We start from the raw sequence: 288,358 nt of genomic DNA on the forward strand, positions 1-288,358 counted from the left end.
TGAAGATTCTTTCCTTTTAAATACTGAAGCAAAATATTTAATTGAATAATTTCACTTTCTCTTTACCAGTGGGCCAATATTTTAATTTCTTAACGGTTTCCCATTTATATAACTAGCATTTGCTATTTGCAAGTATTTTACATTCAGTCTCTAATCTTGATTGTATTTTTAGATTTCCTGTTACATTCTTTATATGCAGCAAATGATTTGGGTGTTCCATCTTGTTTAAACACTTAATGCATTCCTTTTTTAGCCATTTCAAATTAGACTTTACTGTTAAGCCACATTGGTTTGCTTTTGACATCTGTTCTTGTATTTACCCTAGGAATAAATGTATCAGTGCCCTATAGCAGTATTTTTTTTATTTAACCCCTTCACGACATATGACGTATATATACGTCATATGGCCGTTGCGGGGGAATCAAGCCAGCTCACGGAGTGAGCTGGCTTGAAAGAGAGCAGGTAATGGCTGTATATTACAGCCAGGTCCCTGCTCTCACGGCCACGAGCGGCGAGTTCGCCGATCGTGGCCGTTTAACCCTTTAAGCACCGCGGGCAAAGCGCCCGCAGTGCTTAAATAGCTGATCGGAGGGGGGGCGCCCCCCTCCGGCGCCGATCGGGGCCCCCCGCAGCGAGATCGGAGGGTGCCGATCGGTTGCCATGGTAGCCAGGGGTCTAATGTAGACCCCTGTGCTGGCCGTATATGCATACCTATTACATCCTGCCTCAGGCAGGATGTAATAGGAAGTGCATAAAATCACTACGTTCAGCCATAGAGCTCTATGGCTGAACCTAGTACAGGCGATCGCGCCCCCTAGTGGTCAAGTACACTAGGGGGCCTTGTAGTAAAAGTAAAAAAAAAAAAAAAAAAAATCAAGTTTAAAAATAAAAAAAAATAAAAAAATATTAAAAGTTCAAATCACCCCCCTTTCCCCATTTCCCAAATAAAAAAAAAATAAAAAAAATAAACATATTTGGTATCGCCGCGTTCCTAAAAGTCCGATCTATTAAAATATAACATTAGTTATCCCGCACGGTTAAAGGCGTAAACGGAAAATAATCCCCAACGCCAAAACTACGTTTTTTGGTCGCATCGCGTACCCAAAAAAAAATAACTAAAAGAGATCAGAAAGTCGCCCATATCCCATAATGGTATTAATTAAAAAGTACACTTCAGCCCGCAAAAAATGAGCCCTCACCCAGGTCCGTAGGTGGAAAAATAAAAAAGTTATAAGCCGCAGAACATGGCGACGCAACGCAAATTAGAAAAACCGTAAAAGTTGCGATTTTTTTTTTTAGTGGTAAAACATAACGAAAACTATATAAGTTTGGTATCGCCAGAATCATAACGACCCATAGAATAAAGATAACCCATCATTTTAAACGAACTATGAACTCCAAAAAAACCGTAACCAGCGCAAAATTGTGCAATGGCGGTTTTTTTTTTTTACCCCACATTGAATTATTTCCTGATTCCCCAGAATATTATACGGTATAGTAAATGGTACCATTACAAAGTACAACTTGTCCCGCAAAAAAAAAGCCCTCATGTGTCTATATAGCCAGAAAATTAAAAAAGTTACGCTTATTTGAACGCAAGGAGGAAAAAAAAAAAAAAAATTACCTTAAAAGGCAATGTCGTGAAGGGGTTAAAGTTTGCCACCTTTTAGTAGTATTCATACCTCTAAATAATTCCTTCCAGTTTATATCCTTTAAGGACTCTCAAAAAGTATGCTTTTCTGAAATTGAAGGACCTAGTTGCTCCAAAATAATTATCTTTGATAAAATTGAAATCAAATGTGATCATATTGTGATCATTGTTCCCCAATGTGGTAAGGTTATGGTTATTTTGGTCGGACTTTCAATAAATTGATAAAAATAGTGATCAGGTTACCCAATAAAAAATTTCCCTTAGCGGTACTACTTGACCTTTCCCCTAAGCTGGCCGCTTTTCCCACCTGTAGCAAGAGGTCTTTTTCCTCCTCCATATTTGTATTGGGTGGTTTATAACATGTTCCTACTAAGTTTTTTTTCCTCCCCTTTAATATTACATGTGATTTCTACCAATACCGATTTTACTAACTCCATTGTTAGGAGTATAGGTCTTCCCTTATGTATGGTTTTAAGGGTGGTTTAACATATAAAACATACACCGCCTCCGCCCCCCCTTTCCACCTAATCTATTTTTTCTAAACAGACTATAACCTTCTATGTTAGCCTCCCACTCATGTGATTCGTCTCACCAACTTTCAGTAATACCCATGAGATCGAAATCTTCATCCAAAAACAGGGCCTCTAGTTCCCCCATTTTACCAGTTCTACTCCTAGCATTCAGATAAAGGCATTTCAGATCTGGGATTTTCCTACAGACAGATAGACAGAGCTCTAGAAAAATGTAACTACCAGTAAATGAATGTTTTAATAGTGTAAAAGAACTGCCTCACTAGATAAAACCTTGGCAGTTATACTTTTATTTATGTGGGCATTCATGTCTGAAATTATACATTTAACAATATAACAATTATCCCCAGTGCATTAATCGGTATGACACATTCAATGGACTTGGAACTGGTAAACAAGCCTGCTTTATCGGCGAAACGCGTGTCCAGAAAGGTGGTATGGCGGCCACTGAAGGGACCCCCTTGATGCACATCCACACCTGAGCTGAATTTGGGAGGATAAGTAGAACCGTGGTTTAGACAAAATTGTCCAAACAATTGTGTTTGTAGATTTTCCCAGCAACATAGGCGGGGAATCCTAATATCCATGGGAACAGCTTATACCTACCTGTACAAAAATAATATTGAGAGATAAGTGTACTATTACTGCAGCATTTACACTGATAAGTAATATTTGTTGTCACTATGCCCTTTTTTCTCTCATTTAAGGGACTCTCATTGTGGCCAGCCAGAGAGTGACCCCCTGCGCTGGGATACCAACAGGGGTGATCCAAGAGCTGAGCCACAACAGCAGATCCCAGTTACCTTTCTTCAGTTGCCCCCATAATAGTAGCCCCTTATTCTGCACCTTACTTGTTTTCGTTCACTGCCCTTGAGGCACACGAACAAGCAAGGGCCAGTTGGGACTCTAGAGGTGCATACTTGTTTCATTGTATCAATATCTCAGTTATAACAATGTTTCTTTAGATGTGCATAGTATAATGAAGTATGATCATAGGATACCATTAATGATATTGGGGTCTCCTGCAAGTGGATGACACCACCCAAATACGATATTTTCACCATTTCACTATTTATTATTATATATTTTTTGATGTTATATTAATTTAGTCACATACTCAATAAAAATTCAGCTCAGTTGACTAATGACCCAAGTGATTCTGTGGAGGATCAAAAGTGGTACTCATTGACTACATAAGCTGATACATTCATCACTTTTAAGAATATATTAATTTCTGTTATAGTATTGTCTTAAATTACGGTCCAGCTGTAGATTGATTAGCCGCAGTACCATAATATAAATCTTTATTGCTGTAGTAATTTATACACAGTGTTAGGCATAATGCTTGCGCATGTAAGCACGAAGTAGCTCCTGCAGTGGCAATAATTACAACAATCTGCATCACTTTTTTCACCTATATTCAAACCATATTTCGCTCCAAAATATAATTTTTCTTTCCTCCTCTTCTCGATATTTTTTCTTTTTGGTATTTTTTCCCTTTCCTTTATTTCTTGTTCTCCAGGAGAGATTGGTGTTGTACACTGTATTGTCTTTTAACGTATATGAATAAAAACTTAAATAATTTTAACAGCAAAAGTTAGTGCCCCTAAAATGAGAGTTATCTTTCTTGTTCTCAATAAAGGAGTGCAAATAAAGTCAGTGAATACACAATACTTTGTATTTTTTGTAAATTTTTATTTTTTTATAAAGAAAAAAAGTGTTGCAAAAGATTTTGGTTACTCAAGTAAATGGAATTAATCTTTTCTCAGGGAAACAGATTCCTCTCTAATGCCATCCTTGGTAACAATGCAGATTTTGAGTGCATCTCCTGTGTACACATCTCGCTCAGCAGCAGATATGAATACATCTTTGACAAGCTGTAAGGCCTTCTCCAGTGTCAGTGGGAGCTGCTCCACATTCTGCATGTTCTTGTATCCAATCTAGGTACAGTAGGTAAAAACATTAAAAAAATTAACAGTGGTGCATGGGTGGAAAAACGTTCTGCAAATCAATATCAGAATACTGTAAGGCCCCCATACACTATGCAACTTCTCCCTTGAACCGCCTGGCAGCTTCCAGAAGATGACAAGCTTCTTCCCCTGTAAATATCTTGCTAGTTCCTGATTTTTGGCAGTAACCAAGCAAGGGAAGAACAAAATGAGCAACTACTGTAAGCAGAAACAAAGCAACACATGGGAGAGCTAGTCTACTAACACAGGAGAAAATGTAACTTAATAAAAATACATTTTTTTGCAATGTCCCTTATAAAAGGAACACAGATGGTTGGATATCAACCCAAATGGGCGCTGTGGTGGGTTGTAGTGTGGAGCAGCTACTAGGGGGGGGATTGAGAGTCCCCTGGGATAGACAAGAAATATACAAAAAAAATAGTAGCGCTAAACCAAAGTAAAAACAATATCACATTTAATGTATAAAGTGCACAAACAATTTAAAATGGACTAATTCATAAAACAAATGCACCAGCACCTACAGAGATTAATTGCCTGGGAATGGGGTCCATTCCTATAAGCGTCGCCTGTTTCCGGAAAAGTAGAGAGTCTCTTCACATAAAAGGTATGAATGATATTCATAGTAGGTAGTCCCAAATGTGGTTCTTAATCCTTCTTAGGATGGAATTAAAGCAAGGTCCAACAGTTGGTTTTGAGGGTGTTACCTCAGGACTCCATTTCAAACGGTCTGTTTTGGAAGGTGAAGCAATCCGGTGGCGGCTGGTCTGGATCCCCAAATGGTGGTAGGTGGCAAGGATTGGCCGGTAGTGGGTAGCTGGTGCAAGGTGGCTGACGCGTTTCGCTGCATAAAGGAGCAGCTTTATCAAAGGATAATCTCATGGTGTTTGCTAAGGGTTTATATACCCCTCCCATTATGGGGAAATGAGTGCACCTGTGCATACATGATTCACAATATCAATAAAAAATGCATAAAAACGAGGAGAGAGTATTACATGAACAGAGAGGCAAAGGTATATATATATATATATATATATATGGACAATGATAACTTAAAATAAATAATGATACAATCTCAAAGAAATAAAAAACGGGGTCAGAGCTTCAAAGAAAGATGATTGGTCAGATCTTCTGCCAATCTTTCAGTGAAAGGATAAGTTGCTAGGGATACATATAAACAATCTTACGTTAGACCAATCGCAATGTGGCTTCTGTAGACACGTGGGGCGGGCGCGTTCACGTGATCTGGACACGTGACCGGCTGAGGTGTAATGCGGAAGGCGCCAGTTAATAGCGTGCGTTCCAGGCCTCAGTATCAGTGCATAATGCCGGAAGATACGAGTGTCACGTGACCCGTTGTTATTGTTAAATAATAATAATAAGATTTGTCATGGGCAATAATAAAATTAATAATGATAATAGGACAGAGTATGCAAGATGTGTGGATTCAGATCACACTATTCAGATTCAGAACTGAATAGTGTGATCTGAATCCACACATCTTGCATACTCTGTCCTATTATCATTATTCATTTTATTATTGCCCATGACAAATCTTATTATTATTTTAGTCATATATACACATTTCTGTATACACATAAAATAACTATTCTTAATTTTTTATTACTGTTATAATAATGATTATTATATATATTATGGTTTCTCAGCATTTACTTTTATTATTATTATTCATTATATATTTATATAATAAATTCTCATCTAATATCATTTTTCTATTTCATCATTCTTCATATAGATATATATATGTATACACTTTTTATATATATATATATATATATATATATATATATATATATATATATATATATATATATATATATATATATATATATATTTTCATATTTCTTATCTGACATCATCTATGTTTATTGATTAGACATATCCTAATAAAACCCCAGAAGACTATTATCATTATTATTTTCTGTATTGCTATATATAGATTATATGTTTCCCACCATTGATTTAACAAACCAAAATATTCCCAGTAGTTTATAAATTGTGTAATTCCAACATGTATCCACAAGATGGCAGTCCGCTTCTACTGCTTTGTCTACTACCGTTCTATTGAATTTAACAAACGCCTATGACGTACACCTGAGTTTGACAACGCGATATTCAGCTGTCTGTAGACACAGAGGACGGGAGACAACGGGTCATGTGACACTCGTATCTTCCGGCATTATGCACTGATACTGAGGCCTGGAACGCACGCTATTAACTGGCGCCTTCCGCATTACACCTCAGCCGGTCACGTGTCCAGATCACGTGAACGCGCCCGCCCCACATGTCTACAGAAGCCACATTGCGATTGGTCTAACGTAAGATTGTTTATATGTATCCCTAGCAACCTATCCTTTCACTGAAAGATTGGCAGAAGATCTGATCAATCATCTTTCTTTGAAGCTCTGACCCCGTTTTTTATTTCTTTGAGATTGTATCATTATTTATTTTCTGTTATCATTGTCCATATATATACCTTTGCCTCTCTGTTCATGTATTACGCTCTCCTCGTTTTTATGCATTTTTTATTGATATTGTGAATCATGTATGCACAGGTGCACTCATTTCCCCATAATGGGAGGGGTATATAAACCCTTAGCAAACACCATGAGATTATCCTTTGATAAAGCTGCTCCTTTATGCAGCGAAACGCGTCAGCCACCTTGCACCAGCTACCCACTACCAGCCAATCTTTGCCACCTACCACCATTTGGGGATCCAGACCAGCCGCCACCGGATTGCTTCACCTTCCAAAACAGACCGTTTGAAATGGAGTCCTGAGGTAACACCCTCAAAACCAACTGTTGGACCTTGCTTTAATGCCATCCTAAGAAGGATTAAGAACCACATTTGGGACTACCTGCGGTAAATATCATTCATACCTTTTATGTGAAGAGACTCTCTACTTTTCCGGAAACAGGCGACGCTTATAGGAATGGACCCCATTCCCAGGCAATTAATCTCTGTAGGTGCTGGTGCATTTGTTTTATGAATTAGTCCATTTTAAATTGTTTGTGCACTTTATACATTAAATGTGATATTGTTTTTACTTTGGTTTAGCGCTACTATTTTTTTGTATATCCCTTATAAAAGGCCAGGAAAGTTAATAATAGAAGTTAATAATAGAAGGTTTGCAAGGTTTGGTGCTCTTTGCCTCAGACAACAACTATTGGGAATCTGACACAATACCCAGGAGTATATACCAATATAAAGGAGGAGAGCACAAGTCAGCACCAATGCACGGGAATTGTAAAGGAATATCAGCCAGAATAAAGCAGACCCATTTTATTTGAACTTCTAATATTGGGATCCCTATAAAATTGCACATTTGGGGAAGGATACCTGCAGATACTTTTGCCTCTTAAACTAAAGTGTACTGGCCCTTCTAGGATAATAAACTGACCAGTACACAAATATTAAAGATCACAGTGAATGGAGCTAAACACAACTGAGGTTTCTTACACCTCTAATAAACGGGATACAGTCATATTGTCTACAGCATTTAGGTCTACAAGCATTAGGTCTACACCACTAGGTCGACCTGCATTTAGGTAGACATGACTGAAGGTCGACAGGGTCATTAGGTCGACATGGGGAAGGTCGACATGGGGAAGGTCGACATGGGGAAGGTCGACATGGGGTCATTTCACTGTTTTATGAGTCGACATGTGCCGACAGGCGGTATTTCATGCCCTACCATCCACTAGGGAGTGGTGGGAGAACAAAATAGTGTGCCGAGCGTAGTGTGGCACCGAGCCCGAAGCATGGCGTGCGCAGCGAGCCATGCGAGGGGACGCGGTGCTATGTTGACTGTGTCGACGCAAAAAAAAAAAAAAAGCCAGGTCGACTTTTTCACTGTCGACCTAATGACCCCGTCGACCTAATGACCCCGTTGACCTTCAGTCAGGTCGACCTAAACGCCAGTCGAACTAATGGTGTAGACCTAATGCTTGTAGACCTAAATGCAGTCTGACAAATGATCCCATTCCTAATAAACACATGTTCTTTTTTATTTATAATGCAATTTCTTCAATCTAGTGAGAACCTTAGGAGGGGAAAAAATATAACAATTGTCAAAATACAATAAACTAAAATAAATGTACACTTAGTACATTGCAGTTTTCAGTTGTGAATTAAACAATGGTTTTCCTCTATTGTGGAAAATTTAGATAAAAAGAATACCTGATTGTCCAGCAAAGGCTGCAGCATGGCACTTGCAGAGCCACCAGCTTTGTATGTATCTCTCTGGTAGGATCCTACTGGATCAAAGCTGTAAACTGCTCCCTTACCTAGAATTTAAAGTTTTTGCATATAATTCAACCATTCATGTCTCATAAACAAACATACAAAAATGATTAACAAATAAAAAAAAGGAGTTAGCTGTACAGAAAAAAAAAAAAAAAAAAACCACACAGCACGAGATTGTAATTAGGTTGGTAAATACAGTTTTACTAAGTAAAATCAGAAAAATACATGGAGATGCTCTTAAAATTCCTAGTTATCTGAGGTCATTATTATCCTTTATATTGCACCAACAGCACTGAATCAGGGTCCATAAATATGCAAAACAAGAACACTGACACTGAAATAAGAATTAGGGTTGCAGAAAACAAAGGAGTTGGATGATGAAGAGTATGCAGTAGAAGATAGTTTAACCCCTTTCACATCGCAAATGTAGGGATTTGGACACTGGTCTGTCCCGGGAGCATTTGCGATGCAAGGTCACCCCCACAGCGATCAGACGAAGCGGGTTGCTGAGGTCATCGGGGGGGACGACGACGACTGCTTTTGTCTCCCCAATATGTTACCTACACCTCATCTGCTTACCCCTGTACTTTAATCATATCATTTTGCGCGATATTCATTACATAGACAAAAGTACACCCCCCCCCCACACACACGGTCATTCTGCCCCATCTTCCTCCTTCCCCTACCCCATCACCCTGCCCCATGTTCCTCCTTTCCCTACCCCATCACCCTGCCCCCCCACCTGTACTTCTGCCCCATCGGCCCAGTCTTCTGCCCCAAAGTCTCCTGTTCTTCTACTGTCCCATCTCATTCCTCTCCCCCCAGCTTTCCTCTCCCCAGGATGCTGCCTCGCTCCCTACATCCCTCCCTCTCCCCTCCAGGCTGCCGCCTCTCCCTCTCCCCAGCTCCCCCCTGGCTCACATTCCCAGTAATCTCCCAGGTTAGCACCATAAATGCCTCCATCACCATGGACAGCGGCAGAAGCGGGGAGCCAGGAATCAAAGCTCTGCGCTGCCGCCCGCAGTCCCCCCACTTCCGGGGTGCCCCTCTCCCAGCTGCCTGCGCTGCGCTCCCCCCAGGTGTCTGCTCCCCCATCCCGCTCCACGGTACCTGGCTGCAGTGATCCGGATCAGAGCCAGCTGACCAGGAGGAGGAAGAGGAGAGCGGCTACGGGCTGACTCGCCATGTTGGGCACCTGCTTCACTGTGCAGCGGCTGACCTCGGTATCTTTTGTTTGTGGCACCGCTGCCGCTGACCTCCAGGAGGGGAGGGGGTTCTCAGGCATCGCTGCCACAGACTTCCAGCAAGGGCCGGGCACCGCTGATCTGCCCACGACCAGACAGATTCTGCGTCCTCCCTCTGCACAAAAAAATCTGGTCGCCATGGCGACCTGGCCCCCGGGATTTGTCAAGCCCTGATCTATCTAGAAGTATCAACACACTCGCCATTCCTAAGAATGGGGTGCAAACAGCGCCCACACTTCCCAGGCTGGGGTGCAGTGGCCTGTGACCACACACTCTACTAAATACAAATACAGGGGGCCCAGCACACACTACAACAAACTAACTCACCATAACATTCAAATAATCAAATAAATAATGGGGTTTTAGTACATGAATTGATCAATGCATTTAAGCTTGCAGCCCATCGCATGGGATGGTCTCACCTTTAAAAGCCATAAGGTACTTGGCAGGTAAGCTTTAACCCAAGAAAAAATACATGTTAAATTTTAGCTATGATGTGTAAGCCATTGCCAGGTTCCTAAGAAAACCAGTTGTTAGTGTAGGACTTGCCGTGAAATGAGGTCCCTTGGCGATGGGCTGCAAGCTTAAATGCATTGATCAATTCATGAACTAAAACCCCATTATTTATTTAATTATTTGAATGTTAAGGTGAGTTAGTTTGTTGCAGTGAGTGCTGGGCCATATGTCTCTATCTATATATATAGATAGATATCTATATCTATATATATATCTATATATCTATCTATATATCTATATAAGCAAGGATGGATGAACCGGCACTCTGATATCCAATAGAATAGTTGCCCCGGGTGCCAACAATGGAAGTAGACAGGAATCTGCAAGAAACGTGTCACTCCAGGGGACTATTCAATAGAATTTTATAAAGCAATATAGCAGGTTACATGAATAGAGGTCAACGTTTCGATACCCGTGGGTATCGTTTTCAAGACACGATCTATCTATCTATCTATCTATATACAGGGCTATTTTTGTGCAAGCTCCAGCAGGAACTGAGGCCATTATTCTAGTTCACTCTTTCAGACAAAATATTTCTTAGATGGACAAAACCATGTGCATTGCAGGTGAGGCAGGTGTTACTTGTGCAGAGATAATTAGATTTGGGTGGGGTTTTACACCTGCAGTGCACATGGTTTTGTCCATCTAAGAAATATTACAGTTTCCTGCTTCAGTTTTTTTTTGTGCAGGCTCCTCAGTTCCTGCTGGAGCCTGCACAAAAATAGCTATACATACACACACACACACACACACACACACACACACACACACCTCTATATCTCTATCTATATATATCTATCTATATTTTATTACACACATATACACGAGCTGCACATATAGAGCACAGGGAGCATGGGCACTTTAGAATAAATTAACAGTGACTAACTCCTCCCCTTCTACTTCCTCTCCTAGGTATGTGCCTGGAGGGAGCTGAAAGAAAGAAAAACACACTTCCAAGAGGAGGTTAAACATAACATAACAAGTCACACACACACTCACATAGTGAAAACATAGTTTGAAAAACATCACTCATAACAGAATGAACACACCCATAATTGCTGGGAAAACAGAATGAAGGCCAAGTACAAAAGTCTCAATCTCTGGTAACTGATCAAACCTGAAACAGCAATAAAAGAGACAGCGTCGGGTGGGCGTCCAGTGTCACCTATGGAGTCTGAGAAAAGGATTTAACAGTAAGTACAAAATCCCCTTTTCTCTTTCCTCCACTAGGTGACACTGGAGAGTTACAGTGGGGACGCCCCAGAGCTCCCAACACGGGTGGGATGACGCTGAGAACCCCTTAACACAGAACGGCCGAACCGCGAAGCAGTTGCCGCAAATGTGTCAAATTTGTAAAATCGGACAAAGGTCCTGCGGCCAGACCAAGTAGCCGCTCTACATCGATCTTGGAGGTACCCACCGACCGCGTTGAATGGGCGGAGATAGAAGACGGTGGCACTCTAGAGGAAGCCACATTAGCCTGATGAATTGTCAGCCTGATCCACCTGGCCAGGGCCTGCTTGGAGGCGGGACATCCAGGACAGAGGGAGTCAGAGGACAAAAAGAGCATCTGACTTACGCACAGACTCCCTTCTGGCAACGTATATGCGCAAGGCCCGGACCACGTCCAGCGCTCTAGACTCATCCGATTCCTCCCGGAAGGCCGGCACCACAATAGGTTGGTTAATGTGGAATGCCGAGACCACCTTTGGGAGAAAAACACTAGAGCTCTATCCTCGTGGAAACGCAAGAAGGGTGCCTTACAAGAGTGAGCACTCAGCTCCGACACCTTTCTGGCCGAGGCCAAGGCCAGCAGTAAGACTGCCTTTAAGTGACATATTTCAGGTCCACGTCCTCCATGGGTTCAAACAGGGAGGACTGGAGGAAGGTCAAGACCAAGTCCAAGTCCCACGGTGCTGTGGGGGGCTTAAAGGGAGGTTGCAGCAGCAACACCCCTTGGAAGAAAGTCTGAACCTGAGGAAGAAGCGCCAGGTTTCTCTGAAAAAAAAGAGAGAGCAGATACCTGTACCTTCAAGGACCCCAGCCGGAGTCCTGAGGAAAGGCCCTTCTGTAAAAACAAAAGGGCCAATTTGAAATTCACAGGAGAGACCCTCCTGGTCTCGCACCAAGCCACATAGGCCCTCTATGCGATGGTAATGCACCGAGGTAACCTGTTTTCTGGCCCCTATCATGGTAGGGATCACTGCCTGCGGAATCTCTGCTTTTCTCAGAATGGACCTTTCAACAGCCATGCCGTCAAATGTAGATGTTGTAAGTTTGGACAGGTGAACGGACCCTGTGTTAGCAGGTCGTCGCAGAGTGGAAGAGGCCACGGCTCGTCTACTAACAGGCCTGTTACAACCATGTACCACGACCGGCGAGGCCAGTCCGGAGCAATGAACAGCACTGTTACCGACTCCCTGCGGATTCTCTGTAGAATCCGAGGGATGAGAGGCAATGGCGGGAAGATGTAGAGGTACTGATCAGTCCAAGGGGCGGTATGAGCGTCCACTGCCTTAGGATCTCTTGTCCGAGCGTAGTACTGGGGGCAACTGATGGTTGTGTCTGGAGGCCATCATGTCTATCTGAGGACATCCCCACCAACGAATCAAGGTCTGGAAGACCTGGGGGGTTCAGATACCACGTGATGGACGTCTCATCGGCTGAGGTAGTCTGCCTCCCAATTTTCCACGCCTGGTATGAAAATGGCAAACACGGCTCCCGCGTGCTCCTGCACCCAGAGCAGAATCCTCTTCATTTCTCTCATCGCCGTGGCGTTGTTGGACTGCACTCTGATGTCCTTGTTCCGGAGAATGACTTCCGCTTGAAGGAGGGCGTAGTACACCGCTCGGAGTTCCAGCACATTGATGGACATCTGTGCTTCCTCCGGCATCCACAGTCCCTGGAAGTGGAGACCCAGCATGACCGCTCCCCAGCCCCTGAGGTTGGCGTCTGTGGTGAGGAGCGTCCAGTTGTGTATGGCGAACCTCCGTCCCTCCTGCAGGTTGCTGGAGTCGAGCCACCACGCCAGTGATGCTCGAGCCTGATGGGAAAGGGCGATTCGCTGATGGAGAAAAAGATGCGAACCTGACCATTGGTGGAGCAGACACAGATGGAAGGGGCGAGATCAAAAACGCCCGTACTGCACCGCCTCGAACGTGGCCACCGTCTTTCCCAACAGCCTTGTGCAGAGTAGGACTGATATCTTCCGATGCTGCAGCACCAGGCGAACCGATTCCTGCAAGGACAATATCTTGTCCCCTGGGAGGAAAACCCTTCTTTGGACGGTGTCCAAGGTCACCCCAGGAACAGAATCCTCTGCGAGGGGGTCAGTTGCGACTTCTGGATATTGAGCATCCAGCCATGGGACTCCAGAGTCTGACGTGTCAGCTGGATGTTGTGCAGCAGGATCTCCTTGGAAGGTCGTCCAAGTAAGGGACAATGGTAACTCCCTGAGCCCTGACTTTGGTAAATACCCGGGGCGCAGATGAGAGGCCGAAGGGAAGGGCTCTAAACGGCAAACCACAGGTAGGCCTGGTGAGGAGGCCAGATGGGGATGTGCAGGTATGCATCTTTTATATCGATGGATACGAGAAACTCCCCCGGCTCCAGGCCTGCAATGACTGACTGCAGAGACTCTTGAAACGGGTGAACCGCAGAAACGGATTGAGCTGCTTCAAATTCAAGATGGGCCTCACTGAGCCCTCCGGTTTGGGAACCAGAAACAGGCTGGAATAGAATCCCCTTGACCTCTCTGAGTCTGGGACAACAACCTCCATGTCCCTGAGTTTGTGAATGGCAGCCTGTAGTGCTCTGCTTTTCTCCGGAGAAGCTGGCAAACCTGTGGAAAAGAACGTAGAGGAGGAGGCAACAAGAAGTCTTTCTTGTAGCCTACTGCCACCAGGGCCGTTACCTATGCGTCCTGGCAGGACATGGACCAAACGTGCTGTAAAACAGCAGACAGCCTCCCACTCTGCACTCCGGGCAGGGACTGGGAGAGTCATGCAGAGGGCTTGGAGGGAACCTTTGCATCCAGGATGGGTGCGCTGGCTGAACCTCTGCCTTGGAATCCTCTAGAACTGGTAGCAGTTCCACGTGACCTACCCCTGAATCTGGGGGTGGGTCGGAAGGAACGAAAGGACTGCCCTCCTGTAGTTGGGAAGGACCTGTGTGGGGGAGGGGCTGCTGTAGGCAGAAACTGTGACTTACCCCCGTAGCCTGTGAGATCATCTTGTCCAGCTCTGGACCGAAGAGCGCCTCACCAGCAAAGGGTAATGCTTCCACCGCCTTCTTGGAGTCGGCGTCCGCATTCCACTGTCTCAACCAAAGAGTGCGGCGAGCTGAAACTGAAAGGGCAGAAACACGAGCCGCCAGCATACAGACGTCTGAAGAGGCTTCAACTAAGTATCCTGTAGCCTCACGTATGTGTTCAACTAGAAGTAACATATCGCCTGCACCTGGGTCTAGAGAGGAGGCAACCTGGGATGCCCAGACCTCCATGGCCCTATTGACCCAACAGCCCACCTGGGCCGGCCTTTGTAAAAGACCTGCTGCAGAATAAACATTCTTCAGGGTGCCCTCTAACCTTCTGTCAGATACATCCTTGAGGGTAGAGGCTCCTGGTATGGGCAGTACAGAAAAAGTCTACAGCAGGGGGCGTTTCACAGGACTTCCTAGCCTACTTAGGAAAGGGATAGGAAGTGAAAAACCTTTGGGACACCTGAAACTTTTTGTCAGGGTGTAACCAAGCTTTTTGCAGGTGATCATCCAGCTCTTCTGAGGCTGGGAAGAATACAGACTGCTTCTGCTTTTTAGCAAAAACTGAGGGACTCGCAGCAGGCCTCTCCTCCTCAGAGACATCAAGGGTTAAACTGACTGCTTGTATTAAGTCCTCTAAACCCTGAGACGGGACATCAGTGTCCTGTATAATTGGAGCCTCAGGCTAATTAAATTCACCCTCCTCCAGATCTGGCATGTCATCATCTGTATCATCTAACAGAGGGACTTGAGGAAAAATCCTATTTGCAGGAGCCAGTCTAGGGGGAGGGGGTGCTGGGGTGTCTGCATGAAATGCTCTAGACAGACCCTCAACAGCAGAGGTTAACTCTGCCTGTTGATCCCCGTCTTGTCTGGCTGCAAATAACTCAGAAGCTAGCTGAGAAATCACAGTGGAAAATTGGGAAGCCTATACAGGAGTATCCTGCCCCGCTGTTGGAAGGAGGGGGGACTGGGGCTGCAGCACATGGGGGACATAAAATGGCGCCTCAGCTTGTGGGGTGAACTTGGTGTTGCACTTTTTGCAAGTAATCTTTTTAGGAGCCCCACCAGCCATCATACACTCATCAATCATCCAACAGAGAGGAGAGAGAGAGAGAGAGAGAGAGAGAGAGAGAGGTTAGCACCGGACAGGAGAGGAGGTATACAAGGCAGAGTCTGCCACAAGTTGCAGACGCGCACTGTATATAAATATAACCTGCGCTGGCTAAGGGACCTTTTTTGACACAGTCCAAGCCGCCCTGACCTCCTATGTCCCGCTGTGACTCACTGTACCAGGGTCACCTGCACTTTTCAGCCGCCTGGAGGGAGCCGCGGATCATGCTGCTGCTTCAATGGCTGCCGCACCTTTAAGAAGGAGGAAAAGGAAGCACCCAGCGCGCCGCGCGCCGCGCGCCTATGCTCCGCTCCTCGCTTATGGTGCTGTTTTCAAAAAGTGCATGGCCGCTTCTTTTTCGCTGAATCCCCCACTAACAGGGGATCAGCGTTATACTTACCCCTGCCTCGACTGTCGGGTGAGGCATGCTGACAGGTCCTCGAGGCGCGCTGCGTGTAGCGGTGACGGGACCTCAGGATCTGTGGATCCTGCATCCGGGTACCGGAGGCGAGCTGCGTGCAGCTGCGACCGGACCCGCCGACAGCGCCCTCGTCGCAGGCAGGTAGGACAGGGGGCTACCTGCCTGTCCTCCTGCTGATTGCAGATCACTAAAATTAAAAAAAAAGCCCAGGAGTGAGCAATGAATGCACCCAGCTCCCGTAGGGCACATGCTAAGACTGCCTAGGAGAGGAAGTAGAAGGGGAGGTGTTAGTCACTGTTAATTTATTCTAAAGCCCAAGCTCCCTGTGGTTGCCATTCTCCCTGTGGTTCTGCCCTTGTAACTCTCCAGTGCCCCCTAGTGGAGGAAAGAGAAATATATAAAATTTAAGGTCTTTAGGTTACTTGGTACATACAATTAGATAAAAAAAACAAAAACAAAACAAAGCAATAATGGAAGGGCTGATACTTCGCATCAAAGTGACAAAATAGGCATACCATGGATCATCCCTTCCAAGAGGCAGTGGGACAATGCTTGTTGACCAACATGCTGTAGATGTTGTGGAACTACATGTCCCAGCATGCCCTGACAGTTTTTGCATGCTCTTATAGGAAAAAAAACTGTTGGCAATGCATGTTGGAACATGTAGTTTCACAACATCTGGAGGGCCACAGGTTGAAGACCCATGCTGTAGACCAAATGACCGTATCCTCTAAATACATAGGTGTATTTTTACATTTTATAAAAGTTACAGCGCTCTGTCTCTTTTTGTGCAGCTCATGTGTGTTATCTGCACTCAACGACATCCATTGTCAGCTTGCAGGGGTTTTTCTCTAAGGCAGGCATGTCCAAACTATGGCCCTCCAGCTGTTCTGAAACTACAAGTCCCATCATGCCTTGCCACAGTTTTGCTATTAGGGAATGCTAAAACTATTGCAAGACATGCTGGGATGTGTAGTTTCACAACAGCTGGAGGGAAAGTTTGGACATGCCTGCTCTAAGGTGCCACAATATGTCCCAATAATAAAGATTTGTAGGATCCTCTCCGACAAATAAGGGCCCTCACCGAATTATAGCAATGACATTTTAATAGTGGTACCTCACTAAAAAATAATTCTTACCATGTAGTCGACATTTCGGCTACTAGGTGTCCTTTCTCAAGATAAGGAATACAAGACATCCTCACAGCTCCAGAATCAGGATACTTAATCAGGATTAGGTGTCTTGACAAAGGCCACCTAGTGGGCGAAACGTCGACTACATGATAGAAGAATTATTGTTTGGTGAGGTATCACTATTAAAATTTCATTGCTATAATTCGGTGAGCGTGCTTACTGGATTGAGAGGATCTATATATCTATCTATAGCAGGCCTGGCCAACCTGTGGCTCTCCAGATGTTGTCAAACTACAAATCCCATCATGCCTTGCCACAGTTTTGCTCTAAGGGAGTGTTAAAACTGTGGCAAGGTATGCTGGGATTTTTAGTTTCACAACATCTGGAGAGCCACAGGTTGGCCTGTCCTGATCTATAGTAACTCGAACTGCGGCACTCAGGCCTTAAGAAATTAAACTCCAGATAATTGGCTGTGTAGCAACATTTCAACTCCAATAAAGGAGATGAAACGATGCTACACAGCCAATTATCTGGAGTTTAATTTCTTAAGTCCTGAGTGCCGCAGTTCTAGTTACTATTTTAAAAGACAGAATATTGTGTTTTATCTTGAAGGCACTGGGCAATAAATAAATAATATGGGGGGGGGGGGGGGGGGGTGTGTGTGTAATTCACCCATACCCATACCTCCCAACAGTCCAGATTTCAGCGGTTCAGTCCCGATTATCAGGGCCTGTCCCGCTGTCCCTCCCACGGCCGGCAGTGACCAGCGGTGAGGGGGGGGGACTGTTGGGAGTCCCCCCTGTCGGCTGCTAAGCAGCGGGGAATAAACACTGTGCACATAGCATCTATTCCCGTAGCCAGGGGGCTGGGGGCATGGCTAGAGGCTCACAGAGCCTCTGGGTCATGCCCCCATAGCGGCAAAATTTTCGTCACGCCTGCGGCGCGCAGCAGCAGCGTCCCGCATCCGACTCCTCAAAAGTTGGGAGGTATGCCTACCTACGTGCTATAGGTGTGTGCTGCTGCTGAAGGGGTGGGAGGATAACAACACTCCCTCCTCGACTTTAGAGGGAGAGAGAGATGAGGGCCATGACTTCCTTGCTAGATACATAGAAGGACGTCAGAGGTGATGTTTTACAACAGGTGTGTTGGTAACTGCCCCACCTATAAAAGCATAGTTGCTTTGAGCTTTAGACAAAATACTGGAGGGTTACACTAACGTGATAACTGTTTATGGTAAATATTTTGAGCAATCAAGTCGTAACGTGCAGAAAAGTGGGGTTCCTTGCCAGGGTCTGCAGGCTTAATATGCTTTGATCAATACATGAACTAGAGCACCACTATTTATTACTGCATGCTAATATAGAAAGTTGAGCCCCTGTGATAGATATATATCTATGATAGATACTTCTACTGTATATCTATCATTGCAAACACAAGTACACACACACATTCCTATACAATTGTTATGCAGTCATATAGTGTGTGTTGCTTATGCAAGGTCTGACAAGCTTTAGAATGTGGTGGTCACAATGTAAACTTGAGCAGCTTACCTTCTTCATCAAGGCCTCCAATAATATTGTATACATAGTAAGGAAAGAATCGTCTTGAGTAGAGGATTGTTGAAAGCATTGCCGCTATTGCACCACTAGTCATGGTCTTGTTGTTTGAATGCTTGTACATCTTAAAATAAAAAAGGAAAGGTTATTAAAATATATATGTAACCTGACAAATATATTGGCTACAGCACTTAATTGGACTAGTGGAGGCCTTTAAGAATTGCACAATGGGAATGACCAACTTATACATATTTTCCTATTTAAATTTTTTACCTTTAGTCAAACTAAAGGGTTTGCAATCTGCATTAAGCTGAAATTTTCAGTGTTTAATAGGGATTTATTTACGAATATGGGAGTTCTATTAAAGATGGGGTATTAATATGGGCAACCAGATTCTATTATCTTCTAGAAGAGGACAAATAAAGAAGTAGATTCTGATTGGTTCTTATGGGCATCATCCCATCTTCAATAGAATGTAGAAATAGATAAGTAACTATTTCTCTGTCTATATGATTGTCTGACATTTGATACCTTCATGTGTTTATGTTTACCACACTTAGCTATCAGCCATGTGTAGTTTTCAGTAAATATACTATGCTGTCTCAGGGTATCAGCATCTAATATGCACAACACACGCTGCTTCGCTCAGCTGCAGGGTGCTGTAAATGTGGACACTTGAGATGCTCAAGTGTCCACAATTACAGCACACTACAGCTGAGCAAAGCTGAGTATGGTGGTGCCTATTAGGTGTTGGCCCAACATACAAAAAGCCACCATAGTGGCCATGATCTTTGTGAACGCTGATTGAGCGGTTGCCAGAATAAAAAAGGTGAACACTCAAACTAAAATGCATGTTCTGATCTCAAACTAGAGAAGGCAGTAAATGTACCTACCATAAGGGAACCTGTAAATACAAAATGTATTGGTCTTCCGCGGGTAGGTTCAGAGGTCCCCTGGGACCAGGTAGCTTCTGTTCCATAGAAGCCAGAAGTGCTGCGCAGGGAGACCAGACAGCGCCTGCCTGCGCACAAGACGCGCTTCTATCAGCTCCTGCTGCGCTATCAGTGTGAGAATTCTGAAAGAATCCTCACACTGTTCCTGCCCTAAGTGTAAAATTAAGAAAATAAATAACACCTAGCTATCTCTTTTCCTGCATGCAGCCTGTTCAGCATAGCACCCACTCCAGTGGGCACCTAAACGAAACTGAGGAATGCTGGGATGCAGAAGGGAGGAGCCTGCCTCTCTAAAAGTTTAGCATAGGTGCCTGGCTCCTTTGGACCCCTCCTACATCCCCAAGGTCAAGCTGCGTCACCAGGATAAATGAAAGAGAAAATTCCTTATCCCCTTTAGTGACGGCGGTGGCCGGGCCCACCCCTTTTTGGGTACTTATGTATTATCTGGGCTCCCATGTTAAATGCACCCCATTTTTTCATACCCCTACTATCCAACTACGCATGGAGTTGATCTTATATAGTGTGGCGAGCACAGCGAGCCACCGTGCCCGAAGCCTGGCGAGCGCAGCGAGCCCTGCGAGGGGACGCGGTCTCCTAAGAAAAACAGGAGCCCAGATATTACATAAGTACCCCTTTTTGTGACATCATGGCCAGGGCACTTCGGCAACCCGGGAACACCCACAACTATGACATCGGCGGGCCCGGTCCGCCCCCCTTATGCTGCCCCCATGCAGCAGCTCCCTGCCCTGTACAGTTCCTAGAAGGAATACTAAAGAAGTGGAGATGTTGCCCATAGCAAAAAGATTATAGCCATTATGACCTTGAAGGTGCTAGATAAATAAGTAAAATCTGATTGAGCAACATCTCCACTTTTATAAACTCATACTATAGCAGGGTTCGCAAATACTCGCTATAGGGAGTATTTTACCCGCTTTTGAGCAGCAGGGACTCAGTTTTTGTTTCTACCTGCGTCCCCTGGGACGCGTTCCATTTGCATCGGTATGCGCGCTGTGTAACTGTAGCTAGGGTGGAGGGATCTGTTTTTCCCCTCTGTGATGAGGCCGCAGAGGTGGGAACGTGCTCACGCATCACAGTCGGGTGACAGGCCTTGCAAGGAGGAGAAGGCTGCCGCATGGGGATGTGACATGCGAGTACCTTTTGCGCCCTGCACAGTTAATTGGCGCTGAGAAATTACTGTCCCTCCCTGCCCGCTGACAGTCTAGTATGCTGCTGAGCGTGGCAGCGTGTGAACACTACCTCAACTCAGCCCCTAGCCACGCTGACTGACAGTCCCGCGCACCTCAGCCCTGGCGCGGTGACTAGTCTATGCCCACAGCTGCACTTACAGTGTATGCCGCTGCTGAGCGCGGCAGCGTGTGGACTCTTCCCCCTCAGCCCTGCAGTCTCCAGCCACGCTGACAGTCCCGCCCACCTCAGCCCGAGGCACGGTGACTGACAGTGTAGTAGTCCTGCCCTCCTCAGCCCTGCAGCGCGGAAAGCTTGGCGGGTGAGGGGGGCGCCGCAAAGCCAGGTATACGCTCCCCTCTGTCGGCTATTCCCCACGCCAGCATATGCCCACCGGAACCGGCTCTGGAAACAGAGGGCTGGGAGTGCGGGCAATGCTCTCCTCCTCTGCGCTATTCAGCAGCACCTGCACTCTATTGGTTGCGGTGCACATCTGCCCAGATAAGTGGGGAAATACCTGTGGTGTGGGGGGGCTGCTAATGTGGATGCTGTGAGGTGTGTGGTGGAGTTGGGTGAAAGTAAAGGTTACTTCAAGGCAGTCAGGTGCAGGCAGAAGGGGATATGTGATACTATAAACGTCCATCTGTCCATGACTGTGTGTCAGCATCTGTGTGTCAGCGCTTCAGCATCTGTCTGTCCGTGTATCAGCATGTCATCTGTGTGTCAGGGTTTGTCTGTGTGTATCGGCGCTTCAGCATCTGTGTATCAGTGACAGTCTGTGTCAGGCTCCTTTCACACGCTCCGGCTCCTGTCGGGTGGCGAAACCCCACACGGCCAAAAAGCCATGCAACACACAGAAGTGTAGAATGGTGGGGTAGGCCACAGCCCGGCAGCCGTCCCTCCCAGTTGTGACATCCGGCTGCAGCCGAGCCGTGGCCATCCCGTGTGAATGGAGACAATCATGTCCTTAACTTCTGTGCACAGCTTTTGGCCGTGCGGGGTTTCGCCACCTGGCAGGAGCCGGAGCATGTGAAAGGGGCCTCAGTGTGTCTATCTCCCACACCTGCTGTTCATATAAAAATAAATACAGGAGCTGGGATAAGCAGGTGGGGGGGAGCAGCACCACAGAGACCCTGCACCATTCAAAAATGGGCACCACCTTAAAGGAGACAGACACTAAAGGTCCTCCAGCACCTCTAGCGTCTGTCAGGTCACCCACCACTATGCGGAAAGGAAGATTCTGGGAGTAATGGTGTGCTGTGCACCTGCAGCCACGGGTAATAAACATGTACCCCACCCTCAGCCCGTGGCAACAAGCATATAATCCCATGGCATCAAGCATGTAGGTAAGCAGCACAGCATAATATGTAATATGCATTACAGTGTGTGGCATAATGTGTAATGGACATCATGGTGTGAGGTGTAATGGGCATCACAGTGTGATGTGTAATGGACACCACAGTGTGATGTGTAATGGACATCACGGCATGAGGCACAAGGAGTAATGCGCATTATGGTGTGTAGCGTAATGTGTTATGGGCATTACAGTGTTTGGTAGAATGTGTATTGGGCATAACGGCATGTTGTCCCTGTTTTACAGAATTTGCCAGGCCCTGCCATGTGTAATGGACATAATGTTGTGTGGCATAATGTGTAATGGCCATTATAGAGTGGCATCATGTGGAATGGGCATTACTGTGTGTAGCAATATGTGTGATGGGCATTACACATTTTTTTTAGTTTTAATCTGGCAGCACACAATCTAGTCAATAATAAGCTTTTTGTGAAGAGGCTTTTTTTTTTTTTTTATCCTAATTGGGATGCTAGATTAAAGTATTAAAATGTGCCTTCCTGACTGAAAAATGTGCCCTCCCCATGGTCAGCACCCTGAACAATATTGGGCATTATGGTGTGACAATATTAACTGACTGGGCATTGTGGTGTGTGGCACATTATGTACTGACTGGGCATTGTGGTGTGTGGCACATTATGTACTGGGCATTGTGGTGTGTGGCACATTACGTACTGGGCATTGTGGTGTGTGGCACATTACGTACTGGGCATTCAGGTGTGTGGCACATTACGTACTGGGCATTCAGGTGTGTGGCACATTACGTACTGGGCATTCAGGTGTGTGGCACATTATGTACTGGGCATTGTGGTGTGTGGCACATTACGTACTGGGCATTGTGGTGTGTGGCACATTACGTACTGGGCATTGTGGTGTGTGGCACATTACGTACTGGGCATTGTGGTGTGTGGCACATTACGTACTGGGCATTGTGGTGTGTGGCACATTACGTACTGGGCATTGTGGTGTGTGGCACATTACGTACTGGGCATTCAGGTGTGTGGCACATTACGTACTGGGCATTCAGGTGTGTGGCACATTATGTACTGGACAATCAGGTGTGTGGCACACTAACACTATGTACATTCTGCTGGGGGGTGGGGGAGAGGAGGCTGCTATAGTTGTCAGATGATATTAGAACCTTCATTTAGGTTGGGACCCAGAAAATGTCAGGTAGGACCCCAATTTTTAAACGTGAGGAGTCCTTGGGACCCACTTTTTTGTGGGGTTTTCGCGAACACTGCTATAGTAAATATACCCCGGTGCATAGCTAGTTTGAGTGAGGGATTTTGCTGGCCACTGGAAAACCACATGTTACAGAGGGCTTGAGTGTGTTCTCTGCTCCAACACTCACTACAGTGTTGCAAATGGACTCTGGAAGAAACATCAGTGAAATAAATGTTTAAAAGGAAGTTATGGAGTGGCTTTTCCATGGCTGAACATGTACACAAGCCGCAGAGAACCATGTTAAACATCAGCTGGTGTGGCCTAAGCACACTGCCAATGGACTCGAATGGAAATATATTCTCGGTAGTGATGAATCACGCTCACTATCTGCTGTCTGATAGGCAAATCTAGATTTGGAACATAAATTACAGTGCATGTCTACTGCCAACTGTGAAAGCATGATGTAATAGAAATAGTAGTCTGGGGTTTCATGGTTTGGCTTGGGTCGCTTCGTGCCAAAGCACAGGAAAAAAATGTAACCCTGCACTAAACAACAACATCCTAAAAAAAATTGTGCTTTACCAATTTTGTGGCAATAGTTTGAGAAAGGCAGGGATATTTTAAAATCTGCCAAAAGAAAAAAAAACCTTCGGGAGTGGGAGGGGCAACCTGGTGTCCCTGTACGCGGACGATCTACTGGTGGGTATGGCTGATCATGTTAAGGATTTGCCAAGGGTTATGGAAATGCTTCAGGAATTTGGGAAATATTCTGGGTTAATAATCAACTGTGATAAATCATCTCTTCATAGCTAATGAGGGAAGCACACCCACTACACTATTGGTTAATGTTTAGTAAAATCAAGAGGATGTTGATTGAGAGATCAGAAATGTGCTGCTACAGTATATATCCTTTCTTTGTATACATACCTTGGCCCGAGAAGATAATGTTTTAGAGGCGGATGGGTAATATAAGTAGATTAAAATGCTAAATTATGTTATAGACAGTTGCTGTGTTGATATGTATTGTTTGGTATATTTTAATCTTTTGTACTGTGCATATGTATGTTTGTCTTTGGGGGGGGGGGGGGGGGAGCTTGTTAATAAAGATGATAGATATAGATATATAGAGATATCTATCTATAAAAAAAAAACTTCAGAAAAGTGGAGGCTGTTTTAAAGGTTGAACCCACCCTACTGTATAGAACTTGATCTTCGTTCTGGAATAAGTTAATCAACATGTACAAATAGGGTCTAATTACTTTTGAGCATGTATGCATGTTATGTATACACATATTTGCGGTTTCATCATTCTATATCTTTGTGTTATTCCGCATCGAATACTTGTATCTTTACAGTGCTTTTTGTGCATATTTCTTCATTCTTACTACATGTTTAAATGTTTATTATATGCATGACAACATCACGCTGGATGCTTTTAAGTGCCGTTTTGCCTACGTTAATATGTAGTTGGTGTTATTCTTAGATTTATAAAGCCTGAAATGTTGCTTCTTCAGTATTTAGGGACACTTATCAAACCAATTCCGTACAAGAAATTAAGCAATGATTGCTTCAAACAACCTTATTTCAGGGAAAAAAAAAATTAGAATGGGTTAACAAGTAGATGAGACAGAAAATTATTACTACAAATAAGTGAATTACCTTTAACCTAGCTTCAATTATTTTGGTCAGTGTGAGGCAGTCTCCGTGGAAACCACTGCATCCAATAACGGTTTTCTCAGTACTATAAAGAAAAAAAACATTTTAAAAGTGCTTTTAAAATAGTTTATTAAACATCTGTGAAAGTTAAAATGCACATATTAGATATTTTAGATATTATAGATATAGCTTGTGTAAGTGTCAGCCATCTTAAATATACCTTTTTACTAAAGTGTGATTATTGGCGTTACAGACACCGCTACTGTTTAATATTCACGTGTGAATATTAGCAAGAGCTGTGCTCTGACGGAATCGCCAAAAGCATCATGTTTAAGGAGCACAAGTTATGTGCAATAGCAATATCCCAGATTGAGGTTAATCGGATATGTAGTTCCCCAAGATATAGAAAAACTCCATGATAACATGACACAACTATTCCATTTCTAGTACCAAACTACTCGAATAATAGTCAGCGTCAATATAGAAATATCATATTTTAGATAACCTTAAGCCCTGAAGACTTATGTAACCATTAAACTTTAAGTTAAAAGTTGTACTAGGATCAAGAAGGCAGACCAGATGGGAGTGTATCTTGATCACTCCCTGTTTCCCCCCAACCAATTAGAAAGAGAAGCATGTACAGTAACAACAACAGCCAACCTTAGCTCCCCATGAGCCCACTGTTCAAACCCTATAAAAATAGGCTGCATGACCCTGTAGAGAGGGACACCTGTTATCATTCTGACAATAGAGGTCCTGGTAAGGAGCGCAGTCTATGCATATGGTAACTATGTCCCACAGGTATAAGTCTTATATATAAATTTGTGTTTCTCTGTTTAAGCTTGTGTCTCGGTTTTAGTTTAGAGTGTTAATCCCGCTGTCTGTAGCGTTTAAAATATTGGTAATAATACTGTAACATTGTGTATTTTTATTTGTGTAAGTTTTAATGGTTTATTCTCCTAAATAATACCTTTCTTACACTTACGTTATTTGTTGTGGACTCATTTATTCCATATTTTATTGGACTGAAGGGGTGGCTACATTTTTTTGGGAGCAACAAGGTTTAAAGTTTTTATTACCGTGTATTATAGAAGTGTATATGCCCATAGCCATCGCATACTGTCCTAGAGGTAAATTTCACATGCTGTTGTGCAAATGGAATAGACAACAGGTGGAATTGTAGGCAATTAGCAAGACACCCCCAATAAAAGGAGTTGTTCTGCAGGTGGTGACCACAGACAACTGCTCAGCCCTTATGCTTTCTGGCTGATGTTTTGGTCACTTTTGAAAGCTGGCTGTGCTTTCACTCTAGTAGTAGCATGAGACGGAGTCTACAACCCATACAAGTGGCTCAGGTAGTGCAGCGCACCCAGGATAGCACATCAATGCGAGCTGTGGCAAGGTTTGCTGTGTCTGTCAGCGTAGTGTCCAGAGCATGGAGGCACTACCAGGAGACAGGTCAGTACATCAGGAGACGTGGAGGAGGCCAAAAATCCAGCAGCAGTACAGCTAGCTACCTCCACCTTTGTGCAAGAAGGAATAGGAGGAGCATTGCTAAAGGAGTCCTGTAAAATGACCTCCAGCAGGCCACAAAACTACGTGTCTACTCAAACGGTCAGAAACAGACTCCATGATGGTGGTATGAGGGCCCGACATACACAGGTGGGGGTTGTGCTTACAGGCCAACACCATGCAGGATGTTTGGCATTTGCCAGAGAACACCAAGATTGCCAAATTCGCCGCCCTCGCCCTGTGCTCTTCACAGATGAAAGAAAGTTCAACTGAGCATATATGACAGAGTCTGTAGATGCTAAATAGAACATTCTGCTGCCTGCAACATCCTCCAGCATGACCCGTTTGGCAGTGGGTCAGTAGTGGCGTGGGTTGGCATTTTTTTTTTTTGGGGGGGGGGGCACACAGCCCTCCATGTGCTCGCCAGAGGTAGCCTGACTGCCATTAGGTACCGAGATGAGATCCTCAGACCCCTTGTGAGACCATATGCTGTTGTGGTTGGCCCTGGGTTCCTCCTAATGCAAGACAATGCTAGACCTCATGTGGCTGGAGTTCCTGCAAGACGAAGGCATTGATGCTATGGACTGGCCCGCCTGTTCCCTAGACCTGAATCCAATTGAGCACATCATGTCTCGCTCCATCCACCAACGCCACGTTGCACCACAGACTGTCCAGGAGTTGGTGGATGCTTTAGTCCAGGTCTGGGAGGAGATCCCTTAGAAGACCATCCATCATCTCATCTGGAGCATGCCCAGGCATTGTAGGGAAGTCATACAGGCACGTGGAGGCCGCACACACACTACTGAGCCTCATTTTGACTTGTTTTAAGGACATTACATCAAAGTTGGATCAGCCTGTAGTGTATTTTTCCACTTTAATTTTGAGTGTGACTCCAAATCCTGACCTCCATGGGTTAATAAATTTGATTTCCATTGATAATTTTTGTGTGATTTTGTTGTCAGCACATTCAACTATGTAAAGAACAAAGTATTTAATAAGAATATTTCATTCATTCAGATTTAGGATGTGTTATGTTAGTGTTCCCTTAATTTTTTTGAGCAGTGTACATTTGCCCCTCTGGGGTAGACTTATTAAGCTCGGTGAAGTGATAAAGTGTCTGGTTTCTATCACCAGCCAATCAGCTCCTAACTTTGAAGTTACAGGCTTGGTTTGAAAAATGACACGTACGAGCTGATTGGCCGGTGATAAAAACCATTATAAATCTACCCGAGTCCCTTAAGGAGGAGGGGAGGGGGAGGATGACTGATCTATAATAATCAAAAACAAGCATCTTAAAACTCCTTCTAAGAATTCCAGGTACTTGTGTACTAGCACGGCGCCCATCGCATCGCAGACCATATCAACGCGATATCGGGCGATGTTGTACAATGGCATACAATTTTAAAATTGTATATGGCATACAATGCGATGCGATTAAAAATTGTATAAGCACCCTAATGGTTGCTTACAAAGCTTAAATGCTCCCCCACGCCACCCCCCCCCCAAGTATAAACGTGAACCGGAAGCGTGGCGAGCCCGCAAGGGGCGTCGGTACGCGTCCTACGACCTTTTCATACCCCCACTATCCACGTCGGCGTGGAGTTGATTTTATAAAGTGTGGCAATCAAAAACCAGGCATGTGCGAGAAACACCACAGCAGACAGTAACACCCCAGGCAGGGAACAGGAACTGCATGGATTTTCAAAGATAGCGGGTGCTAGAATGAACTCTACTTGTCACTCCTTTTATTCCCTTCTGACTTATCTTACTTAGCCAAAAAATTGTCCATTTAAAATGACATACATGGTGTTTTAATTGCTGACTGAAGAGGTGCTAACCCGGGTCAAATAGGGTCCTGCACCTGTGATACATGTGCTGAATTGTCTGAGGACATTCTACCCAAGTGCCGTGTTGCTGCAACCCCTATATAGATCCTGTGTGTCTATATATTCTGCACATGTGCTGTCAGGGAACTATCAGCAGTTGATATTTCTTTGAATACCCTGCTTTAATTGCTGACATCTACCCAGGACGGCCTCACTTACATTTAATGGAACCTGTTTGGTGTCTGCTTACTGTGAAAATTCTCCTGTTGTCTCCCATGCTAATGGAGATGAGCCGGTTGTCATATACCCTTCATATATTGGATTTGAGGACTGGCCGGACTAATACTTTGCACGACACTGAAATGTGTGATGTCCCTTCCTCATACTCTTTTCCTTTTATTACTGATATCGATCTACCTATGTGTCTCTTGCTTGTAATTTTGCTATTTTAACTTTTCACTATGCAGCCTTGCATTATATATCCTTATATAATGTGTACTATACAAATATATGTAGGTTCAGCATAGCTTAGGGTGGGGGATGAATTGTTTAGAGTAGATATAGAGGATGTAAGGTTGTATGCTGAACTAGATTTATTCTTTTATCCTGGTTAATTATCAAGTTTATAAGGCATTAGGTGGCTATGGTGGTGGATTTTTCTATCCGATGCTTCTTCCTTTAGCTTTTTATTGTTTCGCTGTATCCGTATGGCACATACGGGTATTTGAGATGTTGTTCTTCTAAGAATGCCACAATTTCAATAGATCATCAAATATTCAAACTATATTTTCTACTCTGCTGTAATACGGTTTGATACAAGCCATGCTGCCTTACATACCATGTTTACTTAATTTTGGATGTATTCTCTTGTTGGAGTTTGTTTTTGAAAAATCAATACAAATTACTGAATAAAAAAATTCCACTGCTCAATATAGTCAGACGGGCCCAATGTGCTGTATGGTCAGACGGGCCCACTGTGCTGTACGGTCAGACGGGCCCACTGTGCTGTACGGTCAGACGGGCCCAATGTGCTGTACGGTCAGACGGGCCCAATGTGCTGTACGGTCAGACGGGCCCAATGTGCTGTACGGTCAGACGGGCCCAATGTGCTGTACGGTCAGACGGGCCCACTGTGCTGTACGGTCAGACGGGCCCACTGTGCTGTACGGTCAGACGGGCCCACTGTGCTGTACGGTCAGACGGGCCCACTGTGCTGTACGGTCAGACGGGCCCAATGTGCTGTACGGTCAGACGGGCCCAATGTGCTGTACGGTCAGACGGGCCCAATGTGCTGTACGGTCAGACGGGCCCAATGTGCTGTACGGTCAGACGGGCCCAATGTGCTGTACGGTCAGACGGGCCCACTGTGCTGTAAGGCTCCTGTGACAGGTTAAACAAGAACAGACTTCTACCTACCAAATTTGATTAACACTAGGTATGTATTATAAACATAGTGAAAATATCCCATCATAGTGAAAACACACAATAGATGGGAACAAAAATAAAATATGAAGCAAACAAAGTCATAATTCATTCCTATTACAGTCCTAGAGATCTAAACCATTTTATCAGCCTGGGAAAAATCAAGACTATTCTGTTCAACATACAGATAGCGCAGGGCTTGTCTTTGCTGGGGATGGCGGAGGACTCGCCACCCGCCATCCCCCGCCCCGCGCCATCTGTATGTCGGAAGGGGACGCGCGTGCACGAGGTGCACGCGCGTCCCGTTCCGACGGAGCTTTTGCCCGGGTCCCCGCCGGCTTCCCCGGGTCCCCGCCGGTCCACACCGCCCCCCCGCAGCCCCCCGCAGCCCTGCCCGTCTCCCTGAAGCTGGAGACGGGCAGGACTGCACCCGCCGCGCCGCCTCGCCGCCCGGCTATTGAGACGCTCGTGCGTGGGAGACGCACGAGCGTCTCATTCAGCCAGAGCGCCAGATTGCTGGCGGATCGCCAGGGACACGGTCCTGGCGCTCCGCCAGCAATAATAAGCCCTGCTCCATCTGTATTTTCTCCTTCATCCTCTGGGGACACTGAAGTACTACGCTGGGGATAGTGTGGTGTTATGGAGGAGTTGGCACTTTAAGAACTTGAAGTGTGGTGTGGCTCCTCCCCCTCTATCCCCCCCTCAGACTCCAGTCTTAGTTTAGTGCCCGGAGGAGTAGGATCCCTGGGCAAGAGGCTCCCGCAGGGGTCTCTGGTTGTCCGTTTTTTGTTTTATATAGAAGTGTGCAGGCAGCCTGAGTGTTAGACTGGCTGCCTGCAGTGTGTATAAAGCTCTCTGGGAGGTCAGAGCGGCACTGCGTGCGGTGCACGCTGCTGACCTCAGCCGCCTGCACTCTAGGTGTGGGGAAGCAGCCACAGCCGCTCGCGGCTTGTGTTACTGCTCCGTTGGCTAGTCACCCGCCGGAGAGATCAGGACTGGGGCGCTGGGCGCCGGGTGACTGCTGGATCAGAGTCACGCGCTGGTCCAGCTGAGGGGCAGACTGTGTCTCAGCGCCGCTGTCCTCAGCGCGCGCTGGGACGGAGGAAGGAGGAGGCGTGTCATGGGCGTCTCCTCCAGGTTAAAAATCCTCAGTGCGGCAAACGCTGCCTTCCTAAAGCCCACGCTGCCTTCCTCTGTTTGTTGTGCCTCTTCAGAGCCCTTCTGCTTCAGGACAGCAAAGCGTTTTTCATCCCAGACTGGACAGACTGTGTCACTGCGCTGGGTGAGTGAAGGGGTTATCCTTTTTAGGAGTCCCCGCTTGGAGTATTCAGGTGGGCTAATTCGGGGAAGGTGCGCTCCTCTCCCCCTATTGTATTTCCTTCTTTTACACTGCTGGGTTTACACTGCTATCTGTGTGGCTGTGTTAGAGTGTGCTGAGTGAAGGAAGTGTTTGTATTGGATTGCATTATGGCAACAAAAGCTTCTGGCTCTAAGGCTTCTCAGAAGCTGTTCACCTGCACTCAGTGTAATCAGCAATTTACACAACATGTGAAAGGTGTGTCACTGTGTAAGGATTGCTATAAAGGAGGGGCTGTTCAACAGCAAGCTGCTCTCCTTAATGCTGAAGGGGTTACAAGTGTGTTAGCTACCTTAGCTTCTGAGCTGGCAGCGTCTCGTAGGGACAGGGAGATTTTACATTCTCATCTGTCTACTATGTCTTCTGCTGAGCCTTCATGGGCCAGAGAGTTGATTAGGTCAGTGGATTCGCTGGTACAATCCACCGTTATGCCTACACAGTCCAGCGCCCCCCCTCCACCTAAAAAAAGGGGTGCTCCTTTGGTTTTGAGGATTGATACCTCTGATGAGGAGGAAGTTAACCCTCTAGAGGAGGGGGAGTGTCAGGTGTTGGATGATACCTTTGCACCTGTGGATGAAGAGCAGGGTGTTCAGGATGAGGCTCAAGGTTTAGAGGCCTTGATTCAGGCTATTAAGGTGACTCTTAATGTTGCTGAGCAAGAACCTCCTGCTCCGGTTTCTATTTTTGGCCGTCCTGTTAAAGCTGCGGTAACTTTTCCTGAGTCCATAGAGTTGGAGAAGCCTCTGTTGGACATTTGGAAAGTGCCTGAGAAAAAGTTTCAGTTATCCAGGCGCTTTAAGGCGTCTTACCCTTTTGCCCCGGAAGCCAGGGCGAAATGGGAGAACCCGCCGTTAGCGGACGCTTCCGTCTCTAAGCTTTCAAAGAAGGCAGCGCTTCCCATTCCGGGAGCGGTGGCCCTGAAGGAGGCGCCAGATAGGCGTTTGGAGGCGGGGCTTAAGCACATCTTTTCTACGGCTGGGGTCTCTTTGCGTCCTATTTTTGTTATCTCCTGGGTCAGCAGGGCCATGGAGAAATGGGCAGAGGATTTGTCCAGGGGCTTGGAGGAGCAGAGGCCTCCTGAGGAGTTAGCTCAGTTGGCTGATCAAATGCGGGAATCCGCGGCATATATTGGAGAGGCGGCCAGGGATTCGGCTTCACTGGTGGCAAGGATCTCGGCTCTGTCTATTACAGCCAGACGGTCTTTGTGGCTTAAGTCTTGGCAGGCGGAGGCGGATATAAAAAAAGCAGTGGAAGCTCTTCCCTTTACGGGGGATGTTCTTTTTGGCCCAGAGCTGGATAGATTAATTGCTCAGGCGACAGGGGGTAAATCTACCTTCCTCCCTTCCTCAGCGCCTCCTCCGAAAAAACCTTACCAGGGTCCGGCTTTTCGCTCCTTTCGAGGGGCCCCAAAATTTAGAGGTAAGTCCAGAGGTTCCTTTACCTCGGGCCGTGGTAGAGGTAGAGGCTTTGGCGCCGCCACCTCCGCCGCGAACCCTGGCTCCCGGCGTGCAGACGCCAAGCAGCCAGAAAAGCCTGCGGCATGACGCCCTCCCCTCCTACCTGGGGGATCCCAGAGTAGGAGCGCGGCTTCTGGATTTCCGGCAGGTCTGGGAAGAATCCTGCAAGGACAAGTGGGTTCTCTCAGTCGTGTCTCGGGGATACAAACTAGAGTTTGCCGGTTCTCCTCCTCAACAGTTTTTTACGATGGGACTTCCGCATGCGGAAAAAGACTCCCAGTTACTACTCCAAGCAGTTCAGCGGTTGTTATCAGCCGGCGTGGTAATGCATGTCCCAACCGATCAACGCAAAGAGGGGTTTTATTCTCCTCTTTTCCTGGTTCCAAAACCAGACGGGTCGGTAAGGCCGATCTTAAATTTAAAGAAGCTGAACGAGTACATGTACCACAGATTCAAAATGGAGTCGCTTCGCTCGGTGGTGGCAGGTCTGGAACCGGGGGAATATTTGGCATCCTTGGACGTCAAGGATGCCTATCTACATATTCCCATTTACGACTTACACCAGAGGTTCCTTCGGTTCGCAATCAAGGACCAACATTTTCAATTTCGGGCTCTGCCCTTTGGCCTGTCATCGGCGCCTCGCCTTTTCACCAAGGTAATGGCAGTCATGGTTGCCTTTCTCCACACACTAGGAGTCAAGATTGTTCCGTATCTGGACGATTTGTTGATAAAAGCCGGATCCAGGAGTCAGCTGGAACAGGCTCTTCACGTGACTTGTCAGACCTTGATTCGGCATGGCTGGATTCTAAACTATGGCAAATCCCAGATGGTACCTTCCCAAAGGATTTTGTTTCTTGGACTGATTCTGGACACAGAAGTACAGCGGGTCTTCCTTCCCTTGGAGAAAATTGCCTCGATTCAGGACTTGGTGAAGCAGGTGCTTCGTCCTCGGAGGGTGTCGGTGCACCTTTGCATTCGGTTGCTTGGCAAGATGGTCGCCTCCTTCGAGGCTCTGCCTTTCGGCCGTTTCCACTCCAGGACATTTCAACTCGATCTGTTGAGACAGTGGTCAGGTTCGCATGTCCACATGCACAGGACGGTAATTCTTTCACCCTGCAGTCGGCTGTCCCTTCACTGGTGGCTTCACACGGCCAATCTGTTGGAGGGGCGTCGGTTCGGAGTCTGGGAGTGGACTATCATCACGACGGATGCCAGCCTGAGGGGCTGGGGGGCGGTTGTGATGGGACGTCACTTTCAGGGCCGTTGGTCTCCGCAGGAATCAAGGCTGACGATAAATATTCTGGAGATTCGGGCTATCCGTCTGGCTCTTCTCAAGGCGGACCTGTTCATCAGAGGGAAGCCGATCCGAATTCAGTCGGACAATGCCACGGCTGTGGCATATATCAACAGACAGGGTGGAACGCGCGGGCGGGCAGCTATGCAGGAGGTACGCCCGATCCTTCAATGAGCGGAGAGGAATTCTCTGGCCTTCTCGGCGGTGTTCATTCCAGGGGTGGACAATTGGGAAGCGGACTACTTAAGTCGCCAGGATGTGCACCCAGGGGAGTGGGCACTGCATGCGGAGGTGTTTGGCCAGATTGTCAATCGTTGGGGGTTACCTCAGATAGACATGATGGCATCCAAACGGAATTGCAAGGTGGCTCAGTATTGTTCCAGGTCACGAGATCCGGAGGCAGTGGCGACGGATGCTCTGACCGCAGAGTGGAATTACCATCTAATCTATGTGTTCCCTCCGTTACCCTTGATTCAGTTAGTACTCAAACGGATCAAGCGCGAGAAGGCAACGGTGATTTTCATAGCTCCAAATTGGCCTCGTCGGCCTTGGTTTGCCGATCTTCAGGGGCTCCTGATAGATCAACCCTGGCTACTGCCTCAAAGAGAGGATCTATTGCAACAGGGACCATTCGTCTACCAAGAATTAAGGCAGCTGCGTTTGACGGCGTGGCTGTTGAGGCCGAGCTGCTGAGTAGGCGTGGGGTACCTAAAGAGGTCATTCCCACAATGATGAGAGCCAGGAAGGAGGTTACTTCCCGGCATTATTACAGGATTTGGAAGGCTTATGTGTCGTGGTGTGAACGACACAAGTGCCCTACAGCTGTTTTTTCTTTGTCCCGATTGTTGAGGTTTCTGCAATCAGGGTTTGAGGCGGGCCTTCGTTTAGGGTCCCTTAAGGTCCAGGTGTCCGCCTTGTCGGTTTTCTTTCATAGGCGATTAGCCTTGATGCCGGAAATACAAACATTTTTGAATGGGGTTCTAAGGCTGCAGCCTCCGGTAAGACCTCCGGAAGAACCTTGGGATCTTCCTTTGGTGCTGGACTATCTCAAGTCGGAGGTGTTTGAGCCTTTAGAATCTATTGATTTACGTTTACTTACCTGGAAGACGGTGATCTTACTGGCTTTGGCATCGGCTAGACGAGTGTCTGACCTCAGTGCTCTCTCATGTCGTTCTCCGTATTTGGTGTTCCACTCAGATAGGGCGGAACTCCGGACTAGATTGGATTACTTGCCAAAGGTGGTGACGGCTTATCATCTTAATCAGCCAATCGTGGTTCCGGCCTTGACAGGAGAGTTCGCTTCACTGGATGTGGTCAGAACTTTGCAGGTTTATGTGGACAGAACCAAGGATCTCAGGAAGTCGGATTCTCTGTTTGTCCTATACTGTTCCGCAAAACGTGGTTGGCCGGCTACCAAGCAAACTTTGGCCAGGTGGATTTGTCTAACCATTAAACAAGCTTATGTTCAGGCCTCCCGGCCTCCGCCTACTAGAGTTTCGGCTCATTCCGCCCGTTCGGTGGGACCTTCTTGGGCGGCGGCCAGGGGGGTGTCTCTTTCTCAGGTATGTAGGGCAGCCACTTGGTCTGGGCCCAATACCTTTATTAAGTTTTATAGGTTTGACACCTTCGCGGCATCCTCTACTAGGTTTGGCCGCGCGGTGCTTCAGGATGCCCAGCGCCTTCCCGCCCGTGGGGATGGCTTTGGGACGTCCCCAGCGTAGTACTTCAGTGTCCCCAGAGGATGAAGGAGAAAATAGGAATTTGGTACTCACCGATAATTCCCTTTCTCCGAATCCGAAGGGGACACTGAGCGCCCTCCCGGCACTGGTCTTCTGGTAAGGGAGGGGTTTTTACAGGTCGCATGTGGCCAGGTTGTGTTGCATGCGATGGTCTGTATGTAAGTTCTTTTGACTTATTTTTGTTTCGGTGTCTTGTTTTCATTCTCTCTCTCTCTCTGTCAGAGGTTTCCTGGTCTCTTTTCTCCTCTCGAGCACAGTAACTAAGACTGGAGTCTGAGGGGGGGATAGAGGGGGAGGAGCCACACCACACTTCAAGTTCTTAAAGTGCCAACTCCTCCATAACACCACACTATCCCCAGCGTAGTACTTCAGTGTCCCCTTCGGATTCGGAGAAAGGGAATTATCGGTGAGTACCAAATTCCTATTTAACTTATGCAAAAAAAGTACATAAATCGCTGATATTTTTTCAACTGTATCATTTCTTTTTTGCATCCTTGTGCCACTCACACTGATTCAATATATTTTAGTGTTAGTAAGCCAGGTAAAGGTTTTAGTGGAGATGGTAACTTACAGTTTGTAGCACTTTGGAGTGTCCCTGCTGTGGATTGAGTAACCTTCACTAAGTCTGGTGTCTGATGCAACAAGTGCAAAATCTTCTCCTGCAAGAGCCAACACGGTACTAGGAAGAGAAAGGAAAACAAGAGGCTAATGACCTTCGTTCATCGGTTCCCAAATTTTGTTGAATCACTGCGTCAAGTTTTTTTCACGGCACCCATGGGCCAAAAATGTATTATGGAAAAATAATAAAATAAAAACATTAAGCTTTGTTTAGATGTCAACTTTAGGGTTAATTATGTGGTGAGAGAGGTTTCCCTTTATCCACATATGACTGACAGCCAGGCTGTAGATATCCTCCAGACATAACTTTTTGCATCTCAGATTTACAAAAAAAGCTTCACTGTTCGCATTCGGCTCATAATGATCATTATAACAAAAATATTTTTAGTGTACAGTTTATTTCATGATACTGCAATTTTTACACAATCCTAGTCACTCTATGCTGGTGCGTCTAGCAAATTTTGGTCTAGTTCTCTTGAAATACAGATCAGTATGTGTTAGAAGCACCACAGCAGTGAACACCACTCCAGGTAGGAAAGAAGAACTGCACAGGTTTTGAAAGGTGCTGGGTGTTAGAATGAACACTAGTTATCTGCTTGTTTGATTCGCCTTTTCAGAAACGGAGAGGAATATAGTGTTCATTCTAGCACCCGCTATCTTTGAAAACCCATGCCGTTCCTCTTCCCTGCCTGGGGTGTCGCTGTCTGCTGTAGTGCTTCTAGCAGTGTGGTCTGTATATCAGCACCGATATGCAAACCAGACCTGTGCTAGAAACACCACAGCAGACAGAGACACCCCAAGCAGGGAAGAGGAACTGCATGGGTTTTCAAAGATAGCGGGTGCTAGAATGAACACTAGAATACACAAGGGGTGATCTCAAGGCATTTACTAAGCGATCTGTCTAGATCACTTAGAAAATGCCCCTACATCGCTCTGTGCGCATCACTGTTGCCCAGCAATTAATATCCAGCATACTGGATAAATCTAGTGACATTGCTGGTCAGGGCCAAGATGCCCACCGGAGAACACTTGCCCTGGCAGATCGCTCAGCACTGACATCACTGTGCAGAGCTGTGTGCCGAGCGATCTACATTGCTCAGAACACTCAGCAGTGTCGCCCCAGGTGTAGGCCCTTCACCGATATAATGTACAATCCATTGTCTACCCAATTTCACTTGAAACCCAGAACACTCCTGATCATGCCACAGAGTGATTGAGTAAACGATCAAAGGGTAAACTTGGATCCTTAAAAGGAATGGAAGCCATATAGCACATTATTGCCACATTGTTCATATATGTCCATAATATCAAGACAAAACATGCTCTGTATTATACTTGCAAGACTATAAAACTGAAAGAACTTAAACAGACAAAGAAAAGGTCTATTCATGAAACAGTGAAGAACGGAGAAGTTGTGCACTGCAACATAATTTTACAGAATGCACTTAATAAATGTTACCTCCAGGGATGTGGAGTCGGAAGAAATTTTGAGTACCCTGAGTCAGCAAACAATGCATTGACTCCAAAAATTATAATTAATGACTTCTCTACTGTAAGAATAAAGACCAATGCATGCAGTGCCTCACGTAACCGCAAAACGAACACGTTAAGTGACCGTGAAAAAGCATGCTTTTCATGTGCTTCACTATATGGCACGCAACGCACAATTCGGAGCACCGATACTTATAAATGTATTCTCCCTTGTAGTTTACAACTTATTTCCAACGTTCAATAAGGTTTTCAATACCTCGTTGGTAGAAATCACCTGGTGTAGACTCGAAAAATTCATTCAACCAAGCTCTCCCACCATACGCACAACATCTTTTTACGCGGATGAAGATCTTGTTTCATGCGCGGGGTCGTTTGTTTACCTTGGCTAAGCCATTCCTTATGCTGGTTCATATTGATGTACAGGCACCATTTTTCGTCGCCAGTAACGATTCGGTAAAGAAATCGTTCCTTGTGTCCATGAATTGAACGGTGACGAGCAAGCAAACCAGCGGAGATTGTGGCTCATTGATTTTTGTTGTCGTCACAAAGCATGCGGAACTCATGCTCCACACTTCTGAACCTTTCCTATTGTTTTTGTTTCCAAAACAACCAAATAATGTGGTTTTTATCTTTGAACTGGTAAAGTTCCTGTTCCTGATGTTTATGCCTACTGCTATTATCCAGCCATTTAATTAATTAATAAAAAAATTAATAAAACTTTGTTTTCATTGTGTTTGTCCTTTGCTTAAATTGTTCAATACAGTAGACTGTTGGCTTCCCAGCCTCTAGTTTCTGTAGTAATAATATGTATGTTGCCTTTATTTCCTTCAAGGAATGTATCAAATACATTGGCATATTAATACAGAGGAGTCGGTGTCAGAAGTACGAGGAGTCGGAACATTCATCTACCGACTCCACAGCCCTGGTTACCTCTATGCTGATTGGTTGCCAGAGTCAACTTCTCACTGTTTCATGAATAGACATCAAAGTCTCTCAAGGCCCAAACACATTGAGTCGCTTTCCCCCTGCCTGGCGCAGCGCTATGCAACGTTGTCCACAAGTGGAAGTATTGAGTATATAAATGCTTTATTTGTTTTTACACTGGTGTGGGTCAAAAACTTTAAATGCATATAATGGGTGTGGGTAACCCCTGTGCTTGAGAGCCCCAAGTATTGAGAGCCCCTTGGGGAATCAGGGCGTTAACGGACCCCTTTATACCATAAGCCCAATTGGGTTTATGTCTCTCTGTCTGGTAGTCTTAGGTGCTTCCCAAGGAAGTCTCTGAGTACAGACAGTCACCCGCCAGGGAGAAGGCAGGAGGGGACCCCCGGGCAGGGAAGTTCCGTACGCCCGCAATGAGGACGACCGGTGGGAAACACCCACAGTGCGGCTGCACTAAGAAGATCACCACGCCAATCACCGACGCAGACAGGGTAAGAAGCAGGTAGCGGGACGCCGCTCCCTGCTTACCTCCTTGTTTCCAGAGAACTTACTCAGAGACTTCCTTGGGAAGCTCCTAAGACTACCAGACAGAGAGACATAAACCCAATTGGGCTTATGGTATAAAGGGGTCCGTTGACGCCCTGATTCCCCAAGGGGCTCTCAATACTGACAAAGATGGGTACACCAAGCACAAGGGTTACCCTCACCCATTATATGCATTTAAAGTTTTTGACCCACACCAGTGTAAAAACAAATAAAGCATTTATATACTCAATACTTCCACTTCTTTTTCTTTAAATACACACATAGGCAGCGCTCAGCCAACCCCCCTTTTTTCTAACCTTTATGACCCACAGGTGGTATGGGACACCCCTGAGGCAGAGCAGCGCCAAACCACATCACCCAAGGGAAGCGCAGTATAGCAACCCATATCTCTAAAGACGTCCACAAAGCCGCTCATCTGCTGATATTACCAGCAGATGAGCAGCTTTCCCGGCTATTATGCGGGCCCAGATGCACTAATCTTCAAAAGTGATAAAATGGAGAGTGATAAACAGCCAGCCAATCACCTCCTAACTGCATTGTCACAGGTTGGGTTCGAAAAATGTCAGGCAGGAGTCGATTGATTACCACTCTCCATTTGATCACTTTTGAATCTTAGTGCATATACACCTTAAAACATTGTTAGCCTTTGGTTTAAATTGAAACGATAAAACTAAGCTCTGTGGGATGGGACCAATTAAATTTAAAAAACTGATTAGTGCTTAAAAAAAATTGCATTCACAAACATCATAGCAATTCCCTCACAGGCCACGAACTCACATTTAATAACAATATTCATTTAAAGGGTGTTATTCCTTATAGAATTCATGTTTTCAGAATTGAACCAATAATATATGATGAAATCAGAAACCATTATCTACTGTATATGACATACATTAAGGCAAATTAACTACACACACACTCTATTACCATCATTTATAAACGACAGGTTTTAAAACATGCTAATGTAGCCAGGCTGATAATAGAACTTTGGTATTGTAAACAAATCTTAGCATCTCCACAGGAAATGGTCCCGTTTGAGGATGTCGTACTTAACGATGGTACAAGGGGATGCCCATGCTATGAAGCCGCTATAGCCAGAGCTTCAGCTTAGTGATGCTGGGGTGAATCTCTTACCCTCCATTGAAAGTGTAGGGGTTGAACCGCTGCTGAACCGGACCCGTATAGTGATAGTCCATGGCTTTGTACAGCTGCTGGCCAGACAGGGAGTCGGACGACAGAAACATCGCGTAACCCAATATAACGCTCTACAACAGCCGGTGACTTCCTCACTGCTGTCTCACTGTTGCTAATATGGCGATAACACCGCTTCCGTCCTCCACCATCCACATCCGGGGAGAGGGGACGGCATCCACGCCTGTCGCTTATGCGAACGCGGCTGCCATCTTGTTGGTTATCAATACTTGACCTGGAAAATACTGTACATCTTTACATTTGAAAAGCGTGAAGAAAGACTTGGTGAACACTTTAATAAAGAGGTACAGTAGCTGCAACTAAATTTGTGTTGCTTCTCAATTTTAGTAGATGTTTAACTTTATGGGTTTTTCTTGCATAAAAATTCTATAAAGAAAGTGCTGAGTTACAGTGCTTATTCAATCTTAATGTCATCAGCATATATATATATATATATATATATATATATATATATGTTTGTGATGATCCCTTTTTCTCCTTTCATATTTAATAAAAATTGATAAATGAGGGTACCATTTTCATACCTCCCAACTTTTGTAGTTGGGAGGTCGGGACGTTCGCGCGGCGAAGCCTCAAGGAAAGGGGGCGTGGTCTCGTGGGATGACGCCCCCGTTTTCACCACATGCGCACAGTGTCTATTCTTGGCAGGCTGGGGGGCTCCCAACTGTCCCCCCCCCACCGTGAGACAATGGCGGCCCCGGGCGGGATGCGGGAACGTCCCCGGATATCGGGACGTTTCCGCGGTAAGCGGGACAGTTGGGAGGTATACATTTTAAAGATTAATTTTTCCGCTTCTGGCGAATTGGTAGTTTAGAATTGCACATTGTATTGTTTGTTTAAAAACCAACATTAAAAATTCACTTTTCATCCTATAGTTCTTTACCTGGATGCATCGATACGGCACAGCTAGGATGATCAGTTTTATTTGCATGCAAAATTTTCACAGGGCCATCTATTGTTAACTCATGGTTGACGACCCTCCCGGAATTACCGGGAGTCTCCCGAAAATCCCCCCAGGAAGGGTCGGCAACCCTCCCGGAATCAGGGGGACCCCCACTGAGCCCCCCGATCGCGGCATTTAAATGCCGCAATCGGCGGCTCTCAGAGGAGGGGGCGGGGTTAAAATGACACACTCGTGTCATTTTAGCCCCGCCCCCTCCATGGAGATCAGTGATTTAGACCAGGCATGTCCAACGTTGGCCCTCCAGATGTTTTGAAACTACACATCCCAGCATGCTTTGCAATAGTTTTAGCATTCTCTAATAGCAAAACTGTGGCAAAGCATGCTGGGATGTGTAGTTTCACAACATCTGGAGGGCCAACGTTGGACATGCCTGATTTAGACTATTTCCCGTAATGGGGGCGGGGCTCAATGACGTCACAGTGAAACCCCGCCCCCTAAACGGGTAATGAAAGTCTCCTCTCCGGGCTTCTCCCGGAGAGGAAAATTTGAAAGTCGGCAACCCTGTGTTAACTTATACCCAGTTCTCGCTGCCGCAAAAAAACTGGGATTTTGCCAGTGCAAGCAGTAATTTCCTGTGTCGTCTCTCAGTGTGAATAGTGTGAGTGAAATTCCTGGGTGTAATGCCCCGTGATTTGCAAACAGGTTTTTTTTTTACAGGGTTATTCCTGGGAATTACATGGGTGTCCGCCAGTGTGAACAGGCGCAAACTGCGTTTTTCACACAGGACGTGAAAATGCAAGCTCATTGGGGAATGAGATCAGGTGACATGTGACTTCCATTTAATGCTGCAGAGAGGAGATGAGACATGGCATACTGGAGGGATGAGGAGGTGCTGGAGCCGCTGACTGTGAGAGGGGAGGAGAAAATAAAGAAGCTGATTGGCACTGTCAAGGATTCGACAGTGTACTACAACATATCTAAAATACTGTCTGCCCGTGGCATCCATAAAACCCAGCAACAGGTTGTGAACAAACTTAAAGCACTTTGTAAGCAGTACTCCAAGGTGCATGATCTCAACCAGAGGAAGAGTGGTGTTGCCCGTATGGACAATCAAAGCTGCTTATTAAACAGCCAATTAAAGCTGCTCTTTCAACAGCCAATAAAAGCTGCTCTTAGATTCCTCACACTTGTTGGCAGGGCAGACCTGGGAATCAGGGTCTAAAGGTCATACGCACTGGGCGACTTTGAGCTGAAAGTCGCTCAAAACAGCAGGTTTGAGCGGCTTTCAGCTCAAAGCCGCCAAGTGTGTATGGCTCGGCCGTGAGCGCTGCTGCGTGCTCCTGCAACATCGCCGGGAAAGCCGTTCATCTGCTGGTTATACCAGCAGATGAGCTGCTTTCAGGACAGCTTTGCATAGCCCTCTGCTATGCAACGCCGTCCTCCCCCCCTCTGTCGGCACTGGGCAGGGGGAAAGCCGCTCAGTGTGTATGCACTGAGCAGCTTTCCCCGCAGGGATGATTGTCATCATCGCTGTCCATACACTCTGGGCATAGTCGCCCAGTGCAGTGCGGTGCAGTGCGAAGGAGGTCTGTGACCCAGCAAAAATCTGGTATTTTTCAGGGGCGGCAATGAGAACATGGAATTATTCAACATCTGAGTTCAGTGGTATATCCAATAAAGGAGCAGCAGCAGGTAGATGGTAAGGAAAGACAGCTCCACTCTGCTAGATGAATGTCAATTTAGTATGACAGCAAATTCAAATTTTATGGCACAGAAGTGCTATTGAGACAGAACAAGGGCAGATCTACTGCTGTGATGGACACCTGGCAGGTCATACCTCGAAGGTGTAAATACAGTTCTCTGTAAGCAGCATTCACAACAACATTGAGATAGCCAGGGATATAAAACATTATTACCTGCAGCAGACTATTAAAAGACTGGTCTAGGTTCCAGTGGGCGGGGCATCAAGTATGGCCGCATTTTAGCTAAGCTCCTGAGATAGCGATCTGAACATCAGCATCCATCAGCCTTTCCTGATACCTATTAGTGGGTGAAACTACCCCACAGCAAAGCCTGAGAGCCGCTGAACTGATTTATATCAGTATCAGCCAACTAGCACTTTTGGCCACCGGAGTCCGGCCGCATATGTTGGCGGCTTGTATGACCGCCTCACCATTGTTGCGAAATCTGGTTTGAAGACGCCACTTGATCCCCTCTGATTCTGCCCCTTACCTACATTTGCTGCAAGTTCACAGGTCCTCAAGGTCGGAGATATCGGCGTGTCCACCGGCCGGGAGAAGATGACCAGCTACAAGACCGCTGGGAGGACTGACTGACCGAAAGAGAGACAGCCCCGGCCAGAGTCTTGGTGCCCGGCGGCCTGTCGTGCCCGGAGCACCTGCTACACATATTCCCACTGTGAGGAGGCTAGAGAGTGCTCAGCGCTACCTCCTTCTGCACTACTGGAGGCGACGGGCAGAAGACAAAAAGAGAGCCTGCTTCCTCTGCCGCATTGCTAAGGCAACGGGGATCCGCCGCATCGGGCGACAGAGTTGAGTCACTACTATTAGAGGCTCCCGAACCGACTACCACAAGCGGCTGCCTGGTGGCTGCGGGACCTGCCTGCTAAACATCTCCGTTGGCAGGGGAACTGAGCGGCACACCAGCTACACAGCGGCTGACTGTAAGTAAATTGGTCCTCTGGACTTGTATGTGCTGTCTGGAATATCCATCCGAAGTGGTGGCAGGACTCTGTATTAGTTCAATCACTATTTATTTTGCCTTTGCACGGACTACCGCTAATTGAGAAGCCTGACTATTTAGAGCTGGATTCCCTTTCGGCACAAATAAACACTAGGATATCACAAAGAAAATATTGGTAACAGTCTGCGCTCACTTGGACCAGCTGCTAGAGATCACACAGAAAAAGGGCTACCAGACCCAAAATTACATGCAATACACAACAAGGAGTGGATCTTCTCAGCGCTGTTCACAGGATATTTCTCAGAGATACTTCTTAATGAGCCATTCACATCCAGGGTATTCAGGCCACAAGGGAAAGAAAAAGAATTCTCCTGGTTACCATCGACATAGAATATGTCATAACTGAGTGGTCAACTACCACTGACACTCACCTAGGCCCTTATTCAGATTCGCGCGGTACGGCCCGCGTGCGGCCGTACCGCCGATGTTTTCCGTCTGCACATGCGCAGAGGTCAATCTGCGCATGTGCAGGCGAATTCGCCGCACAGAAATTTACTACGCCGCAAAGGGGGCGTATAGGGGAGTGAGGGGCTTCATGCCCTCATTTCCCTATGTATACGCCCCGCGTTTCATGGGCGTTCCCATGCAAACGCGGGGCGTACGCATGCTAATGAGGGCATGACGCAACTCATGGGGGCGGAAAGCTGACGTCGCCGGATGTCAGCTTTCAGCCCCCATACAAGCTACCACACGGACGATTGTCCGTGTGGTCTCAGCTTGCGGGAGCTGCCGCGGCGTGCGGACCTGCCTTCGATGGTCGACGACCATCGAATGCAGGGGGCAGCTCCCACCATGGTGGAGGCGTAGCCTCCACCATTTTTATGCGGATCGCCAGCCGTCCGTGTACGGACGGCCGTGGCGATCCGTAGGGTGGGCGGGGATTCGTCTGGTGCGGTCGGAGCCGCATATGCGGCTCGACCGCACCAACCAGAATAAGGGCCCTAGACTGGCTAGGAGAAACATCTGTGGACTTACTGCCCCCGACTAGCCCCCATTCCTGGTGAGGGTTTTAGAACGCGGCTGTATTGGTGATGTGGAGTTTCCTGTTTTACAAATAAAGTGTGAACTTTTTATTCTGGAGAATGTTCAAGTGTCCCGGTGTCTACTTCATCTTAAAGAAACCTTTGGATGTACATAGGGCATTTACCCTAGGTGAGTCCTGTTCCATGTGTACCCATTGTTGATGACCATATAAAAGAAACCTTTATGTGAACCTCTCCTAGCCAGTCTAGGTGAGTGTCAGTGGTAGTTGACCACTCAGTTATAACATATTCTATGTCGATGGTAACCAGGAGAATTCTTTTTCTTTCCCTTGTGGCCTGAATACCCTGGATGAGAATGGCACGAATAAACAGTTCACGTGCATGTGATTATCAGCCAGTCTGCTATACTTGTGCTTGACTCTCCCTGCTGCAACCTGGAAACATCACCTGTGACAAAGAATACACATTCCCTCTAATCTGGATCCTATTCTGCTCTCCTGTCAGGATATTACCTTTCAGTGATGGAGATACTTTATTTTACTCTGAGGGACTGTTGATATACGAGAGAGATTGTTTACCCTCAGTACTGTCATTATATCTGGATTTCAATGTTATCATTTTCATATTTCGCTGAAGCTTCACGAGTCACTTAACTAATTACAGTGTATTTTTCAGACAACTTATACCCCTTTTATAGCAAAAAACGCAGGGTTTTTGATCCCCGCTTCAAGTCGGGTGCGACCCGGCGTTTGCTCCAATTTACACCACCGCCGCACCCCCCCCCCCCCCCCCCGGCTGCTTAGAGATGATGTCATCTCCAAACGCCGCTGCCGGGACCCGTAGCGCTGTGCTGGGGGCAAGCCCAGCACTAAGATAATCTGCTGGGCTGCTCCAAGCCCCCGTGCACCCCCCAGCCCTTGTCCGGGAGGTAATTGGATGCCGCACACAGGCATCTATTCACCTCCTCCGCTGCTGCTGTCTGCAGGGTATAGCAGACAGCAGCGCAGGCTGTCTGTGCCCCCATCCAACCTGCGGATGCTGCTGTCCATAAGTTGCAAATCCCCCATTGATGTAAATGGGAGCCGGGTCGGATGACTCTACGTACCCATTTACACCGCCCTCTACCCAGGTCCTAGCCATGTTCTACCCAGGTCCTGACCTGGGTAGAAGTCCTGTGTAAAGGGACACGGCGTGTCCCATTTACACCGCCGCTGACCCGGGTCTGACCCGCTGAAGACCCAGGGTTTTGCGGCGGTGTAAAAGGGGTATTAATCTGTCAGTAATGCAACATTGCCACCTAGTGGCGTCCTCTATTAGTGTATTGTTAGTGGATTAACTGTTCGGTTTATTACACTGTTATTTCTGCTATCTTATCTATTACTATTGAATTAAATATGCCAGGAGAGATGGCCATGTATGTAAAGTTGGAGGCAGTGCTAGATTAAGCCTTCGGGGGCCCGGGGCACTTTACTGTCTTTACTGGCCGCAAACTGCATGGGAGAATATTACACCGTCAAAACACAGAGTAAAGGCAGTATAAACTTGGTCAATGGGTAACTGCATATATATATATATATATATATATATATATATATATATATATAAGATAGATAGATTTGCTTTGCCTTCTTCCTCGTCCAATCTGCATAAAAAAAGCTATTTTGACACTACCTCCACCAATCTATCTATCAAAGGCTTTTTGCACCACATGGATCACAAGATTTCTGCCATCCACTCCAAAAAGGCACATACCCCAGCTAACCTCAGCCTAGAGGAATGGCAAGCACTGAAATCCCTCAGTAGCTATACAGAAGTGGTCATCCTCTCTGTGGATAAGGGAGGCGCAATAGTGGTGCAAGACTTGCTTGCATACAAGAAGGACATTTATCGCCAATTGGCAGACGAAAGCACCTATCGTAAATTACCTGGTGATCCAACAACACTCTTCAAATGCACACTTGATGATTTTCTCAGGGAAGCGGTCTTGGCTAACATCATTCCCGACAATATACACTCCATACTGACCACAGACTTTCTGAAGGTACCCATCCTGTATTCGCTGCCCAAAATACATAAGGATCCCCTCAACCCACCAGGCAGGCCCATCATAGCCGCCAGAGACTCCCTGTATTACACGGTGGCCCAGTTCCTTGACCTGTTCCTCCAGCCCATTGTTCAAAACCAGCAGACCTATCTAAAAGACACCACTGCTCTGTTGTTGCATCTCCATGATTTGTCTCCCATAAGCAAGAAATGTCTCTTGTGCACCATCGATTTGGTGTCACTATACACCAGTATCCCACACTCCAGGGGCCTGGAATCCATGAGATAAACTGTGCACAACAGTGGGATACGCAAAGGACCTGACTACATCTTCTTCACAGAGCTCCTAGATTTAGCCCTTTTGAATACCTACTTCTTGTTCGACAACAAGTTCTTTCTACAACACTCAGGGGTGGCAATGGGGTCTTGTGTCGCCCCTAGCCTGGCTAATATCTATGTTCAAAACTGAAAAGGACCCATATTCTGTGGGAAGACACAGAAGATAGTTTCATCTCCATGATGGAAGAGATCAATTTGGCAGATGACGACATCTACTCATGCAGCTACAAAATGGTCAATTTCTTAGATGTTCGCATTACCCAAACAGAAGATCTACAGTTGAACACCGCAGTATACCACAAACCGACCGACAGGAACACTGCTCTGTTGGGCAGCAGCTTCTATCCACCCACCTCCAAATGGGCACTACCGTACTCACAGTTCCTCAGGGCCCGCAGAATCTGCTCAAATGTGAAGGATGAAGAATCAGAGATCACGGACATGTCTATGAAATATTTGGCTAGAGGATACCCAGCCCAATTGCTACATAGAACAAAAGAAAAGGTTCTCAATCTTGAAAGGAACCTATTACTCATCTCGAAAACCGACCCAAACAACACCAACCAGATTGTCTGGGCACAGTGCTGTTCCACCTCAAGCAAAGAACTGGTAAAAGCAACTAAATGGGAATTCCCTGACCTCACTATGAAAACCATGCTAACAGCCTACCAAACTCTCAATAAAAGCTTGGTATCCACCTCTTATATGGAGATGCACCAAAAATTATTACATAGATCCTATTTCACCCCAAAACTTAAACACCTCATTGGAGAGGCTCCAAATGCTAACTGTTACAAATGTAGTGGGCCTGATGCGGACCTGGTTCACTGTATGTGGTCCTGCACAGTTGTACAGACTCTCTGGTCCGCATTCCAGGACTATATTAGGTCCACTCTTTTTTACCATCTCCAAATCTTGGATATTTTGGGGAATATATTCTTCATTAAGTTGGCGGCAGCTGTTAAAAAAACTATTTTATCCCAGTGGATCTCTGCAACTCCCACACCTATGTCTTTGACTCTCCCCAGGATGTCGTACTTATTTATGATGGACTGGACGGAGACATCTCTCCAAAAAGAGAAGCTAACTGGGAAATTGTTTGATACTTGGCTACCGTATGTCAGAACCCTATCCCCCCCCCCCCCCTTTACGAACAGCTCTTAGGAACTCTTTCTCGGACACCTCTTGGTACCTTTTAGAATCGCTGAGTAACGACCCCCCATTCTAATCTTAAATGTGATAGAATGTTTATACATGGGCTAGGCTACATTCTGCCACACTGGTAACTATGATCAAATTGTACCGTCAACTAGTTTCACTGGTTGTAAACTAATGGAATTTATTGTGTTCATTAGTCACAATGTCAAACTTGTATTGATGTTTTTCCTGTCAATAAAAACTTCTTTAAAAAAAAAAAAAGCAGCTTAAAGAATCTGGCCACTTGTGTCCACGGATCCTGACTTAAAGACTGTACCATAATGCCTGCATACAAGCACAGCAAAAATATCAATGACACATATCATTGGTATGCAAAAATATCAATGACACAATATCAATGGTACACAATGACATTTCGCTATTTAAAGAAAAACTTCCATCCACCTTCTTACGAAGGAAAAACTGAAATTTCCGCTGTCTGTAACGTGTGACCTGCAATGTATTGGAAACGGGTGATCATTTCCTACACCCACGAACAGGTGCTAAAATTCCCATAAGGCACCCCCTGACCTGCAGCAGCCGCTATGTGGTATATTATATCAAGTGCCCCTGTGGCTCCCTGTATGTGGGCAAAACTATCAGACAGTTTAAGGAAAGGATAGCACTTCACAAATCTAGCATTCATGCAGCCCTAGGAACTAAAGGCTCAGATCAACCGGTGGCTCAGCATTGGAAGGCTTTCCAACACAGCCTTACCAGTATGAAATACAAGATAATTGACTGTATCCCAGAAAACCTCCGTGGAGGAGATAGAGGCAGTGCCCTCCTGAGATTAGAAGCCAAGTGGATACACAAATTAGACACTGTGCAACCTCATGGACTTAATGAAATTCTACCCCTTTCATGTTTCCTTTAAAGTGTTGTTCCAGCCGTGTGTCGTCCCTATGACTCGGAGTTATGTTCTCCCATCATCTCTGTTTATACTTCAGTATTTTTTGCCTTTTTGTTTCGATATACCTCCCTGCTTCTTCTCTCCCTGGTCACAGCATATTTCCTGACACTTTCCAGCTATCTCTGCCTTTCTCTCATTTTTTTTCTCTCCATTTTTTCTCTCCAGGTTTCTGTCACCCACACACCACACACATTGCACATAGCACCCATGCCGTGACACTTCTTCTACAAGTCTTCGCACATAGGCTTCGTACACCACACAGTCTCATCACCACACATCACTCAGGCTTTATTTCACATATAGTTTGGGTCTTCAGCTCGGTCCACACTAGACCTCACTCACACCTCCCTCCAGCACCCTGCCTTGAGTTGCTTCACACACCCTGCCACATTTGGTCAGCACATAAACACACTTTAACATCTTCTTGCTGACGGACACGTTCAGCACCCAGGTCAGTGAACTCTCTCCTAGCCTACATTCCTCCTCCGCTAACAGTCACCCTTAGCCACATTTTTTACCAGTTTGTTTGTTGTTTTATGCACTGATCCTCTGCACTTCACGCTGCAGACACCATCTGCCCACTTCTTCTCTCTCATCTGTTCCCTATACTCAGGGTCGGACTGGCCATTTGGCACTTGTGGGCCAATTTTGTGCAGGAATTAGTGCTTACAGCACTGCCACCTGCGCTGAGCACCGGGTGGCCACGTCATGACATCATTATCATTGATCCGCCGAGCGCTGTGCCGCGGCCACCCGATCCCTGCTGTTGTAAGAGGAGGGTACAGGCCTCGCCAGTGTCAGCCGTCTGGGCGCCCGGCGCCGGGGGGCTGGTGCAGGAGGGCTGCACACAGCACTTCCGCCCGGCGTCTCCGAGCGCCCACGCGTCACTTCCGCCCGGCGGAGTGACGCGGCGTCTGTCCGTCAGACAGACGCCAGGAGAAGTCCTCGGCGTTCCCCTGCAGCCGCTCTGCGGTTGCCAGGCAACAGGGGACGCCGAGGGACGCGCGCTCAGTCACCTGAGCATAATTAGGAGCCGGGGGCTGGTCCGGAGCGGCGCTTGTTCATTTGCTGCACCATCCCTTTTAAGGGATGGCTGCAAGCAAGATGGGGCCGGTTATAGCCCTTCCACAGCCTTTCTGGTCGTGTTCCTGCTCCCAGGTCCTGTTCCTCAGTGTCCCTGGTCTGCTACCCGGCTTCCCTTTTCCTGTCGGCCCTGCTTCCCCTCCTGGGGTCACGTGAGTGCTCCCCTGGAGCTTGCTTCTGTCATATTATTTCTGTTTGCTGGCTATTTGCCTTATCATGCTTTGTTGCTATATTCTTGGCTGTCCAGCCATTCCTTATTTAGGGTTAGGTCCCTGCAGTCCCTATTAGCCCTGCTGACCTCCGTCGGCAGTGGGGCTGATTCAGGACTGCTCTTGTGTTTTCTTTCCCTCCGCTAGAGCCCTGTCAGGCAGGTTATCTCTATTCTGTGCTTCAGTCGTTTGGGGGAATTTATATGGTTGTGTTCTGTCCTGCATTGTGGTGATTCCCCGTATCACTTCACTTGTGTCTGCGACTGGGTCGCATTCCCCGTCCTTGGCCTGGTGCCGGTAGACAGGGTGTTATCTCCAGTCAGGCCCAGTAGTCAGATTTCCTCTTGAGCCTACCTCTGACGATCGCTAGCCCTTTGTCCCATCCTAAGACCTGGCTGCATCGGGGTTGGAGCGGGCCTAACTCGCTCCTTCGGACGCGGCGGCCACAGGTGAACACTAGCTCTCGCAGGGGCTTGACATCTGCCAGAGGTACTCAACAGAGTGAGGGTAGGGTTTTGCTCTGGCCGTCCTAACCGGCGGTCACGGCTACGGGCTCACGCCTGACTCCTCTTTCCCAGTCTACGGTCGTAACATTATAACCGGCCATACTGGTTATATAAAGAAGTATTTATATAACAATTATCTTAGTTTTGTCAAATATGAATCCCACTTCTCAGACATTCTCAGACCAGGTTCAGGGGTTGACTCAAATGGTGCGAGATTTATCATTGAAAGTAGCCGCTCAAGAACGGAGGACTCGCTCCCCCGATCCAGGGGTGTCGGAGCCAAAAGTGAGTTTGCCTGACCGTTTTTCAGGAGACCGGACGGCTTTCTTTAACTTTCGCGAGAGCTGCAAGTTATATTTTCGGCTTAGGCCTCGGTCTTCTGGTTCTGAGTCTCAGCGGGTAGGGATAGTGATGTCGCTACTGCAAGGAGATCCTCAAACCTGGGCCTTCGGCCTTCCAGCTGATAGCCCTGTGTTAACCTCCGTAGAGAACTTCTTTACTTCCCTGGGCCTTCTCTATGATGACCCTGACAGAGAGGCTTCTGCTGAGACTCACCTTCGGGCCCTTAAACAGGGGAAGGACCCAGCAGAGGCTTATTGTACGGAATTCCGCCGTTGGTCTAACGATTGCGGTTGGAATGATCCGGCACTAAGGAGCCAATTCCGTTGTGGGCTCTCAGACGCCATCAAGGATAGCTTAATCCAATATCCAGTGCCCAGCTCCCTGGATAAGCTTATGGAATTGGCTATCCGAATCGACCGCCGTCTCCGCGAGCGAAAGTCGGAGCGGGGGGTTTTGGTACGCCCTATTCCATTTGTTTCCCCGATTCCCGAGGACAGCGAGGAGCCTATGCAAATAGGGGCGACTCGCATCTCCTCAGAAGAAAGAGCCCGCCGGTTTAGTGCTGGACTTTGCTTATATTGTGGAGGTAAGGGACATCTCCTCCGTAATTGTCCAGTGAGGCCAGTAAAAGCCCAGGCCAAGTGAACGAGGAGAGGGTTCACTTAGGCCATCTACTGTTTTCCTCTCATAATGCGTTACTAGCTCCTTGTAATATTTCTTTTCAGGAGAATCTTTTTTCCGGTACCGCCTTTGTTGATAGTGGTGCAGCGGGAAATTTTTTAGATACCTCCTTAGCCCAGAGATTAGGCATTCCCTCTCTCAAACTCAAAGGATACATCACCCTGCGGGGTTTAGACGGGAATGTCTTATCTAATGGGGCTGTTTCGTTTCAAACCCCCCTGGTACGCCTTACCATTGGGTTATTTCATTCAGAAGAGATTACTTTTCTCTTGACTTCTTGTCCTGACGTTCCCATTGTTTTAGGCCACCCCTGGTTAGTGAAACACAATCCCAGTATTGACTGGGGTACGGGGGAGATTGCTCGTTGGAGCCCTTACTGTTCTGAACACTGTGTTCATCTCCCGGTGTTATTAGCTTCTATGTCCCTCTCTGAGATTCCCGCTCCCTATGTCGATTTCGCAGACGTATTTTCTAAGGGGAAAGCGGACGGTCTTCCCCCACATCGTCCTTACGATTGCGCCATTAAGTTGGTTCCCCATGCTCCTCTGCCCAAAGGAAGATTGTACGCCTTATCAATTCCCGAGACGAAGGCGATGAATGAATACGTCCAAGAAAGTCTTAAGAAAGGATTCATTCGACCATCTAAATCCCCCCTTAGTGCTGGTTTATTTTTTGTGGCGAAGAAAGATGGGTCTCTCAGACCGTGTATCGACTTTCGTGCCCTCAACAAGATCACGATCAAAAATACCTATCCCCTTCCCTTGATCTCGGTACTTTTCGACCAGTTGCGATCTGCTACCGTTTTTTCCAAGATTGATCTCCGGGGAGCTTACAATCTGATCCGTATCAAGAAAGGGGATGAATGGAAGACGGCTTTTAGTACCCAGACGGGTCACTACGAGTACTTAGTGATGCCGTTCGGCCTTTCCAACGCCCCGGCCGTGTTCCAAGATTTGATTAACGATGTCCTCAGAGATTTTTTGGGCAAATTCGTGGTTGTCTATTTAGACGACATCTTGATTTTTTCCCGAGACCTGAGCGTGCATAGGACTCAAGTCAAACAAGTGTTGCAAAAGTTGAGAGAAAACCAATTATTTGCAAAACTCGAGAAATGCGAATTTGAAGTGTCTCAGGTGTCATTTCTGGGTTACATTATCTCTTCTGAGGGATTCCAGATGGATCCCAAGAAACTGCAGGCTATTGTCGATTGGTCGCGACCTACCAACCTGAAGGCGGTCCAACGGTTTCTTGGGTTTGCAAATTATTATAGGCGTTTTATTCTTTCATTTTCTTCTATCGTAGCACCTCTGGTTGCATTGACCAAGAAGGGAGCTGACCCATCAAATTGGTCACCACAGGTAGAGCAAGCCTTTGAAACCTTAAAACGAGCCTTCATTTCGGCTCCAGTTCTTAAACATCCCAATCCTGACCTTCCCTTCATAGTGGAGGTGGATGCCTCCGAGGTGGGGGCCGGAGCTGTCTTGTCGCAAAGAGATCCTGAGTCTTTGGAATTGCACCCCTGTGCATACATGTCGAGGAAGTTCTCTTCGGCCGAGGCCAACTATGACGTTGGGAACAGGGAGTTACTCGCGGTCAAGTGGGCCTTTGATGAGTGGCGTCACTGGTTAGAAGGAGCTGCTCATCAAATTCTAGTTCTTACTGAACACAAGAACTTACAGTATATTGAAACTGCTAAAAGGCTCAATGCTCGACAAGCTCGCTGGGCTCTGTTCTTTATGCGGTTTAACTTCCTGATTTCTTATAGACCTGGTTCAAGGAACATTAGAGCTGATGCTCTTTCTCGTTGTTTCCTTCCACAACAGGAAAACAGAGCAAGCAAGGTTCCTATTTTGCCGGCATCATGTATTCATGCAGGAATCAACCAGACCCTGGAGGGATTGATTCGTCAGGCCCAGAGTCAGGCTCCTGCTCAGACCCCAGCAAACCGACTCTTTGTTCCTGACTCTCTGCGACGCAGGGTATTGTCAGAGTTTCACGATTCTAAGATTGCGGGTCATCCAGGAATTGTAAAGATGGTAGATCTCCTTTCCCGGGTGGTCTGGTGGCCAGGGATGTCACGGGACACCAGGGAATTTGTATTATCATGCCCAGTTTGTGCGCAGCATAAAGTTCCTCGGTCACGGCCTCTTGGGGTGCTCATGCCCCTGTCCATACCTGCTAGGCCTTGGTCCCACTTGGCCATGGACTTCATAGTCGGTTTGCCGGTCTCTGCCCAGTGTCAAGTCATATGGGTTGTGGTGGACAGGTTTTCTAAGATGGCACACTTTGTGGCCTTGAGACAGTTGCCGTCAGCGAAGGAGTTGGCGGGCTTGTTTCTGCAGCACATTTTTAGACTCCACGGATTACCCTCCGATATCGTCTCTGATCGGGGTCCACAGTTCGTGGCACGGTTTTGGAGGCTGTTTTGTTCTTCCCTTAAAGTTAAAATCAGTCTAACCTCTGCCTTCCACCCACAGTCCAACGGGCAGACCGAACGACTGAATCAGTCACTCAAGCAATATCTTCGGTGTTTTGTGTCCAAATTGCAAAACGATTGGGTAAGCTTCCTACCATTGGCAGAATTTGCGTATAACAATGCATATCATTCTGCTTCGAAGACTTCACCCTTCTTTTCTGTATATGGATTCCATCCTCGGACCAGTGCCTTGGGACCTGAAGCCCCCAGGTCGTCTTTTTCTTCTGTCTCCCATCTGAGACTCATTTGGAAGAGGGTTCATGAAGCACTTAAGGAAGCAGCTTTTAAGGAAAAGAAGTTCGCAGACAGATCCAGACTTCCTTGTCGGTTCAAAGTTGGTGACTGGGTGTGGCTGTCCACCCGGAACATAAAGCTTCATCAACTTTCGGCAAGGTTGGGGCCCAGATATATAGGTCCCTTTCAGATTATCAAGAAAGTCAATCCAGTGGCTTTTCGCCTCTCTCTGCCTCGTTCCCTGAGGATTAACAATACCTTTCACTCCTCCCTGCTTAAACCGGTGTTCTTCTCACGGAGGTTTCCTCGTAGAATTAACACTGGGTCATCTCCGGTGGTTGTCCGTGGACAGCGAGAGTTCCTTGTGGAGAAGATTTTGGACTCAAGGTTCGTCAGAGGTTCTCTGCAGTTTTTGGTCCATTGGAGAGGATTCGGGCCTGAGGAGAGATCCTGGGTTCCTGATAAAGACGTACATGCTCCCAGCCTTAAAAGGACATTTTTTCAGGAATTTCCATATAAACCCGGTGGCAGGGGTCGGTTGACCGCTCCTCAAGGGGGGGGTACTGTCAGCCGTCTGGGCGCCCGGCGCCGGGGGGCTGGTGCAGGAGGGCTGCACACAGCACTTCCGCCCGGCGTCTCCGAGCGCCCACGCGTCACTTCCGCCCGGCGGAGTGACGCGGCGTCTGTCCGTCAGACAGACGCCAGGAGAAGTCCTCGGCGTTCCCCTGCAGCCGCTCTGCGGTTGCCAGGCAACAGGGGACGCCGAGGGACGCGCGCTCAGTCACCTGAGCATAATTAGGAGCCGGGGGCTGGTCCGGAGCGGCGCTTGTTCATTTGCTGCACCATCCCTTTTAAGGGATGGCTGCAAGCAAGATGGGGCCGGTTATAGCCCTTCCACAGCCTTTCTGGTCGTGTTCCTGCTCCCAGGTCCTGTTCCTCAGTGTCCCTGGTCTGCTACCCGGCTTCCCTTTTCCTGTCGGCCCTGCTTCCCCTCCTGGGGTCACGTGAGTGCTCCCCTGGAGCTTGCTTCTGTCATATTATTTCTGTTTGCTGGCTATTTGCCTTATCATTCTTTGTTGCTATATTCTTGGCTGTCCAGCCGTTCCTTATTTAGGGTTAGGTCCCTGCAGTCCCTATTAGCCCTGCTGACCTCCGTCGGCAGTGGGGCTGATTCAGGACTGCTCTTGTGTTTTCTTTCCCTCCGCTAGAGCCCTGTCAGGCAGGTTATCTCTATTCTGTGCTTCAGTCGTTTGGGGGAATTTATATGGTTGTGTTCTGTCCTGCATTGTGGTGATTCCCCGTATCACTTCACTTGTGTCTGCGACTGGGTCGCATTCCCCGTCCTTGGCCTGGTGCCGGTAGACAGGGTGTTATCTCCAGTCAGGCCCAGTAGTCAGATTTCCTCTTGAGCCTACCTCTGACGATCGCTAGCCCTTTGTCCCATCCTAAGACCTGGCTGCATCGGGGTTGGAGCGGGCCTAACTCGCTCCTTCGGACGCGGCGGCCACAGGTGAACACTAGCTCTCGCAGGGGCTTGACATCTGCCAGAGGTACTCAACAGAGTGAGGGTAGGGTTTTGCTCTGGCCGTCCTAACCGGCGGTCACGGCTACGGGCTCACGCCTGACTCCTCTTTCCCAGTCTACGGTCGTAACAGCCAGAGGCTAGATACCAGAGATTTCTTGCAGCCCTGAACACCGCAGCCCTCTTGGAATGTCTCTCCATCTGCCCAGGGGACCCCGCTGGACCTGGTGAGTGCCTGCCAATGCTCCAGTGACTCACGGTTGGCTGAGCTGTGCTGATGTGGATGTGTGGTCCTGTGCCCACGGGCTGCGGTTGCGGATGCAGCGGTTCCCTCTCCCTGGTGGCTGAACGATCCTCCAGCAGCATGCTCTCCCCTCATGCTGGAGTCTCATGCTGCAGAGGTGTGCTCCCCCCCCCCCTCTAACTAGGCTCTCCTGCTGTGGGAGCTCTCCTAGGGTTCTCTGTGTGTGCCGGCTGTGCTACTGCAGGGAAACACTCCTATTTGCACAGGCTGGGCTGCTACAGAGATTAAACCCTTAAAACCAGCAAACAGCTTTCTTAATCCCTGCAGCCCCTGACTTGGCAGTAGGCAGTGACCTCAGCATTTTACTGCCTCCAGCCACATACTGTAATATTCATCAGCAGTCCCCATCAAGATGCATACCTCCCAACTTCGGCAGTTCAGCAGGCGGGACGCTGCTGCTGCGCGCCGGAGGCGTGCCAAAATTTTCGGGGCGTGGCCTAATTTGGGGGCATGGCCTATACTCGCGGCTCTCCCGCGAGGCCACGCCCCCATTTTGCCGCTATGGGGGCATGACCCAGAGGCTCTGTGAGCCTCTAGCCATGCCCCCAGCCCCCTGGCTGTGGGAATAGACGCTGTGCGCATGCGCACAGCGTTTATTCCCCGCTGCTTAGCAGCTGACAGGGGGGACTCCCAACAGCCCCCCCCCCCCACACCGCGGGACAATCGGGACTGTCCCGATAAAATCGGGACTGTTGGGAGGTATGAAGCTGCTCCCTGCCATTCCCAGCTATTGTACCTCACACTACCCAGCTTCTTCCATAATAGATGGATCCTTTCTCATACTAAAAGCTGTGCAGACATCAGAAGGTTAAACTACTTGCTCGGTCCAAGTAGTTTAACCTCCAAGTCCAAGTTGCAGAAATACTATTGCTCAGCTTTATTTCCATTGTTACTTGTCAGACCCTTTTTGCACTTTCCATACATGTTTGACATGCTCTCCTTTTTGTGATGCCACACCTCCTTCCCATGAGGCCACGCCCCCTTTTGCAGCGCAACTTTGCCGTGCAAGGGTCCCGCCTCCTGCAGGTGGGCCTCTGTGCTCAAAATGCCAGGGCCGATTTCTGGTCCCAGTCCTATACTACTGCCGTTATCACACACATCTGCCGCTCTCTTTCTGTTCCGTATTTGGTCATTAGACACTGCTTTAGTAGTCTTTACAGCGAGCCTTTCATTTATGTTTTCTTTATTTCTTGTATCCTACAGCCGCTCTGCAAGCATCACTAGCAGGCATCAGGCTCTCCTCCCCCGGGCTCCGTTCTACATCCTCGTATTCCCCCACAGCAATCTCCCCCACAGCGCACATTCTTTTGACAGGAGCACTCACTACTGCGTCCTGGGTTTCCTTGGTTACCCGTACATTGGGTTTTTTTTGGACACGCCCCGCTGGTGACCCTGGGTTCCCCGACACACCAGTCGGGTAACGTCATCTACGACCCGCCGGGTGCCGTGCTGGTGATGGCTGCATGAGGTGGTCCTGCCCCCACACATCCCTATATATGTAAGTTTGTTTTCATTTTCTTTTATGTCTCGATAAAGGGCAACCTGCCCGAAACGTTGATACACTTGACCTGTGTCCACCTATCGTTATTTACCGCACTGCCGCCGTGCAGTTTTGCAAAAATCTCACGAGTGCCATCTATACTTTTTGTGTATATATATATATATATATATATATATATTCCATTGACAAAAAACCTGACGGTTTCACATGTCCCATTAAGGCTTCTTACACATGATCTGGCATTTCTGAAACCTGTTGTAACTCTTCCACTCAAACGCCAAAAAGCAATGAAATTCCGATCATTAAGGCTGACGCCTTAATGGACGTGTTCCTTGCGCAATACAGATATGGTACGCCATCACAGCCTGTGGGTAAGTGCAGATTCAGCACTCTCACAGAGTGAGATTGCTGTCACTCACACAATGGTGGAGCTGCTAATTCACAGATTTGTGTGCTCATTGGAATACACACATGCAGTCTATGCAACTGAAGGTCTGAGCAGTTATGTGGCGCACTCATCCTTATAAGTACCTGCAATCATCTAAAACTGTCTAGCCCACTCAATTACTATAGTTTTCATTCTAGCACCCGCCATCTTTGAAAACCCATGCAGTTCCTCTTCCCTGCCTGGGGTGTACCTGTCTGCTGTAGTGCTTCTAGAACAGTGTGATCTGTATATCAGCACTGCAAACCAGACCTGTGCAAGAAACACTACAGCAGACAGCAACACCCCAGACAGGGTAGAGGAACTGCATGGGTTTTCAAAGATAGCGGGTGCTAGAATAAACACTATTACTAGAACTATCCCACTGAGGGTCCAATATCTCTCACACTCACTACCTATATCCATTTAATTTAGTATTCCCATGTAGTTACCAGAAACATCTTTCATAATTGTAAAAACTATAATACTACCAACTACTATGCATCTACACTTTCTTCGCCTATACACCTTCATGCTGCTCTGTCTTCCCCGATACCTACTGCTGTGTGTATTCCCTCATCCGCACCAATGTGTCTTTTCCCATCTGCCCTGCCCTGTCTTTTCACACAGATGCCACTGTTTCCTTCTATCTGTGCCACTGGCTTCCCCTCTATTAGTGATACTATGTCTCCCCCTCCATCCATGCTGCTCTGCCCGCCTCATCCATGACACAGTTTCCTTCCATCAGTACTGCTGTCTCCCCTCTCCATCTGTACTACTCTGTTTTCCCTTTATCCCCTTTGCTCCAAACCCCCTCCCCCATCAGTGCTGTCTTTCCTCCAACTGCTCCTCTGTTTCCCACCCAATCGCATCATTCTGCCTTACCTTCCCCAATCTGTGCCACTGTTTTCCACCCATCTGCTTCGTTAGTCCCCGATCAGTGCTGCTTAGCCTTCCTACCATCTACGCATTTCTATTCCTCCCAATCTGCACCACACTGCCTCCTACCCCAATCAACACCACTTTTACCCCATCCTCTCAGCTCTGTTTACTGCTCAGACCTTCAGTTGCATAGACTGCATGTGTGTATTCCAATGAGCACACAAATCTGTGAATTAGCAGCTCCACCATTGTGTGAGTGACAGCAATCTCACTCTGTGAGAGTGCTGAATCTGCACTTACCCACAGGCTGTGATGGCGTACCATATCTGTATTGCGCAAGGAACACGTCCATTAAGGCGTCAGCCTTAATGATCGGAATTTCATTGCTTTTTGGCGTTTGAGTGGAAGAGTTACAACAGGTTTCAGAAATGCCAGATCATGTGTAAGAAGCCTTAATGGGACATGTGAAACCGTCAGGTTTTTTGTCAATGGAATTTCATAGCTTTTTTTCAATTTTTTTTTTTTTATTCAGAAATGTAAAATTTCACTGTAAGAATAAACATTGGATTTTTAAAAATGTTTAACAATAACACACCCTTGGCAACAAGCATTACCACTGGCTACACGCATTACAAACCCCTGGCAAGGAGTATGACACCCGTCCCAGAGCATGAAAGCACTGGCAATGAGCATGACACCCAGTGTGTAGAAGCTATACTTTAGGACATAATGTATCACGGGCATTGCAGTGTGGGGCATATGGTGCAGGGGACATTACTGTATGGGGCTTAATATGGTGAAAAAATGTTTTTCCTGTGGTGGCAAAGGTCTGTTTGTGAAGAGCCAAAAGGTAGTAGTAAGGTAGTCTTCTCCGGTGAGGCCATGTCCATTTTAATGAGACCACGCCCCTTGCCTGGGGCAGAGATCAAATTACAAATGATATATACATGACACACGGACCCTACCAGGTCATGGATCAGCTGCGGGTGTGTGAGTATGTATGGATAGGCTACATATATGTGTGTGTGTGTGCGCGTATGTATGAATGTATGGATAGGCTATGGGTGTGTGTGTGTGTGTCAATGATGCCTACCTATACATGACACGCTGACCCTACCAGGTCATGGAACTTTACCAGGCTGGGGGTTCCTCCCGGAGATTGGGACCAGTCTGCTCCTTCTGTCTGACTTGATGGTTTCCCCTCCAGCAGTGAGTTCAAGGCAGCCGCTCCCCTCTTCCCCGGTGTCCGCAGATGCTGAGCAGGGAACACAGAGCAAGGCCACCCCCTTCTGGCATGGCAGTGGTGCTGTCTCCAGAATGGATCGCCGGAGTTAAGGTTAGTGTCGATGGGGTGACCAGGGCGGCAGGCTCCCTGCGGAGGGCTGCTGCGCATGTGCCTCCTCCCATGGTCCTCCCTGCAAAGGACCAGGGCAGGAGCTATACACGACTCGTGCATACTCAGCAGCCCTCCCGGGGCCATTTTGGTTTTGTGCAATGATCAAGTTTGTTTTTTGGGTACGATCAAATTCTGCTAAGAGAAATGTGACCTATTTTAGTCTAAAAAAAAAGGAGGGAGGTAATGAGTCACACCATACCTCTGGTGCTATATTGAATAAAAATAATAATAGCCAAGGAAAGCCGCATATGACAACAAGCAAACCAGCTTGTAAGAAATAAAAGATAATTGGAAAGCACACACAGCATTAGCAATTAAACCTTTGATTAAAGTTGAAAACTAAATGTAATATAGGTCCCCCTTTTCAATAATGGCACAAGACTCAGTTCAATTGAAATAACAAAAATATTTTATGAACACATAATAAAGTCATATACAAAAATATACATAAATCACATGTAATTAATGGTAAAACAATGTAACCTAAGGTGTTGGTGTCCCAATTAATTAAAAGTAATGAACGTATCAGCAGCAGACCTCACTTGAAGCTCAGGCAGGATGGTGATGGAGCCGGTGGAAAAGAGCTGGGTCATGGTCAGAGCCCACAGCGGGCAGAGGAATCCGCACTGGCGCAGGCAGGTGCAATGCCGGGGGTGCGGGAGTAGAAGGGGGGTTAGTTGAGGTCTGATAGAGCAGGCAGTAGTAGGAAGGAAGCCGCAGTGAGAGCCTAGCCGGTTTGTGCAGGACGGGGAGGGGCGGTCAGCGGTTGAGAAGCCCCCGAGCAGATGAAAGCTACCGGTCACTGGTCGGCCTCGTGAGAGGTGCGGGCAGGAGGTGTGGGGGCAGAAGGCCACAAGGGCCAGTGAGAAGGGGACAGTGTACACATGGGGTCACTGAAGGGAGAGGGGGGGACAGTATACATGGGGGCACTGAGGGGGTTATAGGCTGTGGGGTGTGTATGGTTAGGGTAATAGGCTGTGGGGGGAGGGGGGTATGGTTAGGGTTATAGACTGCAGGGGGGTCTATGGTTAGGGTTAAAGGCTGGGGGGGAGTGTATGGTTAGGGTTATAGGCTGCAGGGGGGTATATGGGTAGGGTTATAGGCTGCGGGGGGGGTGTATGTTTGAATAGGATTATAGGCTGCGGTGTGTGTGTATGGTTAGGGTTATAGGATGCAGGGTGTGTGTATGGTTAGGGCAATAGGCTGCTGGGGAGGGTACGGTTAGGGTTATAGGCTGCGGGGTCTGTGTGTATGGGTAGGGTTATAGGCTGAGGGGTGTGTATGGTTAGGGTAATAGGCTGCGGGAATGTGTGCGTGTGTGTGTATGGTTAGGGTTATAGGCTGCAGGGGAGGTAAATGGGTAGGGTTATAGGCTGTGGGATGTGTGTGTATGGTTAGGTTTATAGGCTGTGGGGTGTGTATGGTTAGTGTAATAGGCTGCAGGGGGAGGTGTATGTTTCGGGTTATAGGCTGCAGGGTGTGTGTTTGATTAGGGTTATAGGCTGCAGGGGCTGTGTATGGTTAGGGTTATAGGCTGCAGTGTGTGTGTGTTATGGTTAGGTTTATAGGCTGCAGGGTGTGTGTGTTATGGTTAGGTTATAGGCTGCGGGGTGTGTGTATGGTTAGGGTTATAGGCTGCAGTGTGTGTGTGTTATGGTTAGGTTTATAGGCTGCAGGGTGTGTGTGTTTATGGTTAGGGTTATAGGCTGCAGGGTGTGTGTATGGTTAGTGTTATAGGCTGTGAGGTGTGTGTGTGTATGGTTAGTGTTATAGGCTGTGAGGTGTGTGTGTGTATGGTTAGGGTTATAGGCTGCAGGGTGTGTGTATGGTTAGGGTTACAGGCTGCGGGGTGTGTGTATGGTTAGGGTTATAGGCTGCGCGGTGTGTATGATTAGGGTTATAGGCTGCGGGTGTGTGTGTGTGTGGGTAGGGTTATAGGCTGTGGAATGTGTATGTAGTAGCTACTAACCTGGCCCACTGTGCTTCAAAGGAGGCTGATTCTGGGGGACACTCTGGATGATTCACCTCTCTGCAACTCTTCATTCATCCTGTCCGGTCCTCTGGTTCCAGGTTCCCTGCAGCCTTCTTCCCCCTCCGCTCTTCAGTGCACTCTCCTGATCTTTCTAACCTTCTGCTGCTGGCACCGCGCGGTTCTCCTCTTCTGCTCCCCTCCAGCAGCCAGGACTGGAACGGCACAGAGCAGGGTGACATGTGTCCTGTGCAGGAGTAGAGACATTGAAGAAATTATGATGACTTGCGCCGTGAACGCAAATCCTGGGAAACCCAAGGCTGGCTTGCAGGGGGGGGGGGGGGGGGTGTCCGCGTACTTCCCCACTGTGTACACAGGGGGAGGGGCACAGCGTACACATGTGGGGGGCAAGTCGGGCACAGAAAACACACGGGGGGCACAGCTTACACACGGGGGCACTGGGAGGGGGACAGCGCGAAAACGGGGGGGCAGCATACACACGAGGGGCACAGCGGAAGGTCAACGTACACACGGGGGGCACAGCGTACACACGGGGGGCACAGCGTACATACAGGGACAGTGGGGGGACAGGGTACACATGAATTCTATCATGATCTCCATATCTAAATTAAGTCTGCAATATATAAAAAATGGACATAAATATGATTAGTTGGTAATTATACAGGGTGAGAAAAAAATGGCGTGGGGTTCCCCCTCCTGAGCATAACCAGCCCGGGCTCATTGAGCCTGACATGGTTCCAAAAATACAGGGGACAAAAAGTTTAGGGTTCCCCCGTATTTCTGAAACCAGCCCCGGACTCTTGGGCCGGTTCTGGTTCCAAAAATACGGGGGACTAAAAAACTGGGGGTCCCCCATATTTTGGAACCAGCACCGGGCTCCAACAGCCTGTGGTGTCATGCCACAGCCGGGGGACACTTTTTACGTAAGGTCCCCCGGCCGTATCATGCTCATTGTGGCTGGTCAGCCCTGGATGGGGTCACTGGGGGTGATGGGACCCCCCCCCCCCAATAAAGGAGTCACCCCCCCCCCCATAATAGGCTTCACCCTTCCAGGGCTGAAGCCCGGGGCTGTCCCCGGCATCCCTGGGCGGTGGACGCCGGGCTGATATGGTACAATCACGCAAACAAAACATTGCTTTTTGCAGGTGAACTACAAGTCCCAGCAGGCATCCCCCCCGCATGCTTGGACCTGGCGAACCACAAATCCCAGCATGCGGCGGGCCATTAATGGGAACCCTTGGACTTGTAGTCCACCTGTAAAAAGAATGTTGAAATAAAACACAGACACAGTGAAAAGTAAAAGTTTATTGTACACACACTAATTTTACACCTCTACTTATAAATTCCAGGTTCCAGCGTTGCCTCTCATGTCCTGCAGCAGCTCACCCCACACTGACTGGGGGGGGGGGGGGGGGGGGGGGGGGGGGTGCTTTGGAAGCATTCAGCCCTGATTGGCTTTTTGCCAACAGCCAATCTGGCTCAAGGGCCGGTCCTTGTTACCAAAATACGGGGGACAAAATGAGTAGGGGTCCCCCGTATTTCAAGAACCAGCACGGGTCCAGCCAGAAAGCAGGGTAATGCCATAGCCGGGGGGAAACTTTTTATACAAGTCCCCCCTGCCAAAGCATTCTCCCCCTGACCGGTCAGCATGGGCAGGAATCCTGGGAAAGTGGGGACTCCCTCTCTAGAACTTACTTGCCCATGCTGAAGCCCAGGGCTGTACCCGATGGCCGTGGCCATCGGGCTGATGTAAAATGTAAAAAAAGAACAAACTATTGTGTATTGCTGTGGAACTATAAGACCCAGCAAGCCTGCACCGCATGGTGGGACTTGGAGAACCACAAGTCCCACCATGCAGGGCAATAAAGGGCTTGCTGGGACTTGTAGTCCCACATCAGTACAAATAGTTAAATAAAAACACACACACACACACCTGAAAAATAAAACTTTAATGCATACAGAGCCCATTCAAATACACATACCTCCCAACAGTCCCGATTTTAGCGTGACAGTCCCGATTATTAGGGCCTGTCCCGCTGTCCCACCCGCGGGCGGCAGTGTCCCGCGTTGAGGGGGGGCTGTTGGGAGTCCCCCCTGTCGGCTGCTAAGCAGCGGGGAATAAACGCTGTGCACATGCCAGGGGACTGGGGGCATGGCTAGAGGCTCACAGAGCCTCTGGGTCATGGCCCCATAGTTCCGGGTCCGGCGCACAGAAAGTTGGGAGGTATGATTTAGATACTTACCTATGTTGCTAGTAGTTTGGTCCCCTTGTCCAGTAGTATCCAGGTGATGTTCCTGTTGAAAGAAATCCTACTCACCAGCCATCTTCCTTAAATAACAAGTGTGTAACTGGAGATGGGGGTGGTGCAGGGTTAGAGAATATGCAGGGTGAGAGTAGGACGTGGGGTGGCAGAGGGTGCAGGGAGGGGGACGCAGAGTGGTGTAGGATGCGTGATGGCGGAGGATGCAGGGAGGGGGAATACAGAGTGGTGTAGGATGCAGGTAGGTGGAGGATGCAGGGAGGGGGAATACAGAGTGGCGTAGGATGCAGAGAGGTGTAGGATGTGAGGTGGTGGAGGATGTGGAGGATGCAGGGAGGGGGGATGCAGAGTGGCATAGGATGCGGGGTGGTGGAGGATGCAGGGAGGGGGAATACAGAGTGGCTTAGAATGCAGGGAGGGGGGACGCAGGGTGGTGTAGGATGCGGGGTGGTGGAGGATTCAGGGAGGGGGAATACAGAGTGGCATAGGATGCAGTGAGGGGATGCAGGGTGGTGTAGGGTGCAGGGTGGTGGAGGATGCAGGGAGGGGGGATGCAGAGTGGCGTACGATGCAGGGAGGGGGGACGAAGAGTGCCGTAGGATGCTGGGTGGCTTAGGATGCAGGGAGGGGGATACAGAGTGGCGTAGGATGCAGAGAGGGGGGACGCAGGGTGGTGCAGGATGCGAGGTGGTGGAGGATGCAGGGAGGGGGAATACTGAGTGGCGTAGAATGCAGGGAGGGGGGACGCAGGGTGGTGTAGGATGCGGGGTGGTGGAGGATGCAGGGAGGGGGGATGCAGAGTGGCGTACGATGCAGGGAGGGGGGACGAAGAGTGCCATAGGATGCTGGGTGGCGTAGGATGCAGGGAAGGTGATACAGAGTGGCGTAGGATGCAGAGAGGGGGGACGCAGGGTGGTGTAGGATGCGGGGTGGTGGAGGATGCAGGGAGGGGGAATACAGAGTGGCGTAGGAAGCAGTGAGGGGATGCAGGGTGGTGTAGGATGCGGGGTGGTGGAGGATGCAGTAAGGGGGGATGCAGAGTGGCGTAGGATGCAGGGAGGGGGGACGAAGAGTGCCATAGGATGCTGGGTGGCGTAGGATGCAGGGAGGGGGATACAGAGTGGCGTGGGATGCAGAGAGGATGGTGGTGTAGGATGCAGGGTGGTGGAGGATGCAGGGAGGGGGATACAGAGTGGCGTGGGATGCAGAGAGGATGGTGGTGTAGGATGCGGGGTAGTGGAGGATGCAGGGAGGGAGAGGGGACGCAGGGTGGTGTAGGATGAGGGATGGCAGAGGCTGCAGGGAGGGGGAATACAGAGTGGCGAAGGATGCAGAGATGGGGGACGCAGGGTGGTGTAGAATGCGGGGTGGTGGAGGATGCAGGGAGGGGGAATACAGAGTGGCGTAGGATGCAGGGTGGTGTAGGATGCGGGGTGGTGGAGGATGCAGGGAGGGGGATGCAGAGTGGCGTAGGATGCAGGGAGGGGGGACGAAGAGTGCCGTAGGATGCTGGGTGGCGTAGGATGCAGGGAGGGGGATACAGAGTGGCGTGGGATGCAGAGAGGATGGTGGTGTAGGATGCGGGGTGGTGGAGGATGCAGGGAGGGAGAGGGGACGCAGGGTGGTGTAGGATGAGGGATGGCAGAGGATGCAGGGAGGGGGAATACAGAGTGGCGAAGGATGCAGAGATGGGGGACGCAGGGTGGTGTAGGATGCGGGGTGGTGGAGGATGCAGGGAGGGGGAATACAGAGTGGCGTAGGATGCAGGGAGGGGGGACGAAAATTGCCGTAGGATGCTGGGTGGCATAGGATGCAGGGAGGGGGAATACAGAGTGGCGAAGGATGCAGAGATGGGGGATGCAGGGTGGTGTAGGATACGGGGTGGTGGAGGATGCAGGGAGGGGGGATGCAGAGTGGCGTAGGATGCAGGGAGGGGGGACAAAAAGTGCCTTAGGATGCTGGGTGGCGTAGGATGCAGGGAGGGGGATACAGAGTGGAGTAGGATGCAGAGAGGGGGGACGCAGGGTGGTGTAGGATGCGGGGTGGTGGAGGATGCAGGGAGGGGGGATACAGAGTAGCGTAGGATGCAGGGAGGGTGGACGCAGGGTGGTGTAGGATGAGGGATGTAGGATGCAGGGAGGGGGATGCAGAGTGGCGTAGGATGCAGAGATGGGGGACGCAAGGTGGTGTAGGATGCGGGGTGGTGGAGGATACAGGGAGGGGGAATACAGAGTGGTGTAGGATGCAGAGAGGATGGACGCAGGGTGGTGTAGGATGCGGGGTGGTGGAGGATGCAGGGAGGGGGAATACAGAGTGGCGTAGGATGCAGGGAGGGGGGACGCAGGGTGGTGTAGGATGCGGGGTGGTGGAGGATGCAGGCAGGGGAGATGCAGAGTGGCGTAGGATGCAGGGAGGGGGGACGCAGAGTGGCGTAGGATGCTGGGTGGCGTAGGATGCAGGGAGGGGGAATACAGAGTGGCGTAGGATGCAGGGAGGGTGGACGCAGGGTGGTGTAGGATGAGGGATGGCAGAGGATGCAGGGAGGGGGAATACAGAGTGGCGTAGGATGCAGAGAGGTGTAGGATGTGAGGTGGTGGAGGATGTGGAGGATGCAAGGAGGGGGGATGCAGAGTGGCATAGGATGCGGGGTGGTGGATGATGCAGGGAGGGGGAATACAGAGTGGCGTAGAATGCAGGGAGGGGGGACGCAGGGTGGTGTAGGATGCGAGGTGGTGGAGGATTCAGGGAGGGGGAATACAGAGTGGCGTAGGATGCAGTGAGGGGACACAGGGTGGTGTAGAATGCAGGGTGGTGGAGGATGCAGGGAGGGGGAATACAGAGTGGCGTAGAATGCAGGGAGGGGGGACGCAGGGTGGTGTAGGATGCGGGGTGGTGGAGGATGCAGGGAGGGCGATACAGAGTGGCGTAGGATGCAGGAAGGGGGATAGAGAGTGGCATAGGATGCAGAGAGGGGGGACGCAGGGTGGTGTAGAATGCAGGGTGGTGGAGGATGCAGGGAGGGGGAATACAGAGTGGCGTAGAATGCAGGGAGGGGGGATGAAGAGTGCCGTAGGATGCTGGGTGGCGTAGGATGCAGGGAGGGCGATACAGAGTGGCGTAGGATGCAGGAAGGGGGATAGAGAGTGGCATAGGATGCAGAGAGGGGGGACGCAGGGTGGTGTAGGATGCGGGGTGGTGGAGGATGCAGGGAGGGGGAATACAGAGTGGCGTAGGATGCAGGGAGGGTGGACGCAGTGTGGTGTAGGATGAGGGATGTAGGATGCAGGGAGGGGGATGCAGAGTGGCGTAGGATGCATGCAGGGAGAGGGGACGCAGGGTGGTGTAGGATGAGGGATGGCAGAGGATGCAGGGAGGGGGAATACAGAGTGGCGTAGGATGCAGAGATGGGGGACGCAGGGTGGTGGAGGATGCGGGGTGGTGGAGGATGCTGGGAGGGGGAATACAGAGTGGTGTAGGATGCAGAGAGGATGGACGCAGGGTGGTGTAGGATGCGGGGTGGTGGAGGATGCAGGGAGGGGGAATACAGAGTGGCGTAGGATGCAGTTAGGGGATGCAGGGTGGTGTAGGATGCGGGGTTGTGGAGGATGCAGGAAGGGGGGATGCAGAGTGTCGTAAGATGCAGGGAGGGGGGACGAAGAGTGCCGTAGGATGCTGGGTGGCGTAGGATGCAGGGAGGGGGATAGAGAGTGGCGTAGGATGCAGAGAGGGGGGACGCAGGGTGGTGTAGGATGCGGGGTGGTGGAGGATGCAGGGAGGGGAATACAGAGTGGCGTAGGATGCAGGGAGGGTGGACGCAGTGTGGTGGAGGATGAGGGATGTAGGATGCAGGGAGGGGGATGCAGAGTGGCGTAGGATGCATGCAAGGTGGTGTAGGAAGAGGGATGGCAGAGGATGCAGGGAGAAGGAATACAGAGTGGCGTAGGATGCAGAGCTGGGGGACGCAGGGTGGTGTAGGATGCGGGGTGGTGGAGGATGCAGGGAGGGGGAATACAGAGTGGCGTAGGATGCAGTGACGGGATGTAGGGTGGTGTAGGATGCGGTGGTGGAGGATGCAGGGAGGGGGGATGCAGAGTGGCATAGGATGAGGGATGGCAGAGGATGCAGGGAAGGGGAATACAGAGTGGCGTAGGATGCAGAGAGGGGGGACGCAGGGTGGTGTAGGATGAGGGATGTAGGATGCAGGGAGGGGGATGCAGAGTGGCGTAGGATGCATGCAGGGAGAGGGGACTTAGGGTGGTGTAGGATGAGGGATGGCAGAGGATGCAGGGAGGGGGAATACCGAGTGGCGTAGGATTCAGAGAGGATGGATGCAGGGTGGTGTAGGATACGGGGTGGTGGAGGATGCAGGGTGGGGGAAAACAGAGTGGCGTAGGATGCAGGGAGGGGGAACACAGGGTGGTGTAGGATGCGGGGTGGTGGAGGACGCAGGGAGGGGGGATGCAGAGTGGCGTAGGATGCAGGGAGGGGGAATACAGAGTGGCGTAGGATGCAGGGAGGGTGGACGCAGGGTGGTGTAGGATGAGGGATGGCGGAGGATGCAGGGAGGGGGAATACAGAGTGGCGAAGGATGCAGAGGGGGACGCAGGGTGGTGTAGGATGCGGGGTGGTGGAGGATGCAGGGAGGGGGAATACAGAGTGGCGTAGGATGCAGGGAGGGTGGACGCAGGGTGGTGTAGGATGAGGGATGGCAGAGGATGCAGGGAGGGGGAATACAGAGTGGCGTAGGATGCAGAGATGGGGGACGCAGGGTGGTGTAGGATGCGGGGTGGTGGAGGATGCAGGGAGGGGGAATACAGAGTGGTGTAGGATGCAGAGAGGATGGACGCAGGGTGGTGTAGGATGCGGGGTGGCGGAGGATGCAGGCATGGGAGATGCAGAGTGGCGTAGGATGCAGGGGGGGCGCAGAGTGGCGTAGGATGCTGGGTGGCGTAGGATGCAGGGAGGGGGAATACAGAGTGGCGTAGGATGCAGAGAGGGGGGACGCAGGGTGGTGTAGGATGCGGGGTGGTGGAGGATGCAAGGAAGGGGAATACAGAGTGGCGTAGGATGCAGGGAGGGTGGACGCATGTTGGTGTAGGATGAGGGATGTAGGATGCAGGGAGGGGATGCAGAGTGGCGTAGGATGCATGCAGGGAGAGGGGACGCAGGGTGGTGTAGGTTGAGGGATGGCAGAGGATGCAGGGAGGGGGAATACAGAGGGCACTGGGAGGGGGGCGACAGCGTACACGCGGGGGGCACTGGGAGGGGGACGACAGCGTACACGCGGGGGGCACTGGGAGGGGGACGACAGCGTACACGCGGGGGGCACTGGGAGGGGGACGACAGCGTACACGCGGGGGGCACTGGGAGGGGGACGACAGCGTACACGCGGGGGGCACTGGGAGGGGGACGACAGCGTACACGCGGGGGGCACTGGGAGGGGGACGACAGCGTACACGCGGGGGGCACTGGGAGGGGGACGACAGCGTACACGCGGGGGGCACTGGGAGGGGGACGACAGCGTACACGCGGGGGGCACTGGGAGGGGGACGACAGCGTACACGCGGGGGGCACTGGGAGGGGGACGACAGCGTACACGCGGGGGGCACTGGGAGGGGGACGACAGCGTACACGCGGGGGGCACTGGGAGGGGGACGACAGCGTACACGCGGGGGGCACTGGGAGGGGGACGACAGCGTACACGCGGGGGGCACTGGGAGGGGGACGACAGCGTACACGCGGGGGGCACTGGGAGGGGGACGACAGCGTACACGCGGGGGGCACTGGGAGGGGGACGACAGCGTACACGCGGGGGGCACTGGGAGGGGGACGACAGCGTACACGCGGGAGGCACTGGGAGGGGGACGACAGCGTACACGCTGGGGGCACTGGGAGGGGGACGACAGCGTACACGCGGGGGGCACTGGGAGGGGGACGACAGCGTACACGCGGGGGGCACTGGGAGGGGGACGACAGCGTACACGCGGGGGGCACTGGGAGGGGGACGACAGCGTACACGCGGGGGGCACTGGGAGGGGGACGACAGCGTACACGCGGGGGGCACTGGGAGGGGGACGACAGCGTACACGCGGGGGGCACTGGGAGGGGGACGACAGCGTACACGCGGGGGGCACTGGGAGGGGGACGACAGCGTACACGCGGGGGGCACTGGGAGGGGGACGACAGCGTACACGCGGGGCGCACTGGGAGGGGGACGACAGCGTACACGAGGGGCGCACTGGGAGGGGGACGTCAGCGTACACGCGGGGGGCACTGGGAGGGGGACGACAGCGTACACGCGGGGGGCGACGACAGCGTATACGCGGGGGGGCACTGGGAGGGGGACAGCGTACACGCGGGGGGCACTGGGAGGGGGACAGCGTACACGTGGGGACAGTGGGGGGACGGATTTACCTGGGTGCAGCTGCAGTACAGGGGGGACAGAGTACACACGGTGGGGCACGGTGGGGGGGGCAGCGTACAAACGGCGGGCACTGGGGGGGACAGCGTACACACGGCGGGCACTGGGGCAGGGTACATACAGGGACAGTGGTGGGAAGGGTATGCACAGGGATAGGGGTGTGGGGGACAGTTGGGGGACATGGTGCACACAGGGATAGTGGGGATGGGGGACAGGGTACACACAGGGACAGTGGGGGGATGGATTTACCTGGGTGCAGCTGCTCCTCTGATGGCCCGAATGGCGGAGGCAAATCAAGACCGGGGCTTCACTAGACTGTTAGGGCTGCAGGCTGTGGAAGTGGCTGAACCTGGTCCCGACGAGTCCCGGCGGCAGCATGAGGAGGACAGAGTCTGGGCAGGAAATATAATAATAATAATAATTATTACAACAACAATAATGCGTACACATGGGGGGGGGGCACTGTTTGGGAGGGCAGCGTACACACGGGGGGGCACTGGGGGTGGGGGACAGCGTACAAACGGGGGGACGGACCACGCACACGGGAGGGGGGCGCACAGCGTACACACACGGGGGGGAGCACACACACGGGGACAGTGAGGGGCACGCACACACACGGGGACAGTGAGGGGCACACGGGGGGAGCACAGCGCACACACGGGGGGGGGGGGAGCACAGCGCACACACACAGGGGGGAGCACAGCGCGCACACACACAGGGGGGAGCACAGCGCGCACACACACAGGGGGGAGCACAGCGCGCACACACACAGGGGGAGCACAGCGCGCACACACACAGGGGGGAGCACAGCGCGCGCACACACAGGGGGGAGCACAGCGCGCGCACACACAGGGGGGAGCACAGCGCGCGCACACACAGGGGGGAGCACAGCGCGCGCACACACAGGGGGGAGCACAGCGCGCACACACACAGGGGGGAGCACAGCGCGCACACACACAGGGGGGAGCACAGCGCACACACACAGGGGGGAGCACAGCGCACACACACAGGGGGGAGCACAGCGCACACACACAGGGGGGAGCACAGCGCACACACACAGGGGGGAGCACAGCGCACACACACAGGGGGGAGCACAGCGCACACACACAGGGGGGAGCACAGCGCACACACACAGGGGGGAGCACAGCGCACACACACAGGGGGGAGCACAGCGCACACACACGGAGGGAGCACAGCGCACACACACGGGAGGGAGCACAGCGCACACACACGGGAGGGAGCACAGCGCACACACACGGGAGGGAGCACAGCGCACACACACGGGAGGGAGCACAGCGCACACACACGGGAGGGAGCACAGCGCACACACACGGGAGGGAGCACAGCGCACACACACGGGAGGGAGCACAGCGCACACACACGGGAGGGAGCACAGCGCACACACACGGGGGAGCACAGCGCACACACTGGGGGGGAGCACAGCGCACACACTGGGGGGGAGCACAGCGTACACACTGGGGGGGAGCACAGCGTACACACCGGGGCACTGGGGGGGTACAACGTACACATGGGGGCACTGGGGGGGGGGGGGACAACGTACATACGGGGCACAACGTACATACAGGGGCACTGGGGGGGACAACGTACACACGGGAACAGTGAGGGGGACGGGGACACACACAGAGACAGTGAGGGGCACGCACACACGGGGACAGTGAGGGGCACGCACACACACACACGGGGACAGTGAGGGGCAAACACACACACGGGGACAGTGAGGGGCAAACACACACACACACGGGGACAGTGAGGGGCAAACACACACACACACGGGGACAGTGAGGGGCAAACACACACACACACGGGGACAGTGAGGGGCAAACACACACACACACACGGGGACAGTGAGGGGCAAACACACACACACACGGGGACAGTGAGGGGCAAACACACACACACACGGGGACAGTGAGGGGCAAACACACACACACGGGGACAGTGAGGGGCAAACACACACACACGGGGACAGTGAGGGGCAAACACACACACACGGGGACAGTGAGGGGCAAACACACACACACGGGGACAGTGAGGGGCAAACACACACACACGGGGACAGTGAGGGGCAAACACACACACACGGGGACAGTGAGGGGCAAACACACACACACGGGGACAGTGAGGGGCAAACACACACACACGGGGACAGTGAGGGGCAAACACACACACACGGGGACAGTGAGGGGCAAACACACACACACGGGGACAGTGAGGGGCACTCGCACACACACGGGGACAGTGAGGGGCACTCGCACACACACGGGGACAGTGAGGGGCACTCGCACACACGGGGACAGTGAGGGGCACACGCACACACGGGGACAGTGAGGGGCACACGCACACACGGGGACAGTGAGGGGCACACGCACACACGGGGACAGTGAGGGGCACACGCACACACGGGGACAGTGAGGGGCACACGCACACACGGGGACAGTGAGGGGCACACGCACACACGGGGACAGTGAGGGGCACACGCACACACGGGGACAGTGAGGGGCACACACACGGGGACAGTGAGGGGCACACACACGGGGACAGTGAGGGGCACACACACGGGGACAGTGAGGGGCACACACACACACACGGGGACAGTGAGGGGCACACACACACACGGGGACAGTGAGGGGCACACACACACACGGGGACAGTGAGGGGCACACACACACACGGGGACAGTGAGGGGCACACACACACACGGGGACAGTGAGGGGCACACACACACACGGGGACAGTGAGGGGCACACACACGGGGACAGTGAGGGGCACACACACGGGGACAGTGAGGGGCACACACACGGGGACAGTGAGGGGCACACACACACTGGGACAGTGAGGGGCACACACACACACGGGGACAGTGAGGGGCACACACACACACGGGGACAGTGAGGGGCACACACACACACGGGGACAGTGAGGGGCACACACACACACGGGGACAGTGAGGGGCACACACACACACGGGGACAGTGAGGGGCGCACACACACACACGGGGACAGTGAGGGGCACACACACACACGGGGACAGTGAGGGGCACACACACACACGGGGACAGTGAGGGGCACACACACACACGGGGACAGTGAGGGGCACACACACACACACGGGGACAGTGAGGGGCACACACACACACGGGGACAGTGAGGGGCACACACACACGGGGACAGTGAGGGGCACACACACACGGGGACAGTGAGGGGCACACACACACGGGGACAGTGAGGGGCACACACACGGGGACAGTGAGGGGCGCACACACACACACGGGGACAGTGAGGGGCACACACACACACTGGGACAGTGAGGGGCACACACACACACTGGGACAGTGAGGGGCACACACACACACTGGGACAGTGAGGGGCACACACACACACGGGGACAGTGAGGGGCACACACACACGGGGACAGTGAGGGGCACACACACACACGGGGACAGTGAGGGGCACACACACACGGGGACAGTGAGGGGCACACACACACGGGGACAGTGAGGGGCACACACACACGGGGACAGTGAGGGACACACACGGGGACAGTGAGGGGCACACACGGGGACAGTGAGGGGCACACACGGGGACAGTGAGGGGCACACACGGGGACAGTGAGGGGCACACACGGGGACAGTGAGGGGCACACACGGGGACAGTGAGGGGCACACACGGGGACAGTGAGGGGCACACACGGGGACAGTGAGGGGCACACACACACGGGGACAGTGAGGGGCACACACACACACGGGGACAGTGAGGGGCACACACACACGGGGACAGTGAGGGGCACACACACACGGGGACAGTGAGGGGCACACACACATGGGGACAGTGAGGGGCACACATGGGGACAGTGAGGGGCACACATGGGGACAGTGAGGGGCACACATGGGGACAGTGAGGGGCACACACACACACAGACACGGCTAAGTGTACCTCTCAGGTCCCGCGGGCACCGCAGGACAGGGCTCCCTTTCACAGCCACGTTGTTACCTGCGTTCTTTCCTTCTCACCACACCTCCTTCTCTCCAGTGCAGTGTTTCACCATCCTCTCCCCAGCGCGGTGTCAATTGTTCGTCCCACTCACTCACAGCTTCTCCCTCGCCACGCAGCAGTCCTGGTGTCACTTGACACGCCGGGTCTTCCTCTACCCGACGCAAACGTCCTGCTTCGTCTGGCTCACAGTTTTTCCGACACCACGCCGCAGTCTCATGCTGTCAATCACCGCGCCGGGGAGAGAAAGACCGCTGAGTAACACCGGTGTCACTCAGTGTTCTGTAGCCGGACCAGCTGGGCAGCACTGTCGGACACACCAGCAGTGCATGAGGTGTGTGCCTACTCACCCAGGCAGCATTAGAGACATTTGGACACAGCGATCCCGCGGCACCCCACTCTGATAAGGGGAAGCGGCGATGGGGGACTGATACACGGCGAGAGAAGTTTCACGGGCAGCGCCAATCTTCTTTTTCTCTTCAGTCTGCCGCTCTAGGCTAAAGGGGCAGACTGGTCCGGGGTGCAGATGTCTGGCTTATAAGAAACGTGATGCACCCTGGGTTAGTGTCCATTCTCGAGCATGCGCAGTCTGGGTTTTGGCGCTGGGACCCACAAAAAGCGGGAGGAACTTGAAGCTCAAAGTTTGCGGGGCATTGGGAGGCTCTGTGAAAAATCGGGGGCAGCGGGAGGGTAGGCAACTCTGCTGTGCACCATGTGTCACCTCATCAGCAGCCCGCACTCAGCACTCTTCTCCCTGTGAATTGCCCTCGCATCTCCGTCGGCTATCTTGGTACACCCAAGTGAAGCCTATTAAGTACTCCCCCTGCTGGTGGACACAGCGCATGCGCAACAAGTTGATAATCCCTATCTCTATAATGGGGCATGTTTCACTAAATTATAAAAAAACTGTACCTATCTGAAAATCCTCAACCCCAAAAGGCACTCCACTGGGACAATATCTACCTAATAAAACAAACCCCAAGTCTCAATTGTTCCTCTACCCCGAGTTATGCCTTCCCAAAAAAACCCTCATAGACTAACATGGGTGACAAAGTGTCATTTCGCGAGTGTCAGGAAAAAACTGGCAGTTGGAAGTTTAGATCGCTCCCAATTGGTCATTTTTTAATATTTCGACCTGAAATTTGGCACGCAGCACCGGTTGACGATTCTACGCGTACATGCCAAATTTCAGCTCAGTACGCCCAGTCACTTTTGAGGTGCAGTCCCTCAAACACCATGCCCCCATCCGAAAAGTTCCCTATGGGAAAAATCCGTTCGTTGGATTCAGCCTTAATATAAGGGCACTACCGTGCCCTTATAATATATATATATATAATCTTTGGGAGGGGAACAGCACTCTTGGGTCTTTCAATAAACAGTAAATAAAGCAAGGACACGGCGGTCTGCTTAAGAGACCACCGTGTCCTTGCTTTATTTACTGTTTATTGAAAGACCCAAGAGTGCTGTTCCCCTCCCAAAGATTATCTATCGGATGTCCTCCGACTATTTCAGCACCTGGGCATGGTGTTCTTCTAGGAACATTGAGTGCCTTCCTCCTGCTTGTGTATATATATATATATATATATATATATATATATATATATACACACACATACATACCACATGAAAAGCCTGTGTTTGTCCCTCTGCACCTTACTCTGTAGGAGACCTCACAGTCCCAGTGCTGCCTCTGATTAAAAACCCTCCCATGACTAGGCTGCTGCTGCTGCTGTTCTCCATGGGCCTGAGAAGAATGTAATTAGCTCAGCACAAACGTCTCAGCTTCTGCCCTCTGGTGAAAAGTGTCATGGGACTTAGTCAACTCGTAGTAATACACTGCAAACTTGTGCAATCAGTGTGTTTTGGGCCTGAGAAGCATGTAATGAGCTCCACCAATCAGAGCTCAGCACAAACGTCTCAGCCTCTGCCCTCTGGTGCAAAGTGTCATGGGACTTAGTCAACTCCCAGTAATGCACTGCAAACTTGTACAATCAGTGTGCCTTGGCTCACGATGCTCAGCACCATTAATCATTGTAGGTGAAGCTGCAGCACTACCCCACTCCCATCCACAAAATCTTTAGCTAGAAAAAAAAAACCACAGGGGGCCCCTAGCTAGAGGGGGGCCATGGGGTATTGACCCCTTGTGCTCCCATTATAATCCGGCCCTGGTTGGAGGGTACTGCTTTAGCTACCCAGCTGGCAGTTGAGTTACCACAGATTATGTTACCTTTTTTTGAGAGAAAGTTTAATGATATAATGCTTATCTTTGACAGAGCACAGGCTCATTTAGCTAACCACTCTCCTTGTTTGGAGGTACCTACTTTGCTGAAGAATGATTCTGAGATTGATGATTCTCTTGACACTGAGCCCACATTTATTTCTGATGTTAGCACTTCTGCTTCTTCCACCACTCATCTCCACAGTGGTTATTTTTATGATTTAGCTTTGGACACTTTGGTAACTGATTCTCCCACAGCACAAGTCATAAATTGTAAGATAGAGGAGCGTTTGGTAAATTGGTCGCCTCGGAAGTTCATGACCAATGTACAGATGGAGTGCCTCTCATTTTTGCTGGCGCTGCGCCCCATCTGACTGAACGATCCTCGTGTCTCGCACCCGCGTCTAAGTTTCCCGTCGGCGGGGGGACGGGAACCCTGTCCATCTCCGCTTCAGGGAGACGGACAGGGTTAGGGGGGGGGGGGGGGGGGCGGCGGGGACCCGGGGCGACCCTCGGCGAGGCGGCGGGGACCCGGGGGGGAGCCCCGTTGTAAGGCGACGCGCGCGCGTCCCCTTTCGGCAACTGGCGGCGGATGGCGAATCTTCCGCCATCCCCTGCAAAGAAGAGACCCGCTCCATCTGTATATAGACATAGCTTTGCTTTTCATAGCGCTCAGCCAGTTCTACCAACTGTGGGAATGTCAATATTGCATCTGTGGCGATTCCCTCCCCCCCCCCCCCCACTGTGTGCATTTCACTTTTATTTCTATGCCTCTTAGGGGCAGTCACATGAATAGTTTTTGTTTTTTTAATTTAAGTCTTTCTTCCACTAGACACACTTATGCAATTTTGGGTACTTGTGTATTTGCACGGTGCCCAGTTTTCTTACGTACGTTAACGTAGTGAAATCGCATCGCATTGCACAACTTTCTATTACCATGCAATGCGATTTTACCCTTCCCGCTCCATAATATTCCCGCCCCCTGGCACATATTGTCAGAAAATCCCTCTGAGGTGATTTTCTGTGGTGATAAGAGGTATTTGTCAGAGCTCCAGTGTTTTACAGTTGTTCCAGTGATTTTCAGTAATTTCAACTCATTCCTGTGAGATGGCAGCATCGTCAGTGAGCCTCCCGCAGAGTGAGGAGGACGCCGTTAATTTTTTGCAGGAGCGTCACCTGCTGCCAGCGGAAGAACTTGACTGACACCTGCAGAGGGGTGGAGCGACTTGTCAGCAAGGCGCGTGGGTGGGGTGTGCCACCAGAAACCAGAACAACCGTGCTGCAAACTGCTGTTAGCGGATTCGGTATAATATACCTACATCAAAATCCCGATGGTCAAAATACCGACAACCATTGAGAGACGGTCAAAATACCGACAAGATCAAAATACCGACATTTTAAATACAGACAATGTCAAAATACAGACAAGGTCAAAATACCGACATTTAAAATATACACAGGTCAAAAAGTATACACAAGTTATTCATATGTTTTTGATCTGTATGTTGACACAGGCCGACATGAAATCCGTATGAGTGTACCGCGTCCCCTCGCATGGCTCGCTGCACTCGGCACAGTATTTTATTCTACCTCCATGCCCTAGTGGATGGTAGGGCATGAAATTCTGCCTGTCTGCATATGTCGGTGCGCCATGGACAGTCAAACGTAGTACTGCGTCCCCTCGCATGGCTCGCTATGCTTCAGGCCTCACTGCGCTCGGCACACTATTATATTCCATCTCCACTGGGATGGTAAAGTATGAAAAAGTTAAATGTCGTTATTTTGACCATGTCGGTATTTTGACCGTGTCAATATTTTAAATGTCTGTATTTTGACCTTGTCGGTATTTTGACCGTCGGTCAATGTTTTTCGGTATTTTGACCGTCGGGATTTTGGTAAATTGAGTGCATCTCATCTACCATGCAGCAAGCTGTCAGAATAGGAGGAGCACCCGGAAGAGCTGTCAGGCGCTTAACACTTAATACTGTTAAGCATCTGTCAGCTCTTCCAGGTGCCCCCTGCCATACTGATACGTCGCTGATCTCCTCTGCTTACAGCGGCTGTCAGCTAAGCTGCTCCCTGCCGCAATGACATGCCGATGAGGTCTCTGGCGTGTCAGCTCAGCGGCAGGGTGCATACAAAAGGGCAGGGTGCTTTTAGTACATTATAAAACATGCAGGGCCTGGTGCCCTGCAAAACAAGGCTAGCAGGAGCACTACGATAGAGAGAGAGACATGGAGACAAGAGGTAGAGACACATGTGACAAGAGAGAATGAAAGACACCCGGGGAGAAGAGAGAGACCCACACACGTGGGTCCAAGAGAGAGACATGTGGGGAAAAGAGAAACACATGGGGCAAGAGAAAGACACTTGTCTCTATGGGCCTTATTCTAGTTCACTCTTAGAGGCAAATTCCTTCTCAGATGGACAAAACCATGTGCACTGCAGGGGGGAAGATGTAACAGGTGCAGATAGAATTAGATTTTGGTTTGTTATATTGTTTCTGTGCATGGAAAATACTGACTGCTTTATTTTTACACTGCACTATATATCTCACTTTGAAGAAAAACTCCACCCAAATCTAACGCTCTCTGCAAATGTTATATCTGTCCCACATGGTTTTGTCCATTTGAGAAGGAATTTGCCTCTAAGAGTGAACTAGAATAAGGCCCTATGTATCCCCAGATACTATCAATGCCACTTCTTTGGAAAAGGATAGAACTGTACGGTAATGTAGCAGGAGGTGTCTATTACAATGCTACTGCTGCATTAGTGATCTGACCCACATTCTAGGGCACAGCATCAGATCAAAGCACCCACCATAAAGTGGTCTGCAGCACATTCAAGACGCCCATCGCAAAGACCAAGAAATTTCCATCCCATCCCCTGAATCGCGGTGACACACTTATTCTTCCAAACCAAATCTGCTGCTCCATCCTTATCCTGAAAAAGCCTCAGATTGTTAATCAATGACAGTCTGATGTTGGTCTGTGTCCACTGTCACAGGACCTGTTTATGAAGCACATGCTACCAAAAATCAGTATTCTGCGCCAATGGGTGCAGGTGTAATTATATAGGCATGACCAGTGGAGAAAAGAGAAGGGAAGAAAAGATAGAGACAAGGGGCCTTATTTTGGTTCATTCTTTCTGACAAAATCCTTCTTAGATGGGCAAAACCATGTGCACTGCAGGTGGGGCAGATGTAACATGTGCAGAGAGAATTAGATTTGGGTGGGGTTTTACTTCAAAGTGAGATCTATATTGCAGTGTAAATATAAAGCAGTCAGTATTTTTCCTGCACAGAAACAAAATTACTCACCCAAATCTAATTCTCTCTGCACATGTTACATCTGCCCCACCTGCAGTGCACATGGTTTTGTCCATCTAAGAAGGATTTTGTCAGAAAGAATGAACCAAAATAAGGCCCAAGGTGAGAAGAAAGAGAGACATGGGGAGAAGAGAGAAAGAGAGACTAACATGTGCTGCACTTGTGGGTGGATCTAGACTTTTCTTTTAGGGAGAGTGGTTTAAAAATAAATCCTGACTCCTCCTCTTTACAGTACCTAATCCTCCCCTTAGGGATGGCCATCAATTGCAATATAGTGTTCCTTCTAGGAAGTTTGGCGGGCAGGGCGCCTCTTCAAAGGGGGCAGCGTGAAGGGGGGCGGACCGGGCCCGCCAACGTCACTATTTTGGGCGGTCCCGGGCTGCCGACGTCACAAAAGGGGCGTGCCCGGCCGCCGACGTCAAGAAATGGGGCGGGCCCGGCCGCCGCCGTCACAGAAGTGGGTGGGCCCGGCCTCCCCGAAGGCTTTGCACTGCCGGGGAAGCGCCAGGCATCGCTACCTACAGCGGTGCCGGGCTTCCCCGGTCTCCCCTGCAGGGAGGAAGGCAGCTGTTTTAACAGGGAGCTGCCATAGAATCAGGGTGCATTTTGCCCTTTAAAAACCAGGCAGGGCGCAGCGCCTCACTAAAACAGCCTAGCGGGAACATTACGTGCAACTAGCCATCGATATTGCTGGATGACCATCAATGCAATGCAATGGATGACCATTTCTACCAATCGATGGTCATCCATTGTGTTTGACTGATTGGCCTGTGGGGCTTCACGGGTGTCGGGGGTGGAACTATGCGATGGTCGATGGCTATCCGTACCTCCCCTTGCAACTGCCCAATGATGGTGTGATTGATGCAGCAACTGGTAGAGCAAGGGTTTTCTAAGAGAGGAGAGGGCCTCCTTTCTGATAGTGCAGTTGACTCTGGCTTTGTGCCAGAGTCTAGTACGCATGTGCAGGTGTCTGGGAAAATGGTGCATGCACATATCTCCAGGAAAATTGCTGCCTTCAGAAGTATTAAGTATAATAAGGGTGTGCAGTGTGATACTTTATAAAACAAAGACAAAAATAAGAATAGATTTGAAGCAAATGTAAAAAAATATCAACCATAAGGCGGGTCAAGGGGTGGGTCAGTGGGTGGGCTATTGGTGTGTCAAGGGGCGGGTCACTGTCCAGGAATCGCTCAACACAAAGGTGGTAATTGGTAAACCTAGCTGGTGTAAAAGGGTTATTAGTTTATGATTGCCGTCATCTGTAGTGAAACACCAGAAACAGAGTATTTTGTACCTAATGGAATGGGTCATGTTGGAGGATGATATACATTCACGCAGGGTTGCCTACCTGACCCTCTCCTTCAGGGAGAAAATTCTCTGTTCCTGGACTTCCCTGGTAATGTATGATTGCCATAGGCGTGAGCACGGGGGGTGCCAGGGGTGCACAGGCACCTCCTAATGACTGGGCACCCCCCCCCGCACGAATGCAGCCAGGCAGACCCCGCCAGCGGGGTCTGCGGTGGGTGCCGACGCCTGCCAGGGACAGGCTGTGTGTTTAGTTAAGTTATCGGTCATCGCGCTGCGCTGCGCTCTGCTCCGGTTCCCGGGACCTAGTTGCAGCTGAGCTGATTGACAGCACCATATAGGGTGCCGGCGCCGTATAGGACAGGACAGCTGAGCGATGGCTCAGCTGTCCAATCCTATCTGACACAGCAGCCTGCGGCTCAGTGACTGGCTGAGCACGCAGGTTGCAGGGAGAAGGAAGGAGGTGTGGAGGACCTGCAGTGCTGTAGAAGTCACGTTGTGCACAGCCTGTCTGCCCCACCAGGCATCCACATAACTGAAAGTAAGGCAGCACTTCCACATTTACAAGCACATTATGAGTTTGTGTGTGTATATATATATGTATATATATATATATACTCACACACACTATATATATATATATATATGTATATACACACATACTGTACTTACATATATATATAAACCTCCCCTTGCTCTTCCCAGCCTTTCCTTCCTTACACTCCCCTCTCCCCCGCCCACCCCTGTCATGCCCCTCCCCCCCATAATGTGTAATGGGCATCACGTGTGTCAAATAATGTGTAATAATGTGTAATGGGCAACACGGTGTGTGGCTTAATGTGTAATGGGCATCACGGTGTGAGGCACAACGTCTAATGGGTATCATGGTGTGAGGCGCACTTGTAATGGGTATCACGGTGTGAGGCACAACATCTAATGGGTATCATGGTGTGAAGCGCACTTGTAATGGGTATCACGGTGTGAGGCACAACGTCTAATGGGTATCATGGTGTGAGGCGCACTTGTAATGGGTATCACGGTGTGAGGCACAACGTCTAATGGGTATCACGGTGTGAGGCGCACTTGTAATGGGTATCACGGTGTGAGGCGCAACATGTAATGGGCCTTATGGTGTGTGGCATAATGTGTAATAGGCATCACTTGTGTCAAATAATGTGTAATGGGCACCACTTGTGTCAAATAATGTGTAATGGGCATCATGGTGTGTGGCATAATGTTTAATGGGCATCATGGTGTGTGGCATAATGTGTAATGGGCATCATAGTCTGAGACGTAATGGGCATAACCGTGTGAAGCACAACATGTAATGGGCATTATGGCATGTGGTATACTATGTAATGTCTGTGTGACATGTAATAGGCATTACGGTGTCAATTTTAGGTGCGCACACTGTCTCTATGGTCCCTATTTTACAAAAATTTGCGAAGCCCTTCGGCGCGCACTGTCCCTGTTTTTTATATTCTGATGTGCATATACATAACTAATGCCCCTTTCAGAACGCACTTAAAAACCGGTATTTTGCCGATTTTTAACCGTTTTAAAGCGGTAATCTGTGCGGTCTGAAAGGTGCACAACCACTTAAAATGGAGGGTCCTACCCGTTTCAGATCCGGTATTTTGGCATCAAAATCGGGTCTGAAACGGTATTTGTGACCCAGCGCAGTGAATATTTAATGAGTGCTCATTAAAAATTCACTGCGCTTCACCCCCGCTCCGCCCCCCCGCACGCCGGTTAAATCCCCCCTCCCCCCGCCGCACGACGGTTAACGTCCCCCCCCCCAGGGCTAACAAACCCCCCGTGCAGCCGGTATCTCCTGCGACGCGTTGAGGATCCCGGCAGTATGGATGGATGTATTGCACTTGTAAAAAAAAAAAGTGTCTTTTGGAAAATGGCTGCCCCATAGGAAATCCCATTTAAAAAAACTGTCTTTCCTATGGGGGCACAGGGGGGTTCCTTAAAAACATTGGGGGGGGGGTCCTTTAACACATGGGGGTTGTGTGTGTGTGTTAACCCGCGGGGGGAGGGGGGGGGGTGCCCGGTTGTGTTGTGTGTGTGTGTGTTAACGGGGGGGGGGGGTGCGGTTGTGTGTGTGTTAACCCGGGGGAGGGGGGGGGGCACTGAAGACCGCACTGGCTTTGACCCTGTTTTTGGAAAGCTTAAACGGTAATATACCGTTTAAGAGATGCGGTGTGAAAGGGGTTTTACCTGGCAGACCTGTTTTTGGAAACGTTTTCAAATACAGGGTCAAAGCCAGTTATGCGGTCTGAAAGCAGCATTAGTCACCTATTTAGTTTGTATTGATACCCATAGGCGGTGATAGATACGCCCAATAGATGGTGATGGACACCCCCCCCCCCCCATGGTGCACCCCCCTAAGAAAATGGGCTGCGCACGCCTATGATGATTGCCATCACCTGTGGGGAGCTAGGTTATTGATAAGAAAGGCGTTTTACCACAGGTGATGGCAATCATACATTATCAGGGAAGTCCAGGAGCAGATCATTTTCTTCCCGAAGGAGAGGGTCAGGTAGGCAACCCTTACATACAGTACTGTAAATAGAGAAAGTCTCCCAACATCAACACAATGGTCGCTAATGCTATTGCTTTATGCTTATCGGCATTAGCTAGCGTGGTAAAATGAACCACACAACCTATTTAGTCAAATACAAAAATATTTTTTATTAATATATCTACATATAGAGAGATACGTATCTATCACTATAAATGTATATACATAGATAGAGTTCTCTGAACTTAAGCAGTCAGAAATGGGATCAGAAATCACAACACAAACAACAACATACTTTTACTTTTTCACAGGCCTGTCTGTGCGTAACTGCGTAACGAAAATGTATAAGTAAGCCCCGGTAGGGGCGCACGCTGAGCGGACATGACGTCAAAAGGTCATGCAGAACACGGAGATTGGTTGCAGCGCGTGTGATCATTTCGATTTCGGTTTGCGCTTGCGCATACGCTGCTGGCACTGCCGTCTCTATGTGGTGTGAGGGATCCATTTCTGGACTGCACAGTGAGTGTGAGTGTGCGTCTGTGTAAGTGGTAATAGTGCTGCAGGTAACGTTACCTGAAGGAGGAGGACGGCGCGCTGGGCGCTGTTGTGTCACAGAAACCTGTTTCCACTTATACCATGCTCTACTTATTCTACCGCTGTCACCTAAACCTCATACTCCCGCCTTGTGTCACCGGAGCACCACTGCACCATCTAGTTCTATAGGGTATAATCAAATAGCTGTGTGAGGTGTCTGTGTATTCAAACTGCTGTGCTTTTATATTCACATGTGCTCCATGTACTTTTTCTTACAGTGTGACAGTATTATACCAGTGATGTGCATGAATGATGGTCGATTAAATCCCCCACCCCATTCTCCCTCTAGTGTTGTTAGCCACAACATGGTTCTGAATTTCTAGTTCCTTGTAAAACACGGCAGAGATTATCTATTTATATATCACCTTTTGGTATATTATGGGCTCTTGGCATATAGTCCTCCAGTTTGTGCTCGCTGCAAGCCTGTCCGTGCTTTGAGTATTCCTCTTATTTACCTGTGCACTTTATTCAAGGGGAGTATTATTCTGTTCTTTTTTTGTATTTTTCCAAGTTCTAGCACTACTAAATTTTTTGTCTGAGAACAGCGCTTTAGCTAAAGATACTATAGAATTTAAACCTGAGAGTATATAAGTGTATGTGTCTAACATTTGATCTGGCCTAACTTGTTTTGTAAACCGTGGTTAATCTCCTGGTAAAGGATTTGAAATTGTTTATGTCTAACCATTCTATTATTCTGTAGTTCTGTTAGTGTGGGTTTATTCATTTAGTTCAGTCTGGATTATACCCGATTTACCCGTATTCCTGGTGAAGTGGTAATTTTGACTATCTAGGGGGGCTGGTGGTTATTCAATCTTGGCTAATATTTGTGATCGTCTGTAATATCAGCCAGGACCTATAAAATCCCATTTTTGGCCAGATCTTTTTAATGCAGTTATTTTAATACATGAATCTGCATTGTCGCAAATGGCCACTAAATTGTTGCATTATGCCTGTCCCCCCCCCCCCCCCCAAAAAAAAAGAGGACTTGAAAGTTTTTGAATTGCAGCACCCCAAAGCATCAAATGTTTTCTCGGCACCCTTAGGCTAAACTAAAGGTTTGTCATTGAGAAAGTCAGAATCAAATATTAAGTTAAATTGTGTTTATCTCATCCTTTAGGATCAGTTATGTGGTAATGGACAAGATTCCCTTCTGTTTGTCCACAATTTGACTTTTATAATGGACATAAAAAACTTGAATTGGTCCTGGACCCACCAGCACACAGTTTGTGAACCACTGCCTTTGTGGATATATACACATATGACTAACTACAGTAAACCTTTCCTAAAGATCGTAAAATGATTAAAAAATATTAGCTTGAATATGTATATATTGCATTATCTTATTTATTTATTTTTTCTTGACACAGCCATTTACACTAACTAGAAACTGCTTGCTTCTACCAGACCAGCTTCTACCAGACCAGCTTTGATTGCAAAGTTGCATCTGTATGCTGCAAGGGTAAAGCTGTCATCTGGGTGCTTGTACAATTAAAAATTGCATCGCATGCCGCTATATTGCATGCAATGCGATTGTATAAGATGCACTACGATGAAAATCGGGGGCGCCGTGCTCGGAAACAAGTAACAAAAGAATTTTAATTGAATAGGAATGTGTGCCGCATATTCAGTACTCTGCAACATTATATCCCTGGTTTTTAGTTGGCTTGAGACCTTGAATATGGGGCTATAAAAAAAACACTGCACAGAGCAGGCCACAGTTGGGGAGGGGACCTAATAAGCTCTTATAACAGGGGCAAACACGTGATTTTCATATACAGCATGCAAACACACTCTCCCCGCAACATACAACCCCCACTCACTCTCTCAAACTTCAGAGGAGTGTACATGTTAAGCTGCTGGGGACAAATCCCTGCCTCCTCCGGCCAGCGCTCACACAGCCACAAGGAGCACTGACTGACTGGGAGGAGTTGCACGCTGCCACTGCAGCTAGCTCCCCCTGCTGTCAGCCGAGCGGCAGCCTGCCCTGTCTCCAGGGGAGACAGCTGCCGTAGGCTTTGTTAAAAATCGGACAGCTCGGTGCGCGGGGGGGTTTCTGGGTACTCCGAAACCCCTGCTTCATGCATATAAGGGGGCCATATGATTGTTTTGGACAATGTGTAAGTAATTGGTGCCCAACAGCGATATTTAGTTCTGCTGATGGGCATGAGTGCTGTTGCCAACCATTGTTTGTCTTTCTTAAATATCCTGGATTTTGGTGTTCTGAATTACAGGGCTCCCAAAGCCTGACTCTGGACAGATGTTTGTTAGTCACCACAGGAGGGCATGAGCACAAATGAGAGCCTATGGTACTCATGCCATTAATACACAATTTAATCGCTCCAGTAGCTTTCAGACTAGAGTTTTGCTCCCATAAACAGCTGAATTTCCCATTCCGTTTTAGAGCAGCTTTCAGATGTATTAAGTTTTTTTTTTTCTTCTGTGAAAATAACCTTCCAATACCCACATGGCAGCATGTTTAAACTATGGTTTTTGACCAGATGTAATGGCTAATGTGTAATAAGTCCTACAGATTTACTAGGTATTGTGTTTGTGTTGACGTTTCTTTGTTCTTTTTTTAGGTGGAAGAGCTGTTATGATGATTTGAGACTGTTTCCGATTAAGAAGGTTAATCTTTTAATTGACTGCTTTTTAAAGACCCGTGCTACAAAGAATATGGATCAAAACAACAGTTTGCCACCTTTTCAGGGGCTGGCATCACCCCAGGTGAGTAACAAAAACCTCTACTTTGGAAAACTAAAAAAGTATTCTATGCTTAAGAGCTATATCTCGGTTGATTATTAATCGAAGCATCTAATGCCCCTTTCAGACTGCACTTAAAAACTGGTATTTAGCCGATTTTTAACAGTTTTAAAACGGTAATCTGTGCGGTCTGAAAGGTGCACAACCACTTTACCGTTTTAAAAAAGCAGGTTTTTTAAAACGGTTCAAATGGGAGCCGTTACCTCCTGCGACGCATTGAGGATCCCGGCAGTATGGACGGATGCGTTGCACTTGTAAAAAAAAAAAAGTGTATTTCGGAAAATGGCTGCCCCATAGGAAAACCTGTTTAAAAAAACTGCCTTTCGTATGGGGGCAGCCATTTTCCGAAAGTCACTTTCTTATAAGAAAAGTGACTTTCGGAAAATGGCTGCCCCCATACGAAAGGAGGAGGTGCCACCATACGAAAGCAGGAGGTACCGGCTGCACGGGGGGGGGGCGGGTTTGTTAACCCGCAGGGGGGTCGGTTGTGTGTGTGTTAATCCGCGGGGGGGGGGGGGGGCGCTGAACACCGCACTGGCTTTAACCCTGTATTTGGAAATCTTCCAAAAACGGGTCTGCCAGTGTCAAAAAAATGCCACTTAAACGGTAATATACCTTTTAAGAGGTGCGGTGTGAAAGGGGTTTTACCTGGCAGACCCGTTTTTGGAAACATTTTCAAATACAGGGTCAAAGCCAGTTATGCGGTCTGAAAGCAGCATAAATAGCAATTGAGTTTTGAACCAAAGCTCTTCAAATGTATTGCACAAGTGGGCATCTTCCTTTTGTATACCTCCAGGATGCTGAGGATGAGCTACACTTGCCCTTAGCAGTTCATGAGTACGAAGGGTTGAAAACATACAGAAATGTCACCCACTGGTGCTTTCTTTAATTGGAAACTGTAATGGCTTCATAATGTCATTGCATTGGAGTGCGCTTATTTATTACCACCAATAGTGGTTAGTCACCAGACGATAGGGAATCAAGATAATAGATCATAGTTAGGTCAACACTAAACAGTTGTCGTGGACTACTGAATACAGTGAAGTGTCCTGGCCTGAAGCAAGGCGAGCGTGCATGCACTAAACACATTGGGAGTCCTCGTTTCACCTCCCAAAAATGAAAAGCTCATTTTGACATTTTGTGCATGACCATGGCCCTTTCTATCCCAGACAATAGCAGCCTATACTACAGTCCCCACACTATAAAAAGGACATCATCGAATTAGAAAAAATCCAAAGAAGAGCACCAATGTTTATTAGGGGGATGGAGAATTTAAGCTGCGAGGAAAGATTAAGCAATCTGGGACTATTTACACTAGAGAAGAGACGTTTAAGGGGGGACTTGCTCAACATGTACAAATATATCAGGGGCCAATATAAGGAACTGTCACACACCCTTTTTTCTGCTAGACAGGAATCTAGGACAAGAGGGCGCAAGTTTAGATTAGAAGAAAAAAGACAGTTAAACTTTGGAACTCTCTTCCTGAAGAAGTGGTGTCGGCAGACACTATAAATACGTTTAAAATAAGGTTGGATAAACATTTATTGGTTAAAAACATCCATGGGTACGAATAAGTAACAAAATCTGTCTTTAAAATATCGGAACATACTATACAACGAGGGATAAACTATTATAAACATAGGTTGAACTAGATGGACGCAAGTCTTTATTCAGCCTCACCTACTATGTAACTATGTACTTATATCGGGGTTAATGCTCAGATATTTACAATTATATGTTTAACAAACTACGCGGTTCCCTCATTTGAGGTCTTTAAGTTGTTCCAGTGACATGTTGTCTCCCAGATTTTTTGTACGTTAACTAATTGGTGTAAGGCAGGCCTGAACTAGCAGTTTTTGTAACTATGGTTTGAGACGCAGAAATAAAATCCGCATTATTTACAGTGGCAGATGATGTATCTTTACAATGACTAACATACTTTTGCTCAAAATATTATATGGCTAATAGCCAGAATAGTATCCACAGCCTGTACCCTAAAGTGACGAGGGCTATTGGATGCACTGAATACTTCCATACCCATAGTGCACCTTCTGGGAATGTATGGTTGTGTGCAATATCATTGGTGCTACTGCTGCCAGAGCCTCTTGTACTGGTTATTATCAGTGGAGTTTTTAGTGTAAGCCATGGTAATATATTATGTTCTTTCTCTATAGGGTAAATGTTGGCACTGTTAGGAATAATACAAATCTGCCAAATTTATTTTACTTTCCTACTCAAGCATTTCAATTGTGTTATGATTTTTCAATATATATATGTATTATTTTCCCTTAGGGAGCAATGACTCCTGGAATCCCAATCTTCAGTCCGATGATGCCCTATGGAACTGGCTTGACCCCACAGCCTGTACAAACCACCAACAGTTTATCAATTCTAGAAGAACAGCAGAGGCAGCAACAGCAGCAGGCACAGCAGTCTACATCACAGCAAGGCACTCAGTTGTCAGGCCAAACTCCACAACTGTTCCACTCACAGACTCTAACAACAGCACCCCTCCCAGGAAACACACCACTATATCCCTCACCCATGACACCCATGACTCCCATTACCCCAGCCACACCTGCCTCAGAAAGCTCTGGGATTGTTCCTCAGTTACAGTAAGTCTACAATATCACTGATTCCCAGCTGATATAATTTGAGTTGGAAGTTTATCATTGTAAAAGCTTATTTTGTAAAATGTAAGCTTAATGCACCTGAGCTTTACAACATTTTGCTGTATTTTGGCTCTGGATTAGAACTGTACAGAGAACAAATTGAGACTAATATGCTTTTTTTAATTTTGTTTTTTAATTGAGAGAACTGTTTATGAAATATTAATTGATATTCTTTAAAGGTGAACATGAACTGCGATAGCATCATAAAGCAACACATACAGCATATTCAAGCAGATTCACTTTTGGGGGGTATTCAATCCCACCAGTAACAGTACGAATTGTCGAGCATTTGTTTTTCTCATTTTGCTTGACTGAAAATGTTGCTCGACAAGCGAGTTCTCCCCTGGAGAGGAAAGTGGCAATTGTGTCAGAGATAGGCTCCATTTTTGTAGTCAATGATATGAAAGTAGATATTTGTTAGACAACGCAAATTCTCCTATAAAAACCATTTCCAAATCGGCAGACTGCACAATGCTGGTATCTCCCTGAAGTCTCAGTACAGGAGTGAGAGTGCTGAGGTAAACAGAGTGCATTGTGGGAGAAGTAAACAAAAGTATGGCAACAACGAACATTGAATCCTGGGTAAATCTGCCCCAGCATGGATACAAGTGACCAAAACATAGGTGTTTCGTCAAACCAGAAGTTGACACAAATAGGCATTTATACAGAAGACTTTCAATGGGCAAAATCCAGCACAGTGAACATGAAAGGTGAGCAGAAAAAAGTGAATAATTTGTATATGGCAAATGGAATAATTTAAACCAATGCATAATACAAGCTGAAAACTGATGCTGACAATGGAATAATGGAGTAAAACATACCATATGAACATGCAGCAAATGGAAAATGAAACAAGAGGAATACAGGTATTTAGCAAAATATCACAAAGACAGAAGTCAAGATAAGCAATACAAACATTAGGGAATCCTGCATATACACTTAACACAATTTTTGGACATGCAACAAGAGAAACTCACTTGTCACGACAGAAATAATTGTCGAGTTAATTTTGAGGGAAGAGTGATTTCAAACAGTTGAGGTCAGGTGTACTCTGACATTGAATAGGATGCAGGAATTATCTCAACAGATTTTACCCAAAATAACTCGACAAGTCGAGAAATGTTCAACTGGACAGTGGTGGAAACCGAAAACCAAATCAGTCGAGAAAACTAGACCATGAATAGGTGACCTCATAAAAAACCAACCACTTTGAGAAAACAACAAAGCTCGACAAAAATAACAAGCTCGACAGACATTGAATACCCCCTTAGTTATCTGTGACTATCCTGGATCTTCCAGTGCAATCCTGAGACAAAAAGACAGTTCATGCAATGGAGAACACCATCAACAAGATTGACAAAAGCCCGTCAAAGCAAATCCAAATTTTTTTTTTTTTTTTTTTATTCAATTTCATTTGCAATATAAAACAACAGATACAAAGACACACAAAAACAGTTCGCACAGCTGCGTCATTTACATTTGATCATGCAGATTTATGCAGGCGTCATCGTAATACATATATTCATACTATTTTATCCTTCTTTCCCACTGAGACTTGACGCCACGCTGCCTGTGGCACAAGACCAAGACATAACCAGACTAGACAAACACTACCCACCCCTTGTTGCCCCGCCCCTATCCCTTTTTCATCTCTGTTTAACCCTTTGATATGTTCAGCCGTGTTTACTTTTTACTATTCCGTCATGATAGCCTACTCTGTCGGCTCCCTTGGTTTATGCTGATTTTCACTATACTTTATTGGCCTCATTTCTAGGGTAAGCTGGATATTACTTATTCTCTAGTGCTTTAGTGAGTGTGGAAGAGTATTAATAATAAAAAAAAAAAAAAAAATTAAAAACTAATAATAATACAACTTTTATTAATAAGGAAATTCCCTTTCACTTATGTGTCTGTGTCAAAAATTGTGTTATTCAATCTTATTCTATCGGGGTTATATTTTAAATAACTTGTGCCTACTTTGACCATTTCGTCTTCATTTACCTAAATTTTCCAGCAAAATAAGGTGGTAATTATTTGTTTATACTTATCTTCGTGCTTATGTGCTTTGTGTATAGTCTATCCACTTACTCCATATTTTACTAAACTTACCTAGTGTATTTTGACGAATATGTACATATTTTTCATGTGTCACTGTATATTCTAAAAGTGCTTTCCAGCCTTCAAATTCAGGGCCTATATCAGCAAGCCAGGTCCTGGCTATCATTACCTTGGCCAACGCACAAACGTTAATGATAAAAGCCCTTTCCTCCCTACCCAGACTTCCCTCGCTCACTATATTCAGCAGGCAAGATTTTGATGTCAGGCATTCCCTCTTCAGCCCCATATCTACCAGACATTGTATAACTTTCTCCCAAAATTCCTGTATTACTGGGCAGGCCCAGACCAGATGATAATAGGAGCCTACTTCGCCCTGGCACTTTGGACAGATGTCAGATATTCTTCCCCCCATCTTCCGCAGTCTAGTTGTTGTTAAGTAGGACCTATGCAACATAAACAGTTGTATTTGCTGTACTCTAATCGAGTTTGTAGCCTTTGCTACTGAAGCCATCGCGCTAGACCACTCCCTTTCTTCTATCCTCCCCACGTCTCTCTCCCATTTCTCTCTTAGCTCCACCAGGTGGCCCCCTTCTGCTTGCAACAGTTGATTATATAAAATGGATGTTAATTTATTTTTCCTTGCGGATTTAAGTATCTTCTTAATTGGGGATACCCCAAAACTGGGATGTTTATTCTTAAAATATTCGTCCAGGGCACTCCTCAATTGGAGATATCTAAAGAAATGTGATGTAGGGACAGCAAACTCCTCCTGTATCTGCTTAAATGATTTTAAAATATCCCCATTGAAGATCTGGCTTAGGGCAGTTACCCCGTATTGCTCCCACACTTTAGCAATCTGGTGGTATTTTATCTCTTTTATTACATGAATGTCATTTAGTGGATGTTCAACATCCAGATCGACAAATTTCATCACCCTATTAGTTTCCCTCCAGATTTTAACTGCTTGCGCCACTACCGGGGTATCTCCCCTGCAAACATATCCCCTCAGTAGTTTCTGCAATGGGGTAACCCCCCTCTCATTTTGTGCTATCAGGCCCGCTGTCCTTCCGTTATTATCACTGGGTCCCATCCACTCTTTCAAGAGTGACAGCTGACTCGCCATATAATATAGCTTCAGGTTGGGCAGTGCTAGACCTCCCTCCTCCCTTTTTCTCATCAGAGTCTGCAGACTAATTTTGGGGCGGGCGTTATTCCATATAAAGGTCGAGAATATGCTATTAATTTTCCTAAAAAATACATCCGGTACAAATTGTGGAGCCTGTTGTAATACATACAAAAACTTGGGGAGCACTATCATTTTTATCATATTGACTCTACCTGTACAGGTCAATGGTAATTTCCTCCAGGTTTTAATTTTCTGAGTTAAATATGACATTAATGGCTCCAAATTTAACCTTCTGTATTCTTCGGGATCCCGGGAGATCCAGATCCCCAAATACTTAAAGTTTTGTACCCATTTAAGGGGTGTGTCCACCAAAGGGGTTCCCGAATCCCGAGCTCTTACTGAAAGTATACTCGACTTACTCCAGTTCACTCTGAACCCAGCATAGTCCCCAAATTTCATAATTTCCTCCATTACTATCGGTGCAGCCTTGCAACCGTTCGATAAAAATATCAGTAGGTCCTCTGTGTTACCCATTTTAAATCCCTCTATACCTGGGTGCCCACGCAGAATACATGCCAACGGCTCTATCGCCAAAGCGAACAGCGCCGGTGACAGCGGGCACCCCTGCCTCGTACCTCTATGGAGGGGAAATGGTCTAGACATATGCCCATTTATGGCCATTCTGGCCTTTGGGGCCGCATAGAGCATCTGTACCCATTTAATAAATCCTGGGCCAATTCCCATTGCCTTCATCACCTCCCACAGGTAATGCCACTCGACTGCGTCAAACGCCTTAACTGCGTCGAGAGACATTACCAATGGGAGAGGATGCTCATCATGGCGGGCCTGCAAATGCATGTGGAGCTTCCTTAGATTGGTTGCCATTGATTTCCCCGGCATAAAACCCGTTTGGTCCTCATGCACTATTTTGCCAATATGTCTATTCAGTCTGGCTGCCAGGACCTTGGCGATGATTTTTGCTTCGGTGACAATCAAAGAGATTGGTCTATATGAGTCTAACAGACGCGGATCTTTTTCTGCCTTTAATAGTACAGTTATCTTGGCTTCCAGCATAGAATTGGGAAGGGTATTATCTTGGTGACTTATATTAAATGTTTCTAACAAAATAGGTGCCAGAAATTCTGTATATCTCTTATAGATCTCGGCTGGGATGCCATCAATTCCAGGGGTCTTGCCACCTGGGAGAGCTCTAATTGCCTCTATTATTTCTTGTAGACTAAGGGGTTCTTCTAGTTCTAACATGGCCTCTCGTGATAGAGTTGGTACTTCAATATTCTTCAAAAATTCCCTTGTTTCTTCCTGGCTATGTTTTGCTCTAGATTTATAAATTCCTGAAAAATACTCGCTAAATGTATTCATGATTTCGGTGTTCTCGTATACCTCTTTCCCTGCTGTATCTATAACTTTTACAATGGTACTCGGGGGTCTATCTGCCTGGGCTAGATTGGCCAGAAATTTACCTGATCTGTCAGCAGTCGCATATCGAACCTGGGAATTATAGCGCATCAGCCTGATATTCTCTTCTCTTACGCAGTCAAGCCACTTCGCCTGTGCTTCCTTCCATTCCCTTTCTGATTCCTCGTCGCTCTTTTCTATATAATGCCTTTCCTGCTCTTCACATTCCCTTTCTAGTTTCAATATTTTGGCCCGGCTTGCTCTTTTCACCTCACTAATGCCTTTCTTTAGCCCCCCTCTCATAAATGCTTTGAAGCAGTCCCACACCACCCCTGCTGATGCAGTGCCTCTATTTAATTCCCAGTATTCCAACCATTGCTCCTGTAGTTCATCTTCTCTCAACTTGCCTAGCCACCTTGCATCAAATTTCCAGAAGGAGTTATCCCTACACTTATAATCAGCCAGCTCCATCAACACTGGAGAGTGATCCGATATACCTCTAGTTTTATATTTTATATCTACTACATCAGACAGTAGTTTACTAGAGATTAACATCAGATCAATTCTCGAAAAGGATTGGAAAGACGATGAAAAACAGGAAAACTGTACTGCGTCTGGATTTTTTTCCCGCCACGGATCTACCCAGCCCAGGTTTCTCACAAAATCATCAAAGCCTCTATTATTCCTACCAGTCCCCGCTGGTGATCTACTCCACCTATCACGTTTAGTGTCTAGTATATTATTAAAATCACCGGTACAAACTACCGGGAGATCTGGCGCAGTTGCCATGAATTCCACGGCCTTTTTTAATACTTCATATGTAAAAGGTGGGGGTATATAGATCGCCAAAAGGAGCATTGGTTTTGAATGAATTGTGCAGTCGAGAAAAACAAACCGCCCATATGGATCCGTTTTAACCCTATTGCATACGAAAGGGAGGGATTTTTTAACCATGATTGAGATGCCTCTTGAAGTTGTAGTAAATGGGGCATGATATATCGACCCCACCCATGGCTTTTTAAGAGACATCAGTTTATTGCCTGTTAAATGTGTTTCTACTAGGCATGTTATATCCGCATTATATTGTTTAACTTGTTTCATTACCAATGCTCTTTTGATTTTATCATTTGCCCCTCTAATATTCCAAGACATGATTAACACCATTTTATCTCTATGTTTTTAACTTTTACCAACATGATTACCAATTCCCACCTCCTCCCCTATATAGTATATCGCAATTATCATCCTCCTCAATCCCTGAATTGGGGTCCCGGGGTCACAATGTATGGCAATATCAATGTTCGAGATGGGCTTAGCTATACTATTTATACTAGAGGAGATCCACTCCGAGGAAAGGGAACAAAGAGAAGACGAGAACGGAGAAAGCAAAGAAAAAAGAAAAACCAAGGACCAGGCAGATGTAGGCATCTTTGCCAGTATAAGCCTGACGGACATCGTTATACGGGGGCGGGTGACTGGGCAACATTGGGCACACAAAAACAAACAAATTACACATATAACCCCTCCCTCCCCCACCCTGTATACCATCCCCCCCTGGCATACCTGTAACCCATACCACCCACCCTCGCTTATTCCTTAGGACTGTTACTCTTTATAGTCACACCATAAGACGGTGAGCTCCCTGGGCCGTTTCAATACATTATATTTTTATATTTTGCTAGCCGCTATTTGATGAGCCCCCGGTTCCCATTTATCCACCCATGCGGCTGCTTCGTTGGCTGTTTGAAAAAATACTGTTTCACCGTCTGCCACTATTCTTAATTTTGCAGGGAAAACCATAGAGTACTTGACCCCTTTTTCCCGAAGTCTTTTCTTGACCTCCATAAATTTAGCTCTGTCCTTCTGCGTCTCTATGGCAAAATCTGGGAAAAGTGACACTCTTGCTCCATTGTGATCTAATGGGCCTTTTTGCCTTGCCATTCGGAGCACATTGTCCCGATCCTGGAAGTTTAAAAACTTCATAATGAGAGTCCGTGGCGGGGCACCTGGGGGTGGCAACCTAAACGGAACCCTGTGTGCTCTTTCAATCATGAAAACTTTTGAGAATGATTCATCACCAAGTTTCTCCTTTAGCCATTTTTCCATAAATAGTGTTGCATCTGCCCCCTCTTCTCTCTCGGGGAGCCCTACCAGTCGTACGTTATTTCTTCTAAGTCTCCCTTCCATATCAGACATTTTAGTTTTAATGTCCCGCACTTGGTCCGATAGTGTGTTAACTCTCGCCAGCAGAGTATTATTGCTGTCCTCCAAGCTAGAGACTCGATTTTCAGCTTCTCTAAGCCGACGAAGAAAAAAAGGGGAGAGGGGGAAAGAGGAGTCCAGAGGACGGGGGTGCAATAGCAATTTCACTTAGCTGTCCTTTTTTTTTTTTCCCTTCCCCCTTCTTTATTTTCACAGTAGGAAATTTGTCAGTACTGATCACACCTGATGTGGCTTTCCCCACGGGATACAATAGTTTACAGTCACTTGGAGAAGCTATGTATAAATACCAATAAGCCCCTGCTGGTTCACCAGTTCACATTGGCCACGCTAATATATGGAAGGAGAGAATACCAAGTGTGTTTCACTTTCCCAATGCAGTGGAGCTTTTCTTGAGCAGAGTGTACACTGTGCAGACCTTCCCTGCTAATGCTTCTCCCTGTTTGGGCTCTGTACTCGACACACTCCCAGGTATTAAGTAGATAGGATGGTGAGAAAGAGAGTACCTTCTTATAGCAGCCGGCTGTGAGTTGCCACTCCAGCTCTCCCCCCAGCGTGGTGTGCCGTCTGATCGAGTCTCCGGGCTCCCACTTCAGGCACCTCTCCCTTCCTTCCACTGCAGCCGCGGGTACAGAGGGCTCCACCAGCTGACACGCTCCCCTCGTCCCGACGGCAGCCTCAGTGACGTCAGTCACCCTGCGTCACACTCCGGCGCCTCGCTCACTCTGGTCTCCGTCCAGCTCCGTCCCCACCTCCAGCGCCTCAATCCCGACCACCAGTGACAGGCTGGGTGCCGCAGAGAGCCAGTCTCGCCTTCAGGCGCCGCAGCAGCAGATAGGCTCAGGTACGATTTCCACGGAGCTCAATCCTGGGGCTCACTTGCTCATAATTCACGGTCCAGTATGGATCAGCGGATCTTAGCCCAGGGAGCTCTTTTCCCCTCACTCCTTCACTCCCGCCTCGCCGTGGCCACGCCCAAAGCAAATCCAAATTTAAAGCCATGTTTTAGTAATGATCAAGGTTTAGTGTTTTCACAGGCTACAAGAAGGTAAAACCGTGAATCAACATTGCTTAAAATATTATAGAAACTTTGTTGGAATGAATAACAAGAAAGAGTTGTGAAAAAAATCAGACTGTCCTCATCTTTCAGGGCTATGAACCACTACTTTTTTTTTTTTTTTTTTAACTAAAGTGAATTTTGTACTCAAGACAAACAGTTTTGCATAAGTAGCTGAGATAAAGAATTAAAGGTACTTATGTATTATCTGGGCGCCCGATTTTTTTTCATTGCATGCCACTACTTAAGGCATGCGATGTGATTTTTCATTGTAAAGACCCGATTTTTAATTGTATAGTCAACCATGGGTGATTTCATACCCCCTCTATCCAACTACGCATGGAGCTGATTTTATATAGTGTGGCGAGCCACCGAAGCGTGGCGAGCGGACGCGGATTACTTAACATGTATGCTGCATCCCCTGGCGGGGCTCGCCACGCTTCGGGCTCGGTGGCTCGCTGCGCTTGCCACACTATATAAAATCAGCTCCATGCGTAGTTGGATAGTGGGGGTATGAAATCACCCATGGGTGACTATACAATTAAAAATTGCATCGCATGAATTGTATGCCACTATATTGCATGCGATGCGATGAAAAAATTGGGCGCCCATATATTACATAAGTACCGAATTAAATGACAAAGCTGTTGAGACAGGTGAACTACAGTACAGCATGGCGTTGACCAAAGGAAAATAAGAATGCAGAGGAAAGGGAACGGGGTTAAAATATAATGAATCAGTCTTTGTTTAATAGTCTCACCTTATTTAGTGAGGAAACAGGGTTTTTTTTTTCCTTTTACTGGTTTACAATCTATAATTACATTCCTTTTATTTTTTTTTGTAGAAACATAGTATCTACAGTGAATCTTGGCTGCAAATTGGACTTAAAAACAATTGCGCTTAGAGCTCGAAATGCTGAGTACAATCCAAAGGTAAGTCTTCTGTCCAGTTTAGTGACAAGCACTGCAACAGGTGTGGTTCATTGGGTCCACAGTTTCTAGATTTTCCCCAAAAGGATGCCATGAAAAGAGTGGACAAAAGTTGTTGGTTTTTTGTTTACCTTTTTGAGGTGTCCAGTTTTATCTTGTAGCACAAGAACTCCCAATTAGTGTACCGAATCCCCTTGCATGGACCTTTTCACTCGCACACTTTTCTATTTCCAAACATGTCTACTAATGCATGTCAACCTACTGACTTTCGCCCTGAAGTCCAAATTCCAACATTCTTAAATGAACATTGCACTGTATCTGTTTACAAACTTTTGTGTATTGTAATAAGAGGTATAAAAATCGTTGATGAATTTGCTTCACCTTGCTGCATTACTGCACATTATGCAGTATCTGTGACTAGACTTGTCATAACCATGTTACATTTCATTATGCTACATAGAATGTTTAGGATGTGATTCAGAGATGTATGGAAGCCCAATGTTTGCTTACATCTCCAATTGTTAATAATCTGTGTTATTACTTAACCCATTTTAAATAAAAGCATTCTAATATAAAGCTGGTCTTTAGATGCCGAAGCAGATCAGAGTAGACATTAGGGGTCAAATTTACTAAGATGTGAAATACACTTCACAGGTCATGTCGCTATGGGCAACCAATCACATCCTGTCTACTATCTTCTAGAGCAGGGCTGGGCAACACCGGCCCTCCAGATGTTAGTGAACTACACATCCCAGGATGCTTTGCATTAGTTTTGCTATGTGGCCATGCTGAAACTGATGCAAGGCATGTGTAGTTCATCAACATCTGGAGGGCTGGTGTTGCCCAGCCCTGTTCTAGAGGGTGATAAATAAATAAGAAGTAGCTTCTGATTGGTTGCCCATAGCAACATGACCTGTGAAGTGTTTTTTATCAAGACTCCATTAGCATATTTTCGTACTTTTGCTGTCAGGCCCTTAGTAGAATTTTCTTGGTGTGTGTATATTGTGGAGCTCTTTAGTGTTAAACAGACACCGGCAACTGTGGAAAGGTTAGTGTGAAGTTTATTTATACAGTCACACAAGTTACAGCTTTTCCAGAGGATACAGCCACTTAAATACTCAGGACCAGAAACCCAGTCTGTCCTACAGTTTTCCTAATACTGAGTGTGCATGGCCCTTACTATTGCCTGGCCGGCTTGTCTGGCATCAGGAGACAATGAGTTATCCCTCTAATAGGGCAGATACTTCCTGGATCTGCTCAAATTATCATTCTTCCATTTGTGGCCTTGATGTTTGCAGGATTACACTCCTATATTCAAGTACAATGGGTAAGTTCAACAATGATATGGAAAATATAAGTTGCTACGGTATAAGTGGTTGACAGTGTCTAGGTCGACGGTCACTAGGTCAGCACCTTGAAATAAACAAAAAAAAAGTATTGACATCTCCTGCACCCCAAACTGCAGCCAGGAAATTCACCAGGGGATACCATCCCCTAAATCAACCACAAGACAAAACAGACAGGCAACTCCCAGATGCTGTTCCCTTCGATCTGCTTTTGGGTCAATTGCACCTTGTGTGGCACCTCTACATCTCAGACCGATAAGAAGTTAAGAAATCCAATAGTTGGCAAACTTTCCAGTTCTATACCATACTGTCGATCTGTGACACCAACATATCTCGCCTAAATATGGTGAAATGCGTTCACGTAAAGGTTTCTTTAGTAATTTTTTTTATATGGACATCTTGGGCCAAATGTAATGAAATAAATTCTGGTGAGTGTCTCTTTATATGTGCTTAGAGCAAAAGATAAGGGGCCAAATGTAATGGGGTGTTTTTTTTTGTTTTGTTTTGTTTTTATAAAGCAACAAGCCTTTATGGCAACATCAATCTGTTGTTTTTTCAGTGTACATGTTTGCCACTTTAAAAAAAAAAAACAAAAAAAAAAAAAGTGAAAACTCTCCCAAATCTCTTTCTGATTTCTCATACCCTAGTTCCTTGATGGCTAACCTTGACACTCCAGCTGTTGTTGAACTACACATCCCAGCATGCTCTGCATCAGATTTAGCATGACCAAATAGCAAAACTGAAGCAGAGCATGCTGGGAGGTGTAGTTTAACAACATCTGCAGTGTCAAGGTTAGCCATCAAGGCCCTAGTACATTTGGCCCCTTATCTTTTGCTCTAGGCACATATAAAGTGACATTCACCAAAAAGTTTTTCTTTAATAGGCACATTTTTCTCCAAATACCATGAAGACAGTTCTTTTTTTTCTTCAAAAAGTTTAAAATATTTGAGGATCACCAACTGGACCCCTTCAACAGTTTTAATGTGCATCTGTACCTCACTGTTGGAGAGAATTGAGTATAATAGAAAGGATTTTGGTGCCATAAGTGTATAGTATGTACATGTTTTAGCGCAGAAAGGAATTGTATGTAAAGTATTAGCTAGTGGTAGGCGATTGCTGTTTTATGTTTCACTTGTTAATCATGGGACTGGGTATAAAACCCCATACCCGGGTTATGATATACACCCTTATTTGAAACGGGTTAGTGTTATTTTGGAGGACTCTTTCTGGACCATCTGATACAGCCATTCATCTTTTTTTCCATCTGATGACGGCTGAGCGGGAGATCACTAACCTGTTGTTGTGCCTAACTTACCTGTGCTGTTGAAGGGGTCCAATTGGTGATTCTTAAATAGTTTTTACTTTTTGTGTCTGGAAAAAATGATAATTTTAAAGTGAAGGAATTCTCTTCATGGTATTTGAAGAGACCTGTGCCTATTAAAGAAATCTTTTGTTGAATGCGTGACAATTTTGGTGAGTCTCATTATATTTGCATAGAGCTGAGGATAAGATGTCTATATAGAAAATACTAAAGAAACCTTGACGTGAACGCATAGCATTGTATTTAAGTGAGTTTTATGTTGGTGTCATAGATTGATAGTATGTTATATAACTGGAAAGTTTTCTAACCATTGGATTTCTTCACTTCCTATCTCTCTAAGATTTAGAGGTGCCACACAAGGGGCAAGAGACCCAAAAGCAGATTCAAAGGGAACAGGGCCTGACAGTTGTACACATATGGACACCTTGAAATAGTCTACATACCAGAGGTAGACAATGTCTAAAGGTTGACACAAGGCCATGGACAACATAGACAAAGTTGACTTGGATACTAATGATGCTTTCACACCGCAAAACCTGCTTAGACACGGTATTTAAAACCTTTCTTAAAACTAGTCAGCGCAAGTTAAAAAACACTTTTCTTTTCAGGGTCCATGGGTTCCACAGGGGACATCGGGGTTGTAGGTGCATCCAGGGGGTCAGAGGCACTAATCTGCGAAGCTTTTCAAAGTTTCCCAGAATGCCCGGGCCCTCATCCCTATAACCGCGCCTCCAGGCTCAGTCAGACAGTTTTTGCTTGGTGCCAGCAGGAAGCTGACGCACCACTAAGATCAGTAGGGATTACCTCTTTGAGGTAATCTCAGTAGAAGCTGCATTTTTACTTTCTTATTTTTACACTTATCCGCTGAGGCTGCCCCGCTGTCAATCACTGACGGCGGCGCGAGCCGCATCGCCAGAACTCCCCCATGACACCGTCAAAAGGGGTACTCGGTGGGGGAGACTACAGGGCCTAGCACCACCGGCCATCTCCCCCAGGCAGCATGGCCGGATATCGGGAGCAGGTAAGGCCCTCTGTGAGGGCACAAATCGCTGCTGTGCTGTGGGAGACAGCTGCAGCAGCTGACATGGACTGTGGCTTCGGGCAGGGACTCCACTAGACCACCGGGGCCAGAGCGCAGGCTGGATCAATAGATCCATTTTAACAGGCTCCCTTTGCCCCGGTGGGGGAAGTCCAGCATACGGGGGGTGGCGCTTGGCCTGCAGTACCTCCCCCAGCTTTGGCGCCAATCTCTCCGCAGATATGTGGCCCATCAAGCTGTTAAACCCTGTGCCCGCGGCCATTTTAGAGGCACAGGGGTCTTCAAGATTGCGGGCACAGTCTCCCCTGTGAAACCGTTTACAGGCTAAGTAACACTTTTACAGCCACCCTAATCCCCCTTACTCCATAGAGTTTAAGCCGTTGACAGGGTGTGATAGCATTTATTGGCTATACCAGCTAAATGTTAGTGCTTGTGTATGGGACTGTAATGTGCTAGTTCTTTTACATTCTCTGTCAGTACTTTTGCACTGTCCACTGTATTTCTCACAAATCTTCTGAGGAAGATTTCAGAGGTTTTACCCTCTCAGGTTACATACACTCAGTGATATCACTCTAGGTTTTCCTCTGTTGATTATACCTTATGTGCACTGTAATCCTCCTCTTTGGGTCTCTGCATTATGTCCAAACGGGGGCGCAAACAGACAGTCTCCCCAGCTCTTGTCTTGCAAGAGTTGTGCTGCAGGCCTGTCTGAACAGGATGTTATTCAGGAGGGGTTATGTGTTAAATTGCCTTCTCCCCCCTGCTCAGTCCTCTGCAATTTTGGTTTCACAACAATCTCCCTGGGCAGCCTTTCAGCAGTTATTAGGCACCCTAGTGGATCGCCTTCTTCCCTCCATTGCACCCCATGTAGTCCAGTCCCCTCCACCTTGGGTGGATGCCCTGTCGACCACAGTGCAGAACTTGCAACAGATTACGGTAGCCATGCATAAGATGCTGCCTAATGCTTCACAACCTAATAGGCCTCTGTTAACACCATTGCTCACTGTAGCTCGGGATGACACAGATGGTGATGGGGATGTTAATGATAATATTGACGATGATCAGGATGATGATCCGATGCCAGAGGAAAACACTCCTGCTTCACAAGCAGAGACAGTCGATGTGGCAGTTCTCATTGAAGCCATTCGTTTGATTTTATTGTCAGACTCTGAGGAGCCTGAACCGTCTGCCAAAACCAGAGCTGTTTTTAAAAAGCAGAAAGTGATCAAGGCCCAATTCCCTCACTCGGTCAGAGTGAGGGAATTGGGCCTTGATCACTTTCTGCTTTTTAAAAACAGCTCTGGTTTTAGCAGACGGTTCAGGCTCCGAGTTGGAGATGTAGATCTGGAGGGATCAATGGGAGGCCTTGGGGAAAAAGTCCACTATTTCTAAGAAGCTATTGTCCATGTATCCCTTACCTCCTGAGGATTGTAAACCTTGGGAAATTCCTCCATTGGTAGATTCTCACGTGACCAGGTTAGTTAAACCTTCAGTATTACCGGTCACTTCAGGATCTGTCTTAAAAGATCCTACGGACAGGCGCTTGGAACATTCCCTAAGAGCCATATTCTCATTTACTGGAGCGGTCCAGAGACCTACCATAGCAGCAACCTGGGCCATTTTACCATGGGTACAGGTCTTTGAAGACAAACTTACCCAAGATGCCTCTGAGGATGCCAAACTATATGTGCATCACATTAAACAAGTGGCATTAGTGACATTTTACATTATGGAGGCTATGTCAGATGCGGGCACCTTAGCTGCTAAAGCATCTGCCAGCTCCGTTCAGGCCAGGTGCTTTATTTGGTTAAGACCATGGAAAGCTGACCTGGAATCCAAGAGAACTCTGGAACTTTTGCTCTTTAAGGGGAAAATGTATTTGGGGAGGAGCTTAACAAGATTGTGGCCTCACTGGCAGCAGCCAATACTGCGTGTCTGCCCACAGCTCTACCACAAAAAGCTAGGACCTCTTCCTTTCGGTCCTTTCGTCCCCAGGGTAAAGCCCGAGGTCCGTCCTACCCTAGAACCGCTCTGGCCACTAAGGCAAGTAAGGCAAAGCCCAAGCAGGCCTGGGCCGCTAGACATGCCCCTGCCAAGCCAGATAAACCTTCTGCATGACGGGACGGGCCTCCCGCAGGGGGACCCCCAAGTGGGAGGCAGACTTCTCCTCTTTGCCCACCAGTGGCTATCCACAACAATGGCTGGGTAAGAGATGTCGTGTCAAGGGGCTACTCTCTCGTTCGAAAAGACTCCCCCACGCAAGTTTTTTTTTTTGCACAGGTCTACCCCACAATCCACACAAAGCAGAACAATTGCTAAAAATCTTAAATTGTCTGCTACAATCCCGAGTCATTATTCCAGTCCCTCAACACCAGAGGGGACTCTGTTATTACTCAACTCTGTTCCTGGTTCCAAAACCAAACGGAACTTACAGGCCATTTACATGGTCTCCCTCGACATTCGGTACACTTACTTGCATGTCCCAAATCTACCAGCACACCAGAAATACCTCAGGTTTGCTATTCAAAATCGCCATTTTTCAATTCCAGGCTCCTCCATTCGGTCTAGCCACCGCGCCCAAGATTTTCACAAAAATCATGACTATCATGGCAGAACACCTTCACCACCTGGGAATCAGGATATTCCCATACCTGGACGACTTACTGTTAGTGGCTAAATCCCAGGAAGTCCTGTTATCAATCAGGATACTCCAACACGGTTGGCTACTCAATTGTGAGAAATCATCACTTATTCCCTCACAGCAAATGTTGCATTTGGGTGCATTCCTGGACACTCAGTCCTTGAGACTGTCTCTCCCCAGGGACAAATGCAGCTCCTTGCAACACTGAATCCAGAGTCTCAATACACTTGGCAATGAAAGTCCTGGGCCTGATGGCCTCAACTTTCGGCATGGTGGAGTGGGGGCAGTTTCATTCACGCCCTCTCCAGCGCCTCATCTTGTTGAAATGGGCCTGACATCCTCACCACATCAGGTCCAAGTTTCTCACATTAACACAAGAGGTAAGAACTTCCCTTCAATGGTGGCTGCAAACAGACCATCTATCTCAGGGTCGTCAATTCTGGTTCACCGAGTGAACGATTCTCACTACCGACGCCAGCCTATGAGGCTGGGGGGCGGTACTAGAATCCCGATCCTTGCAAGGCGTGTGGGCCACACCAGAAACCTGCCTTTCCATCAACGTGCTGGAGCTTCGGGCAGCTTACAACGCCCTGATCCGTTCTCAGGACCTTCTCCAAGGAAAACCGGTCCGGATCAGATCGGACAATGCCACGGCTGTGGCGTACATAAATCGCCAGGGAGGTACTCGCAGCGAAGCTGCTCTCCGGGAGGTCTCCAGGATTCTCACCTGGGTGGAAAAGCCACCTTCTGGCTCTATCAGCAGTCTTCATCCCAGGCATTCTAAATTGGGAGGCAGACTTCCTAAGCCACCAAGATATCCATACGGGTGAGTGGTCACTCCACCCAGAGGTGTTTTCCCTCCTAAAAGACCGTTGGGGCATCCCAGACGTAGACTTAATGGCGTCCAGACACAACAACAAAGTTTCAACGTTCAGGTAGAGATCCAGGGATCCTCAAGCCAGCTTCACGGATGCCCTACAAGTTCCATGGAATTATCGTATTCCATATGCCTTTCCTCCAATATCCATGATTCCCAGAGTAATCAGGAAATTCAAACAGGAAGGCGGGGACCTCATCCTGATAGCTCCGGCCTGGCCACGCAGGTAATGGTATGTGGACCTACAGCAAATGTCGTACCAGCCATCCTTCCTTCTACCCCTCCGGTTGGACTTACTGAGTCAGGGACCCTGCCTGCACCCAGACCTTCAGCGCCTGTCTGACGGTGTGGCGATTGAGACTGTCTTATTGAAAAATTCAGGCGCGCAAACCGGCATCATCCAGAATTTACTATCGGGTCTGGCACACCTACTTTGCGTGGTGTACAGCTAGGAAGTCTAATTCTAAAACTTAAGGTAGCCAGAATCCTGGCATTCCTTCAAAAGAGCCTAGATATGGGGCTAAGGCTAGCGTCTTTGAAAGTTCAAGTTTCAGCTTTATCCATCTGGTTCCAGAGGAAAATAGCTTGTCTCCCGGACGTCCGTACATTCCTTCAAGGAGTGCTACATATTCAGCCCCCTTATGTTCCGCCTACAACACCTTGGGACTTATCTCTGGTGTTACAGGCTTTGATCAAGACACCTTTCGAACCGTTACAGGCGGCAGATTTCAAATGGCTGACAGCCAAGACGGTATTCCTCTTGGCTATTACATCCGCTAGATGGGGTGTCGGATTTGTCAGCTCTCCTGTAAAACACTGTTTATCATTTCATCCGTATAGGGCGGTGTTAAGGACTAAACCATCTCACCTTCCAAAGGTAGTCTCCAAATTCCACATCAATCAGGAGATTGTGGTTCCAGCGTTCAATACAGACGACCTTTCTGCGGAAGAAAGTCTACTGGATGTGGTCAGGGCTCTGACCATTTACATAGACCGTACTAAGCCGGTCAGAAAATCAGACTCTTCGTGCTCTATGGATTCCACAAAAAGGGTTGGCCAGCGAGCAAACAGACTATTGGTAGTTGGATTCGCCTGGCTATTCAAAAGGCTTATCCGCAGGCTAACCTGCCTATTCCCTTTTCGATAAAAGCACGCTCCACCAGCTGCAACGTGGTCATCTCCATACCTTCATAAAATTCTATGCATTTGACACGTTCGTCTCCTAGGATGCCTCCTTTGGTTGTCTGGTACTTTTGACACCTCAGGCAAATTCCCTCCCTTAAATACATATGGTAGACCTACCTTGGTTAACTTCCTTTCTTTGAAGTCCATGGGAACCACAGGGTGCCCTCCCTAAATTTTATCCTGAGGTATCCCTATGTGTGATATACTACACTGTGACCTTACACAACCTTAGTCTTGTCCATGTACCGCGAGTTGTATGTATGAGTACTTGGGCATGTGTTCTCTCTGTCCACTTCCTGCTTATGGCTGGTTGCCAAAACTGACTGGCTGAGCCTGGAGGCAGGGTTATAGAGGAGAGGGCCCGGGCATTCTGGGAAACTTTGAAAAGCTTCGCTGATTGGTGCTTTGGACCCCCTGGATCCACCTACAACACCGATGTCTCCTGTGGTTCCCATGCACTTCAAGGAAAGTAAGTTAATCAAGGTAGGTCTACCATAACCTTCCTTTTCACACTGCACGTAAATACTGTGTCTCAAGCAGGTTTGCGGTGTGAAAGCCGCTGGAGAACAGGACACAGTTGGTATGAGACAGGCTGCTGGTGTCACCACGGTCAGACTGAGAGGAGTGCAATAGAATACAGCAGACAGAAAGCAGCATCCCTGGCATGGCTACAGGCAGGTGGCAATACCTGCACGCTGCCCTGCTCACTACAGATAGCTGATGCACTTATCCCACTCCGTGTATATATGAGTGGATCCTGCTCATTACATATGTGCATATGTAATGAGCGGGTCCAGCTCATTTAATATGCACTGCGCTGTGTTCCCGCTCATTAAATATGCACAGAGAGTGGGACCAATAGTGCTCACTGCTGCATGGGTACAGTTTAGACCCGGTCAGACTGCAAAAAAAAAATGGGTTTGAAATGGGTAGGACCCTGCCTTTTTACCGTTTTAAAATACCGTTTATTTTAAAATGGTAATTTCCCTCTGGACCTTTCAGACCGCACATATTACCATTTTGAAATGGCAAAATACCGGGTAATAAATGCGGTCTGAAATGGGCATAAGTGTACCGTGTCCCCTCGCATGGGCTGAACTAGCTCCTCTTCAGGCACACTATTTTCACACTCTGCTCACTTGTATAAAAAAGTATGGAAACCCACTTTTTTTGAAAAGTAACTGTTTAATATTGTATTAACTGTACTTATTTTTTTTTTCTATCCCAGCGTTTTGCTGCCGTTATCATGAGAATAAGAGAGCCACGTACAACAGCACTTATATTTAGTTCAGGCAAAATGGTTTGCACAGGAGCAAAAAGGCAAGTTGTCTACTTTTTGTATTGCTACCTTTTTTTGTATCTTTTTTTAGTTACCCTAATATAAATTGCTGTAACTGCTTGATTAAATATTCAGAATATTGTGCTGTTCATTATAAATTTGTATGCCCGCGGGCGATATAGTTTACAGGTCGTCTAGTGTGTATGTGGCTTTGGGTTTTTGTCTCCTAAGCTTTATAAAACGTGTAACCTTTTTATTCCACAAAAATGACACATTTAATCATTGTTTGAAAACAACTTCTGTATCTAATGTCCTGTTTCTGAATCTCGTCTTTCTGACAATAATGACCCGCTCTGATTTTTTTTTTTTTCTTTGTTCTATGAGATAAGACCATAAAGTGACTTTGTAGCTTGGTGCGCTTATATAAACACCTTGTAGCAGCTAAATAGACAGTTTTTAAGGTTCCATCCAAAAACACCTAACACAAATGCAAAGCTGGAGTAGAGAAAAACCTGTTTTTCAGCGCTTAGGTGGTTCCCATAAAATGGATCACCAAAGTGTGATTAGGTAAACGTCAAAGTGTTTCATCACCATCAATTTTTTTTTTTCATAAATTGAACAAGTAAGATCCTTTTAGAATGAGATCCTCTGTGGCTTTTGATCATGGAAATCCGGTCCCTGCTGCATGGAGTATTTGAATGACATTGCGCAAGTGCTTAGCCTGGAATGCAGAGCTTTGCTGGGTCCTAGTGCTCAGTCTCCTGCTGGTATACATACAATCCTGGGTTCTTAAACATCCCGGCCCATCCGCAATATCATTCAACTACTCCATGCAGCAGGGACCGGATTTCCATGATCAAAAGCCACAGAAGGTCTCATTCTAAAGGATCTTACTTGTTCAATTAATGGAAATAAATTGATGGTTATAAAACACTTTGACATTTACCTAATCACACTTTGGTGATCCATTTTATGGGAACCACCTAAGTGCTGAAAAAACAGTTTGTTCTATGAGACTCAATCTTAATGTATGTAATTTTATATCCTTCAAAACTGGTAGCTGCCCTTATTTGATTAAATCTCCATCTCTAGAGATAGCTATCTATCTCATACATTGTTTAATCTCTCTAAAGGTTTGATACAAAATGTTGCTTGCGCACTGTTTGATAAGCTTGATGTTTTCGGTCACCACTGCTCTGTCTGTAATACGAGGATATTGGGAGTTTGTAACGTAATAGCGGACCCCCCCCCCTCCATTTACTTATGACCGCTTGGCTGATAATTTACACTGCACTTGACCATTAATTTTATCTGACAGTGGGAAGCCGCTGCTGCTCTCTCCTGAATCGGGTGTGAAGGTGTCTGATATACATTTAAACTTGTCTGATATAATGTTTATCCTCTTACAGTACTCTGATATATACTTTTGTGTATGTACTACTGCAATTTCTTAGGAGCGTAATGTTTCTAGTCAGATGGCATAAAGCGGTTTATTTGTAAAATGAATCCAAGCTGAAGGAACTGCAGTATGCTTATAGTAGTTAATTTTTTTAACAACTTCCTTATGTAACTACCTATTTAATTCTTAATTGTAGCAAAAAAATGTTTAGGGTGCCCATACACGCACCGATTTTCTTGGCGCGATGAGATGCACACTCCCGTGGCATCTCATTGCACAGTACAAAAAGTATGTGCTACACATACTTTTCTCTTTCGTCCATCCTGGTGACACAGCTTCAACCTTGGGATGGAGGAGCAAGGCACCTATGCTGACTTCTTTGAGAGCAGGCTCCTCCCTTCTGCGTCCCAGAGTTCGTCAGTTCGTTTTAGGTGCCCCCCGGAGTGGGTGCTGTGCTGAACTGGCTGCTGTCTGCAGCCATTTTGTGAAAGTAGCTAGGTGTTTTTTATTTTATTAATTCACTAGTTCAGGGGTTCCCAAACTTTTTTGAATCATAGCGCCCTAGAGAATCAAAATATTTTCAAGGCACCCCTAGGCCAAATGCTTCTTATCGAGAAATTCAGAAGAAAAATATTAAAGTAAGTGCATTGTGTTTTTATATGTCAGTTATCTGGTGAGGGACAGGATTTGCTTCTGTTTGTGCACACATATTATGATTGGCAGCCACAAGCACTGGTTTTACCTGGTACATTGACCATAAATTATATTAATTGATCCTGGTCCACAAACCCAAGGCACCCCTGCAAGTGTCCTGAGGCTCCCCAGGGTGCCTAGGCACACTGTTTGGGAACCACTGCACTAGTTAGTACAGGCTTTCCAGGGTGTTACTTCTGCTAGAAGTTCACACACACACTGAGAGCGCAGCAGAGGCTAACACAAGCGCGTCTGTCAGCGCTCTGTGTGCAGAGAGACGCAGCTGCATCTCCATAGCTGCGTCTCCTACACAGCGCTTCAACCTCCGTTTAAGAGAGGTTGTCCTGGGCCCCGTGGGCGTCATGAACCGGCTCCCTGCTAAGGGGGGATCATGGGGGATGGACCCCCCGCGATGGAGGGCACCATCTTAAGGGGTTTATAGGCTGAAATCCAGCAATGGAGATGAAGCCTATTACAGGAGTCCAGCGTAGTTGGACGCCTCCGAGTGTTCCCGGTCTGAGGGGAGTTACTGGAGGTGAGGAGAGACACTTAGTAGGAGGAAGTGGGCCAACAGGTTTCCCTCCTTGCTGAAGCAGAGACTGGGTCTCTTCCTACGCTCTGTTCTTGGCGCCATTTTCTCTCCACACTGAGGAGCTGAAGTATGGATTACACTGCAGAACTGATTGAGTCTCTCCTGGGCAGCGTCTTCCCTGGTGATCGCTGAGGATCTATTGCAGCAGAACAGACAGATAAGTACTCTAAGTGATAAAAGACTATCACAAGGTGGCGCTGTTCTACCACAAAGTACAATTAGACAATATTTGTGATCTTCACTAATTTAATAAAAAAGACATATTAAAATACAATTCATGAACACTCAAATATACATACAAGACAGACAACATATAACACGTAAGGCATATATTACTATGCAAAACGAGGTAATAATTCAATTTTAGGCTTATATGGTATTTAAATGTATTCCTGAGGCTTTTGGACAATAGTTACCAGTCCCTTAAGGATGTTCCTTATGACTGCGGTGATTTTTTTGGAGGTAGTGTCCACTTTTTCCTATATCCGAGCAATTCACAAGAGTCCTAATGTTATTGGACCGGCTCCAGGTTGAAGTGTCCAGAAAATACTCTCCTTTAGGCTTTTTGTTCAATTGCGCTCACCAGATGTCAGTGGTGGATTTTGCTGGTAATTGCAGCGTATCAGGGTACTGGTACCGGGCTGTATCGGGCTTCCAAGACGCGTTTCTCCGCCTTAGTAACGCTCGGCGGCTTCCTCAGCTGGATGCCCGACAGCACTGTGCTCTCCCTTTTTACTCTGTACATTATTCTTAACAATGCCTGATATTGTGCACTGTCTTTTTTTTATGACTAAAAAGTGTTATACTGCTGCTCATGGGGAAAGGATTATGTAGTGTTAATTAACATTTGAACAGATGGATCAGGGGGATTTGTGCCCCTCATGTGAGTCTGTGCATTGTGGGGCTCAAGCCAAGAGGTCTGAGCATCCTGTACCTGCGTGGACAGCTGCCCTGAGGTCTAGGATTGCCATAGCAACCCTGTAGACAAACAGGCCTGGAATAGGCAGAGAGATAACTTTGAAATCTCCTCAGCCTTTTTTCCTCCCAATCCTTCGGTGACCTCTATTAAAACTCCATCTCAGGGAGTTCCTGCTTTATTGCAGGGTATGCAGGACACTACTCGGTGTGTCCATAAAATGACTGCATCCAAGGAGCAGTGAGCAAGGCTCCTGAGATAAATTACCCCAGGCACCACTTATCTACACCTCCCCTGCTGAATTTAAATTTTGATAATGAGGTGTGTGTCCTGGGGACACCTTAAGGGAAGAAATCATGTCTCTGGTATTGTGGATTTGATTCTAGCAGTTAAGCAGGTTTTGAATCTCGGAGAGAAAAAAAAAGTGCCAGCGCAGAGTATTTTAGAGACTGTGCAGGGATACAGTTACCTTTGCCCTCACATGAGGGTATGGTAGCGTCACTTTGGGAAGCATGAAAGACGCCTGATATCAGGTATCTCATGCCCAAAAGGTTGCAATCATATGCCTAGTACAGGAGCACATAAAATTGGGGGTAAAGACCCCTCAGGTGGAGGCGCCTGTGATCAGGTTGTTTATTCACTGCCTCATCTGTACAAGGGGGTGCTGTTTTTTAAGGACCCGTAGACAAAAAAGATTGGAGGCTGTCTTGCGGCTGGGTAAATGGGTAGGTTTTTACCTTACGCCCTATCAAGACATCTGCTTGGATGTTCTAAGGCCTGTGGTAGCCAACCCTAGCCCTCGAGAGCTACCAACAGTTCACATTTTCCATACAACCAAGCTGCTGCATAGCTGCACTCATTACTCACTGACACATTTTAAAACACACTAATTAGCTCACTTGTGATTCTGTGAGGAGACCTGCAAAACATGCACTGTTGGTAGCTCTCGAGGACTAGGGTTGGCTATCCCAGTTCTAAGGCCATTATAAAGTGGGCCTATGCCTGGTGTACGCAAGTTCAGTCTGACACAGTAGCTTTTGCTTTGACTGAACTGTTAGTGAGCTGCGGAGTACTTTTGTGTAGCTGGGGAAGAAGCACCAAAATGGCGTAAGGAGTGCCAGCTCTCAGTTTAATGCTTGGAAAGCTGACAGTGAATCCACAAAGTCTCTAGAGGTTTTGGCCTTTTAGGGAGAAATTCTGTTTGGAGTTGAACTCTATTCCACCTTTATACAGGCCACAGGAGGGGAAAGAGCTTTTGCCTTCCCGCCACGTCTAAGCATTCAGTGTCTAGGTTCGAGTTTTTAGGCAGTCCTTTCACCCCCCCCCCCTTTACAGTGGGTGCGTTCAATAGAGGACAGTAAAGGAAAAATGCTTTCTAATATAGGAAAGGCTCCCAGATCACGTTTTGGGACCTTGGCAAAGGACCACCCTTCCAATGGGAGGATAATTCCTCAACAAAATGGGGCGTAGACTCCCTGTTTTGGAATCAGGGGAGAGGTCACCTGCAGTTTCGAGAGATGTGTGGGATCTCTCCACCCTAGACCAGTGGTTCCCAACCCTGGTCCTCAAGTACCCCCAACAGCGCACGTTTTCCAGGTCACCCGGCAGGTGCACTCATTATTCAGGCACGTTTGAAAAGATCCACAGGTGGAGCTAATTATAGCACTTGTGATTCTGTGTGAAGACCTGGAAAACGTGCACTGTTGGGGGTACTTGAGGACCAGGGTTGGGAACCAATGCCCTAGACCTTTTGGGTTATCTCCATCAAGGATACCCTTCAAAAGATATTTCTCCAAACACCCCTGCCATGAGAAGCTCTCTTGCGAAAAGCCCTCTTGGGGGACGGCAACGTTGCTTTTTAAGAAGGGATGGTTATCCCGGTGCATCAGGAGGGAAGAAAGAAGGGATTTTATTCCATTCTTTTTTTTTCTTTAGTCCCCAGACCGGATGGTTCAGTCAGACCAATTCTAAACCTGAAGTCTTTAATCTCACATCTGTGGATAGATTACTTCACGATGGAATCTCTGAGGTCGGTGCTCATAAGCATAGATCCTGGAGAGTTTCTAGTGTCAGTGGACATCCAGGACGCTTATTCACATGTGCCTATAGACAGTGATAATCAATCTCTTCTGCGTTTCGCAATAGGAGAAACTCATCTGCAGTTTCGGGCTCTACCTTTAGGGTTAGCCACAGCTACGAGAGTTTTTACACAAGTAATGGCTGTCATGACAGCAGCTCATGGGCTAAAGAAATTGTGTTTTTTTTTTTTTCCTTTATTGGACGACCTCTGGGAGAAGGCCAAATCTGCAAAAATAATTGCAGGATCATCTGATGATGGTGGCACAGTTTCTCAGAGATAAGGGGTGGATGTTGATTCTTCCAAGTCTCATTTAACACCCTCTCAGAAATTTCTGTTTGGTGTGATCTTGGATGCACATCTTCATTGTGAGTTTCTTACTGTGTCCAAGGCAATAAATTTTCACCGGTTGGTGCGGTCGATTCTCCATTCATCGACTCTAAAATAAATTGGCAGAGTTAAAAACTGTTAGGATAAATGGTAGCGTCTTTGGAAACTCGCCAGTAGGTGAGGTTTCTCTCAAGACCCTTTACGTGGAACATTCTGGCCTGTTTGTCAGGGAACCCGAAAACCGTGAAACAGGGAACTCTGTTGCTGTTTCAGGAGACAAGGAGCTCATTGATCTGGGGCACAGATCTGGAGTCTGTGCAAATGGGACGGTTCCTTCGCTCATGACCAATGCCACACTCAGGAGCTGGGAAGGCGATGATTTTGCACCTCAGATTTCAGGGTCTGTGGTCCAGAGAAAAGAATCCAAATCTACCGAATACATTCAGACAATAACACGGCTTTGGCTTACTTAATTCATGAAGGCGGTACTCGCAGCAGGATGACTGTGGATTTTTCAGTGGATAGAGGTGAACATGCCAGATTTTTCAGGGGTGTTCATTCCGTGGATCCGGAATGTGGAAGCGGACGTCCTCAACAGGGCAGTTCTGCTGTGAGGAGAGTGGAAGTTACACAGAAAGTTTTCAGTAAATTGTGTCTCTTTGGGGGTCTCCCAGAGATAGACTTTATGGCATACTAACACAATCATCAGGTCTCCATGTTCTGCTCTCGGACCATGAATCCGACCGAGGGGACAGTGGTTGCCATGACAGTTCCAGGGTGTTTCACTCTGGCCTAGGCGTTCCCCTCGTTTTCTAATATTGCTCAGATTCTTAAGTAAAGTGAGGACACAGACGGTGCAAGTCATACTGTTTTGCTCCGGACTGGCCCAGGAGGTCAGGGTATTCAGACATACTGAGGTTGAATACGGCCTACGGGTATCTTCTTCTTCGCCCAGACTTATTCAGTCAAGGATCTTTTCTACACCTGGACCTAGCTCATCTCAATTTTGATGACCTGGCTCTTGAGACATCCCTTTTACGGAAGAAAGGTTTCTCAGCTGATGTTATCCAACTTATGCTTTGGGCTCGCAAGCCGTATTGGCCGTTTAATCACCTTTGTGTTTGGATGATCTATATCAGGTGGTGTGAACGTCAGAAGATACACATTTCTAGGTCACTTGACTTTTGGAGTTTTCTCCAGTATGGGTTTGCAGCAGGGTTTAGCCTGCATTATCCATATGCTTTCAGAATAGAGTGGCTCCTGGCCAGAGGTACAGACCTTTTAACAGGGAGTTAAAAGACTCAAGACCCCATATAGGTAGCCGGAGGCGCCTTGGGACCTGTTCTGGTATGGTCAGTTTTACGAATCCCACAGTGGGAGCCTTTAAGGTCTGCTGATCTTAATGATCTTTCGTGGAAGATTACTTTTTTGTATGTCAGGGCTTCGGCTAGGCGAGTTTCAGAATTAGGGGCCTTGCAGTTCTTCATTTCTGGTTTTTCATAATGATAGGATGGTTCTCAGAACTGTAACAAAGTTTTCTACCTAGGTAATATCAATTTTTCCATTTAACCCCTTCACGACATATGACGTATATATACGTCATATGTCGGTTGGGGGTGAATCAAGCCAGCTCACGGAGTGAGCTGGCTTGATAGAGAGCAGGTAATGGCTGTATATTACAGCCATGTCCCTGCTCTCACGGCCACGAGCGGCGAGTTCGCCGATCGCGGCCGTTTAACCCTTTAAGCACCGCGGGCAAAGCGCCCGCAGTGCTTAAATAGCTGATCGGAGGGGGGGCGCCCCCCTCCGGCGCCGATCGGGGCCCCCCGCAGCGCGATCGGAGGGTGCCGATCGGTTGCCATGGTAGCCAGGGGTCTAATGTAGACCCCTGTGCTGTCCGTGTATTCATACCTATTACATCCTGCCTCAGGCAGGATGTAATAGGAAGTGAAAAAAATCACTACGTTCAGCCATAGAGCTCTATGGCTGAACCTAGTACAGGCGATCGCGCCCCCTAGTGGTCAAGTACACTAGGGGGCCTTGTAGTAAAAGTAAAAAAAAAAAAAAAATAAAGTTTAAAAATAAAAAAAAAATAATAAAATATTAAAAGTTCAAATCACCCCCCTTTCCCCATTTCCCAAATAAAAATAAATAAATAATAAAAAAAATAAACATATTTGGTATCGCCGCGTTCCTAAAAGTCCGATCTATTAAAATATAACATTAGTTATCCCGCACGGTTAAAGGCGTAAACGGAAAATAATCCCCAACGCCAAAACTACGCTTTTTGGTCGCATCGCCTACCCAAAAAAAAATAGCTAAAAGAGATCAGAAAGTCGCCCATATCCCATAATGGTATTAATTAAAAAGTACACTTCAGCCCGCAAAAAATGAGCCCTCACCCAGGTCCGTAGGTGGAAAAATAAAAAAGTTATAAGCCGCAGAACATGGCGACGCGACGCAAATTCGAAAAACCGTAACATTTTCTATTTTTTTTTTTAGTGGTAAAATGTAACGAAAACTATATAAGTTTGGTATCACCGGAATCGTAACGACCCATAGAATAAAGATAACCCATCATTTTAAACGAACTATGAACTCCAAAAAAACCGTAACCAGCGCAAAATTGTGGAATTGCGTTTTTTTTTTTTTTTACCCCACATTGAATTATTTCCTGATTCCCCAGAATATTATACGGTATAGTAAATGGTACCATTAGAAAGTACAACTTGTCCCGCAAAAAAAAAGCCCTCATGTGTCTATATAGCCGGAAAATTAAAAAAGTTACGCTTATTTGAACACAAGGAGGAAAAAAAAAAAAAAAATTACCTTAAAAGGCAATGTCGTGAAGGGGTTAAACCAGGAGGGAGATGGTGTTTCCGGTGTTCTCTTCTCTTGAGGAGGCAAAAAAATATATAAACAAACAAAATGGGACAAACTTCGCATTTATATGGACAGTGTAAAGGATGTTTGCAAAAATAACTGTTTTGCTAGTTGTTCTATATGTACATAAGAGAAGGAGCCTGTTTCCAAGCAGGCATTTCCTAGACTGTTACGGTCGGTGTTTGCCTTTGCTAACACTACGGTAAGCAGACCGTTTTCCATAGGATTAATGACTATACCGCTAGGTTAATGTTTTTTTTCTTGGGCTGTACGTCATTCAGGGCTACCACCTGGTCATATGTTTTTTCTTGCCTTTACCAAAGTCTATAGGTTCCATGAGTTCACGTCAGAGGATTCTTAATTTGGGCAAAGCAGTGATGAGAACTGTAAGCCTGAGCATACCCTCCCAAAGGACTGGCTCTTGAACGTCCCAAGGTTGAAGCTGTGTCACCAGGATGGACGAAAGAGAAAAGGGGATTTTTGCAAGAACTTATCGTTGAAATCCCTTTCTCTGAGTCCATCCTGACACAGCGATCCCTCCCTTACGCTCAGTAAGTAAACCGTTCATGCGTTGTCATGTTATTGGTTATGTGGTTTGTGCATAATAAAATGTTCAGGCGTTGTACTGAGTAATTTATTCCAGTGTGCTTTCGAAGTTGAACTAAGGAACTCTGGGATGCTGAAGGGAGGAGCCTGCTCTCAAAGAAGTCAACATAGGTGCCTTGCTCCTCCGGACCCTCCTACATCCCAAGGTTGAAGCTGTGTCACCAGGATGGACTCAGATAAAGGGATTTGAACGGTAAGTTCTTACAAAAATCCCCTTTTCGTACTGTGTTTTGATCACATCGCATGCACAACGCATGCAATGCTATTTTAGCACAAAACAGACCGTATAATCGGTACGTGTATGGGCACCTTTTAGAATGAATGAGGATATCTTTTATGGTTTACCTGTGCCACCCTTTACTTGACTGCATTGCTCTTTAAAGCGGATTCATTCCTGCTTATAGTACCTCTGTCCTCTTTACTAGCTCTCAGTTTGAGTACCCCAAGGCTCAGTCTTTGGTCCTCTACTTTTCTCATTCTATACCTCCTCTCTTGGCAAACTAATCAACTTTAAGTTTTCAGTATCATCTGTATGCTGATTATACTCAAATATATCTCCCTCCCCTGAATTGACACCATCACTATTGCTCCGTGTTTCTGATTTTATTTCTGCCATTTCATCTTGGTTGTCCTCTCACCACCTCAAACTCAACATTTCCAAAACAGAATTCATTAGATTTCCACCAGCCAAGAGTAGTTACCAACCTGTTATCGCTATCACTGTTGAGAACACCCCAATCAACCATACTCCACAAGCTTGCTGCCTATGGGTCATCCTTGACTCTGAACTGTCCTTTATCCCTTACATTCAATCTGTCTAAATCCTGTTACATGCATCTAAAAAACATATCCCAAATGTGTCCATATCTTGCACAAGACACTGCAAAGACTAATCCATGCACTCATTATCTCACGCATTGATTATTGCAATAGCCTGCTTACCGGTCTTCCCAAGAAAACTCTCACCACTGCAATCCATGTTGAATGCAGCTGTGAGGCTGATCTTCCTAGCTAAATGTTCAACATCTGCAGTCCCTCCATTGGTTGCCTGTATCTTACTGTATTCAATATTAAATGCTTCTAATCCATATACAAGGCCATTACCATGACTACACTAACATAGATGTCTTTGCTTATCTCAAAATATATCCCCGCCAGACCTCTCCGCTCTGCAGAAGATCTGCGTCTCTCATTCAGACTCATTACTACATCCCATTCACAATTGCAGGACTTACTTTGTGCAGCACCCTCCTTATGGAATGCCCTTTCACACACATTAAGACTCTCCTCTAGCCTCCAAAATTTCAAGCATTACCTGAAAACTCACCTCTTCAGGCAAGCTGATCATATTCCAGAACCCCCACATAACCTCCAGAAGCATTCATATTTAATTGCATCCCATCAGGACTTTCTTGCAATCCAGTGTGACTTCCATGCTATGGAATCCTATCCTTGTGAATCTTTCCTTGTATCCCTATAGACTGTAAGCTTGTGAGCAGGGCCTTTCTGCCTCTGTTAGTTTACTACCTAGTTTGTTTTATCACTGTTTCCTATTGTAAAGCGCAACGGAATTTGCTGCGCTATATAACAAACAAAGGTACTTATGTAGTATCTGGGCTGCCGATTTTGAAATCGGGTCCATCGCATGCGACCAAAATCGCATGCGATGCGATGGACCCGATTTTTCCATAGGATTCAATGTTAAAATGGACTGAGTCCATTTTAACATGGAATTCAATGGGAAAAAGGGGTCCTTTTCATACCCCTACTATCCAAGTGGGCATGGAGTTGGATATAAACCTGTGGCGAGCGTAGCGAGCCACCAAGCCCGAAGCGTGGCGAGCAAAGCGAGGGGACGGTATTCTGTGTCCCCTCGCGGGGCTCGCTACGTTCGCCACGCTTCGGGCTCGGTGGCTCGCTACAGGTTTATATCCAACTCCATGCCCACTTGGATAGTAGGGGTATGAAAAGGACCCCTTTTTCCCATTGAATTCCATGTTAAAATGGACTCAGTCCATTTTAACATTGAATCCTATGGAAAAATCTGGTCCATCGCATCGATCGCATCGCATGCGATTTTGGTCGCATGCGATGGACCTGATTTTTAAATCGGCAGCCCAGTTACTACATAAGTACCCAAACAAACTATATGCTGTGTGAGGCATCCTGAGCTGCCGGGGGCGGCGTGCGCTGGAGAATAGAGGATCCATGGCGCGGGTTGAGGTCTGGATAAATTCGGTGAGAGAGATAACTGGTCTACCTGGGCAAGCTATAAAATCATGTGGTATTGAAGCCAACAGTAGAGTAAGTATTTGGTAAGAGTAATGCCTGTGGGTCCATTGTGGCTTTTTAGATTTGAAACATTATTTTAGTAAAAATTACTGCACCATGAGGCGCCCCCTTGGTCTTTTCCTCCTCTGGAAATATTTTTTTATACTGAGGTCATGCTTCAGATAAGTTTGCCTGCAAAAATGCAAATATGTATGCTAGTATGCTTTGTTAGATTATGTGTAAACTGGTGTTTTTAAATATTACTATATTCTGTCTTTCAGTGAAGAGCAGTCACGGTTAGCAGCCCGAAAGTATGCTCGTGTTGTGCAGAAGTTGGGGTTTCCAGCAAAGTTTTTAGATTTTAAAATTCAAAATATGGTTGGAAGCTGTGATGTTAAATTCCCTATCCGATTAGAAGGATTGGTCCTTACACATCAACAGTTTAGCAGGTAACTATTTACTACTGTCACAATTGTTTGTATGTGGTGGTGTTGTTTTTTTTTGCATAGATTTTAATGTGTGCTGGTTAAGCAGGTTGGCGGTGCTGCCAGATGGGGCACCAGTTGCGCACACCTAGCAATCGGTGGCATGCAGTCAAATTTTCTGGGGTAGCCATTGCCAGCAGCACAGCTCAGCGTGGTGCTAGCATGCCTGGACATTAAGGAGCGACTGGCACCTGTAATATGCCTATAAAGAAAACATTTCTATAAAAAATACCACATTATTATTAGTATTTTATATGCATCTTTAAGCTCTTTTGTATGCTGGCTGTCACACCAAGGATTTGTGGCATCTTCTTATCTTTCAATGTCACTGACAGTGGCGCTTTAGAGATAATAATAAATATTTAATAAATATTTACTCCCCTGTATGAGTCTTTGTGGGGTCCTTTTTCCTCCACTAATGGGGTCACTCAGTCGGGTATATGAAAAATAGAATCACACAACAAAATCCTTGCGTAATATTGTTTGATTTTTTTCTTAAAAAATATGGGGTGAGAAATTCACCAATTCGGGTGTGTTATATTGCGGAGGAGGCCCTCCTATATCAAATACTCACAGATAATCAATGAAAAAACAGCATATCTGTGAGGTTCTTTTCTCCAATGTTGGGGTCGTTCAATCGAGTATATGTAAAAAACAAATATACAAATATCTTCGTGTAATACTGTTTAAACAAATTTCCCTGGGAATATATATTCCACCAATCAGGATATATTACGGAGGATGCCCTCCTATATTAATTACTCACAGAGTGTCAATATAAAGATAGCATATCTGGGGGGGTCTTTAATTTCCTCCACTCCACTTCTTTAATTGTGGTCACTTTTGGGATAAAAAGTGCTCCTAGGAAAGTAGATGCCGTAGTCACCACTTTATATAACAAGTATCTTTATTGATTAAAAATGCTGGTACAAATATAGTAAAAAGAGGTGGTGGGTGTACTTAGCTTTTGAAAGGTTAGGTCAGGTGAATTTCCAGCAGATGGAATTTAGGAAATGATCGGGGCCCCGATGTCCTTTCCGTCCCAATCAAAAGTAGTTCCCACCACAGCACAGGTCATTGAAGAGTCCCCACCAACGCGTTTCGATCTATTGTAGATCTTTATCAAACAATATTACGCAAGGATTTTGTTGTGTGATTCTATTTTTCATATACCCGACTGAGTGACCCCATTAGTGGAGGAAAAAGGACCCAACAAAGACTCATACAGGGGAGTAAATATTTATTAAATATTTATTATTATCTCTAAAGCGCCACTGTCAGTGACATTGAGATTCTTTTTTCTGTAACTACTTGTACCTTTCTGGAGGTGTGGTGACATCTCCTGAATCTCTCTTTGACAATAGGCTGCTATTTCTAGCGCAGATATATATTTCCTATTTCTCTTCCAGTATCTTCTTATCTTTGTCTGGAGGGGCAGTGGCCTGTAAGCTCTTTTGCATGGCTGCTGCCCACCAGGATTTTCTATGCATTCTCTGTTTTTAAGGAACCCTTCCTCGCTTCTCTGCTGCCGTCAGACTGACAACTGTGGCTAATATTTACCAGCACAAGGGGGAGGGGACAAGCTACTATTGGCTCCCTGTAGCCATCTAGAATTTTAAAATGGTTTTTGGTCATGTGGTCTACAGGGAGCCACCTAAAAGTGGCAAAGCTTTTTTGAAAAATTGTATGCTTTACGTGAATAAATTGATGAAACAACCTTAGATTTATTAACCTTAACAAGTAACTTCTGTCAAATTTAAAAAAATTGTTCTTTAAACGTTACTTAACTAACTTTCATTCTATTCAATGTCTAGGGAGATACATTTATTCATGAGCACCCTGATAGAACAGTTGTTCTAATCAAAAATGGTTTGACTTAATCAAACTTCAGAATGCCTTTAACCAAGGTTGAAAATGCTGTACAGCCTGTGACGGGGGGCTAGGTGTGAAATAATGTGGGATGCCAATGGTCAGCATCCCGACGGATTGCAGTATTTTTATGCTAATCCTACTTTCCCCCTCACTCAGCCTTAACCCCTGCCTAGTGTCTATCCCCAAGGCCAAAACTTACATATGGCATCCATCTGTATTCAGACTGTCAGGATCTTGACACCTATGAATCCTAGTTAGTTTTATGCTCATACACCAAGGAGGTGTAGGCTTCATTTTAGTTTAATAGTTGCAGTGATAGTGAATAGCATTCTATACTGGTAGGTTCATTGGTTTGACAAACAATGAACCTGTGTGTGTGCACATGTGGTAGATAACATTGATTGTAAGTTCCACTGGGGCAGGGACTGAAGTCAGTGGCCAAATATTCTCTAAAATGCTGCAGAGTATGGGTATGTTGTGCTCCCTCTATTATTATTATTATTTTTTTTTTTTAAACAACCCGCCTAAATGCAGGTTTTGTCACTTTGAATACTTTATTAATTGAGAGAAACTGCCATGAGGATCATGGTTCACCGACCCCCCCCCCAATTATGCTGGTCGTAAACATTACATATATTATATACCTGATGTTTAAGTGTATAGACTTGATTCGGTATACACATTGGTAATGTAGGCAATAATACTGAATGAGTACGTAATGTGCGTTTCTTACCTGTCGCTTAGAGCAATCTAGGTTAGCCATTCCAAGCAGGAAAATAGCTTAGATAGTTTGGTCTGTAGAGGTTTTATAGATTTCAAATCAAGGTGCATTCACCGGCTAGATGTGCAAAGTAGTCACCTGGTCGCATGTTGTCCTATGCACTGCCAGAGAATGGTGCCTCCTTAAAGGACTGCTTTGACGTCCCAGTGTTTGTTCTCCACATTAGATAAAAGGGAAATTTATTTTTTGCACTTAGTTAAATCTCTCCTTTCCTGTAGAAAACACAGTAACGGATCTTCTAAGAAGCTGAGTTGAGGTCCATACACACTGGGCGACTTCGAGCTGAAAGCCGCTCAAAACAGCAAGTTTGAGTGGCTTTCAGCTCAAAGCTGCCTAGTATGTATGGCTATGCGGTGATGTGCGCTCCCACATCATTGCAGGGAAAGCCACTCATCTGCTGGTATTACCAGCAGATTGACTGCTTTGCATAGCGCTGAGCTATGCAAAGCCGTCCTCCCCCTGCTGACTGCACCAGGAAGGGGGAAAGCCGCAGCTTTCCCCAGCGATGATAGTGATCATTGTTGTCCATACACGCTGGGCTTAATTGCCCAGTGTGTATGGACCTAGTAGAGAGGTTGGAGCAAAGTTAAAATGGTTTCAGTATTACAGTGCCAGGCTCCTCACACCGCAAACTGTACCCCCACTGTTCCAGTACGAATATCCCACCTTTGCTGATTTTCTTTGACTTTATGAAGGGCTGGATTAAGTGGGGGCTCAGGTAAAGTACCACGAGTGCCTCAGATATAAATCCGATCTTTATTAATGATCTACCGCAAAGCAGCCTGGAACAGCACTCACACAACAGCCACCAACACCACAGAGCAGCATGTATAATGAAAGTAAATCTGCAGCTCAGTGATGGCCCAGCTGCAAGGAAAAGGGGGCTGGAGGACGGGAAGACACACTCGGCAGCCATACATGCCACATGGATGTATTGTCTAAAAGGAGGCACTTTACTAGATCTCCAATAAATTTTGGATAAAATGAAGGTCTAACCTTAATAAGCAATATTCTTTAGAGGTTATGCTTATTTATAGTAATACACTTATATTGTTAAAAATTTAACTCCCTTACAGAATTTGATTTTAAAGATATTATAATTTTTTTTAAATATGGTACAAAATGTACACCGTACGAGATAAAATGCTTTCAAACATTTTGTCATACTTTACTTCACTGATTGGAAGGCAAGCATTTTCTCCAGTCACAGGTTCTCTAAATGTGAACCTGTGAGTGGAGAGTTGTATTTATTGGTACTGTACCTCTGGTGCAGGATAAGGGCATACACAAGGGCTCCTATATTGGGGTCCTGCACATATTGCAAGGCTGGCCCGAGTACCACGGGCCAGCCTGGGCAGTTGTGAGTATAGCCTGAGGCTACCCTTTCAAAAAGGGGCACCATTGTAAGTGGACGGATCTGGCCAGGAGGGGAGCTTACCGCAGGGTTTGCTCCCAGAGGCCATGACACTTCCCCAGCTATCACGCGGCTCTGGCGGTCATTTTAACATACTTGACACCCCTGCATGCTGCTGGAGGCTCCGGACTGATGATGCCAGGGCTGTGCTCCAACATGTCCCTGTCTCCCAGCTGCATCTATGACTGCAGCTGCTACCCCAGGTTCTGTGATCAGACAGTGGGGTTTAGAGCATAGTGGGACAGTATTGGGCTGTATGTTATTAGGTCATAGCACTCCTGTGTTATATACAATGGTGTTGTTGATGGCATGTGGCAGCTCATCTCCTTATACTGTCTCTTATCCAGTGATTCTATCTCAGGTTACCTATACCTACTCTCTGTGTGTGTGTGTGTGTGGTGTATAAGTGAATATATTGGCAGGTGGAAAGTGTATAACTCAGGTTACACTGTCCTCTGAGGGGCCTGCTTTATCAGCCCCCTGTGTTCCATCCCAAAGGGATGTTCCTGCTGATTTTTTTTTTTCCTCTGTATTACTGCTACCACAGAGTGACAGAGAGATCGTTAGATCTATGCAATAATCTGCTTGTGCAATGTGTGTATCTGCTGGCAGGCAGGCACCCCATTTCTGTGTTACAGAAAGATACACTGTGTTCTCAGATTACAGTTTGTGGGGGACAATTTGCAGCCAGCTAGGTCATACAGAGGACAGCAGGAAGTCTTAAATCCTGCTATCAGGGTGACAGAGGTCACTCTCTTACTCTAAAGGGGCATACACATGTAGAGATCTGTGCTAAGCAATTTTGCTAAGCTATTTTGCTAAGCAATTTTGCTGGTGTCAAGATCTCCCATGGGGAGCACATACACATGCAGAGATTTGTGCTAAGTGATTTTGCTAAGCAATTTTGCTTAAGCAAAAAAGTCAGGGTAATGGTTCAGAATGAGAGATTGTGATAAGTATCTCTCATTCTGTACACACAGAGATTTGCAGTCATTTGCTAAGCAATTTGACTAGATTTTGACTGCATGCACTGACTTAGTTAGCAAGAGATATTTAATCTCTCGGAGCATACACACGGAGAGATCTATGCTTACTTTCTAAGCAATCTAGTCAGATTGCTTAGAAAATAGCAAAAATTTGCTCCGTGTGTACACCCCTTAATGCACAGATACTAAGGGCTGGTAACATTGCACTGTCACATACAGAGCTGGTTGTGGTGTGTACTCACAATACAATCCAGTGTGGGATCTGACTATAGTTGGAATTACATTAGGATCACATGCAGATCGCACATTTGAGATCATGATGCGCCCTTTTGGCAGGGCACAAATGTCTATATGAAGTCTAATGCAGATACCATGACTTGTATGTAACTAACTCATGAGTTAGCAAAGTTTTCTATAGCAAGTCAAATAGCAAACTAATCTCAGTGTGTGCAGCCATTACAGTTCTGGTCCAGACACTTCTAAAGTGTAAAAGACCTCTGCAAACTTTCAAACCCTGTTGGCCATAGTCCAGGTCTGTTTAAACCTAATAAAGAGCTCAATCAGCAGCGCTCCTGTCTCTTAAGCAGACAAGGCGTACGATTATGAGGATTTAGTCCCCACAATGCCACTGTTTATTTCATGCTCTGACAGGACACTATGGCAAACGTCACCAACGGTGGACTCTGAAGTGTAATTTCTCCACAGGATAACCTTCGGTATTCCTGTTCAATGGAAGTTGGAAAATAATTTGACTTCCTATTCCTCCAGGCCTCTAGTAGCCTTGCACCCCTGCGGGGTAGCATTTTCGGGGGATGCAGCTGTGGAGGTGAAGTACAAATGGCACTGATGTCATGGGTTCCATTCAAACAACGCCATTACCCTAACTGTGTGGAGTTTATGTATATTCTCCCCGTACTTGTGTGGGATTACTCCAGGTACTCCCGTTTTCTCCCACAAACAATTTGGTTTGTCAATTCTTACGGTTCTCCACTAAATTATGTTAGCGGAGTAACACTGGTGGGCTTGCGTAACCCATGACGGGGCCATATACAATGTGAAATGGGTCATATTGGCCCATTTCGCATTGTTTCCTATGTAAAATGGACTTAATCAAGTCCATCTCATCTTGTGCCATTATAATGGCATAAGACCGACCCGATGCTCCCGATTTCAATGTTAAAAATATTTTAACATTGAAGCCTTTGGCAAAATCGGAGGCATCGCGTCGGGTGCCATGTTAATGCACGCGATGCCCCCGATTTTGGCTTTGCCGGCAAAATGGACCTGATTTCAAAGGAAATCGGGTCCATCGCGGGCTTCGTGTACCTTAACTTAAAGGTCTTCATTAAAGGAACAGGGCTCGGCTCTCTCCCTTTTTATTCCACATGCGATGAGCTTTGTTGCACGACATCCGCTCCTTCTGGCAGGGGGTCCTGCAGATCCAACCTCTGGTTGTTACAAACATGGTGGTTTGATAGGATCTTTCTCTGATTCTTTAGGCCCTTTAGGGCTCTTTACTGGCTAACTGGGACAACGGTTTTCCTGTTGACCGATGCTGCCGGGTGTCTGCCCGGTAGGCTCTGTCAGGTCAGTCGCCTTTCATAGTCTTTCATTCTCATAGGACGGATTCTTTGAAACGTTACTTTACACCTCACAAGGTGGTCCCTGAATTTCAGGTCATCCAGGAGATAGTGATCCCTGCCCTTTGTAGGCCGGTGGTCTCTCCTAGGCAGCAATCAACTGGATGTGGGCTGTGCTTTGCACGTCTATATACATCACGCTGGAACATTTTGGCGATCTGACTCTCTCTTTATCCACTAGAGAATTCCTAAGAGGGGTTGGTCTGCTACCACGCAGACTATGGCCAGCCGATAGCTGCGGTCAGTTATCAAGTAGGCCTCCTTGTTCACCTCCCTCCCGATTCTTGCGGGGGTCCGGACTCATTCCGCTACATCTGTGGGTGTGTTTCGGGCTTTTTCAGGTGGTGCAACTGCAGAGCAACTTGGCAAGGCGGCAACTTGGTCGTCTGACAATGATTTCTTACGCTTTTTTGCGTTTGTTACGTTTGCCTCCCAGAACTCGGCATTCGGCTAGAGTATACTGGCCGCGGCACAGGCGCGTCCCCACCCTTAGGTGGCTGCTTTAGGACGTCCCACTGTTATCCCTCTGGCACCTGACGTCTGCCGCAGAAGAAACCGAGATTTATGTCTTAACTGTTAAATCTCTTTCTTCGAGGACGTCAGGGGCCACAGGGATCCCACCCTGCCGCTCCTGCTTCATTTGTATTGAAGTTCATAGTTCCTCCGTTGAGTGAACTTAGTTAAAGGTTCCTCTGTTGAGGGTACTAACACATGTTACAGTTATGGTTTCTCTGTTGAGCAACCACACACACATATATTTGTTGAATGTGTTTCTGTATGGGTTTCTCTTCCTTCTATCTGGTCTCCTGCCTGGCTTTGGAAAAAAACTGAAAGTAGCTAGCCTAGGAGGCAGGGTAGAGGAGGGGAGGAGCCAGGGCTGTCTCTAGGCAGTCAGAAGTTTTATTCTTTCTGGTGCTGGAAAGGTTGTGACCTCACTCTCTACCCACGGTTACCCCTCTGGCCCCTGACGTCCTCGAAGAAAGAGATTTAACTGGTAAGACCTAAATCTCTGTATCCCTTTTTAAATGTTGCTATAGGTTAAGTATTAAACAGGGTTATAATTTGTTACTGCGTCAGCCAATAGAAATATAGATTGTTATTAGAACAATGTTATTTGCATTTTTTTTCTCTCCTACAGCTTGGTAATGTGGAAGGGTAACTTTTAAGGATCTTCTGTCACTTTTGTACAGCTACATTGTTGTTCAAGGACATATATTATCGCTGTGCTTGTGCAACACCAAGCTCCTTTTATGTATTATAGGCAGATTACCATAAAATGTCTAAAATGTTAATCGTGAAATATTTATTTATGTGTTTCTTTTTAGTCCATCCTGGTGACACAGCTAACTTTGGGATGTAGGAGGGTCTGCAGGATCCAAGGCACCTATGCTGAAGAATTTGGATGCAGGCTCCTCCCTTCTACATCCCATCATGCCTCAGTTCGTATTAGGTGCCCACAGGAGTGGGTGCTATGCTGTTCGGCTGCTCCTGCAGCCGCCATTTCTCTTTGGATTGTAACAGATATAGTTAGGTTTTTATTATTTTATTAACTTAAGTGCAGGTTTTCCTGTGTGTTACTTCTGACAGAAGTGCCACACGATGAGAGCGCAGCAGAGGCTGACAGAAGAGCATCCTGTCAGCTCTCTGTGTGCAGGGGTACGCTGTCTATGCCCACTGCACAGCACTTAGCCCCTTATTGGAAGAGGTTTACCTGGGACCCGGGGGTGTCCTGAACGGTCTCCTTACTTATAAGGGTATCGTGGGGGACGGACCTCCCGCGATGGCGGGCCCCATCTTGGACGGGCTTATAGACTGAAATCCCACCGGGGTCCAGCGCAGCTGGGCGACTCCAAGTGGTCCCAGAGAGAAGGGGAGGCACTGGAGATGGAGAAAAACTTGTAGGAGCGGCTAAAGGGGGAAAGGTGCCAAACTGGCTTCCCTACCCCACTGAAGCAGATACTTGGTCTCTTCCTGCTCTGTGTGCTTGCGCCATTTCTCTGCACTGCGGAGCTGAAACCTGGTTCTTTCTTCGAAGTACAGACGGTGCAGTTTCTCCTGGAAAGTGCTATCCCCGCTGACGCTGAAGTCACTGGCAGCAAGAAGCAGACAGATAAGTACACTGCTACATTACTCTGTGCTTTGCCTGACATTGTATACCGTGGGTTAAATATGACTGACTGGTGTGATGCTGCTGCCGTGGGAGAGGAAGAGCGGGGCATGTTATTGGACTGCAGATTTTGCGGGGTTAAATTAACATGTGAACAGATGGACCAAGGGGATTTGTGCCCTGCTTGTGAGTCTGTGCACAGTGGAGTGCAAGCCCAGAGGCCTGAGCAACAGGAACCTGTGTGGGCTGCTGCATTGGGGAGGTCCATGAATGCCTTGGTTGAGGCCTTTAAATAGGCAAAGGGATAACTTAGTGAAGTCTGCTGGCCATATTTCTTCCTCTCAAACATCTATGGGCTCTATTGCCCCCTCGCAGGGGAACCCAGTGTTATTGCAGGTCATGCAGGACACTGCACAGGGGGTTCATAGGATGAACTCCCTTTTGGAGCAATTTGCAAACCCTTCTGAGTGTCCTTCCTCCAGATGGCTTTCAGCTACACCTTGTCTGAGGAGGACAAAGTGCAGGCACATTGTGTCTTTAAAAGGATGCGTAGATATTCTGTGACGTTGCCTTCAGATGAAGGCATGGTTTCCTTGTTGGGGGAAGCTTGTAAAGTTCCAGGTAGGAAAGTGACTATGTCAAAGAGGTTTGCAAACATGTACACCATGCTTGAGGAGCATGTGAAATTGTGCGAGAAGGTCCCTTTAGTGGATGCTCCTGTAGCTAGATTGTCTAAGGCCACAGCTTTGCCAGTACAGGGTGGGGCAGCCTTTTAAGGACCCCGTCGACAAAAAAAGTGGTAGGATGCCTTAAGGCAGTGTTTGAAGGAGTGGGTTATACACTCCGCCCCATTACTGCTTCAGAATGGGTAGCCAAAGCAATGATTTAAGTGCAGCCTGATTCGGAGGCCTTTACCTTAGTCAAAAAGCTCGGATGTGCAGCAGAGTACATTTGAGGCTGGGGAAGAAGGCGCAAATATAGCATCGAAGGTATCCGCCACATCAGTGTCTGCAAGACGAGCCCTCTGGCTTAAAGCTTGGGAAGCAGACAGTGAAACAAGTCTCTGGCTTTTAAAGGGGAGTTGGTTTTTGGTTCTGAATTGGAATCCATCATAAAGCAGGCCACTGGGGGTAAGATTACCTTTCTTCCTACCACAGCTAAACTTCAGGGTCAAAGTTTGGAGTTTTTAAGCCTTTCTTTCGCTCATCCTTTCGGGGGTGGAGCATCCAGCAGAGGACAGGCCGGAAGAGAGATTCCCAGCCAATAAAGGAAAAGCTTCCAAATCTAGGTTTGGAGCCTTTAGCAAGAAGCAGGTGTCTAAAGGAGAGGATAAGTCCTCTGCATGACGGGGCAGAGACTCCCCGTTCTTACCGCAGAGTGGGGGGTAGTCTCCTGCAGTTTCGGAACCGATGGAACCCCTTGGGTTCACTCCGTTGTCTCAAAGGGTTACCAGATAAATCTCAGGGGCCGGTCCCCCACTGAGATTTCTCCCCACTCCTTTGCCAAGGGAAGCCAGCTCACGTACTGCCCTACTGGGGGCAGCATTGGCTCTCAGGGAGAAGGGGTGGTGGTCTCGGTTCCTCAGGAGGAGCGAAAGAGGATTTTAGTCAATCATATTCTTGGTCCCCAAACCAGATGGGTCTGTCAGACCCATTCTAAATTTGAGGTCTTTAAATCAGCATCTTTGGGTGGATCATTTCCACATGGAGTCTCTGCGTTCAGTGCTTTGCAGCATAGAGCCAAGGGAATGTATGGCATCAGTAGATATTCAGGATGCGTATCTTCATATACCCATATGCAAGGAACATCAGTCCTTACTTCGTTTTGCGATAGAGGAGACTCATTTACAGTTCCAGGCCCTACCCTGGCTACGGCACCAAGGGTCTTCACAAAGGTGATGGCTGTCATGGCAGCGACCCTCAGGCTGAGAGGGATAGTGATTACCCCCTACTTAGACAATCTGCTATTCAAAGCAGAATCAGAGGAAAGACTTCAAGAACACCTAACAGTGGTGACACCGTTATTACAGGACATGGGATGGGTGTAAAATCTTCCCAAGTCTCATTTGATTCCCATACAGGAGATTACTGTTGCTGGTGGTAATTTTGGACACCCATTTACACCGGGTATTCCTACCAGAGTCCAAAGCAAGGGACATCCGTCAACTGGTATTGATGATCTTGCAAGCAACAAGTCCTACAGTTTGGCAGGGGGTGAAACTTCTCGGCAAAATTGTAGCGACGTTTGAGACGACAGCCAGGTTCCATTCAAGGACATTTCAATGGAACATACTTTCCTGTTGGTCAGGGAATGCGAAAACCATGACCAAGAGAGATTACTCCTATCTCAGGAGACAAAGGAGTCCTTTGTCTGGTGGATGGACATAGAGACATTGCAGCTGGGGCGTTCCCTTCGATCTTGGGGGTAGGTGGTGATCACGACCGACACCAGTCTCAAAGGTTTGGAGGCAGTTGCCCTTCACCTACGGTTGCAGGCAAGAATCCAAGCTGCCAATAAATATATTGGAACTTTGAGCGGTTTGGAAGACACAGCGGTGGTTTACCTGAATCATCAGGGCAGGACTCGCAGCAGGAAGTCTTGCGGATTTTCAGTTGGGCAGAAATCAACACTCCTATTCTGTCAGCTGTGTTCATTCCGGGGATCCGGAATGTAGAGGCGGATTTCCTCAGCAAAGAAGACCTGCTGGAGGGGGAATGGTCATTACATCAGGAGGTATTCCAGGCAGGAGATTGTGAGTCGCTGGGGGCTCCCAGAAGTGGATTTAATGGCATCCAGGAACAACTTCCAGGTTCCGAGATTTTGTTCACGAACCAGGGACCCAGCCACTTTGGCGGCGGATGCCATGACTGTTCCGTGGCACTTTCACCTGGTTTACGTTTTTTCCCCCATTCCGGTTGATACCACGGGTGATGAGAAGAAGTCTCAACAAGTGCAAGCCATTTTGATTGCACCACTGGCCCAAGAGGTCCTGGTATTCAGACATTCTGAGATTGTCAATGGACAATTGGCCTCTTCCTCTTCGACAGGATCTTCTAAGGCAAGGGCCATTTCCACACCTGGACCTAGCTTGGCTCAATTTGACCGCTTATGAAACCTCCTTATTGAAGAGAAAAGATTGTCTGATGCAGTTATCCAGACTATGCTGAGGGCTCGTAAGCCGGTGTCTGCTGCAAATTCTCATTGAGTCTGGAAAATTTACATCAGGTGTTGTGAGCCTCAAAGTGCACACCTCTAAGTTCAAGGTGTCTAGATTGCTGGATTTCCTTCAGGATAGTTTCTCAACAGGTTTGGGAAGTACAGCTTTCTGCTCTGTCCATTTTCTTCCAGAAAAGGATAGCTTTTTTTTTGCCTGAGGTTCAAACCTTTTTACAGGGCGTAACCAGGCTAAAACCTCCATATAGGCAGCCGGTGGTGCCGTGGGATTTGTCGTTGGTTCTGTCAGTATTGCAGAACCCTCCCTTTGAACCGTTAAGGTCAGCTGACCTTTAAATATGTTTATTGGAATTTTTTCTTTTTTGTTAGCCATTGCTTTGGGTAGACTTGTATCGGAGTTAGGAGCTTTGTCCTGTAAGTCTCCACATTTAATTTTTCATGAATATAGGGCTGTGCTTCGAACAGTGCCTAAGTTTTTACCAAAAGTGGTTTCTTCCTTTCATCTAAAGCAGGAGATTGTGCTCCCGGTATTTTCTCCTCCAGAAGGGGCAAAAAATAAAGACAAGTTAAGGAAATTGGACGTAGTTCGTGCCTTGCGAATTTACATGGAAAGGGTAAAGGACATCCACAAAACCGATCTGTTTGTATTGTACGATGTGCATAAGAGGGGGTGGCCTGCTTCTAAGCAGACTATTGCCAGGTGGTTAAGGTCAGTAATTGCCTTTGCTTACACCAAGGTAGGTAGACCTGTTCCTTCTCGAATTAATGCACATACCACCAGGTCAGTTGCTTCCTCTTGGGCTGTGCGTCATGGGGCTACAGTGGAGTAGTTGTGCAGGGCTGCCAATTGGTCCTCTGTTCATACCTTTACCACATTTTCCATGAGTTTGCTTCGGAGGACGCTTCATTTGGACGGGCAGTGATGAGAACTGTCAGTCTGAGCGTACCCTCCCAAAGGACCGGCTTGTGAACATCCTAAGGTTAGCTGTGTCACCAGGATGGACGAAAGAGAAAAGGGGATTTTTGTAAGAACTTACCATTTGAACCCCTTTCTCTGAGTCCATCCTGGTGACAGTGATCCCTCCCTTACGCTCAGTAAGTCATACCGTTCATGTGTGTCATGTTATGGTTATATGATTGTGCATATAAGATGTCGGGCATTGTACTGAGTTATGTATCCTAGTGTGCTTTAGAAGTTGAACTGAAGCGTGATGGGATGCAGAAGGGAGGAGCCTTCGCCCAAAGTCTTCAGCATAGGTGCCTTGGCTCCTGCAGACCCTCCTACATCCCAAGAGTAGCTGTGTCACCAGGATGGACTTAGAGAAAGGGGTTCGAACAGTAAGTTCTTACAAAAATCCATTTTTATATAATGTGTGTATTTTTTGTTTCTCTGATAGTTACGAGCCAGAGTTATTTCCAGGTCTTATCTACAGGATGATCAAACCAAGAATCGTTCTTTTGATTTTTGTCTCTGGGAAGGTTGTATTAACTGGTAAGTGGCATTTTTATTTATGGTCAAGATTTTCATATGAAGTACCCAGAACAAGCACATGAGTTGGCAGTGAGAAATGGATACTAGAATATATATATACCCCTATACAGACCTTCAACAAAAATATTAACCCTTTAAGTGCCAACGTTGCTGTGAGCTATCCTCAAAATATCGTCTAAAAATGCCAGCTTCGCTCACGGCTCTATTTATACTCTATTTATACTAGAAGTCAATTAAATTCGTTAAATATTGCCCCCCAAAAAAGAAGTCACTGAGCGATGCTGGTATTTTTTAATTTTAAAGATTTGATTGGCAATTTTCACATCTATTTTGACAACTTCCCTTGGCACTCAAAGGGTTAACTATTCTAGTTAATCCAAAATACTCTTGTCTCTATCTTTTTTAACGTCTCTGGTCCCCATGTCAGGGATATCTACCCTAGTGGAACCTGACTGGGCTGCTTCTCTGGCAATAAGGGACCGTACCACCCAGTTGGCAGCTTCCAGGCCGGCCTAGTTTCGGTACAGATTTAGCTCCTTGGTTTAGCTCCTTGGTTGTCCCCAATTGTACCACCTTGGGTTCAAGGCCTATCCCAGTCAGTACAGGGACTCATTCAGGTTTCTTCCAACCTACAACAAGCCCTTTCCTCTAGTACACTAAGAAGATTCTCTGTATAATGATTTCTCACAGGAAAAACCGGAATCTCTGGATTCTGAGAAAGAGGAGCCTCAGTCCAGAGAGGACCATATGACTTTAAAACAAGATGATGGTTTGGTGAAGGCTGTCAGGGATGTTCTCTGGATGTTTGAGAATGATTCCCAGTCTGCCTCGCAGGTCCTCATGTTTAAACATAAAGCGTACTCTGCTTCATTCCCTCTGTCCTGTTCAAGGAGGCCTACTCGCATCCAAATATGAAGATTCATCTTCTCTTTGGTGACTTCTACCCTGTAGCAGAAGGTGATCGGGAGCATTGTGAGGCATCCTCTCTTGTGGGCACACTCTGCCCTTTAAGGAACCTACAGATCGAAAACTGGAGCAGTTGCTAAAAATTGTATACTCCGATGCGGGCGCAGCCGCCCCCGTCCGGCCTTTGCTTGGGTTTCTGTGGCTGCACGTAGTTGGCTGGGTGCCCTTGTAGACTGTCTTAGGTCAGTGTCTAGGTGATCTGATTTAATGACATTTGTGGATCATTGTCGTTTTAGCCTATATGGCTAAAACGACAATAAAATCTGGTGGCAAGTTGTGCCTTTATGGTTTCGCTGACACAGAAGAAGGCCTTGGAGGCGCTTCCCTTTTCGGGAGAGGTCCTTTTTGGATCACAATTGGATAAGAATGTTGTCGTTATAGCAGCTTCCAAGATGGCTTTCTTTCCCTCAGCTGCCCTAAAGCCAAGACTGTGGGGGCATCGTTCCTTTCGGCCTCAGGAAAACATTCTGCCCATTTCCAGCTCCCATCTGAAAAGCCTCAGTCTAAGGGCCATTAGAGCTATCTGCATATATAATGTATTAGGGCCATCGGCTGCGGCAATCTTTTCTGAGCCCAAGAAACCTCCAATCAGAGGCATTTTTACAGTACCATGTAGAGAATACAGGGTAGGGCACGTTTACACTGCACCGCATCCCAGGACTGTTTTGGCTTCAGCCCAGATTGCGACCTGGGATGAAATGCCGGGACACTAGACCCAGGATATTCTTTCAGGACCCTTTCACACTGAGCAAATTCTCCGGTTGATGTGCGTTCATGTGCAATAACCTGGGAGATATTTTTCAGTGTGAAAGGAGTATTACTCAGGGTTCTCATTTTTCAGTATTCTAAGTGGATTATGGTGACATTGGATATAAGGTAGAATTAAAGTATGTAATACTTGTTTTTGAATTTAAGTGGTCTAGTCACTGGGCACCATCTTTTGAAAACTTCCTATCCATCATAATGTGATGGATGGAGTGTTCTAGTGTAGCAACTATCACTTTCTTTTCTTTCATCCAGCAGGGGACACTGGCGTTCACTCTGGGTTTTAGAGCAGGAATGCTGGGAGTTGGCAAACTCTAAAAGTTTAGAAAGCTGGCTCCTCCCCTCTAATACCCAGCAATCCCAGTTAGAAAAGTTGTGCCGAGGGAGCTGGGCCAATCTTTTGGATGGGGGCCATGACGATTGTCATCTGAGCTCAGTGAATCTGGCAGTGCGCAGCCTCAGTGGGCCTCCACGCTCACCAAATTGGCTGACAAACTGGTGACTTCATGACGGCGGGCCCTAGCGCCTAGCCTGTCAGACAAAAATGGCCACTGATTCATCTACAGGACTAAGATGGGGGTGGGCTACCCCAGATTGATCCTTATGTCGACCTTGGTGATGATTTGGCAGATGTACATGTATACACAGTCCCAGATCCTGATCCTGCCCCCGTCGGGGTTGAAGGGTTAATAGTGGCAGTTAAGCGGGTCCTTAATTTGCTGACATGCCTGAACCGGTATCTCAGGAGATAGGCTTATTTGGGAAACAGAAAAGGCAAGTGGTAGTTTTTCCCTTCCCCAGTCAGGCCCAACTTTCTGCAAGATGGCAGACCCCTGATAGGTTTCAAATTCTTAATAGATTTGCTACTCTTTACCCCTTCCAATCATTGGATTTGGTCAAGTGGATGTGTGGAAGACAACCTTGCCAGTCCCGGGTGCATCTTCTCTGAAGGACCCTTCAGATAGAAAGCTAGACAACAAACTTAAGGCCCTGTACACTGCTGCAGGATCTCAACTGCAACCTGCTATAGTATCAGCCTGGGTTAACAAGGCCATTGTCAAATGGTCGGAGGAACTCATCGATGGACTTAATTCTGGGGTCCCTAGGCAGGATCTTCAGTTTGGCGGAACACATAGAGGAATCTGCCTCCTTCCTGGGTGACACCACTAAGGAAATCACTCTTTGCCACTCGTATTTCAGCAGATGCTATTGCCTCCTGCAGAGCTCTGTGGCTTCGGTCATGGCAGGCTGCTGTTGAATCCAATAAGGTTGTAGAGGCCCTGGCCTTTATGGGAGAGATGCTGTTTGGTCCAGAGTTGGACAAGTGGATCTCTCAGGTTACGGGAGATAAGTTGGCCTTTCTACCTTCTGCTCCTCCCCTGGCCAGATGCCAATATAGTGGCCCTTTTCAGTCCTTTAGGACCCAACAGTCCTTTCGAGGACGAGGTAGGGGTACCTTCTCCGCCCCCTTCAGAGGTTCACCTCGGGGTCAGGCATCTTCCCAGCCCCAGCAGCCGAAGCCTGCTAATAAACCAGTGGCATGACAATCACCGGCCTTTCTAGAAAGGCTGGAAGTTGGGGCCCGCTTGCTGGTTTTCAACCGCAATGGTTCACCACCATGTCAGATGGGTGGGCTTGTCAGGTTATTACAGTCGGTTGCAGAATCCTGTTTGTGGAACGTCCTCCCTCTCGGTTCTTCATAACAAGTCTTCCGACCCTTCCAGAAAAATGTCTCCCTCTTCTGGCGGCCATTAAAAAGTTCCTACAGGCCCAAATCATTGTTCCTGTTCTGGAAAAGGAAAGGGGTTGGGGCTACTTTTCAAATACTTTTTGTGGTCCCAAAGCCGGACGGGTATGTAAGGCTCATCCTCAATCTCAAATCCCTCAACCAATTTGTAGTGTACTAGCCCTTCAAGATGGTGTTGATCCACTTGGTCATAGCATCGCTGGAACCAGGGGAGTTCATGGTGTCCATCGACATCAAGGACACCTATCTTCATGTCCCAATTTGGATTCCTCATCAGGCTTTTCTCTGATTTACGGTGCAACAGGACCAGTTCCGTGCTCTACCATTTGGTTCGTCTTTGGTTCCTCGAATTTTTACCAAACTATTGTCAATTTTAATTGCCCACCTAAGACTTCGGGGAATCACTATTGTCTTGTGCCTGGACAATTTGCTGATTAAGGCACCATCAATGTCGCTTCTACAACAGCACGTTCATGTTTTGGTCCAATATGGCTGGATGATCAACTACAAGAAGTCACATCTTTACCCATCCAAAGGCTACAGTTTCTGGGGCTCCTGTTGGACACCCAAGAGCAGAGAATCTTTCTCCCAGATGACAAGATCACTGCTATTTGCCTCATCGTCCGCCAGGTACTCAAGACCAGACTGGTTCAGATCCATCTGTGTATTCAGCCCCTGGGGAAGATGGTGGTGGCCTTCCTAGCCTTAGTTTGACAGGTTCCATTCCAGGACTTTGCATTTGGATCTGCTGAGCCCAATGGCCGAGGTCCCATTTGTACATCCATTGCTTTATACAACGCTCCCATTTCACGCAGTTATCTCTCGAACCTGAGCAGGGGTCGTCTTTTTATGGTATGGGATTGGATCATACTCACCACAGATGCCAGCCTCAGGGGATGGGGAGCGGTGGTCCTGGGCTCCCGGCTTTGGGGATGGTGGTCTACCTGGGAGTCTTAACTATCCATAAATGTGTTGGAATGAAGAGAGATCTTCAGGGCAGCTCAAGACTACCTTCAGGGCCACCAAGTGATGGTCCAGTCGGATAACGTGACGGCTGTCACGTCAACCGACAAGGCAGCATAAAAAGTCGCAACGACATGAAGGAAGCCTCCAAGATTCTTTGATGGGCAGAGAACATGGATGTCATTCTCACGGCAGTGTATCTACTGGGGGTAGACAACTGGGAAGTAGACTTACTCAGTCGTCAAGACTGAATATGTGGTGGATGCACTGGAAGTGCAGTGGAAATTCTGCTTTGTGTATCGGTTTCCTCCTCTTCTAGGGAGGGTTCTAAAAAGACTAAAACGAGAGAGCTCATGCGATCCTCATTGCGCCTCATTGGCCCAGGAGGAATTGGTTCTCGGAACTCCAGTCCCTTCTGGCGGAAGATCAAATACATATACTTTAATATGGAGTTGATCCATCCCCTTTGCAGCTATAACTGTTTCCAATCTACTTGGAAGGTTTTATACAAGTTATTGGAGTGCTTCTATGTGAGTTTGTACTCCTTCATTCTGTAGAGCAGTGGTCTTTAACCTTTTTTGGGTCGGGAGCTACTCGCGACAAAATAAACCGCCCGAAGAGCTACTAAAGTAAAATTTTTTAAGTCTGCATAATATCAAAAAAATGCCCTTTACACATAATGCCACAAACCGTAATGCCCCTGACACATTAGGCCACACACTGCAATGCCCCAGACACAATATGCCACACACTGCAATGTCCAATATGTCACAAACATACCTCCCAACACTGTAAGCAGAGGAGAAGAGACATCTGCGTGCCAAAAATGAGAGGGTTCGCTACTACCGTGGAACTCCTGCGAGGCTACATCCCCCATTTTTTCCGCTATGGGGACATGGTCAGCTCTCTAAGAGCTGTAGCCACATGAGGTGCGGCCATGGAAAATGGGGGTGTGATACACATATGCCCTCAATAGTGCAGTGCCAGATACACATGACCCCAAAAGTGCAGTCCGTGATACCCATTATAAATATGCCCCGCACCGTGATGCTCCATTATACAAATGCCCCACACCGTGATGCACCATTATACATATGCCACACCGTGATGCTCCATTATGCAAATGCCACAATGTGAAGCTCCATTATACAAATGCCCCACATCGTGATGCTCCATTATACATATGCCACACCGTGATGCTCCATTATACATATGCCCCATACACTGTGATGCACCATTATCTATATGTCCCATACCGTGATGCTGCATTATACATATGCCCCATACACTGTGATGCACCATTATCTATATGTCCCATACCGTGATGCTGCATTATACATATGCCCCACAATGTTAAGCTCCATTATACAAATGCCCCACAGCGTGATGCTCCATTATACATATGCCACACACACACAATGCCCATTATACATATGCCCAACAACGTGATACTCCGTTATACAAATGCCCCACAGCGTGATACTCCATTATACATATACCACACCGTGATGCTCAATTAATCATATGCCACACACCGTGATGCTCATTAAACATATGCCACACAAATGATGCCCATTACACATATGCCCCACACCTTGATGCTCATTAATTAATAATCATCAAGGTATCTGGGGCATATGCCACACACGATGCCATTATACAAATGCCCCACAGCGTGAAGCTCATTATTAATGAGCATCAAGGTGTGGGGCATTTGTATAATGGGCATCGTGTGTGTGTGTGACATGTGTGTGGCACATGATGGCATCATGTGTGTGGCATATGCCCGACACACCTTGATGATGATTATTTAATGAGTATCAAGGTGTGGGGCATATGGGCATTTAATGGGCATTATTTGTGTGGCTCATTAAACATATGCTATACACATGATGCCCATTATACAAGCAGTGAAAACGGAATGCAGGCTGGAGTCACCCCTAATGTATGTGCTTTGCGCACACACAGTTTAAAAAAAAAAAAATGACCTAACGGAGTTGAGCAGAGGCTGTGGCGTCAATAAGAAAGTGCGGCATGTTGGGGACGTCAGGAGGTCACTGCCGCCAAGTGAGGAAGCGCTACGCGGCAGGAGGTCACTGCCGCCGTCAGGTCCAGAAATGCGGCATTAACTCACTTTCTGACCTCCTGTCGCCATGCAAGGAACTGCTACGTGGCAGGAGGTCACTGACAGCCCCGAGCTACTGTAACACACCTGGCGAGCTACCCGTCGCTCGCGAGCGACAGGTTGGCGAACGCTGCTGTAGAGCATGTATGAGGTCAGGCACTGACGTTGGATGAAAAATGGGGTTGAGGTCAGGGCTTTGTGCGTTCCAGTCAAATTCTTCCACACCAAACTCCTTGTCTTTATACTCCTTGCTCTGTGCAATGGGGCAAAGTCATGTTTGAATAAAAAAGGGCTTTCATCTAAACTGTTGCCGCAAAGTTGGAAGCATAGAATAGTTCAAAATGTCTTTTGCATGCTGAAGCATTAAGATTGCCCTGAAGTGCAGATTATGGGCCTAGCCCAAACCCCGAACAACAGCCCCATACCATTATTCCTCCATCAAGTCTCAACGTTCTCCCGACCTCTGCCAAACCCAGACTCGCCCATCAGATTGCCAGACAAGTGTGATTTGTCACTACAGAACCAGTTTCCACTTCTCCATAGTCCATTGTTCTTTACACCACTCTATCTGACACTTGCCATTGGACTTGATGTAAGGCTTGCATACAGCTGCTCGGACATGGAAACAAATTTCATTAAGCTCCCATTGCACAGTGGAATTTAGAACTCTTTAGCTATGGAATCAGCAGAGTGTTGACCCCATTTTGTCATTTGGCATGGTCTTAAGTTTTGTGGCTGTTCCTAAATACTTTCTAATAATATCACTTACAGTTGACCGTGGAATATTATGAATTCCATGGGCTATCTTATTGCAGAGGTGGCATCCTATCACAGTATCATACTTGAAGATATGGTGTTCACTTTTTTTTGTATCACAAATGGCAACTGCATAACTAGGTGCTTCATTTTATACACCTGTGGCAATCGATCTTATTAAAACAGAATTCAATATATATTCGGTGTGGCTAAATACTTTTTGACCATATAGTGTAGAGTTAGAATGTAAGTCCCTATGGAGTCTATTCAATTAGAGTTGGATCCATTCCAACTTGCCCTATTAAATGAGCAGCAATTTGGTTGTTCTTGGTGTCCTGTCCTGCTGCTGCGGTCAGCCGCTTCCCATGAGTGAAATCACAGGGAGCTGCTGGAGGGAGCAGCACTCAGTTTGTAGCAGGCTGGGGAGCGCTGCCGGGTGAGAGGAGGCTGGCCGAGGGGACGCCCGTCATAAAGGGTGCCAGGACCGGGTGAGCAGCATTGGGAGGATGGCACCAGGTGACCAGCAATAGCACCACCACTGCTCACCCGGCACGGCATCTCCTCAATACAACTTTTTTTAAGTTGGCTTGAGATTGTCAGAAACTAGCCTAGTCGAATAATGGATTTGACTAAAAAATGTCAAACTGCCGCTTTCCAACAAACTGCAGCTGCCAACTCTAATTGACTAGACCCCTGCATAGTGTTCACTCTCAATTATTCGTCCTTATTTTTTTCCTGTTGTCACATGGTGCTGATCCAGTGCATTTCATCACTAAAGCTGAATATACAGACATACATATGCATTTTAATGTTTTCTAAGAAGACACACCAAGGGCTCACTCAAAATTACCAGTGAAAGGGGTGAGTTGCATTTGCACTGGCATGTTATCTTCAGCCACTGCATCACAGTTAGTCACCCACTGGACTCACTGATGAATTTTTTTTTCATTTTTACACGGCTCTATTGGGTTGTAGATCTAAATATGCGAGTCGGTATACAGCTGCTTGCGCTGTGACTTCATCGTGGGTAAAAGTATGGACCCCTAAGTGCCTTTGCTCTAGATACCCAGCAGTCAAATTCTGTATCTTCCTGCAATACACTGTACACAGTTGGCATGCCTGATTCATTGATTTGTTTTTGTTTATTAGGTGCTAAAGTCCGAGCAGAGATATACGAAGCATTTGAAAATATATATCCTATCCTAAAAGGCTTTCGGAAGACTACATAACAGCTGCTGTTTTTAACTTTGTATATGTTTTATGTAATATAGAAACTTTTTTTTTTTGTGGCAAGGTGCACCATTACTTCTGGTGTTCCACAGACTTCCATATGTTCCGGTCCCATTACTTTTTTCCACACACAACCTTCTATATTCATTTTTATTCTATCTGCCAAATATTTGCTTAAGATTTTATGTGGAAGGCTTTTGACTTTTAAAAAGTTTTTAAATGATAGTTTTATGAAAATTGATAATATAACAGCTATTTGATTATAAATAAAAGGACTGTAGTTGGGCCATGATGTGTGAATTGAAGCATCAAAAGTATTTCTCTTAACTGTTTACTGGAATCTGTACCCATCAAGTATAAAATTGGGATCCTTAGAGGACCTAACTACTGTAAATATGTTTCAGATAAGTGTTCTAAATTATACTTTATGGGTATATTTTGAAACCATTTTATGTTTTAGTAAATTATTTCCCAGTCCTCTAATCCCCTTCATTTTTTTTATCAAACACATTCAGTTTGAATGTTGTACATACATTTTTAGGACTTTTATGTACGTTACCGCAGCCACTAAAAACAACTGTTAAACAATAGGTATTACTACTAAAGCTATTTTAAACCATTGTATATTACTGGCTGCAACTCAAATTTTATTTTTATTGTAAAGCTGTAACATTTTGTGCCAGAAACATTCCTGAATTGCAGTGTTCAGTTGGGCAAAATAAATGTAATGCTTTAATTTAAATGGTTTTGTTTATCTTATTTCTTGTGTTCGTCCTTTGTGGTAGGTGAATACGTAAGAATTATTTTTAACCCCCACCCTGTGTTGTGTGTGTTTTTGTTACATACTGGGAGTTAAGTCGGCATAGTTTACTCTCAATTTGTCTCCCTAGGAGGAAGAGAGAATTGTATTATGACGCCCGTCTCTCTACTATTATAAAATGCATGTGATTGCAAAGTGGACAAGATCATGTGTTATACTGTAGGTACAGGTTTTATACATTACGTATAGGACCTTTATTCAGGTCTGGTAGTCCATATGCATTCGCACTGGGGCGCATGTGCAGACGCTGGGTGCGTGCGCCCACGGTGAACAAAGTTCACTAGGTGCATGCACCCAACCTTGCAGGTGGCGGGTATGGGTACTCACCCATGAAAATGCCCAGTATTTCATGGGTGTTCCCATGAAGACACTGGGTGTTCCCTTGGGCACCGGGGGCGGGTAGGTGACATCACCCGCATGCACGTTCCACATCAGTCGACGATGTGGCTGTCCCCCCTCCCCGCAGACTGTGAATGGATGGTTATGTAAAACATCCATTCACAGCCAGTGCGTGTGAACACACGCTGCAAATTGGATACGCATTACTATATTCCCTACAATTTCTCTGTGGCAGGACATGAATAATTTCCAACCTAACCACACTCCGTCTAACCATAACACCCAATGTGCCCCCCTTTTTTTTTTTTAAGAATCTGACAGATTTTAAAATGAGATCCAATCTGAAACAGATAAAAGCAATCATTGAAGAGATTTAGAGCATCACCAATGACCGAGTTAAATCTTGGATGCAACTGGCAAATATCCACCAATGAATCTATGATATCGGCAGACAATATCGATGTGACAATCACATGACTGCCAATAGCTCATATGGGGACAATGAAATTGTATATATTGAATCTCCCCCTTTTCTCTTCTCCCCCATCTGTTCTTTCCATTTCCCTTTCTCACAATCGAGCCAAAATAAGTAATAAAAGTTAAATACAATGTTTGGATTACGCGATTAAACACTGAGATTTCCATCACTTTGCAATGACCCAAATTACCAGAGGATTGAGAACAAAAGTAGAGGAGCACCAGAGCTCGAATAAATTAATTTAATAGTAATACGCAGGAGTATGAATGTGTGGTGGTTACTGTTTATTAATAATAATATAATCCCTCTTCCAGACTAAAGTTATCAACATCCCTCCGTGTTGTAGTAGACAACGCAATTAGACAGATAGGGGCTTACGCAGAAAACAGCGACAATGTTAATACTAACACACCCCTGACAAATGATTGACATCTCATGAATATACATGAGACAGGCGATATTTAAGGAGCTTCCGGACGCCCGCTGAGGAAGCGTTGGCGAAGCGTACGCTGACAGGTCGTACACTCGGTGTGCTTAAAACCCCAATATCCCCTCCCCACATACAATGTAAATTTTTATATGTACTGCAGCGTAACAGGGTCTCCGGACCACACGGCAACCTTGCATGAGGGACACAGTGTCTGACGTCAGACTCAGCGTCCTCTCTGCTGCCATCCAAGCCGGGTGAATGGTGCACACCTCACACTTTATTCCACAATGGCGAGCTGATTCAGCACCCTTGCCGTCAATACCGCTAAATGAACAAGGCAAGTGCTTATCGGCACACCTCATATATACGGTTCACTAGCGGCTGACTGGCAGCGGCTTTAGCAGTGAGCAGACACGCTGTGAAGGGATCGCTACCCACATTCAGCGTAGACCGCAATTATCTGTTTGAGCCCGTGGTTCCTTCCAGACCCCCCTGGCTACAGGCACCCACTGTTCCCAATAAAGAATTGTGCATCAGAGCTTAAATAATAACATCTATTGAACAGAGGTGCTCCTTAATTATAGGGAAGACTATATAATAATCAAACTGCACCTAAACATAAAATAAAGGGATATTTTGGAGCAGGGTCACACTTTTAATTACCGTATGTACTCGAGTATAAGTCGACCCGAATATAAGCCGAGGCACCTAATTTTACCACAAAAAACTGGGAAAACTTATTGACCCGAGTATAAGCCTAGGGTGGGACATGCAGCAGCTACTGGTACATTTCCCTGTATAATAATACCAGGACACAACAGGCTGCTCCCCCTGCCTTATAGCAGGACACCACAGGCTGCTCCCCCCTGGGACACCACCAAATTCAATTTTGACAAGAATACACTGTAATGTGCACATAGACGTGGTACACAGGAGCTGACAGATGCAGCAGCACAACAAGCACAGACACGTCCACATACACCAGAAGCACATTCCTCCACTCATCCACTGAGCCCTGTCATTAGCAATATCACACTGGGCATTACCCAACACTTATTTGTTCTATAAAGTCTTATTACAGGCACACAGGAATATCACCACAGTGATGGCAGGCACACAGGTATGTCACCACAGTGATTACAGGCACCCCCTGCAAGGGACACCGCACACGGAGGGGGAGGGAGAAGCCGCCGCTTACCTCCTCCAGCGTCCGACTCCAGGGGGTTTGGGGTGCGCCGCTGACTGGCTCCACGGCCTCCGCCACTGCCCTGCCGTCCACTTGGCTGCCTGGCTCCACTTTGAACAAAGGCGCGGCTACGGCAACATGGCCGCCGGCCTCCTGCACTGAGGACATGTATAGTGCAGGAGGCCGGCGGCCATGTTGCCGGTAGCCGCGCCTATGTTCAAAGTGGAGCCGGGCAGCGAAGTGTATGGCTGAACGCAGGGCAGACGCCACTGACTCGAGTATAAGCCGAGTGGGGACTTTTTCAGCTAAAACAAAGGCTGAAAAACTCGGCTTATACTCGAGTATATACGGTATGTATTGTTATGTGTGTGTATGTTTGGTTTTATTTCGCAACATATTTTAGATATAATTCAATAAACATTATGTTTTATGAGTAACATTGTTTCTTAGGTGCACCAAAAACAGACACTCTTTTCTGTCCATTTTTTGTACACGCTGCAAATGGGTGACAGCCAGGCCACCATTCACAAGGCTGGGTTTGGTGGACTCACAAGACTGTGAATTTGCAGCCTGGCGTATCAACTGGAATAACCTCCATATACTGCTTCTAAGACCTTTTTATAACCATTTTTATTGTACAAGGAGCATGTGTATATCCTGGCACAGCTGTTTAGAAAGTTGCAGATGGTGTCAGTCTGACTTTGCTGAATGTAGTGGCCGATTCAAATGCTGACAGCAGGTAGTGAGAAGATTGTTTATAATACCAGAAAGCCACAGGAGTCTGAAGGGCTACATCCTGAGTTTATCAGGTGTTTATACTCAGCAATTCAGGATCTGTTAGCATGGGTTAGGGTGAAAGTGAAGTTGGGAATGCCATGCTGGTAGTAGTCCCGCAAGCTCTGTGAGACAGTATTTCTCGATCTCCTCAGTCAAAGTAGTTTAGCTGGCTAGGCTTGATACAGTCACTGGTAGGGTGGCAAATCACGAATGGCAGGATCCCGGTATTTGGCCCTAAAATGTCCGGTATTTCAATCCTGGGGTTAAAGTATCCAATCCTGGGATTTCGGAGTCTAATGCCAGGCAGCATCTGAACAATCGCTCAGGCGCTGCCCGGCTCTTCCCGACCCCAGCGGTCAGTATGCGCAGCGTGACTAGGTCATTGGTCATGCTGTACAGGCTGCATCTCTCTCTGCTGGAACACTCACCATCCGCTCCCTGCATCTGGTGCCACTTCAGCAGCTCACCACTTGGCGCCACATACAGTGACTGTCTCCACCTGCCCTGCCCTGGTTGTCGTGTCCCCCCCCTCCCCCAAGTAAGTTAATGGGGGCATTTTTGTTTTAGGGATGCCAATCCTGGGATTGAGCATCTTTCAATCCAGATTCGAAAAAATGACCCGGATTTGGCATCCCTAGTCACTGGTGACAAACCCTGGATTTTTATGCCAGAGCATAGATGGATAAATCAAGAAGTGCTGTATTAATTAATGTGCTATCCTTTAAAACCCCAATCCCCCTAATTTTTAGGAGTGACTTTTTGCACCCAGGGTAATCGAAGTAGTGCACCCAGCATGGCTGCCTCACTTGGTATGTTTTGTTTTTGTAAGTTATCAACCATGAAAGTTACTAATCAAAATTTTGTACCAACCCTGCTTTCTTCTATGATCACCATGGTAGCCATCACATAGGGATATTCCTCTCTTCCCAGATCTAGGCAGGAGAGGTTTTTTTCCTCTCACTTGGGACCGCCCACAATGTGTATATGGCTCAGCTCCACCCCGTTCTCAGTGCCCTTATAATGTGCGATACCCTCCTCCTCTTAGTTTGGAGCACAGTGGGTATGTCTTCCTGCTTCCCCCCACCTCCCCTTTACATTGATTACCTGCTCACCGTTGGAGCTGAGCGGCAGGTATCTGGGGAGGTCCTGGAGACCTTGAAGTGGCTTGCGGAGACAGCTGTGGGCGCACATGGTTTGCCCCGGCTCAAAGAACCGGTCCTGGTTTCATAAAATCACATGGACAAACATGCTGGGGTTCCCTTGATTTTACAAAACCAGTACCAGGCTCTCAATGGTTCCCAAAATATGGGGGACAAAATGACTAGGGGCCCCCCGTATTTCATGACTTTTATAAGTCCCCCCGGGCAAAGCATTCACCCCCTGACTGGTCAGCATGGGTAAGGGTCCCGAGGGGGGGGGATCCCCCCAAAGAAGGGGTCCCCCCCTCCAGAACTTACCTGACAATGCTGAAGCCCGGGGCTGTCCTCGATGCCCCTGGGCGGTGGACATCGAGCTGATAAATGGTGTAAAACGAAAGAAAAACTATTGTATACTGCTGTGGAACTACGAGTCCCAGCAAGCCTGCACAACATGCAGGGACTCGGAGATCCACAAGTCCCTGCTTGTGGGGTAATAAAGGGCCCGCTGGGACTTGTAGTCCCACAGTAGCACAAATAGTTAAATAAATACACACACAGGACCGGCCCTTGAGCCTGGTGCTGGTTTTGTAAAATCAAGGGAACCCCAACATATTTGTCCCTGTGATTTTATGAAACTAGGACCGGTTCTTTGAGTCCAGGGCTGGTTATGCTAAGGAGGGGGAACCCCACGCCATTTTTCTTTCAGTTTTTTTTCTAACACAAAATCGCATGTTTAAAATGTGCACATTTTCATGATTAAAAATCGCACAAAATCGTACCATATTGCACTTTTTTGCCACAAATTCGCATCTCATTACATATGCGAATTCACGGCAAAAAATTAGATTTTTAAAGGTGCGATTTGGGGCTATTTTTGAACATGCCCAAAAATCGCACCCTATTACATTTCGCCCCTGGCATCTTCCTCTTCGGACTTACTCCAACAAGGACCGTTTCTACACGTGGACCTAGCTCTTCTCAATTTGACGGCCTGGCTTTTGAAACCTCCTTATTAAGGAAGAAAGGTTTCTCTGATGCTGTTATCCAAACTATTCTTAGAAAGCCTGTTTCAGCAGCTAATTACCATTGCGTTTGGAAAATCTATATCCGATGGTGTGAACGTCAGAAGGCACACACCTCTAGGTTCAAGGTTACTAGATTCTTGGAGTTCCTCCAGGATGGGTTTTCAGCAGGGCTTAGCCTGCAGTTCTTAAAGGTACAGCTGTCGGCCTTATCCATATTCTTTCAGAAAAGAGTGGCTCTTTTGCCAGAAGTACAGACTTTTTTTGCAGGGAGTTATGAGACTTAAACCCCCATATAGACAACCTTGGGACCTGTCTTTGGTTTTGTTGGTTCTACAAAAACCTCAGTTTGAGCCTTTAAGGTCGGCTGATCTTAAATATCTTTCTTGGAAACTTACTTTTTTGTTGGCCATAGCCTCTGCTAGGTGCGTTTCAGAATTGGGGGCCTTGTCTTGCAATTCTCCATTTCTTCTTTTCCATGATGACAGGGCTGTGCTTAGAACAGTGCCTAAGTTTCTACCTGAGGTAGTGTCAAATTTTCATTTAAACCAGGAGATTGTGCTTCCAGTGTTTTGCCTTCCAGAGAAGGACAGAAATAGGGACAAGTTGAAGAAATTGGACGTAGTTCGCACTTTGCGCATCTATGTTGATAGAGTAAAGGATACTCGCAAAACTGATTTGCTTTTGGTACTATATGACGTACATAAGAGAGGGAGGCCTTCCTCTAAGCAGACCATATCTAGATGGTTAAGGTCGGTTTTTGCCTTTACTTACACTAAGGTAGGCAGATGATTCCCTCCAGGATTAATGCCCATACCACCAGGTTGGTTGCTTCCTCTTGGGATGTGCGTCATGGGGCTACAGCGGAGCAGTTATGCAGGGCTGCCACCTGGTCCTCTGTTCATACTTTTACCAAATTTTACAGGTTCCATGAGTTCGCATCGGAGGACGCTTCATTTGGGCCAGCAGTGATAAAAAATGCAGACCTGAGCGTACCCTCCCAAAGGACCGGCTCTTGAACGTCCCATGGTTAGATGTGTCACCAGGATGGATGACAGAGAAAAGGGGATTTTTGTAAGTACTTACCATTTAAATCCCTTTCTCTGAGTCCATCCTGGTGACAAAGCGATCCCTCAGTAAGTTTATACCATTCATGTGTTATCATGTTTTTTCTATCATACCAATGGTGGTCACTGGGACAGTGGGTGTGGGTGGAGCTTCAGCTACAGGCACCAAGAAGATTGACAATGTTTTTGTGCAGCACAGGCTCCTCCTCCTCCACGCCCCCTACAGGCTTCAGTTTTTTCTTGGTGCCTCAAGGCACAGGTACCACGGGACAGGGCTCCGTGCCCTGTCAGACTTTTCATCATTTTTAACTTATTTTTTCTACAAGATTGGGAGACAGCTTGCGTCAGCAGCGCTGCTCCCCTGTGGATGGAAACGGCACGCTGACTTTCACAGCCAGACCTGCCGTTTTTTCCTCACGACACGGAGGAAGCTGCACCCACCCACAGGTAAGCGGCTCCCTCTGAGGGACAGCCGTTCGCGGCGCACACCGCTAGCAGCTATGTCACCAGGGCATGGTGCAGCCCGGTGACCCTGGCAGTGGCACCCAGTTATTTCTGCGCGGCCACTAGACCACCAGGATGCCGCGCTGTGGAGCGCCATTTTGGCGCAGGGCACTGTTGGTTCCAGGGGAGGCGGGCCGGATCCACAGCTCCCCGCCTCCACTCTCAGAGCGGGCGCAGTCACTGTTTCCCGCCTGAGCTCAGCTTCTCCACGCCCTCGCAGCGTACAGTAAGCGCCATTACAGGACTTCACTGAGGGAGAAGCGCACCAGGTTTTCCTGCTCCTCTACACGCTACAGGACCAGGTTTTTCAGCAGCCCTCTGTACCACACTATATTAGCGCTGGTCAGAGAGTATTGTGTCTTGCTTTCTGTCCCCCATCTGAATATCCTTTTTGTGTCAGAGGGTGATAGTATACACTGTGTTTTTTCATTGCATTAGTGTGTTTGTGAATTCTGTGAAGTATGTCACAGAAACCTTCCAAAGCTAAGCCTGTCAGGGAAACGCCTAAGCTGCACGCGTACACATGTACAAATTGTAAGGAAAATTATTCCTCTGTGCAAGACCAGGCTGGTATGTGTGAGCGCTGCTCTGCACAGGACCCCCTGGGGGGCCCCTCAGTCCCACAGGCAGTAGAGCCCAGTTGGGCTTCCACTCTTTCATCTGCCATGAAAGAGTTAGCGTCACAGTTAGCTGCATCCAGGGAGTCATCTCAGCCCCCACAGGCCGCTGTGCTACCCGAACCTGCCTGGGTGCAGGGTTTCTCCTCCACCATTCAGGATTTAGTTCAGGTGTCGGCATCCTTACAATCAGGTTTGAGGGCCCCACCTAAGCGCAGAGCCCAGGCGCCAGTGGTAGCCCATAACTCAGATTCTGGTGATGACATAGCTGACCAGGACATGGTCGACACAGATGATGATGTCGACTTAGAGGAACCTGATAAGGAGGAAAGAATGACCCAAACCAGGGTGGATTCTTTAGTAAAAGCGGTTAGGATGTCCCTTAACATAGAGGACTCCCAAGCCTCAGCGCCTGACGCCCTTCACTTCAAAAAGAAGAAGAAGGAATTAGCCATCTTCCCTTCAAATTCAGATTTAGAGGAAGTTTTGTCAGAAGCATGGCAACACCCGAATAAAAAGTTTCTGGTTTCAAAACGCCTTATTTCCTTCTTCCCGTTTGCACAAGCAGACCGGCAGAAGTGGGAGACTCCCCCGCAGGTAGATGCACATGTAGCTCGCCTGGTAAAGGCAACCACCCTTCCCATTCCTACGGTGGCTTCTCTTAAAGACCCCACTGATAGGAAGATTGAACACTGCCTCAAGGCAGTATTCACCAATGCAGGAGTCTCAGCCAGACCGGCCATGGCCTCGGCATGGGTGGCTAAGGCCATAGGCGCATGGGCAGACAGCCTGCAGGATCAAATTACCTCAGGTACAAGGCGTTCTGAATTGCTATCCACAGTAGACCTAATCAGAGAAGGCGCCACATATTTGGAAGAGGCAGCAGTGGATGCAGCTGCGTTGTCTTCTAAAATTTCAGCCTCATCAGTAGCAGCTCGGCGCGCTCTCTGGCTGCGTACATGGAACGCTGATTCCGAGTCAAAAAGGGCCCTAGAAGCTTTGCCCTTCACAGGCAAGGTCCTTTTTGGCCCCGAGTTGGACAAGATTGTAACCACAATAGCCACGTCCAAAACGGCTTTCCTGCCCTCAGCACCAGCAAAGCCAAGATCCCAGTCCTTTTGGTCCTTCCGACCTCAGGGGAGGCCCAGGGGTCAGCCCTCTTCGAGAGCTCAGCCCTCTACAAAGCGTTCTTCGGCCTCCAAGCCAAAACAGTCCTGGGCAGGTCGCCGTCAGGCCCCTAAGCAGACAGACAAGCCCGCAGCATGAGGGGGAGGCGGCTCACCAGGGCTTACCGGTGGGCGGTCGCCTGTTGTTTTTTGCCGAGATTTGGCAAGCCACATCCACCGACAGGTGGGTGAACACCATAATTGCTCAGGGATACTCCCTCTCCTTTCAGGGTCGCCCTCCAGCTCGGTTCTTCACAACAGGCACCCCCTTGGACCCGGGGAAAGCAAGGGCATTGTCCAGCTCTGTAGGCTCCCTGCTAACAGCAGGGGTGATAATACAGGTCCCGCCTTCTCAGCGAGGGACAGGTTTCTACTCAAGCCTGTTCCTGGTAGGGAAGCCGGACGGATCTTACAGACCCATCCTCAATCTAAAAGGACTAAACGAGTATCTCAAGGTACCCAGGTTCAGGATGGAGTCTCTCAGGTCCATCCTCCAGGCCCTGGAACCAGGGGACTTCCTAGCATCCCTGGACATCCAGGATGCTTACCTGCATGTGCCAATAAGGGCAGACAGCCAGCGCTTCCTCAGGTTCGCGATCAGGGACTGCCACTACCAGTTTGTTGCACTGCCTTTCGGATTATCAACAGCCCCGAGGATCTTTACAAAGATCATGGCTGTAATGGCAGCAACACTCAGGACCCAGGGGGTACGTCTGTTACCATACCTGGACGATCTCCTGATCTTAGCCCAGTCCCAAGAGACTCTCCAAAGACATCTCAAGCTCACAGTGTCCCTCCTTCAGAGGCACGGATGGCTCATAAACTGGAGGAAGTCCACCACTACCCCATCTCAGAGGATGGTGCACTTGGGAGCCTTGATAGACACCAGGGCCCAAAAGGTATTCCTTCCGGAGGACAAAAGAGTGGCTCTAGGAGATCTCCTACTCACCTTTTTGAAACAGCGCAGAGTCTCAGTACATCAATGCATGAAGGTCCTAGGAAAGCTGGTGTCATGCTTCGACATGGCAGAATTTGCCCAGTTCCATTTCCGTCAGCTCCAGAGGGAGATGCTACGCCACTGGAACCGCTCCAGAACAAATCTCAAAACACAGACCTTTGTTCTATCCAGGCAGACGCGTCTATCCCTAAGTTGGTGGATCACTCCACACAACCTACAAAAGGGACGCCAGTTTGTCATTCCCCAATGGATGATCCTGACAACGGACGCCAGCCTCAGAGGTTGGGGGGCGGTCCTGGCAGAACACTCCTTCCAGGGACGGTGGTCAGGGGAAGAAGCAAAACTCCCTATAAACATTCTAGAACTAAGGGCGATCCTCAGGGCTCTACAGAGTGCAGGACCACTGGTTCACTCCAGACCAGTGAAGGTTCAGTCAGACAATGCCACAGCGGTGGCATATGTCAACCACCAGGGAGGGACCAGAAGTTCAGCGGCGATGAGGGAGGTATCCTCGATCCTCAGTTGGGCAGAACGCCATCTGATGGCCTTATCAGCGGTCCACATTCCCGGGGTCCAGAATTGGGAGGCCGACTTTTTAAGTCGCCAAGACATTCAGTCAGGAGAATGGGCTCTCCACGAAGAAGTCTTCCAGGAGCTGGTGGCCAGGTGGGGACTCCCACAGATAGATCTCATGGCCTCGAGATCAAACAAAAAGCTCCAGAGATCCACAGGCTTGCCTAGTGGACGCGCTCTCAGCCCCATGGCCATTCTCCCTGATTTACATATTCCCTCCTGTAGCCCTTCTTCCAAGAATCATCAGGCGCCTCAAGCAGGAGCATGCCACAGCAATTCTTCTGGCCCCCAATTGGCCTCAAAGGGCCTGGTACACAGACCTTCAGGAAATGTCCATTCAACCTCCCTGGATTCTACCAGCCCGTCCAGACTTGCTGTCACAAGGACCACGCCTTCACCCCAACCTGCACAGCCTTTCCTTGACGGCGTGGCTCTTGAGACGGAAATTCTAAGAGCAAAAGGTTTCTCCTTACCGGTCATTAAGACCATGATCGCAGCAAGAAAACCAGCCTCTTCCAGAGTCTATTATAGAGTATGGAATGCCTTTTTCGGCTGGTGCGCGGAAAGAAACCTCACCCCTCGGGAGTTTAGTTTAGCCAGAATACTGGCCTTTTTGCAAACAGGCCTAGATTTAGGCCTCAAGCTATCTTCTCTAAAGGTTCAGGTGTCGGCCCTTTCAATACTGTTTCAAAGGAAACTGGCCACACGGATGGCAGTCCGTACATTCCTGCAGGGGGTCCTCCACATTCAGCCCCCCTTTATACCCCCAATTCAACCATGGGATCTAACCGTGGTTTTATCGGCTCTACAACATCCTCCGTTTGAACCGCTTGAGTCAATAGATCTCAGGTGGCTAACATGGAAAGTTGTTTTTCTGTTAGCTATAGCCTCGGCCAGGCGGGTTTCAGACCTATCAGCCCTGTCACATGCTTCTCCTTATTTAGTGTTCCATTCGGACAGGGCAGTTTTGCGGACTCGTAAGGAGTTCCTACCAAAAGTTGTGTCCAAGTTTCATATTAATCAGGACATTGTTGTACCTGCGTTTTCTCCGTTGGAAGACTCTTTGGAACTTGTTTCTTTAGATGTTGTGAGATCTCTGAAAGTTTATGTTTCCAGAACACAAAGCATTCGTAAGACTGAGACGTTGTTTGTCTTATATGATGCTAACAAGCGAGGTTGGCCTGCAACAAAGCAGACGTTGGCTCGCTGGCTGCGGTTAACAATCAAACAGGCTTATTTATCCTCAAATAAGCCAGTCCCTTCTTCCATCAGGGCCCACTCCACCCGTTCGGTTGGGGCCAGTTGGGCTGCTCACCAGGGAGCCTCTGCAGAACAATTGTGCCGCGCAGCCACTTGGTCTTCACCTCATACCTTTATCAAATTTTACCAATTCGACACGTTCGCCTCAGCAGACTCTGCTTTTGGGCGCCGTGTCCTCAGTGCAGCTCAGGTGCGTCCCCTCCCGTAAAGGGACAGCTTTGGGACGTCCCACTGTCCCAGTGACCACCATTGGTATGATAGAAAAAAGGGGATTTTGGTCCTACCTGTAAAATCCTTTTTTCTGAATCCATGGTGGACACTGGGCGCCCACCCTAACGCACTAATCTGCAATGAGAGGGTGTATACGTTACTCTCTGGAACCTTACACTTCCACGGTAGCTAGGTTTCCTTTTTTCTTTTCTCTTCCTCTTCCTGTTCCTTGCGGATAAGCTGTTGAACAAACTGAAGCCTGTAGGGGGCGTGGAGGAGGAGGAGCCTGTGCTGCACAAAAACATTGTCAATCTTCTTGGTGCCTGTAGCTGAAGCTCCACCCACACCCACTGTCCCAGTGTCCACCATGGATTCAGAAAAAAGGATTTTACAGGTAGGACCAAAATCCCCTTATTTGGTTATTATTTGATTGTGCATATTAATATGTTCAGGTGTTGTACTGAGAAATGTATCATAGTGTGCATTAGAAGTTCAATTGAGGAATTCTGGGATGCAGAAGGAGGAGCCTGCCTCTCAAAGAAGTCAGCATAGGTGCCTTGCTCCTACGGACCCTCCTACATCCCATGATTAGCTGTGTCACCAGGATGGACTCGGAGAAAGTGATTTGAATGGTAAGTTCTTACAAAAATCCCCTTTTTTGTCTGATAAATGGCAGGAAGATATGAGGGAGTCCAGTGAGGAGTCGGGTGGCGTTAAAGAAAAAAAGGTTGTTTGATCTAGATATTCAGATGGAGCCAGGGTCAGTCAGCAGGGGGTCTGGTTGCCAGCCGCCAGAAGGGGGCACATGCGCACGATACACTCGCACATCCCCTTACGACGGAGCTTGTCGCCACTGCACCCTCCCACCCCTGCCCGTCTCCCAGAAACTGGGATGCACGTGTGTGAGAGACGCTTGCACATCCCAGTTAGATGCAGCACCTCTCGCCAGTGTTAGTATTTTGACGAGCCCCGGCACTGACTAAGATGCACGCCATCTGTAGTAAATAAGTATAAGGAAACTGATGTTAATATTGAAAATCAAGACCACCTATTTGAAGATCGTTCTAGAAAAAGCAGGTGATTTAGTGCATAAAGTCATGAAAGATCTTATTTCCAACAAATTACCTAGATTGGATAGGATGTATCCTTTCAAGGATGAGCAATTTCTGGCATGGTGTTCCGTTTGCAGAACTTACCTCAAAAACAACTATCCCTCTCAAGGACGGAGCATTGTTTAGAGATGCTAAGGATAGAAGAATGGAAAAGTCACTAAAGATGCATCTGTCATCAGCAGTCTCTCTGAAGGCAGGTGTAGCCATAGCCTCTACAGCTAGAGCAGCCAGGCTCTGGACTAATGACATGCATAGAGATGTTGAAGAAAAACATTTCTAGCCGGTATTTGTTGGCATTTTACAGAAAGCTATTGCATTTATATGTGTCATTTACTTAAGGTGGCCATACATCAGAAAGACTGGTCTTACAATCCATGACTGTGTTAAATTTCCCTTCATCTCCCCGGCAGCCCTTCATGGTTTTTGGACAGACAACGTACTCACAATCTGTCATGCAATCCATCTGCTGCATGATTGTATGATTGAAGCTTCATTTAAATAGGGGCTGGCCTCCCTTAGTGGGTATTAATTCCAGTTGGGGGATTTAATGCAGTTTTTAGGGTTAGTGATCTATTTTCAGTATTCCACTGCCATCTAGTGGCTTTAGTTGGGAAATACTGGGATCAGTTCCCCTATGTTGTAGGTTGCTACCACCTTAATTAGGTATAATACTGAGTCGCTGATTAGTATTTGCAAATGGGTTATATCCCCTTATTTGTTAATCGGACTTCAGTATTTAAGTGGTTTTCCTAATATATGCATTTATTGGTACATGCAAATTAGGTCTCACTTTAGCTGATAATTATAATAGGGTTGTATTGCCCTGTTATAATCGGTGGTTAGGCTTCAATGCTTAGGTGGATTAAACTTAGCTTCTGCACTCAATTATCAGTGCAGGCTAAGTCTCACTATGGCTGAGCCGGCTCCTACAATCCCCTCCGTTTATGCCCTGGTATCACACACTGTACAGCATTTTACATTCATTCTTTTGTAAATTCACATTATTAGATACATAGTCAATAGTTCACACGTGTTTCACATTCAAGCTTCCTCAGAACTGCAAGCAGATTGCCTACAGTGTATCCTCTTTATTCATTTATGGCTGGCCAATCACGGGCCTTTTGCCTGTCACCTGGTCTTGGATGACCAATCAGGATGCGCTGCGTTTGCCCTTTCTGTTGAGGCTACTTCCGCCTCTTCTCCCTGCGTGTCTTGGTCACGTGACCGGCGTCATCGCAGTCACGTGACTCGTCCGGCCAATCACGGCTGGTTATTGCCGTTTTTGCGGAGGTCTGGGGTTGTTTGGATTACCCCGGAATCTGTATAGTTAATAGTAATGTCATTTTTATCCTTGTTAAACGTGCTTTTGTCTTTCACTTAGATTTGCGGTGGGCGGTGAGGTAGTATATCGCCCTTTTATTATCATTATGTGCATTATCATTAGGGAGAAGAGGCGGAAGTAGCCTCAACAGAAAGGGCAAACGCAGCGCATCCTGATTGGTCATCCAAGACCAGGTGACAGGCAAAAGGCCCGTGATTGGCCAGCCATAAATGAATAAAGAGGATACACTGTAGGCAATCTGCTTGCAGTTCTGAGGAAGCTTGAATGTGAAACACGTGTGAACTATTGACCTCTGTTACTATGTATCTAATAATGTGAATTTACAAAAGAATGAATGTAAAATGCTGTACAGTGTGTGATACCAGGGCATAAACGGAGGGGATTGTAGGAGCCGGCTCAGCCATAGTGAGACTTAGCTTCTGCACTCAATTATTAGTGCAGGCTAAGTTTAATCCACCTAAGCATTGAAGCCTAACCACCGATTATAACAGGGCAATACAACCCTATTATAATTATCAGCTAAAGTGAGACCTAATTTGCATGTACCAATAAATGCATATATTAGGAAAACCACTTAAATACTGAAGTCCGATTAACAAATAAGTGAATATAACCCATTTGCAAATACTAATCAGCGACTCAGTATTATACCTAATTAAGGTGGTAGCAACCTACAACATAGGGGAACTGATCCCAGTATTTCCCAACTAAAGCCACTAGATGGCAGTGGAATACTGAAAATAGATCACTAACCCTAAAAACTGCATTAAATCCCCCAACTGGAATTAATACCCACTACGGGACTGGACAGGACAGCAAATAATTAACAAAAAAACACTAAAAAATATATAAAAATATAAAACCCTCCCCAGAAAAAGGAGAATATTAATGATATACGGTGACCTTGAACAAAGACATATGTAGAGAGAGTGGTGGAATACAGCTTAACCAAAGCAGGATACAACCTGTAATTAAATAACAACAGCTACCAATTATCCATAGGGTAGCACAACCCAGGAGAGTCACATTCATAAGAACTAGAGTGACCAGGTGTATGTAACATTATGTATTAACCACCTATACAAGATAATTACTTAAAGAAATTTCCTGACCACCAGATAGCAGAGGACTCTTGAAAAAGGTTACTAACACGTTATACCACCAAATATAACTGTATCCGACCACCCACCCTCTACCCAAGGCCAGATAAGAGATAGGTGCATACAGCACAAACAAGAGGTATAATCAAAATACCAAGTGATACCACCGTGATATAAGTGTGAAAAAGAGAGACACACAAAAGTGAGAAATAAAACATAGGTATATCTGATACCAACACTCCAATAGCATAAAACCGTCCTATACCCAAATTCCAGTGTCCGATAGAAAAAAGCATAATAACTGCTAACCAATAAAAGAAGATATCACCCCTACAGCAACCACTAGAACATAGTAACAAGTCTGGCTAACACTTTTAATCTTTAACCACACACTATCTTATTTCAATAGTGCGTAAGCACTTCACCCTATATGTATGTGTGATCTGTATGTCAAATTTTAATTTCTTACCAATTTCACATATAAGCGGAGTGGACCCAGACCCGTAGTTCCGTATATAAGAACACGGATATCTGGCTCCCCTCTAAATATTTTAAGAATACCAATAATAAAGGTTAAGTTTTAAATGATTACATAAATCATCTCTTTTGGTGTGCATCCACCACGCAATTTTCTTTTCTCTTTCCTTCAAACCAGTCTTCAAACCCTATTGCCCGGATAGCACCCCCGCCTAAATATCTGAATAAAACGGCGGCTCTTTTCTTCCAATAAAATAAAACCCTATACAAATGTAATAAGGGTACAACTAATCTGTGTGCGGACCCCCCACAACCCCTTCCCTCTCTCCTTAAAAAGATCCACTAAACTGCCCAGAAGCTGCTGAAAGGCTGCCCAAGGAGGCTGTTATAAAGCCACCAGGCCAGAGGACTGGCCAGGGGGATAAAGCAATCGACACATAACCCCTCCTGGATAATATCCTGCTCAGATAGGCCTGCAGCACAAGCCTTACATGATAAGAGCATGGGAGACTCTTAGAAAGGAGTAGGGTTTTTAATCAGCTTGAGGACTAGAGACTTGTAGTGAATTGACACCCAAAGCCGAGGAGGGAGCTACAGGCTGGAACAGCCTCCCCTGTGTGCTGGTCTTCCCCCACTTGGTACTAATGAGCCCTATGCAAAATTAGTGTTTACACCCAGCCTGTGCTCAATGCCCTCGTGGTCTAGTGTAGTCCTTGCCGCAAGCAGCAGTGTCGACCCCTGCTGCTGCGGCCCATCTCCTCGGCGTGCAGCACAGACATCGATTTAGTGCTCTCAAGGAGAGCCTTACCTGACCCTGTGCCCCAGCCACGCTGTTGGAGGTTTTCTGGTGTCTGGTGGTGCTAGGTGCCAGGCTCCACCTCACCGCATACCCCTCTTGACCAGGGTCATGGGGGAGTTTTGGCACCGGTAGGGGGATGGAGCTGCCGCATTGTCCTCAGTGTGAATGACAGCGCATGCAGCCCAGCAGCGGTAACGCTGCACAGTGTAATCCCTGCTGAAAATAAAGATGATCCAGCTTCCTGCTGGCACCAACAAAAGACTGATGAGCTGGGCATGGAAGTGTGCAGAATTGTTTTTACCAAGAAGCTTGGTGAACTAGGCGCTGATGTGAGGTGCTTCTCCTTTATTAAATGTAGCTGCTGCCTGAAAGTGATTTTAGTATATCACTGGAGGGGTACAACAAGGCAAAATACAATAGATGTATAGGCTGCACTATTTAAAAGAACACATAGGGATTATACTATTGGTACATTTATTCAATGATAATTAAAAAAGCATGGTACTTGTGGAGTATCACGGCTCCCACGACCTGCATCGTATGCAGATCGTATGCTAAAAATCGCATCGCATCGCATGTGGCATACGATGGCATACGATGCGATGTTTTACCGATTTTTGACCATTTTTGCTCAAAAATCGTATGCCATCGTATGCCATATGTAGTGGCATACGATGGCATACGATGCGATACGATGTTTTACCGATTTTTGCTCAAAAATCGTATGCCATCGTATGCCATATGTAGTGGCATACGATGCGATACGATGTTTTACCGATTTTTGAGCATTTTAGCTCAAAAATCGTATACGATGGCATCCGATGCGATTCGATGGCATCCGATTTTGCATTGAAATGCATCAGAATGCATTGAAATGTGTATTAAACTTGTGAAATGCCATTTTTCATAGTGCACCACCCCCACTATCAACGTCAACCCGAAGCGTGGCGAGCGCAGCGAGCCCGCGAGGGGCGGCGGTACGCGTCCTACGACCTTTTCATACCCCCACTATCCACGTCGGCGTGGAGTTGAGAATAGAATAGTGTGGCGAGCGCAGCGAGCCACCGAGCCCGAAGCGTGGCAAGCCCCGCGAGGGGACGCGGATACCTTCACAGCTATACGCGTCCCCTCGCGGGCTTCACAGGTATCCGCGTCCCCTCGCCATGCTTCGGGCTCGGTGGCTCGCCACACTATTCTATTCTCAACTCCACGCCGACGTGGATAGTGGGGGTATGAAAAGGTCGTAGGACGCGTACCGCCGCGCTCGCCACGCCCCGGTTTACTATGAAAAATGGCATTTGGGGGCATTTCACTACTTTAATACACATTTCAATGCATTCTGATGCATTTCAGGGCAAAATCGGGTGCCATCGCATCGCATCGCATCGGATGCCATCGTATGGCATCCGATGCAATCGCATACGATTTTTGAGCTAAAATGCTCAAAAATCGGTAAAACATCGTATCGCATCGTATGCCACTACATATGGCATACTATGCCATGCGATGGCATACGATTTTTGAGCAAAAATGGTCAAAAATCGGTAAAACATTGCATCGCATCGTATGCCATCGTATGCCACTACATATGGCATACGATGCCATACGATGGGAGCCGTGAAACTCCACAAGTACCAAAAGCATATAATAAGAACATATAATAAAAAATATATATAGTAAAACAATTGGTATGCCCTCTGATGGTCACTATTGGTATTGTGCACTTTTCCTTATTAGGCAGATGTAGATAAAGGCAGTTCATGCAATAAAGTAACAGTCTCACCACTATGTTGGGATTTTTTCCAAGTAAGGGTCCGTTGTCCTCACTATTGTGCGGATATGGTGTTTGAAAATAATTTCTTTAGAACGCCGCTGGAGGAATATCAAGGACCTTGGTGGAGCTTCCTGGTAGTTGGTGTCCTGTAGCAAGTACGCAGATGATCAATGGTGCCAGAGTTGGACTGGTGCTGATTTTGGTAGGCACCAGGTTTTGCCAAAGGGTCATGGAAGTGTGCAGCCTGGAAAACCTGAAAGGTTTGATGATTGGTGCCATGGTTCTCTGAAATGCCTACAACCCCGATGTCACCCTGTGGGACCATGGAACCCTAAGAAGAAAAGAAAAAGTATGCACCATCTACAAGCACGGCTGCAGTGTCCAGAAAAGCATCTACTTACCCTCTTCAGAGTGCTGTTTCTACCTCCATAGTAGTAGGCTTCACTCCCACCTCCATGGGTGAAGTGTAGAAATATGTTGCTCACCTTTGAGGGGAAAGCAGATAGATTGCTCAAAATGCCTATTTGAGTTTCACTTTCCTCATTACAGTGGATGCACTTAGTGAGTAGTGAAAACCCTCAGCATAATGTGCTTTCTGGGATAGCACTGCCGCTTAGCACTCTATAGAAGCACTGCCCCCACAGCTGCATCTGTATAAGTGTACTTCTCCCTACTCTGGGGAAAGCACCAGTATATCCCGATCCAGGTCTGCATGTGTTTGTTCCCCCATACCAGAGTGCTTTACTGTCTCCAGGTCCCGGCAGTCTTTGAGGGGATCTGGAGAGGGAACACAGCAACTCACTAAAAAACCTATCCCAGTGTGCCCTAACCTTGTTGCAAGAGAAACAGTAGCATGTGATTTTAAATCAAATCTACCACCCCCTAAGTATGTGGTACCGTCCAGTTAAGACCACTGACTAAAATACTGCAGACTTGCACACTGCACATTACAATTTAAAAAAAAATCTTCATTTAATTTTAATTACAGAAATTGTATGCAAAAAAAGGGATTTTTGTAAGAACTTACCGTTCAAATCCCTTTCTCTGATATGGTCCTGGTGACACAGCTTCACATTGGGATGTAGGAGGGTCCGCAGGAGCCAGGCACCTATACCAAAGGTTTTAGAGAGGTAGGCTCCTCCCACTACATCCCAGAATCCTCAGTTCAACTTTCAAAGCCACTGGAATACACCAACTCAGTACAAACGCCTGAACATATTATATGCACAAACTTCAATTTTACCATCATAACATGATACATCATGAACACTAACAATACTTACTGAGCATAAAGGAGGGATTGCTGTGTCACCAGGATCATATCAGAGAAAGGGATTCGAACTGTGAGTTCTTAAAAAATCCCTTTTTCTCTTTCAATGGTCCTGTGACACAGCTTTACATTGGGACGTTCAAGAGCCGGTCCTTTGGGAGGGTACGCTCAGGTCTACAGCTCTTATCACTGCTCGCCCGAATGATGCTTCCTCCGACGCAAACTCATGGAACCTGTAGAATTTGGCAAAAGTGTGAACAGATGACCAAGTGGCAGCCCTGCATACTTGCTCAGCCGTAGCCCCATGGCGAACCGCCCAAGAGGTGGCAACAGACCTGGTGGTATGTGTGTTTATTCTGGTCGGTACAGGCCTACCAACCTTAGTATATGCAAAAGCAATAACTGATCTCAATCACCTGGCAATGGTCTGTTTTGAAGTGGGCCAGCCTATCTTGTGTACATCATACAAGACCAGTAAAGTATCTGTCTTCCGAAAAACTTTAACTCTGTCCACATAAATGCGCAAGACGTGCACCACATCCAAATTCCTCAATTTATCCCTTTTCTTAGAACCCTCTGGGGGTTAAAATACAGGAAGAACAATATCCTGATTTAAATGGAAAGTAGAAACCACTTTCAGCAAAAACTGGGGAAATGTTCTCAGAACAGCCCTATCATCATTAAAGATTAAGAAGGGAGGCTTACAAGACAATGCTCCCCACTCCGAAACCCTCTTTGCAAAGGAAACAGCCAACAAAAACACTAACTTCCAAGTAAGAAGCTTGAGGTCAGCCGACCTTAACGGTTCAAAAGGAGGCTTTTGAAGAATTTCCAACACAAGAGACAAATCCCAGGGTGCCACTGGTTGTTTGTATGGTGGTTTTAATCTAGAAACTCCCTGAAGGAAGGTTTGCACCTCTGGAAGCACAGCCAACCTTTTCTGAAATAACATAGGCCCTTATTCTGGTTGGTGCGGCCAGAGCCGCACACGGTGCTCTGGCCGCACAAACCAATCCCCGCCCACGAGACGGATCGCCACGGCCGTCCGTACACGGACGGCTGGCGATCCGCATAAAAATGGTGGGGCGTACGCCTCCACCATGGTGGGAGCTGCCCCCTGCATTCGATGGTCGTCGACCATCGAAGGCAGGGCCGCACGCCACAGCAGCTCCCGCAAGCTGAGACCACACGGACAATCGTCCGTGTGTTAGCTTGTATGGGGGCTGAGAGCTGACATCCGGCGACGTCAGCTTTCCGCCCCCATCAGTGGCGTCATACCCTCATTAGCATGCATACGCCCCGCGTTTGCATGGGAACGCCCATGAAACGCGGGGCGTATACATAGGGAAATGAGGGTATGAAGCCCCTCACGCCCCTATACGCCCCCTTTGCGGCGGACGAAATACGTCTGCGGCGAATGGGGCTGCACATGCGCAGATTGACCTCTGCGCATGTGCAGACTAAAAACATCGGCGGTACGGCCGCACGCGGGCCGTACCGCACGATGCAGAATAAGGGCCATAGACAGAGCCGATATCTGGACTTTAAGAGAGACTCAGCCCTGAAGAAAATCCATCCTGAAGGAATTCAAGCAATTTAGATAGCCGAAATCTGGACGTACGAGACTTCTGGTGCTCATACCACCTAATATATGTCTTCCAGACCGTATAGTAGTTAGCCGAAGACACAGACTTTCTGGCCTTAATCATGGTATTCACAACCGCTTCAGAAAATCCTTTGTTCTTTAACATGGCGGTTTCAATAGCCAAGCCGTCAAAGTTAGCCAAGCTAAATCCTGATGAAAAAACAGCCCTTGACTTAGAAGGTCTGGACTTTGAGGTAGATGCCAAGACTCTACTGATAGTTTCCGAACACCCGAGTACCAAGACCTCCTTGGCCAATCTGGAGTTATCAGTAATACTGGAATCCCTTGGGATCTGAACCTCTTCAGAACCCTGGCAATCAATCATCGGGAACGGTGGGAAAATGTATGCCAGATTCCCTGTCCAGGGTACGGTCATTGCATCCACAGCTGACACCAGAGGATCCTTTGTCCTGGAGAATTTGGAAACCTGATGGTTGAACCTGGACGCCATTAAATCCACCTCTGGGAGCCCCCACCGAGATGCAATCTGGTGGAAGATCTGTGAATTCATCGTCCATTCCCCTTCTAGCAGCTCTTCCCTGCTCAAAAAATCAGCTTCCACATTCCTCACACCTGGTATGAATATTGCCGATAAGGCTGGAACATTCTGCTCCTCCCACATAGCCAGCTTGCTGCGTGTGCCACACTGGTGATTCAGATATGCCACAGTTGTGGCGTTGTCCGACTGAATCCTTATGGGGAGACCCCTCAGTCTGTCTTCCACCAGGGATAAGGCCTTCCAAACAGCCCGAAGCTCCAGGATATTTATCGGGAGAGCTGACTCTACTGCAGTCCACAGGACCTGAAGCCTCAGGTCCAGGACCACTGCCCCCCAGCCCCTGAGACTGGCGTCGGTAGTGACTACCAGCCAGTCCCAAGACCGACCGACCCCACTGAAGGGAATTCACATCCGTCCACAATTTTAGAGAAGACCTTGTTTCCAACGTCAGTGTCACCCTTTCTGACTTCATGGTCTGTGTGTTTCCCGACCAAGATGTTAGGATGTTCCATTGAAAGGCCCGAGAATGGAATCTGGCGTACTGTAGCATCTTTAAAGTCGCCACCATCTTGCACAGCAACTTCAGACATTTCCAGACCCACGGGTCCGGCAATTCCAGGACCGACCTGATAAGGAGTGAAATGTCCTTGGCTTTCGCCTCTGGCAGGAATACTCGATGTAAGTGAGTATCCAGAATGACTCCCAGGAATTGGAGCCTCTGAGCCGGGACCAGTTGTGACTTCTGTAAATTTAACAGCCACCTGTGAACTCTGGGTGAATTGGGACATGTAAATATGCGTCCTGGATGTCCATGGACGCCAAAAATTCTCCCTGGTCTAGGCTGAGAAGCACAGATAGCAGAGACTCCATCTTGAAGTGGTCCACCCACAGGTGGAGATTTAATGATTTCAGATTTAGGATTGGTCTGAAGGTAACGTCTGGTTTGGGCACTAAAAACAGAATGGAATAAAAGCCTTTTTTCCATTCCTCCCGTGGCACCGGAATCACCACTCCTTTTTCTAAAAGTGACTGAGCCGCCCCCAAAAGAACAGTTCAGAGTCGTGACTCCTTTGGGAGTGGCTTGGGTAAGAATCTTCTCGGAGGAAGACCCCTGAAAGGGATTTTGTATCCCTGTGAGACAATGTCTAACACCCAAGGATCCTGATCCAACAAGGCCCAAGCTTCCCGAAACCTTAACAGACGACCCCCCACTCTGAAAACAGATGGGGGCTTCCCCAGGCAGTCATGCCGAGGGCTTTTCATCACCTTTGGTGCTCGGTTTCTTATGGAAAGAGCCGCATCTAGCTTTTGGGGCTTTTCCTTTACTGGACTGGAATTTACCCATGAAAGACTGTCCTCGAAAGGACGCACCTCCTCTAGGGGAGGGCCGAAATGACGAACATTTTGATGACTGCTTCGCTGACGGAGCAGGGAGAAAGGTACTTGTACCCCCTGTGGCCTGCTTCATAATTTCCTCCAGCTCAGAACCAAACAGCAGCTTACCTTTAAAAGCCAACGCCTCTAAGGCCTTTTTGGACTCATTATCCACTTCCTAGGTTTTAAGCCACAGGACTCTCCTGGCATTAACAGAGATGGCAGACACTTTTGAAGCCATCTTGAGAGCTTCTTCCTCCGCCTCTAGGACATACTCAGCTGCTGCCTTTAATTTTTCAGCAATCAGCAAAACACCAGGGTCTGCGTGCACCATAGTGCACAAACTGCTAGCCCATACAATCATGGCTTTTGAAACCCAAGCTGACGCTATGAGGGGCCTGAGTGTAAACCCCACCCCCTCAAATATTGCCTTAAGGTTTCCTTCCAGCTTCTTGTCCATGGGGTCCTTAAAAGCCGCACCCCCTTGGACCGGGAGCACAGTAGCTTTTGAAAGCCTGGCTATTGAAGCATCCACCACAGGCACTTTCTCCCAGAGGTCTGTATGCACCTCATGCATAGGATAAAGACTCAAAAACAGTTTTGGCATCTGGAGCCTCTTATCGGGCGTTTTACAAGCCCCTTCTAAAAGATCCTGTAAACCTTCATCTGCCGGGAAGGTAACAGCCTCTCTACGCTGCCTCTTAAAAACCCCTTTAAAAGGAGTCTTGTCTGCTTCAGACAAATTCAAGGCCTGCTTAACCGCAGCAATCAAATCCTCCACCCCAGGGGTCGAGGTATCCTCAGAATCATCACCCTGCTCCCAGGGAATATCTGATGTGCACTCTCCTTCCTCCCCTGAATCAACTGCCAGCAGAGGGACCGAATAAGACTGTCTAGGAGTCCCTTCGGAATCATGGTCAAATCTATCAAGTAGAGCATTAAATCTGCTAATACCCTTAGCAGTATCCTGCATCACCTGCAATAGACAAGGATCTGCTTGAGTCAGAGGCAAGGAGCCTGAGGACTGTTGAGAAGATGACATTTAGGTTTAGGGGAAGATACCACAACATCTCTGTTTGTCCAACAACTGCACTAAGGCATTCACTGACCTGCCCAGGGCACTGGCCCACTACCCTCTGGGGTTCACTTCCCATGGGTCTCACAACTGCGCAAGCAGGGCACAATCCCCCTTTGGTCATCTGTTCAGGGGAAATTTGAAGTGCACAAACACTGCACGCGCTCAATGTAAATGTGGCTCCCTCCCCCAAAGCTACAGACTGTTGCTCTGACATGATAAAGAAATTTCACACAGTGCAAACTGACAGGCGTTATATACAGAGTCAATGTATATCACAGCACTTATCTGTCTGAAGCTCCGGAAATCTCCAGATGAAGGGGGAAGCGATGCCCATGAAATCCACCACTCAGCCAGAAAACAGCGATTCAGCTCCGCAGTCAGCGTCTCCCAAAGCGGCGCCAAGCAGAGTGAGGGAAGAGACCAACTGTCCCTGCTGCGGGGTCTGTGGACTTTTGGCGCCAAACTACCCCCAGTAGCCGCTCCCACTGCTAGATTTCCTCCTTCCTAGTGTCTGCCCTTCACATGGGGACAACTTGGAATCATCCTGTGACAAGCTGCTGTCCTTTTCAATAAGGAGCTCAGCTTGCAAGCTCCGCATAAAATGGCCGCCGCCATAACGGAGCGCCCATCCCCCATGACCCTCACCTGCGTGAAGTCAGTTCAGGGATGCTCCGGAGCCCAGGCAGCCTCATCCGGTGAAGCTGAAAGCGCCGCACGGAGAGAGCAGACAGCATCTCCCCCGCGTGCAGGGAGCGAACAGGACGCGCTTCTGTCCGTCCCTGCTGCGCTGGCAGTGTGAGGATTCTGTGATGAGGAATACTCAACACTGCGTCCTACCTAATAGGTGTTTTTTATTTTCTTAATTTTACACTTATCTATCTCTAAACTTCAGCTGCACAGCAGCCTCTTCAGTATAGCACCCAGTCCGGTAGGCACCTAAAACAAACTGAGGATTCTGGGATGAAGTGGGAGGAGCCTACCTCTCTAAAAGCTTTGGTATAGGTGTCTGGCTCCTGCGGACCCTCCTACATCCCAATGTGAAGCTGTGTCACCAGGACCATTGAAAGAGAAATATAAAATGCTATTTTTAACATGCAGCATCCCTTTAGTTAAGGTGGTATAGTTCATGACATTTTGCTGTATAGAAAAAAAATAAATAAACTATGCAGTATGCTAAAACAGAACTTTTATTATACAGTTTTAACAAGGTTACAGAAAAATATTTGATACCGAGGTTGAATTGAACCGGTCTGAACAAGTATACATCCTGTGTGTATGATCAAGGAGAAGGGAAATGGGAAAAGGACCAAGGCATTGGTACAGTGGCTTATTGTGTAAAAGAAAATGAAGGTAGGTTGCTCCAAAGTGAACCTAATAGTCCCCTGTGGTTAAAGGGTAAACAACTTGGAGGTGTCCTCCTAAAATAATAATAAAAATATAAAAAACACCAGAGAAAATAAATGTACTATCTTGCCGGGGCATAAAACTAAACATTTAATGACTGTAAGGTATGAAAAAAGAGAGATTATCTCAGTAGGACATGCTAATACAAAAAAAACATACAGGGAACATACATGGAATAAAATGGTGAAACACTAGTAATCTTCAAACACTGAAATGAACCCAGCAGGTTGACCATATACACTCCTAGTTTAGAGTGCATGGAACAAATATATCATACCTGACCATAGGCCACACAGATATCGCATAGTTACTTTTGTGAAAACACACATTAAATGTCAGGTAGCTGAAAATAACATTAGTATACCAAGCATAGGGTAAATTCATATGTAAATATGCAAAATCATGCCTAGATACTGTGGGTGGTATTTAATCCCGGGCAATTTTCACCTATTTTTAGGGCGAATTTGACTCGCCCTATTCAAGTGCCATTTTTTCTATAGGTGAAAGAACCAGTATCGGCAAAAAACGCTTGGATCGTCAAATTTGCCACGAATCCCTGTGGTTTTGGCAATTTTACAGCCATTTTTGCCCATTCCAATTTGCCTCCCAAAAGAAGGTGAAACTGCATTGGCGAAAAAAGTACTAAAAAACAGACGTAAAACACCTATCAATGAATACTGCCATTTTCGGGCAGGATTGAACTCCCCCCTGTATGTGAAATCAAGGAAATTGCTTTCCACTGTTCACTAAAAAAATAAAGTTAAAGAGACTAATGCATAATAAATAGTACAATACAAATGAGAGAACCAGACACCTCAATTTTGTCAGTATAACCTTCAAACCAATGTCTCCTCCTCCACCTCTAGAGTTGTATACATTTGGAACTCAGGCTTTTGATCAGTCAGTTGGCTGCCTCCACCAAACAAATTACTGTAAATGGCAGTTCCAAGCTATGCTGCTGGCTCCTTAACCAGTGCGGTGTGTACTTTACCTTACAGTCCATACTTGCAAAGATGTGAGTGGCTTACATTGTTTTCCTACTCGTCAGATCAGCTCACAAGTGGGTATATCCTTTGTGGGAAAGATCGAATTAGTACTGTTCCATTGGCAGCAATGTTGGTCCAGCTTAACCTGTCCATGTTAGTTTACCAGGGTTTGTAGTGGTAGACCAAAAAGGTACTTGTGTAGTTTCATGGCGGCAGGGAAATTTGCATCGCATGCAATCCGATTGCATGTGATGCAATTCTACTTTTGTAGTTTCAAGTTTCCCCTGCCCGCGGATCACATGCGATGCAGCATTTAGCACACCCCCACTATCCACGCCACCCCGAAGCGTGGCGAGCCCCGCGGTACGCGTCCTCCCGACTTGTTTATACCACCACTATCCACGTCGGCAAGGAGTTGATCTTATAAAGTGTGGCGAGCGTAGTGAGCCCCTGGGGGGGGACGATGAAAATGAGCATGAAGCGTGGCGAGCGGACGCGGAATACATGTCAAGTAATCCACGTCGCCTTGCTGCGCTCGCAACACTTTATAAAATCAACTCCACGCCGACGTGGATAGTGGGGGTATGAACAAGTCGCATATCACGTCCGTTTGCCACACTTCAGGGTGGCGTGGATAGTGGGGGTGTGCTAAATCTAAATAGCATGTCATTCGATCGCATGCGATGTGATCCGCGGGCAGGGGAATCTTGAAACTGCTGCCGTGAAACTACACAAGTACCGATCAAAACTATTAAAATAACAGTTTAAAGTCAGTAAAAGAAATTGGGACAATACAAAATGATTTTTTCTTTCTTTCGAGTGGCCTGACCACTTCAATTGTTACTTCAATCAGCCCAAAATCCCACGGTTGCTTATTATTTCTACTTGCCTCCTACTGACAAGCACCAAAAAAATAATGGGAGCCTGGCACTGGAACAAACATTTGCATATTGCACTGTGATGGGTGACATGTAAATATGGGGGCTGACAAATCTAAATTATTCCCTTTGTGCATTAGAATTTCAATCACCACTGAGTTTAACTAATATTTTTAATAATTGTATAAATAACCATGAAAGGCAAACCATCCTATAGAAATCCTGAGATTTCCTCAAGCAATCACTCACTAAAGCAGTGATAGCTAACCTTGACACTCCAGCTGTTGTTGAAATACACATCCCAGCATGCCTTGCATCAGTTTTACTATTTGGCCATGCTAAAACTGATGCAGGGCATGCTGGGATGTGTAGTTCAACAGCTGGAGTGTCAAGGTTAGCCAGCACTGCACTTAAAGGAATCCTAATGCCCTAAGCCTAAAGGGCTGACTGAATATACCAATTAGATTCTTATCTGTTGTCAAATTCTGTATTTCTATGTAACAAATGTCACATTTCTGTAAAAAGATATTCAATAAGGAAATAAAGGAAAGGAAATATTTGTATACATTCTATGAATGGTAATTTGGTGCAAGAGTGAGAGAGGCTCATATTGGTTACACAGATAATTTACCTATATAGTAAGGCTGTAATTCTAAATAATATTCCAAGCCTATATATATATATATATAAAGTACTCAAACAAGTACACATAGGCCCTTATTCTGGTTCACTCACAAATGCTGTGATGTGTCTGACAATTAAACATTTCAGATCAACATAACCGAGTGTGTATAATATGATAAACTGAAGGTTGAGTGGGCCCAAGTGGTGGAAGTGCCCACATAATAAGTTGAGAGCATAATATGTAGGTATGTGGTTAACCCCCTATGTTGCTTGTTACAAAGTGGTATTGCAGGCTATAATTGAAGGGGTGACCAAAAAAGGTACCCGTACCTGATGAGGGCCAAGTGCTAAGAGGGAGAGAAGCTATAATGCTAGTTGACCCTTCAGGGAACTAGACAGCAGTTCCAGCTCAGTGTACTATATTACCCTTGATAGGGTTTATAGTCCTAATTTTACACATATGTCCTTATATAATATTTTTTGACAGAAGGGTGACATCTGCTTTTGGTGCTGGCCCTCTAATTTTGTACCTTTATGCATTATTTATGCTTTATCTTTACATTGTCATATTATTAATGTTTTACTGAACAGTGGAAAGCAAATTTCCTTGATTTCACATATCTACACATGATTTTGCACATTTGCCCTATACTATCCACATATTTTTGGCTACCTGACATTAAGTACTACAGTATATATGATTAAAGCTGATGTGTGTTTTTGCACAAGTAACTTTATGCAATTTCCCTGTGGCCTATGGCCCTGTGTGATACATTTTGTCTTTGCAATCTAAACCAGGAGTAAATTCTGTCAACCTACTGGTTCATTTAGGTGTTTTAAGATTACTAGAGTGTTACACCATTTTATTCCATTTATGTTCCCTGTATGGTTTGTTATTCATACTAGCAACAATTAATGAATGTAAGGAACAAAAAGAGGTTAAATAATACATAGGTAGTTTTGTGCCCTTGGCAAAAGTAATTTTCTTTTCCTTGGTATATAGCATGCATCCCATCAGTGCACCAGGAACAAGTTACAAAATGGAGGCACTGCTTTACTATATTCAGTAGGAGCACTTTTATATTTATATAGATTTCAATTTCGATTGTTTCTCTTGTGAAACGCTCATGAAATCTTTTCACCCCATATTTAGAATGCTTTAAGTGTGTGTTGGCAAGAGGTCAACATAACAACTGTAATACAACTGAAAGTTCAACTGCATAAAACATAACTTTATGTATTTCCAGAATATCAGTCTTGCAAACAATAGACATTGTGGATGCAGTGCTCTCTTTATTAAATATGTTACAAATATGTTACAATAAACCAGGAAGAATATTATCTGGGATCTGATATTTTCTTTATAAAAATGTGTGTGTGGGGGGGGGAGATGATATTTTTATTAATGAGAGAAAAAAAGCACATTACACAACTTCAAGGACTAAAGTGCAGACCACAACTATTAGGCTGCAGCCAGTTTATTTGGTTGCTTTCAGTTAATTTTCAGCACAGGTTCTCGGATCAGTCCTCAGGACCCAACACAGTGCATGTTTTGCAGGTTTCCTCACCGAATCAAGTGAAATAATTAGCTCCACCTGTGGATCTTTTAAAATGTGTCAGTAATGAGCGCACTTATTGGGTAACCTTGAAACTGTGAACTATATAGGGTCCAGAGGACACAGTTTTAGAACCACTGGTATAGTTGTAAGATACAAAACAGAAGCTATACACTGGGGCTGCTTAAAACCCATTATCTGTTAAAGTGCAACTTTGTCAAACCATTCAATATAGCCATCTTCTTTATGATGATATATATTCATAAAGATGGAATGAATCAGCACATATTATATTGCATCTGCAGGCACATCTTGTTTCCACAGGAACTCCTCAGCATACTGTGTTTCTGCATTGCAATTAGAAGAGCATGTATACACTGCCAAAATCCCCCAATCAATGCTTTGTTGAAGACTATCCACTTTTAGATGGTTCAATAACTGTGGCATTACCTGGGAAAAACAAAATCACAGTAAAGAATAGTAATAATTCCATTATCCTATATAATAAAAGGTGAACACTGCTCCTCACCTTTATGAGGGAATTTAAGTGTCAGCTACTAAAAGGCACCAGATGGAGCAAAGTGTAGCACCGTATGGGCCCACACAGCCACCGACATCACTTATGTTCTGTCATTTTGCTGGGCTGTTAACTAGTAAGTATAACACTTAACATTAGAGGAAGGTGGTTAGCAGCACAGTGGCATCCAGATGAAGTCAGCCTATACATTTGTCAAGTTATATTCTCCCTTGTTTAATATATCATCTGGACTAATCATAGACCGACTCATGATAGACGCCAAAAGGTCAGGTATAGAGAAAGAGTACTTTTTTGGGGGGGGGGGGGGGGGGGGGGGGGGGGGGGGGGGGGGGGGGCGGCACTGCTTATGAAAAAAAGTTCAATATGCATACTTCATTCTTCTGAATTTGGAACAAAAATTGGATGGATATCTATAAGCAACACACTGAGAGATATTTCTTGAATTGTCACACTTAAAAAAGACACTTGTTGTAACAGTACAATGAGTCTATGCAACTGTATTTGTATATAAACAGTAGCAATAATAATAATGAGTGACTGTTTCAGGTTAAGAAATCAGTGCAACAGTAGATATTTGTGTGACAATCTCGTTTAGTCAAATGATTGATTAGAGTAATATGCTGGTTCAAATCACTTCAGTCAGTACTAGGGATGCCAATCCCGGGGCATTTTTTCAATCCCGGTAATCGGGATTGAAAAATGCTCAATCCCGGGATCCGGGGATCGGCATCTCTAAATCAGTTTAGGCCAAAAAACACGCTACAAAAAAACAAGAAGCCCAGTCCACCCCCTGCTTCAGCCGCCCCGCACATTCATTTACTTACACCGGCGGCCAGGAGCAGGGCAGACAGGAGCGGGAGGCGTCGGCGGCGGTAGCAGCTGCAGAGCCGACGGCTGACGCTGCCAGGTCCGGTCCAGGTCAGAGATGATTCTGGAGCAGGTATGGGCAGTCTGACCTGCGCAGCGTGATGGTCAGAGGTCACGCTGCGCAGGTCGGACTGCCCATACCCACTCCAGACTGCAGTCTGGGGATCAGGAACTCCTGGGTAGCGTCTGAGCACTCGCTCAGACGCTGCCCGGCATTAGATATGCGCATGCGCATATAATCCCGAAATCCCGGGATTGGAAGATCTAATCCCGGGATTCAAATCCCGGCGTTTTTTAGACCAAATCCCGGGATCCCGCCGATCCCAGGATTGGCCACCCTAGTCAGTACTGAAGAAGCAGCCATGCGAAACGGCCGTTTGTAATCCCTCCCACACCATCATGGGCAGTGACGGCATGTATGCTCGACTACAGCATCGCATCTGAGACCTAGACTCATTCCTCCTGACAGTTTGGAAGCTGAGACAAGCGCCGCACGGACTCCTGTGCAGACAGCACTAGTTACCAGTGTGGCCAGACACTGGCAGGTATTATACCGCACAGTATCAGCCGCACCAAGCCTTTGTCCCCCATACACATATTACCGTGTTTACCGCGCTAATATATAGTGGGGTCAAGCGCTGCAGGATACTTTTTCCTACAGCGCATACTTATAAATTGTGTATAATTTGTTACTGTTTCTAACCAGGGGACTGTGCATAACAGGCGCTGTCTAGGCGCCTCTTCCCTCCTGTTGTCAAAGCCCACTTCTCTTTACATTTCACTCACAGCTCTCCTATACTCCAACACTCAGTGACCATCTTCGTCCGCATACTCATCTCCATCATTGGCATCAAGCCTCTAGTTGTATGTTGATTGAGTCCTCACTACTTACATTTAAGCTGTAATGTGTATTGATCTATGGCGCTATTTATTTGTACTGTATTTTTGTTATTTATTCAATGTTATGCCAAGCTTTGTCTCCCTGTATTGTTCCTTTGTACGGCGCTGCAAAACACTTGTGGCGCCTTATAAATAAAATAATAATAATAATAATAATAATAATAGGCACTTTTCCTACAGCGCAAAAAGTACTAATTGTGTCTGTTTACTTGTTTCTAACTTTGGGACTCTGCATAACAGAAATACACCTAGCAGACTGTCCTTTTCTGCATCTCCCTCCCAGGGATCTCCCTGCTCTAACCGGATTGCCGCTCACTCCCCACCTCTACACCCTGTAAGTGGTCAGCAGCAGCGCATACCAGATTACCAGGGATCCCCTCCATCTACCTCCCAGCACTTCCTCATCCAAGGGTGCAGTCAGAGACCCTGCACTGGGTTACTACTAGGGATCTGTCCAGCACATTTAGGACAGCAGTTGTACCTTCCCTTTCACCCTATCAAACTGAGACCTTAAAAGACTCGCTCACCTGGAATGCAAAGCCCCGAGTTCCTGATTTGAACCAGCATATTACTCTAATCAATTAACTAAACGAGATTGTCACACCAATGTCTACTGTTGCACTGATTTCTTAACCTGAAACAAAGTCACTCATTAAATTGCTACTGTTTATATACAAATACAGTTGCATAGACTCATTGTACTGTGACAACAAGTGTCTTTTTTAAGTGTGACAATTCAAGAAATATCTTGCAGTGTGTTGCTTATAGATATCAATAGATATCCATCCAATTTTTGTGCCAAATTCAGAAGAATGAAGTATGCATATTGAATCTTTGTGCATCCTCCAAGAAGTATTTTACACATTATTCTTGCTGAAGGAAATAACTAAGTACAAGTACCCCAATAGTGCTGTGTACTTCTAATATATGTTGTTTTTCATGTTGTGTCAGTGTCAATTTTATTCATAAATATATGTTGACCATGATAAAAGTTAAGTTTTAGACAAACTTTTTTTCCATAAGCAGTGCCCCCCAAAAAAGAGAGAGTACTCTTTCTTTCTCTATACCTGTACATTCACCTCCACCATCCATTCGAATATCTCCACTTAGGCACCCCATTTAAATATTGTGGATCTATAACTGTGTTTTGTATACAACTACCTACATTCGTGTTATATGCATGTGTACCGGTATTCCCCCAACTTCCCCTTCCCGTAAAAGAGGGATTTTGTACTTACCGTAAATCCTTTTCTCCAAGTCCACTGGTGTCACTGGAGTTACACTGGGGAATAGAAGGCGACCACAGGGAGCTTGGGCACTTTAAATAAAAGATTAGAGTGGCTGGCTCCTCCCCTTGTACTTCCCCTCTCAGGCCAGTCGTAAAGGTTGTGCCCGGAAGGGAGCGGGAAGATAAAACACACTTCTGAAGAGGTCAACACCACATACATCATTCAATACATTAAGTAAAGAAGAAACAGTGAGTAAAAAAGAACACTGAAATTCCAAACATACAGAGTCAACAGACAACGTAATATTATAACATAACAGTTGCAACCTTAGCAGGGAAACTCCAAGTGAACGATCCCTGTAGGAACATGCCCTAAGGCAACAGAAGGAAAACAGCGCTGAGGCGGGCGTCCAGTGACACCAGTGGACTCGGAGAAAAGGATTTACGGTAAGTACAAAATCCCTCTTTCTCCTTCATCCAGCAGGTGTCACTGGAGTTACACTGGGGATGTCCCAGAGCTTTCAACCCGGGTGGGTGAGCGCTGAGAGCCCCTTAATACCCTGCGGCCGAACACTGAAGCCGGAGCCGCAAAGGTATCAAACCTGTAGAACTTCACAAAGGTTCTACTGCCCGACCAGGTAGCAGCTCGGCAGAGTTGCTGGAGGGTTACTCCTCGGGCAGCTGCCCAAGAAGGACCCACCGACCTGGTTGAGTGCGCCGTGATACAAGCAGGAGTCCGAGAAGAGGAGATGTAGGCCTGACGAATGGTCAGCCGAATCCACCTGGAAAGAGTTTGCTTTGAAGCCGGCCACCCGCGACATACTGGGTCGTAGGTGACAAAAAGAGAGTCAGACTTCCTAATGGAGGCTGTGCGAGATACATAGATTCGTAAAGCCCGAACTACATCCAGAGATCTTGCTTCTGGCGAGTCCTCTGTAAAAGCTGGAACCACGATAGGCTGGTTCAAGTAGAAGGAAGACACCACCTTTGGGAGGAAAGAGAGTAGTACAGAGCTCTGCTCTGTCAACAAGGAACTGAAGAAAAGGAGAGCGACAAGAAAGAGCCCCCAGTTCCGATACCCGCCTGGCAGATGCCAAAGCCAGTAAAAGTACGACCTTCCACGTAAGATAGCAAAGGTCCACCTCCTCCAAGGGCTCAAACACCGAGGTTTGTAAATGCTGGAGGACCACATCCAGGTCCCAGGGAGCCGTAGGACGACGTATGGGCGGTTGTAACCGTAACACCCCCTGGAAAAAGGTCGGTACCTCTGGAAGAAAGGCCAGCTTTCTCTGAAAAAAAAAAAAAAATGGAAAGAGCTGAGACCTGTACCTTTAGAGTTTTGAGCCTCAGCCCTTAGGCCAAACCATTCTGTAGGAAGAGAAGGAGTCTCGCCTTCTTGAACAGGCACGTGGAAACACCACGCTTCTCACACCAAACCACGTACGAACACCAAATGCGGCGATAGTGCACGGAGGTGACCTCTTTCCTTGCCCGTAGCATGGTAGGTATGACCGCTGTAGGTGTGCCCGTCTCAGGATGGACTTTTCAACAGCCAAGCCGTCAAATGAAGACGACCTAAATCTGGGTAGATGAAGGGTCCCTGGCTGAGAAGATCGTCCTGAAGTGGAAGGGGCCACGGCTCGTCTAAAAGCAGTGCTGTCAGACTGTAGTACCAAGACCGACATGACCAGTCCGGTGCGATCAGCAGTGCCGTGACTCCCTCTCTCAGGATTCGTTGAAGAACTCAAGGAATCAACAGGAATGGTGGAAAGAGGTATACATATCGGAAGGGCCAAGGAGCGACCAGCGCGTCCACCCCTTCTGCTTGTGGGTCTCGCGTTCCGGCGAAGAACCTGGGGAGCTGAAAGTTGTGCCGAGACGCCATCAAGTCCACCTGAGGGCAACCCCAGCGATGGATCAACTTCTGAAACACCTGAGGGTGTAAGCACCACTCCCCTGGATGTACGTCCCGCCGACTGAGGAAGTCTGCCTCCCAGTTTTCTACTCCAGGTATGAAAATGGCAGACAGGGCTAGGGCGTGTGTCTGGGCCCAGAGCAGAATCCTGCTGACCTCCTTCATGGCCGCGCAACTGCAGCTGCCACCCTGCTTGTTGATATACGCCACGGCCGTGGAGTTGTCGGACTGGACGCGGATGGCCCTGCCTTGAAGGAAAGGTCTTGCCTGTAGAAGAGCTTAATAGACAGCTCGGAGCTCCAGCACATTGATCGAGAGAAGACTTTTCTGTAGCGTCCATAACCCCTGGTACTGTCGGTCCAGGGATACTGCTCCCCAACCGCGGAGGCTGGCGTCTGTGGTTAGGAGGGTCCAATCCCAGATCGCAAATCTCTTCCCCTGTTGCAGGTTTGAGGTGTTGAGCCACCAAAGCAAGGACAGGCGAGCACGAGGGGACAGGGTCACCATCTGTTGTAAGTGTAGGTGAGAACCATACCACTGATGTAGAAGCGACAGCTGAAAAGGCCGAGCATGAAACCGGCCGTACTGAATTGCTTTGAATGTGGATACCATCTTTCCCAGAAGCCTGGTGCACGGACACTTGTCTGAGACGCAGGACAAGTCTGACCAAGGCCTGTAAGGACTGAATCTTGTCGGCTGGCAGAAACAACTTCATCTGGATGGTGTCCAGGATCATCCCTAGAAACCGAAGCTGCTGACTTGGCTGAAGTCGCGACTTCGCCAAGTTGAGAATCCAGCCGTGGGATGTGAGGATTTTCTGTGTAAGCCGAATGTTCTCTAGCAGGGACTCCCGGGAGCGGCTCTTCAGCAGAAGGTCATCCAGATATGGGAAGATAGTAACCCCCTGCGTACGGAGAACCTCCATCACCTTGGTGAAAATCCGAGGTGCTGATGAGAGGCCAAACGGTAGGGCTTGAAATTGCCAATGCTGTTCCCTACTGCGAACTGGAGGTATGCTTGGTGAGGGGGCCAGATGGGTATGTGCAAGTAAGCGTCCCTGATATCGATAGATACCAGGAACTGTCAGTGTTCCAACCCCTGAATCACCGACTGCAGGGACTCCATCTTGAATCTGGCTACTTGGAGGTACGGGGTCAAATCCTTTAAATTGAGGATGGGACGCACCAAGCCATCCGGCTTCGGCACGAGAAAAAGACTGGAGTAGTAGCCCCAGGTACGCTCTTCGACAGGCACCGGAACCACTACTCCCGTGTTTCGCAATATTGCAATTGCTGTCAATAATTGCCGTCCCTTCTCTGAAGGTAGGGGAAGTCCTGTCTTGAAAAACCTGTTTGGAGGAGACAGACTGAAATGAATCTTGTAACTAGGGTCACAAGATCCCTTACCCAGGCGTCCTGACAGGACTGGAGCTAAACGGGAATGAAGTTTCGCAGTCGAGCTCCCACCCTGGTGTCCCCCAGCAGGGTCGTGATGCTGAAGGTTTGGTAACCTTGGGGTCCAGTGTGGCTGTACAGGCACTTCTGCCGCGACCTCTGGAACCACGATGTGATGGGGGCCCCTCCTCTGGAACGACCTCTGAATCTGGCGGAGGGACGAAAGGATGGCCCTTGGCCGGCCCTACGTGAAGGCAGAGGAGCTGCGGAAGGGAGGAAATGGGACTTACCTCCCATCGCCTGGGATATCCATCTATCCAGCTCTGGGCCGAACAGGAGCTCCCTATTGAAGGCCAAGGATTCCACCGCCAGTTTTGATTCGGGGTCTGCCTGCCACTGTGAAGCCAGAGGGCTCTACAGGCCATAACGGACAGTGCAGAAATTCTGCCTGCAACTATAGAGATATCCGAGGAAGCCTCTATCAGAAAAGTGGAGGCATCCTGGATCTGTTCCGACAGATGAAGGATAGTCGCCGGATCTGAGCCTTCCCGTATCTCCACTGAGATTTGGGATGCCCATACACCTATGGCCTTAGAAACCCAGCATCCGACCTGCGCCGGACACTGTAACACCCCAGCAGCTGAAAAAATATTTTTCAGGGTTACCTCCAACTTGCGGTCAGCGGTGTCTTTAAGGGTGGTAGCCCCAGGAACCGGAAGGACTGTCTTCTTTGACAGTTGCGACACGGATGAATTTACCACCGGTGGTATCTCCACTCGCTTACGGCCTTCAGGCAGTAGTGGATAATTTTGCAAAAACCTCTTAGGGGTCTGAAAGCGCTTATCTGGATGCTTCCAAGCCTGTGTAACATGATCATCCAACTCTTCCGCTGTAGGGAAGCTTGGAGACAATTTTTGATTTTTTTTCCAAAAAGGGAAGGACGAGAGGGAGTGTCCACTTCATCCGTCATGTTACAAGCAACCTTGATCATATCAATCAAGTCCTCAATCACCTGAGAGGGTTGAGCCGGAGTGTCATAGGTTTCAAGTACATCCTGCATATCGTCAGGGGAGAATCAGGGGAGTCCACATGTAGTGGAGAGGCCCTCCTCCTTTGTAAAAGGGGGGGGGGGGGAGCTGTTTTGAGGAGGAAGGGCGTGCTTGCCCTGGAGCCAAGGCCTTAGTTAGGCTCTGGACAGCAGAGGCTAAATCACTCTGCTGGCTCCTGGAGGTCTCTCTATCTCTCTGAGACTGAGAGCTCAGAGGATAAGCGTGTCATGACATTAGTGAGCTGTGCAGCCCAAAACGGGGGGTCCCCTGTGGCCTGTGACACAGTGGGATTCACAGCACATTTATCACAGTACAGGACCTCTGGAGGGGAAGGTGTAAACTTAGGCCAGTATTCAATGGCCGGGGGTCGTGGGCGGCAGCGAATCCTGTGTAGGATTCGCTGCCCTTTCGCCTTGGATTCTCCCTGCTGGGAGATTCGCTGGCAGACGCCCATCCTCAGTATTCAACGCGTCAGGGGCTCTCAGCCCCTGACGGCGAAAATGACCCCCTATGACGAATTGTGCTCCTGGCTCTCTCCCCTGCTCCTGCGGCTACACTGCCACTGCAGGGGATAGAACGGAGTCCCGGCGGGGGAGCACATTGATGCCGCACAGCCTGAGGACGGGTCCAGCAGGAGCAGCAGACCTCCGGCTCCAGCAGCCCCGGCACTGACATCTGCTATCACAGCGCTGGGGCTGCCAGAGGACTGCGACTGCTGCTGATGCTGGACCCGACTCTCCCTAGTGACAGCTGCTGCCGGAGCCTTCCCCCCCACACACACTCGGTGCGCGACGACCGCGGCACCGCTCCCCCTGTCACCCGGCTGCTCACTTCCTGACGAAATCGCCTGAGATCCGCCGGCGGCCTGTGAGTGAGCAAGCAGTGGTGTAGGGGGAGCGGGGTCTGTGGTGGGCGCCCGACGCACTGACAGGTTGCCGGTGGCTGAGCTGGCAGTCCGTGTCAGTGACACAGCGGGCGGGTGGTCCGGCCGGCCGGCACATAGAGGTACAAGCTTCCACTGCCGCCCAGATCATTCCCGCTGGTGCACATAGGTGGGGGCAGCGGCGGGCTGGGGCAGTGGTGCAGCGGTAAACGCGGTCACAAACCGACTGTTATTGTCGGCATTTGAGGCCGCCGCAGCAGCACTACACAACGTGATAATGGCAGTCGGCTCTCTCCCTGGCTTTCTCCCCTGCTGCTGCGGACAGGGGATTGAGCGGGGGAGCGCGCTGATGCTGCCAGGAGCCCCGCACAGCCTGAGGACAGGGACGGGTCCAGCAGCAGCAGACCTCCGGCTCCAGCACCCTATTCTAGAATGGAATAATTACATGAATTATGTACAACATATTTTTTAACTCTGTAACACTGCAGTTTGATTGCCCCACTGTTTTCGCATTAATATATGACAGCTGTGCTGTAGCAGAGCTTCCCAGCTGCATCATGCTCTGCAGTGCTCCCAGCCCCACACTAATCAATGAGGAATCTTATAAATTAGATAGTAAATACCCGATACCATCAAGTCATGGCCTGTCTTTGCAGGAGGAATTGGCAGCCTCCCTGACGCAGTCCCCCCCCCCGCCGTATGGTACGTTAAAAAAAATAAAAATAAAATTACAAATATATTTATGTGATCCTTGTCCAGTAAAAGAAATAGCAAGACTCTTCAAATAATTAAATGACTGATTTTTTTACACCAAAAAAAAATTAGAAAAGCCTTTATTTTAAAAGATCACATAACAGTTCACCTAAAAAAGATGACGAATGCTAAATGGAGAATCATGGCGAAAATCAATGGAGAAAGCAGTTCTCCATTTGAGCATTGAATACACTGTCGGCGAATTCCACTAAAAACCCCATTGAAAATCACAGGCGAATTGTGGAGAATCATTTACGGCGAATCGGCAGACATTCGCTGTTCATTTGTGGCGAATTGCCTCCATTGAATATGGCGAATTGTTTTTTCTAACAGAAAATTCGCCATAAACCCAGCGAATTGCCAGATTCACTGAAAAAAACCGGCGAATCTGAGGGCTGGCCATTGAATACTGGCCTTAGAGTTACATGTTTTACAGGTAATTCTCTTGGAGCTTCCCCCTGCCATTGTGACAATATGTCTATCACACACAATCTGCACACTACCACACAACCAAGGGAGAGTAGGTATAGGAGATACAGCAAGAAAACTGGAAGGGAGAGACAGTGAAGGGGTGAAGCTGCCACAGGGTATAAACAGCGAAACCCCCACTGTAACTCACAGTACCGGGTAGAGCAGTAGCAGGATGGTCACCCAGAGAACGGAGTGCATGCAGCTTTTGGTGAAGGGTGCAGCGGCACAGTTGGAGCCTCCAGCAGCGTGTTGTGCGCCCAGCTTGTAAGAAGATGGCTGCCACGCGTGAGTACCGCGCGGTAGCCCCGCCCCGCGCCCGGCAGCTCCTGTTCTCAAATGGCACCAGGTTTAAACCCTCTGCTGTGCCGGCTTTTGGAAGACCCTGACCACCGCCACTAATGGCAGGGAATAGTCACCCGCTGCAGCCTGCCATCGGCGGTGTGGCTGGGGGAGGATCGCGGCGCCCGTTACAGCTCCAGAGACGGTGGTCTCTTCAGCCAGGGAGCTGGGCGCAAACCCTGACAGCAGCAGCCGGCTCCCTTCGGCAGGCTCCCTCGTAGCAGGCAGATAGTGCAGCCACTATCTGCCTGTCCATCTTCGCAGAAAAAAAAAATTATTTTAAATATCAATGTATTGCTCCGTGAGCAAAAGTGTGTCCGCTCCCTTGCGGGCACAACTAAGATTGGTCTGAGAGGGGAAGTAGAAGGGGAGGAGACAGCCACTCTAATCTTTTATTTAAAGTGCCCAAGCTCCCTGTGGTCGCCTTCTATTCCACATTGTAACTCCAGTGACACCTGCTGGATGAAGGAGAAACATACAGGGCCAAAAGGTCGACAGGGCCAAAAGGTCGACAGGGCCAAAAGGTCGACATGCATTTTGTTTTAGCAAAAATTTTCAGCCAACAGGCAGTATTTCATGCCCTGCCATCCACTAGGACTGGGGTAGCCAACTCCAGTCCTCGAGAGCTACCAACAGTTAATGTTTCCCAGATCTCCTCACAGAATCATAAGTGAAGTAATTCGCTCCACCTGTGGATCTTTTAAAATGTGTTAGTGAGTAATGAGTGCACCAGTGCAGCAGCTAGGTTGTCTGGAAAATGTGAACTGTTGGTAGCTCTCGAGGACTGGAGTTGGCTACCACTGCACTAGGGCATGGAGGGAGAATAAAAAGTACAGATTCCTACCTGTTAATATGCTTTCCTCTACTCCACCATGGCAGCCAACTCATGGGTTAAGTCCCGAAGGGTAGTACTCTGGAAGGAAACAAAAAAAGACTGGCCCCCATATAAGCTACTCCTCCTCAGGCCTCAGTGTCTTGATTAAACAGCATAATACATACACTTATACACATCTGCCACCACAATCGGGCGGGAAAAATGCTGCCATGGTGGAGTAGAGGAAAGAATATTAACAGGTAGGAATCTGTACTTTCCTCTACCTCCCCATGGCAGCCAACTCATGGGTCATACCCCAAGCAGTTACCACACTTGGGGTGGGCAAAATAATACATGGTTACTTCACCTTAAAATATATATATATATATATATATATATATATATATATATATATATATATATATATATATATATATATATATATATATATATATATATATATATATATATATATATATATATATATATATATATATATATATATAATCAAACCGGGCATCTGCTGACGCCGTTACATCCATTCTGTAATGTTTGGTGAACGTGTGTACCGAGGACCAGCACGCTGCCTTACATAATTCCTGTATTGAAGCCGCCTCCTTCTCTGCCCAGGAGGCTGACATTGCCCTGGTCGAATGAGCCTTCAAACCAACCGGTGGTGGTTGATCTCTGACTTTGTATGCTTCTATTATACAAGTCCTGATCCACCTAGAAATTGTGGCTTTACTGGCTCCCTGTCCCTTGTTCTTCCCTTCAGTCAGCACAAACAACCTTTCTGTTTTCCTATGAGATTTTGTGCTTTCCAAATAGATTTTTAATGCCCTAACTACATCCAGTTTATGCAGGCTCTCTTCTTTTGAATTACTGGGGTTCATGCAGAAAGAAGGAAGAACAATTTTTTGATTAATATGAAATGTGGAGACTACTTTAGGGAGAAACTGTGGATTAGTTCTTAGCACTACTTTTTCCGGAAAGAAATTAAGGAAAGGTTGCGCTGACCAAAGAGCTTGAATTTCCGACACTCTTCTTGCAGACGTGATCGCTACTAAGACGAAGACTTTGATTGTTAGCATTTTAAGGGATATTTCTTGAAGTGGTTCAAACGGAGCCTCTACTAATGTATTTAACACCAAGTTAAGATCCCAGGGCGCCAGAGGGTTATGAAACGAAGGCCTTATACGTTTGGCTGCTTGCACGAACCTCTGGATGTACTTATCCTCAGCTAGCTTCCAGTCTAGCATAGCTGACAAAGCTGAAATTTGCACTTTAAATCGAGCTGACTGACAAGTTCTTATCAAGCCCTAGCTGCAGAAATTCCAGCACTACTGCTACCTCCATAGTTCGACCGTCCTTAGCTCTACAGAACTCTACATACTTTTTCCAAATTCTATGGTAAGTAAGAGAGGTAGACTTTTTCCTAGCCTTGAGCAGAGTTCTCACCACTTCCCTGGAAAACACTTTCCTTTCTAGCATCTGGGTTTCAGCAACCACGCCGTTAATTTCCAGGTAGGTGGTTGTGCCCTCCATAACTTGTTTTGACCTATCAAGTTGTTCAGATCCGGCAGCCTCCATGGATCCTCTACTGCCATGTCTAGTAGCTTGGAGAACCACGCTCTCCTCGGCCAGTATGGGAGTATCACTATTGCGGTTACTTTTTCTTGCTGGATCTTGTTCAACAGTCTCGCTATTATCGGGAAGGGCGGAAACACATATACGAAGTCCGCTTCCCACACCGCTGTCAGGGCATCCTGCTGCTCCGCTTGTGGGTCCCAATGCCTTGAAAAGAACCTTTGGAGTTTTGAATTCTTCTCTGTGGCCATCAGGTCCACTTGAGGCTGACCCCACATTTCTACAATTTGGTTGAACACATCTGGGGACAACTCCCACTCCCCTGGTCGTATAAGCTGTCTGCCTGTAGATTCTCCTTGCCTGCCACAAACACTGCTGTAAGGCTGGTCACTTGGCTCTCTGCCCAGGCTATTACCTTTGATACTTCTGACATGAGCTCTTGGCTCTTTGTCCCTCCTTGCCTGTTCAGGTAGGTATCCAAGGCTGCCGAAATCAGACCGAGAACTCTCATACAGTCTCCCGAAAGGACCACCCTTCTGTCCTCTGTCAGTTTTATGGTCATGTGGTCTGTGTCTATCCAGACTCCCAAATATTTCACTACAGATGCTGGGACCAATTGACTTTTTTCCTGGTTTATCAACCATCCGTGTTTCTCTAGGTAACGTTTTACTCGGAAAGTGTTTTCCTCTGCATTCTTTCTAGTCTTTGCCATGAACAGGTAAGTCCACACGGAAATACCTTGTTGCCTTAGGTTGGCAACAAGGACCACCAACACCTTTGTGAATGTCCTTGGAGATGTAGCCAGGCCGAATGGCAGGGCGACAAACTGATAAGTTGCCCCCCTAAACGGAACCTTAAGTACCTGTGGTGCCCTGCATATAAATCGGCACGTGCAGATAAGCATCTCGAAGATCTATTGTAGTCAGAAACTACCCCTTCTTGATGTCTGGGAGAATTGACCTCAGCGATTCCATCCTGAATTTTTTTACTATGATGTAAGCGTTCACTAGTCTTAGATCCAGGATAGTCCTGAAGCCGCCCGAAGGCTTTTTGACTATAAAAAAAATCTTGATTGGCAACCTCTCCATTCTTGTTCCTTTGGTACTCTCACTACCACCTTTTGACTAATCATTTTTTGTAAGCTGTCGATTAACACCAATTTTTCCAATGGATCTCGAATTGGAGACACTGTTTTCCAATAACCCGGATACTTTGCAAACTCTATCTTGTATCCGGATTCTATTATCTCCAACACCCATTTGTCCTCGACAGATTGGGACCAGATCTGCTTGAACTGTAGCAGTCTGCCCCCAACTGCCCTTTCGGCGTCATTGGTTAAACTGTCTTGCGAAATTTCTCCCCTCTCTGCCTCTTTGGCCACGAAAAAAGCTCCGGTTCGCCGCCCAAGATCTTCTGAAGCTTCTTTCCGGCCTATAGGTCTTTGCTTCTTTGAAATCAGATGACTGGTACTTAAGTGACCTGTTGAAGAAGGGCTTCTTCCCCTTATCTTGCGGCAACCAGACCGATTTACCACCGGAAATTTTTGTGATTATATCATCAAGCTTAGAACCAAATAGGTACTGCCCCTGGAACGGTAAGGACAGCAGCTTCTGCTTCAACTGTGTATCCAGGGTTTGAGCCACAGTGCTCTTCTGGCCACCGCCGTAGTTGCGCTTGATCTCGCCGCAAGCTTCACTGCGTCCAACGAGGCCCTGAGTGGAACCGCCACCTTCTTATCCGGGTGCTTCCACTCCTCTTCCACCATTTCCTTTAATGCCTTAGATAAAAGGAAAAGTTTTACACTGTTTCTTTTTATCTTGAAAAAGTAAATCTTGCAATTTTTCCTCTTCTTGAGTCTCTTCTATTTTCAGAGACTTATTGATAAGAGCCAACAAATTTTTCAACAACACAGGGTTAAAGTCAGCCTCTGCTTTATCCTGTGTAATTTCCCCTTCTTCAACTTCCTCTTCTCTAAATGCTGGACCTTCTCCCGAATCTTGAGATCCCCCTGAGAACTCAGCTCTGCTCCTCTTTGCCTGCATTTTTTTCCACATCTTCTTTAGTCATAAATATGTCTGCTAATGCCGTTTTTAGCATAGCAACTAATTCGGTCATCTGCGGCATTCCCATTTGCTGAGTTACTTTACAGGCTGCCTGAGTTACTTGTATAGGCTCCACATGTAATACGTGGAGCCTATACAATTCTCAGGCAGGTCTTTATCACACAGGCTGCACTTTGCCGGGTGATGTCTCTTATGCTTAGCCTTTGCTTCAGCCTTTCCCTTGCTTGTATCTGATCTACAATACACACATATATATCAGCACCTATATTACTCCAATCCCCATAAAATCACTTCTGGCTTACCCTCACTTTCTCTCCTCATCCATACTGAACTGCTTACCTGCTTGAAGCTAGAAGCAACAATACACAAAGTAAGGATGATGTAACTCCTCCAGCAAATGCTGTCAATGGAGTCTTACCCAGTCTGCTGGATTTACTGCAATCTTTGTAGTCTGTGCGCGCACAATCAGCCTGTAACTGCAGCCTCAGACATCAGGCTGTTTCACTTGCCGTTTTTTATCCTCACTGTGCATTCTGGCACGCATGATGACGCGCCCACGTTCAGCGCGGCGCCCTCATGACGTCAGACGCCAGCCGCATCTAGCCTCCCGGCTTCACGCCCGAAGGGCGCCCTCACGTAGCGTCCCTACGCGGCGCCCCCGTGACGTCAGATGCTATCTCCTGGCTCATGCCTGCAGTGCTCTCCGCCCGTCATCACGTCGCGCCCTCGTGGCTTCAGACGCCGCCGATACCATGCCCGAAGGGCAGGGCGCCCTTCAGTGTTACCGAGAACCCTCCGGCACGCTTCAGTGTTACCGGGAACCCTCCGGGACGCCTCTCCAGCAGACCCAGGTACCCCTTACTGCCCTCGACAGCGGGGACTTGCATTTTCCCTTATTTTGCCTCAACCCCAGCTGCTCTAGGCAGTGGAGAGGGCCGCAGCTCAGGGTAAGCCCTTCCATTACCCTGGAAGGAAAAAAAAGACACTGAGGCCTGAGGAGAAGGAGCTTATATAGGGGCCAGTGTTCTTTTTTTGTTTCCTTCCAGAGTACTACCCTTCAGGACTTAACCCATGAGTTGGCTGCCATGGGGAGGTAGAGGAAATTATATTATGAGAATATATTTGAATGAACTGGGCCCTACATCTGGCAAATGATTGGTCTAAAACATTAAAGAATTGTTCAGACTAGCTATTAAAATGGGTAAAAATATGTGGATAATTAATGTGCTTTCAGCTTTGATTTCATTTTTAAAACACAAATTATTTTACTGGTAGTACAATAAGCTGTATTGCATGAGATTGTATGTACAATATATACGCTTCTAACATTTTATGAGTTACAGTAAAACACAATGGCTGCAAAGACAGCATTTGTATTGTCTAACTAATTTTGAATGAACTCTTTATGCATTTATTAATATGCGAAAAGCAAAAAACACTGCATAGGTGTAAATGAGACCTGAAACTAGGAGGGTGCCGGACGGGGTCCCGACAGTCGGGATCCCGACTGTCAAAACACTGACAGCCGGGTTCCCGACTGCCACCTGCTATTCTCCCTCGTGCTATTCTCCCTTGTTGCGCTCACCATGCTGTCCTAGTCCGGCCAGTTGGGATCCCGACAGCTGGCTAATGACTGTCGGACCCCTATACCACACCCAACTAGGATGTATTGATGTAAGCTAATGGCATAGTGGTTAGCAATACTGCCTCACAAACATTATTACAGGTTGAGTATCCCTTGTCCAAAATGCTCGGGACCAGAAGCATTTTTGACAATGGATTATTCTGTATTTCAGAATATTTTTATATTTCAATGAGGAATCTTGAGGTATCTTGCATTTATTTTGTATAGACACAAACATGAAATACACACAAATATATTTTATTTGTGCATGATCAAGGTTTCAAAACATGAAACAAAGTTTGTATACTATCTCAGCTACTGAATTTGAATGCTAAGAAATCATTTATTTTCTTGCACATATTTAGTGTCCATTACATATCACGTCCCCAGTAGTGCCAGTGACAGATATCCCCAGTGGAGCTTTTAGAGAAAAAAGAAAGACAAGACATTCTGGAAACTATGGTTTTCAGAATAATTTGGACAATGGATATTTAGATAAGGGATACTCAACCTGTACTGCAATTCCTGCACAAGAGACTCCAAGAACTGCAGCACTCCAGCATTTAAATCAATATAATTATTTTTTATTATTATGAAACCAGCAACGTTTCAATACAGTGAAATGTGTCTGAGGAAAATACATTTCACTGTATTGAAACGTTGCTGGTTTCACTAATAATAAAGAATTATATTGGTTTAAAGGCTGGAGTGCTGCAGTACTTGGAAATATATAAATATCTATCTCTGTCTCTTTGGAGCTTACAAACTAAAGGAGAGTTCTGCTTTTTACCTGGAATTCAAATAGCCTTTTGGCTCCACATGCACAGTTAGGGATATCGGTCTCTTCTGGAACATTTTGGCGTGAAATCCACAGCGGCTCCCCGCCGCGACAGTACCTCAAAACCTGAAGCAGAACATTTATTAAGTAAACAACTGTGTTCTTTTTGCATAATATCAAAAGGCACATTGAAACATGTATCAAACTCAAGTGAAAATGAGTATTGATATAACCCTACAACTTCTTATGTGGCTCAATTTATAATATTAAAAAAATTATATGTTTAAAATATAAAAAGTGATTTCCAATTAAGAAACTATTTAAATTCCAACCACTTAACATACTCTTTTTTGGCAGGCTATTGATACAGAATTACAAATTCATCCCAGAGAGGTGGTAACGGCTGGCTCATTAAATGCGTTCAAGGCAAAGTTGGACAAACATTTACTGGAGAAAAACATCCATGGGTACAAATAAGAAATATAATTTGTCTGTAAAATACCAGAACCAACCAAATCAGCAATGGATATCTATACCAGGTTGAACTAGATGGACGCAAGTCTTTTTTCAGCCTTACCTACTATGTAACTATGTAACTGAGACTAACATTGTAGATCACATTTTGTAAGCACCAGCCTATTATCACCCATGGCAGAATTATGCAGCAGAGTAGAGCAGCACTGTATTCTTCAGCCAGTTCTGCTTATTACAGACAAAGCTCACAGGTAACATACTATACTGACAGTTCTGGATCTTTGAGCCTACAATATTGAATCTTTTTACAATATTCTAATTTTCTGAGATGTTGTATTTGGGGTTTTCATAAACTGTAAGTCATAATCATCAAAATGAAAACAAATAAAGACATGAAATACTTTGCATGTAATGAGTCTATACAATATATTAGTTTCATCTTTTAAGTTGAATTACTAAAATAAATGAACTTTTGAACGATATTCTTATTTTTCGAGTTTCACCCGTATATTGTAGAGGTGAGAATATAGGAAGAGAGAGAGAGAGAGGGAGAGGGAGAGGGAGAGAGGGAGAGAGAGAGAGAGAGAGAGAGAGAGAGAGAGAGAGAGAGAGAGAGAGAGAGAGAGAGAGAGAGAGAGATATGCATAGACTGCATGTGTGTATTCCAATGAGCACACAAATCTGTGAATTAGCAGCTCCACCATTGTGTGAGTGACAGCAATCTCACTCTGTGAGAGTGCTGAATCTGCACTTACCCACAGGCTGTGATGGCGTACCATATCTGTATTGCGCAAGCAACACGTCCATTAAGGCGTCTGCCTTAATGATTGTAATTTCATTGCTTTTTGGCATTTGAGTGGAAGAGTTACAACAGGTTTCAGAAATGCCAGATCATGTATAAGAAGCCTTAATGGGACATGTGAAACCGTAAGGTTTTTTGTCTTTGGAATATAAATATATATCCTTATATGACCTGAAGTGTACGTGTGATTTTTGCTGCTGAGAGTGCCACGTATGGTCACAACTGCCCAGGTGCCTTCCAAATCTTTCAGATACATAGACATGATCGTACAAATAGTACTAGGGTGGCACTCACGGGGCTTCTCAATAATTCAATGAACTGCAGACCGCACCAGTTTTAGCAGGTACTGACGTTTTGAAAATTTAATTTGGATATCAAAGAAGTCTTCGATAACAAAATAAAATTTTCAAAACGTCAGTACCTGCTAAAAACTTGTGTGGTCTGCAGTTCATTGAATTATAGAGAAGCCTCATGAGTGCTGCCCTAGTACTATTGGTACGATCGCATAACCAAACAGAGGGTCCTCAATATACAATGCGGAATGGGCGGCACTCTCAATAAAGACACTTCACACGGCCATATGGCCGTGTGAAGTGTCTATTGAGAGTGCCGCCCATTCCGCATTGTGATATATATATATATATATATATATATATATATATGTACCAACACACTCGCCATTCCTAGGAATGGGTTGCAAACAGCACCCACATCCCAGGGTGGGGTGCGGTGGCCTGTGACCACACACTAGTAAATACAAACACAGGGGGCCCAGCACTCACTACAACAAACTAACTCACCTTAACATTCAAATAATCAATAAATAAATAATGGGGTTTTAGTTCATGAATTGATCAATGCATTTAAGCTTGCAGCCCATCGCCAAGGGACCCCATTTCACTGCAAGTCCTACACTAACTGGTTTTCTTGGGAACCTGGCACCTGCTTACACATCATAGCTAAAATGAACATGTGTTTTTTTTTCCTGGGTTAATGCTCAACTGCCAAGTAACATGGCTTTTATAAGGTGAGACAATCCCAAACACAGCACCTGAATTAGTATTAAAGGGGCAGCTGTCACAGGTTTCAGGTAAATGAGCTTATCAAGGGTGCATGAGAAAGCTATGATCACAGTAACAGAGGTTAATTAAAAATCAACCCAAATATATAGATACAGAAGTACCAACACACTCGCAATTCCTAGGAATGGGGTGCAAACAGCACCCACATCCCAGGGTGGGGTGCGGTGGCCTGTGACCACACACTAGTAAATACAAACACAGGTAGTGAGTGCTGGGCCCCCTGTGTTTGTATTTACTAGTGTGTGGTCACAGGCCACCGCACCCCACCCTGGGATGTGGGTGCTGTTTGCACCCCATTCATAGGAATGGCGAGTTTGTTGGTACTTCTGTATCTATATATTTGGGTTGATTTTTAATTAACCTCTGTTACTGTGATCATAGCTTTCTCATGCACCCTTGATAAGCTCATTTACCTGAAACCTGTGACAGCTGCCCCTTAAATACTAATTCAGGTGCTGTGTTTGGGATTGTCTCACCTTATAAAAGCCATGTTACTTGGCAGTTGAGCATTAACCCAGGAAAAAAAACACATGTTCATTTTAGCTATGATGTGTAAGCAGGTGCCAGGTTCCCAAGAAAACCAGTTAGTGTAGGACTTGCAGTGAAATGGGGTCCCTTGGCGATGGGCTGCAAGCTTAAATGCATTGATCAATTCATGAACTAAAACCCCATTATTTATTTATTGATTATTTGAATGTTAAGGTGAGTTAGTTTGTTGTAGTGAGTGCTGGGCCCCCTGTGTATATATATATATATACACACCCACACATAAATAGTGAGAATGCTAGAATTTCTGCATATAGCATAAGGTCATTATTAAGTTAAGATTTAGAGTGGAAACTTGAAGTGTGGGGTCCTTGCCCATCTTAAGTAAAACCGTGACATTGGCTTCAAACAAAGTCAGAAACTGTTCATCCCATCAATCTAGTTACATGCCTGGAGCAACAAAGGATTTACAGAAGGCTAGAACAATTTGTAATAAAGGATGATTAACCCATCTGTGGCCAGAGCTCTTCCAAGTACAGATGGAGCCCTCTTCAACTAGCCATACAGGCTTATTATCATCTATCATCAATTTGAATAGCTGGAGAAAAACCTACAGCACCTGGTGTTCCCAGGTGGTTTCCAATCCAAGTACTAACCAGGCACAACACTGCTTAGCTGCCAAGATTAGATGAGATTGGGCCGATCCAGTGTGGTATGGCTGTAGGTGATGGCAAATCACTTTGTTTGCCCTCTTCTACTTCTATCTACAAGTAAACTAATGAAAAATTTCAAAACGGTATTGCTGGAGAGAAAAAAATAAATGTTGGTAATGTTAAAAGACCTTTTATTAGCAGGTGATCTCAAAGCAAACTATAGTAGGGCTAGATTCAATTGGTAACTCTAGCTCAGTGGTGATTTGCTGCTCCTATCTCCTGGGCTGCAAATTGCCAACTGGAAATGGGGTCAGAGAGAGAACAACATTTCTGAAATGATCTCGCTATTTGATCATTAAGAAAATAAAACTTATCCTGGGACTACTTAAATTAAGCAATAAAGGTAGCTGCTTTTTGTTCCCTGAGAGGAGTCTATCCAGGTTATTTCCCCAGTAGAAATATTTATGACAATACTTCTAAAATGCCAAATTGGTGTGGTCAGAGTCAGACAGCAGCTTTGTCAGGGCAGCTCAAGCTTGTGCTAATTCTGAGCCTATAGCAGGGTATTCGGAAGATTTAGGAGATGTTTCTAGAGTTAGAATTTTAAGCATAAGAGCCTTTTGGACCTCCCAAATTGAACATTTCCTCTCATCAAGAGTATTATTAAATGCAATATAAACTACAATGGACTTACATATGATATCTTTGTATTTAGGAATTTGAATGAGGCTCTCGTTCAGTTTCCAGGTTAAGCACATGGGTTTCGATTCTGGCATGAGTTTGTGTAGAGAAAGATGACTATGTAAAATAGTCTATCCTCGAATATACATTATGAGGGTGAGACAAGAATGTATAGTCCTATTCTTTAGCATGGTGTAATCTCCAGGCATTAAACAATTGATGATCATTGGTATCTTGTGTAAAGCCCTATGTGAAAAATGAGAAACATCTAAAAGGAGTCACTGTAGGAGTCAAGTGTGCAATTAAAGAACCCCCCCCAGGGATTCTTTGTCAGGTTGAATCTATGACAGTGAAAACTTTAGAGAAAATGCAGGCTGAGCCAACTATCTATCAGAGAAAAATATTTCAACATTGCAATAGAAGGGCATTTCAGTGATTTTGCAAGATAAAAAAAGGAAACAAGAGTCAGTGGGTACATAAAAGGAAGGAAAATGGGTAAAAAAAGGTAGAAAGAGTGGAATTATCACCAACTTAGAAAGCATAGGACATTATATATCATAACAGTAAAAACCAAAAGAATACTCGCCATAGAACACAAGGAATATTAAGACTCCTATGGTCAGAACAGTAGTTGGCGAAATAGTGAAAAATTTGCATAGGGGAAATACTACAGAATATATGGTAAAGGTTGAGTATCCCTTATCCAAAATGCTCGGGACCAGAAGCATTTTGGATAATGGGTTATTCCTTATTTTGGAATATTTTTATATTTCAATGAGGTATCTTGCATTTGTTGTATAAAACACATCAAACCTTAAATGCACATAAAGCTATCTTATTTGCACATGAAAAAAAAGGTTTTTAAACCACAAAACAAAGTTTATGTACTATCTCCAATGCCATGCAATCATATCCTTTAATGGATAGGGACATGTACAGTATCAGAACTGGTAAAGACGATATTAACAGCAACCAATCAGCTTGTAGTTAACATTTTGCAGAATGCACTAAATAAATGATAGCTAGAAGTTGTTTGTCATGGGAATTTTGGGGGTGATTCTGGTTCATTCGCCCTGTTGCGAATTCACAACGAAGACTAATGTCGACGGCCTGCGCACAAATCACTTATGCAGGTCTTTACTGCGGGCGGCCTTGGAGCGGGAGGGGGGCATGCAGGTGGTGGCCAGGGGGAGCTTGCATGTGAGTGCACTCATTTCCTGTTCGTACCCAGGAAAACGCTGGGTGCACCCAGAAAAACACTGGACATCCACTTGTGAACAGGGGAGGCCATCTGCCTTCTGGGGGAGGGCGGTTGACATCACCGGATGTCAGCTGCCCGACCAGTTCTCGGAACAGGGCACCGCTAACCCAAGTCACCATCGAATGATTTTGAGCCACCAAGCAAGGCTGCGAATGGATGCTTATGCAAAACATCCATTCGCAGTGCTGCAGGGAAACAGAATGACTAGCGGAGCTGGGCCTTCGTACGGACACCTTTATATGGCTCATAAAGCAGCACTGCTTTGCGAGCCAACCACAATCAGGGATTTTCTCCACTCACTCGGTTTGTTTGAAACATCTCTCTGAATTTTCACATTTGCTGTGTCTGTAGAGGGGTTGGCTATAATAGATCTACAGAAATTAGACCGTCAAATGGACAATCTCATACAATAGGTTGACAAGCACAGAAGTTCAACAGGTAAAAGGTTTACTGCGAATAAGGTTGATAGGAAAAAGGTTAAAAAAAAAAGTTGTGTCCATTTGAGTCGGTGACCTTGACTGGTGCAAACGCATGTGCTCGCTACAGGTTGCTACTGCTAATCATAGTCCACGTTGATGATAATCATTCATACACACGCTACAGCTGCCGCTTAATTAGCATTGCAGACCCACAGGGCTGGCACCCACAGCATAGCACTAAATCATGCTTTTCTGGTTTAATGAAATTATGAAAATTATTTTACCTGTTCAGGTTCAGTTGAAATGCGTTTCTTGAATTTGCCAAAAAACTTTTCTTCTTCAGTTTCATGCTTTGCCATAGATGCCAATTCACTCTCATCTAAGGACAGGTCATCAATAGACGATTCTGAAGCAAGAGGTGGACCATAAGGTGGAAAAACGCAACACATCCAAGTGCAAACTTAAAAACTAGGAATATAATTTTATGTATATTATAACCTGAGACTTCAGAAAAGAGGAGTTTTGGTCACATACCACTGATCCTTTTCTCTGAAAAAAGTCTGAGTAAAAATGGACCACAGGGTTGTAAGTGAAGACTGCTGAATCTGGCATTAAACTACAGCTTTAATTTCTAAGCTTCTACCCCTGCAACCCCAGCATGCTACAGATTGAGCGCCTCTCATGCAGCTCCATGGCTGCCCAACACGCCCACTGCTCGTAAGAACTGGTGGAGAGGCGTGTCCTAGTCACTCTGTGGTGGGGAGTGGAAATCCTGCACGTCTCCGCTTCAGGGAGAGCGGGGTCCAACTGATAGATCCGTCGGAAAGGGCCACGCGCCAGCCGCTGACTGAATGAGCGATGCTACATCTGTACTACCAAGGATATGGTATAAAAAGTCGAGAGTCAAAAGTCGACAAAGTCTAGGTCGACCCCAAATGGTCAACATTGGAAACGTCAAACAAAAGGTTAACATGGATTTAAAAAAAAATATTTGGTGTCTGCTTGTAGGTTTTAGCATGTAGACCCCCAATTAGTGTACCACGCGCGCTCCCCATGGTTCAGACAATTTGCCTCCCTATACTTGACACACTTTATAATTCCAAATTAAAATCCATGTTAATGGTAAAATACAGTATCGGGCAGTGGTTCCCAAAATGTGTGCCTAGGCACCCTGGGGTGCCTCAGGACACTTGCAGGGGTGCCTTGGGTTGGTGGACTAGGATCAATTCTTATTATTTATGGTCAATGTACCAGGCAACACCAGTGCTTGTGGCTGCCAGTCATAATATATGTGGACAAACAGAAGCAAATCCTGTCCCTCACCAGATAACTGTGACATATAAACACAATGCACTTACTTTAATATTTTTTTTTCTGAATTTCTCGATAAGAAGCATTTGGCCATGGGGTGCCTTGAAAATATTTTGATGCTCTAGTGCGCTGTGATTCAAAAAAGTTTGGGAACCCCTGGTATAGGGGGAAAAAAATAATGTTGACCATTTTTTGTGTCGACAGGATACTAATACTACTTGGGATGGGATGTTCCCTAAGGGAGGGAATACTCAAGGTTAACCGACTGGGTAACTCTACACCCAAAAACATGTAGACTGAGAACCAGGTAGCTGCATGACAGATCTGTTTTTTCTAAGTCACATTACCAAGAAGGTCACCACCACCTAGTGGAACGCGCTGACCACCAGTCTGGTGCTGATTGCTCTGAACTAGAATAAGCTCGAACAATGAACAAGCACATTCAAAAGTTTATGTGCATTGTAAAGCGCAAGCTGATAATCTGTGCGGCAGACAGAAATAGACCTGCGGAGCATGGAATACATTGAGCAGAGCCAGATCACACCAGTTCCAGGAAGTCTCCAAAAAGAGGATAAACAGATAATAATACCACTCTATGGGTACTCCACCACTGTGTGGAGTTTGTACAATCTCTCTAGATTTCCTCAAGTGGTTATTATCTGCTGTCAAATTCTGTCTCGAGAGGCCCAAATCAGACCTGTGTACAGACCTGCCAATTTTCCAAAGACTGCACATGCACTGGGTCACTTTGCAAACGGACCATGTGAAGGCTAGCCGCTCGCAAGGAGATTGACAGGTGCTGGGCATTTGGGGGTGTAGTGACGGCATTTTCCAGGAGTGCCCCAATAAACGTTTGCCTCCTGGGCATCCCAGGCTCCTCCTCCTATGCTCCACCTCTGCCCCCAATTCTTGTTAGCAAGCCCAAGGCACGAGATGGACAGAAGTTAGGGCGGACGGAAGAGAACCACATACAAAACATCTCCAGGCTATTGGAGACCAAATATTCTAGTCCACAAAACAAAGGGACTACAAACTCAGAAACAATAACTAAAAATTGAAGCAGGCGTAGTAGGGAGGGATCCCTGTGTCTCATGAGTACCATGATGAAATATTTAAACAGATAAGACATACTTCCCCTTTATTCTTCGGGCCTCAGGAGACACAGGGCTGACGCTGGGACATCCTAGAGCACCACCATAAGGGTGGGGACAAGCCTGAACTGCATTCGGAACCCAAAGGCCGAGTCTTTGGAAGTAAAAGTAACAAATGCGTAAAATGGTATTCGCGCATAACCAAGTTGCTGCTCTGCAAATTTGTGCTGCTGTTGCACTACCCTGAACAGCCCACAGACTGACTGGAATGAGCTCAAACCCCCTACAGAATCGGGAGAGATGAACCAAGGTAAGCCTGCCGAATGACAGAACAAAGCCAGCGTGCAATGGACTGTTTAGTAGCAGGCCAACGCCGCTTGTGAAATCCACACAGGACAAACAATGTATCAGACTTTCTAAGGTCCCTAATCTGTCTAACTTAGATCCGCAGAGCTTGGACCACATCCAGGGAAGACTGCTCAGCAGAAACCCCTGGCTGAATGTGAAGAACTTCCTGAAGGAAAGCTCGAACGTCTGGTAACAAGGCAAGTCACCTACGAAAGAGAATGGACAAGGCTAAAATCTGCACCTTTAGAGAGTAAAGATGTAACCCGGCCTCTAAGCCTTTTTGGAGGAAGGACAAAATTCTAGATAAAACAGAAATTGCTGGGATTGAGTCTTCGCTCAACACACCAGTAAAAGAAAGCTTTCCAGATTCTGTAATGTGCACCAGCTGAGGACGGTTTGGGTGCCCGGAGCAAGGTATGGATGACCCTGGTAGAAACCCCCTGGCTCTTAATAGTGAGGTTTCTACAGTTCACCTTCAAAACCAGATACAGGTGGTCTGGTTGCAGACATATGACCTGACTGAGAAGGTCCGGGTGCAGAGGCACATGTATTGGAAGTTCCACGGAGAAAGCCTGGAGATCGGAGTACCAGACCCTGCTGGGCGAATCAAAAGCCACCAGAATTACAGTTCCCCTCTCCGCTTTCAGCATGCTGATTACACAAGGAAGCAAGGAGATCAGGGTGGGGGACCATAACTCAGGGCAAAGGGCCATGATACCGACAAGGACATCCATCATGTAAGCTTCGAGACCGGTCCACCAGAACTTTGCAATTGTGGTGAGACACCATCAGGTCGATTTCTGGTCTGCCCCAACTTCGGACCAGCATCTGGAACACCTCAAAGGTGCCCATTCGCGGATGTGAAGAATCAGGGGGACTCAAGAAGTCCGCCATCCAATTGAGGATTCCCGGAATGAAGATTGCCGACAGAGCAGGAATCAGTTTCTCCACCCACAGGAAGATGCACGAAGTCTCCGCCTTAGCAGAATGACTGCGAGTGCCATCCTGATTGATATAAGTGACCAAATTGTCAGACTGTACCGGCACCGGGCGACCCTGGAGCAAGTGCTCTGCCAAACAAAGAGCTCAGAATACTGCCCGCAATTCCAGTAGGTTGTTGGGCAGCCGACTGTCCTGAAGAGTCCAGAGGCCCTATAAGTGCTGCCAACAAGCGACAGCCCCCCATCCCCAGAGGCTGGCATCTGTTAAGAGAAGCACCCACTCTGGAATCCAAAATGGCTTATCTGCCCAGAGATTCTGATCCAGAAGCCACCAGGACAGTGAAAGGCACACCTCCAGGGATAGGACTATCATCTAAGACAATGGTTCTCAACCCTGGTCCTCAAGTACCCCCAACAGGGCATGTTTTCCAGGTCTTCACACAGAATCACAAGTGACATAATTAACTCCACCTGTGGATCTTTTAAAATGTGTCTGAATAATGAGTGCACCTGTTGGGTGACCTGGAAAACGTGCACTGTTGGGGGTACTTGAGGACCAGGGTTGGGAACCAGTGATCTAAGACCAGAGCATTGCATGGGACTATGACCCCTAACCTCATACAGCTTTGAATGGCCTTCTGACAGAGATCCCCCTGCTGACAGAGATCCACATAGAAATGTACTCCTGGCAGCGTCAGTAAAGTGGTGGGGATCTGGCACTGCCACCAGGCTACCCCACTACAGGCGCTGCCTGCCCACTGCTCTGCTTCCCTGTGGTCTGTCAGCACGGGGATCTCCACCCCTCCACCTGTGGATCTTTTAAAATGTCTGAATAATGAGTGCACCTGTTGGGTGACCTGGAAAACATGCACTGTTGGGGGTCCTTGAGGACCAGGGTTGGGAACCACTGATCTAAGACCAGAGCATTGCATGAACTCCAGACCATTTGTCCAGAATTTCTCTCTGCAAAGGACGGAAGAGAAATGGAGCATACTCTGCCATGTTGAAGGCCGACACCATCGATCCCAAGACCCTCATGCAAGCATGCACTACACCTGCTTGTGGGAGAGAAGATCCTGGATGTGGGATTGCAAGTTCCTGCGACAGTCCTTCGGAAGAAATATCTGTTGATGAACTGAGTCCAGTTGAGCTCCCAGATGCAACATTGACTGCTTGGAAACAATGGAAGACTTGGGCCAGTTGATCATCCAACCGTGGGCCTGTAACAACTGTACCACTATGGACAGGTGATCCTGTAGTACCTCGGCAAGCTGATCCAGGAAGAGTAATTCATCCAGGTATGGTAGATTTCGGATGCCCTGCCTCCAAAGTCTGTTTCACATGACCTTCGTGAACACCCAGGGAGCAGTGGAAAGTCCAAATGGAAGAGCACAAAGCTGCCCCCTGCACCTGAAACCTCAGGTATTTTTTATGTTGCATGTGGACATGCAAATAGGCATCCTGAATATAGAGGAATACCATGAAGTCCCCTGGTTCCAATGCTAGGATAATCGTTTCCATGCGGAACTTGGGAATGCACAGGAACCTGTTGATGTGCTTAAGACTAAGTATTGGATGGTAAGATCAGTTTGGCTTCCGTCTAAAAAAGAAGCTGACCTAAAAGCCCATGCCTCTCTCAGACATGGGCACTGGGACTATGACCCCTAACCTCATAAAGCTTTGAATGGCCTTCTGACAGAGATCCCCCTGTTGACAGAGATCCACATAGAAATGTACTCCTGGCAGCGTCAGTAAAGTGGTGGGTATCTGGCACTGCCACCAGGCTACCCCACTACTGGCGCTGCCTGACCACTGCTCTGCTTCCCTGTGGTCTGTCCGCGCGGCACGGCTGCCTCCTGCGCCGGAGCCGCTAGTATCTCCTCGCGCAGGGAGCCGCCTTACCTGTCCCCAGTGTCTGGCTGTGGTCCCTTTCAGTCAGTGCCCAGGGACCAGCCTGGGTCATGCACTAAGGTGCACTGTGTCTGTCAGACACCTATCACAGCAGAACAGTGTACAAAGAAAGTAAAAGAACAATATGCTGGGTGCTGACAGGGCATAATTTATCACGAATGCTGGGTTGCTCCTGGGCCGGAACCGGGTCCAAATCCCGGGGGGGACCTGGCATTTACGATGTAAAAGAGGTAAACGTGATGGTTAGTTTAACTGCAAGAATTAGTCAAGAAATAGTGAAGAGCAAAAGCACCGGTTGACAGTATAAAACCACACTTTAGTAAATATGCCCCCCCCCCCCCTTTTTTTTTTTTTACATTGCATTATGCGCTTTGCCAAACACATCAATGTAATCCTTTTTACCAATATTTGGCACTTCAGATTGGAATATTTCCTCATCCATCCTGGCTGCTATGTTATTTTCTTCATACAGATTTGTATCAGAAACCAGCTCCTCAGGCTCTGTGACAACTTCATATTCTGGAAACAGAAATTTGTGATCTGGAACTTCAACACTGTTCACATCTAAAAGTTAAGCAAAATGTTAAAATAAATTGCTGTAACATTTCATGAACACTTTTTTCCTGCTCTAGTCCCTTCTCACACAAACAACCCCACTTATTGTATACTTCTTCAGCATTGCCTAGAAACATTTAGAGAGCCATATAGCTTGTACTGTACATTAGTTCTTACAATTGGAATATCGGTATTCAAAATACTGATGATGAATTACCGAATTGCAGTCCTGTACCAGAATACTCACATTGCTGGAGATGCAGCATCCCTAGCATAAGTATGCTGGTGTTAGGTTTAGGATTTTTAGGGTTTAGTGTGTGAGTTTAGGTACTAAGAAGCTACTGACCTGTTGGACAATCTCTCTTAGCAGACTCCAAATATTGTCCCCAAATTATTAACCTCTCCTTTCGCTATATTACTTATTTACCAAATTTTTGGACTTTTCCTTTACAATCTAAAGTATTTTTATTGTAATGGTTGTGGTTTCACTTCTCCTAATACACATGTACTGTATTTAATTAGGCAGGAGTGAAATCCCATAAAAACAGCAGCTTGTCTCCCAGCAAGCTGTGCTGCCACCACTACACCATGTACTCTCATGTTGTACATCTGGAAATGTGGCAGAGACTAAGGGGTAAATTTACCAATATGAGCTTTCTATTGAAGATTGGATGTTACCCATAGCAAACAGATTCTCTTTATTTAGCATAATTTAAAAAGGGATTTTTGTAAGAACTTACCGTTCGAATCCCTTTCTCTGATATGGTCCTGGTGACACAGCTCAACACTGGGATGTAGGAGGGTCCGAAGGAGCCAGGCACCTATCCTAAAGTTTTAGAGGGTAGGCTCCTCCCCTACTGCATCCCTGGACTCTTCAGTTCATCTTTCAAAGCCACTGGAATACATTAACTCAGTACAAACGCCTGCACATATAATATGCACATTTTATAACAGAAACTGTTAACTTTTAACCATCTTAACATGAACATCATGAAACTTCTGGCATACTTACTGAGCGTAAGGGAGGGATCGCTGTGTCACCAGGACCATATCAGAGAAAGGGATTCGAACGGTAAGTTCTTGCAAAAATCCCTTTTTCTCTTTCAATGGTCCTGGTGACACAGCTCAACACTGGGACGTTCCAGAGCCGGTCCTTTGGGAGGGTACGCTCAGGTCTGCAGCTCTCAGCACTGCTCGCCCGAATGATGCGTCCTCCGACGCGAACTCATGGAATCTATAGAATTTGGCAAATGTGTGAACAGATGACCAAGTGGCAGCTCTGCAAACCTGCTCAGCTGTGGCCCCATGTCGAACCGCCCAAGAGGTAGCGACTGACCTGGTGGTATGCGCATTTATTTTGGCCGGTACCGGTCTACCCACTTTGATGTATGCAAAAGCTATCACAGACCGCAGCCACCTAGCAATAGTCTGCTTAGATGCAGGCCAACCAATTTTGTGTACGTCATACAATACCAACAATGTGTCAGTTTTCCTGACACTCTTCATTCTGTCCACATATATGCGTAAAGCACGCACAACATCCAAAGTTCTCAACTTGTCCCTTTTCTTAGAACCCTCTGGGGGTTGAAACACAGGTAGAACTATCTCCTGATTTAAATGGAAGGTAGATACCACCTTCGGTAAAAACTGAGGCACTGTTCTCAAAACAGCCCTGTCATCATGAAAAATTAAGAAGGGAGATTTACATGACAAGGCTCCCAACTCTGAAACTCTTTTAGCAGATGCTACTGCTAACAAAAACACTAGCTTCCACGTGAGAAACTTAAAATCAGCCGACCTTAACGGTTCAAATGGTGCCTTCTGAAGGCATTCCAAAACCAGTGATAGATCCCAAGGTGCTACTGGTTGCTTGTATGGAGGTTTCAACCTGGATACTCCTTGTAAAAAAGTTTGGATTTCCGGCAAAATGGCTATCTTTTTCTGGAAATAGATGGATAAGGCCGAAATCTGCACCTTCAGTGACTGAAGGCTTAGACCCGATGAAAACCCATCTTGTAAGAATTCCATCATTCTTGATAGCTTAAAATGAGATGTGTGAGCCTTTCTTCTCTCACACCATCGGATGTAAGTCTTCCAGACTATAATAATTTGACGAAGATACCGTTTTTCTGGCTTTTATCATCGTCTGTACTACTGCCTCAGAAAACCCTTTCCTTTTCAAAATGGTGGTTTCAATAGCCAGGCCGTCAAAATCAATCGATCGGAATCCAGGTGATTGAATGGGCCTTGTCTTAGAAGGTCTGGTCTCAGAGGTAGACGCCATGAGTCCACAGACAACCTCTGAAGCCTCGAGTACCAGGACCTCCTTGGCCAATCTGGGGCCACTAAGATCACTGGAACCTTCTGCCCCTGTATTTTCTTCAGAAGTCTCGGTAACATTGGTACTGGTGGGAACGCATAAAGGAGATCTCCCTGCCAGTGAATAGTCATGGCATCCACTGCCTCCGCTAGTGGATCCCTCGTTCTGGCATAGAACCTGGGCACTTGACGGTTGACCCTGGATGCCATCAGGTCCACATCCGGAATTCCCCACATCGAGGTGATCCGGTGAAACACCTGAGGGTGTAAGCTCCATTCCCCTTCCTTGAGCTCCTCCCTGCTCAGGAAGTCGGCTTCTATGTTCTCTATTCCTGGAATGAATATAGCCGATACAGCTGGAACATTCTGTTCCGCCCATAGGAAGATTCTGGACACCTCCCACATGGCCAATTTGCTGCGTGTACCTCCCTGGTGATTCAGATACGCCACAGCTGTGGCATTGTCGGTCTGAATCCTCAAAGGGAGGTTCTGTAACCTGTCTCCCGCCAAGGAAATCACTTTCCAGACAGCTCTCAGCTCCAAGATGTTGATTGGTAACGCTGATTCCTCTGCCGTCCACAGGCCCTGAAGCCTGAGATCCAGGACTACTGCACCCCAGCCCCTGAGACTGGCGTCGGTAGTTACTACCAACCAGTCCCAGGTCTGTAATGACCGACCCCACTGAAGGGAATCTACTTCTGTCCACCATTTCAAGGATTCCTGAGTGTCCGAAGACAGCACTATCATCTCGGATTTCATGGTCAAAGTGTTTCCTGACCAGGCTGACAAAATGTTCCATTGGAACCTCCGAGAGTGGAACCTGGCAAATTGAAGCGTCTCGAATGACGCCACCATTTTCCCCAGGAGCTTGAGGCACCTCCATACTGAAATGCTCTGAGCCCTGAGAATCTCCTGGACTAGGGTGACCAGATCCCTGGCCTTTACCTCCGGGAGGAAAACCCGATGAAGATGGGTGTCCAGTATGACTCCCAAGAATTGGAGCCTTTGTGACGGTACCAACTGAGATTTTTGCAAATTTAAAATCCAGCCGTGAGCCTGCAAAAAACTGATGGCCTCTGCCAAGTGACTCTGCAGCATGGCTGCTGACTCTGCTTTGAACAGGAGATCGTCCAAATAGGGTATTACTGTGATTCCCCTGAGCCTCAGCACCGCCGCCATTACTGACATTATCTTTGTGAATACCCTTGGCGCGGTTGCTAGCCCAAAGGGTAACGCCCGGAATTGTAAATGCAGGTCTCCTATGGCAAACCTCAACAAGGTCTGATGCTCCGGGTGTATAGGGACGTGCAGATATGCGTCCTGGACATCCATGGACGCCAAAAATTCTCCCTGGTCCAGACTCAGGAGTACTGACCGTAGGGACTCCATTTTGAAATGGTCTACCCATAAATGAACATTTAGAGACTTCAAATTTAGTATTGGTCTGAAAGACCCGTCTGGTTTGGGCACCAGGAACAGCGTGGAGTAAAAGCCTTTCTTCCACTCTGCCTTGGGGACTAGTGTAACCACCCCTTTTTCCAAAAGGGAGTGAGCTGCTCTCACAAGAGCTGTACGCAGCCGTGCCTCCTTTGGTAAGGATGTGGGAATGAACCTCTTCGGAGGCGGCCCTCTGAAAGGGATTTTGTAACCCTGTGTTATAATATCTAACACCCAGGCATCCTGGCCTAGAGAAGCCCAAGCGTCCCTGAAGAGTGTGAGACGCCCCCCCACTTTTGTCACTGTCGGGCGAAGCCCCTGACAGTCATGCAGAGGGTTTGTCCTCTCCTTTAGTGGCAGGCTTCTTGTGAAAAGAGCCAAATTTTGACTTGTGTGTCTTGCCTCTAGAGGACTGAAACCTTCCCCTGAAAGACTGTCCTCGAAAGGACGCACCACCTCTAGGGGAGGGCCGAAAGGACGGCTTAAAAGCAGAAAATCTGGACGTCTGCTTTGCTGAGGAGGCCGGCAGGAATGTACTTTTGCCGCCCGTGGCCTGTTTTATAATCTCCTCTAATTCGGTACCAAAGAGTACCTTTCCTTTGAAGGCTAATGTTTCCAGAGCCTTCTTGGACTCATTGTCTGCTTCCCAGGCTTTAAGCCAAAGCACTCTCCTGGCATTAATGGAGACTGTGGACACTCTGGTTGCCATTTTAATAGCTTCCTCCTCTGCTTCCACTGCATATTCTGCCGCTGCCTTAATCTTTTCTGCAAGCAGTAATGCACCAGGGTCAGCCTGCAGCATGGTGCATAATTCACCAGCCCACTCTATCATGGCCTTAGAGACCCAGGCTGAAGCAATAAGGGGCCGTAAGGTAAACCCCACCCCTTCAAAGATAGCTTTGAGGTTTCCCTCCAGCTTTTTATCCACAGAATCTTTAAAAGCTGCACCGTCTTGTACTGGTAATACAGTAGCCTTGGACAAACGTGCCACTGAAGCGTCCACAACTGGGACCTTTTCCCAGAGCTCCGCATGAGACTCTGGCATGGGGTACAGACTAAGGAATCGCTTAGGCATCTGAAGCCTCTTATCAGGAGTTTTCCAAGCCCCTTCTAACAATTCCTGTAACCCCTCATCTGAAGGAAAAGTAACAGCCTCCTTCCGCTGTCGCTTAAAAACACCATTAACAGGAGTCTTATCCTCCACAGACAGCTTTAAAGCCTGCTTCACAGCTACAATGAGATCCTCTATACCAGCAGCAGAGTTCTCTTCCAAATCATCACTCTGATCCCAGGGGATGTCAGTATACTCTCCTTCCTCTTCATCTACCACAGTAGTTAAAGCATAAGACCTTCTAGGGGTCCCTGCCACATCATCCATTTTGTCCAGCATTTCACTGAACCTGTTAATCCCTTTTGCAGTATCCTGCATCACCTGAATCAGCGCAGGATCTGCCTGGGTAAGAGGCAAGGAGCCAGACGACTGCTGAGATGATGGCATAGGTCTCTGTGATTCTACCAGCCCATCACTCTGCCTGTCCAAAAGCTGCACCAAAGCGTTTACTGACCTGCCTAGGGCCCTGGCCCACGCAGGTTCCATCTGCTCTGCCCTATGGGGTTCACTGCCTATGGGTCTCACATCAGCGCAAGTAATACATAAGCCCCCTTTGGCCATCTGCTCAGGGACAAACTTTTGTGTGCAAACATTGCACGCGCTCAGTGCACTAAGGGCTCCCTCCCCCAAAACCACAGCCTGATGCTCAGACATGATGCAAGTGATAAATGTATATCTATCAGTATACACAGTGCAAACAATGTACAAGCGTTTATACAGAGGCAATGCACCCAGTCACTTATCTGTCTGTTGGTTTCAACTGCGGGGAAGCGATGCCCAGGAAATCCAAGTCACTCTGCCAGGATCAGTAAGCCAGCTCAGCTCCGCTGCAAGCGTTCTGAAAGGCGCCAAAGTCAGAGTGAAGGAAGAGACCACAAGTCCCTGCTGCTGCGGGGTCCGTGACCTTTTGGCGCCAACCACCCCCAGCCAGCCGCTCCTTAGGTAGGATTTCCTAGTTCCAGTGTCTCCCCCTCAACTGGGGATCACTTGGAACATGCCTGTCACAACGCTGCTGTCCTCTCATCTAGGAGCTCAGCGTGTAAGCTCCGCATAAAATGGCCGCCGCCATCACGGAGCGCCTGTCCCCCATGATCCCCACCTAAATGTGGAGCCGGTTTCAGGGTACTCCGGAGCCCAGGCAGCCTCTTAGAAAAGGCTATAAGCGCTGCACAGGGAGACCAGACAGTGTCTCCCCTGTGCACAGTGAGCTGACAGGACGCGCTTCTGTCAGCTCCTGCTGCGCAAGCAGTGTGAGGATTCACTATGAGAATCCTCACACTGTGCCTACCTAGCTAGGGTAAAAGTTAATAAAATAATAAAAATCCCCTAACTACTCTAATTCTTCGGCTGCTCCTGCAGCCCTTTAGAATAGCACCCACTCCAGTGGGCACCTAACACGAACTGAAGAGTCCAGGGATGCAGTAGGGGAGGAGCCTACCCTCTAAAACTTTAGGATAGGTGCCTGGCTCCTTCGGACCCTCCTACATCCCAGTGTTGAGCTGTGTCACCAGGACCATTGAAAGAGAAATTTTTTTTTTTTAAATCCTACAACCATTAAACTAGTTGGTTGGATGGAGTAAAAATCTGGTACTGGATGTGAGCAAATGTAATCTGTAGTTCAGTCATTTGCTCCCAAAATCTGGAAACAGACAAATCAGTTATTCAGACAAGTTACAATAGTATCAATTTGATTTAAACAATTTTACTGAATGTCTTTGTCCATTTTCCCTGGTTTGTGAGCAAATTGCTGATTATCATTTGCTCCCACACAGTACCAAATTGAGGGGAGTATTCAATCCCAGACGCTATTTCCACCGGCGGAAATAGCGTCTCGCCTCTTCAATACTGCCATTACGACAGCATTGAAGGCAGTTTCCGACAAAACAGATCTGACTTTAAAACTAGTCGGATCGTTTTTGTCAGAAATGGCAGCAGATTGACGAAAAATGGCTGAGAATTTGACAATCTGTACCATTGGACTTTTCAACACTCAAAACATAGAATTCTGACTGTCTCCTGTCAAATGGAACGAAAATGGTTTTGTATTATGACTGTCAGGAAGTTCCGACAATGGGAATCCCAGATTGAAAAACCCCTTTAAGTCCAACCAACCAGCTAGTTGGATTGTTAGATGAAAGTTGGTCTAGTATTAGCATTAGGATGTTCCCTTCTATAACGGAGCTTTCTATTTTAGTGGGAATTATTCTTTATTTTCCATGCAAGGAACATCAATCACACAGTATAACAAAGGAAAGAACAGGCTAAGCAATGCTGTTTCCATTAACTGGTAACACAAATTTATAATCAAATTTTAGTACTGTAAGCTTTTATATACTGCTCATTTTCTGAATGATACCAGTCACTGGGGCAGATATATTAAGCCTTAAAAAAAAGGGATAAATGCAAGGGTGCTAAAAAGTAATGATCATTAAGCCAATCAGTCCCTAACTGTCTTTTTTCGAACACAGTCTATAACATGACAGAGTGATAAATTTCCAGCCAATCAGATCCGATCACCCTCGCATTTATCCCTTTTTAATAGTCTTCATTCTAGCACCCGCTATCTTTGAAAACCCATGCAGTTCCTCTTCGCTGCCTGGGGTGTCGCTGTCTTCTAGCACAGTTTGGTCTGTATATCAGCACTGATATGCAAACAAGACCTGTGCTAGAAACACCACAGCAGACAGCGACACCCCAGGCAGAGTAACTGCATGGATTATCAAAGATAGAGGGTGCTAGAATGAACACTATTTAAGGCTTAACCCTTCAAGTGCCAACATCTGTGAGATGTGCAAAACATCTGCTAAAAATGCCAGCATCGCTCACGTTTGTTATATAAATTCGAATAAAAAATGTTGTGTACAGGCAGCAGGCTCTTTTAGCGGGGCGCTGCTGGAGGGGCAGGGCGCATTTTGCCCTTTAGAAATCGGGCAGGGCGCATTTTGCCCTTTAGAAATCGGGCAGGGCGCAGCGCCCCGCTAAAACAACCTAGCGGGAACACTTGTAACATTACAGGCCATTATTATGTAAAAAAAGTTTGCTTGCCCATTTTCACACCTATTTTGACAAATTCACTTGGCATTCAAAGGTGTGAGTAAAAAACAGTATACATACAGGTGTAGTTTAAAACAGCAGCCAGTGCAAACCAGCATTTACACGGTAAAGTTACTGTCTAATTCTAAAATGGGTAACTATAGCATGGGAAAAAAAAAATCTACTAAACAATTTAATAAATAGAAATACTGTATTGTGTAATATTCTACTTACCAAACCCATCACTGCAGAACTGCTTATGTTGCAGCTTCCAGTCCAGCACCTGATGCAACTTGCTACAGAAATTCACTTTATGACATTTTGAGCATGATTTTGGTCCCAAACATCCACAAACTCTACAAAGACGAAGGCCACATTTCAACTGAAATCTTGTAGAGCATCCATCACATGGGGGCGAATCCGGTGGTGGGCCATAAGAATAAGTATCATTTTTCCGAGAAAGCTGATTTCTAAATACTAAGTGAGAACAAGTGGTTAGAATAATTATGTATGCTATATTCCTTTACAAAAAAATATGTACAATATTTTAGTAAACATTCCTAAAAACCACATAAAAAAATATATATTGATAAATTGGATTTTAACAGACAACAAACCAAATCTATAGAGAAAACTGAAATCCACAAAATGTCTGTCCTCTTCCTTACCTGTCCTATTTCATACCATTTAAATAACACGGTGGGAAATGTATTAAGGGGGCATTCAATCCCATACCCAGACTGTCGGTAGGTCCTGACAGTTGGGACCCTGGCCTGTTTTCGTTCTGCTCGCCTGTTATACGGCAGGTGGGATTCACCGATCGGCGAAAAGGGAGCGTGTCAGCGGAAACAGCCGTGGATGTCAAGATATGGCCGTGATTATGACAATCCACGGCGTTCTCTGCAAAACGGGCCCAACTACATTTAAAGTCGGGTCCCTTCTCCCGAGATGCAGCTTCAATGGCGTCAGGAAAGACCGCATTGAATAGGCTCCTGCCGCTATTTCCCCTGTTGGAAATAGCAGCAGGGATTGCCCTTAAGCCTTCTAGAGAGCGGAGAAGCTTCTACCTAGCATGGTAGGTAACCCGACACGTCTTACGACTGTTTTGCTATTACGGTATGCTAAAACCAAGGCAGGGCATTTTGGTATGTGTAGTGCCACAGGTTGGCTACTCTTGTTCTATAAGCTGACTAGAACAAGGGTAGCCAACCTAATTTCTCCACTTCGCTCCTAAGAAGGTTTGATAACTATAGTTTTTTAATAGTAATCACAAACAAACGCTTATGGTTTTAAACAAATGTAAAATATATATATATATATATATATATATATATATATATATATATATATATATATATATATATATATATATATACATACACACACACACACACACGCACACACACACACACACACACTGATGTAGTGAATTCAGGAATAATGGTGTGTACACACAGCAGATATGCCGTGCTATGCGAGTCCCGATACGATCAGATGGTATTGGGACTCACATACCATGGCATGAGGGACAATTTAGACTATATAGTGCAGATCTGCATTATATAGTCTTGCCTGCCCTCACTATATCACTGCCGATTTGCACTCACTCGGGAGCGCGCATCGGGCTCGTTAGCCCTAAAAAGCAGACAATTAATATGCGATATGGCTTCCAACTCCACTCCGATGTGGATAGTGGGGGTATGAAAAGGTCGGGAGGACGCGTAACGCGTCCCCTCGCCATGCGTCGGGCTGCCGTGGATAGTGGGGTTTTTCAGGAACACATTCACACCTGCCATATCATACATCTCAGCAATAGCTACTCAGACGCAGAAGCGTATCATTGTTGGAGCAACTGAGACGCTACTGCGTCTCAAACAGATGGAGCGCCTCTCCGCCAAAGAGAGGGGATCATGCTGGCTCTGGCGGTGTGAGAGGCACTGACTAGGCTTGCCAGGGACAGAGATGCTGTTCCCGGCAACAGTTCGGTAGTTACTTGTGTAGTTTCACGGCGCCAGCTTACGCTGATAACGTAGTTTACGCTGCCGCCGTGAAAATATACAAATAGGGATGCCAATCCCGGGGCATTTTTTTCAATCCCGGAAATCGGGATTGAAAAATGCCCAATCCCGGGATTGACTTCCCTAATATAGAAATGAGGTAGCCAGGTTAAACCGATCCCAGCCGCCCCGCATATTAATGTGTATGCATATACATGTGCAGTGCAGTGCGGCCGGTGAAGCCAGGAGCGAGTTTTGAAGTGGGAGCCGGTGGGCGGGCGAATCCGAGAGACGGTGGGCAGACGAAGCCGGGAGCCGGTAGGCAGGCGCACAGTAAAGACGAGTGCCAGGAAGCCGGGTAATGAAAAGGAGGGTGGGCAGGGGCTTTGCGGCCTGTGCAGCGTGACCAGTGATCTCGTCACGCTGCGCAGAGTCGCACTCCCGGGACGGGAGAAGCCAGGCAGTGTCTGAGCACTGGCTCAGACGCTGCAAGGCATTAGACTGCGCACGCGCAGTCTAATCCCGAAATCTTGGGTTTGGAAACTCCAATCCCGGGATTGAAATCCCGGCGATTTAGGGGCCAAATCCCGGTATCCCGCCGATCCTGGGATTGGCCACCCTACAAGTAAGGCAGCCGTTGGGCTATGCTGATAACGTAGCTTAGGCTGCCGCAGGCAGCCATTGGGCTATGCTATTAGCGTAGATTCAAACGTAGTATAAACTGGCGCCGTGAAACTACACAAGTACCGTACAATGGGGCAGATGTATTAAGCCTTAACAATAGATAAATAAGGATAGATAAACGTCCAGCCAATCAGCTCCTTACTGACTTTTTTCAAACACAGGCTGTAACATGGCAGTTAGCAGGTGATTGGCTGGACATTTACCTCTCCTTATCACCCTTGGATTTATCTCTAGTTAAAGCTTAATACATCTGCCCCAATGCACCATGCATGTATATCGACTTGATAAAGTTTCTGGGCAATTGAAGGAAACAAAACGCGTTGACGTCATAAGTATTCAACGCTGGGCTTCCCCCTCCCACCGGGTCACGCTGTTTTACATCGCAGCTCCTGATCACTCCGGCTTGTTCATCGACAGCTTGCAGTGCCGCCATTGACTCAACTTCTACCTCCCACCCTGCTGTTTGCAGCAAAGGATTCAAGTCCAGTACCCCAAAGCTTGCAGATTACGGGGCGTCTGGTAAATACCTTGAACAAAAGGAAAGCTGTACGCACCAGCGGCATTTGCTGCAAAAGGATACTAAGACACAACTAATTGCATCATATTACTAATCCATTTGACTTCACTACTAACATTGAAGCTACCAAGTGTGTGTGTGCCTACATACTAAGGAATTGGCTCTAACATCTAAACATCTGCCCTTTAACCGGCTGCTTAATAGTTGAAAACCCAGCGACTTAGTGCTACCATTTATATCTAGATAGTGTTTTCTAGATAGTGTTTTCTAGATAGAATATATATATATATATATATATATATATATATATATATATATATATATATATATATATATATATATATATATATATATATATATATATATATATATATATATATATATATATATATATATATATATATATATATATATATATATATATATATATAATGTATCTGTATTTTTTTCTTCGTTGGATCTAAATGTGATTGTGTATTTTTAATTGCAAAAATAAGGAATTTGGTACTTACCGGTAATTCCCTTTCTCCGAGGCAGCAGGGGACACTGCAGTCTACACGTATGGGATAGTGTGGGTGCATTGGAGGAGTCGGCACTTTAAGAAATTTGAATACAGCTGGCTCCTCCCCCCGCTATCCCCCAGCAGACTCCAGTCTTAGAAACTGTGACCGAGAGAGGATAGGGGCCAGGGCTCGATCCCTGGAACAGAGGAGACACTTCGCAGAAGAGAAAAGATTAGCAAGAATAACTCATAACAAGAACTCACAACTTGCAATCGGCAAACATTCAATGTTAAAGCAAAACAACTTGTAAGATGGCAGGAATAAAGCGCTAGGAGGGCGTGCAGTGTCCCCTGCTGCCTCGGAGAAAGGGTTTTACCGGTAAGTACCAAATTCCTTATTTCTCCTCCCAGCAGCAGGGGACACTGCGGTCTACACGTATGGGATAGTACCAAAGCACTAAACCCGGGAGGGAGAGCGCTGAGAATCCTGCAAAACAGCTCTGCCGAAAGATGCCTCCTCACTGGCAAAGCTGTCAAACTTATAGAACTTGGCGAAGGTGCTAGCACCCACCCAAGTGGCCGCCCTACAAACCTGTGTGAGCGAAACACCCCTGGCCGCAGCCCACGATGTGCTTACGGCCCTTGTTGAATGGGCGGAAATCCCTGAAGGGAGGACTTGGTTAGCCCTAGCGTAGGCCTCCTTGATTGTGAGGCACAACCACCGAGCCAGCGTCTGCTTGGACGACGGCCAACCCTTCTTTCCTGCTCCATACAACACGAAAAGACTATCCGTCTTTCTCCACGATGCCGTTCTGGAAACGTAGATGCGCAGAGCGCGCACCACATCCAAGGATTTCATATCTCGCGAAAGGGCTGGAACCACAATAGGCTGGTTCACGTGGAACGAAGAAACCACCTTTGGAAGGAAACCCTGGCGAGTTCTGAGTTCCGCCCTGTCCTTGTGGAAAACCAGAAACTGGGAACGACAGGAAAGAGCCCCAAGCTCCGACACCCTGCGGGCCGAAGCCAGCGCCATCAACATGACCGTCTTCCACGTCAGGAACCTTAGATCCACCGAATCCAAGGGCTCAAAAGTATCAGATCTTAGGAATTTCAGAACCAACTCCAAATCCCATGGTTCTGAAGGCGGAACGAAGGGAGACTGTATACGAACAACCCCTTTTAAGAAGGTCTGCACCTCTGGAATTAGAGCCAGTCTTCTGTGAAAAAACACCGCTAGGGCAGACACCTGGACCTTCAAAGACGCCAGTCTGAGACCCTTCTCTAAACCCGATTGTAAGAACTCCAACAAACGGGAAAGATGAAACACTGCCCTTGGCACTGATCTAGCTTCGCACCAGGCTATGTAGGATTTCCAAATCCTGTGATAATGAGAAGCAGTCACCTCCTTCCTAGCTTTCAGCATAGTTGGAACTACAGACTGCGGTATTCCACGTCTCCTTAACAAGTCGGCTTTAACAGCCACGCCGTTAAACGTAGAGACTCTAAGCCGGGGTAGATGAATGGTCCTTGTTGTAGAAGATCCTGTCTGAGTGGGAGGCGCCACTGCACATCCGCTTGAAGAAGCTTGAGGTCCGAATACCAGGCCCGTCTCGGCCAGTCCGGGGCAATCAGAATTACTGAAGCGGACCCTCTTTTTATGCACTTGAGCACTCTTGCTATGAGTGGAAACGCATATATCAGCTGGAAATCCCATGGGATGGAGAATGCATCCCCCGCCAGAGCTTCCGGATCCCGAGACCGGGCACAATACCGAGGAACCTTCCGATTCAACCTGGAGGCCATCAAATCCATCTGAGGCATGCCCCACCGGACCGTTAACTGATGAAAAACCTCCGGATGAAGGGCCCACTCTCCCGGGTGGAAGTCCTGTCTGCTCAGATAATCCGCCTGCCAATTCTCCACGCCCGGCAGAAACACCGCAGAGAATCGAGGGACAAACGCCTCGGCCCATTCCAAGATAGGACGCACCTCGCGCATGGCCGCACGACTTTTGGTTCCTCCCTGTCGATTTATGTATGCGACCGCAGTCGCATTGTCCGACTGGACTCTTACCGGATGTCCCCTGAGCAAGTTGTGTGCCTGACCCAAAGCCAACCTGATTGCTCTTCGTTCCAGGACATTTATCGGAAGCTTTGCCTCCTGAGCCGACCACCGCCCCTGAAAGGTCTGGTTGAGAACAAAAGCTCCCCAGCCCCTGAGGCTGGCGTCGGTGGTCAGTATCGTCCAACTGCATGGACTGAAACTCCGGCCCTGGAGCAAATTGGGAGTGTGAAGCCACCATTGAAGTGACTGACGAGCTGCTCTTGACAGGGTAATCTTCCCATGTATCTGTAGATGCGACCCTGACCACTGTGACAGTAGGTTCCATTGGAACGTTCTGGTATGAAATCTGCAGTAGGAGATGGCCTCGAAAGAGGCTACCATCATCCCCAGCATCTTGGTGCACAGCAGGATCGAAACTCTGCGGGGAGCTAAGACCTGTCGTACCTTTAACTGCAGCGCCGCGATCTTGTCCATTGGAAGAAATACCGCCTCCTGCGCCGTATCCAAAATAAGGCCCAGAAATTGAAGCCTCTGTATTGGATTGAGTTGAGACTTGCCGAAGTTCAAGATCCAACCATTTTGGACCAGAAAAGAACATGTGGCCAGAGCGTCTGCTATCAATTTGTCCTGAGAAGAAGCCTTTATCAAGAGATCGTCCAGGTACGGGATGATCGTTATCCCCTGTAACCTGAGTACCGCCACCATGCAGGCCATGATCTTGGTAAAGACCCTGGGAGCGGACGACAGGCCGAAAGGCAGAGCCCTGAACTGGAAATGAGAAGCCTGTATTGCGAACCTTAGAAACCTCTGGTGAGGTTCCCAAATAGGGACGTGCAAATAGGCGTCCTTTAGGTCTAGCGACATAAGGTATTCTCCCGTTTCCAGTGATGCAATCACGGACCGTATGGACTCCATCTTGAACCTGTTGTAACAGATGTATTGATTTAAATCCTTGAGGTTTAGGATAGGCCTTACTGAGCCGTCCGGTTTGGGGACTACGAACACATTGGATTAAAACCCCTGTCCCCTCTGATGTTCTGGCACCGGTATTATTACAGAAGCGTCCAAAAGCTTTTGAACTGAATCCTGTAAGGCCTTTTTTGTCTGATCCAGCTTTTTAAGGCCCATTGGAAAGAATCTTACTGGAGGTGGCGCTGAAAATTGAAGTCTGTATCCCTGTGCAATAATTTGCAAGACCCACTCGTCCCTGCAGTGAGTCTTCCAAACCTGAGGGAACAACAACAGACGAGCGCCCACCCTGGATTCTCCCACTAGAGCCGGAAGACCGTCATGCCACGGTCTTGTCGGAAGCCTTGGGCTCCTGGCGACGTGCTGGGGCAGCAGCGGCCGCTGCTGTTCCCGCCCCTCTACCTCTGCGGCCTCTAAAGGCCGTAAAACCTCCTCTGGGCCTGCCTCTAAAGGCAGAGGAGCCTCGAAAGGACCGAAAGGACTGAGTGAGGGACCGCCTCTTAGGCGGAGGAGCGGCTGTAGGTAAGAATGTAGACTTACCCCCCGTGGCCTGGGAGATAAGTTTATCGAGCTCTGGCCCGAAAAGCATATCCCCTGTGAACGGCAAGGCTTCAACAGCTTTTTTAATTTCAGCCTCAGCCTGCCATGACCTCAACCAGACCGACCGTCTGGCCACCACAGCTGACGCAGAAATTCTGGCTCCTAGAGTCGAAATGTCTGCCGCTGCCTCACCTATGTAAGTAGAAGCATCCCTGATGCCTTCCGCCATAGGCAACAAATCTGCCACAGGCATATTTTGCTCCAGACCAGCCACAAGATCCACAGCCCATTGCTCCATAGCCCTGGCCACCCAAGCAGAGGCCAAAGCAGGACGCAAAAGGACCCCTGCTGTGGAATAAATGGTCTTTAGTGAGCAATCTAAACGCCTATCCTGCGCCTCTTTCAAAGAGGCCACCCCGGGGACAGGCAGAGTAGCTCGCTTAGATAACCTGGATAGTGAGATATCCGGAGTGGGAGGAGTCTCCCACTTGGCCCTGGATTCAGGAGAGAAAGGATATAGTGTCCTTAGGCGAGCTGACACCTGGAATTTCCTATCCGGACACTTCCATATAGAAAGGAGAGGAGAGTCTAATTCCTCCGAATCCGGAAAACACAACTCCTGTCTTTGAGAGCGTCCATAAATGGACACCTGAGGAGTGACCTCAGGCTGCTCTAATTTCAGAGTGGACCTAACAGCTCTAATAAGCCCCTCCACACCCTGTGATTCATCCTCCCCTACATCCAAGGGTTGGATATCCTCCACAGGGGGAAGAACCTCTCCTTCCTCTATTATATAATCCTCATGGTCTGAATCATCAGCCAAAAACAGAGAGGGCATAGCCTTTCTTTTAGTTACAGCAGCAGCCGAAGGTCTCTTAGCAGGACCTGCCATAGACTGAGTTAAAGAGTCCACTGACTGAATTAAGGATTGAGCCCAAGCAGGCTCTGCAGAGGTCAATCTAGAAAGCTGAGTCTGAAACACCTCTCTATCCTTCCTAGAGGCAGCCATTTCAGCATTCAGATTAGACAGCAGTGATTGCAGCACATCTGAGGAAACAGCAGCTGCCTGCACAGGTGCTGCAGGAGCAGCAGTAATTTGAGAAGCCTTATAGCAAATCTCACAGAGGGAACACCCTCTAACATGCTGTGTGTATTGCTGCTTACAGCTCTTGCAGGAATAAACCTTCAAAGCAGCCTTAGATGAAGTTGCTTTTCCTGCCATCCTGCCCAGTAAACGTGATAATACTGACAGACACACAACACCAGTCACACAAGAACACCCCAAATACAGCCCAACAGCAGGGAAATACCCAGTAAAGTAGCCCTGAAGTCTGGCAAGTTACAGGGGAAGAGGAGCCAATTAATAACTCCCGATTCTTGTGTGTGTAATGTACCCCTTAAGACTTACAGTGTCCCTGTAGTCCGCTGGGGAGCGCTGAGCTGCACAGGTAACAGAGGTCCCGTTCTGTACAGCAACTGCAGAGAGAGAGCACCGCAAAAGCCACCTCACAGCTCTAAAGCTCAGAGAGAAGAGAAAGAAGCAAGCTCCGCCCTCCTCTCTTACGCTGAGGCGCGAAAAACCAAGCCCGCCCCAAACAGCCGGCATACTGGAGGGTGCGCTGACGTCACCACCGCGACTCAGCTCTCTCTGCCACCGACCATCGCGCTTAATGGCCGCCCCCTGTCTGGCACGCAGCGCCCTTACATGTCACCGGCGTCCCTGGAGTTCGGGGGAGATAGCCCAGGACCCGCGACGCACACCGCATGCAGCTGCGGGCGGGTCCCCGGAACGGAGGCTCCGGTGGCTGGACAGTGGAGGGAGGCTGCATGCAGGCCCGACCATGTCCCTCCAGGGTCCCTTGTCGCAGACAGGCATTCCCAGCCTGTCTGTGTCCAAGCATATATAAAAAAAAAAAAAAAAAAAAAGAAATGAAAAGCCTAATCTCCTTAGGAGACATAGCCCGGGAGTCCGACTCCTCCGGGCACTTTTTCTAAGACTGGAGTCTGCTGGGGGATAGCGGGGGGAGGAGCCAGCTGTATTCAAATTTCTTAAAGTGCCGACTCCTCCAATGCACCCACACTATCCCATACGTGTAGACTGCAGTGTCCCCTGCTGCTGGGAGGAGAAATATTTTATAAAATTGTGATACAGGTTGAGTATCCCTTATCCAAAATGCTCGGGACCAGGAGGATTTTGGATAACGGATTATTCCGTATTTTGGAATATTTTAATATTTCAATGATGTATTTTGAAGTATCTTGCATTTATGCTGTATAAACACATAATATACACACAAATATATTTTATTACCACATAAAATACACACAAATATATTTTAATTGTTCAAAAAACAAGGTTTCAAAACGTGAAACAAAATGTGTGTATCTCAGCACTGAATTTGAATGCCAAGCAATCATTTTCTTGCACATATATAGTGCCAGTTACATATGTCCCCAGTGATGCTGTTACAAATGTCCCCAGTGACTTTTTAGCAAAAAAAAAAAATTTTTTTCACTTTCTGGAATGTCCGTATTTCGGAATAATTCGGATAACGGATATTCGGATACGGGATACTCAACCTGTATTATCGAAACTATGAGTGAGATTTAATAGGATGAGAGTTTCAGAAAGTGAGAGATTTTGTGAGAAATCTCCAGTTTTTTTAAAGCGGCAATCATTTGCACAGCAAACCCAGTTTGATTTTGAAGTGTGAATGATTGCCGCTTTAAAAAAACCTGGAGATTTCTCACAAAATCTCTCATCCAATTAAATCTCACCCAGTGTGTCCACCTTCATTTGTGTTCAGACAGGAGTACTCAGAGATAAATTACACCTAACAGCTCAAAACGCCCCACTTTGTATGCTTTTTTTTTTTAGGTTCTATATCGAATTTGATATCTAATGCAAAAGTACAGATCTAACGCCATTTTTAATAGAAAATCTAATCTAACAACGAATCAAAAGCAAATCGATGTGTGTGTACAGGGTTTTAGGTCGACAAGTCATTAGGTTGACACCGTTAACAGGCAGCAAAGTCGACAGGGTTCTAGGCCGACATGGGTGAAGGTCCACATGGGTTTTTTCACTGGTTTTTTACCCGAATATCGACACAGTCAACATGGACACAGTTGGAAGTCAACCGCAGGCCTTCGCATTGATCGTTATGCTTCGGGCACAGTGCCTTGCTGCGCTCTGCACACTATTCTATTCTCCCACCACGCACTAGTGGATGGTAGGGCATGAAATACTGCCTGTCGGCACATGTCGGCTCAAAAAACTGTGAAAAAAACCATGTCGACCTCGCGACCTAACCCATGTCGACCTAACATATTTGTCAACCTAAAACCATGTCGACCTAGTTGCCTGTCAACCTAAGTCTGGTCGACAATACGACCGTATCCCTCTGGTTTCGTCACATAATCCAAAAATATACTTGTAGGTTAATTGGCTCCTAAAACAATTAACCCAAGAATGTCTGTGTGTGCGTGTACATGTGGGAGCATTAGCGGAATATGTGTGTGCTATAGAAACTGTTAATAAATAAAAGTGCAGCATGTAGGCTAACTGCATTAGGCCACAATGAATTACTGTGGATAACAGAAAAAAATTTAATGTGACAAGAAAATGCGTTAATGCGTATGTAATTTTAATCACAGATTTTACCCATAATTACTAAAGAGAAAGGTCTAGTTGGTTCTGGGTTGCCTAATAATGAAATATACATTGGGATCATCACTGCTAAAAAAAATGTATTAAACATGCACGGTCAAAATAACCTGACAGGTGCCATGGACTACAATAACCCTCTCCGATTTAAAAAAATAATAATAATTAGTTTATGCGTTTCCACGCAAGAAGAATAAGTTGGTGTTAGATTAGAGCAATAGTTCCGGTTAGTGTCATTTGTTCTCTTCATCCATCCAAATGATGGGATAAGTTTCAATGATGATGATTTTATAGTAAATATAAAGAGTATGCAAAGCAATTCCTGCATCTGCCTCTAACCATCTTTTTTTAACTAGTTGGCCACTGACCACCTGAGAACCTGTGCTAGGGATATATACATGTGCCACGGTGATGCCAGTGGCAGTGCCAGCAAACTCCGTCCATCATGCAGTGATACCTTTGAAGCAGCGATTTTCTGCCACCTGATGACATTTAGGATCGCGACAGCAGAAGAGGAATACCGTCCTGTGGAAGCTCCCGGTGCACGGCGCGTATACCTGTAGCAGAAAGGCTAGAGGCTTCCCGCACACACCGCACTGCAGAGCCTCGGGGCCCGGCACACCCGCTTCACCCAACCAGGCTGGTCGGCCGCCTACCTTACTGGGGAACTGCGGGCTGAGCAGCCGCCACGCCTCACTCTCCTGCAGGAACCCCAGTTCTACCACAGATACTATAGCGGCCATTACACGCAGAAGCGGAGAACACGCGTCTAACAAATAGCCCAACTATTGGAAGCGCGATCACAGGAAGCATGCGCAGTGTTCAGAGTGCACGTTGGCGGCCATGTCTAGTGTTGGCACTTGACAGAAAAAATACGTAGAGTTAGGGATGGCCATCGATGGTGATGTTGTTATAAACTATCGATACTCATTCTTTGAATTACCAATGATGGTTTTACATTTAGCCCAGCAGCCCTCGTTAAACAACAGAAAAAAATAATAATTTACTCTTTGAACAGAATCCTCAATAGTATTCATCATCGACCAAAAATCATCGATGTCAGAGAGACATTGATTGCTTACAGTCATCCCAGTACTTGTGTATTATCACGGCGCCCGTTAAGTAGTTTACATGCTGTCCTATTCAGCATAGTATGGTACTTGTGTAGTTTTACGGAGGTGCTGGGATCGCATCACATGCGATTTGCGTGCAATGCAATGGTACTTGTGCAGTTTCACGTCCCCCTGCGGGGCTTGCTGTGCTCGCCACGCTTTGGGCTCGTTTTCCGCTGCACTCGCCACACTTCGGGCAACTCCACGCCGACGTGGATAGTTGGGGTATGAACAGGTCGGGAGGACGCGTACCACATCCCCTCACCACGCTTCGGGTTGACAAGTATAGTGGGGGTGTGCTAAATGTGGATAGTGGGGGTGTGCTAAGTCGCATTGCATCGCATCGCACGCGATCAAATCGCATGCGATCACATGCGATTTGCATGCGATGCGATGCAATTTGCATGCGATGCGATGCAATTCGCAGGCAGGGGTGCCGTGAAACTGCACAAGTACCATCTCATCGCACAGAAATCGCATGCGATCCCAGTGCCGCAGTGAAACTACAGTACATATACTACTTAACGGGCGCAGTGATAATACACAAGTACCGTCATCCCGAATAAAAGTGTATTTTTTAGGGATGGCCATCGGTGCAGATGCCATCGATGGTTGCTATCGATGGTGATTCTGCACCCAGCCATCGATAGTAATAAACTATTTGATGGATATCCATCGATAGTTTTAGCTATTGATGGTCATCCATTATATATGATTGAATGGACCATGGGCCAATCAGAACTCGGAGGTGGGACTTCCGGGTGTTGGGGGGCGGAGCTATGCTATGTGTCCCAACACCTTGAAAAAAAAGAAACATCGGTTCTCCTTTGCCATCGATGTAGGGAAACTACTGGTTCTCCCACATCGATGGCAAACAGTAGTTTGCAGGAATCTATGACCTGCAAACTTTCTTTGTTCTAGGGAATAGGATTGCCACCTAGCAACAGCTGGTGGGTTGTAGTGCAAGCCTCCCGACGATCGCTGGAGTAGGAGAAGTGAAAAGAAATTTCACTTACCTACTCCACAGCCGGGGGAGCGGGCTGATGCCGCCGGAGCCTGAAGGCGCGCGCGCGCACGTAATACACGGCTCCGGAGCTACTGCGCATGCGCGCATATTAATAGGGCGCATGCTAATGAGCTCTGTGACGCGCTCACGCTGGCCACGTGAGCGCAGAGTATAGCAGCTACCAGCCCGCCCCCTGCTCAGATTTTTACAGAAGCTTACGGATGGCAATCCTTAGAACATGAATAATAGAATATAACACCACATAGTACTTGTACCCAATCAGAGACAAGAGACTGAATGATGCTGAATAAACGTGTTTAATAACTGCTGCTCGACAACAAGAGCGCAATGAATTATCTAGCCCATAGGGTAACTGGACAACCAACGGGAATACTATAAGGTACGACGATCAGTAACGGAAACTTCAAGCGGTGCTTCGACGAAGCAAAACGGATTTCTTGGGTTCATTTCTGTTGCTTAGCTGGCTGCGCCTGCTGTTTGCTCTGATTCTTTGGAGCGCCTGTAACCAAAGGAGAAAGGAAACAGTTAGCATCGCAGCAAGAGAAACCACCAGACCTAGCAAGGCAACGGGCGGGTAGGGTGGGTCGCTGTTGCTAGGTGGCAATCCTATTCCCTAGAACAAAGAAAGTTTGCAGGTCATAGATTCCTGCAAACTACTGTTTGTTCGTCGGGAGGCTTGCCACCTAGCAACAGCTGGTGGGTAGACTACCACATACCTGGTGGTTGCTCTAAGGAACTCCACCTTTTGGTGATCAGATGGTCTCCAATAGTGCCTTACAAAGGTACGCGTAGAGGACCATCTAGCCGCCTGCATAATACACTGCAATGGCAAACCCTTGGCTGCTGCAGAGGTAACTGCGGCTCCGCGGAGGGAGTGCCCTTTGAATTGTGATGTGTCTATACCCGCATCCCGCATGACCGACACAATCCAACCCCGGATTGTTCCCGGTCTGGCTGGGCGAAAGGGTCTACGACACGTAATGAACAGTTGGGAAAGTTCACCTCTTATTGGTGCTGTCAGGGATAAATATGCCGACAAACAATCTACCAGACATAGAGCGGGGTCAGACTGATCTCTAATTAGGTCAAACTCTACTAAGGGCCTGAGGATAGAACTTGTCTTTGTGTGCCCTTTGAGGATAATGTGAAAACCCGCTGGGGTTGCGGTCATCCATGGGTCAGAAATGTCTATTAACGATAATTCGGCACCTCTTGCCGCGAAAGCTAAAGCCATCAGGGAAGCCAGTTTTCTCGATAGGCTAAGGGCTTCGGATGTAGAGGGAATGGTGGCTAAATGATTGAGAAAAGGTTCAATGTCCCAGGTGGTTGAGTAACGTGGTCGTGATGGTCTAGATAGGAAGATACCCTTGAGTAAGCGTAAGTATAATCTATTCTCTGAAAACCCTGGGATTAGAAGGGTGAGCGCGGAACCATACGAACGTATGGTGGCCGAGGCTGAGCCTGTATCATATTTATGTGATAGGAAATCAATTGCTGAATTCACTGGTGCTGAGGAACGAGAATTGGGTCTGGTGTTTTGCCAGGAAATAAACTCTTTTATTATGGCGCTGTATCTAGCTTTGGTTCTGGGTCTCAGTGAAGCATTAATTAGTGCGGTTGATGATGCTGAGAGGTCTGAGTGTGCTAACAACCTAGCAATGTCGCCATCCACATGCATTGTGGCAGTTTCTGTAGTAAGTCCTGGGTACCCTGAAAACATTCTCCCGAGATCTCTAAGGGGATCTTGGGGACCTTCCGTAGTTGGCTGATTAGGGGGAACCAAATTCTGGATGGCCAGATCGGGTATACTAGTATTATCTGGGGTACCCTGTCCGACCTGATCTTGTGCAGTACCCTCAACAGCAAGGCTGGCGGTGGGAAGGCGTATGGGAGGACTAGGTCCGTCCAGGGGAAAGACATGGCATCTGTCTGGAATGCCGCCTGGGACCATATCCTGGACACAAAAGTCGGAACCTGATTGTTGTATGGTGTCGCAAATAGGTCTATTCCTGGCTGCCCAAAGACTGTCACGATCTTGCGAAAGATCTCTGGCTTTAAAGTTGCTCTGTCTAGTGTGAGACGAGTTCTGGAGAGAGAGTCTGCCAACTCGTTTAACTCTCCGGGAACATATATTGCGGATAACTGGATGGATCTCTGAACCGCCCACTCCCAGATGTCTATTGCCTCCTGGCAGAGAGGTAAGGACCTTGTGCCGCCCATCTTGTTTATATAAGATACTGCAGTCTTGTTGTCCAGACGGACTTGAATGGGAATATGATGAGCATGCGGGGGAACTAGGGCCGCTAAGGCTAGTCTGGCTGCTCTTAGCTCCCGGAGGTTGATATGGGCCTGTGAGTCCTGCCTGGACCACCTGCCCCTCACGGCCTTGTCGCGAGTAAAGTAAAGTAAAGAGTGATGCGTCTGAGGTTATGATGATAACTGGTGTAGGGTCCTGCAGGGGTCTGGGGGGAGGAATGGGTAGCACTGTCCACCTTTGTATCTCTTCGCGAACTACCGGTGTGAGCCTGATCCTGTGTGACCAGGTAAGGCCTATCCTGATAAGGAATCTTAGCCGGTTCTGAGAGTGTCTGCAAATAAGGGGTGCATGGAGGAACCCAGGGTCTAGAGCTCTCATTTTGCCGATGATCTTTGCGAGGTCTCTCAGGCTGAGCCGACGATTTATAATGTGGGACACAAAGGCTTGGATGTCTGTCCATTTCTCTGCCGGTACTGCGATAGAGAAAGAACGGGAATCTATTACGAATCCCAGGAATGTAATTGATTGGCAAGGTGTTAAAACTGACTTGGGATAATTTATTGAGAAGCCTAGGCCGAGCAGGAGTGATATTATTGTGTCTCTCTGGGAGAGTAGTGTCTCCTGCTCTGAGTGTACGACTAGGAGGTCGTCCAAATAAATTATGCATCGGACTTGTTTCTGGCGAAGGTGTGTTACCACTGCCTTCATGAGTCGCGTGAAGGTGTAAGGGGCATTGGACAAACCAAAAACCATGACGGTCCATTGGTAAAGGGCGCCGTTCCAGAGGAACCTCAGGAACCTTCTGTGATTGGGGTGTACGTGTACAGTGTGAAAGGCCTCCTTGAGGTCTATTTTTATGCAATAGTCGTTCTGTGTCAAAAGGAAGGGTACCTCTGTTAGACCCTCCATTCTGAACGTACGATGTCTTATGTACTGGTTCAGAGATTTGACGTTCAGAACTGGTCTGTAGGAGCCGTCCTGTTTCCTTACGGGAAAGAGGTGACTCGTCCAACCTGTTTTGGACGTGTCCGCCAATTCTATCCTTCCCTGAGACAAGGCTGTGACTAAAACCTTGTCTAAGAGAGGACTGGCGTTTGTTGTGCATGGGATTCTCTGGCGAGGAAATCTCAGCAGCGGAAGGGACAAACCCTGTTTTATAATTTTTAACAACCACCTGTCTGTTGTAATTTCTCTCCACTGGTGTATGGCCTGTGAGAGGCCAAGGTACGGCTGTGCTTCTGGTACACTCACCGTTTCCTCTGTCTCTTCTGGGGAAGGAGGATGAAGGAGCCTCACTTCTGGAATTCCGGGACCTGGAGTAGCCTCCTCTGTGGCCTCGGGTGGAGCCTCTATAGTCTCGGTAGTCTCGGGTCGCACTGCTGGCAGTGGCAGAACGACCCTCCTGACGAAAGGGCCGTTTGGAAGACTGGTGGCTTTTTAGATCCGCAAACGACTTGCGTGCCTTATACCGGATCTTGACTTCATCTATGAAGTCAGGGCCGAATAAATCGGAGTCAGTCAGGTTAGGGACCTCCGCTGGTTTGGGCGCTAAGTCGGCTAGCCCTGCTCTGGACAGCCAACGGGACCTGCGGGTGTTGGATATGAACTCAAAGGTCTGCCCAACCATAAGGGTGGCTCTGCTTATTGCCTTCAGGAAGTGCTGCCTTTGATGCCACTAGCGAATCTAAGGAGCTGCTAGCGGTACCCTCTTTCTCCGCCTTGTTCAGTACGAACAGCAGGGGGCCCGCAGCGTCGGAAACCTTCAATTGGATTTTCCTGAGCAGCTTATCAATTGAGTCGCTCTGGGTCTTATCACCAATAAGTGAAGATAATGCTGGGTCAATATCGGGGGCGAACAGGGCGGGGATATCTGGGATCCCTGTATGGTTACACAGAACCATCTCATCCTCTTTAATGAGAGATGTCCTGAAGGCTAACTGTGCAAAGTTATGGACTTCAGACTTTTCCTGTAAGGCCCAGTGGGAGGAATACATTTTATTTGGGGGTGAGACTCCTGCTAGTGCCACCCTGGCCATCTGCAGGTCACTATATTCGCCTCTCTTAGAGGACGCAGAGGTTCTAGTCACCTCCTCAGACTCCCAGTCTACTGAGGCCTGGCTGCGCACATCTTGTAAATTAGTTGGACTTAAGGGGCGATGCTTACTTGCCCCCTTACGTAAGCCCTGAGACCTCTTATACTTTTCTGAGGCTCGGGGAGTATGCCCGTGGGCAGGAGACTGCGGTTTATTGCGTACCGCTGAGGTATTCCTACTTCGGGCAATACCTGGGAATGAGACGATTAGTCCTGAATAGGGTGGCCAGTCCCGGGATCGGCGGGATCCCGGGATTTGGACCCCAAAACGCCGGGATTTCAATCCCGGGATTGGCGTGTCCAATCCCGGGATTTCGGGATTAGACTGCGCATGTGCAGTCTAATACCGGGCAGCGTCTGAGCACTCAGACGCTGCCCGGCTTCTCCCTTACCCGGCCGGCAGTGCAGCACTGCGCAGCGTGACGAGGTCATGCTGCGCAGGGCACAGCCACACATGCACATCCCGCCTCAGCCGCCCGCCCACCCAGCCTCTCCGGCTCCCGGCCATCCCGCCGTAGGAGAAGGCAGTACCAACCCGGCAAGGCAGCAGCCCTCCCATCCGCCCACTCGTACATCAGGTCACTGTGATACATAATGTGACTGCTGTACGTGATGATGACAGTCTTTACACTGCACGGTCAGGTAACAGGAGGTGCATGACTGCATGTGCAGAATGTAATTTACATGCAGTGTGATAGTGTGTCTGACCCTGTGTGTGACCGTTTGTATGCTCTGCTCTCTACATTGTGAATGACATGATCTGTAGGACAGCACAGAATCATGTGCTATGCTTTACACTCCACAGGGACTTCTTCCACCCTCGTGATCCCACCAGATAGCAGCCTGTTGCAATAAAACTTAATTTCCCAGTGTCCATTCTCTGATGGAAGGGATAGGCTGGCTGGCAGTACATGCACAGATTAACAGTGTGATGCATGCCATCATTCCTATCATTTATGTAGGTGGGAGATCAGTTCTAATGGAGGAGAATGGGGAAGTCTAATGTGCAGTGCAGGTAGGGAAGCCAATCCCGGGATCCCGGGAATCCCGGGATTGAGCATTTTTCAATCCCGAATCCCGGGATTGAAAAAATGCCCCGGGATTGGCATCCCTAGTCCTGAACAGGCGTCTCTCTTGGAGCTTTTGCTCACATGTCTCCTCTTACTTGTGCTTTTTCTCCCCTGTAGCGATGCTGAGCTGGAGGGGGAGTCGCTATCCTGAGGTGTACTGTCTGCCTCAGAGCTGTCCCTGGTGTCTGCAGACCTGACAGGGTTAAACAGCTTTCTTCTTTTAAAAATACTGTCCTCAGATGAGGAAGTGTCACTAGGCAGCCTCTTTCTGTGTTTGAGGCTCCTAGTGCTGGCTGAAGGGGACACAGGGAGAATGTCTGTAGCAGAGACAGACACAGTGTCCTCCATGTTCAGCGCTGAGGTAAAATCTGAGCAGGGGGCGGGCTGGTAGCTGCTATACTCTGTGCGCTCACGTGGCCAGCATGAGCGCGTCATAGAGCTCATTAGCATGCGCCCTATTAATATGCGCGCATGCGCAGTAGCTCCGGAGCCGTGTATTACGTGCGCGCGCCTTCAGGCTCCGGCGGCATCAGCCCGCTCCCCCGGCTGTGGAGTAGGTAAGTGAAATTTCTTTTCACTTCTCCTACTCCAGCGATCGTCGGGAGGCTTGCACTACAACCCACCAGCTGTTGCTAGGTGGCAAGCCTCCCGACGAACAAAAGTATTTGACATCGGCCATAAACCATTGATGATTTCAAATCATCGATGGTCAATGGCCATCCCTAGTAATTTTTCTTTTTGAACATGCAAGTGACTTCAGCTTGCTCTGAGTTCAGTAATCACAGATTACCATTGTGATGGCCAAACCCTAACTTGAGGCAGTAGTGGCCATTCGATGGTAACAAACGTTACATTTTGACTAAACATATCTGTACTTGTTTAGTTTCACGGTGGCAGCGTCTCAGTCGCAGCAGCGTCTGTGTCCCCTTGCGGGGCACGCTTCGCTCGCCCACGCTGCTGGCTCGGTGGCTCGCTACGCTCGCCACGCTATCAATAATCGAATAGTGGGGCTATGAACTATTTCACGTTGGCATGGACTTTATTTTAGATATTTTGTCGAGTGCCGAACCCGGAAGTAGCGGGCGGCCATGCTGCCACCGTGAAACTAAACAAGTACCAACATATCATGTGATATAAAAAATGTTGAGCCTTTGTTTTGAATATTTTGTGTTACACGATATGCTTTAATTTTGATGCAAAGCTTTTCATGAAAACTGGTAACAAACATTACATGAAAAGGACATTTTCATGGAATAACTTTATTAGAGAACATGCCCTAGAGTGGTGTGATTACGTCTACCTGTCAATTGCATCATGTTTTGACTATCCAGACCTCGGGTGACATTCTATAGAATTTTGTTTTTTGGGCAAATTTTTCTCCAAAAAATGGCTAATTCGCATTTTTCCTTGAATTCGCATATTTAATATGATGCGAAAATGTCCCTAAATCGCATATTTTTTGCGATAAGTCATGCGTACTGAAAGTGTGGTAAAAATTCGCACTTTTATCGCATCCAGATGTTTCCCAATAGAAAAGTATACAATTTGCTTATTTAATGGAATGGGATTTCGCACTTTTAAGGTGTCTAATAATCGCCATTTTTTCAGACCAGGTTCTGTTGGGCGATTTGGCCCAAATCTCACTTTGGACAAGTGCACAAATAGTTCATTTCAACACAGGTGGCCTCCATTTCTCTCTGGGCCACCCCTATATATACCCAAACTGCATTAAGGACACCTTAATGTAAACATGAGTGCCAGAGCTTGCTGGAATATGTTGTTCCACAACTTTTGTGGGCCCAGATTTCCAAGAAAACTATTTAACACCAATACCATGGCCATCGACCGTTATGCTATGGGTTAATTTACACAACAAATATTACAATAATTATACACAGACAAAATGTTATGTGTTTACTCATTTTTATTACATTATATAATGTCCACACATAAACAATGGGAATGTGGTGAAATGTAACAACATTACTAGCATAGGAAATCCTAACAACAATGATGTACTGTAAATATACTATTTTCACCCAGCATCAATATGCCCACTGCCACCTTTTGACCCTGCCCCCAGGCCACCCCGGGTCCTAACACTCTGACGGGGTTGGGAAGTGGGCGAGCCACTTACTGGTGTGTTAGACACACTTCTCAGTGTAGAAGTAGGAGCACCTAGGACACGTGAGGCCTCCATTTGTTGTATTTGGGCCTGCATGGCCATCACGCATTGCTCTGCACAGTACTGGCATGGGTAAGGGCTACTAAACTTTGTGCAAGAGTGCCAATATGGCTGTTCTGCTCCCTTAAAGCCGCAGCAATTTCTGAAAGACGGGTGTCTATGTTATTTGCTATGCGCACCTGAGTGCCTACACCAACCCGCACATGTCTAGCCATTTTGCGTAATTGCAGAAAGGTGTCACGCATGTACCCCTTGATGTTCGATATTTCCAGGCTTTGGGAGGCCATAAATTCCAGCTGCTTGTCCTTGAAATGTGCCAAGGAGGCAGCTACCTGGGCAGAAGAAGCTACTGTAGGGGGTGTATTTGGGGGTGGGTTGGGAGCCACGCCACTTGGTGGTGCATCTCTCGGTGATGAGGCCTGTGTTTCCTCCTCAGCCGCAAACATGTCCACGGGTTCCAGAATGATGTGGATGTCCTCCGGCATCATATCCACGGATTCTGTGGCTTGTGGTCCACCTTCAACATTACCTGTGGATACAGATGAAGATGTAAGTCCTGATGCATATAAAGGCCAGTCTCTCAGCAGTACTATATTTGAAAGTGATTGAGATGCTGGTTGCACCTCCCTCACTGGTATACGGTCATTTGGTCGATCACGGGAAGATCGAACGAACTTAGGTCGCCACCACTTCACAGTCACTCAATAGGTCGACACTAACATTACATCGAAACCTTTTAGGTTGAATGTAACATAAGTTCGACATTAACATGATCGGCAAACATAGAACACCGACCATATCGTGCATCGACTATACTTACATCGACTGCAACTAGCTTGACACACGTGTGATCGAACCGCATTACATCGAACGTAATTACATCGACAACTACTAGGTTGAAACACAGAACATCGAACATACAATAGATCGACAGTACTTAGATCGACAGCAACTAGGTCGACACACCAAAGACCGACCCGCATTAGATCGAACGCTATTTCATCGATGACTGCAAGGTCGACCGTTTATAAGTCGAACGCATTTAGGTCGCCGTACACAAGGTTCACCGTTAATAGGTTAACATCTTACTGCACTCTTGTTGCACCCATTCATGATGGTAATGACACCCTGCTCAATACCCTACATCACCACTCTTTCAACACTGCACCACTCCTAAATCCCCCCCATATCTGTCTAAATCTAGACACCACTATAGTCCCCCATCAGTCTGTCTACATGTACACCACGTTGTACAGCAGTATTCTGACGTGGCACTACAAGTGCCAGAATGACCTGTCACTGCTCAGCGCTGCATACCCCCATTACACCTTCACCCATGAAGGGCTCCACCCCTGGGATCCCTCCATCTCCCTACCTGCACCCATAAAATATGACACCCCCATTCCCGGCTAAATGCAGACTCCCCAAGCCTCTCCATACAGTCACACAGCCTCCCGTCTACATTCAGGAGCTTAGCTGTACTCTAGCGCATTGCCGGGGCCTATCACGACTGCCGCGCCCAGCATGTCTGTCAGCATCCCTGTTGTACTTAATGCAGCTGGCTGCTGTGGAACCTCTGACACCTCCCCCACACTTTCCCTAGAGGCATACTTCCCTACTTTGGTGCCTAACATGACTCACACCGGCCCTGGTGGCTCCACAAGTGCCAGAATGACCTGCCACTGCTCAGCGCCGCACACCCCCACTACACCCTCACCCATGAAGGGCTCCACCCCTGGGATCCCTCCAAACTCCCTAGCATACACCCATAAAATACAGCACCCCGAATCACCCCTATACCCGACTAAATCCAGACTCCCCAAAGTCACACAGCCTCCCTTGTACATGTAGACGCCCAGCTCCACGCTAGCGCATTGCCGTGGTCTATCATGACTGTGGCACTACAAGTGCCACAATGACCTGGCACAGTGCAGCGCTTTTTCGACCTTGTACTTGTAGATCTATATGTGGTCGAACAATAAAGGTTCGATCTTGTACTTTTCGACCTTGAACCGGTCGACCTATTTACAGTTCGTCCTAACAGCGGCCGACCTAATTAGGATCAACCTTGTACTTGTCGATCTAATAGGGGTCGACCTATGGATAGTTTGACCTAATACTGTTCAACCTATTTACAGGCCAACCTAATAGTGGTCTACCTTTCTAGAGTTCGCACACACACAGACAGTATGACCCGCACCAAATAATGTGTTGGGATTATATCCCTGTGGATGGAAATTTTTCTCAAAAGAGGAAACTTTTTATAAATATTGTTTCTCTTAGTTTGTGGGTGCTCTCAACTGATTTATGATTTAAATTGTACAAAAAGAAGAAGAAAGAAATCAGTTTTGACTAGGATGCACTCCTCATCCACATTGTCCCATGGGACATAAAAGTTAATTAGCATTCTTTATTGATATGCAATTAAAGGTAAAAGGCCATTATTTGTTATTTTAATTGGTCAATTGTATTAATTGTCTATGACCTGGTGTACTGAGTCCCTGTATCAGGGATATTGATGGCGAAATATTAAAAACAAAGTAAGGAATATAGAGTAGAAAAGAAAATAAGAAGATTAAAATCTGTAAACTGTTGTTTTAATCAGGTTTACTCTGATACTTCTTTGATAAGTATAAGTGGTATTGTACCAGTGAATGCTTTGGTAGTCAGTGGTATAGAGCCGCTGAATGTGTTATATTGTGTGCAATTGTAACAATTAATTTTGCTGGTATAGCTGTTTAAATGTTGCAGTATTTCAGTATTGATTCATATATACTGTTGCCGTCAGAAAAAAGCACTTGTTTTGTAATTAAAGTGGCCGTTGCTGTATAATCCTGGGTGTCGCTCAGTCCAAGTATTAATTAGGACAGTACTGTCTCATATCCTGTCAGGGGTATTGTGGCTACAGAAACGGGCTACAATTAGTATGTGCCAGCTTTATCTGTATATATAATTACAGCTGTGTTGGTCAAGATGCAGCAGAGTCAGTTGTTAGACTCCTTGCAAATGAACCAAACCATTATTTTGTTCATTGTGCTTATTGATGCCTGTCTCTCTTTAATTCATTTAACATTATGCTTCTTGTGTGATTGCATACCCTCTTTTGTGTGAAGGGAGCTAACCACATGATGTGCATTGGATGTGTCCAATCCTCTCTCACTTTCTTGTTTATCTTTTTTAGCGTCAGCGCGCCTCCCTGGTAACGGGGGCAGTGGGCTGGGCGGAACGACAGTGGATGATGTCACGTCTTCAGCGCCGCAGCAGCACGGGCCGGGCGACGCAACTGGCGTTCACATGGGTGTCTCTTTCTTCCTATATAGGTAAGTGTGTTTTGTATATTCTGTGTCCTTGAAAACGATATTAAGTTATCGAAATGTCGCACCTTAAACTGTGGAGTGGTCTGCAGTTTTTTATGGCTATTTGAGAAATCCACTGAGTGCCGCCCGTGTACCGCTGGGTACACCTGGTGACCTGGTTAATGCTGAAGTCATGGCCGTAAAAGATGAATTTAGAAAGTTAGGAACTGCTCTAAAACAGGTGGCAACCACTGTAACTTTTTCAGAAGTATTGCCAGTACACCAAGGGGAAGATAGAACTCTGAGAATCAGAAACTTCAATGTTTGGCTAAGGAATTGGTGCAGTGAGGAGAGATTTGGATATTTAGGTCAAAGTCAAGCTACCGGGTAAGACAGAGCCTTATATAAAAGTGATGGCCTGCACCCATCTTCAAGGGGAACAAGAATATTAAGTGAGAAGTTTGAAAGCTTCATAAGCAACTATTTAAACTAGCAGAGGAGGGCAGTGAACCAAATAAGAATGAAGAAATCTGCTCCCCCAACCTAGAGGTATTGCCTCTGCAGGAAAATGGAACAGGATGCCTATCCACTGCAACAAAAGATAATGCCAATCAAAACTGAATAGATATAGGCAGAAAGATGAACATAGCTAGCAGCAGTAGAAGCACAAACACAACTTTAAGAGCTATGTGTGCAAATGCTAGGAGCTTAGGAAATAAAATCCCAGAACTAATTGCAATAATGACAAGGGATGAACTGGATATTGTGGCTATTACAGAGACATGGTGCAATGAAAATCATAGCTATACCAGGATATACTTTATTTAGGAAGGACAGAATGGGAAGAATTGGAGGGGGGTTGCAATATATGTGAAAAAAAGCATAAAGACTACCTTAATACAAAGTATTGAAGAAAAAACTGAGGCCCTTGGGGTGACCATAGAAACAGGGGAGAAGGTGATTCTTCGTATAGGGGTAATCTACAGACCACCAGGTCAGGAAGAGGAACTTGACAAGAGCCTATTGCAGGACATCAATAAAATGGCATTAAAAGGAGAGGTGATAATCATGGGAGACTTTAATCTACCTGATGTAAACTGGGAGCTGCATGTTGCAAGTTCCACCAGAAGTAGGGACATGCTGAATTCCTTGCAAGGAGCATCCCTCCAGCAATTGGTGAGGAAGCCCACTCGTAAGGACGCAATATTAGACTTAATACTTACAAATGGTGACATAAATGTGGGTGAAAACCTGAGATCCAGTGACCATCAAGCAGTATGGTTCAGAATAAAGACAGAGACCGACTCATTGCACACAAAAACAAAGGTTTTAGATTTTAATAAGGCTGATTTTGTAGAGATGGGAAACTCTGTAAGGGTTTCTTTGGCAGAGTGGAGGAACTTGGAAGGAGTGCAGGACAAGTGGGAAAAAGTGCAATTCTAAAAGCAACAGAACTTTGTGTCAAAAGAGTTAGGAAAAACACAAGAAAAAGGAAGCCATTGTGGTTTGCAAAATAAGTAGCAAGTATTGTGAAAGCAAAAAAGTTGGCCTTTAAGACATTTAAGCAGACGCAGAAGAAAGAGGACAAAGAGGTGTATCTTGTTAGACAGAAGGAGGCTAAGAAGGTAATCAGATGTGCAAAAGCACAGGCTGAAGAGAAAATGGCCAAATCAGTGGGTAGGGGGAAAAACTTTTTTAGGTATATAAGTGAAAGGAGAAAAAAGCAAAAAGTGGAATAATAAGACTAAAGACAGAGAGTGGAAGTTTTCTTGAGGGGGACAATGTAATAGCAGATAATACTAATAATCATTTCTACTCAGTATTCACTGCTGAAAGAGAGGGGAAGGGGCCACAGTTAAGTTGCAAGTATAATCAGAAAACTGAAGGAGAAAGAAGTCCATTTACAGAAGAGAAAGTCCTCACAGAACTCTCAAAACTGAAAGTGGATAAATCAATGGGGCCAGATGGGATAAATCCAAGGATACTAAAAGATCTTAAAGGGGAGCTGGTAAAACCAATAACAGAATTATTCAACCAGTCACTAGCTACTGGAGTAATCACAGAGGACTGGAAAACAGTGAATGTAGTCCCACTGCACAAAAGTGGAAGCAAGGAAGAGGTAAGCAACTATCGACCAGTGAGCCTTACATCAGTAGTAGTGAAATTGATGGAAACACTCTTAAAATAAAGAGTTGTAGAATATCTCAAAACCAGCAATTTACAGGATCCAAAACAGCATGGGTTTACTGGGGGAAGATCGTGTCAAACAAATCTTAATGACTTTTTTGACTGGGTGACTAAAGTAATGGATCAAGGTGGGGCTGTAGATGTAGCTTATCTAGACTTTAGTATGGCTTTTGACACTGTCCCACATCGCAGACTGTTAAATAAACTTAAAAACTTGGGATTGGATTCTAAGATAGTTGAATGGATAAAAGCATGGTTGCAGGACAGAAAACAGAGAGTTGTAGTAAACGGAGTACAGTCAAAGGAGGGAAAGGTTACAAGTGGAGTACCCCAGGGATCTGTACTTGGACCAGTGCTTTTTAATATCTTTATTGGTGATATTGCAAAAGGAATTGAGGGTAAAATGTGCCTTTTTGCAGATGACACAAAGGTATGCAACAGGGTAGACACACCAGAAGGGGTAAAACAAATGATTGATGATCTAGGTAGATTAGAGGAATGGTCAAGAGCATGGCAACTACAGTTTAATGACAAAAAATGCAAAATCATGCGCTTGGGTTGCAAAAATCCAAAAGACTAAATATAGTATAAATGGCACTATAATGGAAACTACTGAGGAAGAGAGGGATCTAGGTGTCACTATTTCAGGGGACTTAAAGGAAAGTAGGCAATGTAACAAAGCAATGAAGAAGGCAAGTCAGATGCTTGGTTGCATAGGGAGAGGTATCAGCAGTAGGAAGAAAGAAGTAATAATGCCACTGTATAGGTCATTGGTACGACCTCATCTAGAATATTGTGTTCAGTTCTGGAGGCCATATCTCCAGAAGAATATAAATACATTAGAGACTGTACAAAGAAGGGCAACTAAAATGGTGCATGGCCTACATCACAAAACGTACCAGGAAAGACTAAAAGATCTTAATATGTATACTTTAGAGCAGAGAAGGGAAAGGGGGAACATGATAGAAACTTTCAAATATATCAAGGGTTTTAACAAGGTACAGGTGGGAGACATTCTTCACAGGAAGAGGAGCAGCAGAACACGAGGACATGCACTGAAACAAGAGGGAGGAAGAGATGTGACACATCTCTTGTACAATGTTAATGTTTACCACTATGGTTACTTACACAGCGTCTCCACCGTCTCTAAGCTGGACGTACATTGATGACGTCACCCACCCTCCTCCTGCAGTAGGGCGGGCTAGCATTGCACGTTGTTCCTTCACATGTTTGTATTCTCCTATAAAGGTATGTGTGTGTTTTATATATTTTATCCTGAAGACAAATACACGTTATTTGAAACGTTGATCACTTATACTGATGTACGGTGTGGTTATTTCTGAGAAGTTAAGCCGTGAGTGCCGTACCTCCAGACTCTCTCTCTCTCTCTCTTTATATATATATATATATATATATATATATATATATATAGAAGACAGGAGATCCGGCACAGCCACTTAAGATATCAGCTTAGGCGGGTGCCCACACAGCAAACAAGCTACTTATAATCCACAGACGTGTCGCACTCCAACTAGTTTGCCAAAATGCTTTTATTGCAGACAACGATGACACAGCAACGTTTCAATACACTCAAGAATTATCGTCAGGCTCATTGATCTTACACACAGCCACAGTTTAAATAATGAACACCGCGCCACTCAGCCAGCGTCCACACCCAGCCAGGCGGCGCTATCACAGCGGTGCAACTGTGTCCAATCTTATTATCCATCTAGATAGCTAGGCATAACATCGCTACTTTAAAATACCACATGATAGACCACGTAGCACCCTCTCTTCGGGGCGGTGACCGTAGTCTCCGGTTATTGCAATGTGAATCTAGATGGATAATAAGATTGGACACAGTTGCACCAAAAGGGCTTAACGAGAATATGGGTCTCAATGTCTTATTGCAATGAATAAGATTAATTATTTAGACATCGTCGATCGATGTTTTGTTTTGCTACATGTTTGTGAATCTTATCGTCTGGCTTCATTATCCGTTGCTGTCTCACCGACCGTATATTGAGACATTCTGCTTCATATGTTATATGTTGTTTGTGTATTTTATATAAGTGTTTTGGGTTACTTTGGGATTTTGTTATGTCTATGCATATATCACGCTAAACATGGGAGTGATTGTCCTGGTTAATATTGCAAAAATCGTTTATCTTCGATTGATATGTATGTTACATGGTGTTTGTTTTTTCTTTATAAGTGTTTTGGTTATTTTATCACTTTGATATATTGTCTTAGATATTGCAACTAAGTAACGTTTTATGATATCATCTGATAGCGCCGCCTGGCTGGGCGTGGACGCTGGCTGAGTGGCGCGGTGTTCATTATTTAAACTGTGGCTGTGTGTAAGATCAATGAGCCTGAAGATAATACTTGAGTGTATTGAAACGTTGCTGTGTCATCGTTGTCTGCAATAAAAGCATTTTGGAAAACTGGTTGGAGTGCGACACGTCTGTGGATTATATATATATATATATATATATATACCCAGACCTGGACCGGCACTCCCCTCAGATAAGCAATGTCGCTGCGTGCCTTTGTTGAAGGTAGTATAAACAGCAGGGTTCCACCTTCCCGTAGGTCACTGGAACAAACACGTCACTGCAGCTTTGTAAGTAATCAAGTGCTTTATTGACCTTGACGGGCCGTTTCGGGGTAACACCCCGTTTTCAAGAGGATACAACACAATATACACACACCATTTAAATAGGGCTCCTTGGCGCCAGAATCCCCTACTCACCGCCCAGATTCGTCACCGGACTGCCCCGTGCAATCAGGCGCATGGATACGGCGTCAGCGTCTCACACCCGCTGACGCCGTTACCATGGTAACCCAACTACGCGTTGAGCTGCCGGGAGACAGCGCCCACCGACTTCCTCTACCTCAGCCAATCCAGACCGGCACCCAGGGACAGCGTCAGCGGCTCTCACCCGCCTACACGCGTTCCCATAGCAACCGGGCTGTCAGACCGAGGGAGTCAGCCGTGGCGATCAGAGTGGTTTACTCGCCATGGATACCTGTACAAAACTAAAACACAATACACACAATACAACAATGGGATACACAACAATAAAATGAACTTTGAGAACGGGCATTCTTATAATAAGCCACATCATAATACAACAGCCTCTGTTATGGTTCGGTAACTGAAAGTAGAATAGAATGTCCTAGTCGGCAGCACAGTGAATTATGCTGTTGTATTATTTCAACAGCGGTGGTGAAGGTTTCACGGGGTGACAACTTCCGGTGGCGACTCCGTCAGTGTGCGGCGTCCGCCCAGCGGGAGGATTCTTGGTGATGGTCTGCACTACAAATTGGTGAGTTTTTTAATGTAATATGCTGCCCTGACGAAAATATGAATAAATATTGAAACTTTGGCGTCTGAACAGGCTGTGTGTCAAGTTTCCATTGTGACTGAGTGCTGCCGCACCGATATATATATATATATATATATATATAAACACTAACGCACATAAAATAATTGCCTGTTCCTTACTTAGCAGCCGTTTTGGCACCTCATAGATGTGCGTGCCGAAAATCCTAATGCGCCCGCCCTGTACAGATTCAGGGAGCCGGGGAGGGGACGCGGAGAAACTTTAATATTGCTTGGAGTCTGGGACGGGACGCGGTGACACTCTGTTACAGCTGCCGCCACCGCTAATGCCGTCTGTGTGTATTAGCATTAGCACAGCATTTCTGGGAGTGTGGGAGGGAGTGTGGTGACGCGGCTGTGCCAACCAGTGGCCGGGGGGGCGCCTGCTGCATCATCACATCCCCTCTCACATTCCCAGTAATGCTGTGCGCGGCAGGCACAGACGGACATTAACGCAACATTATGCAAGCATAGGATATGTCAATGACAAGCGGCTATAGTCGTGCCGCTTATCATACTAATATGTTTCAGAGCGGCGGGCCAGACCTAAGTGGCTCGGGCCGTCTGTTGCCCACCACTGTGTTAGGTGATACTCTGACAGATGCCAAGTATAGGAAAGTGTTGGTCAAGATGCAGCAGAGTCAGTTGTTAGACTCCTTGCAAATGAACCAAACCATTATTTTGTTCATTGTGCTTATTGATGCCTGTCTCTCTTTAATTCATTTAACATTATGCTTCTTGCGTAATTGCATACCCTCTTTTGTGTGAAGGGAGCTAACCACATGATGTGCATTGGATGTGTCCGATCCTCTCTCACTTTCTTGTTTATCTTTTTTAGCGTCAGCGCGCCTCCCTGGTAACGGGGGCAGTGGGCTGGGCGGAACGACAGTGGATGATGTCACGTCTTCAGCGCCGCAGCAGCACGGGCCGGGCGACGCAACTGGCGTTCACATGGGTGTCTCTTTCTTCCTATATAGGTAAGTGTGTTTTGTATATTCTGTGTCCTTGAAAACGATATTAAGTTATCGAAATGTCGCACCTTAAACTGTGGAGTGGTCTGCAGTTTTTTATGGCTATTTGAGAAATCCACTGAGTGCCGCCCGTGTACCGCTGGGTACACCTGGACTTTATATATATATATATATATATATATATACACACATACCCACACAGTGTTTGTTTGTGTGTATATAGAGGAGTTGTACTGGGAAATGCTACTAAAGTAGATAAACAAGTAAGGTGCTTACCTGGAGCCACAGCTCCAAGAGATAAAGAACGCATGGTAAGAATTGTAAAGGCAGCAAGAAAAGATTGAGAGGTGGATGTCATCGTCCACCTAGGCACAAATGACCTGGTTAATGCTGAAGTCATGGCCGTAAAAGATGAATTTAGAAAGTTAGGAACTGCTCTAAAACAGGTGGCAACCACTGTAACTTTTTCAGAAGTATTGCCAGTACACCAAGGGGAAGATAGAACTCTGAGAATCAGAAACTTCAATGTTTGGCTAAGGAATTGGTGCAGTGAGGAGAGATTTGGATATTTAGGTCAAAGTCAAGCTACCTGGTAAGACAGAGCCTTATATAAAAGTGATGGCCTGCACCCATCTTCAAGGGGAACAAGAATATTAAGTGAGAAGTTTGGAAGCTTCATAAGCAACTATTTAAACTAGCAGAGGGGGGCAGTGAACCAAATAAGAATGAAGAAATCTGCTCCCCCAACCTAGAGGTATTGCCTCTGCAGGAAAATGGAACAGGATGCCTATCCACTGCAACAAAAGATAATGCCAATCAAAACTGAATAGATATAGGCAGAAAGATGAACATAGCTAGCAGCAGGAGAAGCACAAACACAACTTTAAGAGCTATGTGTGCAAATGCTAGGAGCTTAGGAAATAAAATCCCAGAACTAATTGCAATAATGACAAGGGATGAACTGGATATTGTGGCTATTACAGAGACATGGTCACTGGCGTAACTATAGCTCCGCAGCCCCCGCGGTGGCGGGGAGGCGCAGATAACGTTTGGGCGCCGGGGGTCTGTGGGGCTATAGTTACCTGCCGCTGTCTGCTGGTACCTGCCTGCGTGCCGGCACAGTCCTGTCTCTCCCAGCGCTGGCTCCTACTTCTATAATGAAAAGGGACACTTAGAAAATGGCTGCCGCCATACGGCAGACAGTTTTCTGTCTGCAGTATGGGGGGAAGCCATTTTCTAAGAGTCCCTTTTCATTATAGCAGCAGGAGCCGGCGCGCCGAGAGAGGCGGGACTGTGACCGGAGATGCAGCTGCGGCTGGGCAGGTATGGGCATGGGGGGGCACCGAGGGGAGGGGGAGTGGGAGAGGGGGCGGCAAAAAAATATGTCGCGGGGGGGCGCAACAAACCTAGTTACGCCACTGGACATGGTGCAATGAAAATCATAGCTATACCAGGATATACTTTATTTAGGAAGGACAGAATGGGAAGAATTGGAGGGGGGTTGCAATATATGTGAAAAAAAGCATAAAGACTACCTTAATACAAAGTATTGAAGAAAAAACTGAGGCCCTTGGGGTGACCATAGAAACAGGGGAGAAGGTGATTCTTCGTATAGGGGTAATCTACAGACCACCAGGTCAGGAAGAGGAACTTGACAAGAGCCTATTGCAGGACATCAATAAAATTGCATTAAAAGGAGAGGTGATAATCATGGGAGACTTTAATCTACCTGATGTAAACTGGGAGCTGCATGTTGCAAGTTCCACCAGAAGTAGGGACATGCTGAATTCCTTGCAAGGAGCATCCCTCCAGCAATTGGTGAGGAAGCCCACTCGTAAGGACGCAATATTAGACTTAATACTTACAAATGGTGACATAAATGTGGGTGAAAACCTGAGATCCAGTGACCATCAAGCAGTATGGTTCAGAATAAAGACAGAGACCGACTCATTGCACACAAAAACAAAGGTTTTAGATTTTAATAAGGCTGATTTTGTAGAGATGGGAAACTCTGTAAGGGTTTCTTTGGCAGAGTGGAGGTACTTGGAAGGAGTGCAGGACAAGTGGGAAAAAGTGCAATTCTAAAAGCAACAGAACTTTGTGTCAAAAGAGTTAGGAAAAACACAAGAAAAAGGAAGCCATTGTGGTTTGCAAAATAAGTAGCAAGTATTGTGAAAGCAAAAAAGTTGGCCTTTAAGACATTTAAGCAGACACAGAAGAAAGAGGACAAAGAGGTATATCTTGTTAGACAGAAGGAGGCTAAGAAGGTAATCAGATGTGCAAAAGCACAGGCTGAAGAGAAAATGGCCAAATCAATGGGTAGGGGGGAAAACTTTTTTAGGTATATAAGTGAAAGGAGAAAAAAACAAAAAGTGGAATAATAAGACTAAAGACAGAGAGTGGAAGTTTTCTTGAGGGGGACAATGTAATAGCAGATAATACTAATAATCATTTCTACTCAGTATTCACTGCTGAAAGAGAGGGGAAGGGGCCACAGTTAAGTTGCAAGTATAGTCAGAAAACTGAAGGAGAAAGAAGTCCATTTACAGAAGAGAAAGTCCTCACAGAACTCTCAAAACTGAAAGTGGATAAATCAATGGGGCTAGATGGGATAAATCCAAGGATACTAAAAGATCTTAAAGGGGAGCTGGTAAAACCAATAACAGAATTATTCAACCAGTCACTAGCTACTGGAGTAATCCCAGAGGACTGGAAAACAGTGAATGTAGTCCCACTGCACAAAAGTGGAAGCAAGGAAGAGGTAAGCACCTATCGACCAGTGAGCCTTACATCAGTAGTAGTGAAATTGATGGAAACACTCTTAAAATAAAGAGTTGTAGAATATCTCAAAACCAGCAATTTACAGGATCCAAAACAGCATGGGTTTACTGGGGGAAGATCGTGTCAAACAAATCTTAATGACTTTTTTGACTGGGTGACTAAAGTAATGGATCAAGGTGGGGCTGTAGATGTAGCTTATCTAGACTTTAGTATGGCTTTTGACACTGTCCCACATCGCAGACTGTTAAATAAACTTAAAAACTTGGGATTGGATTCTAAGATAGTTGAATGGATAAGAGCATGGTTGCAGGACAGAAAACAGAGAGTTGTAGTAAACGGAGTACAGTCAAAGGAGGGAAAGGTTACAAGTGGAGTACCCCAGGGATCTGTACTTGGACCAGTGCTTTTTAATATCTTTATTGGTGATATTGCAAATGGAATTGAGGGTAAAATGTGCCTTTTTGCAGATGACACAAAGGTATGCAACAGGGTAGACACACCAGAAGGGGTAAAACAAATGATTGATGATCTAGGTAGATTAGAGGAATGGTCAAGAGCATGGCAACTACAGTTTAATGACAAAAAATGCAAAATCATGCGCTTGGGTTGCAAAAATCCAAAAGACTAAATATAGTATAAATGGCACTATAATGGAAACTACTGAGGAAGAGAGGGATCTAGGTGTCACTATTTCAGGGGACTTAAAGGCAAGTAGGCAATGTAACAAAGCAATGAAGAAGGCAAGTCAGATGCTTGGTTGCATAGGGAGAGGTATCAGCAGTAGGAAGAAAGAAGTAATAATGCCACTGTATAGGTCATTGGTACGACCTCATCTAGAATATTGTGTTCAGTTCTGGAGGCCATATCTCCAGAAGGATATAAGTACATTAGAGACTGTACAAAGAAGGGCAACTAAAATGGTGCATGGCCTACATCACAAAACGTACCAGGAAAGACTAAAAGATCTTAATATGTATACTTTAGAGCAGAGAAGGGAAAGGGGGGACATGATAGAAACTTTCAAATATATCAAGGGTTTTAACAAGGTACAGGTGGGAGACATTCTTCACAGGAAGAGGAGCAGCAGAACACGAGGACATGCACTGAAACAAGAGGGAGGAAGAGATGTGACACATCTCTTGTACAATGTTAATGTTTACCACTATGGTTACTTACACAGCGTCTCCAGCGTCTCTAAGCTGGACGTACATTGATGACGTCACCCACCCCCCTCCTGCAGTAGGGCGGGCTCGCATTGCACGTTGTTCCTTCACATGTTTTTATTCTCCTATAAAGGTATGTGTGTGTTTTATATATTTTATCCTGAAGACAAATACACGTTATTTGAAACGTTGATCACTTATACCGTTGTACGGTGTGGTTATTTCTGAGAAGTTAAGCCGTGAGTGCCGTACCTCCAGACTCTCTCTCTCTCTCTCTTTATATATATATATATATATATAGAAGACAGGACCACTGGCTGGGCGTGGACGCTAGCTGAGTGGCGCGGTGTTCATTATTTAAGCTGTGGCTGTGTGTAAGATCAATGAGCCTGACGATAATACTTGAGTGTATTGAAACGTTGCTGTGTCATCGTTGTCTGCAATAAAAGCATTTTGGAAAACTGGTTGGAGTGCGACACGTCTGTGGATTATATATATATATATATATATACCCAGACCTGGACCGGCACTCCCCTCAGATAAGCAATGTCGCTGCGTGCCTTTGTTGAAGGTAGTATAAACAGCAGGGTTCCACCTTCCCGTAGGTCACTGGAACAAACACGTCACTGCAGCTTTGTAAGTAATCAAGTGCTTTATTGACCTTGACGGGCCGTTTCGGGGTAACACCCCGTTTTTAAGAGGATACAACACAATATACACACACCATTTAAATAGGGCTCCTTGGCACCAGAATCCACTACTCACCGCCCCGATTCGTCACCGGACTGCCCCGTGCAATCAGGCGCATGGATACGGCGTCAGCGTCTCACACCCGCTGACGCCGTTACCATGGTAACCCAACTACGCGTTGAGCTGCCGGGAGACAGCGCCCACGACTTCCTCTACCTCAGCCAATCCAGACCGGCACCCAGGGACAGCGTCAGCGGCTCTCACCTGCCTACATGCGTTCCCATAGCAACCGGGCAGTCAGACCGAGGGAGTCAGCCGTGGCGATCAGAGTGGTTTACTCGCCATGGATACCTGTACAAAACTAAAACACAATACACACAATACAACAATGGGATACACAACAATAAAATGAACTTTGAGAACGGGCATTCTTATAATAAGCCACATCATAATACAACAGCCTCTGTTATGGTTCGGTAACTGAAAGTAGAATAGAATGTCCTAGTCGGCAGCACAGTGAATTACGCTGTTGTATTATGATGTGGCTTATTATAAGAATGCCCGTTCTCAAAGTTAATTTTATTGTTGTGTATCCCATTGTTGTATTGTGTGTATTGTGTTTAGCCTGCTGGTTACACTTGACATAACCAGTCTATACACCAATATTTCGCATGAGGATGGGATGGAATCTGTGCGTGCTCTCCTAACCTCCAGTCCACACTACACCGGTCCACCTATTGATTATTTACTTTTGCTCATGGATTTTGTACTTAAGAAGAATTATTTTTTGTTTCAAAATTCTTTTTATTTACAGTTAAGAGGGACCGCCATGGGCTCTAACATGGCGCCCTCTTATGCCAATTTATTCATGAGTATGTACGAACATCAACATATTATGTCACACCCCATTTTTTCTAAATTTATTCATTTTTATGTTCGGTACATAGATGATTTGTTTTTGGTGTGGACTGGGGGGGTGGAGGCACTCACAGATTTCATTGACATCCTCAATGCACTGGACACCACTATTAGATTTACCCTGTCATATAGTGAGAGTACCATCAGTTATCTTGATGTATGTGTAACCTGTACCGATAACAAATACAATACGTCCATATACCGTAAACCTACGGATAAAAATTCATTGCTGGCAGCAGATTCTTTCCATCCCTTACCTTTGAAGCGAGGTCTACCCATGTCACAACTACTGAGAGTTGTAAGAATAACATCGGACATTGATACTCTCCCCCAAGCTTTGGAAGAGATGGGAGTACGTTTTGCCCAAAGGGGATATAATACCAGCGAAATAGAAGAGGCAATTACGCAATGTCTCCAAATCTCTCGTGAAGAAACTTTCTCTAAAAAAGATAGAGCATTGGACGATAAAAGACTCATTTTTTCATCTACCTTCTCTATCGCATCTTCACATATTCGCAAGACCATACTGCGACATTGGCATATAGTGCAATCAGATGCTACTATGGGGCAATTTTGTGAACAAACACCCCTTTTTTGTTATAAAAGGTCACGAAATTTAAAGGACTTACTGGCTCCCTCTGATATAGGTCCTATCATAAATAAAACCTGGTTGCAATCAAGAAATGGCGCCTTCAAATGCCAGAATTGCGTCAATTGCCAATTTATGAAGACTGGAGCAGAGTTTGTTGATCCTCATAATGGAAGGAAATATGAGATTCGCCATCACTTGACATGTGATAGTCGTTACGTAATTTATGCGATTATTTGCCCATGCAAATATATTTATATAGGCAAAACTATTAGGCATCTAAAGGAGCGTATAGGACAACATCGCTCATCGATTAAAAAAGCCTATATTACGATGGACTGTAATACGCCACCTGTAGCTCGCCATTTTGCAATGGCCAAACATACTATACGAGACTTCTGTTTCACCCCCATTGACCAAATTTTGCCTCTAAGACGTGGGGGAGACCGCAATAAGCTTCTGCTGCAGCGTGAATGCCTGTGGATAGACCGTTTTCAATGTACTACTCCCAATGGTTTGAATGAATATCAATCACTACATTGCTATCTTTAAAATCATGGGGTACTTACTAAAGTGGTGCACAGATTTATAGTTAATCTATTAATATGTAATACTTGCTTTATAGCTTACCTATTATGAGTGGTGTCCAGAGTCATAATTTTGACCACTAATATGAAATACCTGCTTTGTATTATAATCTAGTGTACTGTCTCTTTAATTGTGTATATTGTCCTTATTTTTCTTTATTTTTCTTCATCTCTATTTTTCTTCATCTTTATTTCCTGTGTTGTGTTCACTTTGTATGTATTAAATGTGTTCTTTTTGTTACACCAGATCTTCTAAGCCCGAAGACAATGGGGTGTCTCACACCACAAAAAAAATTTACAGTAAGCCAAATGAAGTGCGGCAGGGTAAGTAAACAGCACTTCTTGCTGATACCTTGTTTATATTTTAGCACTGCGCTACTGAATCTAGCTCTAGCGGCGATTTTTTGTTTAGCCGTTACCATGGTTACCCGCTACAGCCGCCGCGCTGTACAGGACGTGAGCGCGTCATGTCCGGCTTCAGTGTCAGCGCTGTTTCCGGGAACATGTCAGCGCGCTTCTTTCACGGATACACAGCGTGGCAGGTGAGAGACATTCTATGTAATTGTGTCTTAGGGGCTATATAAGATCTAGGTTGTTGGGCAGTCATTTGCCCTTGACGAAGGTGCGATAAGCGCACCGAAACAGCTGTCGGCGTTCAGATGCTCTGCCTGGAGGGGACTTTGCTTCATTTAGCATCATGCCTGTGCTGCATTTTTGGACAATGCTAAGTACTCGTTCCTTCCTTTTAAATCGTATGTAATGACCTTTTTTTCACTGATTGCACTTATGCCATTTTTTCATATTAAAGATTTATACTTTTTTGCAAAGATGTTGCTGGCTCTCTAAATGCTTGTATATATATATATATATATATATATATTATAGATACATACACACCCACACAGTGTGTGTGTATCTATCTATCTATCTATCTATCTATCTATCTATCTATATATATATATATATATATATATATATATATATAATGTTTGCATGAGCCGGCACTCAACAGCAATTGGAAATTACTTTCGGTGCCTTCCCGAGATTCACATGACTTCATTCTTTAAAAGAAAATGCAGACCATACTTTTAAAGAATTAAATCCTGTGAGTGCCGCCGCAATACTGTGGTACAAACCTGCACTATATATATATATATATATATATATATATATATATATATATATATATATATATATATATATATATATATATATATATATATACACACAAATACAGGGACTCAACACTCTCCATAATGAACTAACTCACCTTAGTATACAATTAATCAAATAAATAATGGGGTTTTAGTTCATGAATTGATCAATGCATTTAAGCTTGCAGCCCATCGCCAAGGGACCCCATTTCACTGCAAGTCCTACACTAGCATTTGTTTCTCAAGAGCCTGCCAACTGCCGACACATCATAGCTAAAGTGGACATGTGTTTTTTTCTTGGTTTAAAGCTCACCTGCCAAGTGCCTTATGGCTTTTAAAGATGAGGCAGTCACCTAACACAACACCTGACTTAGAATTAAAGGGGCAGCTGTGACAGGTTACAGATAAATTAGCTCATCTGGGGTGAAAGAGAAAGCTATGATCACAGTAACAAAGGTTAATAAAAATTAACCCACATATATACACACATACAGAGTACCACAACACTCGCCATCCCTGCGAATGGGGTGCAAACAGCACTCGCCATTCCCAGGTTGGGGTGAAAGTGGCCTGTGACCACATGCTCTAATAAATACAAATACAGGGACTCAACACTCTCCATAATGAACTAACTCACCTTAGTATACAATTAATCAAATAAATAATGGGGTTTTAGTTCATGAATTGATCAATGCATTTAAGCTTGCAGCCCATCGCCAAGGGACCCCATTTCACTGCAAGTCCTACACTAGCATTTGTTTCTCAAGAGCCTGCCAACTGCCGACACATCATAGCTAAAGTGGACATGTGTTTTTTTCTTGGTTTAAAGCTCACCTGCCAAGTGCCTTATGGCTTTTAAAGATGAGGCAGTCACCTAACACAACACCTGACTTAGAATTAAAGGGGCAGCTGTAACAGGTTACAGATAAATTAGCTCATCTGGGGTGAAAGAGAAAGCTATGATCACAGTAACAAAGGTTAATAAAAATTAACCCACATATATACACACATACAGAGTACCACAACACTCGCCATCCCTGCGAATGGGGTGCAAACAGCACTCGCCATTCCCAGGTTGGGGTGAAAGTGGCCTGTGTCCACATGCTCTAATAAATACAAATACAGGGACTCAACACTCTCCATAATGAACTAACTCACCTTAGTATACAATTAATCAAATAAATAATGGGGTTTTAGTTCATGAATTGATCAATGCATTTAAGCTTGCAGCCCATCGCCAAGGGACCCCATTTCACTGCAAGTCCTACACTAGCATTTGTTTCTCAAGAGCCTGCCAACTGCCGACACATCATAGCTAAAGTGGACATGTGTTTTTTTCTTGGTTTAAAGCTCACCTGCCAAGTGCCTTATGGCTTTTAAAGATGAGGCAGTCACCTAACACAACACCTGACTTAGAATTAAAGGGGCAGCTGTAACAGGTTACAGATAAATTAGCTCATCTGGGGTGAAAGAGAAAGCTATGATCACAGTAACAAAGGTTAATAAAAATTAACCCACATATATACACACACATACAGAGTACCACAACACTCGCCATCCCTGCGAATGGGGTGCACACAGCACTCGCCATTCCCAGGTTGGGGTGAAAGTGGCCTGTGACCACATGCTCTAATAAATACAAATACAGGGACTCAACACTCTCCATAATGAACTAACTCACCTTAGTATACAATTAATCAAATAAATAATGGGGTTTTAGTTCATGAATTGATCAATGCATTTAAGCTTGCAGCCCATCGCCAAGGGACCCCATTTCACTGCAAGTCCTACACTAGCATTTGTTTCTCAAGAGCCTGCCAACTGCCGACACATCATAGCTAAAGTGGACATGTGTTTTTTTCTTGGTTTAAAGCTCACCTGCCAAGTGCCTTATGGCTTTTAAAGATGAGGCAGTCACCTAACACAACACCTGACTTAGAATTAAAGGGGCAGCTGTAACAGGTTACAGATAAATTAGCTCATCTGGGGTGAAAGAGAAAGCTATGATCACAGTAACAAAGGTTAATAAAAATTAACCCACATATATACACACATACAGAGTACCACAACACTCGCCATCCCTGCGAATGGGGTGCAAACAGCACTCGCCATTCCCAGGTTGGGGTGAAAGTGGCCTGTGACCACATGCTCTAATAAATACAAATACAGGGACTCAACACTCTCCATAATGAACTAACTCACCTTAGTATACAATTAATCAAATAAATAATGGGGTTTTAGTTCATGAATTGATCAATGCATTTAAGCTTGCAGCCCATCGCCAAGGGACCCCATTTCACTGCAAGTCCTACACTAGCATTTGTTTCTCAAGAGCCTGCCAACTGCCGACACATCATAGCTAAAGTGGACATGTGTTTTTTTTCTTGGTTTAAAGCTCACCTGCCAAGTGCCTTATGGCTTTTAAAGATGAGGCAGTCACCTAACACAACACCTGACTTAGAATTAAAGGGGCAGCTGTAACAGGTTACAGATAAATTAGCTCATCTGGGGTGAAAGAGAAAGCTATGATCACAGTAACAAAGGTTAATAAAAATTAACCCACATATATACACACATACAGAGTACCACAACACTCGCCATCCCTGCGAATGGGGTGCAAACAGCACTCGCCATTCCCAGGTTGGGGTGAAAGTGGCCTGTGACCACATGCTCTAATAAATACAAATACAGGGACTCAACACTCTCCATAATGAACTAACTCACCTTAGCTGTGAAAGCAAGTGCCGGCTATTCGCCTATATATATATATATATATATATATATATATATATATATATATATATATATATATATATATATATATATATATATATATATATATATATTATAGATACATACACACCCACACAGTGTGTGTGTATCTATCTATCTATCTATCTATCTATCTATATATATATATATACTGTATATATATATATATATATATATATATATATATATATATATAATATATATATATATATAATGTTTGCATGAGCCGGCACTCAACAGCAATTGGAAATTACTTCCGGTGCCTTCCCGAGATTCACAGGACTTCATTCTTTAAAAGAAAATGCAGACCATACTTTTAAAGAATTAAATCCTGTGAGTGCCGCCGCAATACTGTGGTACAAACCTGCACTATATATATATATATATATATATATATATATATATATATATATATATATATTGTATATACAAGATATTATGTGTGCGACCCTCGAATATTTTCTGGTTTTGATAAGTGGCCCCCAAGCCAAAATAGTTGCTCACCCCTGACCAAAAACCTCAGCCACAGCTAGGGTGGGCAAGGGGCCTGGTTCCTGCTCCTTTCCCAAGAGACTGCAAACTGCGGGCACACAGATGTCCCTGCCCCAATAGTCTGTGAGCACACTGATATAGTGGAAGCTGTGTCACCTTTTTCCATCCTTGCTGGCAATGACACGGCCCACCCCATCTGTGTGTTGGACTACTGGCCATGTATTCTCCCCTTTAGCCAGCAGTTTGGTTTGACTCACTAAAATCAGTACCAGCACCTTCTGCCACACCCCAAATGGGCATTCCCCTGTGGTGTAGGCATTCCAGAACCTCAATACCGCAAATAAATATGATAGAAGTCATATCAGGTATGGCCCTAATGTTGTTTCCCTCATTCCCTGGTAAACGTAATGCTGCATGGTTAACTGTACCACAGGTGTGAACCGTTTCCTCAGCACCACATACAGTGTTGACATATCACCTTCTCAGAACCTCTTGTCCTGAGCTGACTGACCCCCCCCTCCTTTTCACTGGGGAAAAGGCACACTCACTCAGAGGGCAGTATTCAATGAGTTTTATGGCGATGTGCAGCGAATCCTGTTTAGGATTCGCTGCACAGTCGCCGTGTTCCGGAGCCTCGCTGTCCCCCTGCTGTCCCCTCGCTGCCCCTGACGGTGATTCTTAAACCCTGCGGCGGACGCCGCAGGGAGTTGGGGGACGGTGGGAGGCAGGCAGGGAGATGGAAGTCTCCCTGCCTGACCCAGAATGTATGTGGGGGGGAGGAGGGCTCCCCGGGACCCAGGCAGCACAAGCCAGGAGAGCTAGCTGGGGACCGGCTAGAACTGCTCCCGATCATTACCACAGCCTCAGTAACTAGTTTGAGGTCTCCTAGCCATGTTCCTTGGCTCTATACCTGGAACAGCCTTCTAACTGTAAATATGTGTAGCCTTTCCACTCACCATGTACAGGTCAGCCGCAGTGGGAGGCTCGAGAGGAAGTGTTTGTTTATTCCGCACAGAGTACTCCTTTTGTCTGGATCATATGTTCTTCCCTTCCGCTTGTGTATATTCTATTTATCCCACTATTTCTTATTTGTTGTTAATCTGGTTTTGAAGCTGATGTGGTGCTACTCTTCTCTAAGTAATTACACATATGCAATGATGAAGAAGAAAGAAAGATTAGAGATTTTCTGGATGCACACTGGGAATTATCATGTGATCCATTCAACTAATTTGAGAAAAAAAATTTCCTTAAAACTTAACGTTTATTCATGTTTTTGTTAAAAAGAAGGGGGATGTGTCTTACATCTCCTCCCCATGACAACATTTAATATAAAGAAGTGCAGGAAAGATAAGAAATAGTGTTTTTGTTTTTTTAAACGTGACTGTAAAGTTCTGACCTTTGTGTGCTATATTTTATATTTTTTTGCTTTTCTGTTGTATACCCTTAGATATTATTCGGTTATAATTTTCTTTTCCTTATAGGATTGATTTAGTTTCGATTTTTATTCCTTTTGGGTTTTCCCCAGGAAGGTGAGCAGGATTCTCTATTGATGTATGCCTCATTCAGGCCCTTATTCTGATCGGTGCGGCCGGATCCGAATATGCGGCCAGGACCGTGCGTGCGAAACCCCGCCTTCCATACGGATCGCCAACTCCGTCCGTACATGGTAAGAAGCTGGCCGAACGGACCGCACATGTATTTTTCACGGAATACGCCTCCTCCATCTAAGGGAACCTCCCCCATCATTCGATGGTCACAGACCATCGAATGCAGGACCGAATGCTCCACCAGCTCCCGCAACCTCAGACCACACGGACATGTTTCCGTGCAAAAGCAGGGATCTGGGCGGGCAGCTGACATCCGGCGATGTCATATGTCCGCCCCCTACACGTGCGTCACGACTGCATTACCATACGTACGCCCAGCGTTTGCATGGGAACGCCCATGAAACGCGGGGCGTATGCATATGGTAATGAGGCCAAATAGCCCTTCACGCCCCTCTCCACCCCCTGTTCGGAGTGTTCACAGATCATGCGGGATTTGCCCATACGCCCCGCTCGCACATGCGCAGAGACGCCTCTGCACATGCGCAGATACAAAACATCGGCGGCCCGAACGCACGCGGATATATCCGCACCGACCAGAATAAGGCCCTCAGTTCTATGTTATTTGTAACATCTCTCTGTGTTTGTTATTCTTTTTTTTTATAATTATGTAGCCCTAGACCAGGGGTGGGGAACCTTTTTTCTACCGAGGGCCATTTGGAAAATTTTAAGACCCTTCGGGGGCCATATAAAAATTATCAACTCAAAAATTACACATGGGCAGCGGCATATACATGTGGGCATTATACACACGGGAAGTAGCATATACATGTGGGCATTATACACACGGGTAGTGGCATATACATGTGGGCATTATACACATGGAAAGCAGCATATACACGTGGGCAGAGACACCAGGGCTGGCTAATTAATGCATCAGCCGCCCGCCTATATTACTGCTTAATCAACTGCCCACCCGCCCATATTACTGCTTAATCATTAATAGTGGTGCAAGTCGAAAAAATGTCTTAGTGGTACTGTGCAGCGAAAAATGGGCATGGTCAGGGGCGTGGTCATATGACACAAGCGGGAGTGGCTACATGACAAAACTTTATACCCCCAGTGCCAGATATGCCCCCCACAGTGCTAGGTATGCCCCAGTACCCCACATATATGCTCCGCAGTGCCAGATATGCCCCCACAGTGCCACACATATGTCAGATATGCCCCCACAGTGCCACACATATGCCCCCACAGTGCTAGTTATGCCCCAATGCCACACATATGCCGCCACAGTGCTAGTTATGCTCCCAATGCCAGATATGCCCCAATAATGGCACACATATGCCCCCACAGTGCTAGTTATGCCCCCAATGCCAGATATGCCCCAATAATGCCACACATATGCCCCCCACAGTGCTAGTTATGCCCCCAATGCCAGATATGCCCCAATAATGCCACACATATGCCCCCACAGTGCTAGTTATGCCCCCACAATGCCACACATATGCCCCCCACAGTGCTAGTTATGCCCCCACAATGCCACACATATGCCCCCTCAGCGCTAGTTATACCCCCAGTGCCAGATATGCCCCCAGTGCCAGATATTCCCACACAGATATGCCCCCACAGTGCCACACATATGCCCCACAGCCCACAGTGCCAGAAGCCAGCAGCAGCAGCAGCACAAGTAACTCACCATTATGGTGTCTGGGTCTCCTCTCCTCCCCTGCTGCTGCTGCTTCTTCTTCGGGGGGCAGGGGTCCCAGCTTCCTCTTCGGGTGACGGGGGGCGGGAGACGGTGGACGGTGGTCTGGGACGCATCGTGCGTCTCTCCTTCCCGGCTTCACTGTGTTCGGGCCACCAGTCAATCATACCTCGCGGGCTGGCTCCTGATTGGCTGCCAGCCCGCAAGCTATGATTGGCTGAGAGCCCAGTATATGGGCGTGTGGGCGGCGGGCGGGACAAACAGGGTGCGGGGACCCTATCCGGCCTGCGGGCCGGAGGTTCCCCACCCCTGCCCTAGACCTTTGATCCAACTTTCTGGGCTTGCTGCCAATATTAGTAACTATCAGTTACTTTATCTTCTATTCACCTTATTGTGTGTCACAGGATTTTATGAACAATACCCTTCTTATACCCCTTTCACACCGCACTTGTTAAACTGTATATTGCCAGTTTTTTACATTTCAAAATGTTTAAGGCTGTAGTGGGAAAGCGCCATAGTTGATTTACCGGTTAAAGATAACCGGTATTTCAAAATGTTTAAAAAGCAGAGTCCTACATGTTTCAGAGCCGTTTTTTATGCAGTGAGAATGGCTCTGAAATGGTATTTAGTAAAAACAACAGATTACAGACCTGTGATAGGCTGTCCCCTGCATTCTGCCTTGAAACGTGTTCAGGGGATTAAATGGGTTGACTGATGTGAATGGTACTTAAACAGTATTTAAAACGGTAATCGACTGCAATGTGAAGGCCCGTTTTAAATACCATTTAAAAATACCGTTTTTTTTTATGTTTTGGCAGTGTGAAAGCGGTATTAGGGTCTATTGGCTGCAATTGTATCGGCATATGTAGGCTCCTGCTATGTAATTTATATTCCTGCTAATATTTCTGGGGAATGTGTGGCTCGGATTTTATTTGATTGCAGGAATGTGAATATTACATTCCAATCAGATGTTACTTGGGGCCTTATTCTGGTTGGTGCGGTCCGTTCCGAATTCTTTCGGAGCTGACCGAACACCACGCTGTGCGGACATTGTAAGAACAAACGCCCACAGGTCGTCTGCATTCGGTCGGACTGACTCTCAAAGAAGAGGGTGTGTTTTCGGACTACATCCAAACCGTGCATGTGCGGTGGGAACACAAAGATTTTGCACGGTCTTACAGCGTCCGAACGGACGGGAAGCTGCCCATACGGACGGGAAGCTGCCCGTACGCACCGATGCGGTGTATTTACGCAAACCTTACTACTCTAATCGGAACTCATACATCTGCCACATGACACACTTATGCAATTAGAACAATTTCATGCCTCAGTTGAATTCATGCCCGGAAGTAAAAGTTTTTCTAGATGTGGTGTCCAAAGATATGGATCAACTACATCTACGAATATCAAGACCAGAAATAAGATCTAAGAACATAGAGGACAACCTAACCTCAGAGGAACGTGAAACCATCAGGGAAATAAACAAATGGAATGACATCCTGATTAAATCCTCGGATAAGGGTGGGAATATTGTCATGTGGCCGAAAGAACTATACATCAGAGAAGCCGAAAGACAATTGTTGGATCCCACATGCTATCGCCTCCTGATGTTTAACCCCACAGACAATTACAGACTTGTATATAACAGGATAATCAATGATGCCGGGAAAAGGGGTACAATAACCAAACAGGAACTAGCCTTTCTTAGAGTCGACAACCCAAAGGTACCCACCTTCTACATGCTCCCCAAGATACATAAAGATCTACAAAATCCACCGGGGAGACCAATAGTGTCTGGGATAGGTGGACTCTCAGAACAGGCAAGTCTGTTTTGTGACCAACATCTGAGACACCACGTTCACACCCTCACTTCCTATGTCCAAGACACTCGTGATGTCTTGAGGAAAATCCACGATGTAACCCTGAGTGAAGATCAATATCTGGTTACATTGGACGTGGAGTCCTTATATACCAGCATTGACCATATTCAGGGTGTGGAAGCAGTCAGATACTTCCTACAATCAGAAGGCATGGATGAATTTAAGGAATTTCTCTTACCCCTCTTGGAATTCATACTACAGAGAAATTACTTTACCTTTGATGACAGGTTCTTTCTTCAGGTCCGAGGGACAGCGATGGGCGCAGCTTGTGCGCCCACCTATGCCAACCTGTTCCTCGGATGGTGGGAGAAGGAAACTGTCTTCAATGAGGGCAATGAATACTTTACGGATCAAATTTCCATGTGGATTAGATATATCGATGATATATTCATGATCTGGCATGGGACTGAGACAGACCTGAAAGAGTTCATAAAAATCCTCAACACCAACTCAGTTAACCTCAAACTAACCCACACAATCAGCAAAGAAAAAGCTACCTTTCTAGATCTGGACATTTATCCCACACCTGATGGTCAACTTCATACAGAACTATACAGAAAAGAAACATCTACCAATAGCATACTACACAGTACTAGTTCTCATTTCCCACCAACGATCAAAAATCTACCGAAGGGAGAATTCATGCGTCTCCGAAGGAACTGTACATCCAAGGAAATCTACAAAATGAAAAGCCTCGAATTGGAACAAAGATTAATGGAAAGAGGGTACAGTAGAAGGAGCATCAAATCAGCAAAACATCATGCACTGAAAATGGATAGAGATAAACTTATCTTTCCAGACAATGAAACAAAAACGGAACAAAGTACCTTACGATTTGTAACAGACTTCTGTGGCGAATGGAGGGAGTTACAGTCAATAATTAAAAAACATTGGCACATACTCCAGAGTGACAAAGACTTACAAGAAACGATACCTGAACAACCACAATTCAGCTGGAGACGAGCAAAAAATTTTAAAGATCGACTCGTACAAAGTCACTTTGTAAGGAAACCAAAACCAGAACCTAAACTCAAAGGAACCTTTCCGTGCCAAAAGTGCAAGGCATGCCAACATATGACCAGAATAGAACAAATAACAGACAGATATGGCAAAATACACAGAATTCGCCAATTCATGAGCTGCAGTACAATAGGGGTAATCTATTGTTTGGAATGCCCATGTGGACTTAAATACGTGGGAATGACCACAAGGGCACTAAAAACAAGAATACTACAACATCTGGGAAACATCAGAAATGCCCAAAAGGACAAATCAAACTTTAAAAAATGAACATCAGTGGCAAGACATTTTTTAGATTCTCATCAAGGATCATCCACAAACCTGAAAGCCTATGGACTGGAACAAGTAAGACTGGGCATCAGAGGGGGAGACCTCACTCGAGAACTACTTCAGAGAGAATGTCAATGGATCTTCCTCTTGAATTCTACCAGTCCTAATGGACTAAATGAAAACATCAATTTTAGCCCATTCCTTGGATAAAAAATATATATCTCTCCTAAAATACCACTTCATCAAAAGAAATATAAACCACCAAATAATCAACTCCTTCTTCCAATTTATTCCCCCCCCCCCCCTCCCTCACTACTTATTTTATTGTTATGTTTGGCACTTTTTTCTTCTTCTTTTTATAATGTTAACACTATCACACTCCCATAACCAGATATGGTTACCCACTTCACCGTGTCTTACCCCCAAAAAACCTACAAAAATATAATACACCAGTAGGTGAACTCACCTATAGACACAATAGATAAGTCATTAAGACTCACATCTCACAAAAATTTTTTTTATTATTATAATCTTTTTTATTTCATATATATAAAAAACATCACAATCATTAATTTCCACCAATATAACACAATCACAGTCATCCAACCCCACGCATACAAATCCTAGCACCTCACCACTGTCTTTATTTATTATTTTTTTGTCCTAACAGAAACAGCAACTGTTATAATAACGCATAATAACCAAAAAATAAACAATTAATTTTCCAGTTCATAAACCGTATCTGGGTGGTCGGCTCCTTGTAATGTACTCACAACTAGCCAATCCTGTAAATTTATAATACACACGTTTTTTCCTAACTACAGTACCTGTGGTACATAAATAAATATCTCCAATAATACCCTTAAAGACATCTATTGATATATTTCATAAAATAATTAAAGTTTCTTTTCATTCAATGATTCCCTTAATTATTCTTCTATTCCTTTTAAATACACATAATGAGGCAAATACATATACATATATGTATATACTTTCTCATATATATTCTTTGCAAGATACCTGGATATAACGTATATCTAAATCTCCATCACCATGGAGATAACACTGCCACCTAAGCCTTAAACTGAAATCTTCACTAATATTCTTAAGTGGCAATCAACATATTGGTATATAAATGCCTCATAGGCATTACACATCTACACTGACGAAGCGATAGATGCGAAACGGCCGTCTGACCTTTGAACCCACCGTCAAAGCAGCACGTACCAGATGACTGCTGACGGCATGTGTACCCCTGCGGCACTCTGACACAGCACCGGTGATGCGCGTGTCTTCTCCTCCTTACACGCTGATACCGGCTACCTGCACAACGCTAAGTGTCAACCGACACTTTCAGGTACACTCCGGCACCCGTGCCGCTCTCCCGACACATGGATACCGGCAACCTGCCCTACTCATTACCTACTGATAGTATCGGGCAGTCCCCGACACCCGGGCAGACTTCTCTCTTTCCCTCCGGCTAAATTTCTAAGGACACTGCGCTGCGGACACACGCCAGGCAGTCTGTCCGCAATCTGCACCCACTTATTCCTGGGATATCCCGTCTCTCTCTGGCGTACCGGTCACTCTCCACCACTGCCATAGGCAAGTGGGGAGCAGTAGCGTACAAACAGGAGAGGGGATTCCCACACTATCGCCCTTCTCTATCTTTGAGAATCTCTGCACCCGCCTAAGTATCGCTCACCCTCCACCTCTGCTGCTGGCAAGTGGGGAGCAGCAGCATACCACCAGCGGCCAGTGATCCTCACTATCTGTCTCACAAACTTCTGCACACTCATCCTGAAAGGGGAGCAGGATACTTCTGCGCTGGTATTTACCAACAAAATTCCCTGCGACCTACCCTCCAGGACAGCAGTACTATCCCTCTCAGTCTAACCCTGGTAATCCCCAAGAATCCATCCAGAAAAGGGTATTCTTTTTCAGTACTGCTTTCACCTCTATTCCTGTGTCACATCTACTACTACCCTTAATTATAGACCAATAAAGAAATCCTCATTTAGTCATTGTACTAGAAGGATTAGATTCTATTAATTAAGGTATGCCGCAGCACGGCAATTGTACCGTTTTTATGTAAAAAGAGTATACTACACTCTTTTCTTATGCTTTCAAATATTTTATACCGCATTTCAGAGCAAAGAATATATAAATTGACTTGGATTGCAGTGAAATATTCTTAATTGTTGGATTTACAAATCATTTCCAAAGTGTTTGATAACTATCAGTAAGAGACACAAAAAACAATTGTCTATTGTAACATATATTGCCTCATAAAACATTTTACAAGTATTCAGTAAGCCATCTCAGACCGTTTCTGCAACAGAGTTGCCTTGATTGTTTAAGTGGACAATTGAACATTTCCATGTATCCAATTTAGGAATGCTGAGTCTGTATGCTGCTGCGAATTGCTTGTTTTTTGAAAACTAAAAGGGTGTTTGGGGGCCACTCCCCTGACTGTGTGCTTTTATGAAATAACAGTCACTGTATGAGGCTATCAAACAACGGTCATTTACAAATATGATGATATATTATTACATGATTTCCAACTAATTGCCTGAATTTATTTGCGGTCTGCAATAAAAGTATACTTTCGCATTTGTTGCTATTGATTACCTCTGAAATCAACCAGAATTTAGTCTTGTTATATTTTTTGGAAAACAAGCCACTTTTCTGGGAAGTAGATGTATAGAATACAGATTTCTTTGCTACAATTGGTGAAGGAAGTAACATACTCTGTATCCGTTGCTAATGGTTACCACCAGAATAACCAAAGCTAAGTATCTCTACTTTACTTAGAGGATTATTGTATCATTGAATGGTGGATTTATGCTACATATTATTACAGCATTAGGTACTTGTTTCCTATCTGGGCGCCCATCGCGGGCATCGCGTGTACAACGCATGCCATTATAATGACATGCGATGCGACCGACGCGATTACCGCGATTTTACATAGGGAACAATGTTAAATGTCCCAATTGACCCGATTTCACATAGGGAACAATGTTAAATGTCCCAATTGACCCGATTTCACATAGGGAACAATGTTAAATGCCCCCCCCCCCCAATTGTTAACGCCACTCCACGATCAACGTCAACCCGAAGCGTGGCGAGCGCAGCGAGCCCACAAGGGGCGGCGGTACGCGTCCTCCGACCTTTTCATACCCCTACTATCCACTAGGGCGTGGAGTGAGAATAGAATAATGTGGCGAGCGCAGCGAGCCACCGAGCCCGAAGTGTGGCGAGCGCAGCGAGCCCCGCGAGGGGACGCGGATACCTTCACAGGTATCCACATCCCCTTGCGGGCTTCACAGGTGTCCGCGTCCCCTCGCGGGGCTCGCTGCGCTCGCCACGCTTCGGGCTCGGTGGCTCGCTGCGCTCGCCACACTTTCTATTCTCAACTCCACGCCGACGTGGATAGTGGGGGTATGAAAAGGTCGTAGGACGCGTACCGCCGCCCCTCCCGGGCTCGCTGCGCTCGCCACGCTTCGGGTTCACGTTGATCGTGGGGTGGCGTTAACAATTGTGGGGGCCATTTCACACTTCAGGGTGCCTATTTGGCCTCTGTGGGCCATTTAACATTGTTTCCTATGGAAAAATCGTGTCAATTGAGGCATTGAACAGGAAAATTGGGTCAATTGAGACATTTAACATTGTTCCCTATGGGAAATCGCGGGCATCGCGTCGGTCGCATCGCACCCGATTTTTTAGTGCATTCAATGCCCGAGATGGCCACGATTTTTTACTAACGATGCCCACGATCAAAATCGTGGGCGCCGTTCTAAGTAAAGAGTACCAATAAAACTCCCAAGCTAAGAGTCATATGCTTTCAGTACAACATTTGTTTGGTGTTTATTCCCTTTTCAGATCCAGACCTCTCTCTTGGCAGGTGGGAATTCTCCAATAAACCACAAGATTCTACCTCTAAATAATTGTATGTGGAATTCTATACCTGCACCACCAAAATGCAAAGAGCCAGCCACTCTTTAACAAAATATACCATAATTTCAGTAAAATTTGAGTATTGCATTGGCCGGGAATCAAACCCGAGGCCTCCCGCGTGGCAGGCGAAAATTCTACCACTGAACAACCAATACTTCACATGTTACTTCATTGTTACTTACCCATTTTCATCAATGTGTAAAACCAAGCATGAATCTCAGTGTACTGAATGGTATCCGGACTTCTTATCGACAGCCCTTGTATAGACTGCACTTACATCGATTCTATTATGTAGAATATTAATACATAGACATTATGCTATAGCCGACAGCACCGAAATCGGTACTACCTTTGCCTGGAAAAATATTCTGCCGATGGACATGTTACATAGACAGCTAAAACCTAGACTCTATACAAATCGACTGTATGGAATCTGGAAATGCAAATAGTCGTCTGCAAATACATAGACAGCCAAAAAGTCGACAGCTTATTCATCGACAAATATCTTGGTCGACAAGTTTCAAATAGACAGCTAAATCCGCGACAGTCATTATGATCGACAAATTATAAATAGACCGCTAATTCATCGACACTTACTATCTTAGACGCTTCAAATACCTCGACACTTAGAATGATCGACATATACAAAGTAGACAGCAGCATCATCGACATTTCCTAACATAAACACTCAAAATACATCGACATTTATAATGATCGACTCATCCAAAATAGACAGGAAATTCATCGACATTTCCTATCAAAGACAATTCAAAGACTTCGACATTTATATTGATCGACAAATCCATAATAGACAGCTAATTCATCGACAATTCCTATCATAGACACTTCAAATTCTTCGACATTGATTTTGAGCGACTACTCCAAAATAGACAGCTAATACATCGTCATTTACAACGATAAATGAATGATAGACATACCTCCACTCCATCCAGCGGCGCCCGCAGCTTAGGCGCCTTATAAGCATCATTACGCAGCCTGACAGCCCCCTGCTTCACCTCCCCCTGCCCAGCGCTGCCCTGTATGCTCGCCGCCACTCCATCCAGCGGCGCCCGCAGCTTCCATTAGGCGCCTTACAAGCATCATGACGCAGCCTGACGGCCCCCAGCTTCACCTCCCCCTGCCCAGCGCTGCCCTGTATGTCCGCCGCCAATTCATCCACCTTCGCCCGCAGCTTCCATTAGGCGCCTTACAAGCATCATGACGCAGCCTGACAGCCCCCAGCTTCACCTCCCCCTGCAAGCGCTGCCCTGTATGCTCGCCGCCACTCCATCCAGCGGCGCCCGCAGCTTCCATTAGGCGCCTTACAAGCATCATCACGTAGCCTGCCGGCCCCCAGCTTCACCTCCCCCTGCCCAGCGCTGCCCTGTTTGTCCACCGCCAATTCATCCAGCGGCGCCCGCAGCTTCCATTAGGCGCCTTACAAGCATCATCACGTAGCCTGCCGGCCCCCAGCTTCACCTCCCCCTGCCCAGCGCTGCCCTGTTTGTCCGCCGCCAATTCATCCACCTTCGCCCGCAGCTTCCATTAGGCGCCTTATAAGCATCATGACGCAGCCTGACAGCCCCCAGCTTCACCTCCCCCTGCCCAGCGCTGCCCTGTATGCTCGCCGCCACTCCATCCAGCGGCGCCTGCAGCTTCCATTAGGCGCCTTACAAGCATCATCACGTAGCCTGCCGGCCCCCAGCTTCACCTCCCCCTGCCCAGCGCTGCCCTGTATGCTCGCCGCCAATTCATCCACCTTCGCCGCAGCTTCCATTAGGCGCCTTATAAGCATCATGACGCAGCCTGACAGCCCCTTGCTTCACCTCCCCCTGCCCAGCGCTGCCCTGTTTGTCCGCCGCCAATTCATCCACCTTCGCCCGCAGCTTCCATTAGGCGCCTTATAAGCATTATGACGCAGCCTGACAGCCCCCAGCTTCACCTCCCCCTGCCCAGCGCTGCCCTGTATGCTCGCCGCCACTCCATCCACCTTCGCCCGCAGCTCCCATTAGGCGCCTTATAAGCATCATGACGCAGCCTGGCGGCCCCCAGCTTCACCTCCCCCTGCCCAGCGCTGCCCTGTATGCTCGCCGCCAATTCATCCACCTTCGCCCGCAGCTTCCATTAGGCGCCTTACAAGCATCATGACGCAGCCTGACAGCCCCCAGCTTCACCTCCCCCTGCCCAGCGCTGCCCTGTATGCTCGCTGCCACTCCATCCACCTTCGCCTGCAGCTTCCATTAGGCGCCTTATAAGCATCATGACGCAGCCTGGCGGCCCCCAGATTCACCTCCCCCTGCCCAGCGCTGCCCTGTATGTCCGCCGCCAATTCATCCACCTTCGCCCGCAGCTTTCCATTAGGCGCCTTATAAGCATCATGACGCAGCCTGACAGCCCCCAGCTTCACCTCCCCCTGCCCAGCGCTGCCCTGTATGCTCGCCGCCACTCCATCCAGCGGCGCCCGCAGCTTCCATTAGGCGCCTTACAAGCATCATCACGTAGTCTGCCGGCCCCCAGCTTCACCTCCCCCTGCCCAGCGCTGCCCTGTTTGTCCGCCGCCACTCCATCCAGCGGCGCCCGCAGCTTCCATTAGGCGCCTTACAAGCATCATGACGCAGCCTGACAGCTCCCAGCTTCACCTCCCCCTGCCCAGCGCTGCCCTGTATGTCCGCCGCCAATTCATCCACCTTCGCCCGCAGCTTCCATTAGGCGCCTTATAAGCATCATGACGCAGCCTGACAGCCCCCAGCTTCACCTCCCCCTGCCCAGCGCTGCCCTGTATGCTCGCTGCCACTCCATCCAGCGGCGCCCGCAGCTTCCATTAGGCGCCTTACAAGCATCATCACGTAGTCTGCCGGCCCCCAGCTTCACCTCCCCCTGCCCAGCGCTGCCCTGTTTGTCCACCGCCACTCCATCCAGCGGCGCCCGCAGCTTCCATTAGGCGCCTTACAAGCATCATGACGCAGCCTGACAGCTCCCAGCTTCACCTCCCCCTGCCCAGCGCTGCCCTGTATGTCCGCCGCCAATTCATCCACCTTCGCCTGCAGCTTCCATTAGGCGCCTTATAAGCATCATGACGCAGCCTGACAGCCCCCAGCTTCACCTCCCCCTGCCCAGCGCTGCCCTGTTTGTCCGCCGCCAATTCATCCAGCGGCGCCCGCAGCTTCCATTAGGCGCCTTACAAGCATCATCACGTAGCTTGCCGGCCCCCAGCTTCACCTCCCCCTGCCCAGCGCTGCCCTGTTTGTCCGCCGCCACTCCATCCAGCGGAGCCCGCAGCTTCCATTAGGCGCCTTTCAAGCATCATGACGCAGCCTGACAGCTCCCAGCTTCACCTCCCCCTGCCCAGCGCTGCCCTGTATGTCCGCCGCCAATTCATCCACCTTCGCCCGCAGCTTCCATTAGGCACCTTATAAGCATCATGACGCAGCCTGACAGCCCCCAGCTTCACCTCCCCCTGCCCAGCGCTGCCCTGTATGCTCGCCGCCACTCCATCCAGCGGTGCCCGCAGCTTCCATTAGGCGCCTTACAAGCATCATCACGTAGCCTGCCGGCCCCCAGCTTCACCTCCCCCTGCCCAGCGCTGCCCTGTATGCTCGCCGCCAATTCATCCACCTTCGCCCGCAGCTTCCATTAGGCGCCTTATAAGCATCATGACGCAGCCTGACAGCCCCCAGCTTCACCTCCCCCTGCCCAGCGCTGCCCTGTTTGTCCGCCGCCAATTCATCCACCTCCGCCCGCAGCTTCCATTAGGCGCCTTATAAGCATCATGACGCAGCCTGACAGCCCCCAGCTTCACCTCCCCCTGCCCAGCGCTGCCCTGTATGCCCGCCGCCAATTCATCCACCTTCGCCCGCAGCTTCCATTAGGCGCCTTATAAGCATCATGACGCAGCCTGGCAGCCCCCAGCTTCACCTCCCCCTGCCCAGCGCTGCCCTGTATGCTCGCCGCCACTCCATCCAGCGGCGCCCGCAGCTTCCATTAGGCGCCTTACAAGCATCACGACGCAGCCTGACAGCTCCCAGCTTCACCTCCCCCTGCCCAGTGCTGCCCTGTATGTCCGCCGCCAATTCATCCACCTTCGCCCGCAGCTTCCATTAGGCGCCTTATAAGCATCATCACGTAGCCTGCCGGCCCCCAGCTTCACCTCCCCCTGCCCAGCGCTGCCCTGTTTGTCCGCCGCCAATTCATCCAGCGGCGCCCGCAGCTTCCATTAGGCGCCTTACAAGCATCATCACGTAGCCTGCCGGCCCCCAGCTTCACCTCCCCCTGCCCAGCGCTGCCCTGTTTGTCCGCCGCCAATTCATCCAGCGGCGCCCGCAGCTTCCATTAGGCGCCTTACAAGCATCATCACGTAGCCTGCCGGCCCCCAGCTTCACCTCCCCCTGCCCAGCGCTGCCCTGTATGTCCGCCGCCAATTCATCCAGCGGCGCCCGCAGCTTCCATTAGGCACCTTATAAGCATCATCACGTAGCCTGGCAGCCCCCAGCTTCACCGCCCCCTGCCCAGCGCTGCCCTGTATGTCCGCCGCCAATTCATCCACCTTCGCCCGCAGCTTCCATTAGGGCGCCTTACAGGAAGCCACCACACCTACAGGCCAGCTCCTCCCGCTCCCTGCCCGCATCCTTCCCCTTCCACCACCACCAGCTAGGGGTTTGGAAACCACTTCCAGAACCCGTCCTCCTCATCCCCCAGCCCGGCGCTGATGGCTCCTCTCGCATGTCCCCACTCTGCCAGCACAGCCAGCAGCTCCGTCCTAGGCGCCTTCATTTCATCCCGCTCCGCCTACAGCTCGGTGCCGCACGCTCCCTGCCCGCATGCTCCCCCTTCCACCACCACTAGCTAGGGGTTTGGAAACCACTTCCAGAACCCATCCTTTTCATCCCCCAGGCCAGTGCACCATACTATCATTGCCTGCCTTGACTACTCCTGCATCACAAACAAATTCCATTAGGGCGCCTTGTATTTGAACACCCGATTATCCATCAGCTCAGACCGTTCCATGCCCAATGTCTCCGATACACAGCCATGTAGAGCCTTGTGTATGTTGCACCTAATATGCTGCATAGAAACCACAAAGGGAGCTTGTGAATTCCAACACTCACATGACTAAATCGCACACATACTGTATTAAACTGTATAAGTCAAGTCCAGCTGCCCATTCTCCACTGGTCCCCTGTGATGCCCGCCACATATTATTTAAGCCTACTCCTCCCTCAATTTAAAATCTACCAATAGCGTACGTACACCTTGTACCGTATATTACAAACAAAATCTTATTTAATGCACGTGTAATGCCACATTTCAATATTCTACAATTCTATTTGTTAATCCATACATGTATTACGAACTCCTCCTCCATAGTCACACAAGTATATAAATAGGCATTTTAAAGTAACGGTCCCTGTCCTGGCAGTGATCAAGCATTGTGATTGTCAGCGCTCTTGAGGAATTACTAGAACAATGTCTGCCGGTATGTCTTGTCGTTTGATTCCTGCAAAAAAAGGTATGCTCTTAAATATAGACGGATATCTCATGGCTAAAAATAAACAGCGGGGTGATGTGGTTTACTGGCACTGCACTGAGAAAGTTACTGGACCGTGCGGAAGCTATGCCAAAACCACCATCATTGACGGCCAACATCATTTGAATAGACATGGCGAGCACACTCACACGCCAAAAGCTGAGAAAACTGATGTAGCTTTAGCCAAGTTTAAAATTAAACAGCAGGCAAGAGAAACGAATGATGCCCCGTCGGTAATTATACCGAATGTAACGGGTGAAATGCCCGTTTCTAGCGCGGCATGCATGCCCAATAGTGAATCGCTACGCAAAATAGTGAAACGTGTCAGGAGAGAGGATGGTCCTCCAGAGCCGAGGAGTTTAGATGAAATCACTGTTCCACATAACTTGAAATTTATAGATCAGATAAAATTCCTTGGCAGAGATAGCAGTTTTGCTAATGAAAGAGTAATGCTGTTTGCCACAGAGTGCAACCTGCGCAAACTTCAGGAGGCCCCCTACTGGCTGATGGACGGAACATTCAAAACTTGTCCTAACATTTTCCGCCAAATATAAACAATTCATGCTATGGTGGGAACTGATGGTAGTTCCCAAAGATTTGTGCCCTTGGTTTACGGTCTACTGAGTAGCAAGACAGAGATTTGTTACTCACGTTTTTTTGATGACTTGCAGGACTATGCCCATGAATATGGCATAGAATTTAGTCCACTGTATATATTGACAGACTTTGAGATGTCTGCCATCAAAGCTGCAAAGCAAGCATTTCCTGCAAGTACACATAAATGCTGCTTGTTCCACCTCGGACAGAATTTGTGGCGTAAGATCCAATCATCTGGCTTAGCGGTGCAATATGGGCAAGACAACGATTTTTCTTTGCAATTACGACAACTTCAAGCACTTTCATTTCTTCCTCCAGAAGATATTCCGTCAGCTTTCGAGCTATTGAAAACTGATATGCCTACAAATGCAGCGCCAGTTTTGGATTATTTCGAAGAGAATTACGTTTTAGGACGTATAAGACCACGAAGCCGCAGTCAAAGCCGTGCTCCACCCCTTTTCCCACCCTGCTTGTGGTCAGTCCACGAGAATATGGTCCATGGAATGCCACGCACACAAAATAAATTGGAAGGGTGGCTTCGGCGTTGGAGCATTCTTCTGGGCCAAAACAAATTTGGGGTGTACAAGCTTATCAAATATCTGCACAAAGAACAACAGATTACAATGGCAAATTTAGAGAAAGTCAGATATAATGTCTTGCGTACTCCGCCAAAAAGAGAAATTGTGACCAGAGAAGATGCCTTACAGCGCTGTTTCGCACAACTAGGTGTGTTGGATGTAAAGGATTTCCTGCGTGAAATTGCGTTTCATATGAAGATGGATTAAATCACACCTTTTTGGATGGATTCATATTCAACCTGTTTGGTCCAAATGTTTATTTTTCAGCTTTTTTTGGAGAATGTTTTCATTTGCTCAATTTTCCAGTTTTCACGTTGGTTCCAATTGTTCACACTTTAAATCTAAAGATTTGATTAAGGATTTTGATTTTCACTATCATACATTAAATTGGTAAGTTTACCCTTTTTTTCATTTAACAAAAAAGAACAATTCAAGTATTTGTATAACACTTAAAATTGTCATATAACTAATTAATTCTGTTGTTGAGATATGAAGTTTGATGTGGCAAAATGACATCTATGATGAAACAGCAGAGAGGCATTCATAGACACGGCTCCATGCAGATGGGGACAGGTCTGGGGTGGATAGGTAGAGCTGAGTATCATCCGCATACAGATGATATAGAAATTCCAAAGGACCTAATTATTTTCCCAAAACATGAGGTATAGATTGAAGTAGAGGACCTAAAACTGAACCATGAGGTACTACAACTGAAAGAGGTAGTGAAGAGGAGATAGAATCAGATAAACGAACACTAAAGGAGCGGTTCGATAGGTAGGATGAGAACCAAGAGGGGGCTGTGTCTTTAAGACCTAGGGATTGTACTGTTTGTATGATAAGTGAATGGTCAACTGTGTAAAAAAGCAGCAGAGAGATCTAGAAGCATTAATATTGAATATTGGCCTTTACATTTAGCAGTGACCAGATCATTCACAACTTTATTCAGTGCTGTCTCTGTGGAGTGTTGGGCAGGAAATCATGACTGAAGAGGGTCCAGTAAGTTGTTTGAGTTGAGAAAGATTGTGTGAGGCGAGTTTAGTCAAGTCTTTCAAGTAGTTTGGAGGTGCATGGAAAATGCGAAAAGGGATGTTAGTTTGAGACAGAGCTTGGATCAGAATTCTGTTTTTTCAGAATCAGCCTAATAACTACATGTTTCAACAATGAGGGAAAGACACCAGTAGAGAAGGAAAGGTTACACATTTTGGTTATGATGGTGATGAGAACAGGAGACAGATATTTACTTATTTTTGAAGGTAAGTTAAATAGTGGTTGGAGACCTAGGAAACAAGCAAAATTTTTTTTTTTTTCAATATTGTGTACTTGCAGTCAGTTTTGAAAATATATATTTTTTTAATACATAAATGTACAATTATTTTGATATGTAATCATTAACAGTTACACCATAATTTTTTTTTTTTAAATGTAGGTATGCCATACATTTTTAGGAGTGCGAGTATACCAATGGACGAATCTCTGAACATTTTTGTGATGACCCCTGCTGTGACGTTTCAACCATCCCACATGGTTTAAAATGTGTGATGTGAAGATGCTTAATGATTCGACAAAGGTAAAATAATATTTGTAAGACCGTGATCTTTCCATTTGCATTCTCTGCACGCAAATTTGATACTTTTGCAAACAGGATAGCTTTTGTCATCAAATTTAGACTTTTTAATACACTCATGTGCCCTTAATAACGTTGAGTCCCACAGACATAATTTAATTGTATTTAATTTAATGTAATTTTGATAAACGATCATGGCCATTTACATAACAGGCTGGAGGTAGTAGTGTTGAATAAAATGTTGTAAAATGTGAAACTGAAACTCAAACTAAATATTACATGCCACTTCGCATAGAATATTCAGTTCATTGTGATTTGTTGTGTGACTGATCCTTCAGATATGATTTACTGTTTACAGTATAGGGTATTAAATACTATGGTCGAACGCTGACAGCGAGCAGAGCTTCCTTCTCAATGTCACCACAGACCCTGAGACTAATTAACACATCCCCCTCACAGTGAAATTTACCCTTGGTCGATTTTTTAAATGACTGTGAATAGGCCTATTCCGCTCCATAACTAAGGCCCTTATTCTGCTTCGTGCGGTAACGGCCGCATGCGGCCGTTCCGCCGATGTTTTCGGTGTGCGCATGTGCAGAGGCTACTCTGCGCATGTGCAGCCGAATTCGCCGTACACGTATTTTGTCCGCCGCAAAGGGGGTGGATAGGGGCGTGAGGGGCTACGAAGCCTCATTTGCATATGCATACGCCCCGCGTTTCATGGGCGTTCCCATGCAAACGCGGGGCGTACGCATGCTAATGAGGCTATGACGCGTGGGTACAGGGCGGGCATCTGACATCGCCGGATGTCAGCTGCCCGCCCCCATACAAGATTTCACACGGACAAGTGTCCGTGTGGTCTTGTGTAGCGGGACCTGGTGGAGCGTGCGGCCCTGCATTCGATGTTCGGCGACCATCGAATGCAGGGGGCAGCTCCCACCATGGTGGAGGCGTACGCCCCACCATTTTCATGCGGATCGCCAGCCGTCCGCGTACGGACGGCCGTGGCGATCCGTATTGTAGGCGGGGATTGGTTTGTGCGGCCGGAGCAACGTATGCGGCTCTGGCCGCACAGATCAGAATAAGGGCCTAAGTTATACTGCCAAGTGAATCTGCAAACCTTTATTCAACAATCGGATGCTATGTAATATAGCATTGACAAACAGCTGTTTTTGCTTCGGAGATAATTTTATTATGCTAACTTAAAAGTATTTTTTGAAGTTCTATCTTTAACCCCTTCCTGACAGAGCCAGTTTTTGCGTTCCTGACAGAGCCCTTTTTTTCAAATCTGACATGTCTCACTTAAGTGGGGATAACTTTTTTTTGCTTTTACTTATCCCAGTGATTTTGAGATTGTTTTTTCGTGACACATTGTACTTCAAATTAGTGGTAAATTTGGGTCGATACAGTCTGTGTTTTTTTGTGAAAAATACCAAAATGTCGGAAAAAAATGGAAAATTTTGCAATTTGCAAAATGTTAAATTTTCTGCTTGTGAGACAAATAATCTTACCACTCAAAATAGTGAATAACTAACATAGACCATATGTCTACTTTATGTTGACATCATTATTTCAACTTCCTTTTAATTTTTTGGGACACTAGGAGGCTTACAATATGAATAGCAAATTCTCAATTTTCAAGAAAATTTCAAACACTGATTTTTTTAGGGACCAGTTCAGTTCTGATGTGACTTTGAGGGACTTGTATGTGAGACACCCCCATAAATGATGCCATTTCAAAAACTGCACCCCTCACAGTATTCAAAACAGCATTTTGGAAGTTTGTTAACCCTTTAGGTGTTTCACAGGAATTAAAACAAAGTGTAGGTGAAATTTCAAAATTTCTTTTTTTTTGCAGATTTGCAATTTTAATACATTTTTCTAAGGAACACAGTACATTTTACTAGAGAAATGTGACAAAAAATTGATTCCCCCAATTCTTTTGTTTTCATAAATATCCTATATGTGGCCCTAGTGTGCACGGTGACCAAACCACAGGCTTCATAATAGAAGGAGCACCTACTTGATTTTGGAGCCTCCTTTTTATGAGATTATTTTTTAGGCACCATGTAGGTTTCTAGGCACCATAAGATGCTAAAAGTTAGGAACCCCCCCACAAGTGACCCCATTTTGCAAACTACACCCCTGAGGGAATTCATCTAGGGGTATAGTGTACATTTCAAACCCCCAGGGGTTTCACCAATTGTGGTACAACTGGGCAGTGAAAATGAAAAATTATTTTTTTTACACAAAAATGCAGTTCTGGCTCCAAATTTGTCATTTTCAGAAGGTAAGAAGGAGACAAAGCACCCCAAAATCTGTGCCCCAATTTCTCCCGAGTACGGCAATGCCTCACATGTGACCAAAAAATACCAGTTGGGTGCATGGCAGGACTCAGAAGGGAAGGAGTGATTTTTGGATTTTGCAGCTCAGATTCTGGTGGAATTTTGGTGGGTGCTATGTCGCATTAGCAAGACCCCCAAAGCACCAATACAGTGGAACCCCCCACAAGTGACCCCATTTTGCAAACTACACCCCTCAGGGAATTCATCTAGGGGTATAGTGTACATTTCAAACCCCCAGGGGTTTCACCAATTTTGATACAAGTGGGCAGTGAAAATGAAAAATTACATTTTTTTACACAAAAATGCAGTTCTGGCTCAAAATTTTTCATTTTCAGAAGGTATGAAGGAGAAAAAGCACCCCAAAATCTGTGCCCCAATTTCTCCCGAGTACGGCAATGCCTCACATGTGACCAAAAAATACCAGTTGGGTGCATGGCAGGACTCAGAAGGGAAGGAGTGATTTTTGGATTTTGCAGCACAGATTCTGGTGGAATGAATGGTGGGTGCTATGTTGCACCAATACAGTGGAACCCCCCCACAAGTCACCCCATTTTGCAAAGTACACCCCTCAGGGAATTCATCTAGGGGTATAGTGTACATTTCAAACCCCCAGGGGTTTCACCAATTTTGATACAACTGGGCAGTGAAAATGAAAAATTAAATTTTTTTACACAAAAATGCAGTTCTGGCTCAAAATTTTTCATTTTCAGAAGGTATGAAGGAGAAAAAGCACCCCAAAATATGTGCCCCAATTTCTCCCGAGTACGGCAATGCCTCACATGTGACCAAAACTACCAGTTGGGTGCATGGCAGGACTCAGAACGGAAGGAGTGATTTTTGGATTTTGCGGCTCAGATTCTGGTGGAATTTTGGTGGGTGCTATGTCGCATTAGCAAGACCCCCCAAGCACCAATACAGTGGAACCCCCCACAAGTGACCCCATTTTGCAAACTACACCCCTCAGGGAATTCATCTAGGGGTATAGTGTACATTTCAAACCCCCAGGGGTTTCACCAATTTTGATACAAGTGGGCAGTGAAAATGAAAAAATACATTTTTTACACAAAAATGCAGTTCTGGCTCGAAATTTTTCATTTTCAGAAGGTATGAAGGAGAAAAAGCACCCCAAAATCTGTGCCCCAATTTCTCCCGAGTACGGCAATGCCTCACATGTGATCAAAAAATACCAGTTGGGTGCATGGCAGGACTCAGAAGGGAAGGAGTGATTTTTGGATTTTGCAGCTCAGATTCTGGTGGAATTTTGGTGGGTGCTATGTCGCATTAGCAAGACCCCCCAAGCACCAATACAGTGGAACCCCCCCACAAGTCACCCCATTTTGAAAACTACACCCCTCAGGGAATTCATCTAGGGGTATAGTGTACATTTCAAACCCCCAGGGGTTTCACCAATTTTGATACAAGTGGGCAGTGAAAATGAAAAATTACATTTTTTTACACAAAAATGCAGTTCTGGCTCAAAATTTTTCATTTTCAGAAGGTATGAAGGAGACAAAGCACCCCAAAATCTGTGCCCCAATTTCTCCCGAGTACGGCAATGCCTCACATGTGACCAAAAAATACCAGTTGGGTGCATGGCAGGACTCAGAAGGGAAGGAGTGATTTTTGGATTTTGCAGCTCAGATTCTGGTGGAATTTTGGTGGGTGCTATGTCGCATTAGCAAGACCCCCCAAGCACCAATACAGTGGAACCCCCCCACAAGTCACCCCATTTTGAAAACTACACCCCTCAGGGAATTCATCTAGGGGTATAGTGTACATTTCAAACCCCCAGGGGTTTCACCAATTTTGATACAAGTGGGCAGTGAAAATGAAAAATTACATTTTTTTACACAAAAATGCAGTTCTGGCTCAAAATTTTTCATTTTCAGAAGGTATGAAGGAGAAAAAGCACCCCAAAATCTGTGCCCCAATTTCTCCCGAGTACGGCAATGCCTCACATGTGACCAAAAAATACCAGTTGGGTGCATGGCAGGACTCAGAACGGAAGGAGTGATTTTTGGATTTTGCAGCACAGATTTTGGTGGAATGAATGGTGGGTGCTATGTTGCACCAATACAGTGGAACCCCCCCACAAGTCACCCCATTTTGCAAAGTACACCCCTCAGGGAATTCATCTAGGGGTATAGTGTACATTTCAAACCCCCAGGGGTTTCACCAATTTTGATACAAGTGGGCAGTGAAAATGAAAAATTACATTTTTTTACACAAAAATGCAGTTCTGGCTCAAAATTTTTCATTTTCAGAAGGTATGAAGGAGACAAAGCACCCCAAAATCTGTGCCCCAATTTCTCCCGAGTACGTCAATGCCTCACATGTGACCAAAAAATACCAGTTGGGTGCATGGCAGGACTCAGAAGGGAAGGAGTGATTTTTGGATTTTGCAGCTCAGATTCTGGTGGAATTTTGCTGGGTGCTATGTCGCATTAGCAAGACCCCCCCCAAGCACCAATACAGTGGAACCCCCCCACAAGTCACCCCATTTTGCAAAGTACACCCCTCAGGGAATTCATCTAGGGGTATAGTGTACATTTCAAACCCCCAGGGGTTTCACCAATTTTGATACAAGTGGGCAGTGAAAATGAAAAATTACATTTTTTTACACAAAAATGCAGTTCTGGCTCAAAACTTTTCATTTTCAGAAGGTATGAAGGAGAAAAAGCACCCCAAAATATGTGCCCCAATTTCTCCCGAGTACGGCAATGCCTCACATGTGACCAAAAAATACCAGTTGGGTGCATGGCAGGACTCAGAACGGAAGGAGTGATTTTTGGATTTTGCGGCTCAGATTCTGGTGGAATTTTGGTGGGTGCTATGTCGCATTAGCAAGACCCCCCAAGCACCAATACAGTGGAACCCCCCCACAAGTGACCCCATTTTGCAAACTACACCCCTCAGGGAATTCATCTAGGGGTATAGTGTACATTTCAAACCCCCAGGGGTTTCACCAATTTTGATACAAGTGGGCAGTGAAAATGAAAAATTACATTTTTTACACAAAAATGCAGTTCTGGCTCAAAATTTTTCATTTTCAGAAGGTATGAAGGAGAAAAAGCACCCCAAAATCTGTGCCCCAATTTCTCCCGAGTACGGCAAAGCCTCACATGTGACCAAAAAATACCAGTTGGGTGCATGGCAGGACTCAGAAGGGAAGGAGTGATTTTTGGATTTTGCAGCACAGATTCTGGTGGAATGAATGGTGGGTGCTATGTTGCACCAATACAGTGGAACCCCCCCACAAGTCACCCCATTTTGCAAAGTACACCCCTCAGGGAATTCATCTAGGGGTATAGTGTACATTTCAAACCCCCAGGGGTTTCACCAATTGTGGTACAACTGGGCAGTGAAAATGAAAAATTATTTTTTTTACACAAAAATGCAGTTCTGGCTCCAAATTTGTCATTTTCAGAAGGTATGAAGGAGAAAAAGCACCCCAAAATCTGTGCCCCAATTTCTCCCGAGTACGGCAATGCCTCACATGTGACCAAAAAATACCAGTTGGGTGCATGGCAGGACTCAGAAGGGAAGGAGTGATTTTTGGATTTTGCAGCACAGATTCTGGTGGAATGAATGGTGGGTGCTATGTTGCACCAATACAGTGGAACCCCCCCACAAGTCACCCCATTTTGCAAAGTACACCCCTCAGGGAATTCATCTAGGGGTATAGTGTACATTTCAAACCCCCAGGGGTTTCACCAATTTTGATACAAGTGGGCAGTGAAAATGAAAAATTACATTTTTTTACACAAAAATGCAGTTCTGGCTCAAAATTTTTCAATTTCAGAAGGAATGAAGGAGACAAAGCACCCCAAAATCTGTGCCCCAATTTCTCCCGAGTACGGCAATGCCTCATGTGTGACCAAAAAGTTGCAGGACTCAGAAGGGAAGGAGTGATATTTGGATTTTGCAGCACAAATTCTGGTGGAATGATGGTGGGTGCTATGTCGCATTAGCAAGACCCACAAAGCACCAATACAGTGGAACCCCCCCACAAGTGACCCCATTTTGCAAACTACACCCCTCAGGGAATTCATCTAGGGGTATAGTGTACATTTCAAACCCCCAGGGGTTTCACCAATTTTGATACAAGTGGGCAGTGAAAATGAAAAATTACATTTTTTTACACAAAAATGCAGTTCTGGCTCAAAATTTTTCATTTTCAGAAGGTATGAAGGAGAAAAAGCACCCCAAAATCTGTGCCCCAATTTCTCCCGAGTACGGCAATGCCTCACATGTGACCAAAAAATACCAGTTGGGTGCATGGCAGGACTCAGAAGGGAAGGAGTGATTTTTGGATTTTGCGGCTCAGATTATGGTGGAATGAATGGTGGGTGGTATGTGGCATTAGCAAGACCCCCGAAGCACGGTGAAATTATGAACCTAATAATCCATAGATGTGTGGTATATTTTAAAACACTCCTTTATACATAGGCCGGGTTTGTCGGGGCAAGTGTCACACTGGAAAATAGTTTGCTTTCTTATTCCCTTTTTATAGCAAACTTTGCACCTTTTTTGTGTCCTGCCCTTTTTTCCAGTGGAGGGGATTTCATCAGGAAAATGCTGCCCTGGTACAATACGGGGGCCAGTACTAGAAGTACTGGGGCCCTCAGCCTGCTGGTTCCCAAATATTAGGCCCTTTATGACTTCCTCTTGAAAGTGCATAAATGTCCCCCTCTGGCCGGTAGAACGGAATAGCACGTAAGCGTTATACAGTGCCATCTGGATGATATACACGGCCAGCTTCTTGTACCAGATTTTTGTTTTCCGCAGGGCACTGTACGGCTTCAGTACCTGATCTGAAAGATCCACTCCGCCCATGTACCTATTGTAATCCAGGATACAATTAGGTTTTGAGGTGTGGGTACTGGTACCTCGTACAGGGACGGAGGTGGTACTGTCTCCGTGAATTGTTGTCAGTATAAGGACATCCCTCTTGTCCTTATATTTGACCAACAACATATTTTCGGTGCATATTCCCCTGCTTTCACCCCTTCTCATTACTTGGGCAATGTGCGTTTTTGGGAGGCCTCTTTGGTTCTTGCGCACAGTACCGCAAGCTGCTGTACCTCTTGAACCAAGGGCCTTAAACAGGGGGATGCTGGTGTAAAAGTTATCCACATAGAGGTGATAACCTTTATCCAGGAAGGGGTGCACTAAATCCCAGACAATTTTTCCACTAACACCTACGAGGGAGGGGGGGCATTCTGGCGGTTCAATTCTTGAATCCTTCCCTTCATATACCCTAAACCTGTGGGTGTACCCTGAGGTGCTTTCACACAACTTATACATTTTTATGCCATACCTTGCCCTCTTACTGGGAAGGTACTGGCGGAATTTAACCCTTCCTTTAAAATGTATAAGGGACTCGTCTATGCAAATGAATTTATCTGGGATGTACATGTCTTCAAATTTGGCACTGAAATGATCAATGACCGGCCTGACTTTGAATAGCCGGTCAAAGGTGGGATCATCTCTGGGTGGGCACTGTGCATTATCATTGTAATGCAAAAATTTAAGGATCGTCTCAAATCGAGCCCGGGGCATGGCCATACGGTAAAATGGGGTGCTGTACAGAACATCTGTACTCCAATATTGCCTAATTTCTGGCTTTTTTACTATGCCCATATGAAACACCAGACCCCAAAACGTCATCATCTCTACTGCATCTACAGGGGTCCACCTAGCAAATGATGACGTGGGGTTTTGAGCAATAAACTGCTGGGCATATAAATTAGTTTGGTCCACCATTAAATTTATAAAATCATCAGAGAAAAATAATTTGAAAAAGTCAATTTCTCTGAGACCTGTGGAATCAAATTGGATTCCTGGCATGGCCAAAAACTCAGGAACCTGGGGCTCAAAATTGTCTGGTGGTGGGGTCCATACGAGATCAATTATTGGGGGGGGGGGGTCTCAGCTGCTCTACGGGGGCGTCTTTGAGGGGGTCCCTCATCACCAGAGGAGGAAGAGGAGCTTAAGGCGAATCCTTCAAATTCCCCGCTTGCATCACTGGCTGTGTCAGAGTCAGAAGCAAGCAGGGCATATGCCTCCTCCGCTGAATACATTCTTCTGGATGACTGGGATGACATTTGGGATGACATTTGGGATGCCATTTTTATTTTTGTGTTACTGGTAGTGAAATGTTTCAACACGTGTATAGTGTAGGGGGGGGTACAAACTTTATTTCAACCCGGGGGGTATGTAGTGTGTAGTGTGTATGTAGTGCAGAACAAAAAAAATACTTTATACAAAAAAAAAAAATTGAAGGGGTTAAAAAAAAAAAAAAATTGAAGGGGTTAAAAAAAAAAAATTGAAGGGGTTAAAAAAACAAAAAAAAAGGTCCTGCGCCAAAAATTGAGCACAGATGTTGGTCAGTAACGTCCGTCACTGAACAGCGCTCAAAGGCAACAGGAATTTGATCAAAAAAAAAAAAAAATAGATCAACCCTGTGCCGAAAAAGCTGATCAGTGCTGTACGTCACTGATCAGCGCACAGTGGCCACAGGACACCCACAAAATCACAATGTGTGTAAAAAAAAAATTAAAAAAAGACCACACAGCACCCACAAAAAAAAAAAAAAGGTGATCAGTGATGCGACACTGATTACCAGTGAGGGGCAGCAGGTGCACAACCTTTGTTGCAACTGGCAGCAACTGACAGGTATATATAAAAAAAAAAAACCTCTGCGCCCCCAAAAAGTTGCTGATCACCTCAGATATAGTGATCAGCACAAAAGGCAGGGGTAGCAGACACAAAATATACACTCTCTATCACTCTCTGTCACTATCTCTCTCTATCTCTCACTATCTATCACTATCTATCACACTGCAGCAGCAGCACTGACAGTTATATGTATAAAAAAAACCTGCACCCCCAAAAAGGGGGGGTAGCAGACACAAAATATACACTCTCTATCACTCTCTGTCACTATCTCTCTCTATCTCTCTATCTCTCACTATCTATCACTATCTATCACTATGACACTGCAGCAGCAGCACTGACAGTTATATATATAAAAAAAAAACCTGCACCCCCAAAAAGGGGGGGTAGCAGACACAAATCTCTCTATCTCTCACTATCTATCACTATCTATCACTATCTCTCACTATCTATCACTATGACACTGCAGCAGCAGCGACAGTTATTTATATATAAAAAAACCCTGCACCCCCAAAAAGGGGGGGTAGCAGACACAAAATATAGCTCTCTCTGTCACTATCTCTCTATCTCTCTCTATCTCTCTCTCTCTATCTCTCTATCTCTCTATCACACTGCAGCAGCAGCAGGAAGTCTCAGGAAGTCAGATCCAGGAAGCGTCCAGCACGCTACAAGCAGTGATCAAGTGATCAGGTAAGGTATTTGCAAGGATCAGGTAAGTATGAGCAAGGATCAGGTCAGTATCACGGCAGATAGGCACGGTGACTGCTCTGCACGCTACTCCAGACCGGAATGGCGTCTGCAGCGCAGTCACCGGTAGTTTAAATGTCGCGCCTTGGCTGTGATTGGTCCGTGGGTCCCACGGACCAATCACAGCCTTGGGGGCAGGTGGGGTGAGGGTGGGGTGAGGTGTCATCGTCACCGATGACCCCCTCATGCCCCCTGACGCCCGGCGGTGATTGACACCTGTGTTACCAAGCGTCTGATTCGCTGGTAACACAGGAAAACGCTATGAATGGCTGTTCACACTGAACAGCCAATCACAGCGATCGCCGACGGGGGGGCGACATCGCAGCCCCCCCTGGGCATGCAGGGACATGTCTGCTGTCAGGGACAGCAGACATCGTCCCTCTGTCACTGCGTCTCGAGACGCAGTGACAGTTTAAAGTCATGACGTACATTTATGCCATGTGTCGGGAAGTACATCCCGGCCATGACGTAAATGTACGTCAAATGTCGGGAAGGGGTTAAGTAATGTTACACAGCTGAATGCAATCTGTTTAAATAACTAAGTTGTACAGCTACCTTCTTGAAAACCGATTGGATAATGATTAGTCAAGGTTATCATCAGCAAATTGCTGTTAAATTAACATCCAATTATGACCTATACATGATTTGCATCAACTATTTATTACTATTTTGTTCAAGGTTGTTTTAAATGCTTTAGTTCAATGCTGTTAGAAGACATTGTAGTGGGCCATGGAAGAGGGTATTATTCCCATTTAAAATTGACTTAGAAATGCTGTTATTCCCTCTTCTCCTGTGACGTGTACATGACATTTACTGTCCGAAAAGTTTGGTGCATGTCTGCCTGCATCAGTCAAATCTATGTCCATGTATTGCCCCTTATTGCACACTCTTTATTACACTATCTAACGCAGGCTTTGTTTATATATAAAAGAAACAGAAGTTACAATGGATGATCATTAAACAAGCAATTTTTATTTTTTTGAAAACCATTTAGCATAGGAACATTGTTGATATCCTGTATCATGATGATCCTGAGGATACTGTTTACAGAGTAAAAATTCTGTACAAGTCTTCAATGATGGCAGTAAAAAACAATTGGTATGTTGGTATGGGTCATTTGGATGTATAATAAGTGCCGGGACCCAACACGTACTAACATTTACATCTGCAAAATAGTGGCACAGATGTATCAAGCTTTAACTAGAGATAAATGCAGGGGTGATAAGGAGAGATAAATGTCCAGCCAATCAACTGCTAACTATCATGCCACATGCTGTGTTTGTAAATTGGCAGTTAGCAGGTGATTGGCTCGATGTTTATCTCTCCTTATCACCCTTGTATTTATCTCTTCTTATAGCTTGACACATCTGCCACAGTTGTCCCTAAAATACAGCAGTGATCCATGTGGTTGCACACATTAGCTTTACTGTTTTTGTGCAGCTTCTGAGCGGCACATCCACTTTCAGAAATTTAAAATGACTGTAGCTTTCAGTCGTAATCCTCTTAGTGACACTAGAGTCAAGTAATGAAGTTTTTACTGGACAGTGCTGTCACTACTCATAAAAGTACAGTGATTAAAAAAAGAAAATCTAAAACACCGTTGAATACACAATCTTGGTTAAACCTGTATTATTGCCATACGGCTTACTAAGATTTATACTTGGTGAGATCAGAATTATGGTCCTTATTCGAATGCACTCTGACAAAATACTTCTTAGATGGACAAAACCATGGGCCTTATTCTGATCGGTGCGGATATTCCCGAATTCTTTCGGTGCGGGCCGCACGCATCGCTGTGCGGCAGCGTGCGGCCATCGTCCGTAGAAACGCCCACGTGTCCTCCGCATTCGGACGGACTCACTCTGTAAGAACAGGGCGTGTGTACGGACGACATATAAACCATGCGTGTGCGGGGGAAACGTACAGATTCTTGCACGGTCTTCCCGCACAAGCACGGTCTTACCGCACAAGCACGGTCTTACCGCGTGAGAACGTACGGAAAGCTGTCCGTACGCCCCGATGCGGAGTATTTATGCACAATCCAACACAATTTTGTACTGAGTACACACAGCGATCACATGACCCACTTAGGCTATTAGGCAACCTCCTGCAAAAGGGATTGTTAGCAATTGCAATCAATTAAATGCTCATCTATACTGACCCACATTCCTACTACATTCATGACACACATTAACCCTTACAGCATGTGACCCAAACATACATCTATATACACTATGTACATTTTGCTTATTTTAAACATTTTAAACAACTTACACATATACTTTAGCATGTTAGAAAAATACACTGACAACTTTCAACTTTAAATAACCATTTATTAATAAACCAATGTCCAAAAAAAATAAAAATTAATCTTCAGCATCTATTAGCCGGTCCATTTCTTCCAGCATGAGGCGCATCAGGCCTCGCAGTCTTACGAGGGCCCCACGGCAACCCTCCTCTGCTTGGGCAGGCTCATCTGTTGAGGAAATTCAAAATTAAAAATGACTAATGATATTCCTGCATACATTTAACATAGTCAAACCTACATTTGAAACATGCATTCTGAGAGGTGTGTGTGTAGATATATATATATATATATATATATATATATATCTATATATAACTAGATATATATACACACATATCTACCTATATATATGAGACATACACCTATACATACATGCATACATACTACATAGAAAGCCTGATTTTGGCCCTCTACCCTTTACTCTGTAGAACACCTCACAGTCATACTGCTCCTTCTCCATCCAAACCCACCAATGACTAAGCTCTGAGAAGCATGCCACGCGCAGCCCCAATCACAAATCGGCTAACAAAGTTCAGTGTCTCTTATATGATGGAGCCTGGCATGGGAGTGACACAACTCTCAGGAATGCTCAGTACATTTGTGCAATCAAGCATGGCTTGGCTGCTGATATTTTGCTCCAGAAATCATTGTCAGAATGCCAGTTATGGGAAGCTGCAGCACTAACCCACTCCCATGCTCAAAAGCATTACTAACACCAAATACACACAAAATTATGGTGCAAAACATACATGCAGACCGCAGGGGGTGGTTAGCTAGAGGAGGGCCCAGGGGCACTCACCACTTGTTACTCCAGTCTAAGCCACGCCTGGCCATACTCCATTTATGCCATACGGAATCTAGTTTACAAAGATCATTCACCAGTAAACTCTACTCACCTATATGAGCCTACACATTGTATGCAACCAGCAGGGACATGTAACCCTTACATGAGCAACTCATCTCTTTCTTCCTGGATACAGATTAACTACACAGGTTCAGTGGCACTTCAATTCGACCTGAAAGCCATCCGCACAACCTGTGTCATTAATATGTGTCCAGGATGAAAGGTATGGTTTGGGCACCCTATCTAACCCCAAAGTGTGTCTGTTGCTACCCAATTTGTTGTCTGCCTTTATAGTATTTTCAAACACATTTGAATCAACAGTGCTACATATCAAATAGTGGATGACAAAAGGAAGATCGAATCTTTATGTATACATACCACTTTCGGCCGCCTGCTCCACCACACAGGCCTCCTCATCCTCCCCCTCTTCCTGGGCCTCCTCGGCCGCCACGACCTCCTCCTCAGCCACCACGACCTCCTCCTCGGCCACCACGACCTCCTCCTCGGCCACCACGACCTCCTCCTCGGCTGCCACCTCTGCCTCCACTGGCCACTCAGCCTCCTCCACTCCTTCACTTTCCTGGGCCTCCCCTTCGTCCTCGTCCATCGCTGGCTCCGCCTCCTCCTGTGCCTGGGCTGCCTCTGCCTCCTCCCGGGCCTGCCTTGCTCGTGCACGTGCTGTGTTTGGGAAAAACGATAAAAGTGCCAATTAGTGGTAATTTGTATTAAGCCTTATCAACCTATAAATGCAAAGGTTAGAGGTACTGATACTTGTACATGCAAACAGCTCCTCAGTGGCCTTTACAAAACACAGCCTGTAACATGGCAGGTATGCTGTGACATTTGGCCCATTGTAAGCATCACAAGCATTAATCCTCCCCAATAACATATTTTATGACCATTACAGGGTGTCAATCAGGAAGTAGCACTCATATATTGTATGGCATGTTTAACTCATGATCAGGCTGCTGACCTTAGTGGATGAAATAATATCAGGTAAGCAATCATGTACAAATACTGTTGAAATACTCACATCTAGCAATGCTGGCCCTTATGCTTTCAAGCCTCTCTGGCTCCCTGCGTCGGAGGTCGGACCACCTCCGCTCAAGCTGTGCGATGGTCCGCCGCACATGGGTGCGGGCGTATATCCGGCGGCGGGCCACCGCATAGGCAGAACGTTTCTGCCTATTTGTAATAAACGGGCCAGCACGGCCCAGCCTGGTCTCCATAACGGAGACCAGTGCCCTCAGTTCGGCTGCAGAGAAGGGTGCTGCTCTGCCATAAGCCGCCATTTTAGGAGTGGCACAAATTTAACAATCATGTGCTGTCATTGGTTGATCAGAGTGATATTTGGTATTAACTTTATTGTTCATTTTTACACTAACAGCGTGTATGCGCCCGAACAGACGGCTAACCCATTGCAAGGCACACCCATCCTAAACAGTGTAAAATAAGATGGCAACATATATCTAATCTATAACATTCACCAAACATGGGTATAAGCAACAGGTGAAATAGTGTGCATCTCTAGACACTTACACCTAACTCAACAAGGTACCAAACAGCTAATGTATAATGAAGGCAGACCTTTTCCCAAAATGAGCCCATGCAGCCATGTGTACACTTACCTTCTACTGGGCCATACAACAGAGGTGGAATGAAAAGTAGCTAGCATCTAACCTGAATGTGGAGTGCTTTCACATGTGATTTGGATGCTAGCACTGATTACTTGTGGCTAAGTGGTGGACTGGATTGACATATGGAATGGGTAGTGTCAGTTGTACTACATAGCAAACAAGTGCACAGTACAGAAGTACTGTACATTCAAATATACATGTCATGTCTGACCTCAGTTGTATTTGGTCATTGGTGTTGGAATCTGCATTTAGCAAATAAATCAGACTTACTGAGTTTGCCAGGTTTTTTGGGAATATTTTTCCACACCAAGGGGCGGGCCGTATGCGCCGCACGGTTGACGCTGGCGTACGGGACGCGGCCGTACGGAACGCAGCTTGCAGCTGATTAACGCCAATTACAGAAATAGTATTTAAAGTGGTCCTAGAAAGGCAAACACTTGTTGCAAACATGCCAGGCTCAGACTCAGAGGAAGAGCAGGTGGTGCATAATCTGTTGGCCCGCATGGAGGCCAACACCACCTATGTACCCCTCAACCCAGAGGACCGAGTTGGCCCATCAACAGCAGGCCAATCAGCAGCTGGGCCATCCTCAGCAGAATCATTGGGAACACAGCAGGTGGCTTCCCAACAGAGTAGCCAGCCCAGCACTTCAGGTACAGCAACCGGTGGCCGTGGCAGTGCCCGTGCCCGTGGCCGCAGTGGGGCAACACGGGAACCCACAACACGAAACATGGCATATGAACCGCGGGAGCTTGACATCCTGGTGACCCGGGCACGTGATTTAATTGAGTGTCCAGCGGTGAAGTTGACACACACAAGGAGATGGAAGATCTGGGAGGAGATAACGGCGGAGATTAATGCAGTGGCTCCACAAGTTCGTCAGACGGAGCACGTTAAGAAGAGGCAAGTACATGTGTGTAAAATTTGAGTAGGACAAGTCCAGTAATGTTTACATTCAATATTAGATGGAGTTGGGCAATGGGTGTTCACGTTGCTTGGACGCACAGACATGTTGGCCATGACATTGAATTGATAGTTATTGGAGGGTGACTGTTTTTGTATCTTCTAAGGATTGGTTTGAAAAAAGAATATAGTAAGTGTGGTGTCAGTAGGCACATTTTGTATTATGTTTCAGATTGCAATGGGTGCTACAGCAAACATGAGGAGTTACATGTATTAATATGTACACTTTGATTGCAGGTGGCACGACTTCAAAGGCAACCTCAAGAAGAAATTGACCGAGCGGTGGCAACACAGCCAGACCTCCGGGGCTGGCCCCATGCCTGCCAAGCTGGAGCTCACCCCCCTGGAAGAGATGGCCCAGTGCTGTATAGCAGTGGAGGAGGTCCGGGGGGTGAGCACTATAGACAGCGAGTCCCCAGCGGAAGTGATGGCTTCTACTCTAGAAGGTAATTATTTGCCAGGCCATAAGTAGATGTTTAACATTTTGCATGGAATGTGTGGTAATTTCAATTTTCTTGTTCAACAGCATCGCCACCGCTTGGTCAAGATTCTCTTGAGGAGGTTGTGGAGTCTGTGCCACCTGGCCCCAGTAGCAGGCCCGTGCAGCAGCCGCCGGGATTGTCTGCGGCTGAATTGTCCATGTGGGGCCGTGTGCTGGATAGTATTGTGCAGCAGGGAGAGTCGGCATTCGAGCGGGTGCGTAGGGACGAGGAGGTGCTGCAGGGTTTGACCAGCAGCCAGCAGAGTATTGCTGAGAGCCTGCAGGCTATGAGTGCCAGCCAGCAAGCTATGGCTGGCAGCCACCAAGCTATTGCTGGTAGCCTGCAGGTGCTGGCTGATCAAGCCCTGCGGCAAAACGACCTCCTCCTCCGCCATAATGAACTTATGGTGGAGCTAGTTAACAGCAATAGGGCCCTAATGTCACCCGCTTCGGGTGCATTACCATCCTCATCACTCCCTGCTGCCAGAGGGGGAAGAAGATCCACCCCCTCC

General features: G+C 46.7%; 3 protein-coding genes and 1 pseudogene across 7 annotated transcripts; 1 reads left to right on the forward strand and 3 right to left on the reverse strand.

The window, feature by feature from the left end:
* Window positions 1–3,855: 3,855 nt before the first annotated feature.
* On the reverse strand, window positions 3,856–40,538 carry PSMB1 (proteasome 20S subunit beta 1). Its single transcript, XM_083176382.1, has 6 exons — window positions 40,309–40,538; window positions 36,149–36,256; window positions 24,974–25,055; window positions 18,653–18,782; window positions 8,352–8,458; window positions 3,856–4,121 (listed from the first exon to the last, which is right to left on the reverse strand). The coding sequence occupies exons 1-6, from the start codon at window positions 40,416–40,418 to the stop codon at window positions 3,936–3,938; spliced, it is 723 nt and encodes a 240-aa protein (XP_083032508.1). The 5' UTR covers window positions 40,419–40,538; the 3' UTR covers window positions 3,856–3,935.
* TBP (TATA-box binding protein) lies at window positions 40,528–144,684 on the forward strand. 5 transcript variants are annotated; one of them, XM_083176381.1, is made up of 8 exons: window positions 40,528–40,670; window positions 88,326–88,470; window positions 90,799–91,121; window positions 99,900–99,987; window positions 109,622–109,713; window positions 121,721–121,888; window positions 135,296–135,390; window positions 143,862–144,684. In XM_083176381.1, exons 2-8 carry the CDS (start codon window positions 88,420–88,422, stop codon window positions 143,939–143,941), a joined length of 897 nt encoding a protein of 298 aa, XP_083032507.1. In that variant the 5' UTR covers window positions 40,528–40,670; window positions 88,326–88,419; the 3' UTR covers window positions 143,942–144,684. The 5 variants fall into 5 exon arrangements, with proteins under 5 accessions (XP_083032507.1, XP_083032503.1, XP_083032502.1 ...); XM_083176377.1 differs by lacking the exon at window positions 40,528–40,670 and adding an exon at window positions 85,519–85,671; XM_083176376.1 differs by lacking the exon at window positions 40,528–40,670 and adding an exon at window positions 85,533–85,693.
* Window positions 144,685–171,525: 26,841 nt separating this feature from the next.
* PDCD2 (programmed cell death 2) lies at window positions 171,526–223,308 on the reverse strand. The gene is made up of 6 exons (XM_083176383.1): window positions 222,925–223,308; window positions 211,759–212,001; window positions 203,472–203,633; window positions 197,752–197,873; window positions 191,622–191,735; window positions 171,526–174,856 (listed from the first exon to the last, which is right to left on the reverse strand). Exons 1-6 carry the CDS (start codon window positions 223,208–223,210, stop codon window positions 174,695–174,697), a joined length of 1,089 nt encoding a protein of 362 aa, XP_083032509.1. The 5' UTR covers window positions 223,211–223,308; the 3' UTR covers window positions 171,526–174,694.
* LOC146066026 (5S ribosomal RNA) lies at window positions 195,061–195,179 on the reverse strand (annotated as a pseudogene).
* Window positions 223,309–288,358: the final 65,050 nt, after the last annotated feature.

This window comes from Crinia signifera, chromosome 3 (genome assembly GCF_055691185.1).
Source record: "Crinia signifera chromosome 3, ASM5569118v1, whole genome shotgun sequence".
In the NCBI taxonomy this organism is placed as follows: Eukaryota; Metazoa; Chordata; class Amphibia; order Anura; family Myobatrachidae; genus Crinia; species Crinia signifera.

What these genes read in the sequence shown, in the direction of transcription:
- PSMB1 (XM_083176382.1), bottom strand. Translation starts at nt 40,418, where the DNA reads ATGTTTCTGTCGTCCGACTCCCTGTCTGGCCAGCAGCTGTACAAAGCC. An exon ending in CCCTACACTTTCAATGGAGG is followed by an intron (nt 36,257 to 40,308) that starts GTAAGAGATTCA and finishes TTCTCTTCCTAG; the next exon opens with TACCGTGTTGGCTCTTGCAG. An exon ending in TAATTGAAGCTAGGTTAAAG is followed by an intron (nt 18,783 to 24,973) that starts GTAATTCACTTA and finishes TTTTATTTTAAG; the next exon opens with ATGTACAAGCATTCAAACAA.
- TBP (XM_083176376.1), top strand. Translation starts at nt 85,638, where the DNA reads ATGTGGTGTGAGGGATCCATTTCTGGACTGCACAGTGAGTGTGAGTGT. An exon ending in GGGATTGTTCCTCAGTTACA is followed by an intron (nt 91,122 to 99,899) that starts GTAAGTCTACAA and finishes TTTTTTTTGTAG; the next exon opens with AAACATAGTATCTACAGTGA. An exon ending in ATGCTGAGTACAATCCAAAG is followed by an intron (nt 99,988 to 109,621) that starts GTAAGTCTTCTG and finishes TTTCTATCCCAG; the next exon opens with CGTTTTGCTGCCGTTATCAT.
- PDCD2 (XM_083176383.1), bottom strand. Translation starts at nt 223,210, where the DNA reads ATGGCCGCTATAGTATCTGTGGTAGAACTGGGGTTCCTGCAGGAGAGT. An exon ending in TTTCAACTGAACCTGAACAG is followed by an intron (nt 191,736 to 197,751) that starts GTAAAATAATTT and finishes GTTCTGCTTCAG; the next exon opens with GTTTTGAGGTACTGTCGCGG. An exon ending in AAAGGCTATTTGAATTCCAG is followed by an intron (nt 174,857 to 191,621) that starts GTAAAAAGCAGA and finishes TGTTTTTCCCAG; the next exon opens with GTAATGCCACAGTTATTGAA.